The following is a 288,358-nucleotide window of genomic DNA, read 5'->3' on the forward strand; positions in this document are numbered from 1 at the left end:
CAGAGAACAGACCACATATTCTTACAGTTGCTTTGGTTCACAGTCTAGTTGTGAGTCTCCAACTCATAACAAAGAGAACTTTTTATTAATATGTCAAAGTGCAGCAGGTGATAAGCACCCAGTTCTGCTGTAGCTACTGAGATGGAGGTGATCTTTGGCAAAAGGGCAAGGAAACTGCTCTAGCTAAATCCGTGCTAGTGCATCTGACAGAACTTTAAATTAGTATTTCCCATCTCCGACTGGGCAAAAACTGAATTTTTCTTTCTTCTCATTGTACTCTAGACCCTCTTTTTTCACATTTGTCTGCAACAACATTTAAAGGAAAAGTGAGACATAACTGAGGGAATAATTTTTAAGTACTACTAGAATTAATATATTTTCAATCTAATTATTTGTGCCTGTCTTCTCATGCTTACATAATGTTAAACTCATTGTCCTTTTAATGTTTCATCTCTGAAGTTGTTGCTACAGGCTTTGAAATAGCGGTTAACTGTGTTTTGGAATTTAGATGAGCTGTGACCTATTTCACCTCCCCCAGTGCCAAAAGCACTACCTTTCAAAACAAGCTGTATCAAATCAAAGATTTGTTAGGGAAAAGTGTTGACTTCTAATTCATCAATGGAAGCACAGTACCGTAGTGCCTAAAAATGAGTACACAGTGGTTCATGCAAGCTTCATTGACGAATTTGGTGGGTATTTTGCCCACGTACATAATCAACTTTATGGTAGGTAAAATTATTACTCATATGTTCCTGTTAGAAGACTTCTTAACTGCTGTGGAGAAGTGCTGTTCTTGTCCAGAAAACGTAGATTTTGTGGGTACTATTCAGAGTTAAAAATAGTATTTTGTTCATTCATTTAAAACAACAAAAATCCATAGGTGACACACTTATTTGTAAGAAATCATTCCTAATTGGGCTCTGCCTTTCAGGCAGAATAATCTGCCAATAGTGATGAATTTACATACTCATGCAGATCAGCAGACATTACTGAATGTTTTGAAATAGTTCTGTGGCTGCATTGGCTCACAGACTGAATTAATGTAGCGGTTGAAAGGAAGGTAGTTAAGCACAATGGTGTCCAGGAGGTCCAGCTTTCCTCCAGGCTTCTTACTGACAATTTCTTGTAGTAATTCTCTTTGCATCAGTTTGGTAACTATAAATGTGAGCTAATAAGTGTTCTTTTATTCTCCCATCCTGTCTTCTCTGTTCAGATTATAAGCTCTTCAGGACAGCAATGTGTTCATATCAATCTATATACTGTGAGATACACACACAAACACACATACTGTGTCCGAGAACTGTGCTTATTTCAGAGAGGCTGCTGTACTTACACTTGCACTTCAGTAAAAAAGGGAAGAAATAAATTACTTTAAATCCTGGAAACTATAAGGATTTGATGCATTAAATGCAACTGTAATGTGTTAATAAATTCAAAATACAGTTTCATTATTTTCAACTAGAATTTCTAGTAAAAGCACATATTTTTGATTAATAATTTTCCCCCAATAGTTATCAAAAATAAAATAAAACATAAAAACAAACAAACAAACAAAAGATAACAAAATAATACCTGAGTTTATTAAGTAAAAACACTCCAGAGAAATATTTTCTTTAGGAAAAAGAAAATAAGGTTTTTTTATATTTTTATCCAATAAAAACAGGACCCTGTAACAGACTTTTTAAAGTGGAATTGAATATTTATACACATTTAAAATTGATCAATATAATTTTCAGATACTAAACTGAAGGGTTTTGTATTTTATTAAGCAATTTCTTCTGCCCTTCCACACTTTTTAAAGCATTTATATTTAAGATATATTATAACCCTCATAAAGGTGATTTGATTTTCATTTCAGGCTGTTAACTGTGTCTGCTTTCTAACTCTTGGCAGTAAATTTTTAAGAACTTGTAGGCATATAAAAAAAAATATCTTGTGTCTCTCTTACTGCAAGTTATTACTTATAAGCAATGGTGAAGACAATTATTTCATTATTAATAACCTTTCTGATTTCTTAGTATTTGGTTTCATACCCCAGCACAGCTTAAAGCACCAGTCTGAATGAGCAGTCATGCACACAATCAGCTATATAGCCATATAGAACTTGTTACAAACTTTACTGTAGTCATCCCCCAACAACAGCAGAAATCTGTACAGATGTTCAGTGAATTAAAAACTTTGGGCATTATATTAAAGATATTCTGCTGCAGTCTATGGGAACTTTAATAACTTATACTAAATGAAGTTCATACAAGCTACAAAAAGGCAAAAAGTAAATACTGTAGAAATTTATATCACGACTTGTTCATGAAAGGAAAGCAACCTCACAAAACAGTACATGAAAGAGGACAGGCATTTAGGTAGCACAACAATGGCTCTTCACAGGAGGCAGTGAAACTATTCTATACAGAGATTATGGTCAGAATAAGAAAAGTGCTTAAAGCAGGCACTCATGACACTTTTTGGAATGAGCAAGGGAAACATTAGTTCTGTCATTTCAAAACATGTGAGCTCCGCCCTGGAACTACAGCATTTTTGCAAAGTACTTTTGTTGTTATTCTATCTACATTAAATAGAAAAATGCATGATCTGAAGTGTTATATTCATAATTAAGTACTTCTTATTTGTAAAAATGTGGACATTTACTTGTATTCTGCGTTTCATGAATCTGTTTTTAATAAACCAAGGACAAATCTCCCTGTGACGTTTTTAGGGAAAGGATTGGGATCTTTTGACAAAGTTTTAAATGTAACGCTAGATAAAAGATCTATTGTATAAATTCAATATACATTTTCTTGATATTCATTTTATTTGGCTGGAAACTGTGTGATGAACTGCTGCAAAAGTTAAGCTTAGTCTATGGAATACATCTTCTTAATATATGCAATAACTACTGCTGTAAAGAACCTAATATGTATCCTTCTGATGAATCTTATGTCAAAACTATGTAAAAAACTTAATTACTGTGCAGAAGCATGTGGCTACCAGCCTGCTTTTCAATCTCTTCAAGAAAACTTAGGAAAGCAGATAAACTCTGGGGAAAAACAAAAAAAGAAAAACATGACTTCTTCAGATGTTTTTGTAGTAATATCTGCTTAATTTGCTAGCTAAAATAAGATTTGCCTGCTTTTAACTTCGACAGAAATTTAAAGTAAACTTAGTCATGAAGGCAGTAATTGAAGAAAAAGTTTAATGACAGTTCAGGTGCCCTGGGTTTTGATTCCTGGAGACAGACACTGCCCTGTTGGACCTGCAGTAGTGGCAATGATGAAGAAACAAGAAAGCTCGCAGTTAACTGCAAAATTCAAAGCTGAGATTGCAAAACTGACACAGAAAAAAAGAGAAAAAAGCTCCAGCCAAACACATTTCCTTACTTGTAGAAAGTACAAAGTGGAGAAATAAATCTGTGAAACTTCAGAAACATAAGATCTCATGATTTATTTTGAAACAGTTACTCTAGCAACAGAGTTAATCTTTAAGGACTCATTTCTACTCCTACTGAAAGCATTAGTCTGGAGTAAGACCCAAGGCAACAGTGGCACAACATGGAGCTTGAAGGAGGGGGATAGATAGGTTTTTTTCATAACAGAATTAGTATTACCAAGCCAGAAAGTCTGTATAAAATATTTATCCTCTTATTAACATTGTAATAATTCTATAATCAATTAAGCTTCAAAAGTCACATTAATATGCCTGTCATTTGCCACTGCATTCTTAGGAGGTAATCTGATCCACAAAAAAGCAATATTGCACAGTCATACCATTAGAAATACCAAGTCTTCTGTTAATACAAGAAAAAGAACACCAGACTTCTGAACACTGATGTAGACCTTCCATCTTGTTTTTTCATGTGAAAGAAGATATTGTTGAGCTCTGACTGGATACAATAACTGTTATTCTTTTCCAAGTTATAGTAAGTGTTATTCTTTTCTGGTGTGTGTCATTCTGTGTTCAATTTATTTTTTCTAAAAAATATTTTAAATAGATAAATAAACAAGAGCTTAGGGAGGCTTATGCTATTTTTACTGGTCACCAGCATCACTATATAATTCTCAATTCTGCTTTAGAAAGTATTTGGCAGACTAGGATTTCTCAAGCCTTTATATCTCTTTGGTAAGGAAATTCCTTCTGTTAGGTAAACTAAGGAAGCCCTTAGATTTTAACTTTTAAAAATTCACAAATTGGTGTATTCTCTTGTGTACACCACTATGAAGTAGAGTAGGAAAGGAACTAAAAAAATTCTTATCCTAAAGGACTTTTCACTTCCTAGTATTGTTCATTTTTAGATTACATCAGCTGCTATCATCAGAACAAAATGTCACTGCAGAGATGCACATATCAGGAGACAAAAACAATCTTCACAAGCTGATAAATCCACTTGTATAAAACATAAGTTTTATCTCAGAGGAATTACAAGAAAGATATGGAGATGAGTCTTTTTCTCTACCCCTGCACAGCTTCTGTAATATCTGCATTTGGAGATACTCCTCTGCATTGCCACAGAAGCTAAAAAGGAGCAGCAGCAAGGCAAATATTTCTCACAAATACCCTCACTTCAGCTCTAGAGCTGTTTTAGCTCTGCAGTCAAGCATACCACAATCATACTCTAAGTGCATTGAGAAAGCCATGTAAGGACGCTCTCTACAAGACTTTTGCATCTCTCTAACTCCAGACATTACCACTTGGCGACTGTTATCTCTTTCCAGAGATTTTACAAATATAAGGGTTTCTTAGTTGTCAAAAGATCATTTACCATTATGATAAGATCTATGAAAGTCATTGGCCTCCATCTCCAATATGAGACATTTTTTGGTCATTTAACATAGATGCTCAATTAATGTTGAGCTTGAAGAACAATCACGCTTCTGAAAGTGGCCAGGAAGGAGACACTACCAAAATCCCTGCGGAAAATCTGCATGTACACATTTGCAATAGTAGATTCATGATGCCCACATCATTCTACCTGTGCTCCAAGGTTGCTGGTTGCCAACACATCATTTCTAAAGACATTGTGCTATGTTGCAGTAAAACTTACTGAGGCCAAAGCTACAGGGATTGACCAATTTTCAACACAGGCAGGGTGAGTATAGATCTCTCTAGAAAAGGCTGTGAGGGCAAACTGGGTCCTAGCACTTCATAACACATTTGAGTAATGTCTTCATCTGAATTTAAATACAAACCCTGTGGAAGAAAGAAACATATACAAAATAGCAATAGTCAGACACACAGTAAGATATTGCAGTAGTCTGTTCTTTGAGTTTCAGCTACATGGATCTTAGATAGGCTGCCAAACCTTCAGTAATGAGATAAGAAGAAACTTAAAAAAAGACAAAGCCTTCCTCTTTTATTGCTAGCAATCAATGCACTTTACTAAAATAAGAGCTACCTCCTTTTTTATGTCTCCAGATTTTCATAATTTCCAATATATGTGAGATATTCAGATGAGCCGTAGAATTTTTATATTGATTAGGGGAAAAGAAGTAATACTAGCCAAAGTGCAATTCTCCAGAACCAATGGTGGTCTGGAATTCCCTGGCCCTTAATTATGTAATTTATCACCTTCCATTTGCAGTGTGTCATAACGGTCCCATTATAATCCATAGGTAAACTCTTACCAGACTTGCTCGCAGCCAAGAATTATGTTTGTTTTATGTGTTCAGATGGTATACATACTACTACCACATATTAGACCCAAATTGCCACTTCTCATTAAAAAACAAACCTATGAGAACAACTACCTGTTACATAGGGCGTAAGAAAGCATTGTAACACAACACACATAATACAGAATAAACTTTGCAGCTTCTGCAATCATTTTAACATAATATTTGACATCAGTATTTCATAGTAAAAATGCTGAAGATCATCTGAAAATGAACCATGTTCATCAAAACAACTTTATTTTGAATTTGGAGAATAATAATAAAGTTTTATATATGTCTTCAGCCCCAATGTATTCCATAAGACCTGCAGCCATTTTTCAATGCAGTAAACAGAGAAAAAAAAAATCCATTCAAAATGGTTTTCAGAAAGACCTGACATTTTAGCAGTTGCTGCTCAAGTCCCATATAACTCAGAACAGGCCCTCAAATACGAGAATCTTAAAAACTGAACTGTAAATAAAATTGTGGTTCACTTAGTGTTATATCTTGTTGCATTCTGTCCATACTCCCTCCTGCTTCTGAAACCTTTACCAACTTTCCAAACCAAATTTTTATTTCCTTTCCAACATATTACCTTGAGATACATCTTGCAATATGAGACTTGAACATACTGTGCATGTGTTTGCTTTGTGTATTAAGCCATGACTGTCCTGCTTATCTACCTTCTCAGAAGTTGGAACAAATCTATAGCATGTGAACAATCCTCTATTAAATCTTGTACGTACCTGGCACTTCAGTACTGTTGTACTGAACAACAGTTCAGTAACAAGTATTTATATAATTTAGATTATTCTTAGAATTTATGGAAATTATTGCAAAAATAAATAGATGTTTCTCAGCCAGCTGAGAAGCAGTCTGTGAAATGAAAACTCAGGTGGGCAGATGTCCTGAACAGATGCATAAGCAAGAAGAATGAAGTATTGCAAGTCACTATTATAAAAGGAACAAAGACCCCAGCTTCTGTACCACAGGAAGGTATGAGAAAGAGGGCCAAAGAAAAGCTAGATGGAATTTTTAGCATTAATTTTAACACAAGGTGCGAATATATGGCAAGAAATGTAAGCGAAGGCAAGGTAGTTGTCAATGCAAAAAGGTGAAATATATAGCCAATAAAATTAGTCAAAACTTCAGAATTGAAAAAAACAGTGGAACTACAGCAACTAGAAATGTTACTCTATGCCAACACATATGCAGAAAATTAATAACTTTTGAGGATTTGAACCAGACACTGGGAAGAATGGAGAAAAAACACAGTGGTAAGTAACAAAATAAATGAGAAATCAGTAAGTTCAGGTGTTTGAAGAAATGACAATAGCCTCAAAATTCAATCCTTATCTGAAGTGACTGCTTATTGTAGAAAATATAAAAAGCTCTCCTTTGAGTCCTTCCCTATCTCCAATCTGCAGTGATTCTTGTAACCACACAGTCTGTAGATATATTTAGGGAAGGTTTTCTACTCAAGTGGTTCTAAGGTTTGGTTTTGCAGCAGCTAGGGCTCATGGCGAGTCTGATCTCTTTAGTGCTAAGTCCCCTGTTTGTGGAATGGTTGCTGGAAGATTTATGCCCTGTGCAGATGTATGGCACTTGGAAGTTTACCATCCTGTTCTTGTGGCTGAAAGTAACTATTGCAGGACTTTATGGTCACTCAGGTGGGTCAGGTAGGTAGGAAAATAATTTGATCACTAAATCAGAGAATTCTGAAGAGGAATGAGACCTTCATTTTAAACTGGTATTTAACTGAAAGCCAGGGCAGGAACAGTAGATACAATCCTAAAGACCTTTTTCAATTAGTTCTATTTTTTAATCAAAGTAAACATTTTGCACTCTATAGGCAGAGGATTAATTTCAACGTACACTGCAATAATCAACCCAGAAGGCCACAGAGCTACAGGATTCCTAAGTGATAACACATAGCCAGAACAGGACCCAAATTCTGGAAAGATGCTGGAGACCTAGGAGGACTTTTGCCATCTTTGAGAAGCGAGAGTCATTAAAAGGGTTTCTTTTTCATAAAGAAATGAAACATCTTACTGGTTTCAAAAATTTAATTTTATGACCATAACAAGTTTCACATCTTTGAACTCCTCGTATTTCCTTTTCTGCTTACTTCCTTCCCCTCTTCTTCTCCAGTAAAAAAAAAAAAAAAACAAACCCCAAAACAAAACAATATACCCACCAGTAAGGCGAAATCAAAAGTGGGAAGAAAGAAAAACAATACTGCTATTGCTTTTAGTAGGTTTTATCTGGTTTATAAGCTGTTTTAAGTCTCTCCAGTATTTTAGTACAAGTAAAGTATACAATTAAAGGGGTAAACATTTTCCATTTCACTCCAGCTTCAGAGTCTGAAAGATTTGACAAGATCAACCTAATTTCTTTGCCCACTAGACGATAAAGCCTTTTTTTAGTGCAAAAAAAATAAAGCCATTTCTTAGAACTTGGGGAAAAGGATATATGCTCTAGGGATAATATCTATTCTCATGTCAGCATGGACAAACTGAAAACTGTCCCAGGATCTGTTCATCCTATAAAAATATAACAATAAATGTGAATGTGTCCAAGACAGGGAAACAAAATCATTATTGCCCACATAACAGTAACTAGCCCTGGCTGTAAATGGGATTGAGGATCCACTGAAACAAGAGATATTATTAGTAATCATACTATTTAAAATAGCCTTAGGAAAACAAATTGCTATCTACTACCAAAAATCATTTCTAAAAAAGTTATGATATCTTGAGCTGAATGAATAATTCATAATGAGCAATTTAATAAGCTAACTTACTTGCTTCTTTCTGCTTGAGATTTGTCCAGGAACAGATTGCCATTTTCACACATTTGTTTCTTATTCAGAATTATTTTTTTTAATTAATCTCTGGGTGAGTAGTTGTTTGTTAAAAATTCATCAAAAATATCCACCATTTCTCATGAATTCAAATTACCTTGGCTCAGTTTTTTGTGGAAAAAGCATTTTGTTTCCTTTTTGGGGAGTAATTTTAGAACTGTGAGGTTTGTACCAATATGTGTGCTAGGTAAGTTTTTATATTTGGCACCTGTCTTAATGGTGTCTGTATTGGATATACTTCTATAAATAATACAGTAACTGCATAGAAATAGATGCCTAAATAACTAGACACCAGTGATGAAAAATAAGCGAATTGTGTTAGAGAAGGTTGCTTTGATCACAGTTACATGCCAAAAAACCACTGACCACCGGATTTTGATCATTACAGTTTCTGCCCTTTAAACACAGTTTGTTCACAATGGATAGATAAGAGTTCAGAGGCAGCCTCCACTGATGACCTTTGTGCCTCTGTGTCAGTCATATTCTCTGGGGACAACTAGAGAGGAGATGACAGAGAGGGAACTGGCTGGGCTTGAAGCATAAAAGGTGACTTAGTGTGGCTAGCCCTGCTCTTATCAGCCACACTGGCATGGTGAAAAAATCTGGCTGTGTTTTTCTAACTCATTCCCAACCATACTGCCTTATCTATGTATTAATGTGAGATGACAAGACTTCACAGGCAGATTAGAGACTAATGTTTTGTGGGCATATACTTGTAGACTCAATAGTGCCTGAGAACTGCTCAGTATATACATAGGTGTTCTGTAACTAGTCACCCAGACTTTCTCTCTGCTGGAAAGTTAGACTTCATGTTAAGACAGTGTCCTGGTTTCAACTAGGGTGGAGTTAATTTTCTCCATAGTAGCTTGTATGGGGCTATGTTTTGCATTTGTGCTAAAAACAGTGTTGATAATGTGGAAAGGTTTTAGTTGTTGCTAAGCGGTGCTTATGCTAGTCAAGGCATTTTCAGCTCCCCATGCTCTGCCAGGTGCACAAGAAGCCGGGAGGGGACACAGCTGGGACAGCTGACCCCAACTGACCAGAGGGATACCCTACACCATATGATGTCATGCTCAGTATATAAAGCTGGGAGAAGAAGGTAGTGAGGGGATGTTTGGAGTGGTGTTATTTGTCTTCCCAAGCAACCTTTAAGCATGATGGAGCCCTGCTTTCCTGGAAATGGCTGAAGACCTGCCTGCCAATGGGAAGGAGTGAAGTAATTCCTTGTTTTGCTTTGCTTGTGTGTGTGACTTTTGCTTTGCCTGTTAAACTGTCTTTATCTCAACCCATGAGTTTTTTCACTTTTACTCTTCTGACTTTCTCCCCCATCCCACCAGGGGGAAGTGAGCAAGTGGCTGTGTGGGGCTTGGTTGCTGGCTGGGGCTAAACCACAACAGCTGGGAGGTACCATTGTCACGCAATGCTCAAGAGAACAGAATATATGTTAACTATATTGCAATACATGACTGCAGTGTACACTGGGTAATTCAGTCTGAGGCCCACAATTACATATAAGTAATTTAATCAAGTTGTCATGAATATGACTGTTAGCAATGTTAGATCTATACAAATATGTACGCAGGATCAGAGACATCCTGGAAAACTGGTTTAGTTCAATGAAAAGTCCTAGAAATCATACAAGTATAAAGTAGGCCACCTGCATTTTCATCAGCATTTTCATCAGTCTTACACTGAGCTCAATAAAGATTATACTTTTGTATGTGAATTTGACATGGGATTACTTCACTGTTTTTAAATAGGGAATACATTTTCCTGAAATACAATCCCAAAAGAATCAAAACAATTCCATGATGCAAATGAATGAATGACTGTTTCTGTACTTCTAGGTAAGTCATGACATTTTAAAGGTGGCGTGACTCTTCCTGTTTGTCCTTCCCTTCCTTTTTAAAGTTGTTACTTACATAGGTGTTCAGTGTCATGCCAGCTATAAGAACAAGATAGCTTTGTAGAGCATTATGCTTGTGAAAGCTGTTGGAACTAAATATGTCCTCCTAAGTCTAGAAAATCAATTTTCACGTGATGCAGCACCAAATGAAAGCATGAGACTTGGTAGATTTAACTAGCAGAAATAAAACATTCACTTCAGAAATTTACTTGATTTAAGGCATAATGTATGTGTTAACTTTGTAACAACAATTATAATATGCTTTAAAATAAGACTGCAAAAAATTTTCTAACAGATTTAGATAGAAAAAAACATTTTTTGTTTTATTTCTGTGCATGATCATGAAGGCAATAGATATTATATTTTTCTACTGTGCTGTAATGGTTTCTTACACAGCAGAAGAGAAACCTAAATAAATATTGTGTAGATTTAATCCTGTATCATAACCAACAGAAACAGTGACAATAGAGAAAAATACCATATATTTGCTCTGTAAAATAGTAGTTCTTTACATTTCGTGTAACATAAATCATTAAGGATGCTTCTGCAATGCAAAAGTATCATATACCACTAATTCTCTAAAAGACAGAGGTTCACGTAGATTATAATGCAGAATTAAATTCCCTTGGATGTAGCATCCAACTGGAAGACAAAACTGAGTCTGAACTTTCAGAAAATGACAGCTCACCTACGGACTCTGACAAAGCCCTCCCTCGTTCAGCATCTAAGCTGTAATAAGGGCTACATCAAATGATTTCTGGTACTGCAAGTTTCTGGATGATCTCAATGTCGACTGACTGCCAGAGAACTGAATGCAGTGGAGCGAAAAGAAGAAATAACTGTTAAAACAGCTATACAATGACAGCTCCAATTAAGACTGCTGCCAAAATACTCCTCAGGAGGTTGATAATTTGGTAGAACTATTGCTGCCCTGTTAGCAAGATCAGTTCAATCTTCTTCTACAGTCCAAAACAAAGGCACGTCAACATATGGTGTAAATATGTATTATGTGTGCAATTCCCGTCATTAAAAAAATTAAGTGGACTGGCTTCTGAAATGACTGAGAAATAATGACCTTTATGGACAGGCTTCTCTTTACTGCTGGTTTGTCTAGTTTAGGCCTGACACACTCTTCAGAACTACAGTGATCAAAAGCCACATTTGAAATACCTCTTTTTCTTCTCTGGAAGAGAACCTTCTCGTTCTCTTCAAATCCCAGCTGCTAGCACGAGCACTGCTGAGCAGACTAATATACAAAGGAATCGAAGAAACAAACAAACAAAAACCACTTCAAATATCCCAAAGAACACATCACTCATTTTATCCCCCCAACAACAGCTTGTCTAAATATCACAGATGTAAGAAGCTTCTACCTAACCTGTGTAATTTAAGGTCCATAGCGACATTTTGTTAGTACTGTTTCCTTCTCCCCTTATTTTCAATAGGTATGCCAATTAATTAAACCCCATCCTGATTGGCACTGACCTTTAACTATTCAGGGTAAAAGTAGTCTGTGATCTTCTTTCCTCACAGTCTTTTGTTTAGTCAAATGTTCTTTGTGCATGGCTAATAGCTTCCTCCATTGTTAGGAAGACACATTTATGTAGTCTCTTTTTGTGAAAGAAAGAAAGAACAATTTCTTTATTTAAAGTAGTCCCCATGAACGACTTCCTATCCTTTCAGAAATTTCCAGGTTTACAAAATCCCAAGGATAGTAAGAAGACAGACTTGTGAGGGCTGTGATTATACATCTTTATAAATGCAAGCAACGTATCAGATAGTGCGATTGCAAAATATTTCTACATTTTAGAAACTAAATACTTTGCAGGAGCAGTTTTTACTTCAGCGTTAATTTCAGAACTGTGGAAACCATGTTATCTAACAAGGGGCTTAGTGACTGGTTAAAAAAACTTATTCAAGTGAGCGTGGCATTGTGTGAGTTACTTTTTCTTCAATAAAAAATGCCTGTAAAAAGTCAGGAAAATTCTTTCCCCATTTAGCCTTTTATACATAAGGCTTAGGCAAATCTAGCTACAATTTGCATCATTATAAGAATATACTTAAACCTAGTATTGCATGTGGAGCACTACTCCACATCTACCAAGTCAACCTATCGTGGATAGGACAGCTGAAAGTTTTGTTTCTTTTAAAATATCTTTGCACCTGTTTGTCTAGACATTGTGCTCTGAGACTTGACACACTACCTTTTTGCTTGTTTGCTTGTTGTTTGCAACCTCCTGAAAGCCTCAGAAAGCAAACCATATCCTTTTGATTGCAGAGCCACTGTGGAATAATTTCCATCTCTCAAGTCTGTGCAAGATCACAGCATGTCCCAGTTTCTTTCTGCTAGTGAGGGTATGCAGGGCAGACTGCAGCCTGCCCTTTCCTCATGGCACCAAACCTGCACTTCTGAAAGCCAGCTCTGTGTGTGAAAAGCGCCATGACAAGTTCTGTTTACATCTGCTTTGTGTACAGGGGATCCTATATCTGAACAATGTCTTTTTAGTTCATTCCTTTAGCTGATATTTCCATCGTAATAATATTCATTCTCTGAGCCTCAAAGGTCTAATTGCAGGCCTGTCATTCAAACTGGAACCTGGCCCTTTTCTGACTGAGGGTGATGCTTGACACAAGTGACCACATAACCTCTGGAGGTCCCTTCCAATCCCAACCATTCTGTGATTCTGTGACAAGGACTACGTATTCCAGCACTGATTCAGAATATCCTGTATGATAATTTCAAAGCACCACCACACAGAAAAATATCAGTGTAAGAAGCACCTTTTGTTGTATTTGAAACCAGGAAATTGTGCATTATATAAGGATATTTAGTAAACACAGTGTATCAACACCCCCCCAGTGTCTGTCACAGCCATGTTACTACAAAAGTGCTCTTGCCATTTTAGATTATGCTAGGCAGCGTAGGTGGTGTTGCTATGACAGCAGAAAAGGTTCTTCTGTCAGCTTGTGCTGCATCTCCAGCCAGACCTATGCCAACGTAGCTGTGCCAGCATTGGCTTTATAACGTAGATGTGTTCTGAAGTATCAATGGAGCGTGATATCTGGAAATCGAAAATCTCTGGAAGCTGGTACTGTTGCTGGTAGAAAAGGGATATTTTGTGTTGTAAATAAAATTAGTTCTTTCTCAGAAGATATGGAGCCATGAAAATGTGGTTGCAGGATATGCTGGTGCAAACACTTTGAGAAACTCTGGGCATTATGTAATTCCATCCAGATACCATGCCTTGCTGTAGGACATGGTCATTGTTGAGGGTTTGTATGGAGGTATATATGCATTTAGGTGCCTACTTCTTTGAATCCCAAGGCAGAGATATTTGTGCCAGATGGTCTTCTTCCAAAGTCCTCGAGAAGACAGTAATTTGGCAGCTGTTCACATTTCCAGCTGTTTCACATCTCCAGATCTCTTTAAAAACTGGATAGGACTCTGATAATATATTTTCAGGTTGTGATGAGAAAAAAAAAAAGAGTACAGAAGGAACTGTAGTTCATTACATTTCACCATAAGCATGGGGAAAGCATGTCTTAAAGGTTGAAAGCTTGTAGAGTATGCTTGTGCTGAAATGGAGTAACAGGCTTATGACCTAGCTGCAGTACAGACAAAAGTGATGAAGTAGCAATATCCCATATATAGGAAAGAAAAAACCCTCATCTGAATGTATGCTAAGGAATGTGCTCTACATTGTCTGACATAATTTTCTGTCTATGAACACTGAAATCCCTTTGCTCCTGCAACTTCCATCTCTTTGGATAATATACAAGAAAGATTCAATATGGGAAACAATCTCGAGTCATAGCAAAGATGTTGCAATGTGCGTGCCTTACCTTGTAAATAATATACAGACTGGAAGGGCAAATTAATTCCTTTTAAAGAGGTTTATTTCCATAGTATGTACTTTAATTGGCACTATTCCCTCTTCCATTATGTTTCTGTATGCCTGTTTTTGTTACAATATATTGTACGTTCCTAATGTCCATGTGATGCAATTTGACTGGGGGTAGGGAAGAAGGCAGGGGCAGGCAGTGGAATATCAGACTAGGGAGAACTGAGAGTACCAAGATTTTTGGAGTCCACAGAGAAAGCAATTTAACCTGAAATGCAATTGAGTTCCCTGTTTGCTAAAATGCCCATTTCTTTCAACTAATCACACAATACATTTAAATGCAAGAAAGATAGAAACTTGATTAAAAAGAAAATTGTTCTCCCAATTCTACTTACAGTCGTGAAATAAAAATAAATTGTTCAGTCTCTTGTCCATGACCACCCAATATACCACACTTCTAATGAGCATATATAACTTGTATCCCACACATTGTTGCTAAGATCCTTTTACTGGTACCTGCTTATAGCTGTAGAAGCCCAAGAGGATAACACACAACATGGCATATAGCTGTATGGAGATGACAAGCTTTTCTAAAACTATTTACAATATCCTCATTTCAGGTAAATTTTTAGGTGCATGAATACATAACATTTAGCACTTTATATACTACACATACACAGTTCAAAGTAGGTGACTTTTTTTCAAGACATTTCTATTCACTATGCCAACTTAGAATATTTATCACTGGTTTTTGAGTCTGCCTATAGTGCAATTAACAGCACTTCACAACTTATGATCTTATAGGTAAGGGATAAAGTAGAAGGATGACCAGTGCCCTGTTTGGCCCTGTTTATGCACAAGGACTGCACATTTTGTTCTTCATTCATATCGTGCTATGATTAATTATAAAAAAAAGGTAATTGTATAACTGTCCTTAGACCACAGCAAATCTTTGTTTCTTTATGATCCAGTAAAACAACAATTTATCTTTAGTAGTCATTGCCAAATCTCCTGAAATCCTGTGTATTCTAGCTGGCAGTCTTTGAGCCACCCTTGTCCTCTGGGCACTATCACCAGTGTATGGTCTGCTATTATTAGGCAATGATTTCTTATATTACACGAACTGTATAATAACCTGAGAAAAAGTTATCAGATCAGATAAAAAACAAAGCTTAAAATTAGGTGAAAATTACATGAAATATATAACATAAAGGCACTGGCAATGCCAACGTTCTCTGTGGGTTTATAGAGGATTTAATGTTAAATCTGCTTAAAAGAAATATTGAAGTTCTTGCATAGAGAGAGAGACAACTACAGGAACCCAGGGGAAGGAGAGAAAAACACTAACAATGCTATTATTCTCTGACATGTGGGACAAGTTGGAGAAACTAGGAAGAAATATTTTTTTTCTTTTAGGCCAAAGACACGTGATCAAGGCAAGGAAATACTTTGTTTCTCTTAAGAGCTTTTACGCAAAGAGGTACACACAACATGTAATTTAAACCAATAAAGCTGCATTTTACATGTAGGAAATATAAATTAAGCTAAATCCTTGTTAGAAAAAGAAAAATCTCAGAAGAAATTCTCTAGGTGACATCTTATAGCAGTGAAGATGATGACGAATAAGTGCTGATGTTTCCACAGAGGTCAGACTGTCATTCTAGTTGCTTATTTTTGTTACTATTTCCCTGATGGATCCAATACAGTGATATATTGTGAAGAAAAAAAATTACCATCTTAATGAGACCAGATGCTCTTTATCCAGTATTAGCTATATGAATAATTTTTGTTCTTTAGTTCTTGTGTTTAAGTCTTTTTTTTTCAAATGCTGAAAAAATACTATTTGATTGTGATTAGAGATTCAATGCTAAATGTTCCACATCTGCTTGGTTTTTCTCTATTTTTTATATATTCATATTTATTCATATTTATTCATATATATTCATATATATATTCATATTTCCTATGCAGATGTGTAATTTTCCTCTTCCTTTAAATTTCTGGATGAACAGTATTTAGGAAGAGTTATTTAGTTGGAGGAATTAAATGTGAAGAATTAGTTTACCTATGTTTCAAGTCTAGTTATGCATCTGAATATTTGTTATGCTGAAATGTCCTTGATGACATTTTTTGTAATAGGTAGGCTATGTAATTTTTTGCTATTAGTGGCAGCTTTGGGGACTACTGGCTTGCTAAAAACTGGCAGCATGATTAAGCAGTGCTTGTTCATTTAAGCTGCTTTTTACATTTTTAAAGCAAAAGAGAAAAGATGGCATCAATACAAACTATTACTGTAGGGTTTATTTACTGCACTTAAGTGGTTTCCATCTGCACTACATTGCAGGGATTTCCATCTCCCAGTATGAATAATGATGGGCAAAGATGAATATTGACAAATACAATTAAATCATGAGAGTTGGCAGACTGCAGCTCTTAATGGCACTGGAGGAAGCTGGGATCTTAGGGCTGGGACTGAGTGTTAGGAAGACGAGGTGAAGAGATGCTGGATGGCAGTAAGTCATTTTAAGTATCATGATTCCAACACATCTTCTGTAAAGTTTCAGAATATCTTATACTATCTTTGATGTACATGCAACTTATTTAAGTCACACAGCCAATGTACTTAGTAATTTTCCATCAGAAGTAGAATACACCCGCTCAGTCTCACTGTCAGCATCAGCAGAGCCAAAGTTTATAGAGCCAGGGAACCATATCAAAAGCTCTGAGATCCTCAGCCTCAAAGATAAGCTTTTGAAATGCCCATGATGGATGAAAGTCTTAACTCAGACAATCTGCTTGCTGCTTCATTCCTGCGTCACAGGAGAAACCTATAAGGTATGAATTACTACCCCAGGGGCCTTTTGATTTCTTCACAATGGCCAACAATAAAAGAAGTGTTAAATATAAACTTAAACTCTCTGAAAGTAGCAAATGCTGTATTTTCTTTTAAAAAATGTCATGGTATATACCACTGATATGCATGAGCTTTACACTATCAACTACTTTTTACACTCAAATACTTAAACACATCTAAGACACTCCAGTTGTGGAAGTCCTATGCAAGCCCATCTTCAGCATTCCAGCTTAGTCTCCATCTCAAAAACAGACAGGCAAGTCTGAGGAAGACGTTTTCATTCTCAATGCACTGATATAAATAAATAAAAATTAATGGCCAACTTCACACACCCTTGAAAACAGCGCCTAAAATGAAAGGTGTTAACTCTCAAAAGAAAATCTAGTAAACAAGTCCTAAGGAAAAACATTTGTTACAGTGATAATGCCTGGAAACTATGCTAGGCATTTCAAGAAAATACCAGCAGGCAAATTCTGAACATAAATCACCTTATAGAGCAATAATTCCTGGTTTTATTTAATTGTAGTTTAAATATATATGCACAATTTTCTAGCCTTAAAAGATGCAGTCATAGGAGTTGGGATTTTTTTATTTTTTTAATCATTCTTCTTAGAAAATCATTTGTCTGAAAAAACAGTGATGGCTTAATGGACTGAGCATTGTTATTTAATATGGTTTCTACTGAACTAGCTAATTCACATAACATTTTAAATGTTATTCCTGTTTAATGTTTTCAGCATACAAAACAAAAAAAAACTTAGTGACAATCAAACCAGGAACTGTTTACACACATATACTGTATCTTTAGTTAGCATATCCACCAACATCAGCATCCTGGGTAGAGCCTAGTTTTTATGTACAAGCTATTTATGTTGATAAGTACATAAGGCATACATAAGAGTTTCCAAATCTCTTGTTACCTGGGCTGCTGGGTGGCTAGAAATTCATTGTTTGCTGCCTGAAAATGTCAGAGCAGTGAAATATTTCTATAAGAATTAACCTGTCTCTGAGAACAGAAAGATTGTCAGCCCTATGCAGATTCATTGGCACATGGTGTTATATCCCAAGTTTTTTGATACTTGGAGTGCACTGTAATTTGGATTAAAATTGGCAGTACAAAGGAGATCTTCCTAAACAGCCCCAAGCCTGGCCAGCATGAGCTACTCACATGGCATCCCTACCACTGCTCACTTCTATCAGGCTCTTAAGATTAAATGCTAAAAGCAAATGGCAGAGCACACAGGGCATTGCCATATTTCTACTATTCTTATGGTACACTATATACTAAAGCACACCCTTTGGGAATCACTGGCAACATTTATCTTTTGAGATTTTGTACTTGCTACTGCAAAGCCACAGCTTTGAACAGGGGGACTTGTAGCTACCAAATTTTAAATATAAAACAATGATAAATTGCAGACTAAATCTGGGTGTACACATCTGCAATTTTCTCATAAATGGAAACTGACATGATTTAATGTCCACAGATCTATTAAAAGAAGGGAAGCAACAGCATATCTGAATCAAATTACAATATTGATTTTTCTGAGCACAGCCACAGATATATTTTCTTAGTACTACATCAACTAAAGACATGACACTTGCATTTAAAGTTAATATTTGATCCTCTCCATATTGAACACATCTTAAGGAAAACATTTCAGAAAAATACCATGCGGCCTTCAAAAAGATAATAATTTTTTCCACTGATCTATTTTTTTTCCCCTAAACACAAAGGGTTTGGATTCAAAAGGAGACTTGGCAGTCCTTTCTTCAAGGGATGGTGTTTATAAATAATTTTCTTTCTAGTTTAATCAAGATAAATGTTTTGAAATATAAGGTGATTAATAGGAATGTTAGAAAACTGGTACACTTGTTCATGTGCATGAATTCAGAATGAGAAGGGCTCATTTGAGATCTAGTGACAGCCCAGGCTTCCACTTTCATATGGACTTTGAGAGACTTAACTTGATTAAAATAGAGTAAACCTGAGGAACTCAAAATGAGGCAAGATGGCTCTGCTGAACCAGACTTACCAGCAGAGAAGTCAGTTGGAACAAACTTCATTAAGTCAGAACATAATGGCAGTGTTTGTAAAATGGGACAACTGATAAGGCTGGTGTCTCTGACGAAAGGACTAGTGTCCCCTTAGTGTCAGGTGACAATTAGGCAAAAATGAAACTGAGGGAATTGAGTCTTTTCAAGACTGGGAATAAATATGGCATATGTGTCAGCACAAACCTTGAGCTAGACAGACCTGGCCGGACAGCAGCTAAGGAGAATCAGATCTGGTGATAGAAGCAACCTAACTAAATTCATAAGGGAGTCCCGTGTGGGTGAACACTATGTTTGAACACTACTGTGAAGTAACCGAGCCAGTACAAACTGTGCAGGCTGTCATTCATTTTTTTTTAACATTGCTGATTTCTTTTTGTGAGAAGAGTTATTTAACTCTCACTCCTCAGTGAGGTGTTCATCTTCCCAGTAACCACTAAGTAGATTGAAAGTGAGAAGAAAACAGTTGTTCTTTGTTGAAGTTCCTAATACCTGAAAGTTTCTGGCTGAGGATTAAAACCCAAATATTTGAAAAAAAGTACTGCTAGACATTGTACTTGAATTGATTCTTGTTTCTGTTAATGACACCTAACAAAGAAAGGGTATACACCATGGTTTGCCTGCTTTCTTTTTACAGGAGGTTGCCAAACTCACTTGCTGTGTTTATAGGAGACAGTTTTACTGGTGTGATTCTGCATAACCAGCTTTGGAAAACTACCAGACCATCTAGCTTAACTGAAACTGACAGTCAGAAGTTGTTTAGATAGGGTTTCAAGAACATTATTCTGATATGGCAAATTGACACTTTGCAAATCACTTCTGCATATAGCTGTTAATTCACTTGAGTATAGAATATTGCTATGTTTTATGTACATTTTAATACATTTTATATTTTTATAAACCTGAAATGTACTATTTATTTCAGAGAGAGATTGAGAAAGACAGAGCACAGTTTTTGTGTACCTTCTTCAGTCTTACTCAGGAAAGACTGAAGAAAGCATAATTGGGAAAAAAAAGTTAAGATTGCGGAGCCACACATCCTAGAGGAGGGTATACCATTCCATGAATTTAATGTAGTGGTTCATAGAGATGGTGCCTTCTCTCCGTCATAATTTTTTCTATCTCTTATGCTCAATATCTTTGATAATTGCCATACTGGTGCAAGTACACAAGTGAGCCCAGAGTCTGATCACTCTGTAGTTAAACTCAGACTCTGAATTTCAGTGCAGATTTATGTGTTATTCTTAGGCACCACTGGTACTCATCACAAACCACTCAAAAAAGAACATTTCCTCAAAACATAAGTAATCAGGTTACCACCAGATCTACCTAATGAGACAACAGTTTGTTTCTTTCTCCCAGAGAGTGTTGCAGCAGTCATTTGACTTACAGAAACTGAACCTGGCTGATTTTGTTGAGGTAAAATGCAGAACCCACAAAAGCATCAGTGGCCATTTTTTCTGTAATATATGGGAAAGCTCAGTCTGGTTGTTTTGGGAATTAGGACAGGAAAGTAGAAGCCAAATGTCTTGTTCTTATTATAGGGCAGGTATGAGAAGGTTAGAATCTGAGGGTGATGAAAAGGAAAGGAGAGGCAAGGTGAAAATCACCTTTTAGATATTGAGAAGGAAGCTGTACTTGTAACACTTTTGAAGAGGGGGAGAACAGGAAAAAAGAATCCTGCTTAAGAGTTTTCAAGGGAAACGGTCGATCATTTAACACTACGCAATTTGTATTTGGCTCCTGCTGTCTGATTCATAAAACATGTTTTCAGTGTGATTCTCCTCCTTTTGGTGGAGAAATCAAAGCCTCTTTCATAATTTTAGGAGAGAAACACAGTGTTTGAATAAGTCAGACTCACTGCTGGAAGCTGTCCAAAGAACCTGTGATAACGCTCTGTAACAAAGACATGATTGAACCCATAAACACAGTAAAGAGCAAGAGGAACCTTAGCATTCCTGGAAACAAATGGTCTGTTTTCTATTAATTTTGTTTTTTTTCATTAACTTTCAGTATATTGACAGATAAACAACGTGTGTTGTTCCTTTAAGACAAAAAAAGCTACTTTAAGTAGCTTCCTATTTCTAAACTATGGCAGGCAGAAAACATCCTACTGAGTATTGATTTTATTGGATGGCAGGACTAAAACCTACTTTCAGATTTAAGTAAGGAATGTGAGCTTGGAGTCACATGCAGGGGCCATTTGACAGAATGACGCGATGGATACGTCCTTCGGTTGCTATGGTGATGGCTCATCTGCTTATATGTCCAAGAAATAGGGCTTTTCATTATTTCCTCTAAGAAGAAAAACTGCTAACTCATAATAACAAAGTAATTTGTTTTTGCACTATAGCACAGCTAATGCAAATACCATTGCTTGATTTTAATTTGGGCATGAAATTAATATCCTAAAGCAAATAATATGAACAAATAACTTTTCTATCCTCTACCTGGTTACTCCCATAGCATTTTTCACCACAGCAACTGTTTACCTCTTCTGTGACCCTCCAATATATCTGCAATAAATTGGATTTCTGGAATAACTGACACAAGGTCCCAGAACACTGTGGTAACTTTAATAAATTTTATTTCAAAGTAGGATTTAATTATTTTTTTTTACCCTAGTCATCCAGATGTTAGAGCTGGACAGATTTTACCAGCACTTTCTATTAATAGTTTCCAGAATATTTAAGTGAATTCTGCTCAGCTGTGGCCATGTTCTATTTCTGTTTGTTTTCTTCAAGTACCCTCTGACCAGTCTCTATTAGTGGGAATGTTTACAAGAAGCTCATATGAAAAATGCATGGCTGGAGCTCCTGCAAATAACATTTTTTTAATGTAACAGGGAATATTTTTGTTAGAATTGCCTGCATTCACAGTCCAGGACCAGCAACACTAAGATGTGACTAATCAGATCAATTTTATGTGTCAATCAGAAGCAACTATTTGGTAGCACTTGATATTTTAACTCTTTTATTTGAGGTGCAATACTATGTTTCCTTAAGCAGTAGAAAAATCAGTAGAAGAATGTTAAACAAAAAAGCCAGAGGAAATCATGTTGTCTCTGCAAGTGATCTAAAACAAAAATTAAATTCTCTGTCAAGATGCTTTACAGATACATCAGCCATGCTACAATTAAATGTAGCTGTCACTTCATTTTAATATTCCTCATACTGTTTCAGAAATTCAGATAAAATAAATATCAAGAACAACATGATATGGAAAGTGTTACAGAAATTACAGACATATCTGCGAGGCATTGAAGCCATCTTCACATTCAACTCATTCAAAATCAGAATGCATGATTATGTAATTATATTAAATGCAGTAAGGGGCTCTATGGCCTCCAAAAAGAATTTTTTTAGATTAGTATATCAGTAATTGAACTGTGACACTTATTTCCAGATGTCCCCTTCATAAGTATGCCAGATAGAAAAACTAAGAAATCTAAAAATACATTTTTGTTGGCATGCAGCCCCAAATCTGGAGGTACCTGTTGTAGAATAAGCCTGTTCACTTTGAATTAATTTTGATATTTTTAAATGATTTGTCCCCCAGCTATATTGCATTACACTGCATGTTATAAATAAACTTATTACAGTAATGCACAGCTATACATTTTGGATAGCAATAGTCTTCCCTGATACAATGGGAATTACTTTTTTTACAAGGAAAAGAGAATGCATGAATTTTCTCAAATGCCTGTGAACATGAACCTCCTAGTCATTATCTTAAATGCAGAGACACATCTTTATGTGATTTCTATAGATGGTGCATTTTATTATAATGATAGTTCCAAGGTTGCAAAATATACAATGACAGCTTTATGCAAATAGTAACTGTGACGACACACACAATGAAGCAAGGATTTTTGGGAGCAACTAAGGATTTTCTCCCAGAGCCGTTCCCACTGCAAGGCACCTGTGCAAATTCTGTGGCATGTTAAGCTCTGCTAGGTGTTGCATAACATCTCAATCTCTCTTCCTAGTTTATAAATTATATTTAAATATAAGTAATCTGTTTATAAATCTGGGGTTTGTTTTCCTCAAAATTTTTTTACCCAATTTCTAAGTGTTGGCATAAGGCTAATAATATAAGACTTCTGACTGCATGTTTTTCTGCAGAGATAATCCCGATTAACCATCTGCTTCATGTTTGAGTAACTGTATGCCATGCTGCAGTTCCTACCAACTCACCCATTTTCCCCTCACAGTAACTTAATGGCTATACTGAGGTGAACAAATAAATTTAAAGGCCTAAAGGTCCCTTGCCCTCTGAACTGTCTCATGCAGGTCAAGTGCACTGCCAATACATCTCTCTAGTCTGTGCCCAGCCACATTTCGCATGTCATCAGTCTCCGGCTAAATTTCTCCTGGTAGTCTGGAAGCAGAGCTTCTGATCTGGCAGGGAAGCTCTCCTAACCGCACAAAACACTGACCCCCTCACCTCCGTGCTGACGTTAGCAGATGTACACTGGGGACACGAGGGCCATCTGTGGTATCACTCACCAGTGCTGAGAAATCTCTGCTGGGTTCCCAGTGGTGACATTTCTGTTTCTAATTTAGCCTCAGCTCCTGCTTTAACCAAGGTGATGTCAGTCACAACTGGCTCATCAGAATCCCTCTGGGCTGCAGCAGGCGCAGGTGATCTACTTGGCCTACCATGTTTTGCCTGAAAGAATATGCTGGACTGTAACTGAAAATTGCCTTCCTGTTTGTCTTCCTGTGACAGACTGATCTTACCCACTTTTCTGTGATCCACATTCTTGTCAAGCACACCCACACACCCCAAACCCCACAGGAAATTGCTACAAATAAGCCATTGCCTGGCCTTTGTCTTGACCAAGTAGAAACCCACTTCTCCATGGGCCACACTCCTTACTTACTGCTTCTCTTCAGCAAATGCTCATGGACGCACACCGTACTTCAGCTTTTGGGTAGTATGCACCTGCTCAGAACTCTGCAAAACAGTCTTGGTCTTCACTCTTAACATCCTGACATTCTGCTTCATGCAAACAGCGTACCCGGCACTGCACAGGAATATTATGCAGCCATCTTGGTCAAGGTAAAATGCAAAGACCTGGTGAAGAATCACGACATTGCTAGCTGAAGCCCAAGTGTTTGGGTGGATAGGGGAAAAAGGCATCTGGAGAAGGGGCGGTCAATTGCAGCTAAAGTTACGGGGCAGATGGCTGTCAAGGCAGTCCTGGGCCCAGGCTTCCTGAGGACAGCCATTTTGCTGGGCCCCTGGTTGCCATAGCAACAGGGGCTCCTGGCAGCAGGAGGCCTGACATGGCAGTGCAGGGTGAGCATTACATCCAGCTCAGGTGATCTGTTGTTCCTGAATACCCTCAAGCTTTGAGGCACTCCCCAGCTAATCTGAGAGAGTAGAAGCAGAGCTGAGTGCAGGAAGGCAATTATTCATTGGTAGTCTGAGGTCTTTGTGGGCCTATACCTGGGCAAGGCTATATGTGCCTGTTCACATCTGCCTGCTGCTGTCTGAGAGCTTGAAGCTGTTCACAGGCCTAGTGCTTACTGTGTGATTTTGGCTCAGGTTGTGGTAGGAGTTTGAGCCCCATAGATAAGGCACCAACTGCCGTCAGGAGAGGTGGTGACAGACTTCCAGGCATGGAGGTCTGCAGCCTGTGTGCTTGCTTGGGGCACGCAGAACTAACATGCCCCAGGGCCAGTCACCCTCTGGAGGTTCGCAGAAGCTCCAGCCCAGCCTTTAAAATCCTAAACACGCTTGTCGACTCACATGCTGTGCAGTTGCAGTGGTATATGTACCTATATTGGCAGGATGCATATATAGTGGTGTATGTAATTGTATTTATCTTGTAGTTCACTGTGAAAGAGAAGAGAGCCTCAGCCAGCAGTGGGAAAGCTTAGTTAAAGGCCAAGATTCTCTGGTGGGGTAGAAAGAGCTGTTATCACCTACACAGTGAGTGAATTTGGTTCTTGGGTCTGATTCATCATTCTGCTGCCTCAGTGTTGTTTTGATGTAAAAACAGGATGGTTCTAGATACGACATTTGCAGACCATTCCTTCCTAATGTGTTTTATTATGGCACTTCCTGAGGTTTGCTAGTGTGCTTCACCTTATGACAGAAAGTACAACGATAAATACATTTCCATGAGATTTTATCAGAGTTTGGTTTCCTTCAGAAGGGCAAGCTCATCAAACTTTACTGTTGTAGGGCATATCTCAGATCCTGAAGCAAATGTACACAGTTACAGGCAGACTGACAACGGCAACATTTTCTGTGGCCTCTGAAAAGAGCTCTTTAACAATTTAGATGGCTGGGATTTTTCCAGTGCTCTTTTAAAATTTGCTGGCTGTAATTAAAAAATAATACACAATATAATTACTATCCATTAGATAAAAGTGCATTCTGGGATCAAAATAACTCATCCCTGGACTGAAAGAGAGTTGTTTTACTAATTCCAAGTAGCTCTTTTCATTTTTATGGTACTATGCATTTGTAGGAAATGAAAACGGAACTCTTAACAATTTTTGAAAATTTTATTTTTTGTTCAATGAATCTTCAAAAAAAGGTAATTCATATGTTCACTATTTAAATTTATCTAGTTTTCTTAGGCACTCTAAGCCACCAAATTTTTAACCTTGTACTTTAAATTAAACAAGTAATTTGTCACAAAGCCTTTACTATAATTTAAATAATCTTAAATGACAGCATATTTTTTGTTACATTAAAAAATATAATTAAATCCCAATCCAAATTGCATATATATTTTATTGTCCCCTGCACTCTAGTCTGTACGTCATACTGTGATGGAAATATGGGTTAGAAATTTTATAATTGCACACTGGCCAAACACATTGAAATTAAAAAAAAGTCACTTGAATTAAAACAGGCAATAGACACCAAATTAAACAATAATTTTATTGGAATTGAGTCTTAAATGTACATTTACAAAAACCTTCTCAGCTCCAGTAAGTAAAATTTCACTCACGGAGATGTCTCCACCCTTTTCTACATTAGGAATATTCAACTTATGCAGGCTCTATAAATTCCAGAAAGATTTTAAAAATTCATGTGCTTTCATATAACCACAGTGGTGTTTCGCTAAGCCAAAAGCTTGCAGTAACACTCCTCAAACACAGACACTTGACAAACCCATGCCTCAGTTTTCACACAAATCAGCTTAGACTCCTGCATGTTATTGAAGTTTCCTAAGAGTTCAGAAAATAAAAAAAAAAGTCATAACTGATTTTATGAGCTATTACAGTGTGACATGAAGAAAGATTGTTAGTAATGTGTAAGGAAAAACTAAGATTGCAACAAGTATAATATTAGCTTAATAAAAAGGAAGTGTTAAATTTTCAGTGATTGTGTAAAGTTTTGAGATAATATTGGATAGCTTATATGTTAACATCTTGTGGATGGTTACAGTTAAATGCATATTTTCTGAGTGATGTTTTAGTAAAAAAGAGTAGGAGAATGATGTGCAAGCACCTTGGTTTAAGCATGGGGGAATGCAAAAACAGAAAACAAAAGAATAAAGGGTCTTTAATACCAATAGGTCTAAGAACCACTTCTAGTCATTGGGTTAGTTTAGAAGAGTTTGAACTTCCAAATAAGCAGCAGATTAATTATTCCACTCCTATGCCTTGGATGTCTCCAGCCTTGATGGAGTTCATTTACAGTGCAAAAATCCTACTGAGTTCAACGCTTACTGCATAGTGTGAGTAGATTTGCTTTTACCAGGTGAAAGAATGACTGCACATGAGTAAGAACTTCATGTGCAGTTCCATACTGAAGAGGCTGCAGTTATGGGCTGCATGCCAGAACAATTTACTTAGCACATGGCTCACTCCCTTGCTATTTCTGGAAAGGTCCTACGAAAGAGCTTGGAGGCTTCTTATCTACAGTATGCACAGGATGCAATTATCCATGGGAATTTGAGTGGATAAAAATAGTTGCTAGTGCTTCTCATAAAGGAAAACAAGGCTAGGGAAATTATCTGAGAATTTGCTGAAGGCTAGGAAAAATCATACTGCCTTCATGAATACAGGTAGTTGCATCTTAGTACCCAAGAATCACCCCAAAATTGCACATCTTAAGCATGTCAGACTGCCCCCATAGCAGAATTAAGCTTTGTCAAAAACATACTGAGTGAAATTATATCTTTTATTCAAGAAGGCATCTTGAGCTTGGTTTTGTTTTATTTTGTTTTGAATTCTTGGTTCAGTTCTAATATGCTCCTATATTTTAAAAGCCCTGTTTCTTCTATATGTGTATGAAAATGTGTACTTTTTAGGGTTGCAAAGGTTTAGCTGACAATTGTTATGCATATTTGAAGTTACTGCATATTATTGGGTTGGTTTGGTTTTAATTTTCAAAACACTGATTTGGAGACAATGTAAAGGCAGTGACAAGTTGATCCAAATCAAAATTGATAGCTCTAAAACACTGAAACTTTCAGAAATAATTCATAATCCTGGGACTGTTACGTAAGGAGAGTACAGATAAAATTTGTTGAGAGTTGTATGCTGCTGTAAAATCTTGAATGATCTTATTAAATCAAATACATCAAATTCTCTTATTATACTGGCACATATGTCTTCTCTTCAGGTTGCTACTAATGGCTGTCCCCACGTGAAGTCTTGAAGTATCCTCATGCTTCCACAGTCAGACCTCTGGGTCTGACTTGCAATAAATACTTCCTGAAAGGGCATTTCACCACCTGTAGTGTAGCTGCTGCTCTTAATTTGTACAAAAGGTTGTACAGACCCATACAAAGGAGAGTTTCTTTAGTATTTTGCTCATTCAGATGTGCACGTGTGCTGGAAGTGATGCACTCATGATGCCCTGCAGGCCTTCCAGGATCTATAGGATCCATAGTCAAAATGAGTGATGTTTGTTGTACAATCATCTTTATTTTAATATTATAAATATTCAGGACGGAAAAAAACAGGACTAGAAATTATCTAAGGGAAAAAAAGCCCTAAATAGTTGGAAGGATAACATCTGGGTTTATTTCTTAGGTGAAACTATTTTTTAATATATGTAATATATCTAATTATTTGGCAATTCAGTAATGTTATTAAATTTATTGTATTATTTTATTTGTTTTGTATTTTAATTAAAAAAAATTTCATTAGTACTGAATAGTAATAGAATTATCAGTAAGGACAATTTACATGCAGTTCCTTCACTGTGCTTTCCTCATACTGCCTCATCCTCCATAGGATTCTTTGCAAATAGTAGATGAAAAGAATGACAGAGTGGAGGTGTTAAAAGACAGTTGGGTGGTGTATCCACTCAACTATTTACAATGTATTTTACATCCAAGTGATAAAGGAACAGTGAAGTTTATGGGAGCTTCTTGTTGTGCTGTTGAACATGAGAGAAGTACATGGAGAGTGGTTTCCTGGTTTTCAAATATGTATCTCGGTATAGATCTAATTTCAGCATGATTATATTTGTTGTTTTTCACCAACAGTTACAGGAGAGTGTCACTCTTCACTGGAAAAGAAAAAGTAAATGTCTAGTCCTCCAAGTTTTCAGGAAGGATTGAAAATACAAATATGATTGCATCTTAAAGACCTGAAAATGGAAGGCAAATTAAAGTAGTCTATTTGTATTATTATTTGAAATCACATTTTTGTTTAATGCCATTTTCAGGTTTTTGTGTGCCCGATTCATGGTTTGTGAAGAATTAGGGCCGGCAATCCCAACTTCCAGAGTGACCCAGGGGACCAATTGCAGTCTATTCCTTCTAATTCTGATTGTCTCGCTCCTTTTTTTCCATTCATGGAGTAATTTTGTGTAGGGACAATTTATCCTACACTATTTGCAAGTAAAAGCACATGTGTATTTGATGGCTGGTTAAAGGAATGATTTGTGCTGCCTCTGTCATTTATTAGTGAAGTGTAGCCATCCCAGGAGTGTAATTCCTGTTGCAATGGAGTAGTAATGCATATCAATGTTAAACAAATTTTTACTGCATGAAAGGAAAAATATACTAGGTTAACTCTAAAACAGAGGAGGGTCCTTTAGGCAGGAAGAATTTAATAACTCAGGTTTGAATTTGGACATAACTTACCTGTTCTTTCATGGTGTGTCCTTTAAAAAAAGACAAATAGTGGTGCCATGATGATACATTTTGTCTGAAAGAGACCACAATGTCCTCCAATCTTCCATAATAAAATTGGACTAGTATTGACTATCACGACTGGATAAAATTCACTGATATCACTTAAAAAGTTTTCATTCAGATGTCCTGTTCAAATACCAACAAATTCAAACTTGCTTTACTTGCAAGATATGCTGACATAAATGTGAGACAGCACATTTCAGCAAAAGGTGTGGTGGTGTTTTAGTATAAATTACTCACATTCTATTTCATCTCATCTCCAGAGTTAAAATACTTGCTTTTTAGAAGCAGCAAAACGTAGAAAATTCTAAATTTCTGTATCTGAAAACTAATGAAATTCTGCCAGTTATATTTACTTTCTGTTGCTGCAAGCCTTGAAAATAAGAAAAAACTTCAGAGGATCTGCTGTCACGACTCAGTTGAAATCCATTAATACCTTGATCCCTGGTATTAGCAATTGTGCTTCATGTTGCCTAGGAAAGGAAGGAGTCAGGACTAATAGACAGTAAAATGAAACAGGGGTGGCTTTTACTAGGGATTTAGTGTGGTCCATGCCCACCAGAACTTCATAAACACCAGTAAAATATTTCAGACTTGTTTGCCTCTTCCACTAAGTGTGCGTGGTGCTTCTGCTAGCACCAAGCCCAGCACTGCAACACATCAGATCAGGAGGTATACCCTGGAGTGGGAAGTCTGCTGTGCCTGCAGAGTAGCCACAGTGGTGGTCACTGTGCCTCTCTTCAAGCTGGCAGAGAGAAGCATGTAGAAAATGAGGCTGAGAGAGAAGGGAGATCTACTACAGGGTGATTTTCAAGGTAGCACCCATTCTTTTCTGGTTTTCTACATATGGCAGCAGCAATCCTTGTCTTATTGGTAACAACAAGTAACCTTATTGTTTTAGTTTATAAGGTATTGTTCTATCTCACCTCCACAGAGCATGCATGCACACACACGCGCGCACATGTGAAGTCCATTCCAAAATTTTATGTTGACTTCTCCACCAGCTAGAAAGCATTAGGATTGAATGAAATGAAATGAAAAATAGGATAACAGGGGAAATACAAGCCCAGTAGTTCAGTGTAGCTCAGTTTGGTGTTGACAAAACAAATGTAATACATATGATTGTCAAACAGTCATTCCCTATGGCTGTTACTTTTTACTGAATGCAAACTCAATTTTCATAGCTGCCTAGAATTATATATACCCGGCTGTATCCAAACATACTTGGAATGCATTATCAGGGTTCTCCCTGAATGTTTTCTTCTTCCAAAATAGAAGGAAGAACTGAAAACAAGAAAGTCTCACAGTCAAATGCTAAACTGCTGTTCTCAGTATCATGGAACTCTGCCCAAAGATTGTGATGCTGAAGAAGAAAACTAAAAAATAAAGTAACTGATGCAGCTGAAACTGAACTCCTGTGTAAGAATGCTTTCATGGGGCTACAGACACTGCTCTGAATTTCCTTGTGGGATATCTGGAAAGCAAAGGGCACGTAGTGAACAATCCAGACTCAGACTGTGTGGACTTAATCTGCCTGTGAACAAGAAGGCCTCAAGGATGTTGCAAGATAAAACCAATGTATGCAGCTATTGCTAACAAATGTGATTTTGTATTTTCCAAGACTTACAAGGTGGCATTGTACAAACTTACTGTGGGGACGTGCAGGATGGCATTACGTCTTCCTAATAAGTTGCAAATTCCAAGGTTGGCCACAGGCACTACTCTGTCAATAGGGGCCGCATCCCATACCATCGGCGGGAGTGTCTCGTTACAGTGTAGCAAAACCAGGACAATCCACATTCAGGAGTTGCTGATGCTGCTAGTGGCTATCCTTATGATGAAGCCCAAGGCTTGTGTACAATTAACAATAGGCTTGTGTGTAATAAGGTGATTACAGAGCTATATTAACCGTGCTGTGTCTGTAATAAACTGGCATTTGCTTGATCGTATTGGTCGTGAGCAGTGTCCCTGACTTCCGCGTCAGCATTTCCTTATTTGTGTATTTCTACTATCAATGGAATTATTTTCATTTCATCTGCCCGCACTATCATCATTCTGCCCTCAACTATGATTAGAAGGTTACTTTGTAATAACCAATATTTGTCTTTAGTTGTGACCCAGTGGTGCTCTGCAGAGTAATTTATGACAACGTTCAACAGCCTCTTGTCTTGCCTTTCTGAGTATACATACTCATTTGTGAAAAACAGTGACAGTTGTTTTTATGATCGGTGTATTGGTGTTTTTATGCAAGCAATGTCCTAAATAAGAAGAGTATGAAAAATTGTTCTCATTATTTGAAAGTTATTCTGGAGATTTGATAATATTTTATTTCAAGTTTCAATACAAATGTTACTCTGCTGTTTCTTTGACAACCAGCTGGATTTTTTATTTTGAATCCTTCTACTTGCTGAGAAATCCATTAGGTAGTATTACCTGTATTATGAAAACCCTTCTTAGACATCAAGGAAACATTCTGATAAGATAAATTAACAGAAAAAAAATTGAGAGAGCTGTTGTTTTACTGTATTAATAAGGAAACATACCGATTAGGTAATTCTTTCAGGATACTGTCCTAATTACTCTGAAAACACTTTTTCTAACACTAGTTTCTAACAACAGTGAAGTAATTGCATAAGAGGGGTTCTGTCTTTTGATTACTGTTCTGTCTTTTGATTACTGTTTTCCCAGACAACATTTTTCTAGCAATATGTGAATAAAATGCAAGATCTGTCTTGAAGGAGTAAAACAGAAACTATAAAAGAAAAGAGATAGGAGAGTCCTATTTAGGACCAGACTGACTGCCTGGCCCTCAGATTCCTGACTAATAGCAGACACCTGTGTAATAGACCTTGGAAGTCTTTTTGGGGTGACAAAATGCCTACCCTGTATCTTCATGTTTCAGGGGCCTCCCATAACAAAACAAAACAAAACATAACAAAAGTAAACATAGGACTTTTCACTATGGGCTATCATTGTTGTGTTTCAAGTGCTGTGTCCCATAGGAATCGGGAGTGACTATTCCACTACTCCTATCAGATGTGTTGTTAATCAAAACAAAGGATTGTTATAAACAAGTTTACACACACAGAAACTGCGCCCATGCTGGTCCTTTCCTTCAGGATTGGAGGTTTCAGTGGCTTTATGGGTTGCAAAAAACTTTATAGCCTCTTCTTTATCTCAACAGATAGGAGCATAAAAATGACACAGAGGTGGTGTGGAAGGGTAAGCACAAAAACAGGAAAAAGGGGTAGATGTTAGGAAGTTTTATATATAAAATGATACTTAACATTTAGTCATATACAGGACTTGATTCATATAATCAATAAGGGGTTTCTATAATAATTAGGTGATTTGGACTTGGAGTGTTAGTTTAATTGTAACTGGGTTAAGAATAACTTGCATTTTTTTTTTAATTAGGCTATTACATTAATGAGACTAGCAATAAAGTCTTGGTTTCATATATAAGATGTGCTCCCTTTTTCCCATAACAGCCTTTTGACTGTAACGTCTAACTATTCCTTATTGCTGAGCTTTTCCTGAAACAAGGTCTAATTTCTTTTCTTTTTTTTTTTTAATCTTAGGTAACAGACACTTATTTTTAGTCAAAAGTTTCAATACTTAGTGATGCCTGCCCTGAATTTGATCTCCCTTCCTGTCAGCTTATAGACTTCAAGTGCAATCCTTCTTCTACTGACTATTTAATTCCTCCCTCAGTACAGAAGCTGGGTTCTTGACACGTGGAGAAAAAGATGGGTTAATAATGGAATTCATGAGCATTTAGAAGTTATAAAATTATTTTGAAGATTATAAAGCAAGGTTTTTATTTAAAGAATAGAGCCCTGTGGAGTTTTATTCATGTTATAAATTGTTATGCTCATCTTAAATCATAGATTCTCGAGAATGACTAGTACTGAAACTATTGTATTTAATTTGTCTGTAAGACGGTCTTTAGTTGATATCAAACTACTCTTAAAAACACAAGTGGTCATAATAGATCACAACAGGACAGGGACATTTCAGAGTCAGGAACATGATGGCATACGTTCACTGGTATGGACAGGTAGAATAGGGACAGCCAAGCTGATAGCATGGTCAGAACTGAGGAATGAAAGCAGATCGTCTGGGACTGGAAAGGGGAAAGGATTAATTTGGGAAGAAGTAGTATTTCTAGGAGTTGTCCTGGAAAACTGAATTAACAACAGAATTAGTTGGGAGAGATGATCTGTATGAACATAAATATTAATGAAGCAGTTAATATTTCTGCCTTCAAGCTTGGCAAAATTTATCGTGAGAAAGACATTGAATGTTATTAAACTATCAGGAAACACTAGAAAATAGTGAACAAATTATTGGCATATTAGCCTTTCAGTCAGTCTGAAATAGAAGTTTGGGAATCTAAGGGCTTTATAGATGGTTTAATGTGCTGGTAGTATCTATATTTCTTTATGTCGGATGTACACATCTACTTGAATGTAGTATTTGTGGGACATGTCTTTCTGCATGACTTTAAGGTTGTAAACTGTGAATATATAATCCACAGATCTACATAATATTTTTATGTAAATTTAAAAATAATCACAAAGGCCTTAAAGACGTTTTTCCATGTGAATTTTTAAGTATCTGATAATGTATCATTAAAAGGTGAACAAAAGTATCTCATTAATGTACTCTTAGTAGAACTTATTATTTTTATGTCATTCTTGCCCACATATGTTTTTCTGTTGTTAACTAAGCCTACTTTGTAATTTGAGTGGCTGTCCTCCTCCGTCCCATCCTAACCTACCCTACTTTCTTAGGATTTGACTGTGTTATATTTTTAAAATATACTTTTTACTGTATCAGCAGTTATTGGCTAGTAAGGGAAAAAAAGGACTTTGCCAGTTTCTTGAAACAAATGATTTATGACTAGGCCCTTTGTCTGTCAGAGTGCAGTGTTGGATTAGTTCTGTTTTACATTTCCAGATCATACATGATCAATAAAAGACTGCTGACTTAATATATTTACTTATAAAAGTGACAAATCACAGAAAGAGTTCCACTGAATGAGGTTAATTTTGCAGATGTTTAGCAGGCAAATTCACATTCTCCCACAACCTGGACAGATGGCAACTGATGACTTCCTTCGAAATGAAACATATATTGCTTGTGTAATAGTGTAAAATAGCTAATTTTTACATTTATGAAATCTAATATGCCAAAACCCTCAGCTGGCATGAATCAATGAAGTTGTGCTGGTTTATGTGAACTGACAATGAGACATTGTGTTTCAGATACTGTTTTGTTCTAACTTTTGGGATAATCAGTATATACTTTTATGAATTACAAGCTTCTCAAAATATGCATGTATTGGTCAGTGTTTGGTAATAGGGATGGATTGAGTGATGAGTATTTTATTGAATTGGGCAAATATTATCTGTGACTGTTATTAATATATGTACTTTGCTGAATTTTATTTCTGTTTAAAATTCTAAAGGCTATTGACTGGTACTGGGAGTCTTTTCGACCCTATTCTTTATTGCAATCTCTCAGACACATCTTTGAGGTAGGAATAATGTTTTTAATTAGTAAATCCATAAAACTACATAATGAAATTCTTACTTCACACAGGCAAAATTGGAGATACAGTACATGGGCTATAAGCCAGGCCTTTTCTTCCAAGAAATTCGGCTTTAGCATGTGCGATTTCCCAAGCCTCAGTGACAAGATAACAGACATCTGTAGTTCTTAACTATTTGTAAACCACATTAATGATACTTAGAAAGTGCAGTTATTAGAAAAGAATTAAAGAATAACAGTCCATCTGTATTACTAGTTTGTGAACAAGATGTTCAAACAGAGTTTCTGTGATTCAGTTTTAAGTTTGGTGACCATGTATACTTATGTACTTGTGTATTATATTTTAAGGAGCTTTTTTTGGTTGGGTTGGTTTTTTTTTCGGTGCAGTTTAAGGGAAATAACAGTTCCCTTCAGTATGTCATAATTAATCTGATTTAACATGATACCATTTCAAAAGAAGGAAAAGGTGTGATATTAACTGATTATAGAAGGATGTGCTATACACTGCAATACAGATTGATTACAACAGTATGTTTATTATGGATGATTCAAAGACTTACCTTCTAAAACACATAAGAAGAAAAACAAAACAAGTAAAATAATTGCTGTATATTATGCCTATTGAAATAACATATACTGACTTCATATCTATGAACTTCCACTAGCCCAGTGAAAGAAGCAAATGTGCAAAGCACTCTCAAGTGAGCTATTCCAAATAAAATTACATTGTTGCATACAGTTACAGTTTAACTACAATAAATACCCTGTTAATTGATTTAATATATTCATTAATATTCTCTTTGCTGGTAAATATGACATAATGCCAAACCTTCCTTGTTAACGTGAAAATTTTGCAATGAAGATGACAACCAATAAAACTAGCTGTCTGTAAGTGTTCAAGATTTGGTGATATAAGATCATATTCAGATTGTCAACATAATCAAGATAGTAGTATAAGAGAGAAATTCTTGTACGATCAGGTCAGGGTTATTTAGGCTAGAAGTCTTCAGTCTGTTGCATACAGGGGCTTCACTTCTTCACAGAGGTCCTTTGGCTTCACTGCAGCTCAGACCAGAAATGGATAGGAAGTAGGAAAGAGAGGGGTCCCTGCAGGTGTGGTAGACTGCCAAGACACATGTTTTAGAGTTAAGTCTGTCCAGTGCTGATGACTGCTATAGGACAAATACACTACCTAAAACTTCCAGATAGAGCTCTAAACAATGTATTTGTGCTATGCTAGCCTTTCAATACAGGGGAATATGTAATGACTTGGAATGTAAAAAACACGTCAGGACTCATCCACTTGCACAGAAGCAACTAATTTTGGATCAGTTTCTAAGTCGATTTCCTTAGAATGGATGGAAACCACGATTATTTTCATCAGTCATTTTAATGTTGACCATGAAGAGACTGATCTTGTGAGGTGCTGACTTACATTATCATGCTCATTGTCAATGAGCAGCTGACAAGGCTACTGATTGTCTTACATGAATCACCTGACTCCTTTGAAGCAATAGAATCTGATTAAAAGAAATCATTCCTGCAGTTAGACATCATTACGCTTTCACTTTTGTAATGAATTATTTTACAAATCTTACCTAAAAAATGCTTCAGAATGGCAGTAAATGCAAAATTAGTTTGAAGAGGGCAGCAAATATTTCCAATTTAAATTAAATTCTAAAGTCTAACACCCATCCCTTCCCCCAAAGAAGAGCAAGAGATTAATTTCTTAAAATTATTGCTATATTTAGCAGCTCATAACATCACCAACATGCACATTTCTGTGATTTAGATTTAATACAAATATTTCAAAATATCAGATCTGAAAAACGCTGTCCATTTTTATTATAGGCCTATTCAATAAAATATATACCTTTGGTATAACGTGTTTTATTGCATATAGCAAACCATTTTCATTATCATCAAAAATATATTTTAGCACTTGTGAATTACAGGGGACTTTAATTCCTCACATAACCCACAATATTGGATACAGTATCTTGAACCGGCTCATAAATATGTAGACATGATAAACATGTACATTTTCTGTTGGAAATGGCAAGTGAAAGATCTTTGAGAATTCTAAATTTACTAATAATTAAGCTATTTAAACTATCTTTATGCTACTTTATTAGATGCATCATAAGACATTATTTTCATTGAAAATATACTTTAAATAAGGCAAGTTTTGTAAGAATTTAAATAGTGTTTTTTCTTACATGAAAAACTTCTTTTCTTATAAGGTGGTCATGCCTCCCTTGCTATTTTGAAATCACTACACACAAAGCAATGAAATTACAGAGCTAAGCATCCTCTAAGGATGAAATCACAGTGAAGAAAGCTGTGATACACTTCATGCTGTTAATCATGTTGTATCATATCACATCATATGATGATACCACACAATAGAAGAGAGCTGGTTATTTACACAGTGGTTCTGACTGGTAAATGTAAACAAAGATGAGTCAAGCACCTTGGCAGTGCATTGACTTGCTAGCTCATCTCCAGGGTTTTACAACATTGTTCATTAGTTCTGTTGTCAACTTGACATGAGGCACCTATATTTAAGGTAAGAAACTGGTCAGTTGACTAAGTGTCAGTGGGATTTTCAAGTAAATATCTGTTCCCTTTTAGTTTATCATTAAGTCAAGGGTACGCTAATCTATGGTCCAAGAAAGATGAAATGCTGTTAAATTTTGTCCTGGTTTTGTCTGGGCTAGAGTTATTTTTAGTTAATTAGAGTTAAACCACCACAGATTTGTATGTAGTTTAAGGAATTATGTAACATAGAGTGACTGTCAGTTTCTAAGACATATAAGCTCAAGAAAATCTCCAGTACAGCAAGTAATAATTTAAACGAACTGTTTGGGTAAAGTCCACATTTTAATATAGATTAACAGAAGTCTGATGGCTATTCAGAAACTCTTAGTCCAGTTGAAATGATTGGAATTGGTTTGGAAAAGCTCAAGTGTACTTGAACACTACAGTATGCTTCCCCTCACTGAAGAGGTGCCTGCTGACAGTGGAAAGTCCACACAGCAGGTCCTGTCCTGAGAGTCATATGTTCCTCCTTGTACCAGGGTCAGAAGTAGTGTCTTCTCTTTTCTATTTAAAGGTGTCTAATTGTTCTAGGTTATTACACTGTGTTCATCATTGTGGTAAACACCTGTTTATTATTTTGAAAAGCGTATCTGTGACAGATTACAAAATAACCTATAGTCTCAGGCTATTCTCAGGAGATCAAGTTGAGAAAGATGTTAAATTCTCATCCTGTAAATATTTCTTATTTCCCAGGGGTTTGTGAGGTTAAGATTGCACTAACCAGGCAAAACTGTCATCCCCACCCACTGTCCCTCTTAAATACATTAATCGTCTTCTCACAGAGGTTTAGATCTTCTGTACTGTACACAAGTGACAAATAATGGTCCTTCCTTACTTATGTTTCTAGGAGGTGTTTCCCCAGAAATTCCTCTGGGGCTCTTCCCGCTTTCGTGAACTATTGTCTCTTCAGAAAGAATGGTGGTCTATACTTCTCTTCCCACCCCTTCTACACCTTTTTTTAGTGCCCAAAAGGCTTGTGCTGATGAAACATGGCTCTTTTCTTTCCTTGTTGTTTACCCTCCTGCCCTCGCAGCTTTGACGATAATATTTCTCCTCTGAAAAGCTATTTTAAAATTGTGAAGTCAATTGAGAATACCATTCCTAGGAGGGCTGGTGAGGTTTAATCTCAAAAAAAATGAATAATCATATCCATGTTAGGAGCAAAACAATATATGTAGAGGTACGTATCAAAAATACTAACGAATTTTCAGTTACCTTGATTTCTCACTTCACGTTTCCTAATATATTTCATAATGGTCTGATTTAATTTTCTAAAAGAAGTTCTCAGAGGTTTTAGAATCAGGACCATAACCTGGCCAGAAGCAGCAGGCAGAAAGTAGTAGGAATAGTTTTGTGATTTCTTTTATTGGGCCAGGCAATGTGGATACTTCTGTTTCAATCTGTTTCTAGTTGTTTATCTGCATTTAATGAAAAAAAGTATCCATGCATAATTTTGTAATTCCCTCAAGGATATAATCGTGTTGTTATATGAGAGATATACCATTGTATAACAGGATCTGTATGTCAAGTAACTGGAGTTCCCAAATACCATGCAAGGAATTTGATCAAAGTGCTTTCAGTGTAGAAGAGATTTTTCACTATAATATTTAACAGTAGGTCTAACAAAACAGATACTTTATTTGGATGCTCTTGAGTGACAGTAAGATTCCCATTTTCAGACAGAGTCCACCTTCACTTGATTGTTGTTTGTAATCAATGGAGAAGGTTTACTTTTCATCCTGTCTCCCACATCATTAGAACTATCCTGGAAAAAAACTTTTGCTGTACAGAAAGTGACAATAATTCTTTTGTATTCTCTTCTGAAGTTCTGGTTCAGGAGTCCATATATGATAGCATTAAGGCAGCTGTTGAAATATGCCATGTAATAGCTAGATACAAACAACCACTCTGGAATCCTAGGGGTTATAGTTTCAGGATTGACAGCCACAGCAAGGCCTATAAAGTTCAAAGGAGCCCAGCAGAATGCAAATAGTACAAATACCACAAACATGGTTACAAAGTTTCTGAAGTCATGTGGTTTTAGTCTGGGGTTGTTATCTGGTTTAACCCTTCGCCTTACCTGAATAACCAGGATCCATATCCTCAAGTAACAGAAAGTAACTATGGCTATGGGAAGCAGGAAATGGAAAAACACAACTGCTATTGTATATGCTGAGCTCACAGATTGTGCAAATGTACATGAGTAAATCCTGGGATCATATTGTAGCGATCCCACAAACAGGTTGGGCACAATAGCAACAAATGTTAGGACCCAGATAAGAACAACATAGCACAATGAATTCTTGTCGCTGTACAGCTTGTCGTATTTAAGACTGTGGCAGATATAGCAGTACCGATTGATAGCGATGCCTGTAATATTGAAGATGGATCCAATGACACTTAGGCCCATCAAGAAGCCACTAATCTGGCAGTGAAGGTATCCCAGATTCCATCCATTGTGAAATACAGATGTGAGGACCAGTGGATATGGGTAGATTGCTACAACCAAGTCTGCAACTGCCAGGCTTACAACAAACACATTTCCTGTAAAATAAACATAAAAAAGCAAGTATTAGTTTTTCTTTTCTCTTTTCTCCTTCTTCTGCTCTCAATATATTTTCCTTAGCTGCTGATTCTCAAAACTATTTTTTTAATATATATTTCAAATATCTTAATATGCATATTCTCTCACTAATCTTATGCTTTAAATCACCAGGTAGAAATATTAAACCTGTAAACACCTACAGCGAAAACCATAGAAATTATATGGCTCAGGATGCTTTTTTTTTGTTTGTTTAAATTTTGCTACATGCACAAAGTACCACATTTGATATTTATGCTAGTGGCAGCTGGGACAAATGGCCTCAGCGACAAGATTGCAACACTACTTTTCATAGATTTTGTATCTGGATTTATAAATATCTCTCTCTTGATGATGTCTGTAGTTGTTTCTTCTTTTGCTCGGGAATTCACTGCCAGACTGAAATATGCTTATCCTGAAGGCTTTGGCAGAATTCCAGATCATTTCAGCACAAACACCAGAGCTCCTTTAAGCAGAAGACAAGGGGAAAAAAATATTGCTTTCGGTATTTACCCTTGACATAGTCACAAGTGATACAAGAATGGATAGAGAGACTATATGAAACTCAGAGCTCTGTGTTTATCTTATGAATCAAGAAGTGGAAAGTAAATGAAAAGTTGCTGTTGGCAGGATTTTTTTTCCCTGCCCAGAATATTGCAGGTTTGATGAATTTTCACCATATAAACTCCAGATGGGACAAAGAACCAGGACACTTATTTAAATGTCATACTTAGAAGAACCTTATTTATATTTGTTTATAAATTTTCTACTTCGCTGGAGACTGTCCATCCCGCACTTCTCTCTGCCATCCACTGAAACTTCTGGTGGTGCTCTCCAGTCATATTGCTAATACTATGGTTATTCACCCACTTGAGTCAAAAGATTCAGCTGTAAGAACAAAGGTAAAAGTGTGTGGTGTTTTTTCCTTTGCTGAAAGATAGGTGGTATACTTTTCTCTGAATAGTTTTAGAAACCCTGTGCTTTGGGAACAACTGAATCTAGGAAGAGTAGGCACTCCGTCTCTGAATCGGCCAAATTTCAGTCTTCCACAAACTGGTGTGTCATGGTTGTCCCAGCTCACCTTCTCAGTCGGCTGCTGTAGAGTGACAAACTGAAAGTCTTGGAAATACAAGCTGTTTCATATGGAAATTGAAGGCTAGCAGGACATCCTGGGAGCCTGTCTTTTTAACAAGATCCTGAGCTTCGAAACCAAGTCCCAGGCTATCAGCTCACGGTTAGCATGTCGGCTGGATGACCAAGGCAATGGGTAGAAACTGCCTGGAAACAAGATACCTGCTTGCAGAGAGGACATTTAACCTGCCTTTCAGGAAGGGTTATCTTCAAAGTTTACTTCAGATACATTTTCCTTGTGAGCACAGAAAATTTGTCATTACGATAAAATAGAAAATTCAAGTAAAAATTTATTTGGGTTTAATATGTTTGTTGCATATTTTCAGGCTCTGAAGATGGATCTGAAATGAAGTTGAGCCTTCATATGTTATATAATACACAATTTAAAAATATCATCCCAGATTTAGGCACCCACCATTAGTGGAAAATATTGATATTTTATGGCATATCGTGAAATTAAACTCTTCTGTTTGTGGAACAGTTGGTATTGTAGAGGTGAATGTATACCATAAAATAGATATATGAAAAATTAGTTTTTATCTTCAGAGTTGGCTTTGAACAGAATGGTATAAACAAAGCCTGAAGCTCCATACTGAACCATTTTTTTAAAAAGCCACAAAATAAAAATCTTGAATATCTCTTCCTTAAACAAAAAGCATTCATTCTCTTTTGAGAGTGAGATTACATTGCTGTGAAAATATATGCTTTATGTAACTAAAGAATGCATTAGTGTACATTAACACCAGGTAGCTGAACTGAAGAGGTAGTGGTTGAATTTCTTGCCTTTGACATAAGTCAAATAAACTTTAAAAAGTTTAAGCAAATGATGTGCTACAGATATATGTGGGAAGAAAGAAAATCTACTGGTAACCAGCTTTAGCAGGCTATTTTGTTAGATGCAGTCTAAAGCAAAGTTCCATTAAACATTTTCACCACACTTACTGAAAAAGACACCTTTCTGCTCAGCAAATACATACCAACATGAGACCTACCTGCTGAATAAAAAACTGCATTAAAGCGACAAACAACAAACAAGTGCTCTCCTAGAAAATTTGACTTTTCCAACATAAACTGCAGGTAAAAAATGTTACCCTGACAGATTATTAAAAAATGTTTATGGGATTCATTTTCATGATGCCAAAAAGAATATAAGAGCATCAGATAAGAACTACATGGTGTGGTTGTTTGTATCAGTAGCAACTTGTGTCTGCATAACATATAGAAATTACTATTTGGGTTGTTATTCCCTACGTTTAGTGCTAAGTATGTCCTGAAGTCAATGAGAATTAGAAAGTTTCCAGAAATTTCTAGCAACTTAAGTGCAGAATATTAACCAAAAAGAAATTACAGCTACTTAGTATAAGGGGTGCTGAATGTCTCCCATAGACTTCGACTGAAGGGCTGAGCACTTTGCCAGCAGATGAAAAAGGACAAATTCTCTCTTCAATTTTAGAATTGAGGGAGATGTGGTCTACAGAGCTCTTTCCTCAAGTGCTGACACCGTGAAGCATTTTACCTCTCCCAAAACTTTTAGCCTGGCCAAAAAAAAAAAAAAAATTGTAAAAAAGGGAAACAGCTTATCTATGGAACAAAATAACAATGTTTTAAAACATTAGGGACTCCAGCTAGAATTTTTCCGTACTAAGGAAATCTGAATTAATTTTAGAGAACATCTCAGTTTTCTGACAACATTGGTAAGGCTACTATTTCTCCTCCTTTTTTTTTCCAAGATATTTCTGTGCCTTTTAATATTGGTTGCTAGGTCACTATTTCTGTTCACCTATTTCAAATTATTTCCTATATAAATAATGTATTGGCTTCTTACAACAAATACTTTCCTGACATCATCGAGTTTTCATCATAGTGCTACATTTTGAAGTATATAATGTTACATTTCCTGTTTATGCATTAGTGCTTCAGGTTGCATCAAATTCAGCTAAGAAGGATTTAGTCTTTATGCTAACTGGAGATGCTTTTGCTTTTAGGTTCATCAACTAAACAGTTCATGCAGCTATCATTGAAGTCACTTATGAAGCTTTTGTTTCAGTGGCCATCAACTCAGACCTCTAACGTGTACTTATTAAGTATATCTTTAGCAAAGAGGATAGTGTAAACATTTACAGTGTTGGACCAGTTTCAAGATTGAACTTAATTTCTAACTACCAGGTCCGTGCCACTCTTATCTACTGTCTTTTTATCACCTGTCAGATATTGCCAGGTATGCTAACAGTCATTTCTGATTGTTTCATAATTAGGCTTAATTAACAGGATGTTTTGCTATAAATTTGGATCAGGTTTTCTAGCATTTGTGATGTATTCAAATATCATATTGCCAATATTGTTATGTCCACAGTTTTTATATATTTAATGGCACCAAAGTTTTTATTTATATTTTAAAGCACTGGTATCTGATGACTCGAATACTTCTACTAATTTTCTTCAAGGATAGTTTACAGAAATTTTTTTAGCATTTTGAAATGTTTCTCATTAATCCAGCTCTTGCTCAGAATGTTAATCTGGGGTTTTATGCTACTAGCTGAAAACAAGACTAAGATTAGGTGCGTGCTAGTAAATGCCTGCAGCAGAAAACTTAAATGTGGTACCTCATAACTGAGCACAGCACTGTACTGGCACATTTGCAACTAGCAAAAGTGACAGCATTGATAGATAGCTGGCAAAAACACCTGGTTTAGAAAACTAGTAACTCCCCTTCACAGCTGAATGGTAGGCGTAAGTCTCTGATTCTAGAACATAAGATATCACATGAAATACTGCAATGGGCTAGTTTATGACGAAAGCAAAATTAGAAGGCTAAGCATAGTATTCAATACTATATGCTTTGTTTTGCCACTAAGAGCTGAACTTCTTCCTTAGAAAAGCATTTTGTTAGGCCTTTGCTTTTCTTATGGCTGTTTCCATACACAAAATTATGTCTCAATGACAAATATTAACACTAGATTTGTTTCACATTCCGTGAACCTTTTTGCCCTGAATGTTGTTCCATAGCACCGGTATTTCACTTTTAAAACATCACAAACTACAAAATCAAGGAGAGAAAGCTGGTTTTGTGAGTGCCTGATGCAAATTTAATAAAATATCCTTGTTCATGTATCTGGAGACAGAGCTTGGCTCTACAGGCTCAGTAACCCTTCTCCTTGGGACCTCAATGAGTCATAATGTTTTAAGAAAAAGATCTGTCCATAATCTCTCTAGAATCAATCTAACATTGGAAAGTTGCTGTACAGTCTGGGATTCCACAAAGGTCACACGGAATAACAATTACTAAATACCTGTAAGTGGGCTCATTGACCACTATTTCTTAGGCAAAACCCCAAAGCCAAGTAAGGTTACCCAGACAAGCAGTTGTGCAGACAGTCCCAGTTTCACTGAAGGAAGATTTTAAAGGTTTAAGAAACTAACAGTCCTTGCAGCTCAGCATCAAAATAGCACAAAACAGCTGAGCAAAAAATGTAGGAATAAATATTACATAAGCTCCAGTTACTCCTGGGAGCTTCATTCACTTTACAGATCGTAATATCAACTCCCTTAGATCTGAAAAGTCTATTTTTAAACTAAAGGCACTATTTATAAACCTGGCCTGAATCAAGAAGTCCACGTGCACATTAAATTTGAATAGCGTGATGGGCCTATGGGTTTTACTTCTCATTAGCAAATTAACCCTGAAGCTGCAGGTGGTAATGCAGGGTAATTTGAATGGCTTAAAGCCCACAATGAACCTTTTAGCTTTAAGTACATGTAGGAAAACCTTTCCCCTTACTTTTAGGATTAAAAAAGACCTTGTATGATTTAGTGATTTTCTTAAAAGCTCATTCAAATGTGCAGCTCTGTCACAAAATAGAAGGGATTTTCTGACCCTCTATCATCTAGTTGGGACACTAATGAAACCAGCTGTGTAATTACAAATATGGCAATTGCCTATAGCTTTAATGATACCAGGCACGTAGCTTGTGTGCTGGTTTCGGCTGGGATAGAGTTAATTTTCTTCATAGTAGCTACTATGGGGCTGGTTTGGATCTGTGCTGGAAACAGTGTTGATAACACAGGGATGTTTTCGTTACTGCTGAGCAGCGCTTACACAGATTCAGGCCTTTTCTGCTCCTCACACCACCCCACCAGCCAGTAGGCTGGGGGTGCACAAGAAGCCGGGAGAGGACACGGCTGGGACAGCTGACCCCAACTGACCAGAGGGATACCCTACACCATATGATGTCATGCTCAGTACATAGAGCTGGGAGAAGAAGGAATAAGTTTGATATGTTCAGAGTGGTGGTGTTTGTCTTCCTAAGTAACCATTACATGTGATGGAGCCCTGTTTTCCTGGGGATGGCGGAACACCTGCCTGCCGATGGGAAGTAGTGAATGAATTCTTTGTTTTGTTTTGCTTGTGTGTGTGACTTTTGCTTTGCCTATTAAACTGTCTTTATCTCAACCCATGAGTTTTCTCACATTTACCCTTCTGATTCTCTCCTCCATCCTACCGAGGGAGAGTGAGTGGCTGTGTGGAGTTTAGCTGCCGACTGCGGTTAAACCAGGACAACTTGTTAGCACCGAGGAGAGAGTATTAAATATTTACGGTTTAAACTCATTTCTAGTCTTAGTAAGGTAGACAGTCTGAGTGTCATAGACAGTTCAGATACTGTAATGACCTAAGTAACCTCAACTTTTAACTTCAGCTGATAGAAATTCAGGGTGCTGACTCTTACATGTCTGGATGCCTGGAGAACTACATAACAGTATATTTGACAGATATGGAAGAATAGATTTGTTAAAAACCGTGTTATCAGAATAATCCATATTGTAATACTTTATTACAGGGTGCTGCAAGTTGAAGAAAGTTTGACATATTTAGCAGATCATAAATAAAAAATCATACTGATGCACTCTGAAAACCAAATGTTATACTGTATTTAGATTATAATAATTGTCATACCGAAACTTCCAGTGAAGCTGCAGCAACAGTTTAATTTGAAATGCCTATGCCATCTTCTGGCCAAGAAAATTAGATGCATGAAAGAGTAATTGGCAGAAAATGGTAGTAAGGAATTATATAATACTCAGAATATGAGAATGGAGGATTTTGTTATCAGGTCCAAATTGACTGTAGCCAAACAGTATGTAGATGTGATTAAGTGGTTTTGCAGATATGCTGAATGGCATACAGTTTTCTGTGACTTTATCACCTAATATCTTTTTCTGCAGTCCCATGGCACACGTGTGAGCAAGACAGCTACTGCTTTCCTTACAGTCTAAAAATACTTGTCAGTGCTATTCTTGGTGTCTCAGTCATGAGAGGAAAGTGATGTGAGTTTTACTGTCAGGCAGAGAAAGGAACTGAATCCATATGCTGGATGAGTGCTACAGACTTGGGGATGTACCTTGCCTCTGGCAGTTTTGTATGACCTGTTAGGGCTGCTTTGAAAATGTCTCTTGTATTGGACCTCTCACATGATATGAATACTTAGTTTGTACTAGGCAGTAGATTTAGTTGGTGCATGGGATATTGGATATCTCAGTACTGGCAAGACTGAGGTATTTCTGGGTATGCTCTCCACTGGATGAATTTGTTTGATGTGAAATACAAAGCACCTGAGAAAAGCAGCAGTAAAGAAAAGGCCTAGACTCCCATTGCACATTTAGGCACCTAATGTAGGAGTAGACAGGAATTGACTGAAAATATTTTGTGGACCTAAACTTAAAAATCTAAAGGTGGTCAGGGTTTGGGTCTTTCTGAAGGATGTTTAAGAGTGCAGTTTTAAAAAAGGACTTTAAATAATAGCAGTCGGAGCTACCAGTGAATCTCAAGATACACTCATCTTTCTGCTACATTATGCAGTGCCATGAGGCTTTGAGCCTCTACATAGTAAGTTCATGCCCAAGATATTTTACTTTAGAAGCAGCAGCAAATTGAACAAGACTTCTGTTCTTTTATGGAAACCTCTAAAATTTTATCATAGTACTACCTAGATAATATATATTTACTTTGGTAACAAGATTGTATTAAACTGGCACTGTCATACAGTTTTGTAGTTTTATAATACAGAAATAATAGCTGAAAGTGACTCTTGTTAAATAAGGAGTCCTGAAACTGAGGAATTCAGTTTTTTAAATGCTTCATTGAGAAATCTCCAGTAGATGTTGATAAAATAAACAGTTCAATTTTGTTTGACAAAAGTTTGAAATGCAATATGCATATCCTGATATTCAGAATGAATATTGTGTAGTTAAGTGCCCACACATTCAGTGTGTAAAGTTGTTTTTTCAGTTCTGTGGGTGTTTTTCACCAAAATGTGAAGTCATGACAACTAATCTGTTCAGATGTAATTTTGTTTAAATAATTCTTAACTTAGTTTTTTTTGCCCACCCAGCCAACAGTGAAATAAGAAATAACATAAAATACCAAGAAGGGTTGTAATGACATTGACGTGAATCAACAAACCCTGCTGTCTTGCAGGTGGAAGTTAGGAACCAGGGTAGGCAGACATAATGGTGGATGTCTCAAGTTCTGCAAGCCTGGTTTTGGCTCTGGTATCTGCCTGGACTGTTCTTTCTACAGTTCACTGGGCTGGTGTGTTCTCAAGGTCAGGACATCTATTCCCTTTAAACACCAGCCCCTTCTACCGTGATGACAATATTTCAGAGACCAAATAGATTTGCCTGAGTAACTTATCCACTTTGACAGAAGGGAATTATATTACCACTTCTGATTTGATCTTTTCTATCTCTAATTTCTATGATTCATTTGGGAAGAAAAAAATCCTGCAGAACAGCCTGTTTTCCAACAAGGTATCGCCTAGATGTTACAGAACACTAAAGTTGTCATCACAGTTCAGCAAGCTGTATGAAACTGATTAGAATAACAATACTGCTGATGTCAGAGGATCATGCTACTGAACTGCATCACAGCAGAATCAGCGTAAAAGTACTTCTTTCCCCCTTCAGCTGTGTTTGCATTAGAGACTGGAAATAATTGGAAGGACAAAAATGGTCCTATCACAGAGCTCAGATAAATAAAACTAATAATACAGTTCAGAGACTAAAACAAATGAAAGGGAAAAACAGGAAAAGGCAGAGAGGGACGCTTGTGAAATATAGTTATGTTTTGTATTTGTACAATATATCATAGACCAGTCAGGATCAGGGCTAGAAAATAGGAAGATACAGCCTATTCCCTTCCAAGTTCTAATATGTATTTTGAGAAAACAAGTAGGAGAAAACAGGAGAGTGAAGGTGCAACCATACAACTGACAGCAGACTTCTATGCTGTATATAATATTGCAAACATGAAATCCCTTTCCTGAATATCTTTGAAAGTCGCTGTTTTATGTAACAGGATTTTGTGGCTGAATTTGTCCATAGAATTATTCATGGGAAGAAAAAGAAGTTAAAAAAACTCTCAAGCGTACAACATAATCCATTTTCTTTCTGACATGACTAATAACAAAATAGGTGGTCATTCAGTCAATCCCACATTTAACTACAGAGTCCGCAGTAGGCAGCAAATGAAATGAGTTCTTAAAACAGCCTTCCCAGTTCTTTCTACTAAAATCAGCAATGGTAGGATATCTGCCAGGAAACTAGAAAGTAGCACTATAGAAAATATCACTTACAGATAGTTCAACGCATGTGTATTTACTCTCTTTTCCTCTGTCCATTCTCTATTTCTCGATTCCTTTTCTTCTTTCTCTTATGTATTCCATCACCCCATGTCTTTTCTCTCCTTACTGCCTTACAACCCAAAATCTTTTATGTTTCTGACAGGAGCCTTTTTCCTCCCTTCTTTCCTGTCCTTTCCTCTCTCTGTTTGCCCAAGTTCCTTAAAAAAGGTGAGAAGACACAGGAGACTATCATATTACACTCCCACCTTAGCAGTTTGATTTTTAGGGGATATTCCATTGTGTCATTGTCAAGACCCAGCTGCCTCCCATTCTTCCTGCCTCCCTTTCATTTCTTCATTTTCTCTGTTGTGTTACAGCAAAAATCCAGAAGTTGAACGGTCCCATACCACAAAGGGGCAAGTGAAATCGTGTCAAGTATCATAGGGAGTTCACTAGAATAAGTGCTATTTTAATTGCAATATTAGTGGGGTTTGTTGATGAAAGTAACTGCTGGTAAAAAGAGCTCCTGCTCTTCTATGGTATTAGAAATGCATTTAGCACCAGAAACTAAAGGAATGACAAAGAAGTGGAACTTGTATATGCGTGGCAGCAAGGCCAAGAATCTTAATACATGTCTTCTCCAATATTTGTCTATTCCTTTTTATGAAAATGAAATGGGAAAATAACAACTCTGGATTAAGAGAGAGTGAAAACCACATGATGAGTAGCTCCTTTCCTCTGTAAAAAGTTTTATAAACCTTAAGAAATTTACTACAACTATTGGACCAGAACTAGTCGAACACTGGAACACCTACATTATCCTCCCATATCTGTGTATATCTGCAGCCTGCTAGGAGAATCCCTTTCTTGGCATGTACCTTTGTATTTTGGTGAGCACCCACATCATTTGCAGGGTTCTGCACCTGCCACGCTGGGTTGAAAATACGGTAAGAAATGCAGATTAAACCTAAACTGGTTACACTGATTGTCAAGCAATTTCAAAATATTACAAAGCAAAAATTCAGACTTCAGACAACTTTCTTAGAGCATGTCAGTTTAAGAAATACATTCAGGATTGCTGCAGCAAGTAATTAAAATGATAGCCTGATAATTTAAGTGTGTCAAAAGCTTAGAAACATTAGTATGTTTTCCCCCTTTCTATTATTTAAAATAACATGAATTTGGATATATAATACAGGATAGATTTATAAGAAATTAAGGAAGCAGCTAGTTTATTCATTATTGCCCTTATTCACACAGGCAATTAATTATCACATTTTAGCACCTGTGTAGTAAAATTGACTCAGAAACAATGTTTGTTTGCTTATATTAGATGCGTATTTTAAAACAGCTTGCTGATAAAACCCTAGGCTACATTTGAAATTTTATATTAGGAATCTGTATTCTAATTTGTATCAAAAAGCTGGGGGTAATATATAATTTCTCTCCACCCAAACTTTTTTCTTTTTTTTTTTCTCCCTAAAGATCTAATTTCTACTGTTCTTACAGAACTAAAACACATTTGGAGAAAACAGATTCTCAGTTTTCTAATGCTATCCCCATTGCTAGTACCATTTGTCTATAGAGACCTTAAGATAAACTTTAATATTTATGACATTTGAATGACCATAAAAATATTTTAATTTATTCTAAGGCTTCTCAGGATTCTTATCTTTGTACAATTTAGTTTCTTCGTTACTAAAGCAACTGGCAATACAGATAAAATAACGGGAACACACTGACTATAAAGAATTTATAGAACTTTAAAAAATATTTTTAAGTCATTATTCCTTTAATTCTTTAGAAAAATAAAGACATGAGGGTTTCTTCAGTATTTCTTCTGGGCAGCCTCAAATATACACTGTGACTTCACTGCTGGCAAGGAACAAAGCTATCCTAAATTCATACCAATACCTTTACAGTATACAAATACAAGAGAAGTACTGATGCATATGTATGTCAGCTAGTTATTCCACGAGAGAATTCATGATGCTGTTTAAAAACATTAACAATGTTTAAATAATTTTAAATATAATATTTAGAACAAGAATTATAATCCTACCTAAGCATTTCATAGTACAAAATGTTTGGACTGTCCTCCATTTAGGCATTGTGACCTATAAGTCAACCAATACTTACAGCTTATGACAGAATATGGAAACAGGAGTCTTGGCTTGGATATGCTGTTATACTTGTAGTTAATGAATATATCTCCACTAAAACCTTAACTGAGTAATCTATTTTTTTTGCCATAAGTTTGAGTGATAAAACTTCCACGGATGTTGGCTCTAGTTTAACCAAGCTCTAGAAGTTACATTGAGGAGGGAAATTAATTTATTGCTTGTTGCCTTTTATTTTTTTCCCTGCATGGTGGGATTTTTCACACAGTACAGAATAAAATTTCCAAGCAATAATTACTTGAGAGAAAGTAGTAAGAGAAGTAGTCAGGTATGATTGCCCCTTGACATCATAGAAGACTTCAGGTATTTCCACAACGTACCCTGATGGGCTTACATAAGTGAGGTCAGCCTCCTAAAGCATTTCCCTTCTCTTTAGTAAATACTGACGTACAAATCCAAAATTTTCTGTATCTTCTTGGTTAGTTAATTAGCAAATACATTACTTTAATAATAATGCTTATTAATTAGAAATTTCATTAGGAATGAAGGGAGTTTGGATTTGTGCCTTAACAATATTAAATGAAGTTCTTTACTAAGAGCTTACTTACATGGAGACACATAATTTAGCATGCTGATGAATTTGCCAAACCATTGCATCCTAAGAAGCAGGCTTATGGCTAGAAACAATTGGCTAAAATAATGATTTAGCTAACTCTACTGACTTCAGACAAGTTGAAGTAGTGCTAGTTAGCAAATAACTGGCTCTGTATATTGAATATATCTCATAATTTTATTATGGAATTATTATTCCTCTCTACCTTGTTTTAGTTACTTGCCTGTTCTCTGGGTTTTTCTTTCATGAAGAGCGGTGTGGAATTTTTCAGAAAGTATTTATTTTTCTATTGTTAAAGTCTAAACTGCCTCTTTATCAGCGAATGTAGTTGAAGAAAAATGAAGCTATGGGACTAGCTAATAGGAAAGAAGTATACAAATGCTGTTGACTTTCAGTAGGTACATATGTCTTCAGAACTTATTAGTCAGGGTTCCTACTTAAGCTGTAGCACCAGAAAAAATCTGTCCAGTACAATGAAATAAATTGCTGAAACCAATACTTGCTGTCAAAAGTATTGGATTTTGTATTATGGTAATTTCACTATGTTAGCATTTAAAAGTTGTGTTATGGTATCTCTTCTGAAGTATTTGTACCCACTGATTTTCATTACAACTCAGAAGTATCCTAAATACTCACCTTGAGAATCCAAACACAATTTGTAAAATCAAGTTCAATACCTCCAGTGTAAAAAATGTGAAACCTTTCTCTGTGTGAAAATAAAATAGATTTGGAAAACTATACCACCAATATAATTTTAGTCTCATAATATTATGTATGTAATATCTTGGCTGTTGGATCTCCTTTACTTTTTTTAATGCCTATTTTTTCTCTTTCAGTCCTTTCTATCTTTGTTTAAATGTTAAAAAGAATGTCACAAAAAAAAGCTTTTAAGCAAGCTGAAAAGCTATATATAGACAGCTAAAGATAGTATCCTTTTAAATATTCAGTAAAATCTTTGCCTGTTCTCCCTCTGAACCTTACTCCTGAGCTCTTCATCTTTTTTTAGGTACAGGTTTTTAGTGTGCCAACATACTTCATTATTTAACAAACCAGAAGTCAACACTTCTACTTACAAAGCTAAGAATAAAGAAGGCACCCAAAGAAAGGTGGGATAATTATCTCAATGAATATTAAAAAAAAAAACCTATGCTGAAAGGGTGACAGAAAGAAGAGGTTCTGTACGATCGATGTATGTCAAAGATAAAATGTATATAAACTCTGTTGCAAAACCTGACATGAAGTTTTTTATGAAAAGGATAGAATGGTGAGCAAGTGATAAAGTAGCCTTAGCTACAGACGGCACTGGATGGTCCCTTTGCTTTTCTTTACTTTGGTCTATTAGGGAATAATCACCTTATTTTTAAACACTATCCTTGTAAAATGTTCTACAGGTGACTGAATGCTAAAAAAAAAAAAGGCAGGATGGGGGTGGGGTGGAGAAGGAAAGTGTCTTCCATATCTCAGCTAAAGCCTCCAAGATTATCTTCCTTTAGTTTCAGAAACATCTGTATTTAGCTTTGTGGATGAAAAAATTCCTTCAACAGTTTTGGAAGTGAAAGAGGGGTTGAGCTCCTCTGAGATCCACTTTAGCTGTTTCCATATATGAGCACAAAAAATGTCTGCTTTAGCAGATTAATATATTTTGTAAAGTAACAGTAGCAGGGCTTCCCTAAAAGATCTGAAAATTCTTCACTCTTTCAAAAAGTATGTAAACCCAGACTAACAGCTTTCATTTGTGTGAAGTAAAACTGGTCAGTCCATGATTCAGAAGTAATTTTTTTGGTAACACGTAAAAAAACTCCTTCAAACCCTTTTATTGAAGTTGTGTGTGTCAGTTGCAACCACTGATGGGTAATAGTTTGCTATTGAGTCATTATACTCATTTCCTGATAGACCTGAATTCATATTTTAGGAAAGTTCAAGGGGGTGTTTTTTATAAATTCCAATATCTGGAAGAGGACAGTGTCAGTTCTTGATTATATTTTTACATATATGTTATTAAGAAGGTCAAGCTTCCTGTAAATTTGGTGTGGCAGGATGTTGAGCTGGCCAGAACTTTAAAATAGATCAGTTAACCTTCTCCTTACAGTGAGCTCAGTGAGGAAAACCATTTAAGAGAGAGAAGAATAAAAATAAACCAGTGTCTCCCTGCCTTTTTTGTACTTTCAAGCCAGATCCTTTCTTCCAGGAATAATTTCAGCTGGTTCAAGCACTTTAATGGTCTCCTGTGGTCATCTTCTCTCCATTTCTTAGGCCTGATCTATTTTCTGTTCTCAGCCATCTCAGTCCCTGCTGTAGCTGCAAGCTCTCTTCTTCTGATCAGGATTGTAATACTAATCAATTGCATGAACATTTGTTCAACATGCTGTTCACTGTTGAGAAATGCTAGAATCCAAGCATTCGAGCTTGCATTTTCACAGTGAACCTGGCTGCTCTTCCTCTTCTCCTGTGGAGAGGCTTTCTAAAATGCATTTCCCTGGAGCAGGAAGGAAGTGGAGCAGGTCTTTCTCTATCTTCCTATCACAAACATCCAGGACCTAAAGTTTAATGTGTTTAACATGTTGACATTGCTTTCTGTGAATACGTGTATACAGTTTGTAAGACTTTGATCTATATGTATTCCTTGTATCAGTGTGCTTTCTAATGAGTTTACAAACAATAATTGATAACAGCTGAAGAGCTATATTCATATATAGACATGTAATGATGACTATAGAACGAATATGGGCCATAAAAGGCTGGAAATAATCTTAGCTATATCGTGGAAAAGAAGCATGGACTGCTATGCATTTGTGGTTCCATAAATAGGGAATATTATCTGAAATCATTGCTGCCTCTAGCTCATAATGAAAATTTATTTTTTAATGTAAATTTTATTATACTTAGTACAAGATTTAAGATTTAAAAATCATGCTATCCATAGATTCAAATTGCATATCGACCTCGCAGCAACTTCAGTTAGTTGTACAAATACAGAATATTTGGACTATGGTTTATAGTATTAAATGAGTACATTGGTATTTTTTTAATGTGATAAGCCTATGCTTCATTGAGAACACCAGTTACTATATAGTGATCTTTTAGTGTTCCCTACGACACCTTGCTCATCAAGAGTATTAATCTTCATAAAAACTGAGAGGGAATCCCAATCCCAAAAAAAGCCAATGACAGAAGTCTAGTGAACTTCTCAAACCACCATGAATACATCCTGTGTTTTATATTTCTCACAGTCATTATTATTGCACACAATCAAGCCCTTCAAGGAAGACACCTACAAATTTCCATTAGCAGTAATTTCTGCATTTTATTATTTTAGTCACTTTATCTCCAGAAAAAATAACTAAAATGTAGTGATTTCAAAGCAATGCTCTTCTAGAAGAAAACTCTGAGAAGCAATAGTCAAAATAATAGCTGTTGGCTATTTAAAATGTTGCTATAGTCAATTGCTTCAGAATTTTTGAAATCAAAATCAGAAAAAGTAGCATGAATACAAAAAACTTAAATGGGACTTGAATACCTCTATTTTTTTAATTTCAGCATAGTATCTTTTTAAGTTTCAATATACTGATTATGATGCAGTCTCCAGAATTAAAAAATCAGGCGTAAACTGTTTCCTTTTGAAGTTAACTATTCTGCAAATGGAATTCAACTATTTGCACTCAAGTATGTTTAAGAGTGAATAAAAGCACCCCAATAGATTCACTCATATAAAGTTCGAACAAACCTTTGAAGCAAATTCAAGGGTAAAAAAACCCAGATATCTCAACTCTTTGGCTTTCCTGGCAAAGGTTAAAATAAATAAAATAGTACTTTTTAAAGAAAGGAGAAACATTTCCCTTTCTAAGCTGAATGTTGCATGCAGAAATAAATTGAAATTCTAAGTGGAAAAAACTCACACAGAATACCAGAATAATGGAGGGAGACCTGACCTGTCCTCACTCTGGAAGATATGTTTCAGAAAAATTGCTGGTTAAGTGCTTATTTTAAGTGTCCTTTAAACACTATATACTGTTTGCTGACGGATGGTGCTTTGCCTGGATATACTTTAAGGTCAGTGCTTGCTGTAGAACTTCATCTAGTTTTCACAGTTTATTTTCTGAGCAAAAGTATTATTTTTTTTTAAATCTCATGATTACTAGGCTGGATTGAGAGGTTACTGTAAAAACCTAACATTTAGTACAGGCAGCTTTGTGTCTTGTAGATTTTGCTAAAAGGTCAGAAAAGTGAAACTTCTATTTTCAAAAGAATGGTGGCATTTATAAGGACAGAGCCATAATAAATTCTGGGCTTCCAGTAATCTTAAGAGAGCTGCAGCATGCTCATGTACAGCCTGACCTGAGCCAGCAGAAGATATTGAAGATCTAGGACTTCTACAGACAGTAAATTAATGGATTTTGTCCAAAATGATGCTGGGTTTTTTTCATTTACTTTCTTCTCTGTTCTTTGATTTCTTCTCCCTTTCTTCTTCCCGCAGTTTGAGGCACAAGTAGTGGAAAACATGATACCTTAATCACACTAGGACCAACTCTTTTGCTTTCTCTTACTGATAAATTGCTGGTGGATAGTATATGGGGAAAGACAGCCTCTGAATAAAATGTTTCATATTCCCTAGTCTAGTAGTTATGTGAAAGGATATCACAGTGTCCACCACTGAGTGACGGACAGCTTTTTGTCCTGAAGTTTTTATGTCATGCAGTTAAGAAAAAATTGGTGCCTTTGCCAAAGACATGTGTCAAGCTAAGGTGAATTTGATTGTATTTCTTATATAGGTGCTGGAAATCTTCGGAAACTAATACTGGTGATCTTGACATTGTTAACACATGACAATGTCTCATGGAGGTTGTACTAGAATTACTATAAAAATTATTATAATAGTTGAATATTTGAAAGAGTAAAAAAATCCATATATTCTTCAGTAAAAGTTTACAATTAAACCTTCTTCCAATCTTTCAGGTAATTTTTTATTCTAAATGGCCAATACTTTGTATGTCATTTAATGTTGGTGCTGTCACTGAAGTTAAAAATCTGTCTGACATCTTCTCTTGTAAAGTTAACTGTTCTGTAAATATGATTGACTTATTTGCTCTCAGGTGTGTTTCAGAATGAATACCAGAAACACAGTAGATTCACTAGCCTGACTGAATCTTCCTGTATTCTTATACAGACACAGACCAGCCATTAAAGTAAAATCATGAAAGAGCCTGTATTTGTGCTAATATGCATTCATGTTGCCATCTTGAAGAAGGGCTCCACGTTACAGAGGAATTGTAACTGCAATGATCATACTGCTATTGGATATGTGTTCACCTTCTGGTACTTTCAAGACAAACAGAGGTGACTCTGTTACACACCATTTCTGTGTCTTTTCTTGCAATTGTATTGGAGGAAAACTTTGGGGTCCAATTGGGTTTGCCTGAGTTAACCAACATAATCACAGTAACTTTGAGGAAACCATACAGGTGTACACACATTGAGAATAAAGCTATTTTGTGGTTTTCCGAATTTGACAATGTGTCCTCACCAAGGCCTAAAATCAGTCATTACTGTTCTCCCATAGACTTTCTAAAAAGTAGACAGATGTGCTATAATTTTATGATATTGATATCTATCCTCTTATTTCAACATAATGCCTAAGTGAAAATAGGACCTCTTACTAAAAATTATCCTTGACAAGTATAACTTTTAATTTTTATTTAACAAACAAAATAAGTTTAAATATCAGTTAGCAGCAGCATTTCTAGATCCGTGCATGTTGCATTTTCAGACAGTCAAGAGAATATAAATAATCCACTGTTCCTATCACCTGTTTCTCAGCTGTATTGTTCTTTGTATGTGCAGACAGTGGGTGAGAATGTTCTTTAAATCACTTCATCCACCATAATATGAGGTATCCACATTTCTTGGTCCTTGGCCATTTAGGAACAATATGCACAAACAGAAAAAGAACTCAAAAATGAAGCATGTTTAATTCTCAATTCATAATGACATATGCTACCTACTGTAATAAGTATAACCTCAGAGGTTAAGTGTTTCACCATAGGAACAACTTTCTGTTCTATAGCCTGAAGAGATGTTCATTTTATGAAACGTTGAGCTTTTAGAGGTCTATTTATTTCTGATACTCACAAATCCCATGTTACTGGGAGCTGCAGCAGTTCAAAATATAGGAAATTTCTAGCCAGTTTTTTGAGGTACAGGCCTGTGAAATAATAATTTTTATTTATTTGATATACACATAAAAATATGATACTATTTCAGAGGATATTTTAATTATGTCAACAGTTGGAATCATGCTCATTAGCAACATCTTATTTTGGCTCAGATCTTGCTCTGTGTATTTAAATTAATTTTTTTTTTTTTAAAAAAAGATAAATATAGCTTTGATTATAATCTAGGAAAAATATTTTTTTTTCTTAGCCATTATTGCTAATCCATAATACTTTTCTTGGTAGAAGACCGTGAACTGTAACAAAGAGTTATACACTGAAAATAATAAACAGTCCTTGAAGTCAGCTAAATCAGAATGACTTGGTGTAAGAAGATCTGCACGGAGGGAAGAGAGACACAGTAGAGGTGAGTTGTTCACCTCTACTCAAATCATGCCCAAATATTTGATATAGACAGGGATCAAGGTTGGTGGAGTTTTACTTAAGTTTCTAAACCCTTTCCTTCTCCATAAAGACAGAAAGTGTACAGATAAAGGCTTTGGTTCAGGTCCAGATCATACATGCAAAATATGTCTCTGGAATTAATCACATCCAAGGGAGACTAATAGAATCTTCAGGATCCTCAGTTAGTTTTAAGTTTTTCTAAGACAAAATGATCTAATCAGCCTGAATTTGCATATTTGAGAGCAGAATTCTGCCCACTGATTCTTTGAGAGCTAGTAGCATGGTACTTGTGAAAAGCTCTGCAAAGAGCCAGCCAGTGCCATCATTAGAAACTTGTTTTGTTTAATTCAAGGATGTCATTAATTCAGTGAATAATTTTGCCATAAAGATGTCTGTTGCTTTCAAGTGCAGATTAAAATATATGGGAAGACCTTACTCTAGGCACTTCTTTTCTCATGCAATGAATTACACATAGTATTTACATACCTGCCAAGCTCCACTCATTTCAAGTGAGACTAATAACCAGCATGCTCTCACAATTCAATGCTCAAAGAAAAGTAAAATATAAAGTAGTGATGACATCTCTTAAAAAAAAAAACTAACTTAATTGGAAAACTAGATGAGCATCCAAGTTGAAGTCATGAAACTTTTCTGAGCCAATATTCTGTAAAATTAGTATTTTAAATGTGCATCCATGAATGGGTCCACAAAAATATTTTAATAAAGTGGTAACTTCATGACTTGAACACAGTGCAGCACCCCCTGCTCTCTCCTCATAATGCTTGTGTCTTTAGTTTAAATGCATTCCGTCTTCAAAAGATTGCAGTCAGTAGAGATGACTTGTGAATATGCAGAAGTAAATAACAGGATGTTTTCAATTTTTGATAAGAGAAATTGTATACAGGATACCAGTTGATCAAGTAGTCAGTAGTCTTCCCTCTCTCAGAAAAAAAAAAACCAAAAAAATCCCCACACCTTTTCTACAAAGTTCTTTTTTTAAAAAATAAATTTCTAAGGAAAACTCTTCAGTAGTATTCCAAAACTGACTAAACAGGTGTACAGGCAGCAACCCAGTGTATGGTAGCACTGAATCTTTACCATTACTTTTTAAACTAGGGTATTATGAAAGCTATGTGTAATATTTGGCAGTGCTCGGTGTGTTATTCTAAGGAGTAAGCAAACATGCTTCCTACACTGTGGGCTGCAGTGGAAAGATGGCTCCGTATCTTCTGTAAAAGAAGTACTCTCCAACCTATTTGCTAGTCAGGGCACAGACATCACTATGATTCTTACTACTCTGTGGGGAACTGGCTGAAAAAGTGTGCAGGCAAGTTAAGTGCATTTGAAATGGCCCTAACATACAATAAGAAAGGACCATCCAGCTGCGCTAGTATTATGCATAATGTAGGCTTTAATTTTGTACACACCGAACCAATTGTGTAGGCTGGCTACACAACCAACGTATAACATTTGTAGAGTGGGTTTAGTAATGATTTGACAGCAGAGACAACAGTGATAAGTTACAGAAGATTAAATCATAGCCTTTTTTTTATAACTTTAGTTCAGATTTTGAAAGCTGCATTTAATGTTTCAACTCACATTGTCCACCAATTTTAACTGGACTTGGCCATCTAGCAGCTTGAAGTGGCTTTACAAATATTACCCACCAATTACTATTTTACTCTACCAGTAGGTTGTGGTAAACTGTCCTAGCTGTTATATTAGACACCATCCTGACATTGCTGGTTTAGAACCAAAACGACTGAACAAGATAAAGTAGAGGAGAAAATATTTTCTCATCTATATGAAGAAATATTTCATATTTTATACCTATAGGTAGTCTTTTGCTGTACAGACTACGATGAAGAACAAGATGAGGTAAAATTTATTGACAAATACACTTGCTAGCAGAAGGATCAAACTTGGGTTCTAAACATTAATAAATCCTTTTTTAGCTAAGATCTTTAGATATCATAAAACTTCAAGAAAAAAGCTTCAAAGATATTCCTGTCTGGATGTCCCCCTTTTCCAATGTCTGAAACTTTTCAATCAAATTTAAAAGAGGGTCTTTAAGACACTGATGCAAAGTTTCTACTAGTTGTGTGAAAAACTGTAGCTGGCTAAAGGTATAGGGTAAGCAAGCCAAGGGCCCAAGATGATGGGAACAGAAGGGACACAGCAATCAACAAAGCAACAGAGTCTCAGTGGAATCCCTGTAAGCACAGAAACAAAGAAGGAAGTGCCTGCAGAACAGCCCTGTGGGGAAAACTTTCAGGCCTCTACTGGGAAATTAACACACCTGGGTGCCTTTCTGAAAGGCCTCTGTACTGATGCATGCAGCATGGAGAACAAATTGGAGGAGCTGGAAGTCTGTGTGCAGCTATGGGGCTATGACCTCATTGGGATAATGGAGACATGGTGGGATGGCTCACATGGCTGGAGTGCTGCAGTGGCACTTCACAGGCTTTTTTGGAAGGGCAGGCTGGGAAGACAAGAAGTGGGTGGTTGACCTTTAAGTGACAGAGAGCAGCTGGAATGCATGGAGCCCTGCCTTGGGATGGGTCAGGAATCAGTTGAGAGCTTATGGGCGAAGATTAGCAGGCAGACCAACATGGTCTGCTGCTGTAGTTGGTATCTGCTACAGGCCTCCTGATCAGGAAGAAGTTGATGAGGTTTTTTTAAAACTAGATGAGGCCTTCAAACAACTGGAAGAAGCCTCACATTCATAGGCTGTGAGCCTCATGGAAGCCTTCAACCACCCTGATATCTGCCAGAAGGACAATACAGCAGGGCTCAAGCAGTCTAGGTTCTTTGAGTGCACTGAAGACAACTTCCTGGAATGGGCAACTGAGGACCCAACAAAGAAAGATGTTATAATGGATCTGATACTTATGAACAAAGAAGAACTTGTCAGGAACTTAAAAGTCAGAGGCAGCCTTGGCTGCAGTGACCATGAGGTGGTGGAGTTCAGGATTCTAAAAGAAGTAATTGGGCAAAAAACAGGATCACAGTGTAGATTTCAACCTTTTCAGAGAATATGGCCCTGGAGAGAAGAGTGGTGTGGGACAGGTGGCTGATATTCAAGCATCATCTCTTCCAAGCTCAAGAAAGGTCTGACCCAAAAATTAGGAGATCAGAAAAAGGAGGCAGAGTCCTGCATGGATAAGCAAAAACCAACTGACAACTCAGACATAAAAAAAAGAAGAGTACCAGAAGTGGAAGCAGGGGCAGGTCACCTAGGAGGAGTATAAAGTTCCTGTTCAGTCATGCAGGGATAGGGTTAGAAAAGCCAACTGGAGTTGAATCTGGCAAGGAATGTGAAGGGCAACAAGAAACGATTCTACAAGTACATAAACAGCAAGAGGAACACTAGGGAAAATATGGTCCTGCTGCTGAATGGGGCAGGGGAACTGGTGGCAAATGAAATCCCAAAGGCCGACGTGCTCAGTGCCTTCTTTGCCTCAGTCTTTACCAGTAAAACCATCCTTCCAGAAGCTCATATACCTTAGACCTGAGGGACTGTTCAGCCTGGAGAAGAGAAGGCTCAAGGGGGGACTTATCAATGTGTATAAATACCTGATGGGAGGGAATGTAAACAAGGGACCTCGACTCTTCTCAGTGGTGCCCCATGATAGGACAGGAGGCAGTAGACACAAATTTAAATAAAAGAAATTCCCTCTGAACACGAGAAAACACTTTCTTACTGTTGGGGTGGTCAATCACTGGCAGACAGGTTGTGGAGATATTCAGAAACCTACTGGACACTGTCCTAGGCAACCTACTTTAGCTGACCCTGCTTGAGCAGGGTGTCAGACTAGATGATCTCAAAAGGTCCTTTCCAACTTAAATGATTCTGTGAATTTCTGTTACTTAACAAAAAAGCATTATCACTTTGATAATGAACACTTAGAAAACTGATAGGAGTTGGTTTTCAGTTCCTTAAACACAGAGATCTTTTGTAATTTTTGAGACCTTCAGGTGCCCTAACTAGCCTCTTGCTGCTCCCTCAGGAGATGGTTGTCCTGCAGGTTCTGTTTATATGTCCCAGCCCTGTGCAGACATCTGTCTCAAATACCATATGGCACCTCAGGTGGCTCCTAGGTTTAAATACCTGATTTGTAAGTATCTTAAGAAAGTAAGATGAACGTCCAAAAAAGCTATGGGACAGGCAGGGAGAAGAAAAATAAATAACTTAAGGGAAGGAATGGAATCTTTCTTTTTTATGTTCTTAATTGTTAGAAAATTAGTTTCATGCCTTGTCTGAGATAGTTTAAAGAAGTATGCCCCAAAAATACTGAAAAGATAAGCACAAACTTCTAGGATCTTGGCAACTGAGTGGGTTTGTGCTATATCTACCCAAAGGTGAAACATTCTTGGAAAAATGAGATGGACTAGACTCAAAATAAACTTTCCCAAAATATCAAGAAACAGCCTTCTTTGTAGAAGTACTTCTCTGTAGAAAGCATTTAAAGTAGACAAAGAGAAATCAATATTTCTCTAATAAAGTACGTATGTCACATTGTTGCATTAGGAAAGAAAGGAACACTGTAGTAGCAACATGAACAAACTAAGACTATGCCAGATCTTTCATTTACACTTCTGTACTGATTCTCAGCTACTGTACTACTAGTTCTCTCAGTAACATTTTGTGCCATTAAGGATTATTTGCAGTACTATGAAACAGGAGGCCTAAACCTGAGTGCAGCAGAGTTCAATTTTGTGGAATGCAGGTTAATCCAGATTGAATTGCACTTAATCTTTGTTAGTAGATTAACAAAATATATTTTCCTGTTGCTTCTAGATTACATAGAAATGTTTGTAGAGATTAAGAATTGACATAGCTTAGAGCTCAATAACAAAAGCTTTATTGGTTATGATTTCAACACTGGAAAAACACTGTATTTGCAATTGACAAACTCTCTAGGAAATGGGAAGACACAAAATGAAGGTTTTCCTGGATATATACTCTTTTCCATAGGGATCACTCTTTGTTCCCTTCCAGGTTAATGGTTTTACAACTTACATATATATATATATATATATAAAATTATGCAACAGCAGGAGAAAAATCTGTCTTTAAAAACAAACATATGCATAACCATGCTTACATACACATATATAGTATTATATACAAGTACATAATGCCAAATTGTTTCTGGTATAAATATAGCACAAGAAATAAAATGCAGGTATCTGTGATAGATACTCTGTGAATATCAGAGAAATTTCAAGTCCATATCAAGTTTATGGCAGAAGCCTGACTCTATTACAAACCAAGCTGAACTCTATTAATTTTTTTAGGTGCATTTATTTGATGATAACTCATAGTATAGCCAAAGTTGTTGAATAATAATGTTAGAAAACAATGGGATAGAATAGTACAAAATTAAGCTATTTAACGTATTCAGAAATCTCAGTGACAAGTCTCATTCATTAGTGATATATTTTCCCCTTGTCAAGTACATATTAGTCTCATTAGTATTAACCGGAGAGATTTATGCATGCTTAAAACTGAAGATGACATTTAATAACTGTATCAGCAATTGCATGGATATGTGTTACGATAATCTGACTACTCATTTCTGGAAATCACTGTCTGGAACATTTCAGCCTTGCTAAGTAGTCATGTTTGCTATACAATATGTATGAAGCTGTCCAGAACATAAATACTCCCTTTTATATATAATTTCATTATAGATATATTACTTTTATATAAGTGGTGCCTTGGTTTATCTAATGAGTTGCACATTTCGATTAATAATCAAGCCCTTACTTTGTGAAAGGCACTGGAATTTTATTGCTAAGAAATTTTCAGAAAAATCTCCCAATAGTCACATTTGTAAAAGGATAAATAGAAATAATAAATCTTCCCAATTATTTAAAGTAGCTCTATAGAATCCTGTCTAAACTCTGTATTTGGCTGTCTCTATATAAAATTATCTACTTTCAGATGAATAAACCAATCAATCAGTTTGTAGCACCCTTTCCTTCATGTGAAGATATATTTACACTTTAGGATATAATCTCATCAAGAATTTGGGGACTTCTGGAAATATTGCCATTCTTTCCTTTTGACATTTCTTTAAACTGCCTCCCCCCAAAAAAAAACAAACAAACAAAAAATCCAAACAACAAAATCAAACAAACCCCACAAACAAACAAGCAAGCAAAAAACCCCAAACAAACCCAAATCATTATGGGCAAAGGTGTCAGTCTTGCTTGTTACGATTTTCTTCTATTTTTTTTCTTTCTCCCCCTCCACCCCCAAAAGTAGTTGCATCCTTGTCTTCTCACCTACCAAAGTTTGACACTATGAGTATGAAACAAAAGTTCATATTATTCTTCACTTGACAATTCAACTTTTGTCATCTAGTAGAACTAACACAGCATCATCTCTCACCGTACTGTAGCACTCAGACAAGGGGTAACTAATTACATTGAGTAATATTCCTAGCCAACACTCCTATTTATCTTTCCTCCCTTTTACTCTATTGCTTGCATCTATCAATATGAAAAACAGCTTAACATGCATCTCTGCCCTATGTAGAGTATTGCTACACCTTTTTCTGAAACTAACCCACTGAGATTTGGTCAATCTAAGCAAAGACATCAAAGTAATAAGGTAGCAGATATCTTCATAGGAGAACCTTGGACTGAGGTTCTAAAATGGGCCTCAGGGACGTGGATGCCCAGATCTCACTCAAGTTCAGTGGGAACCAGAAATCTAGTTTCCTTGGGCTTCTTTGAGAATTACAAGCAGCAGGTTGTATCAAGCAGTTGTAATAGAAACAACCATAAAGACAGTTTATAGAACTGCAGCAATTATAAAAAATGAGCAAAGAAATTACTAGCAGCTATGATTAAAAAGTTATGGTTCTGAAAACTCTGGAGATAACTGAACTTTGACTTAGAGTACATAGAGAAAGAGAGCAGATAACATCCCACCACTTTTAACATTGTTCCCTAATGTCATATGCTTCTCAGGATTGGAGACATTCCAACATCCGGGATAGGATGTTCTTTGGCTTAGTTTCAGGAGTACACTTGCACATGTCTGTTGTTCTCTCTGTTACCCATGACTATTACCCAGTTCTGCTTTGTGTGCCTGTCTGGGAGAAAATACCACTGAATTTTTTTAAATCTCCAGTTTATTTCAAATAAAATGTATTTAAATATATATTTGGATATATATGCCCCAAATATTTGGATTCTGCAAAGGTCTAAGTATGCCAAATTTCCTTTTTTTTCTTGTTCTTTGGGTTTGTTTTGTTTTTGTTTTTGTGGAAAAGCAGAACATGGAGAGTATGGAATTCAAGAAAAAAGCTGGGGGACTAGGAGAAAGACCATCAAAAACATAAAATAATTCTTTGTGCTCATGAAAATTAAGACACTTTTCCTAGCAAAGATGAAACGTAGTTTCTGTAAATGAGCATGCACCTATAAAATGTTCATGAGTATTCCATTGTAGATGGGAATGAAATGAATCAGCTATCATTACCTGTATTTTAATGGATTTTCAGCTTCCGTAAGGATTAAAAAATCAGATATTGTATCACATCTAAATACCAGCTGACCGCTTAGTAAAGAACACTGTTATGAATCCTGTGTTCTCTCAGATCTGAGTGTTAATTCAATGACTCAATAACAACATCACTACAGTATAATTAATCACTTCCTGCTACAACTAAAAAATCTTTAACAAATGTTATTATAAGCGACTGCATTCTTATTCTGAGAAGTGATGCATAAAATGGAACACATCACAGTTTGGTTTGCATCTTCATGGTTTAAAAACACAGAACATTTTTCCCCTCTAGCGTTTGGTACTGGAAAATACAACCAGTTGAATGCATTTTTGAACAATTACAATATTTTAGTTAATTTATAAAGATTTTTTTAATATTATGAGCATGTTAAGGTCTTAGACCTAATGAGTTATTTTGAAATTATTTCCTAGTCTCATACTGAAATCAAAGAAAGTTTTATTGTTGATGTCAATGGGTTTTAAATTCCTAATTAAAATGAGAAACTGGGGAAAAGATATCTTCAGAAATCTCTGATGAGTTAAAGTAATATTGTATGACTGAGTTAGAAGCAATTATAGCAAATATAGATTGGATCTCATATTGAAAATGTGGATATTTAACTTTTGGAAAAGTTCTACGCCTTCAGATGTATCAATATCATCTGCATTACAAAGCAATGGTTTCTGGGAATAGCCAACATTTGTTAATTTGCAGTCAGAGCCTGATCTGCCCCACCCGAGTCTGTCTGTCTCTATAGGCTCTATAAATTTAATACAGCGGAGCCATAGATTGACACTGGCACTTACTAGATCAGCTAAATTCAAGAAATCAAGGAGAGCAATTCAAAGTGACTGCTATCTTTCATATCCTAGTCCTGCAGGGTCAATAGAGAAAAATCAGGCATATAATCAAGGAACTTGTACTAGATGTTTTGCATATGGCATTTTCCTGTCTGTGTAGGGCGCTTCGGGGAGTAGATGGGCAGAAACATTAATTGCTGCTTTGAATGTCACTATAGTGACTGGATTTTCTTATAGGCCTGAGAGTCTGTTCTCTGAATACATCCAGTAAGTGGTAAGTATTATTAAAAAGAAATCAGACTAAACAATGGAATGTTTCTAATCTTCTGCACGGAGCATACGTTCCCACAGAATTTACAATTTATTGTACAATTACATTAAACTAAAAGCCTTTGTGTGTAAATGGGACTTAGCCTGGATTTTGCTGCTTCTTTTCAGATCTTATGAAAGGAGTCTACACTCGAAGTCTGCGTGTTTTCACCAACCATTATTTTAATCAAATTTATTACCCCTGTGCACAAATATTACCTCAGATAACTAAATTTCAGTAAGTCTTCCCAACTGGTGCTAATAGTAACTTTAGAACATTGTTTCTTCTGTTCAGTTTTCTGGAATTTGTTTTGGGGTGGGGTTTTTTTTGATGAAATATCTTTTTTTTTTTTTTTTTTTTGCCAAAGTTGTGCTGATTATCAGAGACAGCAGGTTCACTCTTGCCTACCCAGCCTACTCTCCAGCTGACCTTTCTCAGGAAAGGCAAAAGCTAAAACATTCATGTTCATTTCTCCACAGAAAACAAGTACACATATCCCATTTCTTCCCTCTTCCCATTCTCAGGCTGACGAAGGGCATAGGGTAATAGAGGGATCTTTTTCTGGCTACACAGTTGTGACCTAAAATCCTGTGCAGGACTTTGTACTTCTTGACGAACTTCATGAGGCCCTTGTCAGCCTGCTTCTCGAGCTAGATCATCAAGAAACATTTATGACTCCTCTCCTTTTACTTTTCTGCTTTTAAGCAGAGGAAAAGCTCAGTACAAAATATAATTGATTATCAGTAAAGATTAAAAAATGTGTTCATACTATTTAAGTAGTAATATTTATTTCATATTATTTGAGAGGAACATTGTCAAAAACAATTATTTATTTAAAAGTGGACATTCTGCAATCTGAAACGGTATTTATTTATTAAGGAAAAAGCTCTGAAGAGTCTTTAACCTGGACTCTGAAGTTTGCTCACAAGACTGCAGGTGAAAAGTGCAAGGTGAAAAATAAGAGTGCCAGCTTAAATTATTTTATTTTCTGATCAATTTTACAAAAAAAAAACCACCCCAAACAAATAAAATAAAATAAAATAAAATAAAATAAAATAAAATAAAATAAAATAAAATAAAATAAAATAAGGAAAAAAAAGTAAAGAGAAGCAAAGACTATGGCTTTCCCAGCTTTCTGTAACATCTTCATTCTGCTTTGTGAAGCAAGCAATTAGCCCTCTGGAGATTTTTTTCTATTATTAAACTATTTTTCAAAGACTTTATATACTTTACTCTCTTCCTACTATCGTTCTTTTTTTAATAGGCCTTATTATTATTTCTTGGAGGAAAAAAGCACAGGATCTCCTATAAGTTCCTTATTTTCTTTTTCCCCATCTAGTTTTGTTCTCCTTATCTCTAGTTTTCTTTGAGGTCTACCTTTTATCTTCCAAACTTTTCCACTGGTTCTTATATAAGAAGAGAAAGAGCGATGAAATCTTCTAAAATATCAAAGATGTCTCTATACTTTCACTGTTTCTTTGACTATTCTGACACAGGTATATGTGACTATATTTTATTCTTCTCCTGACCCAGTGATGTTCCCTTTGGGGGATTCCCTTTTCCAATGATTCTACTGTTTTTGAATTTTCCAGTTCTTGGCTCCTTCTTGCCTTTCTAAGAGGAGCTTATAGGTGGCTTAATCCATTACCATGTATTATCAGTAGTTCTACACTCTCGTAACTTTCTCTCCTCTGTCCCTCTGTCCCTCTGCTCCAACTTGTACGTCTAACATTCATTGTTCTGGCTTCTAATACCTTTGTGTGTCCCATATTGCCATATATTTAGTGGGAAAAATGAAACTTCATACACTTTCAATGAAACCTCTCACCTTGCTCCTTCTCTATTATAATTAGTAGCCCTTCCTCTTCCTCTCAGTGATTCAGGTATGCCATATGTTTATAAGAATGAGTAGTTATCCCAGTAACAAAACTATAAACCAGAAATAGTTACTACTGGAATGGAGCAAATAGCAGCCAGATATTTGTTTAATGAGAAAAAGATGGCTCTCAGAAAAGTCACAATAGTCCTGATTGTTATCAACGATCTGTATGGCACTCTCATGAACCTCTGAGACATCGTGAAAAACATGATGGAGAATTCTGTCTCAGCTGACCAGCTTTCTTGAGGTATTTCCATCGATTTTATAGAGGCCTCTGATACTGTACTCCTAACTGAGGTACTTTGGTTGGTACTCTACAGCAGACGACTTGAATAACATTCCAAAAAAAAGAGCAACCATGATATAAATCATAGATACAAGAAAATAAGAATGCCAGATACTACCCATTCTTGTTTAAGAAGCAGATAGTTTGCAATTAATCATAAACAAACAAACAAAACCAGTGAACAGAACCTAAGACAAAATTTCTATGCTTCTTTTTAATCTCCCAAACATATTACTCAAATTTCAAAAGTTTGTAGGTGCCACAGATCTGTAGACTTTTTGGTGCCTAGTCCTTTGATACAACACCCTATTTTCCCTGTTCAGGCAATTGCCTAAGTATTTTCTGGCCTAAAAAATATTTGTGGAGGAGGATATATTCAGGAGAAAGAACTCCTACATATGACAGATTGTTTTATTATGACTGTCCTATGAAGGCAACCAGAAAAGCTGTACAAGTTTTAGAGACATTTTATAAATAAACTTAAATACAATACTGAAGTCCATTATTGTTTAAAATATTTAGCATTCTGGTATAAGAATGAAATCAAATAGCCAGTTTTCAGTTAAAGAGGATGCTGGTCATCCTAATGGAGACATTCTTACAAAGGTATACGAGGCTTAACAAAATAAATTGCATTCCAAGAGAAGAAAGTTTCAGTGCCTAGTAGCAATCTCAGAAAAAAATGTTTTATGTATATCAAATGATTAATGTCCCTAACAGAACTTGCAGATTGAAATATGCTGCAACTTATTATTTTCAGTGTCCTTTAATGAAGATAACTGCCCTACAGGGGAAAAAAGTTCTAAATAGTTTGATGCAATAACACACAAGATTTTTATTGCGGTATTTACCCACTGCCAAAATCACTGCTAACAGATTACTTTGAAAATCTTGAGATGCAAAAAAATCTTATCAAGCTTGGGTGAGCTGTAAAAACCTGACGTTTGCTGAACCTTTGGCTAAATAGTGCCAAAGGAAGTATAAATCAAATACTTTGCCTAAAATGGCTCTTTAACAAAATCCCTCAGAGTTTGCTGTAGATGAATTAACAACAATTGGTTGCAGAGGGAGTTCTCTGTAGATGGCAAGCTAATGAATGCTGACAGGTTGAATGGTGCAAAGATAATGGGCTGAGCTGTCCACTGACTGTAAAGCAGAAGCTGATTAAGGTTAAGACTTTAGGAAAACACCCCAACAGAACTGGATCAAAAGGAATGATTTATTTGATTTAGGGGTTGAACTGCAGGGGTTCAGTTTACTAAAGATTAACGTGTTAGTCCAGTTCAAGCATTTGAAGTTTTACACTGGTATCATGACTTGCTATGTAATTCATGGTTGTTCTAATATTGCCATTCATTCCTCCTTTCCAAATATGAAGGGCCACACAAAACTGAGTTCATCGTCTTAATACTCTCTTTGAAATAATTTCAGATTCGATTAGATATAAAGAGTTATTATTGCATAAGTTGTTGGAAAACTTTTTCAAAACAGAGTACCTGAAATTGGATTTCAGGAGATGAAGCAAGACTAAATAATAGTAAGAGTTATCCACCAAAGAACTGTTACACACTTTTTCTTCCAGAAGAAGTATCATTTTGTGTCTTTAAAGTCATGGCTGATGAAATTAAGACTTTATGTAAGAAAGGTGGCAACATATACATGAAAAGGCTGCATGACTTTTGTCAGGCCTAGAATCAGTAAAAAATACGTAGGGCTTGTTAGGTGGAAAAGAAAGTTTTGCTTCTAGGGATATTCTAGGGATATGTTTAACTTATGGACAAAACAGATTAATTAAATGTCTCGGAAACGAGCAATAGAACATTTACCCTTTCTATCATCAGCAGAATGAAAAACATTTAAAAGATACTTATTTTCTTTACTTTTTTTGGTCATTTTTTTAGATGTCGTCTGCAAAAAGCAGACTGAACTGTTCTAGCCAGTGACCTGTGGAATCAGCCAAGGCTGGATCCTATTATGACTACTCAAATATCAACAAACTAGCGAGCTTTTCTTGGTCATCATTACAAAGACAAAAAAAATGTTCCACAAATGTAAACAGAAAAAGAAACAGAATCTGAATCTGAAGGTGAATTTGGCAAGATATCAAACTTAATGAGCTTTGATAATGAGGTTCTGAAAATTCTTACAGAGTTATGGATCATTAACATCAGTAGGCTGCTGGAAACAACTTTCAGGGGAAAAAAACCCAAAACTTCAACAAGAAGACAAAGACTGTTTTCAATGGACAAGCATAGAACCTTCACTGTTAATGCTCAAGGTTAAGCCATCTCTTACCATTCACAAACTACAGATAAAAACCCCCATATTCTTCTGAAAAAAGATGTAATGATATTAAACAGTAATTTTCTTCTTTTACAAAATGGTAATCTATCTTGAAGCATAAAATTACAATATAGTTTGAAATTAAAGGCTTTGCCTTCCAAAACTCTAAACACTCCAACACATGCAGACACTTTTTGTCATAAACCTCAATAAGATGATTCACATGATCCAAAGTAGGTTTCTGATAGGTCAAAGTATTTTAAGAATTTTCTTCTTAAAGTCTTAGGTCAAAGATAAAGAGCAAGTGAATATTTCTCATAATATTTTATTGGAAAAAATGATTATGTGTTATTGGAAAATGAAAATACGTGTTTGATCTTTGTGTGTGACATAGACATGTGACAAAGATAGACCCGTTAGAGACTGATGATAATACTTTTAAGCTCTCTTCATCAATCCCACATGACATGAGAGGCAGGAAAAGAAACAACACCTCCTGAAGAGAATAAGAAAGTAATTACTGTATGCACAGATGCAGTCAGTCTTTACTCCATAACCTTAGTGCACAGAAGTAAGCAAGCAGAATCTGAAATACAATAATGAATTGACCTAGAAGATAGCTCTTCAGGGTCACTTTGGTAGACCTCATCCTGTGTTGGGTAGCATAAGAGGCAGACTGGATGACCCCTTGAAATTTCTACAACATCTATTTGCTGTCACCCCTCTAGAATTTGACTTATCTAGTATGTTGAGAGCTACTAATATTTCATTCTGAGGGCACAAAAGACTAAAAGCTTGAAGGGAGATAGTGTGAAACAGATCAAAATTTCCAACTAGAAAAAAATGTCAATATATATTTTAAGTTCCTAAGAGCCTTGAATTATTTGTTTTAACATCATGCTTATATGTCCCATTCAGAATTCAAGCGCCATTATAATGTCATAAATTATCTTTCAGCCACTGCAATCTGCCAGGTAGAAGTCAGACAGCAATCACTGTGGCTATATATTTTCCAAACTGTTGAAAATACTGATGTGAGCCATTTTTCTATTCTGGATAACTGCAATATAGATGGAATCTTAAAAAAACACTCTGCTTTGTGCAAGTGTTAATGATACCATTGGCAAAGCAAACATGTCAGGCAGATTTGGCTTGACAGTCCAAAAGGTAGTAGCCTCATCTGTTTTCTGAAGAGAGATGATGTTCTCATATGACATGCATGCTCCTGGAAACTTGGGGAGGTAAAAATCTGCAAAAAGTGTCATTTAGCTTAAAAGACATGATAGTGAAAGAAGTCACTGGCACAAACCAGTGAAGTCATATGCTTGCTGGAAATGGTCAAATTCGTCTTTTGCAAACCATCCATTTGCCTTTAGAAAAGAGAAAAGCCCTGGCTGCTTAATATCATCAATAAGAGCTCTCATATGAAAAACATTCAAAGATGGGGTAAAATGGATACTAAAATTGTGGAATAAAATCACCTTGAATTTAATTTTAAAGCAACAAAGACAAATAAACCCCAGAAAATATAGCAGTGAAAGCTCCTTCTGAACTTTGGATTGCAATTGATGTGCACAGCTTTGGCCTGCAGTACTCAAAGAACAGCATCACAAACTTTATTTTGATGAAAAGCAGCTGCCTCTATTAATATGACATTTGTGACAAGTCAAGCAGCTGAGGATAAGCCAAAGGGGAATGCAGTGTGTTGGAACTGATTTTGATTTTAGATAAATCCATGGATCTGAGTGACTAGAACATGGACATACTAGGCATGTAGATGCAATGACATAAAAAAATCTTCAAGTTACCATTGCTAAAAACATGTTGTGGGAGCTTCATTTTGAATACTTTGTTTACCAGAAGAAGAGTCAAGCCATTTGAGCAGAAAGTGCCTTGAGCATCTGGATAGAAAATAAAATAAATTTGTCTCTTTTTCTCAAGTGTAACCGGCACTGAAGCTAGTTTTTTTCTTTCCCTGGATGTTTAATACATCAATCATACTCTGCTTTTGTGGAGGTGTTGCAGTAAGATGAAGACAAAACTATCTGAAGTTACTGACATATTCTTGGGACTTGTTGCAAATTCAGTGGCAGCATTTTGTGTGTCCTGAATATTTTCTGCTCTCAAAAACATTTGAATCCTAAATTCAGTTGAGACAATAACAACAACAAAAAAGACAAAAAAAAAATCTTTATAAAGGGTTTTAATTCCAGGCATTCCAGTGTTGACATACACAGCTGAGCCCCAGACCTGCAAAATATTTAAACATAAGTCAGCTTCAGGGATAAGAATTGTTTGACTGGGGCATTCACATCCTTAAAATGTTTCTGTTGAAATGGAACTGCACAGAAAAAGATCACTGTCTGAAGAAACAACAACAACAACAACAAAAAAAACCCAGCAGTGACCACCTTCCCCCTTCTTCACTTGTAAAAAAAGGGTCATGTGAAAAAAGAAAAAGAAACTTCATCTGAGTCCCCTATATTTGACTGTATTTGAAAGACAGCAGGAACCAGGTTTCTAAAAACATCCTTAGCAAACTATAAAGACTTGCTAATCTACCCAGGTTTTCCTGAAATGGACAGTATGAGCTGTTCCCCAGTCCGTAGTTCCCAAACACAAAAAAGCCCTCTATCTCAGGGAGACAACAAGACGACAGTCACTAATAATTACAGACCTTCAGAACTCTACGCATGCCTGTAACAGTACAGGAGGTACGTGCACCGTACACCCTCCAGCTGGAAGGTTTATCTCAAGAATACTTCTGCAGAGCTCAACTGTCCTGCTGTTCTCTCTACTCTGCAGTGGTGGAGAAGCTGGTACTTGCTTTCCATCTCTCAGTTCTGAACTGCAGAGCTCTAGTGTGTCAGGGACTTTGAAGAGAGTAAAAGGGGATGTAGCACATGCACATGGATAACACACATTGCAAAGCTCCAGCTCCCAGTATGCAACTTTCACTTTGTCACGTGCATATCCTACTATGGGTGATTTACATCCTCCCTACACAGCTTGCAGCTCTAAACAAAGATGTCTAGAGGACTGCTTGGCCACTCCCAGTGTCCCCTCCGAAGTCTCTGCAATGATGTAAAGCACACTGCATATGTGTAAGGAGTTTTAAAATGGCATTATGTGGAAATTCTGGAAAGAAAGATTTTTTTGAAGGGAGGCCACTTAATCTACCTGATAATATTCAATCAAATTCTGTTTTGGCTTGAGTGGGCAGATGTCATATTGAGTAAGAATATACCATAGCTTCTTATGGCTTGAAATAGGCAAATATCATTACAGGGGGGTGTGTAACATCAGCCGTAGCTGACTGTCACAGCGGTAGGAGCTGAGAACATTTACATCAGTTAAGGACCTGTTTGTTTGATTTAAAGCAGATTAAGGAAGAAACTACCAAACCCTGTGGTGGCACAAACATCCCACTTTTACACAACAAAATGTGGGCAATGCCACTGCTATTAAAATCTACTGTGAAACTCTCAATTAAATGTAAAGAATCAGCATAGCTGAATTCAATGGGGCAGATGGCTCTGGATTTTCATCTGACAGATGAAATATGACACTGAAGTGAAAAGAACAGTTTGAGATACACAGTCCATTTGAAATTAGGTTTGAAGAGAAATATATCAGTAGATATATTCTCACATACTGAGAGGAAAGAAAATCTAAACATCTGCAGCCAAAGGTGTATATATATAGGGATATATATTTCCTATAGTACATGATAGGCATAGTATATACTCATACACATATACACTAAACAGGCTTTCAGTCTGCCATATCTCTTACCGAACTCTAATACAAGTTATAGCTGTGACACACAACTGGAATGAATGAACAGTAGAGAATTCCAGAATACTGCTGTGATGAGACCTCAAATAAGAAATATTTGCACGAACCCAATTCCTAATTACGTGACTGCAATCCTTTTAATAGGTACCCCTTTTTTGGTGCTTTTGCAATGTTTATGGCATAGAAGCCCAATCCATGAAAGGGGCAGTATAAACAAACATGAAATTGATAAATATTATTCCTATTTCTATGTAATTTCATTTCTGTTGTTATAAACATAAGTCTCTCTCATCTTTTTCCTATGGTTTAGAAAATACTTTTTCAAATTAGTAGATAAGGCTCATGGAAATGAAAACAAGATACTGTTTCCAAATTTGTGCTTTCCCTTTATACTGGTCATGATAGTTTCAATATTTAAACCACTGCATATCAACAGAGGGACCACTCCAATGCTTTTTAGAAAATCTCTGTTTACAGTTTACAAATGTATTAGCAAATCCCTGAGTCACGCTAGCAGCTTGATTTGCGGTTTACTCTACATGACCTCAGCTTTGATATTTAGTTTCTTCAAGGACAAGATTTTTTTCAGGAGTATGTCTGATTTACTCTTGCTTTTATGAGAGAGAATATTTGGCTCCTAGCCCCAGACTAATATTTTAATGTAAAAAACATGTCAATTCTATGATGATTACTTTTAAGTCAAAATCACTCATTGTCTCTTAAAATTAACATAAATGTGATAAACATAAATGTCAGTAGAACAGAAACTCTCTAGAAAGTTTTTATGTCAGCAGTTTATGTGTCAAAGACCATAACTGCAGTAGCAAGCATTACTAGCTTGTAGTGATTTTAAAGCATGCCATGCCTATGTTTTATGACTTCTCTATAGTTGTCAGTAGAATTTTCACACACATAGTCACTGTCGACTGTTATTTCAACTTGCTTACAAGGACATAAACAAATATATTAGAAGTTTAAAAATTTGCAAGCTAAAGGAGACCTGAATTCATAATATAAATCTGTTCACAGTTAACCTGCAGTCTTCTGAACATGGTCATCACACGTTGGCCTTAGGAGAAAACAAACAAAGCTGCCTGTAAATAAGAAGGACTGTAGGCTTTCCCAACAAGTACAGCAAAGTGGTTTTTGGCCAGACTGAGTGGCTGATCACTGATTTCACATATGTACACTTTAAAACAATGTTAACTTCACTGATGTGAGCAATCCTAGCACAGAGAAAAATGCAACACAAGCCCATCTCCTGCTTTCAGAAAGTCCAGTATCTTCTGTAAAGTTTATGATTTCAACAGTATGGGAAGCTATTGAAATGTTGTGGAAGACATGACAACACTTATTTTGCCTGGTAAAATGGAGATTTTAGGGCCAGCTCTGTGAGAAACATCATGAACTTTAAGCATTTGTGCAAGACATGAGAGAAGATGCATTGTGGGGCATATTGGACATATTTGAACTGTCATTTGAGACACGAAGAATGGAAATATCAAAAAACTATTTTCTCTGAAGCTAAGCAACATGAGGCAAAGTCAACTAAATGGCATGGCTAAGGGGGCTGACAGAAAGCTAAAAGAATTCACATGAGCTTTTGAACTTTGTATCACTAGTGACTAACTCATATGTTCAATTCAATGATCTTCTTGATTACATGGCATTACATGGAAATGCTGGAAATAAAGGCTTTTTGAAAGGAGACCATTTAATATACCTGATGGTATCAAATACCTGTAATCCAGTAACAAATACTTAGTTACAGTTATAGTGAAAAGACTATGCTGTAATGGAACCCAGCAGGTCAGGTGAATCACGGCCTCGTGAACTCCACTAGCTTTACCATCTAACTGATGTCTCTCAAAATGGCATGCTTTGGATCAATTCCAGAAAAAATAAACCCAATCTCCTTTAATGTTTATCTTCATTGTATCATCTCATCCAAAGACAGCTGGGCGGTTCATTTCAAGGTAATTTTTTGAAGCTGTATCGGACATATATTCTCTGAATAAAACGCTGTTGTGAACAAATGGCATTTATAAGGAAGGCTATTTGGAGAAAGACTCAAACGTTTTCTTTTAAAGTTACCATTCTGGCAACATGCAAGGTACTTTTTCAGAATTTCACAAGCTGCACAAATATTATTTTTAAAATGTACGGGAGGATCAAAACTGAATGGCATGCTGACAGACTCATAGACCACTCACAAAAGAGCAGGGAGAGTACCAAACTTGAAAGTCAGAAATGAATGTATGGAATTATATATACAGAATACATACAACAGTCCACACAACTGAGTCTCTATACAGATACAACTTTTGAAGTAATGGGTCACAAATGTAGAAAACAAAATCCCGATCTGCCACATTCAAAACAGGTGACTTAACAGATAAATTCAAAAATTTCTGTCTCAGCTCTAAAGTACTAAAGAATAAATCACATATAAAACTTGGAATTCAGAGACACTTAGCATTCTTCACTGTTTTTAGAGAATGTATCACTCAAGGTTTATATAGGAACTGAAGCCAATGTACTGCATTATTATGAATACTCATTTAATAGAGTCCTCCCTCAGATAAGGTAGTCTGACATTGTGCTTGCAAGATGTCAAGGGACCCAAAAAAAGCCTCAGGTGAGATGATCTTAGTGGAAGCAACAGTCCAGAATAAGAACAGCTCTTAATACTTTTTCTTGAAAAGTTCTACAGTGTCACTGAAGCTGAAAAGCTTCCTTTTTGGTAAGCCTAAATATGCTAAACTAGGCATGCTCTGAACAAATGCATCCATCACTGAAATAAATCTAATTGTGCAGTGTCTGAAATTTGTTGAGGGCTAGGGGCATTCCTGAGCATTGTACATTTGTAATGATTCATACACTCCTTTAAAATACACAAGTTTCAGAAAAATGGATTTTGGTCAGTAGACTCAGAAATGCACCTAGAAAGGGAAGAACCATAAGTGGTGTGAAGTCGTCATGACAAGTGTTAATAGCACAGCCCTAAGGCACCCTCCCAAATATAATTTGTATCAACCTTGAAGATCCTAACATAGCTATTAAGAAATAAAAACAGTGCACTTAACCACAAACATTTAAGTTCAAATAATCAAATAGGTGGTGAAAACAAATTTAACTATTCTGGATAAAGAAAATGGATAATGACAAAAAAAAAAAAAAAAAGAGGAAGAATCAGCTAAACTGGGCACACTAGACACACAGTATTACACATTTTTTCATATTCTTTTGGGGATAAAGTCTACTGTGGAATAGTGGAATACTTTGACAAAAAAATTAAGAGACTAATTCAGGTACATTACAGGCATCCATGCAATAGCTGAGGACTTGATACAAACTCATAGAGAACATGAAGAGGCACTGAAGAAAGCAGTGACAGAAGATAGCAAGTTGGATGAGATAACATTGAGGACATGATGAAAGAAATCAAATACACTAACTATATGTTCTCTCCATGGAAAAACAAACCAATTAGCAGAAAAGCTGTGGTCATAGTCTGCTACAAGGCTTCTATATGGCACAGAGGTGATGCAGAAGATTGTATTCCCTGCACAGTTATTTCAGATAAAGAATCACTGCCCTGCTGAGACAAAAGAATGTTCCAGAATGAAGATGGGAAATGTTCATGGGAGCATACAAAGTACTGGAACAAGTAAATTCAAGAGCAGAACAGGGATGCGACACACAAGCCAATATCATTCAAACAGTGAAATCCAAAAATGGCTTAGGGACTGGGCTTTTACAACACTACAACAGAGGTTGTAACAGGAGACAGTCAGCTGTAACATGAGAAAGAAATAGATTCTCAGCTGAAAAGAAATTACTTATCATTGCATATGACTCAAAAAATATCAACAAATATATAAACAATATGGGTCAAAATAAAACAGACTGCAGTCAATTCCAGATATTTCATTTTCTTGGAAAGTGCTTCCAAGGTTATAAGCATTACTTCAGTTAAATAAGATGGATCTTAAAGTGATATTCCTTTTTCAGTTTGTATGGAAGGGAATCAAAGACGTCACCCTAGTCCTTTTTCTTCCTCAAATATATTATTAACTCTGCCTTTGGCATTCCTATACATAGCTGCCTATTACATCTATATCTTAAATCAGCATGTGATCTTATCTTTCTTGTCCTGGACTAATTTCTTACACTGTCCAAGTTTCATTTACAAAGTATTACAGACTCTTAGAGAACTTCACAAGCTCTGAAAATGGAATATTTATAAGGTCCTTTGGCATCTCTGGCATCTTCAGTTCCAAAGCCAAGGGCTTCATGTCCAATTAGGGTTAGACAGAATCAACTCCAGGGAATACACAGGTCCTTAAAAGAGAGTCACTACTTTTAACTACTGCTGACTCCAGATTTTTCTAATACTAGAATTTTGAAAAATCTCACACGGTTGGAATTTTTTATTTCATACTTAGAAAGGCCTTGCTTTCTTATTTCATTACATACTTCTGTCGCCTATCTTTCAGCAACAATAGTTTGCATAATGTATAGTTTTACTCTCAAAGTACTTTACAGTGTATCAAAGAAAACAGTTTAGACCCAAACAATAGTTAGCTGTATAAGTAAAAGTCATTGGTGACAGAGGAAACTTGCAGTGATTTTTTTTCTGGATTCACAAAACTAACAAATGGCAATTTCAGGTGCCTACAACTTTCGGGTTCAAATTATTCTACCGTTTGCTCTACTTAACTGAGACTAATTTCTAGACTCATATTAATCCCTTTTACACAGCCCTTCCTCTCAGAACAGTGCCAGCACACCATGAAATTTTCAAGGCAATGCTGAGTCATTAAAGTAAGTAATCTGTCTGGACAATTAACAAAGCATTAGGTACTGGTTTAAACAGCTTAACTCCAAGCAGACCTTTTTTTCCAGTGGCCATAATCCAAACAAGAACCTGAAAGAGCAAGAGGCGAAGACGACTTGTCAGTGAATCTTTCTAAGACACTTGCAGAGTAATACTGTATTTCAGATAGTTCAAATCTAATTCTTTCTCTACTTACTACAAAATTCTTATCTTTTGAAATTGTTTTGACTGAAGTTCTGTTATTGCTGCACTTTTCTTCAGATACTATTAGTAGTAGTTATTAACTAGAATGCTATCAAGCCTATTTACCCATGTAGAAAAGACTGACCTTCATAGCTGATCATTCCTGGTATCTGACAATGATTTGTAAACCGAAGGGATTTGATGTAGAGGCAGTTTATTCTGAAGTCCTAAAGCATAATTTTTAAAGTCATTGTTTCCTACGTGTACTAACAGTTTAAAATGATGTAGGGTTTGATACAGAAAATGTACATAGAAAAAACTGCATAGGGACTGCAGAAAGCAATAGAAGCCAAAGGATTTAGCTATTTTCTACACTGACAGCTTGAAAATCATGACATAAAGCAAGATCTATAAGGGGATCTAATGAAATGTAATGAATTCTAAACTCTGGCTAGGAACAAATATGGAAGGAAAGACATGACAGACAGAAGGAACAAAAAAAAAAAAAGAAAAAAAAAGAAAAAAGAGAACAGTACTGAAAGCAAAAGACCCAGGGAGAACAAGAAATAGAGGTCACATGTACACAAGTGCTCATAAATTTAGTATTCAATATATTGACACAAACTGAAAGAAAAAGGTCACTTCTGAACTTTGAGTATGGATATAGAGTCAATGAAGTCTACAGAGGACTGGGAAGATGGTTCTGGAAGACAATAAGGAAAACGGCAACTGATGCCCTTTCATTAGAACTGCAATAGAAGATTTTTTAAATCTGATCTTCTGAATGAGCACAAAAAGTGACATTGGAGAGCTTGCTGCCATTTGTTGTTGAAGAGCTGGAAAAACAAACTAAAGCTGCTTGAAAACTCTAGAGAAATAAAGGGCAAGAGAAAATGACAAAATGAACTATGCCCACTTGTATTTATTATTCAGTACTTTAGAGCATACTGGATAATACGCAGTTTTGTTTTAGTTATGAGCAGCAAAATGTTTCATTATCCTTCTCAGATAATGAAGGGTAGGAGAACTGAATCAAATGGATTCCCTTAATACTGCAATCTAAAATGGTCAGAAGCCTGGTGGAATCAAGATATCCTGAATAAAAGAGCCGGTCCTTCCAGAAAGCTTCCTCATGACAAGGATTATGATGGGCTCTAGTACCATGCACTTTCATTTCTCACGGATGGTGCAGAGGTATCCTTGAAGTAGCTATATTGTTCTGCATGGTGGCTGAGGAGAATTCCAAGTCGGAGGCAAAAACTAAGTAGAATAATTAATTTCAGGGCAAATAAGTCAGGGTACTTACCAAAATCAGAATACTTATCAAATTATACTAACTACAAAAAAGCTCAACCCAAAATGTTCTGGCCTCTGAAGGGTCCAGTTTCTTTTCCAAGAGCAAGAGAAATACGAGGAAGCAAGAAAGCATGAGAGAGAACAGCACCATTTTGGAGCTGCTAGCTGAATGACACCCTGTGGACTAAAATCACCTTGGATGACTGAAAGTTTGCAGTGAGGCCCTTTCTGTCCACCATGAGTACAGTAATTACTGCAGCTGAAATCACTGGGTGGAGTGCAGTGCTTCTAATCCTGAGAACAGTCTCCGGTAGCAAAGACAGACCCCAGCCCTAAGTAACCATGTAGGTACATGTACAAAGAGACTAGTAGCTTACTTCTAATAACTAACTCCACACTTAGACCTGTGAGAGGAAGGTTGGCTTTAGGATTACTGCCTAATTAGTGCACTACTATAGCTGACATATTAATCTAACTTTTCCAGTTACACTGCATTCCTAACTTGTCAGCTCACTGACTCTTTTCTTATGTCAGTAGCAGCTCAGAGTTTCTGAACATAGAAGGCGTAATATTATTTTAATTTACAGGTGATCATTAGACAGTCCGTTATTTCCAGTAACATTCCAATGTACTAAAAATGTTAATTTTTTAGTGTTTCTGGGAAAAGGAGTTGGTCATATACTACATTTGTTCTTATCACATGAATACGCAGAAATGATCCTATGAAATAAATTCTTAAAATTACGTTGATAAATATGTCTTCAGAATGGTTCTTAGCTTAAATGAAGCATATACTGGAGCTGCCACCCAGTGTTACTACTGGAAATTCCATTTACTTCCTTGGAATACCTGCGTAAGAGAGTAGACCAAAAAACGACACAAGCAAATTCATGATTTGGAGATTTATTTGCAAGACAAGCAAGTTTCATGTTTTTGAGTAAAGTAAAAGAACATTCTGTCCAGTCATTGCAAGGAATGCTCAACAATTCAAAACACACAAACAGACAAAATGTCTGTCAAATTTGAATCTGATCAAGAAAGTTTTCTGGGTAAATATGGGGACAAGCGATAACACGAATATCTGAATATAAGCAAAAGATCATAGAAATCAATTCACTGCTTTGGTGGTAGTCTATGAAGTTATCTCTGCACAAGAAAGATGCTCAGGCAGCTAGACTCCACTAAGCATTCCGGCAGCAAAGCCAGAAGACCCACTAGAAAAGCTTACAAGGAATGTGCCACTATTCTGACAAATGGGATACCCCAGTACAAAACAAGCACCGACAACAAGCAATTGCAAATTCTACCTCCACTAGGTTGCTTCAGCTTAGCTTATTTGCTTCTTTTTTTCCCATTCATACTTACGCATTTATATATTTGTCAGATTCAGCCATATCTTTAAGGCATATTTTAGATAATGATCACTGCAAGCAGTATTAACAAGGTGCAAGGGCAAGCTTTGTACAACTGTGCAATCTCCCCTAGATTGTCACTAAGTAAGCATCAGAAATTCCTACCAGGAATAACTGCAAAAGCAGCACTTAACATCCTTTGAAAGTGTTAGTATTCGTAATGCCTCTAAGAACAGTCCAGCATCTCATAATATATAATAGAATATAATAATATTCTATTATTATAGAGTGTATAAAAACCAGCTTTCATTGAATGTGTAATCGATCCCATAAGGGAGAGACCCAAGTAAATAACAACTCTAAAACAAGAGCCTTTCAGACAAAACCTAACAGATCTACCCTCAATGGAAAAATGTAGGGAAAAAAGAAAAAAGGAAAAAACTTCAGCAGCAAACAATTTGACAAGGATAGTGCAAAGTTATTCTTCAGTACAAGAGTGGTCATCTTCATGTCATCTTCAGCATAATACCCAGTGCGTATGGATTGTCCGAAGAAAAAGTGCAAACTTATGATGAACAGAAGCAGGACAAATTCCTGGCGATGTCCAAAAATAATTAAACAAAAGTGGGTATGTTACATAGATAAAAAATACTGTTGGAGGAGAGCATCTATGAACAAGTATTATGCCATGAAAACGATGAAAGTCGAGGCAGGTTTCCAGCAACTAATAAAATGGTCATAGTTGACAATCATATCAGGCGCTGCAGAGATTCCCAGTAGTGCAATACAATGAATGGGCAAGAGAAAAAGGAGTCAGGAGAAGAGCTGCAAAAAACAGGAGTAGGATGTACATGAATTTGTAAAAGAAGCTGCAAAAGAAAGGCCCAATTATTTGCTAAAAACAGTATTTGAAAACCTTTGCTGCAAGAAAGGGCAAGAAAATCTGACTGCATTTTGAGCTCTACATTAGGTATTTAATATATGCGAAGACAGAAATTTGCTTCTCCTGTCTTTTCTGTACTTACCAGTATACAGAGATGAAAAGCTGTTTTACCCAGCCTGATGGGGATTACTGTTAACTCTGTAGTCCTGGACACTTCCATCCAGAATAGTTAGAATGAACTTGGCCAGTGAAAGTTATGTTTGCACGACATTCATCAATACAAAAATCCCTGTGGGAGCTGTTGCAATAAGCATGAATTACAGAAACATTGACGCTCTTCTAATTTATACCATGAACAAAACCTACCACCTGTGTTTAGGTGGAGGAAAGATAAGGAAACATTATTGTCCTTCCTTCCTGTCAGACATGAGGAATATTGTTCTCCTACATATGAGAAATCCTCATTTCTAGAGAGTGTGTACATTCACAAGCAATATACAACAATATCAGTTACAATGTGCCAGTGGTTGCTGCATTGGCGGGGGCGGGGGGGGGAGGTACTCTCTGCAGATATACCCAAATAATTAGAGGAAATTTTCCTGGGTGCACCTGTATCTGTACATTCATAAAACCAACGTATATCACAAAATGGAACAATCTTTGGTATGAGTACCTTCTGCAACATGATAAAACCCAGTAGGATTGACATATGCTGTGATATAAATGCGTTTCTGTATATCCCCAAAATAAGACATAGCCAATACTAAGAAAATCCTTAGCAACAGGTGTTGAAATGTGTAACATCATCAGGAAGGGAAATAAGATGGGTTTCTCTCTGCAGAGTTTCTCAACAGTATGGTTCCTTAGACAAGAAAAAAAATCAAGAGGAGAGCTGAAATGGTAGGGGTTGTAGATAGGCAGATTGATAACAGAAATTTCCAGAGGAACATCATACACATATATGATGATGTCGTATCTGGCAACAAAACCACCAGACAATCTGTACAATGAGGCTATAGCAGCAAAACCACAATTCTGAAATGCATTCTGTTTAACGAACATATTCAAGAACTACGAGTTTCTAGAAAGCAGAAGAGGACGAAGATAATACCAAGGATAAACTGACATGATTTGACCAGACAACTCTGTACAAGCAAACTGTCCTTGAACTAAGCAACATAATATCCATTTGTTAAACGAACAAACAAACTCCCAAACCCTAGAAAGGACAGCATGGCAGTAGTAGATGGTGTCTTGTGTTTTATTTGCAAAGGTGTTCTTGAAGCATCAATCCACAGACTTAAGAGCTTGCATACCTACTATACATGAAATTGCAAGTGGCTTCCCATGACATACCCACCTCAGGATATATAGATGAGGCACTTATATCCCCAATCCGTAATCAGCTTTATTGCAAGGATTTCTGTGATCCAACAAAAATCCTGTTCTGAGTCCAAAGTTTTGGTAAAGACTCCTCTGCTTACTGCACTTTGGGTTTCAGGTTGCTAGCAGTATAGCAGCCTTCTTACTCATGGGCAAGCAGTACAGCTAAAAAAGTGAAAGGAGACAGGTACTCACCTTGGTAAGAGGTTTGCTATTGATTTCAGTAAAACCAGGATTTCACTCTTAGGGAAGGTAGTTCCAGAGACGAGGCGTACTCCTGGGGGTAGTGCTTTCTTGCAGAAAGGGAAATGTTCTTTTGTAAGCAAACTAACGGAATTTTATATCTGCCTTTTTTTTTTTTTTTTTTTACTAGCAAGCCAAGAAATGAGGCTTTTATTCTCACTCATTACAAGGATAGAGAGATCTTAAGTATTGTTAAGTAAGATTGGTACAATACCAAAAACATATAAACTGACAGAAAATACGTTTCGGCAGTGAGAATACCCTTCCTGAGTCAGAATAAGGAGAAAAAGCTATAACTTAAGGGGACAGGTGATTCTGAAAGGATTTGCATGAACACCTACTACACGTGGAAATTGGACTTGATGATTGAGAAAGTCCTTTTCAAGCCTTTTTTCTAAGTGAGAACTACTTCAGTCACACAGATTTGGGGAAGGTCGGAAGATGTAATATGGCATAATGGAAACATGGGGAAGTACCTAGGTTTTGTAATTTGCAATTGTGTGAACCTGCATGTTAGGTGCAGGCATTACAGTACATTACAATACTCAAATTACAGAAGGCAGACCCCAGAACTACACAGCCAAAGATAATCTGGAGACATACCTTTAATGTAAATAATTACCATTAGTAAGACAGAACATATTAATTCAAAATACACATGAACTGTTAATAAAAACAGGTGAGTTGTTTTATTTATAGGGCTTTAATTCTTCATCCAAAATGAAAAAAAAAGCAACTGAAGTAACTGATTCATTCACATTTATGCAAATTTGGATTTTTCATAACATGTAAGTCCCGTATTTTCAACAATATCCAGTCTCAAAATAAGTCTGTGGATGCTGTTACTTAAGAAAAAAAAATATCCAAAGAGTGTTGAAGGAGGATAAAAAGGCATTGCAATTCTTCATTTTACAAACCACTTTGTGATGTCTGACTGAAAGGGTAAAGAGTGGCTGTTAATGAGGAAAATCTACCAACAGGTACCTTCCTTTCGATATTTCTAACACAACAAAGTCCATACCCTAATTGTATTGGGCTAAGAATTCTCTTTCACCTCTAAAAATGAAATTACTTCTTTTCTCCCCAGCACAGACATGGAGATGAATATGTCCTTAAAAATGAAATAAGACTAAGGAGTAGAAAAGTGCTCATCACTCAGTCTGGAGAACAGGAACATCAAATGAAATCCATAGCTACTACCCAGCAGGGAAAGAACACTGATGTTTCTTCCCCAAAACATACACAAAGGTAGGTACCTCCTAAAACTTCTCTAGGGTGTGCTGGATACCAATTTTCAAGGCTGATTCCTGTACTCGTGCCCTTCCATCACTTTGGTCAACAGCTGTAGAGTTGGCCTCATCTGGCTAAATAACGTAGTACTGACTGTTGCATCATAACCACGCTAGGCTAAAACTCGGGTTCAGCTGAACAACAGCAATGTTACCAACTGACCTCACACAAAACCAAGCACCACGGAAGGAGCTGACCTCTGTCAGCACAGGGGCAGAGTACCTCTGCTTGGTAACCTCTCCCTGAAGACCAATTAGTTTTCCTAACCTTGCACCTGCACCCCAAAAGCAAAGTCAAGGTGATATGATATAAATAGACCTTGTATTTCAGCATCACATGTAGAAACACATGTGCACATCATGTAGAATGGGGTTTCTGTAGGCCAAATTGGAAAAATTACACATCCTGCCCAACTTAGACAACAAAGGTAGCTAAACAGACCATTTAAAGCTGTGGACAGAAATATGAAATATAATCAACCTGAAACCATCCATAAACCTTTCCAGCTGCTTAGTACATATTTGAATAGAGAATTCCAGTGCTTGGGCAGACACAGTAGGGTTTGAAACCAGCTGTTTCTATTCTCTTTTTGTTTTAGAGAGCAAGGGATCTTAGGAGTTCGGGGAGATTAGACAGTCTGAGTGAAGCATTGAAGGACTTTTTTAGAACTCTAGCAATGAAAAAGATGAGGAGTCCTCCCCACCCCAAACTCAGACAACCTAATTCAAGCCCCTTACTCAGGTATAGGACTGAGATAACCAAGAGCTGAATTTTCATGTCCATCAATAAAGTAATAACTTCTTCAAAAAGCATGTCTAACAATATGGCCTGGTACTGTATTAGAACATTTGTAAAATGAAAAGAACGAGCTGAAAAGTCTTTTCCTTCCAGTACAAGGTGTTTCTTCAAGGAAGGGGTGTAAGACTACCTCCCCTTTACAGATAAACTTCATCAAAAAAAGAACTATAGGACACAAAACTTTGTACAGTTGCTGGTTGTTTATTACCACGAATCTATTTAGAAGCTACAATGTCACTATTTAAAAGTTATAAACAGACTTACTGATTGTACCTTTGTTTCTGCTCTACTTGAAAAAGATTAAAGAGTTTGCAGCATGCTTATCTGAATTTAAGGGTATTGGTAAGTTTTTTTCTGTATATTTTATCCATCTTTAAAACTAACTAGATAATCAGACCTTTATTTTGTCAGGTAAGGTAGGAACCTGGATGATCCCACTGAACTGTAATATTGCCCATCTTTGTGACTTCAGGATTTTGAAAGAACACTTCATCAGTAGCAGCATTTGTATTATAGTCCCAAGCACTATTTAGCTACACATTAAATACATGTTTATTTGTTCATTAAATACGCAAATGTTAAAACATTACTAAATTGTTTTCTGTTATTCTGAAGAATTCTCAGTAACACTTGTCCTCCTGAAACAGATGTTGGTAATTGTTTTTCAGGAATGGAAAATGTGGAATTTGAGGCAGTTCACAGATGTGAGAAGAAAATATTGCCAACAGTAAGGGTGACAAGGTTCTTATTGAAGTTGCAAAATTAAACTGTGATGCCCAGCATTGAATTGACACGGCAACATTTTTATTGCCCTAAGAAAGCAAGCCTCATTGTACAAACAGAATGGACATTGTCCTATCAGCATTGGATATTCGTTGGTAGCATTTTCTGTCACTAAACTAGACTTGATGATGATGTCTTACACTAGAAAGACATGAATTATCTATAACAAGATAAATGGCTAGTGTAAAAAGAAATAGAAAAGGGATAAGAGTAGAAGCAGATCAGAAATTGCTAATGAAAAGGTTAAAGATGAAAAAAGCTTAATAAGAGAGAACCCCTCAAAAAAAAAAAAATCACCAACCCAAACTTAAGAGAGACAGCAAATAGTATAGCATATCAGTACTGTTGTCTGCTGGCAGCAGCAAACTAGAAAAAGCAGTGCCTCCAAAAACTTCAGAATGCAGAATCTTGCAGAAAGAATAAATAGCGAAGTTAATGATTTGAAAAACTCGTCTCTACCTTTGGTTACCAGCAGCACAGTGCCATTTAAACAGGCTTCTGAAGTAAACCTTTGATTCAGTAAATTATTCAATCAAAGCCAGTCTGAGGAACAACTTTATTTAAACTGTATTTTTATGCTCAGTTCTGTCCAACAATTGGCAAAGTTCAGCATCTCCACTAGACGTTTTCCCTTCTCCCAAACGGCTTACCATTTTTAATATTGGAAGTTATTCATGTCTGAAATAATGTTCATTGCCATCAACATGTCTGTTTTCATCAGAATCCTGAATTTGTGCTACTACTTGATCTTCTACAAGTTATCTCCCTTGAGTCAAACATTTGTCGGGCTACCCATTTTCTCTCGGGGCACAAAAAGAAGTCCAAGGACCACCTGTGACAAAAACAATGATTCCATTAGTCTGAATTCACAGCAGGAGTTTCGTTTATTAGATAAAACAATCTTTAATAGAGCATTTAACATTATAATTTTAAAACTAAACCCCAAAACATCATCAAGAACAATCATATTCTCAAAAGGCTGATGAGATTTCCAATCTGATTATCAAAAGATAGTTCCATTCTTATATTTAAAATTTATAGCCTAGAAAATGCACTAAGAAAGGAACACTTCAGCTAGATTCTTACACTGCTCAAACCAAAACCCAGGGCTAGTTTGAAAAGCCTCTAAAATAAAATTCTTACTGATGGATCCCATCCCCCAATTCTGCAATGGCTGTACTACTTAACAAATACTGGATTTAAAAAAAAAATCCTAAGAGGCTGTGTTCCTGAGTTCTTCCACAAGTCACTTCACTGATCTTATAGATTTTGGTCAAGGCTTACTCTTGAGTTCATTATTCTTTTGAGCACTCACAGAGCTGTCTTTGCAGACCTGTTTGGACCTAATGCAGCTGACACAGGTTTAGCATATGAACATTGGGCTTTCCCTTTTTCATTGCCATCTCATTCAGAAAAGTAGTTAACACACACACTTAAGTTTAAGCACATGTGCAGTCCTAGCGAAGTTAACTCTATCTTGCTGCTCCAGGGCCCTGGGGCCTCGGCCACGTCAGACCTCCTCTCTGCCTTCTTTACTAGTAACAAAACCGAGTTTTAGCAACAGAGCATTTGGGCCAAGAACATGGGAAACAGTACAACAACCCAAATGCCTCTAGCACAGATCAGAGATTGGCGAGAAGGGGGCAAATGCAGCTTTCTGCCCTGACGTGGTAGGTGCTAGTTACCAGCTTGGCACCAGCCCCTGTGTTATCCCAAGGTATTAGCAGGGAGAACAGGCACAGAAGGGTGAGGGTGAGACTGCTGGGGCGAGGCTGCCTTCCAACCCAGGAGTCTGTTGGAGGGGTAGTCAGGGCACCTTTGGACTTTACCACATAAAGCGCCCAGGAAAAAGCAACCCACTGGGCAGAGAGAACAGTTTCAAAAGAAGAAAAAAGAAGAGCAAGAGGGATAATAGCACTTAGGAGAACTGACTTCATTGACCTTAAGAATGGTCCAGTCCTGCAATCACTGAGTACCCAAATCCCCTGTCACCAAAATGGTAGGTGCATGATAATTGACTATTTAACATAACAAGCAGTAAACTAATCTACATAGTTAAAGACTTACAACTGCTCCCTCACCTTGTTCTTGATGCATTGTTTTTCTTGGTGAGGGTAACAACAAAGGCATAAGGATACCAGCAATCACTCAATTTGTGTGTAATATTACTCAAATAACTTTAAATGATCTCTTCATTTGTCCGAGATGCTCTAATCCAATGTCGATAGTTTCAAGTAAACGTCACTTGTTGCAAAAAGTGCTGATATTCCTTTAATCCACCTTCCCTAGGACTAGTTATTTCACCTTTTTCGGGTGGAACTTTGACCTTATTTCTGATCTATGACTATGGGCAATGGAAAATGAGACACTATTTACACCAAACTTCTTATTTTAAAGTGAGCTGTTCTCATTATTTTTAAAATTAGTTGTTAAAGAAAGCACATCATTTTGAAGTTCAAGCTGCATGAATGTACTATCAAGATACGAGCATTAAAATCCTTATGCCTTGAATGTTTCCCCTTGAACTTTGTTTCAAAGTTAAGAGATCACAGTCACCAAACCACATTCAGTCTTTGTGTAGGCCAGCATTCAATTGCAGCTGTTCCCATCAGGACTGAATTGGTGTCACGCACCTGTTAGATTACAAAGCCACCATAAAAAAAGAAACAGACCAGAACTATGAAACTTATTACAAGTCAAGTACATTAAATAAAAGAGGATCCTACCAGTTGCATCATCAGCTTCTGTGTCTAGAAGAGCATCTACTGAAGCCATGCTTGTGACTATGAAGGAGTCTGTAGTATCAGACACTCCTCGCTTGCTGTGACAAACTTCTTTGGGATACTGACTCCTCTGCTTTGATCAGTGTCTTTTACTACCTTCTGACTGTCAAGAAGGTTACACCACTTGTTGAGAAGGTTTTTCTAGGCTTTCCTACTATTCCCCAATGCACTTTTAAAATCATAAATCCACAGGTTCAATGTGTAGTTATCTTCCAAAAATATTTATATATTAGAGAGTGGGACAGAGGTGCAAGAAGTTTTGCCCCACCAAATCCACCTTTTTGGTAAAGTGTTAAATACTCCTTATTTCTGTTAGTCCTTTCTTGCAAAGAAGGAAGAAAGTCTTCAGTGAGATACATTTTCTTCAGGAGGTATCTTCTGTTCCTCCCTGACCTTTTTCCAGTGGAATTTTCATTCTGTGTCCTTTTTCCTCAATAAATGTGCCAGCAAAAGACTTTATTAATATAGGTTGTTGTAAAATCAGAAGTTTCTTATTACCGCTCTGTAAGAAGTTGTAACTGTCTTTATAATTAGAAAGTTACAAATTAACTGTATGTATAAATCAGGTTATTTTCAATGTAATCTCTGCCTGAATAATCTGAATTGGCGTAAAGATTTAGAAAACTTTCTTCTTCATACTGACAAATATTAGGCCAGACTTTTCTAAATACTTATGCCTTGCCATAAATTTGCTCACCTGAATAACCTCTTCTTAATTCAACGCCAAGTTTAATAGCGGTGCTCATGTAAGTAAAGTTATGCTGAGGCATAGATTTTTGCAGGACTAGTCAAGCACTTCACAGACCTTTTTGAAGCTTATTAATTATGTTCCTTCAAAAATCTCCTTTTATCCATAAACTAAAAAAATATTTACTTTGAAGAAAAACAAGACTTTAAAACTTTAACTTTTTTTTTTCCCTAAACCAGACAATGAACTATTTCCCACCTTGTACCAAGTATCTACTTGTTTTAAGCAATCCTTAATTTCACAGGGTAAAACAGTATGTAGCTCATGTTCCAGTCTAAAAGAATTTATGTTCAGAAGAATGCTCTGCTCTCCTAGCTGCAGGAGATAACTGTTGCCACTTTGCTGCAGTTCTTAACAGCCACTATGACAGAAAAGGCAAGAACAAGAAATGTAGCGAGAGTGAGCAAGTGAGCACGTGTCAGGATTCAGGAGGGATTACGTGAGATCTACAGTAGGGAATATGCGCACAGAGAGACCAATGTTTGAGTTATGTTTCCAGAAAACAGGCACTACATTTATTTCAGACTTGTTACCAGACTTGTCTGTATTGCAAACTCCCCACAGAAGTGCTGAAGTATATATTTAGTAATTAAGGGGGAGAATATCCCCCTTTCCCCTGGAGTAGCCCCTGTGATATGCCTATCTCAACCCTTTCTCTCTCCATCTGAAAATCTCCCAGGGAACAAGGGTAGTCAAGCACTGACTTGGACTTTTGGAGTCTGATTCTCCTCTCAAACATGTGACATCGCAGTGTGTAACCCTGCCAGCTCCAGTGAATGAAATTTCTGTCAATGAAAGCAAGAAGAGAATATAGCTTTCAGAATTTACATCAGCAGCAACCGTTGGGAGAAAAAAAAAAAATCTGTTAATCTTCATGTTGATGCTGTGCTGCTGGCATTCCACCATGGCTGAATAAAACTGAAACATACAGCCCACTTGGATTACCTGACTTAACCTTAGAAAGTTAAGTATACCACTGTTTGCCAGAGTCCAATGATAGCTACCTTTTTTAGACTAGCTTACAGCAAAGCCTGGGCTCACACTCCCTCTCAGATGAATTTGAAGCCACTAGCTAATGAACATAATAGTTATAGTAAAGAACCTGACAGCCAGCTGCGAAAAAAATAAAAGCAGCCTCTCAGTCATCATGGACTGAAATTCTGCTTTCGTTAACATATGCAGCTCTCTTCGCATGCTCCCATATTTTTTTCAATGAAAGATGCATAGGATTTTGAGTGCACAGATTTGGTACATGTGCAGCAGCTGGTCTGACATGATAAAGCAGAATGAATCTGAAGAAGTTCCTGCCTGTCTGACCAATAATCCATTAACAAAGAGGGATTTACTCAACAGACCATCACAGAATATATCCTGTTAGAGATTTATTTTTTAAGAATGTGCCTAAATCTGTTTTCTGTCAGATGTTTCCCATTCCCCAAAGACCTAGATAACAAGTAGGAGGTGAACAAAGAAAATGAAATGACTGTCTTGTTTGTTTGATTGGTTTTTTTCCTGCATCCTGCAATGTCTGTAACTTCGTATTTGCTTGATTTGAAGCTCCAGCCATGGTATTTGTTGCTGGAGACATCTCTGTAACTCAAAGAAAATCGATCAGAAGAATAGCATCCAGCATGCACAGGCACACGCTGTACGGCACAGCAGCATCCCCAGTACCACGTCTAAATTTCATTCTTAAGTAAGGCTTACTTGCCTTTCTTTTTTGCTAGGTGCGAACCGTCGAGAGCTAAAAATAGCACCACGATTCGGTGGCGGGCGCTAAAAATACTCTTACCCGCCCGAACACCGACTCGGTACGACAGATGAAGCCCTTGGCATCTGTCACAGCCTGTAACCGCTAGCTGGGAACGAAGGCAAAGAGCGCCCAGCCCTGGAGTTGGCGCGCCCGGGCAAAGTCCCACCGGCAGGCGAAGGGGGCACGGCGCTGCGCCCCCCGCCCCCGCCGCCCCAGGCGGCCCCCGGGCCCCCCGCCGCCCCTTACCCGCGTTCCGCAGCTTCTTGTTGCGGTAGACGGAGAGGATGACCAGCAGGTTGCCCAGCAGGTCCACCACGATGGTGAAGATGAGGATGGTGGCCAAGGTAGCGGTCACCCAGGGCGGGCGGCGCGGGGCGCCCTCGGCCGGCGGGTCCCGCGGGAGGACGGAGCCGTTCAGGTCGCTCCCGTTCACTCTCATCCTGCCGCCGCAGGGCAGGGCCGGGCCGGGCCGGGCACCGGCGGAGCGGGGGCGGGACGGGGGTGTCCCGGCCCTAGGGCGGAGCGGGGCCGGCGGGAGCCGGCGCTCCTCCCATGGCCGCCGCCACCGCCGCTCCGGCGAGGAAGTTTCCCCGAAGTGTGCATGTGCCGCGGCGGGACACTTTTATAGCCTCCCCCGCGCCTCCCGCCCCGCCCGCCGCCGCCGCCACCGCTGCCGCCAGGTGACGCCGCGCCGCCCCCGCGCCGGCACGTGCGCGGCCGGGGCTTCCAGCTGCCGCCCGGCACCGGCGGCGGCGCCACAGCGCCCCCCAGCGGCCGCGCCCGCCACCCGCACGCGCCCCGCTTCCCCCCGCCCCCCCCCCCCCCCCCCCCCGTCCCCCATTCATGCGCCCGGCCGCCCATTCATCGCCGGCCGCTCCATTCAGCGCCGGAGCCGCCGGAGGGATCGATGGGTGTTGCTGGCTGCCGTTACGTGGTTTGAGGCGCTCGGGGCTATTTTTAGCTCTCCTTGTTATCGCCGTCTCTTAATTACGCGCGCGCCTGAACTCTCCTCTTCTCCTCCCCCGTCTTTATTTAACATCACACTTGCACGGTAACGTGAGTGTGGCGAGAACACCACCACCCCCCCCCCCGCCGTTCCCCCCTCCCCCATCGGGGAGCGGGTCGGTGCTGCTATAAAAAGCTCCTCGCGAAGCCGCGCTTGCGGCGGGCGGGTGGGGACTCGCAGCCCGGGAGAGCCACGTGCCGCTACTGAAGGGGGGCGGCGGGGGACACACCGCCCCGGCAGCCCCCCCCCCCCCGCCTCCCCCTCCCTCCCGCAGCCGCGAGCCCGGGGGGGTCTGGCTCCGCCGTGCCCCAAAAGCAGCGCGGAGGGAGCAGGGAGCCGTTGCCCGTCTGTGAGGAGACACCGGCTGAGTGAATGGGGGTGCCCCCTCGTGCGGTGCGTGGCCCGGTAAAAAAAAACCAAGAAGGTACTTTCCTCTGACTAATGACGGCACTGAATCTTCCCCTTGCGTGGTATAAAGCTGTTTGATATATCTGAGCAAGCGGGGCACGGGAATTACTCTCGCACTCAGGGGCTGCGATCGCGGGCAGCGCCGCGCTCCGCTAAGCACAGGGCGGGGAGCGGTGCTGGCGGCCACGGGCGGCCCCCGCGCACCGCGGTCACGCCCGAAGCACTTATCGGGGTCCTGCGACTTGGGGGTGCCCGCAACCTCGGTGGCGGGGGCGTGGGCAAGCCCGCAGTGGGAGCGCGGGGCTCCTCCGTAGGCGGCGCGGGGCGGGAGAGGCTCCTGCCGCCGCCAAGCCGGGCCCCCCAAGCCGCCCTCGGCCGCCCGGCGGTTGCCGTACTTGCAGTAGCGCTGCTCGGTGGTGAATAATTAAAGCCATCGTGACGAGCGGTTAAAAACCGCTACGACCAACGGTGGCTCCCCCGGCCGCGTTGCGTAACGGCGGGGACTGTGACAAGAAAACCGGCGTCCCTTGGCAGCGCGGACCTCGGCGACAGCGGCTGCTCGTACCCCGAGGCGCTGCCGACGGCCGCGCTTCGCCCCCGAGGGCTGACTGAACCCCCTCTCCGGGACCCCCCCGGGGCAGCCGGCCCGTTCGCCCCCCCCGCCCCAGCGCCGGGCTGGGCCGGGCCGTAGAGGCGGTGGGTGCAAGGGAAACCCACCCACGTAGAGGCGGTGGGTGCAAGGGTGCAAGGGTTTTGTTGCACCGCCGCGGGCAGCGGAGCACGGAGCTCAGCGGCTCAGCCTCCCGCTGGTGCATGAGCGCGGTTTTTTGCGTGAGGGAGCGCTGATTCACTTCATCATTTATTGACTTTCAAAATGCTCAATATTCCGGCAGCGTGCCGTGCCTTCCAGACCCCCCCCCGCGATGTGCAACAGCCACGGGGAGATGTGTCGGCGCTACAGAGCGGTCCCTCCCAACTGGCCCGAGCAGAGCAAAACCCATCACTGGGATGGAGAGCAGCGGCCCGCACTAGAGGGGAGGTTGCAGCGTGCCTCCCCAGCCCCTGGGGGTGTGAGCACACGCTGTGCCCCTCCCCCCCTTGCAGGTGATCTTGCACAGAGAGAAACGAGCGTATGTGTATACTTGTAGGTGCGTTACAGATAGGTTATCCAGACGTGGAAGAAGGTTAAAAATAGGGGGCCACCAGATCAAGCGCAGGTACACGTGGAGACAGGCAGAACTGGCTGTTCCTTAGCAGAGCTTATCAGGTGTTTCACTGAACAGGGACGGGCTGCCCAGGGGCAGTTCTGAAGTTTCACAAGGTCAGATATTTTTAAACCAGAAGGCAGAGCAGATATGAGGATCAGCCCAGGATTTTGCTTCAAAGAAAGGGAATCTGGTCTTTGAGGGGACTGCTGCCATTTGTCTCATTTCTGGGATGTTCAGCCACGTGTTTGCGATTTAGACCCAAGGGGGAATAGAGACGTCACTCGGGCCCGCTTTAGTCTTGTGACAAGAGTGTACGCTGGGCACAAAGGCTGCTTGTGCTGGTGAGAGCAATGCTTAGGGAAGGGAATGCTTCCTGAAAAAGGAACTGGAGAGGTCGTATCAGAAAACCCTGTCAGAGCTAAGGGTGACCCAAGCTTCAACAAGGGCCAAGACACATTGAGAAACCTTGTGTTATTGCTCCGTGTGCCAACTTTGCGTCCCGGAGAGTGGGAGCTGAGCATCAGTACGTGGGTCAGGCTCCAGCCAGGACTACCTTCCCATTCCCGTGGGCTGTCCTTCTCTCACCCTGACAGAGACACCTCTTCCTAGAAAACATGCTGCCCTTTAAAGTTTTACAGGTGTTTACTCACATTTTGGAGGGTTAGAGACTTTAAGATGCCACGCAAAGAAGCGGGCTGTGAAATCTGCAGAGGAGCAGCTCTGACAAGGTCAGGCTCGTTCACACCGATCAGCATTCAGAGTCAGTCAGACAGTCTTAGAGGCATTTTGTCTGGTACTGTCTCTACATCCTCTGGGACTGGTCTCTCTTTCCTCACATTTGCTACACTTTTTTTCTACCTATGCATTTTTGAAGAGTAAATGAAATTAAATTATGCTTTATGTGAAAGTGGCATAAAAATGATCAAGGTGTGAGAACCAGCAAATCACTAGGGCAGTCACCCCCTGTAATAATTGTTTAAGTCAGGATTGACTTCACTGTAATCAGCAAAGCTAGCAGAGATCTGAATCAACTTTTGGTGAATTTACTTTATTACATGAAGAAACACAAGACTTTCTGGTCTGTCTTAGAAGAGCCCTGTTGATCTTTGCTTGAGTGGCGTTGTGGGTGTGCCTGTTTCCAGTATTGTCTCTGGCCTTGTTTCCTGGCTGACCTTGGACTGATGTAGTCTTGATTTTGGTCCTGTCTTCTGTTGATCCTCCTGTGGGCTCTCTGGGATGGTGCTAGGCCTGACTCATCTCCTTGCTCTGTCTAGGCCTGCCAGTCGAGCCTGTTGTCAGCTCAGCAACTTCCAGCTCACAGTATCCTGTGGGACTGTGCTGTGGTTTCCCTTGCCTCCTGACTTGCCTTCCCTTGTGGAGAAGCTCTTACTGCTACCCAGCAAGGGACACCAGATTCGTGGGGGAAGGTAAGTTGATGGACCTACACAGTCCGTCTGAAAAGGTAAGTGGAAATGTGGAAAGCGTGAGAAGAAATTAGCAATTCAATTGGTTCTCTGAGTAAGAGAATGGAGGTTGCCTGGCAGGTGGGACTGGACCATGTGATAGTCAGTAACTGGATTAAGTACTGAGAGTGTGGTGGTATGGGTGCTTGGCAGAGAATGGAGTGGGAGGGCAAAAGGCATAACACTTGTCTCCATCTGGAGAAATCTTCATCAGGGTACTGCATGTTTTTCTTCCATCAGAGGGAACAGCTGGGGAGGCTGATGACACAGATAGCATGCTGGGGAAGAGGCTGACTTGGACATAAATCCAGGAGAAAGCCATTGGAGGCCTGTACTGGGACAAGAAAGTAAGTGAGCTGTGGTGCCTGTAGCAGTGAAGAGCAGCTTCTGATATCCTTTACATTCTGGCGTCTTTCTCTTCTTCAGAGAAGCCCAGGAGCTGCATGAAATAAATAAATGCAGGCTCTGTTCTGCTCAATCCGAATAGGCATTTCAGTAGTGAAGTACAGAAGTTAAGAGTTGAGGGAGAAAGGGGTGAGGTAAGCAAAGTGGCAGTGTGTTTCCGTGGCGGGCAGCAGTGTGGAGAGTAGGAGCAGCTGCTCATTTGAATGCTCAGCATTAAATTATGTGGGTGCAGATTCTGTCTGGTGCTGTTCTCTATAGTAAAGCTTATTATTTTGAGACCTTCAGAGTTCCCCCATTATCCTGAAGAACAGCTATGATGCTGATGGTTCTTGGTCACTCTAGGACAAAAAGGAACTCATAGCTCCCCTTCACTGTGGTGCTCTCAGCCACTTTCATCACTACATTTGCTCTCCCAGAGCGCTGACACAGTCCTTTAGTTATCTGCACAAACTTGCCTTGAGAGCTGATGCTCAGTACACAGCTCTTGCTGATTTGCCTGTGGGTAACCATGTGGGACAATTCCACTTCCTCAACAGTAAAAATAGTGTGGCAATAAGTGTGTTGCATCTCATCCCATGGTGGGAGATGCCTGCTCTTCATTACATCAGACCGTTTGTTGTGACGCTGCACTACAAATGAACTTGGCTGTTGTTCCTTCTGCTTTGTAGAGGAATGATTTTGAGTGCTGAAATTTCATCATGTTTTGTTTTGTGATCTTCTGTGATCTTGTGATCACAGCTGCATCTGTGTGACAGGTCTTTTATTTCAGTGTTGGGTTTTTTTCTCACAGTCTGTGGCATCTTCTACCTACATGTTGTAAGTCCTAAAATAACTGTGTACGTTGCATCCTGTCTATGAGTACCATTTTTGGGCAGATGATCTAAGAGATTAATGGGAAATGTGCCAGCTCTTTAGTTCTTCATTGAGCACTGCCTTAGTGCACGCTTTTTGCTTTCAGAGAGCTGTTATAAGTTCTTGTGCAGCACAGGTTGTTTCTGGCTTCAGGGTTTCTAAGGTGAGATGACATTCACCACGTGGCTAGGACAGGGGAAAATGCTCTGTAGAAATGGAACTATGTCCTAAAACTCTTATCTATATTAATAGTCTCTTCTCCTGCAACATGAAATGGCCTGAAAAGGAGGCAATGCTAGCTTCTCACTGTAGAAAAGCATATTATCTAATTGTTAAGGCACTCTTCAGGATGATTAGAAAATTATCTTCAAAACTTTGCAAGCAGTAAAGAGAATTAATCTTGGCTTGTCTGTTTTAGGGTAGGAATGTCCAATATTGTATATTGTAGTTGACTGTTTTAAGCATATTACCTCTTAATTTGATGTTAAAGATTAATTGGGAGCTGACTTTGAACTTGGGGGGGGGTGGGCATGGGTAAGGTTCAGGGCTATAAAACCTGATTGGAAACTGATACTTTTTGAAGTCTGTAGTCTGACACCAAAGTTGCTGAGATAAGTGAGTTAATACTCAGTTTTGTCATCAGTGGCCCCAATGCTGTATTAAATCAGTGCTTCTAGTGGTAGGTCACACTAAGGGGCCTAACTTGTTACGTGTAAGTCTAGAGTAAGGCTGCTTACCTCAAACTGTAGCTTTTACTACACGGCCTGTTTCCTTGCCATGTTCGTTTCTTTGTCCTGCGATTCTTCAGGGTATTGGTCCCTAACAACGAACTGCTTTTGAAAGTGGATTGACACAGATTGTCCAAAAATGTTAGCAGTCCAGTGAGTAACAAGCAAAGCTGCTACATGAGGCACTCTGTGTTACTGTATACTTGTGCACTGGGGGGACGGAATTGTTCTATTATTTGTGACCGCCTTCCGCTTCCTCCAAGTCTGCGTTGAAAATGTTAAGAATAGGGATTTCCATGGTGCTAGCATTTTATAGTTTCATGACAACGCATCACTCTCCTGCCCTGCCTTCTGGGCACAGTTCCAGACACTGCCTGGTACATTCCATTTACTTGCATTAACTGTAGAAGTTGAAATACTCCTGCAATTAAATTAAAGTTCTGCCAAAAGCCAGAACAAACCTGCACATTCAGATTATCAGCTGGTATTCATTTCTTGCAAGGCTGTTGTGTGTTTATATATGCAGTTACGGTGCTTTGTTATTTAGCAAACTCATACTGCTTCCACCCATTTGTCTAGTCTTCTTACTGTGCTGACCAAATGAAGGCTGCTACTTAATACGTAAGTTTGTTTTTTCTGTACAGGAGTCATACTTCTTATGACAATATGGGGAATAGCATATGCCTTGAATAAGCACGCAGAATAGCTTAAAATAGAAAGAAAATCCTCTTCCTGGTTTTATTTTTTTTTTTATACTCACCTTTGAATATTCTGCTGTCATGTGTTTATTTTTTTCCTTCTTGGCAGCAATTTTGACACCTTTCAATAATCCCTTGTATTCTCTTCTATGGCTGTTTTCTCAGGCTGAGTGAATGTTTTCTTTGGCTTTCCTTTTGTTTAAATACACGGAAGAGAGAGGACATGTTTTGAATTGAAATCACTCAACTGGAAAGGGACTACAGAAAGAATTGACTGCAGTAAAGCTTCATGTATTAAAATCCAGCCAGCACAGTTCTTACCAAGTGTAGAGAAGCAGAAAAATACATATAAGCTCAAAAAATGCATAAAGAAAGTTAACATGGAAATGGTTGAAGTGAATGGGAAGGATCGAGGCTGATAGTCTTTGGCAAGAAGCTAGATGAGAATGTGCCTGGGGTGGTGTAAGGTAGGCTGCTGAGTGTGGGGGAATGGAAGACATTAAAATGCTTACAATGGAAAAAACATGTGATTGTTGTGTGTAGTCAATATTCTAGCTTTAGGCTGTTAATACTCTGCTGAAATTAGTCGAATATAACTTGACTGAAACAAGGATGACAATTCCATGATGTAATGCTATGGAGCACTTGTCAATGGGCCCATTAAGAAATGTGGAAACGTGCAATTAGAATTGATGGAAAACACTAAGACTTAATCTGATTTGAAATAATCAGAAGCTGTACCAAGTATTGAGTGTTTTTGATAATATAGAACCCCACAAAAAAGGAATCAGTAACGTAGTTGCTTTTGAAGTTTATTCATCAAATATGGGCTAGGCCATTTTCTTCATTTAGAGTATTGTCAGTGAAACAAGAGATCTTTAAACAGTCTCCTCTGTCTGCAGTATTTCCAAAAACCTCTTCAGTCTTGGGTCTACAAATAACTACTACTTGGTTTGGATTTTTTTGTTTGTTTGTTTCTTTGTTTGGCCCCCACCCCCAATAAACCCAGAGTAGGCTCAGATACAGTTTGTAGATGAGAATAAGGCTCATTACATTGATTTACCTTTCCCCCTTTGTCTATGAAAATGATCAAACCTCCACTAAGTCATCCAGGTGATATGCCACTGTGAGCAGTTTCTAAGGAGAGAATGTGCATGAATAAAGGGAGCCTAGAAAGGCCAAATAAGTAATTTTGTTTGAGCTGGCGATTGTGTACTGCTGAATGTTTGCTCAGCTTCTCTTTATATTAATTTTCTTACCACCTTCAACAGCTTATTTCACACTTTATCTAATTTATTTTTATTTCCTACTCTTTGTTTCACTAATAAACAAAAAATTGATTTGGAGACAATTTCTGCTGTAACCTGTTAATTCCCTCCACAGTATGATGCACCAGACTTCTTCCTTATTAGTATTAGTAACTCATTAAGAGTCATGTGCCAATATAAAACCTAGCCACAAAACAAAGCACAAGGTCAGCAAAGGTTTCTCAGTCTTCTCAGGGATCTCAAAGTCAACAAATGTGATGTTTTCCTCAAATGGCTAAGCAAGTAACACATCAGAGGTCCTTTAAAAAGGATTCAACACATTTAGTATTGTTCAGTAATCAAAACACACTTATTTTTCAAGTGAATAGTGCCCTTCAAAGAGACAAGTAACAGCTCTGGGAAATGTTTCCCCTACATGGAAAAAATGCAATACACCCAGGGGATAGAAATGCTGTCTCTATTACTGTAAACTTCAGAGATAATGGTGCACGAGAGGGAAATTCTGCCTTCACAGCAAGAGCTTGACATCTTTTCTGAAACTGCCAACACACACAGAATACACAGAATCATATAGGTTGGAAAGGACCTTTAAGATCATCAAGTCCAACCATAAAGCTAACACCACCAGTTCACCACTAAACCATGTCCCTAAGCACCACATCCAAACAACTTTTAAATACCTCCAGGGATGGTGACTCAACCCCTTCCCTGGGCAGCCTGTTCCAGTGCGTGACAACCCTTTCAGTGAAGTAATATTTCCTAATACCCAGTCTAAACCTCCCCTGACACAGCTTGAAGCCATTTCGTCTCATCTTGTCACTTGTAACTTGGGAGGAGAGACCAACACTGACCTCAGTACAGCCTCTTTTCAGGTAGTTGTAGAGAGCGATAAGGTCTCCCCTCAGCCTCCTCTTCTGCAGACTAAACAACCCCAGTTCCTTCAACCTCTCTTCATAAGACCTGCTCTCCAGACCCTTCACCAGCTTCATTGCCCTTCTCTGGACACGCTCCAGCAACTCAATGTCCCTCTTGTAGTGGGGGGACCAAAACTGAACACAATACACAAGGTGTGGCCTCACCAGTGCTGAGTACAGGGGCACGATCGCTCCTGCTGGCCACACTATTCCTGATACAAGCCAGGATGCTGTTGGCCTTCCCAGCCACCTGGGCACGCTTTTGACTCATGTTCAGCCAGCTGTCAGCCAACACCCCCAGGTCCTTTTCTGCCAGGCAGCTCTCCAGCCACTCCTCCCCAAGACTGTAGCGTTACATGGGGTTGTTTTGACCAAAGTGCAGGGCCCGACAGTTAACCTTGTTGAACCCCATACAGTTGGCCTCGGCCGATCAATTCAGCCTGTCCAGATCCCTCTGCAGAGCATTCCTTCCCTCAAGCAGATCAATGTTCCTGGACAATTTGTTGTCATCTGCAAACTTACTGAAGGTGCACTCGATCCCTTCATCCAGATCATTGATAAACATATTATACAAAACTGGCACCAAAACTGAGCCTTGGGGAACACCACTTGTGACCAGCCACCAACTGGATTTAGCTCCATTCACAACTCAAGGCCTGGCTATCCAGCCAGTTTTTTACCCAGAAAAACGTACACCTGTCCAAGCCATGAGCAGCCAGTGTTCCCAGGAGGATGCTGTGGGAAATGGTGTCAAAGGCTTTCCTAAAGTCTAGGTAGACAACATCCACAGGCTTTCCCTCATCTACTAAGTGGGTCAACTTGTCATAGAAGGAGGTCAGGTTAGTTAAGCAGGACCTGCCTTTCCTAAACCCATGCTTCCTGGGCCTGATCACTTGGTTAACCTGTACGTGCCACGTGATGGCACTCAAGATGATCTGCTCCGTAACTTTCCCTGGCACTGAGGTCAGGCTGAGAGGCCTGTAGTTCCCCAGATCCTCCTTCTGGCCCTTCTTATAAATGGGATACCCAGCTTGATTATGGCTATATTGAAGTGGTTAATATTATTCTGGACATGTAATAAGAGACTGCCTCATTTCCTGTGTGTGATCAGAACAAAGCTGGAGTGGTGATGGGAGGCCATAAGAACTTACTGAAGTCAGTGGTCAGCACTACATCACTGTCACGCTTGGCCCAGCCTGTTCCAGGTAACACAACCTTCATCTTGTGAATCCTCACTCGTCCTATTCAGGGTTGATTGTATTAATTGGATCTGCTGGTTTATGCATCCTCATGGCAAGATATGTGTGTGGGTGTGTGCTTATCTAACAGGCAACATCTTGCAGCTTTATTTAGTATTTATGTTATCTCCCTCCACACATCCCCATCCTCTCGCTGAGAAATCCAGTTTGTTTGCCCAGCTCCACCCAGTCCTTGTGCTTACCCACAGAAGTTCTCTTCAGTTTTGAGCAAGTCTCACCCTGCAATGAAATTTCTGCACTTGTAGTTTTTCATTTTCCTTCCATGCTTAAATCCTCAGCTCTGGGATGATAAAACAGAGGTATTTATTAATTTGTGATCTCTACTTCTTCATAAGATGCTGTTTCATGGTAATTACTCCTCTCTTCCAATGAACAACCTCTGAGGTCTGTACAGAAAAAAAAAAAAGAAAAATGGGAAGACAGTAAAACAGAAAAAAAAAATCTGGTGATTAATCAGTCTATAAACACCAATTTCAGTACACACAGTCACTAAGGGGATACAATTTAAATGTATTGGCTTAGAAAATTGACATTATTAATCCATTATTAAGCCAAGAAAAAATGTTTCTGGTTTTGCTGAAATTGTTTTGCATTCTAAAATAAAATATGCAAATCAAAACCACCTGCAAAGACAACATGCATGGTAATGAAAGACTGTCAAAAGTAATCTGAAAATCTTTCCCCCTTGAGAATTATGGTAGTTACCATAAAATTTATTTATTCTCAACAGTTTATATATATATATATATAAAAGCACCCAGTTAGTCTCTAATCATGAAAATGCTACAGACTATTCACATGAGTATAATTACTTATATGCACAAGGCTTGCAGGCTAAGCTCTTATCAACTGTTTTTGTTTAACATAAGAATTTATAATATTTGTAACTCAACTTGTGATACAATATTTAATAATCTCATGTTGTGGAATCGTTCTTTTTGCAGTTATAAAATTGTTTCAGAACTCTTGAAAATATGCGTGAACGGTTCCTTCATCCTTTGGAAAGGCACAAGTCAAAGTTATAAAAAAAACCTGAGGAATTACTTAAATTCAGGGGATACCTACAAACAAACTATTAATTGATATTTTCTTAATAATTTTTGGCTTTCAAAGCACATATTAAACCTTTTTTTTGTTTCTGCAAGATATGAGTTTTTCCTCAAATACAGCAGCTGCACCTCACTCATGCAGTTTCTTTGTTGCATGCTACTGTGACACAGAAGAAGAAACATTTGGATTAAAATCTCACATAATCTTTGGGCAATTTACTTTAGAACCCACTTTTTTGTTTATGTCAAGTGTTCAGGCTATGTGAATAAAAAGTTTGGGCTTTGAAACTAAGATTCTGAAGTTTGCACCACTGTACTCTTGTTACTGGGCTCATTACACTTTGTCTTGAAGTTAGTAAAATACCAGCAGTTGGTGTTTAAAGTATGTTAGAGCAAGCAATCTTCCTCATTGTCTTTGTAATGCCATTCCATTTTTGTAGGTTTTCGCTTCATATTTTATCGTATTTGGAAAGATAACTTTTTCTTTCTAGATCTATAGCAAGAGAGAGATTATCTTTGGAAGTCATTAGAACCATTAAAAAAGGAGGTAATGAGTCCAGAAAGACATTCTTTCTAATCACTGATGCACTTGGTTAAACAACTGGAGGCACCATGAGAGAACACTTACTGAACGGAGTGAAGCAGAAATAATTCTGTTTTAAGATATTTACTGCCCAAAGGATCAAGTTTTGCACTGATTTGCATTCTTTATTGCTAGTGGACATTTTAAATTTATTTTTTTTTTCTTTTAAGATTACATGATGTGCAAAACAGCACATTTGAGTCTCTTCTAAATTCTAAAGTTCCAGTCACAGGTTGATTGTGTTCCTGTAGAAGCCACTGACTTCAGGAAAAAAAAGGTCTTTAGAAAAATGGTTAATCTACTACAAGCAACACAGTGTGTACTTTGTACCACAGTGGGAAACAAATGATCTTATCTGCATATATAATTTGAAAGTTACAGATCTTTATCACTTGCATTAGCTGAGGAGGTAGAAACAGCAACAGTGGAAAGTTAAAGTCGTTAAGAATGGCAATATGGAAATTCTAGGAATAATTAACTGAAACTGAGCAATTGATGCCTATGTTTTGTGCAAAACTTGATTTTCTTTCCTCAAACTTAGTACTCTTTCATGACTCAGCATTTGAATAATTGTAGTTTGTTTGATTTGGTTAACTTGTAGTAAGCCCATTTTCTGTGGCAGCACTTCTGCTTATTTTTTTTAAACTAAGCTTTGCTAATTTTTGCTTATTTAGGATCCTATTATATGTAATTGTTTTCAGTTTTTACTGATAAGAATTCTTACAAATTAGTATTAAAATTACTTTTCAATTAATGTTTTCAATTAAAATAGCCTTAGTTTCTTGGAGGGAGGAATCTTGGTTTGGTGCCATTATGAGAAAGAATGAGAACAGGCAAAATGCAATATGGATAATGCACAACCGGCATGTAAATTATACAGTATCACATTAGATTCTGGCTATGTCATTGAGGAAAATAAACAGACTTCTTATGGGAAGGATGAGAAATAAAATTAGTTCAAGGTACAGATATACCCTTAGAAATGTCTAAGCGTAAGAAGAAAAGCTATGCTACAGTTAGAATTAAAAAAAAAAGTAGTAACAGAAGCAGAAGGACAGGATAAATAGAGAACATTTTGTCCAGATGGAGGATCCACATGCGAGAGATGCATTAGATGGAAGTTATTGTAGCAGTAGAGGCCCACTTGACAGGTATATGAGAAGTCATTGCCTGTGAAATCACAGATGGACCCTTGAGTAAAAACAATACGTTAACAATTTAGGGAAAACAACTCCATCAAAGTTGTGATGTTTTTTCAGCAACTAACCTGTGCATAAAGCACCTAATTTTTGACCAGGAAAGTTCTTTATTCATCATGGAGAGTAGGCTTAGGCTTCCATTATCCCATGACGGAGTCAACTAAATTGATGCCTGACTTATTTTCTAAGATATTCTTCCATCCAGGGATGAATGCCTCATAGTGTCTGTAGAGCATTGATTACAATATTCAATTATCCCTAAAGCTGTGAAGATTTTCCTAAGATTTTGTTTTAATTTAAATGCAGACACTATTCAGAAGTAGTATTAAAAAAAAAAAAGTAAAAAAATCAAGCTATTACATGAGCAGTGAAACTAACTGACCTTGGTTTTCCACAAATTTATTTTACTTTCCTGTAAGCTGTTCCCATTTTCCCATTTCCCTGTAAGCTGTGCACCGTGACACTCCAGGCAGGTAAAAAGCACTGGAGTTGTGGCTGATTGAAAGCTACACATAAAACTGTAGGCAAATGAGGTATATTACAGTGAACTGTGTACCTTTACCTCTGCTGATGTCTTTCTAGCTTCTGTGTTGCTTAAAACTTGTAGAAAGTCCCATTTTAGTTGAAATTGGTAAATTCAGTGAGGGAGGTAACATCTGAGATATATGTAATGCATAAGTGTTATTTTGTAAGGAAATAAAACCAAAAATTACCTGGAAGATCAGCTTTTTAATTACAGCATCCAAGTGGGATAGAAAAACATCTAGGTTCAGGTTTTGTTTTAGCCTAAGACCCTTTCCATTGCCCAGAACAAGTCATTTACCCTCTGCATGCCTTAGATTTCTATCTGTAAACCAGAGATGATTATACATTCTCTCTCACATTTCTAAATCTTATCTGTTTCAACTGTCAACTTCTTAGGATAGGCACGATGTTATGAAATGTTTGCATTGTACTTAAACTGGAATTCTATCTGACGGAATTCTCTAGACAATTCTTCAATATAACCAACCAGTAATGTGTATTTAACTATGACACAAACAAGGTCAAATCAGGAAATTTAGAGGAGTTTTTGGACATTTCTTAATCTTATTTAAAAAAGAAACAAGACCAAACCGACAGCAAATATAACACCCGCCCTCCACCTCCCCCCAAAAACTTCAAACAAAACCCACAATGAACCTTTGATTCAGTAAAATTTTAGCCTCAGTAAAGATAGTATAAATTTCAGAATTTTACTTACTCTTGGTAAAAAGTAAGATAACTTCACTATTGCATCTATATCTCATGAGGAACTACTTCTCATTGAGTCCTAACTTGACCTTACTCCTTGTGGAGAAAGGCTGTGCTTTCTCTGAGGACATGAAGCACAAATTTAAAAAAAAAGAAAAAAAAAAAAAAAGAAAAAATCAAACATGTAAAACCTGAAACAGACCAAAATAAAGACAAGCTCCTTGTTTAGGTGATGAGAGAAGTGGTTTTACCTTACAAGAACAGCTGTGATGCTGGCAGTAATGGAAACTCAATTGCCTTGTGTATTTTCCTCACTTATCTCTGGTCCCAAAAGTCTTTACATAATTTCTTTTTCCTTTTTTTTTAATACTGCACTTAAATACTGTGCACCTGCATAACAGTAAAAGTTTTGAATTATTTTAATTTTGGATTACTGAGCAAAGGCAAAATAAGAGAAAAAAAAGATGTGTCTGGAAAATATTAAAAACAGGCTTTAAAATGTTGTGCTAGGAATAGCTGATCAGGAAATAAAGGTGTGTGCAGCTTTTTGCAATTAACATTGCAAATAGCAGTGTAAAGATGTACTAACACAGGCTAAAGCCTGTGCTGGCAGCCAAAACACAAGTTCTTGAAGGACCTAAGCTGCTTAGCAGATGCTATAGGCCTTGTTTGGCGCAATTTCCGAAAAGGATGGGCAACAGCTTTCCACATTCACTCTTTTCTTTTGGTCTGCCCATATCAGTCCTAGATATCCTACGCTGTTGTGTTGTTATGAAGAGGTATTTCTCAAATTGGCTGAGTGACTGTGACTACTAACATTTTATTTTGACAAACTCTTGATTCAGTATGTCTCAGCTTGCTGCTTGGTATGGGTTGGAATTCACCAATATCAAAGAGGCTGCAGGCAGGGCAAGGACTATGACATAACTAAAGTTTATGGACTTGATTCTGTTATCATAAAAGTGGCTAGCAACCTGCAATTAACTGCTGTGGTTCACGGTCACACCCGAAGTGGAAAAAGTACTGTGAGCCTCTGCAGACTGGACCAAGGCAAAAGTGGGTAAAGCGTGGTCTGTCTTTCGCCTGTTGGGAGTTGTGAAGCCGTGACACAGACAAGCAGAGGTAGCTGGTGTATTTAGCCAAAGGCTGAGGTAGCTCTGCCTGGTGAACTCATTCGGTGCCTCACAGAACTTCTTAGCTGTACAGAGTGCCCTGTGCCTAGCATGAGTGTCCAGTATGTTGAGGGAGAGAGATCATTATGCCCAGAGGCTTTTGATAGGTCCTCTTTCACAAGAAAGATTTAGCTAACCTGCACTGCATATGCATCAGCTGTGAAATTATGAAATCACATCACAGGTATTCTGGTCAAACATTTAGCTGAGGTGGATAACAAACTGCAAAAAGCCTTATTTTTCCTTCTACTTGTGATCTTGTAACAGATGAAGGTGCAGACTACCTTATATCTTCTGAGATCAAAAATCTCAGATTTTGCATGCTTGAAGTTTTTCCAATGGAATGAGTGGTGTTAATAAATCTGAGCTGAACGTGGTAATTTTTTAAACTATTTCATCTGTATGTTTATGGAATAATTAGTGGGCCAATCATAAGGAGCTTAGAAGGGTCAAGTCCTTAAGGAGAATAAGATCAGAGTATTGAGGATATCTACTGACATCAGAAGAATCAGATTATGGCATACTTTATGTCTAGTTCCTGATATATGAATTGCATTGGTTTTGAGTATTATCAAACCACAGCAGCATCAGTAAAGTCTGCTAAGCTACACAGACTGAGAAGATTATCGTGACCCCTGTGTTCTTGTATTTATTTCTAAAAGGAATCTGTACTGCTGCCACTTTGTCCAGTGTCAGAACTTAACCTGATACGTAAGGCCATGTGAACACCCTTCTTCATGATTGATGTGTTTTGATTCTCTTCAATATTCTTAGAGGAGCAAGTAAACCCAATACATTCAAATTATTTGAGATGATGATGGCAGGAATGAAAGCAGTGGTACAGTTATGATAAAATTATGTACAGGGAAAGTCCTGCACTTTGATCTTACATAAGCAGACATTTGTCAGCAAATTCACCCAGACTTCTCATACCCAGAAAATGAGTTGATTCCATAGAAACCAAACTTCTAGAGCAAACTTCTGGTCAAGTGCACTTTGGCAGATGAGTCCGTGAGTTCTCCATTTTCTGCCCAAAAGGATTTGCTACAGATGCAGAATCTTAGTCAGCCCTTAGCAGCTCAATTTGAGGTAGCAACAAGGATATGCAAATAAATATCTCCTTCTCTAGTGGTCTTCACCTTCCTCAAAAATTTCAGCTTTGTTGGGGCTTTTGATTATACTTTTCTTCCACTGGCACTGTTTTCTAATGTTTGTTTTACTTCTGGTACCATGTGTTTGAAGTGAGTGAATCTGACAGAGGTTTTCCTTGCTAATTGATCAGTACCACTAACGTGATTACCCAGCAAGCAGTTTGAACTGGTTGATGCCAGATCATCCTAAAGCTTCCCATCTTCAAAAGCCTGTCATTCATTCTACACCCTTTTGTTAAGATGCTTTACCACCAGCCTGTTAGCTGAAGGTAAGGAGGCCCACCTGGTTTGCTCATGAGGGTAAATCAGTCACAGCTGAGTTTTGCACCTGTATGCAGGTGCGTAATGTCTATAAAGCCACCAAATGAAGGTGGCAGATGTATTCTGGTTTTTTGTGGGTTTTGTGTTTTTTGTTTTTTTTTTTAAAAAAAGGAGACTTTGTGTGTTAGCAGCTTTATTAGGTTACATGCAACGGTAATGTATCTTTTTTTAGCTGACCAAGCTAATCAATGGCTTATTCTACTTAATATTTATCACCTTTTTAAGGAAGTTGATGTGACTTGGAGGCTTGGGATTGTTAGAGTAGTTTGTATGGGGAATATATATTGGATGAAGTGTTTGAACAGCTTTGTGTTATCAATTTCATCGTATCTAAGTTTTTACCTTCTGGGACTTCAGCTATAAAAAATTTTGCAGTAATAACCTGAACATGAAAATGCAGAGATTGTGTTTAGAGGTCTTCTGTGCTAAAGTTATGTTAACCAGCAATTTTTAGTACTATCAATTTCAATTATGTTTATTATATCTGTAGTTACTTTGTTGATGTGACTGATTAATTTCAGCAGTGATTTGCTACAAGGTCTGCTGAAGGTATGTTGTTCTCTAAAGTTGAAATTTTCTGCTATTTGTAAGGTCTCTACAATTTTCTGTATAACTTTAATCTCCTTTGTGAAGGGATGTATTGCTTTTAGGCTTATTTTAATATCTAAAGATAGTAAAACATCACATAAAGTTGTCATGCTTTTTATGTGGTTGGGGGCATTGAATAAATGCTGTGGCTATGATATTGCAGGCTATGTGTGTTGACTTTATGGAATTTACCTGCATTAATACTGAAGCAGTTGTTGTGATCAGTTTCAGAGAAGCTCTTTTGCTTTAGAATTTCATGGTAGATTTTAGCTATATTGGTATCATTTTGACTTCTTAGGTGTATGCATCCTCTGGATTTATTTTTTGAACAAATTTGCAACTTCATTGGTGAAAATCAGTGACCAACATTTTGACTCCAATTCCTGTGATATGCCTTTATTTACATATGAGGAACCAGTCTGTAGCATTATATTATAAGAGGTAAATATCAGTGGTTTGGAGTTGTATTTATTATTTGTGTAGTAGATGAGGAAACAATGGAGCTGTTAACAGTTGCATTGTTATTTTAAAAATCATCAAACAGAAGGGGCAAATATGTAACAACACTTCAGTGGTATTAAACACTGAGCTTATTCTAAACTCCAGTAGCTGTGATATCATTTGAACGTATAATTCCCTAAAAAGACTTATTTTCCTTATGTCTATTCTGAGTTATTTGATAAGTGTTCACCATTTAGTGTTTCTTATGAAATAAACTAGTGTTTCTCATCTAGTTAATGGATCAAAGCAATGTTCTAAGAAAAAAAGCCCCTTTTATTAGCATTTTGTAACAAATTCAGCTGATACAATAAAAAAGTAGCAGAGGTGGAAAATGGCTTGCCCTTTCGCCTTTGAGTGTAACTCTAGGTTACAGCTAGCATGCGTGAGTGGTAGAGTTATTACTATTTTTAATTGGTCTGTGGAGAGATTTTCTTCTATGTCTCTAGTGACCTAGCAATTTACTTGTGGACTTAATCTACTTAAAATAATCTTTGGTGAAAAACTATCTGACTAATGAAGAAGTCAGGCATAATATTATTTAGAATGTTTTAACTGGGACAACTGAATTTGCAGCTATTTCATTGTAACTAAAGAACTGTTGTGATTTCTGTGGGAGAAGTAGTCATCTGAAAGCAAAACCCAAAGTTTTTTTACTTTTCAAACGATAGGGATTAACTTGACCACCTTAACTTTTTTTCTTTTTGGCAAAATTTACTTAGTATTGTTGGCTAGCTTTGGTCAATTAGACTACTTTTTTTTTTTTATAACATATTTTGAGGAAATTACCCAAAATACAGAAGGCAAAAAGCTGGTTCCTGAATAAAGCAATATTAAATGAAACAAAAGTTACAAGACTTGCCAGTACAAGGATTTGTGGGGATTTGTGTGTTTTTATTTTGGTGTGGGTTTTTTTCTGATGGCAGTTTGAGAAAGGTTATATTGTTTGAATCACAATTTTAAAGTGTTTAATGATATTTCCATGCATATCTGTATATAATGTCTATGCACTTCTTTCAGTGCTATTAACCAGATCCTCTATTTTTGTCTGGCAGGTTTCAGGTTCTGTGCGGTTTTTCTTATGAGAAAATGGATTAACAGGTTGACCTATCATACGGAAGTACATCCATTGTTGTGCCTGACATGCAGATTTGTTACTTATGAAGAACCTGCTCTCCTAGCACACAAGATGAGTCATTTGTTTGTACCTCTTGCTTTGAATCTTTTTGGACTTGATAATTCAGACCCTGGCATCAGTGGTGTTGCTTGGGATCAGCATGTGTTTATGATGAGTTTTGTTTGGCTGTCACAAAGTATCCTAGATAAGAAAATGAACCAAAAAAGGATAATATGTTATAATTACCTGTAATTGTCAGTGCAAAAAGATCCATGATTAGGGAAAAAAGCATATTTTTACTCGATTGACCCATTGAAATAAGTTATTACCAATTGAAGGTGCCCATTTTTTTCCACGTATATTCTTGCTAAGTTACAACAACATTCACTAAGTTAGGTGCTGAGGTATTTCTGTTATTTATTAACATATCTTAATTTGGTATAGCTCTGTGGCACCCAAATAAAAAACGTGTCAGGCTTAGTTCGCTGTGCATTTGTCTTATGCGCTGTTAGTAATCTTTTTGTCAGGGCTACTAATGTCTCAGGAATCACTAAGAAAGTTCACTATGTAGCACTGAGATACCTTAGAGTAGGGACTGCCAGATCTTGTGATATTTAGAAATTTTTAAGGAGGAAAAAAAAGAAACAGTGGAAATGAGTTGTAGTTTGAATGAGTGACTAGTAAAATCCTTGGCGGAGTTATGGATACCCGTACTTAGTTGATGTGTGCTTTTGCATGATAACAGGTATGTGGAGAGTAGCAGAAAATTAAGTGCAGTTGATGTTGCAGTGTTTATTCTTATTTCAGTGGTTTTCATAATCTGTAATGTGATTTGTTCAAATGATAATTCCTTTCCATGTTTTGCTGTCACCCTTTCACCTAGAATAATTTTCAGATGTGTTTCTCCCATTGTCTTGCTCTTACTTACAGACAGATAGAACTGTAGGCTGTAGCAGAAGAAAGGAAAACATACTACTTATTTAAATATTCTTGAACCTGGAAGCCTGGGGTAAGTATAATATCTGCTTCCAATCTAGTGAACTCTGCACACAAAATACCAATAAATCTGATGGAATTGATCACTACATCACAGAACTGGGGCTAAAACATGGGTGGCTCTTAAGGGAGAGAGCAGAGAATTTTTCCTCCACCACCTTCTTCCCCATATGGTTTTTGCAGCAGTAGCAATCACTAATCGTAAGGTGAACTCCTACTGTGCCCTGCAGAAAGAGCAAATGGAAAACTGTTGAGAGAACAGTCAGGGCAAAATTGCTATATATTCCTTGTAGATGCACCCATTACCAATGAGCCCAGATTCTCTGTGCCTTATTTTACTTTGTGCATAGAGAGACAACCTAGATTTAGAGAACTGCCTATGGATGTCATGACTGTATTTTTCCAGTATTGTTAGGCATGTTCTAATGCTCATTGATGAAATTCCACACTTCAAAAAAGCCAGTTTTTCTCACTGAGTCACCAGTTGTTTAAAGTCTCTTCTCTGTGTGACTTTGTTCTCATTAACCTGCGTTTGCATGGCTATGTCAGGTGTATATGTGTCATTGCCTTTAATGAGCATGCACTGTGTGCTTTAGTTGCACAGTTGGCTTATTTCAGAGTCAAGTTGGAGGAAGCAGCCCAGAAAATATGTTGTCAATGAAGCGCAAGGTGAACTTCAGTGTAACGGAATAAAAAATTATAATGAAGATGATAATATGAATTTCCAGTCTGAGGGGAAAAAAATAAGGAATACATAACATGCTGTCTGCAATAGGTAATACTGAAGGCCAGGGGGAGGAAGGGATTTTTATTGTTTTGTGTATGTTTGTTTTCTCCAAATGCCACTCTGAATTTAAGCAAAAAGGATTCAGCAGGCAACCACGTTTTGAATGTATATGTAGACTAGTAAGCAGAAGGGAACCCCAGGGTTATGCGAGGCAGGGTGTGGAGCCTGGCATTTCTTGGGGGCCTGGGTAAGAGAAGTTGTTGTGGGAAGGAGGTGAGAAGAGACTGTGCAGGTTGAGCTGCTTACTCTGTGCATTAGAAATTGATTAAACAATATGAGGATTAGCTTTCAAAGTAAAGGGTGGCACATACTGCTGTTTTTCTTGTGCTGCCTTTCCCAGACTACATTTGATCCCAACATGCATATGCTATCCTGTTGTCTGCCACTGACTTCTGAACCTATTCTTCTGCTTGATTCCTGGGGGTTTTACTACCTTTTTTTTTCCTCCTGTCCTCATGTACTTCTTGTTGTTGATGATCTCATGGTAATTTAATTTGATTTGAAAAGACTGATATATTTTCTTAAATATATCCCCTTACTTCAGGATTTACCAATTTCTCCTCTACAACAGGTCAATTTACTCTTTCATTTACTACTGTATTGCTATCTCCCACCAAAACTGGGAACTGTTCACCTTCCCTTCCAGTCTTCTTGAAAATAGTGTTATGAAGACACAATTCAAGGCTGATTTCTATTTCTTTTCACTACATAATCCTCAAAAGGCAGCCATGGCTTCAGAGCTGTCCTGCTGGAGATCCAGCAGCACAAATGCACAGTATCTTCTTTAAGTGTGACATTGGAGGAGAGAAGTGAATAGAGTATACTGAAAGTAATAGAGAATAGTAAATGAGATTTGAAAACACATTTTGGATATTAGACTAAATCTTATTATGGGAAACAAGGGAACGCTGCATATACATGGAGCCAAGAGTTTACTGCTCTCCTGATCAAAATCTTTACAATCTAGCCAAAATACAAGGATGATATTAATCCAGTAATAGCAGTGTTACTAGAATAATGGTGAATTCTGACTACATTAAGTCAGAGAGGTCTCAATAATAATAACTTTTATGCTAGAAAACTTACTAACGTCAGCCCCTTTTCTCTGGTAGCATGTTCATTCTTTCAATGACCCTCTGTGTCCTACAGTTGATGGTGCCAGTAACTCTGAAGTAGAGAGGTTGGAGGTGTCAAAGCAAATCACTTTTGTTTCAAGTTCGTTGTCTCAAGGAAAAGTTTGACATGGGTGTGAGGAATTACTTCCTTATGGATCTTGGAGTCTGCTGGGGCTGTTGGGCCTTTGCCACACAGGGTATTCCTGGTTCTCAAGCCAAAATGGGTTAGGCAACAGTCACTCACCACTGCACAATGGTTAAACCAAGATATACCAAGCTTAAGTCAAGGCACAGACAATCCTGAGGCTCTTCACTGCCAGACCAGTATGAAGCCTGGTTCCTTCCCCTGGTAATGGGGAAAACTGTTTTTATGGGGCTGCAGAGGGGAGTTGTGGGATTGCATGAGGGCTCTGAGACCCTGAACTCCATGGCCATATCCTCGCTATGATAGCTGACTCAGCCTACACTGAAGCAAAACTTAGTGTCCCCATTCTAGGTAAGGGCATCTGAGTTCAGTGTCAAGATTTTGAGAGCAGTGCATGTTTTGCTCTTCAGACAAGTGAAATCTTGGGTGAAAGCAGAGAACCTGTATTTCCAGATGCTTTGCCTGTGCTCCTGGGAAAGGTCTGTTCCTGTGGAAAACCTAGCTGCCAGAGCCTGGCAGTTTTGCTTGAGTTTTCTCATTTCACTGTATGGAGTTGATGGACAGGAGAAGTAGCCCAAGCGAGGTAAGTTCTCTCTTTAAGCTCCTTTCCGCTTGTCTGGAGTGGCAGGTTGAAAAATCTGGTAAAGCTTTCTTCTTACATGATAAAGAGGCAGTGCACATGTATCTTCTGTTTCCATTTGAAATCACTTTGACATACAGTAATTCTCTTCTGAGACACATACTCTTTTCAAATAAGTCTAGAAAAGACAGTGCTCAATAACTTAAGCAAAACTTATTTGTTACTAGCTGGACAAGATCCAGCTCTGTCTTCCTTTTTCTCTTTTACTAATTTCTGATTACTACAGCATCTTCATACACCACAGTTGGCAAATCTGTTCTTGCTGTGTTTGAATGAGGTCTACATACCTGCATAAAGCTATGCCTAATAAAAGCAGATATAAAAAAAACCCCTGATCTCAATATTGCAAGGGAAGTAGTTCAGTAACTAGTCCGGTAGAAGAGGAGGTATAAGGCCTGGATAGGTGTCACGTCCTCTTTGATCTTCCTGCGTTTTCTGTTATATTATTCCTAACACCTGTCCTGTTGCTTTTGCTAATAGCAAATGAAGTAATGATACAGTTAATCTGTGTGGAGATTCGTGACTTCAATAACAATAAAAGGTTCTTGTTATCAGTGTGAGAGCCTTGTTATAGCTCTTCCTCAGTAGGCTAGTTATGTCCAGGTTTTGACTAGAATGAAGGATTTTTCAAATGGAATTTAGATGTACGGCATATGGACACACTGGGAACGTGCATCTTGCAGTCCTCTCCTCTAAAGCCCCTCTCGCACCCTGGGAGCTGCAAAACAAAGAGGTAGATAGCTGAGTTGGAAAAGAAGATCCTATGCTGTGTGATACAGTTTAAATACCAGAGACATTTATGCATCTAACTCTGGAGAGCTATTGTATTTAGATGTTTCTTAAGTCGGGGGGCGAATAAGTGGATGAATCAAGGAAAAAGATGTAGCTGCTTAAACTCAAGTAAACAGTAAATCTAGTATAAATACACATTTAACCAACAAGATAGGCATTTTCCATCCTTTATTACCCTGTATGTTATTAGCCCTGTATTTTCCTCCAGGGCTTGGGGGAAAATTTTAAAGTATGCTAGATGAACCTTAAAGCTTAAATCAATATGCACAACAGAAAGCATAAGAAAAGTCTTTAAACTAAGCCTTAACCTTAATGTGACACGTACTAGAAGAAACACTCCTTCTGTTGGAAAGGTTGTTTGTATGTTTCTCTTAAATTGCTTTTTGTGTAATAAGGTGTATGTTGAAGTAGGCTGCCTGTTAACATGAATACTTTGGGGTCATAGGTATATTATTAAATGGACTACACCACTACACTTTTATTTTCGGTCTTCTTGCAGGGCAAATGCAGTCTTAACACTTATGAATGGCAGTCTGTAGTTATTTGTCTTTATGGACTCTTGTATCACCTTATTTTGTCAATCCTGTTATCAAGGAAATAAGGTTTTGTCTTCTTGTGAATACACTTGCCACATAATTAGATCTCAGAAAAAAAAACCATCATAAATATTTATAAAACATTGTGTTTTACAAGATCAATTAGGTGGTACAGAGTTCCTTCTGATACTTTCCAGAACTTGTAGCTCTCTGCAAAGCAGACATAAGCCAATGTGAATTCACGATGAGAGGTGTTAATGTCCAGATAGCAGAGCGGTAGTAAGACTTAGGGAAGGGTATCCAGGTCGGGTGCTCCTCTATGAGGAGCGTCAAATACAGCAAATGCACACCTGAATCCTGTGTGAATGTTGTTATTGTAACTGCTGCCCAGGTGGATAATCTGCATGTCCCAAAAAGATGGGCTAAGCAGGCAGCCTGTGTGCTGGAAGGAATGAAGCATGTGGGAGACACCCAGACTATTTGTCTCAAGTGCTCTAATGTCTTACTGTGGTTGTTTCTGCATTAATGGAGCCTCGTGTCACAGCACAGGCATCTGTTATCTTGCAAAAAGAGTGCAGGTAAAGTCAGATTTGACTATGGTGAAGCAACTGATGATTTGCAGATGTTATGTTTAAGGAGAAAGAGGGTATCTTCTCCCATAATAGAGGAATTTGACAAAGACCTCTCATTAATTACAAGTTAGGAGGAGGAAGGAGTGCTGAAAATAAAGTAGATGTAGGGTGGAGAAGAGAATGCATTTTTTCTGATCAGATAACTATGAAATTAAGAAAACACTTCCATAATCTTTGTGGACTGCAGGATTACAGCAATGCCTCAGTGGTTTAGAGTGGCACAAAGATAATGGTGTTATTTATAAGGAAAAATGGGAATTCACTTTTTGATCTCTAAACACCCTTGATCTTTTAGTGTTTTGGCCCTCTGCAGGTAAGTAGCAAACTTCCTTGGGAAAAGGAGCACTTGCTTTTTGTTGGTTAGTTCAGCTGCTGTCTCGCATGAATTCCTTGGTTTGGTTTGTTGCAGTGCTGAAGGCTGCACAAGCACAAGGTAGTGGAGGCATGGTGAGTTGGATTTAGCAGTGGGAGGAGAGGGGAAGGGCAGCAGAGCCAGTTTGTGCTGGCCAGGACTGACTGTGGTACTCTAATACAGTGCACTGAGGATGTTTGGTGGTGGGATGTCCATGTGTTCTTGATTACACCTGGCCACATCCTGAGCTGTATTTGTGTTTTGGCTGTTTGCCACTTATAGGATTTTCTTAGTGGCTTTGAGGTGTCCCTGAAAATGTAGCATCATGTATCTTGTGAGACTATCTCAAGATGCTCTCCTAGCATAGCTCTGTATCCCTATAGACAAAGCCTGTTGGACATAATTTAACTGTAAAGTAGTTACGTAATAGCCAATAGTTTGAGAAAAAGATGAGGTTTTTTTCCCCTGCTTGATGTATTTGCCCCTTGCAACTACGTGTTATCAAGAGTTGGTCCTCCAGAAATGTTGCCCCATTTTTCTGTCTTTATTGATTTAACTTTCTTCTTATTGGACTGTCTCTTATTATTGTAGCCTTTCTTCCACCTCCATCTTCATTTTTGCTTTTCGAGGTAATTTTCTCTCTCTCTAAATATGTATTCTCTGTGCACCTTAAGGGTAGCTATTACAAATAGTAAACAGAGATCCTTCATGATGGTGCAGAGTATTAGCAGTTACAGCAAAGAGCCAATGGAAAAAACCTGAGACACCTTCCACCTCTCACTGAGCAATGCAGCATGTTTAAAAACCAAAATGGGCAAAGAAGCTATTACAGAGCAAAGAAATGGCATCATACACAAAAATATATACTTATGGGAATGAAAAAAAAAAACCCAGAAATACTTCATGTAATATTTTGTCTTCTGAATGAAGCAACCACTTCAGAGCACGCACTATACAAATACTATGTTGTTTACAACTATTATTCTGCTATTTTAGGAAAACTGTTTGGCATTTGATGTCATGCAGAACTGTACAACATATCTGGTGTGAAAGAAAATGTGTTGGTAAAACCAATGAACTGTGTGTTTTAGAAGCTGAACCAGTCACAAGAGAGTTGATGTTTAGATTTCTGAGGTTTATTTGCTGGCTGACAGAACTGGAAAATGGTGAACTTCCAACCTGATTCTAAAAGTCTGTATATATGGTGACTGAGTAAATAAGGACAAAGGTGGATAAGAAAGGGAACCCTAAACAAAATGTGTACACTGAAAAATGTTGTTATTGTTGACATAAATTCATATGAAGTAAACATAGGAAGAATATTTCTTTAACGAGCTAGATGAGCCAAACAAGGGGATTTACTGGGAGGAAAAGGACAAATCTTCAAGGATAATGTGGTGCTGCTTATTGTTCTGTGAAGACCGCAGATACACAGTGGCAAGAAGGATGTGTTCAACCTGGAGATTAGGCAGGGTGGGAATTCAACAGTGGCATCATGGCTGAAGGAAACACATAGAGGCTTTAGGCAGATTGCAGCACATATGTTTGGAAGGGAATTAATCTGTCCCATTCTGACATCAGCTTCTGTCTGTTTAGATGACTAATAAAGCAGAGGACTAAATTTTCAGCTTACAGTTGCTTCTGTGCTTCTGAGTTGCCTGTGCTCAATCCTAATGGTAAAAGGCCTGTTACTTCTTCCTTTTTAAACCTTTGTAATTGAAGCCACAAACCCCTGCAATGCTGTTTGCCTTCTCCCTGCCCCCCTCATCCACATTGTCATGTGGACGTTTTACAACTCCCTGCTGAAAATTTACTTCTGTGCATTAGACACTGCGTGTTGGTATGAAGGGGTTAGTAGGAGCGGGTGTCCTCAGTGCCCTGGGCTACACCTGAGGGCTGGGTAAGGTTACAGCTGTGAGACACAGGTGTAGGAAAGGTTGGTAGCCTTCATTTGGAAACAGGCAGAGGGGAGAAGGTTTGCTGGGTGTAATTCCTCCAGCAGAGGTGAGATGTTAAGGGGCTGCTTGTCTTTCTGGAGTTGTGTGGGAAGTGGGAATCCCACAAGGAGCTGCTTTGGGGGCTGGCTTGAGGAAGGGAGGTGAGCCATCAGCTACGTGGCAGCATGAGAGGCTGGACTGACCAAGGGGTAAATATTTGTATTTCCTAATTTGGTTTTCTGAAAAGGAGGTGGGGAAGATGTGCGTAAGCATGATGGAATGGATATTAGTCTAGGTCTTACTGTGACTTGCTTCTGTTGGTCTTATTACTGTCCTATAGAAGAAACGTCATAATGCTTTTTTGTTATTGTTAATGAAGCAGAATCTGGACTACCTATTGTTCCTTCTAATGTGTGTCTCCGATCAGTATGTGCAGTAGTCAGGACTGTGTGTGGCAACTTTCTGACAAGCCTTTATTAATTTGCTTTCCTGTTTAAATCCTTGTTATTTCAGAGGAACGGGGTGGTCACTGTTTCATCCTTACTGATGCCTGATCCCCCAAAATAGGAGGAGGCACCCCTCTGCAGCTGCACCAGCATTTTACTGGTATGTGAATATCAACATGCACTGAAGTTCACACATAACAGTGTTCTGTAATTTTAGCTCTTGTGAGTAGTGTGTCGGATATTTCTCCTACCCAAGTAACACTAAGCACAACTGGGTGTGTAGACCAAAAGGCTGGGTGCAGCTCCTTCAGCCTGAGAGGCTGACAACTCAGTTGGGCCAGTTCCTGACTGGATAGTAAAAACAGAATAGCAGAGACATCTTTGAACTGATACTTTAAACACAAGGGACCAGTCTGGTGGTGTGATGACAAGTTAAAGGAGAAATTGCAGTCACCTTGAAATTCGTTTATATTTTAATTCTAGCTAGGAAAAATACTTTTTAGATGTATCATAAAACTTCCAAGTCAGTGTCAGATGGTAGTTACCCGCTTGTCATGCAACTTTGGTAATATAAATAATAATAAAGGTAGTATAGCTCGAGGTGTGTGAGTGCCAGGTGAGGAGCTCTCAACTGAGAGGCCCTTGGGTGCCTTTTGCCTATCCGGTGTAACACCCTGTGCGTTCGCTATGACTGCAGCTCTCATGCCTGTTACTTTTAAGTCTTTATGTGTTTATTTTCCCCAGGGAAGAGTCTTCCTTGCTAATTTTTATACCAGGCAACCATGACAATCTTGCTGCCTAGCATCTGGTTTCACTAATTCAGGCTGGCATGCCATCTGTACTACCTAAAGGTCAGTTCAGATGTTACTTGTAATTCTGTGGCTTCTTAATAAGCAGCATAGTAGTGGTACACTGATTCTTACTCCCTGATAACAGTAGCAGCAATCTAAATCCTGTACAAAAAAAAAAATAATCTATCACCTGGAAGAAACCTATATGTCTTATAGCTCGGGAGCTGCCACTGCATTTCTGAACACTCTGTTTCATTGCTCTGACATAATGAATTTTGCTTGATGTTGGTGCATGCAGTGATTTCCAAACCCCCTTGCCTTGATTATAACAGTTAACAGCGGCCCCTTGTGATAGCAAGGGGAGCTTTTGCCATTCAGGGTTTCCATACAAGCAGCAATGGTTAAACAGGCTCCCAAGCTGCTGCTGAATTCACAAGAACTAGGAGAAGGCACTAGTACAACTCCTACACCTTTATTAAGTACTCCAAACGCTAAACCTGTTGTCTCTTTTGTGGGAAATCTTGATAAAAACTCTACTTTACATAGAGGGCTTTGGGTTGGTTTGTTTTCCCCCTTCCCCACCTCCCTCCCCTTTTTCACTTTCAGAATCAGAGCTGGCTGCTGTGTAAATCTGTCTTTCAGGAAATACTCATCTGGTTATCTTTGAGTAGTAATTCTAAACTGATATTTTTACCTGGATTTCTATCCCTGTTCCATAGCTATCTGAAGGAAAGCAGAAATGTTCAGCTTTTGTCCCCTCACGTTGAGTACACTCCTAACATCACAGTGCTCATGTGAGACCTGCTTTTACATTAGATAAGACTAAGCTGTTTGGATGAACATTTTGATAATGGTCGTGTTGGCAGCTGCTCTCTTGTCTCTTGTGTGTAGGAACAAAGAAAACATGAAAGGATTGTATAGAGAATCAGCAAATGCCCGGACTGGCACTACGTGATTAGATTCAGTTCTTATTTCACAAGCAGCAGACCAGATTGTCTAGTTTGACAGTATCAATTTACCTGTTTGCTGCTGCTTCTGTTACTAGTATTTGCATTCTTTCTTAAATGCTGCATCCATGGGAAGCTGGTACCTGGCTCATCTTACCTGGCATCCTGTCTTTGTCAGTGGCCAGTCTCGTGGTCCGGAGGCAGTTTTAGTTGGCTGTGCCACAGGTAACATGGTCCTCTGATCCTTAAGTGCTTTAGAAGTGTTGAGTCAGTGCTATACTGTCTTTGATGTTGTTTGTTACCATTCATTAATATCCTTTTATTGTGTGATTTTTCATGTTAAGCTATTAGAAAGCAGTGAAACATCTCAACTTTTCCCACAGTGGACATAGATGCAGCGGGGAAAAGAGCTGCTAGTCTTGAATCCGCTAAGGTTCCTGTTACACCTTGATCTTCCATTAGTTGTATATTTATAGATTCTCTGGCAGAACTTTCTGCTTTTAATGTGTTTTAAAATGAACTTTATTTTCTGATGTCTGCAAATTTTTCCTCAGACACTTCTGGGTGATCTTACCCTGCACTGCACTTGCCAGAGTTTGTTCCTTCTTATTTTCCTCACTTTTGTAAAACTTCAACCTCCAGAAGTTCATAGCCTTACTTGCTTCACTGTTGTACCTTGCCAGTCTCCTTTTTGTCTTTCAAGTTTTGCTGAGATAAATGGTGCAAGCTTGCCAATATATCTTTGTGAATCTGTGCTCCATGCTAAGAATTGCCTTTTAGCTGCCTCTCTTACCCCCTTTAAAAACCTTGCTCACTTTTGTGTGTTTTTGGATGTTTTTGATGATGGCAGTAAAGTTTTGGCTTTTGATGCTCCTGCAAAGTTTTAAAATTAAACTCTCTCACTAAATACTTCAAAAGTATTACTCGTTGGTACTGTGTAATGCAAAGGACAAATTCAAGAGCTGCTTTAGATCTTAGGGGCTCATGGTATCTTTTATGCAGTGAAGGAGTCACTGGCAGGGCTCAGGTTGAAAGATACTTCTTGTACACCCACATGATGTACAATACCAACACAAATGGGAACTGGAGAGAGGATAGGTACCCTACCTGCTTTGAGGCAGGGTAATATAGAGTTAACCTTATGGTAAATGAACAATACATCGGAAGCATGGAGCAATTAAGATATTAATTGTGAATGACTCAAATGCTCTGTTTGAGAGGATTCCTTCTTAAATTTTCTCATCTTCTCTGAGCATCTGTAGGTGCTTGGCTATTAATGAATGTTGATGTGTCTAGCTATTCTTAATGGCAAAGCCTCCTTAAGCACAGTATAAAAATGACATATCTTCAACCTGGTACACTAGTCCCCAGACATGTACTGAACTGTTCAATATAACCTCCACACCTAGAGCATCCTCTTTTGCTAACTTTGTATAGAGATAAACAAAACTTGTTTGTTACAAGCTTTCATTAAGACTCTAACCCTGTTGTGAGAGATCAGCCAAGATGGACACTCCTGAGTTCTTTTAGCTGAAGACCATTCTCTTCTGTAGGGGACACTAAAATGGATTGATATAAACAAGTTTCTGGCAGAGCGGTTAAATCAAGTATGAATGTGGGGGAAGATTTTTCTGACTTTTCCCAAGGAAAGTGACTAGTTGTAGCCAAAAGGGAAGAAGGACACTCCCCACCCCCCAAAAAACAGACACATAAAAAACCCAAAACAACAACAAAAAAACAACTGAAAAATCTTAAAGAACAGAGGTGCTTAAAATAACATGCTTCACTCCCCACATAGGGAAATAATCTCTGACATTTTCCTGGTTTTGGCTTTGATAGAGTTAATTTTTTTTCCTGGTAGGTGTTAGTGCTGTGTTCTGGATTTAGTATGAGAATAATGTTGATAACACACTGACATTTTAGTTTCTACTAAGTAGTGCTCACACTAGTTGAGGACTTTTCAGCTGCTTGTGCCCTGCCAGTGAGAAGCTGGGAGGGGGCACAGCTGGGACGGCTGACTCAAACTGGCCAAAGGGATATTCCACACCCTATGACATGATGCTCAGTATATAAACTGGCGAGGTTGGCTGGGGGTGGACCACTGCTCAGGAACTGGCTGGGCATCGGTCAGCAGGTGGTGAGCAATTGCATTGCATATCACTGGATTTGTATATTCTTTTATAATTAATATCATTTTCCCTTACTTTTTTGTCCTATTAAACTCTTATCTCAACCCACAAATTTTCCTTTTTTTTTTGTCCCCCAATTCTCTCCCTCATCCCATGGTGGGGGTGGGAGGGGGAGTGAATAAATAGCTGTGCGGTGTTTAGCTGCCTGCTGGGTTAAACCACAACAGGCATTTGAAGCACAGCATAACTGTATATTTTCCTTGTTTGAGGGGTGACTCGGTAATATGTGAATCCAGTACAGTGTGAGCTGAATGTCAGCCTCTTAACGTGAGACCTTTTCTCCACGGGTTTTAGCGGTATTCAGCCCTCCCTCTGTGTGCTTGTGCTGCAGGGTTAAGAAGGGATGGACCTCTGCTGATCTGCAAAGTGGCTGTAGGCTGTTTAGTAGGGGTTTGGCAGCAGGATTGATTAGCCTCAACTAGAACTGAGCAAGTGGCGGGGAAACGAACTGCTGTCCCCACGAGACTGAGGAGGCTTAATCTTGAGTCAGCCTCACTTCCTCATAATGTTTGATGGGATTTTTTTTAGGGTCGCCAATAGGGAAGTCATGACAGCAATATGGTGATAAATACGGATTCTAGTCTCCCTGTTAAGAAGCAATTATTTTCCTTCTTAGGAAGGCTATCAAGGGCAGCCCTGAAAGGTTTGCTATCTCCAAAGTAAGATGGGACTTGTCTTGAGACACAGCTCTGCATTTAGCTCTCAGAAAAGCTTGCACACTGGGCAAGAATTAGCTCATGCTAAATCAGAGGAAACCTCTAGGCTACAAATTTAAGTGTCTAAAATTTAAGACATGGCCTATTAAAAGACTTTGAAACTGTTATTAGGATATATTTTCTTGGACTCAGAGCAAAATGTTTCTCTGCCTCAGCTGCTCTGTATTTTTAGTAGCTGTCTTTGATTTTTTTTTTTTAATTCCTCACGTTTTGCTTCTGTGCATGTGTGGCTCTGAGCGGATATGTTTGGTGTTCTGTTGTGTGTGGTTTTTTTTGGTTTTTTGTCATTTCTGTGGGTTGTGGCGTTCAGTTTTTGTGTGGTGTAGTTTTATTCCTGTCACGGCGGTTTTGTCGCTCTTGTTTCCTTGGGACACAAGGTGCATCTTTTGTCTTGCCCAGGTTAGATGGGTTTCTGGCTTCCTCAGCAGGAGCTCTTCAGGTGGGTAATCAGTGGAAGATGTGAGTTTAAGCACTTCAAGTATCTAATCTAACTCAGGCAAAGTAAGCTTTGCTCTCCTGTTTTCTAGGTTTTTCTGAACAGCTACACTAAGTTTTTGGAGGTCAGCTCTGTGAAATTTCAGTGAGGCAGGACAGTGTTTGGCTTTAAAGCAAAAAAACCCTCAATACATACAATCAAGCACCAGTTGTTAACAGGCTAATTGCACTTTTAGCCTTTTTCTCTGTGAGTTGAGGTCTTCCACCCCCACCCCATCCCCCCTGCCATGAAACTTGGCCACTGTAAAGTATTAATTGTCTAAACAGGAGGCACCTGAACTTTTATGCTATAAATTACTGTCAGTGCTTAAAATTCTCTAGAAGATAGAAAATTAGAAAGCAAACTTTTTGATGCAGCAGCACAATCTTTCCCTGTGTGTTTCTTCAAAGTTAAATGCAAGCTCTGAAAGCAATTCATCCTGCTTAGCATGTTTTCCAAGTGGTACCCTGGGGATTAACGATAGTATGACTCATTCACATAATTGGGCTTCTCAGTGCTTTTCCTCACACTGAAGGTTTCTACTCCAAACATTGAAGAAAATAAGAAATGGAGAAATGAGCATCTGCAGCAAAAAGTTCAGAAAAGCATATGGCTCAGCTTTGCTAACTCTAAATGAAACTGTTTGCTCTTGTTATAATGGTCATCATGTCATGTTCTTACTGACAGCCTTGACTCCTGCATGGCTGCTGCAAATGCTGAGCTCCTTTGTGTGTGACATTTCAAATTTATGTTATGATTGGAATGCTTCTGTGGATCAGATTTTAGCAATGGATGTTGGGCATTGGTAATCAGTAAGCTTTTAATTATCAGCAAGTTTAGAAATTTATTTACCTTACATGAGGGGAAAATAATTCTAATAAGCTTTCTAAGTTTTCTCTTAAACTTTTGTCTCTAAGATCAAAGCGAAGAGCTCACTTTCCTGCTTTGCAGCTGTGCTGGAGACTGTGCTGAGCTTCCCTAATTTTTCTCCCCCATTCCAGCTGTGGAAGAATGAGTAATGCTGCCAAAATCTGCATCTGCTTCAGTGTGCTTGGTTTAATGGGGATTTCATCCTTTTAGTATTTTTACAAAGGCTTGTGTGGGCTTGAAAGCTGTTTAATACTAAAAATTGGCAAGACCTATGAAAAGCGAGGCACCCACCTCCTGGCTGTCTGACTTCCGTGTGCGGAGTGTGTACAGAGCTTTGCTGTGAAGTGTGTAGACTCCTCATGAGGAGGTTTCGGGTACCTCGGTGCGGCAGTTAGCAGCTGCTGTTTAGTGTGCAGAGCTGTGACCTGGACAGAGCTTGTGAATACAAAGTCAGGAGTCATCCTAGGCACTCTGGTGAACTGCACCTATTCAGCCCTGGTCTCTGTCTGCAGACAGCCATGGCCCCTGACGGAGCATGGACTAATCCCTGCAACTGTCTTCAAAGGATTTACAGACAGATCCAAGGTGGAGGTGGTGCATTCCTCCTTCCCCCTCTGCCCCAACAAAAGGGTGGATCTTGGGTCTTGCAGTTAGAGACCGATATTTTCTTTTTTTTTTTTTTGGCTTGACCAGATTCAGATTTGTATCCTTTGAGCAGTGCAGGAGCTCGTCTTAGACTTGGTTGCTTGGGACAGTATTTGTTTCATGGAGGCAATGAGTAAAGCAGGGAAGAGTGGAAGAACAATCTGAGTAAATCTCCATGGAGGAGGGGCCAAAACCTGGTACCATCTGGTCATGTTTTTCCTTGTAAGTGGATGCCTCTATCCTGGAGTCCTCAGACCAGGTGTGAGCATTAAATATTGACTGAAACTTTATAGGGTTGTCTGTCATTGTTTCTACCTCAAATACTATTAATCGGGTAGAACTGCAGTTTGTTCTCCCCTCCCAGGCAAAATGACATTTCATACAATCCAAATAATGTAGAATAGACAGAACAGCAATAAGTTTGACTCAAATCTGCTCAATAAAACATTAAATTCTACTAGCTCATAAGTATTTTAAAATAGAGGGGAAAAAAAAAAATCACTTTCCACATTCCCCTGTACAAGGAAGACAGGGAGTTAACTAGTGTCCAGCAAAGGGCCAGTAAAATGATTAAGGGACTGGAGCATCTTTCATATGAGGCTGAGAGAACTGATTCAGTCTGGAAAAGAGAAGGCTTGGTGGTGAACTTATGAATCTTTATAAAAACCTGGTGTAAAGATATAAAGAAGACACAGACAGGATCTCTCAGTGGTGCCCTATGGCAGGACAAGAAGCAATGGGCATAAATTGAAACTTTTGAAGCTACCCCTGAACATAAATCTCTTCCCGTGAGGATGGATAAACGCTGGAACCAGTTGCCCAGAGAGGTTTTAGCTTCCATCCTTGGAGGTAGTCAAGAGATGCCTTCCAACATCAACTGTTTTGTGATTCCAGGTATTGCTTTAAGACCTTTTAGTAGGGATATGCTAACTATTCAAAAGCTGAGAGATTAAGTTTGTATTTATCTTTAGCCACTTAATGTTTTACCTAACTCCTTATACAGATTTTAACAGTAACTATGAGGATTTGAATGTATGACTTCACTGAAATTCCCTATTTTAAAATGTTTGGCTCCAAAAAGACATCATCTGGCCAATGTTTTTGATATCTTTTGACTCCTATTGAGTCAAACAGCAATGCTCTGCTGTATCAGTGTTTTAATTGGGTTAAGAATGCCACCAGCTTGGTCTTGTGTATTGTTGTAGCTCTGTGTGGGAATACAGGTCTTTAACTGCACTTATTGGACTTGAAATACTTGGTAATAGCTCCTGGTACTGCTACACAGGGAGCATTTGTTTAACATGATCTTGCTTCACTCACCAAATGCAAAGCTGTTGTGGAATTGAAACTTCCTATTATTTCCATAAATGACTACTCTGATGCACCCTTGTCTAATGCTGTGAAGTTAACTCGAGTGTTGCATGTTGCCTAGCAGCACCGTTCTTGTGAGGGGGGAAAAAAAAAGGATATCCTGATACTTTCAACATAAGGTTGTCTTGGAGTCTGTTTGCAGAGTACTGAGACATTGTTCCTTTTGACCATGATGTTCTACACTAGCCTTCAGTTCACAGTACCGTGAATAAAAGTGTACTTAAGTGTTGATACTCCTGTCCTTTGCCCTCCTCAATTTTAAAGATATTTCAGACCTTTCTGTTGTAAATGAGTAACTCAAGAAAATGTATTTGTAGGGTAGGCTTTCATCTTTACTCGGCGTCCTTATCAACTGAGAAATGATGCAAGTCTGTGCCGTGTCTTCCTCTGATTGATTGACTTCTGAGGTTCATTCTTACTGAGAAGCAGATAGAAGAAATCTTGAGTAGAACTGCCACTAACCTTAACCTTCATAGCTCAAGATGAACCTTAAGCAATGGTCCTTCCCATAAAGTACATGACACCCTTTACTCAGTTCTGCAACATTCTTAAATAGCTTTAAAAGGAAATGCTACCTGTGGGCCCAATGTACAAAAATCTCTTCATTATCAGGGTGACTACACCAGCCTACAACCAGAACATTGTTTTAAAACCTATTTATTTTAGTCTTTTTACATACATCATGAGATGCTCACCTGCACATGGGCAAGTTAACACTGAGGCATGTCTGTGCCTGGCTTGTCACTCTGTCCTGTAATCCATCCATTTCCATTATACAGCTGTGAGGCAGGGAGTTTTTCCATTTTGTGCACAGATCGCACTCCAGATGATAGAAATCCAGTACCCTGTTCCCCTTGGTGGGTGGAAGGCCTAGGCTTAGCTCTCATGTCTGAGAGAATCTATTATTATACCTTTCCAGGGTACAGAATTCTATGAGAGAGTAGGAAAAAAAGAGAGGTAGAGCTGAACGAATTCCAGGCTGTATTAAAAAAATTTATTGATGTGCCAGGAAATCTGTTCATAACTTAAAAGGTGTCTCTCATGTCAAAGGCAGAAGAGAGTTATCTTATTCTTCTAGCTTACCATCAGGGCAAATTTATGCTAGAGAACTTTGTTAGAGGCTCTGTTCTTTTCCAGCAAAGCAGCTGGATAATATACAGGCAAACTGTATCCTGTTTTGACTTCAAGGTAAGTGTCTTGTGTGAATTTATGCAAGAAACTGCAATTGAAATATAATTGTGTATTTATCACAAACTCGGAAATTGGCACAGAAATTTCAGCATGCAAGTGTACAATTAAGGGACAATTATTCATGAAAATAGCTATTTGGGTGATTAAGAAAGGAAGAAACTGCTTTGAAGAGCTTGGGTTTTTTTCTGTATATATTTTTGGGGACTTCAGGAAAAAATACTCAGTAATTTACATAGCTGATATTACATGTTTAAAGAAAAATGCAAACTACCGAGAAGGCTACTGAAGTTTGATACCCATCAATCTTTATTCATACTGGCCCGATTACTTTTGAAAACACCATTAAGTAGACACACACTGCCATCTAGTGAGCATCTCTAACACAGCTGCAGCTTGATTTCTGAGGAGAGGAAAATATGTGTTGCTTGGAGCAAGTAACTTAATACAGTACAAAACATACACAGACTTAAAAATGCTGCACCGAATGCTTTGTCAATCGTATATTATATAATAGAGATACACAGAGCAAAGCTAAAGTATTTTATTAATAATTTATTGTCAGTAAGAAAGACTGGCTAATGGTAATTTTTCAGTAAAAACCTTTACAAGACCATTGGATCACAAATATACAGACACTATAAAAACTGTGTCATGGTGGTTTTGGTTCTAAACTGGTATGTAGAGGGTCCCCAACACACTTTCCAAGAGGGAAAAAATGTTACAGTTCTAAAATACAGCAACCCATTTAAGACATTTCCATGTAGCTGACCCAGAAAAGTATCAGACCTAACCTATGTACACGTGGAATTGTGTGAATATGGTTTTCTTTTCTTTTTTTAATAATGAAATGTCAAACCTTAATTTTGGGGGAAATACATACAGTGATGCCCTGATTATAATAAGTCAGGGTGCTAGCTTTTAATGGCACACTAACACCACTAGTTTCAGTGGAAAACAAATTCACAAAATATCTACAAAATCTAGTTAAAACTATTAAAATCAAAACTGTACATAAAATTTACAAAAAAGTAGGAGAAAATTAATTGCATTAGAACTATATAAATATATATCATGCTAACATGGAGAAGTGGTATGTGATTTTTTAACATAGACAATGTAAGTACAAAAAGGATGTTCAGAAATGGCACTGCCAATGGAAATCTAGGAACTGTCCAATTACAGTATGTCGGGAAATGGAAATAGGCTGATTTAGTGAAATGAACTGCATGATCCAATGCCACCATGCCAGTTTAGCTCACTGAAACAAAAGCTCCACTGTGGCTGGGAAAAAGAAAGGAAGAAAAAAAATCTCTTGAAAGTTGTTCTAGAATTGATAAAGTTTATTAGAGTCCAGGCACTTTTGTTGAGCGTGTCAGACTTCTGTATGGTGCTGGGAATCAAGTGGAGGAATTTTCACATCTTCAAAATGACCATCGTCTCCACTCTCATAGTCACTCATCATGACTTCAGACTCCATTTCACAGCATGCTGACACATCAGAGCATGAAGCTGTGGAGGCATACACAGACATGGACATGTTGTCTACAGCGGGTGCTTCAAAGTCTCTATTGTACCCTAATGTGTATGGAGCATAAGGTTCTCTGTAACTGCCGTTGACACCACTGGTTGTGGTCTGAGGTTCTGACATGTCTGCGGGATAGTGATGGGGAAGGTACTGATTTATGTTAAATCTCTGCCTGCTTCTTGTAGAAGAACCCAAGCTACCTACAGCTGGCATGTCTCTGGGTGGCTGTATTGACTCAAACTGGTCGCTGTATTCAGGTGGTAACGGTGGAAGCTCATCAGGTGCAGGGAAGTCATCAGGTGGAGGTGGAAAATCACTTTCTATGTCATAACCGCCAGGGTAATAGTCTGCATCAATGGCGTTTGGATCCGTGTAGAGGGGAGCTGACTCCTCAACCACTTCATAATTTGGATACTCTTGGATACCTGGCAACTGAACACTTGGCATCCAGTCTGACGTATCCCAGTGATAACCTGAAAAGTTAAAATTTTTTTTTAAAAAGTAGTATTAGTATCTTGTCTTCAAGTCAGTCTGAACTGAGAAATCAACACATGTATTAAGACAATGCAATCGCTGTGATTAGGACACTACTTGTTATTAGAGAGCAGTTTGCCCCGGTTCCACAAAAGACATTCAACACGACACAACTTTACATTATGCCATGCATTAGATACTGCGTCATTCACACTCCAACTTTTACATTTCTCAGACATCTCACCTAGCATGGGAAGAGCTGTAGGTCACCTACGGAATGTGCTGTCACAATACATAATGGTATAGAATTGTTCACCGGATAGCAAAGAACCAACAGCCTCCCTGGTGCAGCTAAATTCTTAATCAATTGTTGTTGAGCAATTACAGTTAGGGTCATAATAGCTGCCTGTTTTTCTTCAGAATGTATTTAGCATCCATAAACCATGCTTTTCTTATATAAAAGAAGTATTTTCTAATTGGTGAAGTATCCAGATGATTTAAAGTGACTTTACACCCCTTAACTGAATTGTAAAGATAATTTCACACAATGTTGTTAGCTCCACAGTAACGGCCACACACCTCTGATAGAAACCTTTGACTATTAGTAAAGACATTCCACATTCAAATACAAGAACAAAACAGGAAAAATCAAGCTTAATCATGCATAATGACTGAACTTGATCCTCTCTTGCAAACTCCCCTTGAGTAAGTTTATATTCTTCTGCTGGAAACTAGATGTAAGCCTAATCTCACTAAAAAATAATTGTTTTTCTCATCTGAACACCAAACCGAAAATAATACAAAATTGTAATACGGTGCAAATCTAGTAATCACTGCAGACAAATGCACAGCAAGCAACTGATAGTAAGTCAGTCCATGTTAAAACCAAGTATTAACAGAAATATTTTGGTGAACATCAATGAACTGCATGCAGAAGTCACCTCTTGAATTGCTGAGGTCAGGAACAGCAAAAGATTCTTTAGGTGGCAGAATGAGAAGAAAAAGGAGAAAACATCTGTAGTTAGGAATCAAACAGTAGAACCAACGTAAAGACAAACAATGACTGTCACTACGATGTTCATGCTGCTTTTGCCCAGTTTACTTAGCAGTACTAAAGTTGGCATTGTTTTTTTTTTCCTCCTGGGCTGCTCCTTTGCTAAGCCCTGAACTGCAGAATACCTACGGAGTTAATGTACAGCCCACCTGGGACACAGCTGTGTAGGGGCAAAATCTGCAGCCTGTAGTTTGCGCTAATCCTCATATCAGCAGATTTAGGACTTCTGTTAAAAAGGGGTAACAGAACTTGGTCTGGTTTTTTTCTTTTCTTGTATCCCCCCTTGTTTTTTGATTCAGGGCTGTATCTATTAGGACTTACACTTTCAAGTATCTCATGCAAAGATGGGAACCCTCCCTTCAGTACCCAGCTTGCATACACTGTGCACTAGGGGACCTGGCTCCCTTTGTACAGCAATCCCAACAACTTACGCTCTGCAGAGAACTGTCCTGTGTTATCTGAAAATTTTTAAGCCTTCCTCTCTTCAGGAATCTATATTCCCTATTCAGGTCTGTAAGGATGGGCGATGCCTATCCTAATAGCAGAAGTTTCTCCCAACAACTGATACTTTTATCTGTTCTTGGAAGACTGGAGGGACAGAGGCTGACTCTTGGTGGGGGTGGTGGGTGTGGTGTCTCCTTTTATTTTTAAGCTTGCCTAGCCCAGAAGAGAAAAATACTGTCCACACTAAAAGAGATACCAGTCTGAGATCCGAGACTCTTAAAACACCTCTGGCCTCAGTCTCCAGGAAAAGGTTCCAACCACTAGTGTACTTAGAAGACGACGTTCATTTTTCTAGGGAACCTGGGTACAAAACTAAAGCCAAGAAGCAGGCTGTGGCCTTATTATTTACAGCAGTTTTACCAAGGAGTGAGGAGATCTCGGTCCTGCCCTCTGCTTCTGAGGCAAAGACCATTTAACATAAAATACAGAAACACAAACTAGAACCTGATGTGCCTGCCTTTCTAGGTGACAGTCTGCTAGACTAGACGCATATTTGCTCTTGCACTCAGCATTGTTGATTCGCGTGGAGCTACAACCTTCCCTGAGGAGCAGTGCAGGGAACGCAGGCCCACAACTGTCCTCGGATGAGACTAGCTACAGTTTGTGCTTCCAGGATAGCTGTTGGACAGAACCACTTGGGGAGACTAAAGGAAAAGGCCATCTGTCCCAGAACTTGACCTTGCTGAAGGCTCGAGCAAGGACCTCTGCTGCCCAGACTGGCACCCTCCTGAGGGTGCTCAAAAGCAGAACTCTTTACCTAAGGTGCTTTGAAAGAAGGAATGCTTATTAAGAGTAGAAACTTCCAAATGTTAAGAAGTAGCTGAGTAGGACATCTGTAATCTCTCTATGAGTATTCTGCAATGCATAAAATATTTGTATTTATCTTACAGTGATACTACACCACCAAGCAACACTGTCAACTTTGACTTGAGAACTACACCCATCATTTTAGTTTCTACCAATTAAAGACTCGGAAAATCTGAATAAGTAATTTAATAATCTCCCCCGACAGATTTCACCTCTTCTAGTCTTACAATTCTCCCTTTCGTAAGCACTGAGCATTACAATTTTTATGTGCTGAGGACTATGGCCTATAGGAACACATTAATGTCTCACGTTAATGAACCCACATATAATTAGAAGTCTTTACATTTGCCTACTTTTTTTGTGTGTCTGCATACATTAGACAGGGTGTACTTCAAATAACAAACCAAAGAGAATCTTTAGCTACTGTAAACATTTTTATGTTTACATAAAATGGCTTCAGGCTTAATAAAAAAGTAGGGTTTCCTAGTCTGTATTAAGAAATAGGAAACATACACTGTGGATGTTAATTCAGAAGTAAGCTCTGCAGACTCATGGTCATGGAGTGAATTACTTGTGTATTACTGGAATTTTAAGGATTTTTAAAGTCAATTAAAACAATAGTTAGCATTTGTACAGACTGGCACCTTTAATACTACTATTATTTTGTAAAGAGTTTGTGTTGTCCAGAGTGGTCAGTTCTTAAACGTTAGCAGAAAAGAAATTAAAGTCCATTGAAAATGTCTGCTTTACCTCTTCCTAACTTCCAAATACATACTACACACACGCACAAATATGAGTGTGTACATATATGCACCCAAACATACCTTTTAGGTACTGACGTAAGGCTGGGTAGTAACTAACTACTTAAACTGATAGGTATGTGTATGCCTCTATACCTCCGCTGCATACTAGAAATCAGTTTTTACTGCTAAAGACACAGTCTGATCCAAAGACCAGGGAAGTGCGTACTGGTATCAGACTACTCCCATTCCGCTCAGCTGGACAAGGTGCCAACAGATGTGGGTGGGAGAAGAAAAGGAAGTGGGGGCTGCTGCTTTTTCATCTACAGTAGCACATGTAACTGCCTTTGATGCTGTCTCGATTCTGCTGCGACCTTTAGTACGAATATTTTCAGAGGAGAGTAACCACCAAGATCTTTTTATGCCAATACTTTTTTCCCCCCAAGAAATCACACTTTCAAACCTGACCACAGGGTAGCTACAGCATACACATTAAAATATGAACAGATACACAAAATATATTCTTTGCTAAAACTTATCAGAAAGCGCAATTAAATAATATTTTTTAACTCCCATCTGCTAAGGCTACGTTACTAGAAGACAAACGTGCATTATTCTGCCAAAGCAGTAAATAAATATGAAAACATGTATATACCTTCTTTTTCCACCGAGTCAACAACAGCATTGACAAGGTGTATTACAGTCACTACGGAAGCTTGTAAAAGGTATAAAAGGAGCAAATTAAAACAAACCTATAGTTAGTATCACTTTAAACAGCATACAGATATACAACAAAACATTTTAAAATTGCAGTTCATTACTATTTTATAGAGCAAGATCACTGGTGTACACGTACATTTACTCTCTATCTAGAAAGCAGTTGCATATAATACACAAAATACATCTCTAAACCTGAATTTTGTTCTTGATAAACACGGAAAATAACTGCTCTTGAAGCAAATTTTGCACAAGCACAAAGTTGCTTTAGTTGTGTTAGAATTTCTGAAGTGTTGCCTAAACACCATTTGCTGCCTAGATGAAGTGTTATGCAATAAACTAGGCTCTTCTAAAGGCTTGTGTTGGGTGAGCTAAGGAATATTGCATTAGGCTTCCCCTTTAGACTGCCAACTACATTTTTCCCCCCCCTTGATGCAAGACTAGGGGAAGAAATTTTCACTGAAATGAACTAAAATGCTGGAATATGAAAAATATCTATTGAAAACTTCTGTTGCTGACATACCTAAGTTGTGTGTGAACAGTGGTATCACAGTAGGAATACCAAATTCAGGCTGTGACATTCTTATTTAGAAACCACCAAAATGAATGTATTTTTTATGTCTTTGCTTTCCCAAGATACTTTTGGAAGGGAGAAGGATGTAATCCTGTAGGGTAGGATGAAGTAAGCACATGCGATTTGTTTGCATGGCTCAGCGATTACACTTCAAAATAATAAATTCAGAATCTACCAAAAAGGAAGGAAGGAACAATATCTATGATGCTACAGCTACTTCTCTTAAAATGATATATTAATGAGTAATCAATACAGGACAAGACATGTGAGTAAGAGTATATGAAATACTTGGGATGGAGAGGAGGGAAGAACAACATGAACTGCACAACACTTAACACCAAAGGGAAAAAAGTTGAGAGTTGATATTGGGTCTACTGATAGAATGATGAGCACTGTAAGCATACCATTTTACTTTCACCAATCATTAACACAGATGTTTCTTTTCGTGCTGTTAAGAACAAATCACTCTACTTCGTTGAGAAGCAGAATGTTCTTTATTCCTAAGCTAAAGGAATTTCAAGTTCTTTTTACCATACACAGACAAAAGCAGAAATTGAAATAGAGAATCAAAACACCTTAACTTAGTGAATTAAGTTATGAGACAACTGTGGCTTTGTCCAGTCAGTCTGAAATGCTTCTGAATACACAGATGCATTCATATTAATTGTAAAAGCATCTGTCATCACAATGGAGAAGTAAAAGACTTCAAATTAATTATCATAAAACCCAGAAGTATCTATGCTGATTATATTTTAATGGACTGGAGTTGTGATCAAAATATTTATATTGATATTTTTATACTGGCTTTTTCAATGTATTAAAATGTTTTATGGATTCATTTTAATCATGGTGAAAGCCAAATATACTGTTCTACTATAACAAAATTCCTTTTTGTGCAGCTTCCTTCATTACTAAAGTAATCAAACTTACAAGCAGTCCCTTAAACTCTGCTCTCACTCAGAACTGATCTGATCCATATGGGAGCTGAGGTCGCAGCAAGAAAAAGAGAAGGAAACAAATGAAACTGTAACACCAGAAAGCTTTTTACTGAGAGCTGAACGTCAAAGCGAGTTATATTTGTGCAGAGGCCATTTTTAAAATTCACTGTATTCTTGTATAGGGTGATAACTAATGATTACCTAGAAGAGTGTGTCAAATTTGAACACGCTTTTAACACCTTTTAAACACAAGGCTCTGAACACCTTATGCTGCATTTTCACCGTTAATATTCTAACAGCAGAATGATTATACATAACTTTAAGGTAAAATAATTAACACGAGGTGTAAGACAGGCAAAATACTTCAAAAAAATTAATATATCTGGGTATTAACATAAGTAAATTCAGATATATATTAAATAAGCTATTATTTAATATATATTCAATAAATGTAAGTTCTATTGATACTAAGAGATATAGATGCAAAGACAGACCAAACAAATGTAAGGGGCAGTACAGAATGATTGTATTTTACGTACCATTGTCATCACATGATTCAGACTGGAAGGAGCTGAGAGACTGCACCTCAGACATGCTTTCTCTAGCACTATAAGGATGGGAGTTCTTTTCATCCAGCGGCTTTTTTGAAAGGCAAGGGTCAAGATCTACTACTTTAGCTGAAAGAAAAAGGTTTCAAGTGAGATGATTAATAGACTCTCAATCTAGAGTCAGTAAAATTTAAGGCCGAGACCTACACACTTTTACAAAACTTAACAGAGCGGGAATCCTGATCAGACTCAAAACCCAGTAAAGTCATAATTCCTTTTGTACCCTAACAGGTATAGACAGAGACTTCGCACTCATACTAAAATTATACCAGCAAATAGCTTTAACAGAAAAGTAATAAAATAAGAACATTTCTTACTGTCATAGTCAAAATCCCAGCTGGGTTTCTGTATTGAATCGCTGTCTGAAGGAGAGTTGGAGGGAGGTGGAGGTGGCAGATTTGGTGCTACACTGCAAACAGCTACAGCTTTCCGGTGACCATGTACTGAATCTGGGTTAAAAGTACTAAACTCTGGGTGCTCGGGGATAGCAGACCCCTCAAAAGAATTCCTGTCAAGGTTGTTCCTGGAGTCGCTTGGAATGCTTGGGGTGTACGAAATGGGACGAACAGGAACCTGTGGTGGGATGTCAGAATAGATGTTCTTATTCAATTTTGCATCAAAATAAGGTCTTTGCAGGAAAGCTGTTGTAGCTCCCAGTTGCTTGTCTTCAGGTTCTGGCTGGTGTTTCTTCTTTCTGCTAATCACTTTGCGGCAAACCACAAAAATCACAACTAACAAGAATATTCCTGCGATGAAAACAATAATCCCAATCACTTCAGCTAAGCTAATGTTCCAAGATGTTGAAACGTATTTGTTAAGAACAATGTCCGTGCAGTGTTTTCCTCCAAATCCACGGCTACAGTTGCAGTGATATGAACCATAAGTATTCTCACAAAGGGCACCATTAAGACACGGGTTTTCTACGCATTCATCGACATCAGTCAGGCACCTACCAGAAAGAGAGCAGAGAAACAATGGTTAGTTTACATTAGCAGCCTTTGCTGTAGTCTCCTTGTTCTCAACGATTCTAGATATATTTAATATAGAGTACTGTACAGTACCAGGCAATTTGCTATTTTATCAACAGCCCCAATTTCAACCAGTTTGAACTGTTAAGTAATACTGTTAAAAATTCAATGTATGTGGAACACTACCTTTCTCCACGAAAGCCTGCTTCACACTCGCAAACAGGGCCATCCAAACTGTCAATACACTTGCCACTGTTTTTACAAGGATTGTCTTTGCAATATGGACCCAGCTGGCACCTGCAAGGGCAAAAAGAAAAAAAAGCGGGGTGGGCGGGACAGCATGAATGAACCATCACCTTACTGCAAGTGAGTATATAGTGAGGGATTCAGGGCTGTAACATAGGGGCTGGTATTAACTTCAACTAACTCCAGTGGTTTCAAAGTCTGAGATTTAAGTAGGAAACAGATAAAAAAAGAAACAGAAAAAGTGTTACGTTTACAGCCTGTTCGCTAAGGGGTCCATTGGTACAATAAACCATACAAACATACCTTTGGCCTGTGTATTGTCCTCGGCACTGGCAGATAAAATCATCACTGACCGGGATGCAAGTACCACCATAAAGGCAGGGGTTGGAAGCACATGGGTTGACACTTACATCGCAGTGAGTTCCCATAAACAAAGGTGCGCACTTGCAGTAGTAACCTGAAATCAAATACGGTCTTTTTGAAGGATACACATGGCTTTACTGGATTTCAGATAAAACCCTCCCTGCCCACCTACCTGTTCGAAGGGAGGAAGAATGGGAAAAAACAGAAATATTTTTACCAGAAGATGAAGGAAAGTCTAACAGTAAGGTTTTTCTTCAATATGACCGAAGGATAACTTCCATTTCTCTCACAAAACTATAAAGTAAGCAGTTAAGAGGATGGACCTCAGGTGTTGACACTGAATCCCTGCTTTGTCTGATGGACTTTGTCTACTTCATACCCCAAGGAATTGAGTCTAGAGCACAGGCAGACACAGCCTTCCCACCTGCTCAACAACCAGCCTTCTACAGCTCTCTGGGAAAGCAAGCACTATTCACAAAGGTGTTTTGTCCTTCAAGGCAGGGAAGTGGAAAAGCAGTTTTGAAACTAGCAGCAAGAGAATATAGCGCAGCTTACCTCCATTTGACAGTGCATTGCAGATGCCTCCATTCTGACATGGGCTGCTTGAACAACCTTCTGTGGTAGCCAGTAAGCATCCAGGAGTCACATCGACAGATTCTTCCATGTGTGCATAATTTCGTGGCTTACTGTTTAGGGGCAGCTCTTGTCCATTAAGTACGACAGAATCCATACAGCCTCTGAAACCATTGCTAACCTGAGGACTTCTACCATGTCTTGTACCTTGCTGCCGAATATGACCACCAAAAAACACATGATTATCGAGGTTTAGTGTCCTAAGTGTACCAGGAGCAGTACCTGACGCAGTATGCACCCTATCCAGAACAAGTCGTGCGTAATTTCCGTCCACTTCAAGAGATACTGAATGCCACTGCCCATCGTTAATCTGAATGCTCTGAACGGAGACAATCCCAGGTCCGCTGCCACAATCAAATTTATATTGCAGCCTCCCATGGTGAATCTACAGAGGAAAGCCACATCATCAACAAATGGTCTGTACACTTGAAGAGTATAAAATATTGATGCCTATAAAAAGTTTATGTTTGCTGGAGAGATAGGATGATGGTGGTGTTCATGAAAGACAGTTTAGTAACATTGTATTCCAAACAGTTGCAGTGATTGTTATTCATTCTATATGGTTCTTTTAATTAAAATGTATACTGTGTACATTTTTTTTCCTCTAGTAAAGAAGTCACAGGTCATCACCAAAAGATTACAACACTTCAAGAACTTTCATCTTGTGCTTGCAGAAAAAGTGACTTTTTCTGTATGGACATAGTAAGTAATGAATTACCTTGAAGGCAATTCTCAATTATAACAATTCTACAGAGATCTTATGATTCAATCTTTTAATGTGGCACAAAAAGTAGTACGGAGATGGTAAGAAGAAAAGAGTAGGAGATATGCACTAGGAGATTTTAATGTACCTCTAAGATACTGTAGTCTGTTCCTCGAGCATACATAACAACTGCATGAGCAGAGTAAGTCCTAAGTCTCATCGTCAGCTTCATTTCCTCTTTGTTCTCATTTTCCATAAGACGGTATTTCACATAGCTGCTCCCAGTAAATGTCACAGCAGAGCCAGCTGATGCTTAGAAATACGGAAAAGCATAAAATGTGTTAACGCAGGGCTGGACTCAAATATTTGGAAAGTAATATGGTTTTATGCAGAGATTTTTAGAGTTAATTTCTTACCAGGACACTGTCCAGCTTTGCTCTCTTGGCAAACACAGGTGTATTTTCCTTCCTTTGGATCTCCTAAGCATTCGGTACCTTCAGGGCATGGGTTTCCCTCACACACACTATTCACCAGGGGACATTTCCCTTCTGTAAAACAGAATACATTATTTATCTTCTGTTGGTGGTAATGGTATTTTCTAAAGGGACACTGAAGTACAGTAGTTGAAAGCAACCCAAATGATATTCCTAACTATCAGACAAAGAAGTGAAGTAACGCTTACAGGACGTGACTGGCACAAATGCAGGCTTGACAAATTGTGTATACAGTGGCTGATGTTCATAGTTATCTTGATTATGCGAACAATTCAATTGGTAAAATTTGGAAACCGGTGTTGAGGTTTAAGGTTTACCATTACTACCATACACCATAAAAAACCAGCATGTTCACCCATTAATGTTAAGTCATTATTTTAAAAAGCAATGTTTTCCTCAGAGCTAAAGACAAATTAATCTTGTGTTACACATCTGTACACTTATATGTATCTTAATGAATATTAATTTCCCAATTCACCCTCTCATTTCCAGCCAAGTCTGGAAGCTGTGTGGGCTATTCCTCTAAGCAGAAACTGGGAAGTGTTCGGGTACTTCGCAATAACTTACCTTTGTGCATACAAGACTGAAAATGGCTGGCAATTTAGAAAAGGCAACAAAAAAAAGAACAGCTTCCATAAAATGGAAAATGAAGGTGTAACTATTTAGAAAAGACAACCCTCCCATAAGTTATATAAACTCTTAAAATGAGGTAATGAGACAAGAAAGAATTACTCCTTACTCTGAATAAAATTAGGCAAATGTTGCAGTGAGGGTTACAGGACATTCTTAATCTTCTCCTGTCATATAAATATTACAGACATACAGATACATTAGATATATCCTAAAATACAAATTTTCCCCTGTGGATTATGGCTGCTCAAAACCAGAACAATATTTTCAAGGATACTCTTCCCTTATTGCTTTGCTTACCTTTACAAAGACAAACTGCTGTTCTGTGATGACGGGGCGTGACAAAACTCAGCCTGGCTGTGCTGTGGGTAGACATTATGTTCTCATCCACTGTTACTTTTTCTTCACAAAATTTCAAAGGACAGTCCAGGCCGGCACAAAGCTTATGGAAAACATCAATTATCCGGACACCTAAAATCTCCTCTAGGTCAGGCACGGAAGAGTTTATCTTGTGGAGCAAAGTTCTCATTGGGTGCTGAGAGCTACCAGACTTTTCAATATTCAGGAGGACATCAAGATTTGAAGGAGGATCAGAAGGCTGCAAACTAACAATCTGGATGTCATTCCTCCTCACGCCCAAGATGTTTCTTAAAGCTCTCTGGAAATTGCGCCAGTAATCACCGATGAATTCTTCAGGGGCAAGGTTTGCAAAGCGTATTGCAATGCTGTGATTTAGTATATCTTGTGTGATTTGTCTGATATGTACAGTAATATCAGCTGCAGTTGTAAATTTTCCATCTGTAACAGTGACATTTAGGAGGTACTGTCCTACGTCTAACCTTTTATGTGCTATCAGTTTGCCACCAGTACTGGAAACGGAGAACAAGGATTCCATTTTGGGGTCCAGACTGTATGTCAAAGTGTCGTAAACATCTTGATCAGTTGCATGAATTTTTCCAATGACACCACCTGAATATTCTTCTCCAAAGGCTGTGATAAAGATTTCTAGAGGCAGAATTGCTGGAGAATAAATGCTTTCCTCAATAATTCTAATATCAATGTAAGTCAAAGATGACAACGGTGGTTTTCCATTATCTGCCACCTAAAGAAGATGACGATAGAGTTAGATTTTGCTTTTTCTCAAATTCTACTGTAGATATTTGTACTGTACACAGTAGCGTTGTATTTTTCTACCAAAAAAAAGGTCCTACAGGAAAATGCTTTATGAAGTTTTCATAACACAGGCCCTGACATAAAATTTAATATTGAAAATTTAAAAAGCTTATATAAGCAGGCACACCCCAACATGTTTTCACTTCTTCCAAGATAAAAAGGCTACAGTGCTCTTAACAGCTGGAAATGCCAGGAAGCTACTAACACTTCTAGCAAATACAGAGGAAATGCACAGCGGCTGATTTCAGGCAGCAGATGGTGCTTGAAGCTTTTTTATTTCAAGCATGGAAACATTACAAACTAGAAATGAGTCATGCACTAGAAATTTACAGCATGCTTCAGCACAGTTATTAGGAGGTGGTCCTGAAGACAATCTAAATGCAATATGCCAAACAGTACTTAAAAAGGAAAACAATGCATGTAGAAAGTTATAATTAATTATGTTGTCTTTCATGATTTGTGATCATGGAGAGGAAAAAGAACCACCTGTAGTGCTATTTGCTTCAGATAATTAAAGTAATTATCCTCAACAAAATCAGCCTAATTCAATTTTAAAGCCTTTTTAAACATCACGTCCTCTGTTCTCCACCCTTTTTTGACAAAAGCATACACTGTCATTGTATGAAGAAGGGACAAAAAAAAAAAGAGTAGAAAAGTGAGAAAAGATCATTCCCTCGGGTTCACTTCCTTTCTTTCTGTTACTCAGTTCATGTTTCCCATCTACCTTTTTCCCAGAGCTCCTTCCCAGTTACTGAAAGTGAGACTAGAGAAATGGGCAAAGAAGAATTGGAGAGATGTGAAGGGACAGAGGGGATACACAGGGCTCAGAAGGTAGAAGATATCCTGCAGTGTTCAAAAGATTTTACAGTAATTTTACAATGACTACAGGTAGTTGGTATGCTCTGAAGATCTACACAGCAAAGCTGCTTTTGATTTTTCATACAAATTCAAGCAAAAGAGGAAAAACTCCAGGCACAAGATTCTCTGTGGATGTGCACAGAATCATAGCATTTTTAAAAGGTAATCCATGTCTCATAGAACTACACGTCTTCCTCCGTTAACTCCAAAAGACAAGCATGGCTAGAAACTTGCCCTCTAGTTACCCAACCATAAATAACGAGAGAGAGCGAGCTCAAGTTGGCAAAGTTTTGTTTTGCCTAGATTTCTGCCTGGGAACAAGACAAGGCAGGCAGTTTAGCTACAGGAGAAATACCCAAGGGAAACAAGAAAGGACTTAAAACAAACAGGCAAGCAAAATTATAACAAATGGACAGCAAGTAGGAAAGAGGAGCCCCAGGAGAAATGATTTTTCAATAGTGCAGATATTTAAAAATCTGCTGTGGTTTTAAACTAAAGACTTCGGAGTGTGGCACAAAGGACTGTGTGACTCATAGCTGAAGATTTCACACACTGATGCTGTGAGACATTTGTTAATGGATCGTCTATTTCCTTTGGAGAGAGGGAAAGCAAATGTGAGTGGCTGTTGGGGGGGGGGGGAAAAATCCTTATTTCTATTAAAACCACAAAAGTAAAGTAAAAGAAAGGCTCATGTTAAGTAAAGTTTTTTGCTGGTAGTGGGTGGGGGGGGTGTGTGAAGGAGGGGTTTTTTGTGAAGTTTCCGGTCTTTTGTTTTTGGTTTGTTTTTTTTCCCAATGAAAGCATGCCTGTAACATAAGACCACCTCTGCCTCAGCGATCCATTCAGCTAGAAACTCAGGTGAAAGCTGCCGATACTGAAAAGCACACCAGTGAAGGTCAGTTAAAAACCGAAAATGAGCATCAAGAGATCATACACAGACATTAACTTGTGAGCTGCAGGATGAAAGTGCAGAAATTAAAGACAGTGTAAACTTGAGAAGATGCCTTCCTACAGCCTTTGAGAAATCTTTCATTTAAATGAACAGGGGAAGAATATTTTTCCACAAAAGTCATGTATCTAATTTTGCATGTATCACTGGAACTGAAGTCCTGTGATATGGAAATGCTAGTTTTAATCTTAGATGTTTTCATACTCACGTACAGTGACTCACTAAGGAGAAGATAATAGCAAATTATAGCACTGTTTCTATTTATAAAAAGCTATCATAGTATAAAGATGAGAAATAGCAATTAAAAGACAGTGACATATTTCCAGAATCCAGGCAGGGAACTTGTAAATCAAAGGACTAGGCAGGTGCAAAATACTGAGATTGGGTAGTACAGCACACAAAAAAATGCACATTAATATAGTCTGCTTTAATGATTTACAATCTCTGAGAAGCCTTTGTTCTAAATGGATAAATTTGTTTGAAGACACTTGTTTAGCTACTGGATGCCATTAAAATAGCCCTTGTTCATTCCCTAGGAAAAAGGCACTTCTCAAGCGCTGTGCTAAAGAGAAGATAGCTGAATTACTGACAGGCTGTTTACAAGCTTTCTACAGCCTAGGAAGTGGCTTGGAAATGAGAGAATTGCATGATTCCAGCCACAGGAAGGTGTTAGATAGGTGCCTCATTCTTAAAAGGCAGGGATGCTAGGAAAGGTGAAAGGTGCAGCTAAATCATGAAATGTGACAAAGGCAGTTTAAGAGTCTACACAGAACAGACAATTGCCTGTGTGTTCATTCACAGGAGTATGTTTTAGAAGCAGAATGAATAAAAATTAGTTACTGCTTAATGTAATATAAAAGATGAATCTTGTATCACACTGATTGCACATACAGGAAAAATATTGCTGGTTCTTCTTCCCTAAACAGAAGGGTGACTGTGGGGAATTGGTACAGAACTTGGAAAGTGCATTAGGTAAGTGTGACAAAGCCCAGATCTGCTGTTTTGCAGCCTAGGAAGGCCAGAGCCATCGCTTAAGTACCTCAAAGGCTAATCTGTCTTACCACTAATTAGCAGATCACTATTGAGAAAAAAATGGCTAACAGAGGAACGATATACCTCCCTGCCCCCTTTTTATTCGCGATTCTTAAACTCTAAACTAAACTACATTTAAATGGAACCTTTATCTATGCTGGTCCTTATACTGACAGCTCCTGATAACTTGGTTTAGTGACTCAACCAGCGAAAAACAGTACCTGCGGGAATGCTTTTTCTTTCCTCAAAGAAAGGAGATAGACTTTGTGTAAATATGCCATGGTTATTATGGCCACATTCAGTATACACTGATGAAGACAGAACTGCTCAAACTCTGCAACTGCATGTTTGCTCAGAAATGGTCTGGAATATTACGTATGAGAATAATTTGGAGATTGAAAGAAACTCCTCATGTAAAAATAAAGGTAAGAATTTTTCTTAACACACGAATCTAGAAATGAAGTTTAAGAATTAAGGCCAGCTATTTTTAGCCTACCAATTTTAAGTCTCCTGTTCACAGCTACTTAATTTATAACTGAATTAAAAAGAACTGGATAAGATTAAAAAAACTGGTTTGAACTTTTCTCACATTAGGTTACAAAAAAGTATTTTAGAGAACTTAGTTATGCTAATGTAACCTGGATTTTTGGACAATGGCAAATGCAGGCATATACTACAGCGTTTCAGGGTAATTTTTGAGTTTTATGACACGTTTTCCACTGGAAGCTTCTGAGATCTCAGAGTACTGCACTGCAAGTTTCAATGCTACGACTAAGGTCCACTGACCTGGTTTTCCAAACTTTGAAAAAGATATTTTTAATTGTCATTGCAAAAAGAATGTGACACTACAGAAAAACATTTCAGCACTGCCATGATGTGCAACTTGCAATATCCCTGTTTCTATCATATCAGTGTAGGCCAGCTCACAGCTTCCAGGATCAAAGCCATAGTGGCAAGAGGAAGTCTGCAGCCAATAGTAGGCGGCTCAAGGGACCTGTCCCCTGCTGGCGTTCCCAGCATCCCACATGAAAGACAAGGGGCTTATCAAGACCACTCAACCAGTTAACATTTCACTTACACCTTACCTTACCGTGAGTTTAATTCAGCTTACTGCCACAGATTTCCATATAAACCAACAGACATTGACTCGGAAGATGTTACTACAAGGGACATGCCTCAAATGACTACTTGGCATGTCAGGATCTTGTAATAGAAAGACAAGGGGTAGGCAGGAAAAATCGGTGGATTGGGCACAAGTGGGAGAAATTAACTAAATACTTACAACGCAAAACAGCTAGAGGTCGTGCATCCTACCTTAACATGAAGCAAATAGTGATCCCTCACTTTGCGATTCAGTGCAGCAGTCGTCGTCAGCACTCCCTGCTGGTTAATCTGAAAAGTGTTCTCTTCGTTTCCACTCAGGATGGTGAAGAGAAAAGGCGGGCCGTTGTGAGAGGAATCCTTGTCTGTCACCACTAGCTGCAGCACACTAAATCCAATAGGCTTATTTTCCTATAAATGCATAATGCAATCACATTGGTTTTGTTATAATTGAATGTAAAGCCTAATGTCGATTTCTTTTTTACAACACAAAAACCCGAAAATTACTGTCACTATAGAAGAAATCAGAATGACAATATTGTTTAAGGAAAAACACTACTGGCTGAGAATAACGACTAAAACAGTAAAAGGAGAAAGGCAGTACATTTTTAACTTTGTTTTTTTAAACTTCGTCTTGCATTTTTAGAAGTAGCTCAGCCTTGAAACTTTATGTTTTCCGCTTTTGGTCTGAATTAAGATTGCTGTCGATTAATTACCAAGTCATCAAAGATTTCAAATTTAGCTGAAACACCTGTTAAAAATAATCCAATGCCTTCGCTGGGAGCACTAGAAAAAACACACTCCTCTGTCTGACCCCTTGTGTCTCTAATTAGTGTTCTGACTACAGCCGCAGTCCAGTTAAAATATGAAATCCAAGTTTTAAAATTTGCATCATAAAACCCCTTGAAGTTTGCTTCATGTTGATACTTCAGGTTTCACAGACACTTCACACACTTTGGTTTGTCATGTATTTGATACACACACACAACCTTATCTAACACTTGTAACGCTTCTCCCAGAATATTCACGCAATACTGCTCTGAACAGATTTTTTAATGTATGTACCCACATTTTAAATGCAAATAAGAAGTAGAAGCGTTACTGTGAAGTACAGCAATAACAAAATGCTATCCTTTGACAGCTGTAAAAAATCCTAATAAAAAATATACTCTTTGTCCTTGAGAGAATAAGTCAAGTTAATTATCAGATATTGCAGCTGAAGCTTTTGTTTCCCTTCAGCAAAACAGACACGGACCATCATTTTAAAATACCAATATTTACATTTGGACATCTAAAGTAATTTGATTTTCATAACAGCTAAGCACATTTTGAACCGTGTCCAAATATGCCCATCTCCAATACATCAGGAAATGCACACAAGCATTCTTGAGCAACTCCTCCAGCTTCTTCTCTGCTACCCTCATACTGGGATAGGCTGATACAAATGAACTATAAAACACGGGGTCTTCCTTTTTAATTGAGTAAGGGAAACGTTACAGACATCAGCTATATAGTCAACAGTTTTAGGGGATACATTAATTAACATTCACTTCAAGAAAGATTGTAATTGGGGAAAGCAAAATACCTTTGACAGCACACAAACATACAAATCAGTTGCTTTTAAAAAAAAAGTAAGATCCAGGACATCTTACTTGCATACTCTGTGTATGTTGGGTAGCGATGAATCAATCACTTTGTCCTCTCTCAGAAACCTACTGTTACAAATCATGTACACTGTCTCAAAGAGAAGTGGTACGTCAGGATGGCACAGTGCACCAGATAACGCTGCCTGATCGCCACTTACCTGTTGCACGAGGCCAGGCACCAGCAACAGCAAAAGGACGCTAGGGACTGAGCTCACTTGCCTTACTAGTATAAAGGTCTTAATGCAATTCCTTTGCTCCCTTCCATTTATTCTCTACTGGATTCAGGAAGACAAGAAGCACAGGTGCTGCCTCTGCTATCTTTGCTTTAGCAGAAAGTTTTCTGAGTCAGGTAAGTACATGCCAGTCATTTGAGAATCTGGCCCACTACTACTAGCAATATGAAATGCTATAAACTGAAATGCAACATAAGTTTCTAAATAGACTGCACAATGTGAATTTTGTAACCCTTAACACTTATTCAGGTAAGCAGCCTCACTGACAACCTTAATTAATTTAAAACACAGAAAAATAGAATTGAAGCATTAGGTTTATCACATCTTGCAGAATTTTCAAGTCACAAATTAACGCTCCGAAGGTATTGTTGATTTGACTGCTTCATTATCTGTATTTACCTGGATGATAACACTATAGTTTCCTTTTGAGAATACTGGAGGATTGTCGTTTACATCAGAAACATCAATATTAACTGTGGTTGTGTTAAGTCTAGGTGGGTTTCCGTTATCTGAAGCTTGAACTGTCAAGGTATATCCCGAAATCTAAGAAATAATAATGATAATAAAAAAATTCAAACGTTCACTAAGGAGCAAAGTAACACACTCAGTTTTCCTTTTAAGGAATAAATATCTTAGTGCCACCCCCCAGCAGAACTTGCTTTCATATATTTAATTCTTCCTCTTCCCCCCACAGAAAGCCCCACTACCCCAGAAAGCGTGGACACAAATAGATGCTTTCGCTTTGTTACAGCTGTATTAATTTTGGAACACTTGAAATGGTGATCTACAAATATAATCCAAAAAATGCTGGTCATCAATTACGTACAGCTAAATTAATCCTAACTGCTCAAAAAGCAACAAAAACTTACCCTTTCTCTGTCTAGAAGTTTAGTCACTTTTATTTCACCCCTGGTAGGGTCAATTGTAAAAGGATTTCCCTGATTGCCATCAATAATTGCATAGTGAATGCGGTTGTTTGAAGGTCCATCAGCATCATCTGCCATAACCTAAGGGACATTACATTCTCACTTAAAACAGGTCAAAATAGACTCTTATCATCTTTCAGGTAAACTCATCCTGAAGATGAGAACTGCTGTTTTGGTCTAACACATTTCACAGTTCTCAGGAGAAATGTCATCTGAATAGAATGTACCAACATCACTTAATTTCATGAATTTCTTCCGAAAATTAAGTCACCTTCTCATGAGGAGAACACAAACGTATCACAAAATATCATCTACTTTCCCATAGCATCTGAAGTCCCTGGTTCTGAAGTTTCTTCAAAATAAATTCTCAGTTCACTTGGTGGCAAACTTATCTATTCATTTATGTCCACCTTCAAATCAATATTTATTCCTTCTGGACTTAAAGTATGATTGACAGAATATTTCAAAGAAAAAAAAAACAACAATACGTACTGTAATGACTGATTGTTCAAGCATAGCATCTTCGCTGATTACTGCAGTGTAAGTGTCTTGGCTAAACACTGGAGTATTGTCATTGATATCTGTTACATTAATATTCACGGTTACAACATCACTTAATGAAGGTGTGCCTCCATCTGTGGCTTCCACTGTCAAGTAGTATTCATGAGAACTTTCGTAATCCAAGCTCTCAATGATAAAAATGGCTCCTAGGGAACAAAAAAAAACAACACAAACCAACAACAAAACAACAAACCCTCACACAATCTCTGCTATTACTGTATTATTATGTATTGCATAATAATAATAATAATAACTTTTTATTTCAGTCTGACAAATGCTCAGCTTCTTCAGGGCTTGATTTGTCACTGTAGAGCTGGAGCTACAGAGTGAAACGATCAGGCTTTTCACAAAAAAGTAAAAAAGTGAGAAGTTCCTGCCATTACCACAAAAGACTCGCACTTTAAAACCACCTGGCTCACATTTTGTAACAAAAAAATGAAGAAAAATAAAAAATATGTTTTAAAAATGTCCTTTTCTTAATTTTCAATTAAAATTAACCAAAATTATGAAATTACCTTTAACTTGACTCTCCCTGCAACCACCATTAAGGTCAGGCATGGAGCATGCAGAGGTAGTAACAACAGTGTCCGACCATGAATTTTGATTAATAGAAATATCTGAGTTAAAGTGTGTGTTTTTAACTGACTAGTTAAGATAGTGCAGTCCCTAACATACATGCTGATTTGCTGCTGGAACAGTGTTTTCCTGGAATCTTTTTCCTCCTTTCAAATATGTGAAGAAGATAAAATGACAAAGTACTTCTGTACCATAGTACCAGCATGCACACTGGAAAAAGCATCTGGAAGCATTATAATTTCAATTACATGGGTATAGTTAACTACTATTAACTTCTGGGCAGAGATCTTATTTTAAAAAAACTCCAAACTTTACCAGAAATTAACTCTAGAAAAAGAACCATATAAGGAAACAAAAGTAGAATCGACATGTATATTGATTTTTAACAAAGAGGATTGTTAATAGCGAAAAATTCTCCACAGAACCTAAATGCTTCCTGAGACTAAATATGACTAACATGCAAGCCTAAAATATCCACTGTCATGCTGGGTAAATGACTGACGGTACATTCCAACTCCTCTTTAATGCCATATCAAACTCCTCTAGATTTACAGTCTTTATGGACCAATTACTAGTTTTCCCAATTTATTTTCTGATCTTTCTTTTACCAAGTCTGGCCACTCATTCTGATTATACAGCTTCTGTGAAAAGACTATTGTGCTTCTACCATTACAGAACTATGTCTTTTCACCCCCCCCACTCCTGGCGTGAGGAATATTCCAGCTAGCAAACCCTTACTCTTGCCAGCTAAATGAATCTAACCCAAATAACAATTAATAGCAGCAACAAATAAATTTACTATTCTACATTCTACTGCACTCCTCTAGTAAGCGTGCTGGCAAAATGGGTGAACAGACAGTAGCACTGGCTTTACAGCCAGGATGATGCACATCGATTACACATAACTGATTTGGTTGAGTTAATGTAGCACACAGTATGGCACTGTGCTTGACTAGCCTAAAGTATATTCACAGTTGTAATCTGTTACCTGTTGTTGAATCGATGCTGAATTTTCCATGTTCGTTCCCACTGACTATTGAGTATGTGATTTCAGCATTGGCTTCAATGTCCCTGCTTGCAGCATAGATCTGGAGAACTTCAGTTCCAACCAAAATGTCCTCTGATACGCTTGCACTATACTCTCTGTGCTCAAATACAGGTGGATTATCATTTATATCCAAAACAGATACTATAAGATTACTTGTTGAAGACAGTCTTCTAGGTAAACCTTCATCTGTAGCCTTCAAAGTTAGAGTGTACACAGCTTGTAATTCCCGATCCAAAGGCTTCTCCAACCGAACGATTCCAGAGAATTCATCAATAGAGAACTGGCCCTCTGCAGAGCTCACCAGTGAATAATGGATTTTATGATTCATCCCTGCATTTTGAAAACAATCGCAGAGCATGAGGCAGCCACTAAAATACACTAACACAATAACAGATCTGACAGCTACAGAAATAAAACGTGCATGATAAACATGATCATTATTGTTAAAGCAAATTTCATTAAGAGTTAAAGCCTGCCTTGTGAAGGGCAAAATGGTTTCCAAAAAGATGAATCTGATTTAAAAAATTAAGCTAACACTTCATTGCACCGATTTTGTGCTACACAAAAAACATGAAGCATGGTTCTGTTTCAGTCACAGTACTAGCTAATATGAAACAATTACTAATATAAATCTAATTATAACTTTAGCACAACAGCATCTGCTTTGCATGCTTATAGATAAAATGAGAGGATATGGGAAAGCTACGCTGCATCAAATAACTAGACTTGACTCCGGTAAGTTTATTTAAGAACCACGTCCCAAAATTAAGTGGAACATAATTTCCGGCAACATTTTTGTATAAAACAAAAAGCCCGCAGGTTTTTGGGCCAAGCATTTTGGTCCTCCTGAGCCTCAAACACTAGCGAAGCGTGAAAACATCTGTCTGTTACCTTCCAATTCAGCAACCTAGCTTTATCATAGCACAAAGCAGGTTGGTTGTTTTATAAGACTGATGCAACTATTAATATTATTTGATTAATAAACTGATGATATACGGAAATCATACACCTTTAAAAAGACATTATCTTGTTATATTCCTTACAACAAAGCACAAGACAAACTCTTTGTAATGCCATTTTCAGTTCGTGTTCACTTAAATACTTGTAACTGAACAGTGAAGACGGAGAGAAAACAAAAATCTTAATAAGGTAGCATATACATAAAGCTGCAATTGACCGGGTTCTTTTTATGGTACGATCATTGATGGCTAGCCCGAGAGGCACACATTCAAAATACATGTAACGCACATTTACATGAACAGACACGGCTTCATATTCCTTTTACTTACACCAGGAGTAAAAGGATTAACCTAACCCATCATAACTTTAATAGCTTCTCGCACTAAAAATATCCTATATTTTGTCTCTTTCCCCTCCTTTTTTGCAGGCGACACATATGGGATGTTTTCCAAGCTACTCACACGTGGAAGTCAGATGTTACACGGTTTAGTAGCCCTAAATATATCTTTCAGGATTCTAATCCTGAGAGGTATTGAACATCTGTCAGTTCCACTGAAAGACTTAAGACCTCTCAGGATAAGACTAAATATACATTACTGTAACTTTGAGACCATGACAAAAGTAGTGGTCGAAAGAATGCATACCTGCATCTGCATCTGTGGCCTGCACTCTCGTCAGGAGGGTTTTAGGCTCTGTGTTTTCAAATACTGTAATGGAGTAAGGATCAGCTGTAAACTCTGGGGCATTATCATTCACATCTTCGAGAGTCAGAATAATATTAGCTTGGCAGAATCTTCCTCCTCCGTCTGTGGCTTTCACTAGAAGATAATAAACTGCTTGCTGCTCACGATCAAGTGGCATTAATGTTTTCAGTTCACCTATAAACAGAATAACATACACAAGTTGATGCGAGTTGCAAGACTTAAGTATCCTTAACATGTTTTCCTCTAAAAACCTTTATACTCAGAAAAACTAAACAACAATTTTCTTTTTGACGATAACTTCATCAGTGGCTAAGTCAACAGCTGTACTGCACTGATGAGCTCCACTTTGGGCAAAGCATGTCAGTGGCCTGCTTTTTCAGCTTTAAAAGATTAAATACTAAAACCCTCTGCCTTTTTTTCAAATGCCTCTGAAACAGAAATTACCTAAAGACAGACTACCTGACAGTGCAGGAAGAGAGAGAATGGGTACACATGCATGAATCTATGTGTTTCTGTGTAAAGAAAATAAAAATATTAAAACTCCAGCTTTAACAAAATGCAAGGTAAAACTCGCATATGGTTTTCCTGGGCCATTTAGTTGTGTTACTTCCACAGCTATTGAGCTGACTCTCCTCCTCTAACATTCAGTGAACAGACAGAGCTATTCACACTATCAAATATAACCTGCTGCCAGAGACAAACCTCTAGAAGTCTAACACATACCTTCCTTCCAGTGTGACAGAAAACAGTTACATGGCCAATGTGTAGCCATTGTCTCTCTTTAACCAGTTCAAAAAAGTATTCTTAAATTGCTTATGAGTATTCTGGCCCCACCAATTCTGAGTTTAGGTAATGACATGCTAGTACAGCACACAGGTGATATTCAAGGTCAAACCCCCCCATGAAGTATGATCCTTCTCATTTATTTTGCCACTGAAGTATTCTAATCTCCTCCATATTTCCACTATATCTTTACATTTATCTTATTTAAATTTTTGTACATTGTTTATGGCTCCCTTCCTACCGCTTGTCTACTGCCGCCTGCAGAACATAGGATTTTGACATTAGATTTGACCAATATTATAATCCACAAGACACAAATGCCATGAAAACCAAAGTCAGGCAAGTTAAAAGTTAATCTTGTTTATATAATGCTGCCAATAAAACCTGAGGCACTTCTGTTGCTCCATCTAATCCCATTTAATATGCCAAACCAAATGATGGCAAAGAGAATCTGATTGAAGATAGTTTCAGTTTATAAACCATTTCTGCTACTACTACAATGAATATAAAAAGAACAAAATTTATAGCATACTTTTACTCCAGTCATTTCAGCATGGAAGTTTCTGGCTTTGGGGCAATTACCCTACTTACTCTTTAGCTCCTCATATTAAAATACTTGCCTTTTCCCTGACTTCTATTCAATATACTATTAGTATTTGTGAAGTGGAAACTCACATTTTAAACAGTTATATAATAAACTAACCCTTAATGGAAAAAGCTTAAAGCACTGACATTTACGTATGTCTTAATAGTAAAACGTTTTATAAAATAAGGTGGTGACTAGAATTTTGTATAGTGTAAGCGTACGAAGTGTTATTACCTGTGTCTGGAGTGAGTCTGAATTTTTCTGCTCCCGTGCCATGCAGTGTATAAGTAATTTCTGCATTGGAACGAATATCTGCGTCTGTAGCAGATACCTGCATTATCAGTTTGCCAGGAAGGGCATCCTCAGGAACAGAATCAGTGTATAAAGCCTGTAAGATTAGAAGTTACATTGAAAGAATAAACATATGAAATAAGTAGAGCTTGGAAAGGGGAGGGGAAGAAGAAATGACAGATGACGTAATATCCTGTTTGAATATTTGGTAACACATGAAGTGAACCAGAGGATGAAATACCTGAAAATGGAAAGAACTTATGATTTTCTAATTAATTACCTCACATTTATTAGATTATTCAGAAAGGTAATTCATACTGTGACAATAGGGACTCCTGAGTATCGCTGCATAGCCAGGAACTCTAAACACTTGTAACTGATTAACTAATAATTAAATGCATCCCCAAAATAGGTGTTATAAATTTTTCATAATTTCATTTTTTCCTCTTTTGATAAATCATCTTTTCTAGGTCTGACTTAATCTAGAAGAAACTGATACCTGCCTTTTTTATAATGGCATTAAATAAAGGCTTCAGCTTAACTAAAAACTGAGAAAAAAACCACCCAGAATTTAAAGGCACTAAGCACTCTTACAGCTCATCCATGTCAGGGATTAAATTAGAAGGACTGAGCCTTATAACGTCAGCATTAGCAAAGGAAAAAAGCTATAAACATTGGCTTACCTGTCTGTATATAACTGCAATCATTTATATAGAAGTAACCAACATAAACATCAACTAAGAAAAAGACGCAAACGCTCACTGTATACTTGACCCTTCCCAGAACAAGAAAAGATTTTGCTTTTCCACCCAGTAACATCAAATCTGTGTTCAACAAGATGGCTATAAAAAGTCCGAATGCGCTAAAGTAAGAAGAAAAAAAAAAAAGCTGCAGCTGACTAGAACAACACAGGGTTTTCTTGTAAGGCAGTTTTAGGCCTTGCAGGGCCCACCTTTCTGGGTTTTTTTCCATTCTTTTTCAAGTCCATTTTTGCAGACTATAAAATCTGGTAAGGTAGATGGCTTTGTAGCAAGAAAACATTTACAGATTACAGATTTTTGGTGCTGTTGAGGTTAATATTGCAGTCTTTTCAACTCCTATCGTAGGAAATGCACAAATACATCAACTACGTGATAGTATGCAGCTGCCTTTGAGACTTTGCTTCCTTCAGAAAACAGAGCATATAAACTATCATGGCCGCAGCTTAAAACAATTCCTTTTGGAGAAGTATGCATTAACACAGGAAAAATGTACTATAATTTTCCTTATACTCTTCAAATACCCATAGAGTGTTAAAATTGTATCAATTAATCGGTTTTGGACTTTTATTTAAGAAACCTGTCCTTGAAATAACTGTTCTTTGACAGCATTCTACCTTAATAGTCCAACCTCCTGTTACCAGCGTAAAAGGGATACCTACTCGTCAGTCTCCTAAGAAGCAATTTCAGAGAAAGATTACATTTTACACATGGAAGCAGCTGGACACAGAAGATACAAGATTGTGCCTACCTTTTCACAAACAGGGCTATTATCATTAGCATCAAGGACTTTAACCTCCACCACAGCTTTAGTTGCAAAAGTCCCATCAGTAGCTGTAATATTTAGAAGGTAATTATCCCTTTCTTCTCTGTCCAGAGGCTTTTTGACATAGACCTTCCATTCATTCTGTATATTTTCAATAGCAAACTGTCCCAAGGGATCACCTCCTGAAATAGAAAAAGAAACACTGAAGTAAAGACAAGAGAGAGATTGCCACTATTACTCTATCAACATTAAGTTATAGCTAAAGAGAAAAAATGTAAATGCAGGTAAGCAGCCACTCTCTGTGGTTTTGTAGAGAAATAGCTTCATTTTCCAGGTAGAAATAATCAGTAGAGGCTCATACAACAAATTTAACTGCAGCCAATAGAATCTATAAAAATCAGTGTAGAAAATCATGTAGCATTACAGATAACATCATAGCAAGACATATGTTAAATAACAAAAACAATAAAATATTCCACTGGAAATTAATAGTCTCTGATTTTGTGAAATTTCTTTTGTTTGTTCTTTAACATCACTAATTTCAGTGTAAGTATATTTTTAAAATAAAATTTGATATACAAGTAAACAAACGTAGGAAAGAATTTTAAGCAAAGCAAACATGAAACAGAAAGCCAAAGATCTGCTTCTAAAACGTGTTTTTTTCCCCTGAAGTTTTTAATATTCACATTAAGACACAGACACTTCTTCTTTGCAGTTTTATGATTGCTAATACTTTTCAATAATTTGGAAGATTAAGTGATATCTCACATAATTCCAGGACCACTTCACTGATTATTCTGGCATTACTTAAAAAGATTTACCTGTAATGTAATAAGAGACTTGTCTATTGGCTTCTTCTGTATCAGCGTCAGTTGTACTCAAGATGGCAATTACCCCACCAGGAGGGTCAGCCTCACTGACTGTTCCTTTATATATCTCTGCAGTAAAGCGTGGAGGGTTGTCATTCACATCCGTAACAGTAACTTCAACCACAGCTAGAGAAGACAGTTGAATTTTTTCACCCCGATCAGATGCAACCACTGTGATGTTGTATTTGTCTCGTTTCTCATGATCAAGTTCTCTGAGAGTGGTAATCCAGCCAGTTTCCATGTTTATGGCAAAAGACTCTATAATGTCTGGTTCTTGAGAAGGATCCAAGCTGTAAGTAACCTGCCCATTGAGTCCTGAATCTAAGTCAGTTCCTTTTACCTGGATGACTCTTGTTCCAGCCGGCATGTTTTCTACGACAAATGCTTCATATGGATTGGACTCCAAAACTGGTTTGTTATCATTTGCATCTTTCACCTGAATGCTTACCTCTACTGAGGAAACAACGTTATAATCTTCATTTGCATACCGTGCTTGAACCGAGAACTGGTACCATTTAGTTGTTTCATGATCAAGATTCTTCTCAAGTTTCAACTCTCCAGTTTGCCGGTCAATCACAAAAAAATCATCTCTATTGCTTTCAGGAGTGTTCCCTTTAATCAGACTATACACTAAAGTCTGATTATGCTCTGCTTTAATAACATCTATCTCAGTCCCAATTGGAATGTCCTCAGAAACTGTATAAGAATAAAATGGCTCTGAAAATTTTGGAAGAGGCACTTCTGGTGGGAGTATTCGAGCATAGACAGGAACAACTGACTCTTTTTGCGGGGATCCACCATCAACTGCTCTAACAAAGAAGGTCAGAAACTCATTTTCTAAACCAATTAAGCTTTCTTTTGTAGTAATTATACCAGACAATGAATCAATTTCTAAATTCTCTTTAACATTTTCAGACTCTGCTTCAATAGCATAAGTGATGTCTGCATTTGTACCCTCATCGGCATCAGATGCCCAGACTTTAATGACAGAAGTACCCCGTGGAACATCGGATCCAATATTTACTTCATACTCTGTTGCTCGGAATTGAGGAGCATTATCATTGTCATCTGTAAGTATTACATTAACAGTACAGAAAGCAACTTTTCCTCCTGCATCTTTGGCCATTAAACTAATGGCAATTACTTTTTCTGCTTGTGTTTCTCGGTCCAGCTTTTCGAAGGTAAATATCTGGCCTCTCTCATTTGTATAAAATCTGTCTTTGGCAAAGTCATTCACAATGTGGTAAGTGATGTGGCCATAAGTACCAGAATCTTCATCTGTTGCTTTAACTTCAGTTACCAAAGTATGCAACGGAGCATTTTCAGCTAGCTCGACCTCATATTCATTCTGGCTGAAAGCAGGACTGTGCATATTGGCACTGGTTACAGTTATATGGACTTGGGCTGAGCTTCTGAAGACCCCATCAGAAACAGACACGTTAAGATTATAATGTGACTTTAGTGTCTGTCTGCGTAGGTTTGAGATGGTGATAATGCCAGTTTTACTATTAATTACAAAATTCTTTTGGTCGTTGCCTGTCAGAATGGAGTACTCCAGCTTGTCAACATCCGAACTATCTGCATCTGAGGCTTGCACACATGTCACAAAATGCCCTCGAGGAGCCAGTTCACTAATTTTAGCTTCATAAAGCAATTGGTTAAAAAGAGGGGGGTTATCATTGAGATCAGTTACATCAACAGTTACAACAGTATCACTGCTCAAGGGCAGCATGCCACCATCTATGGCCCTTACTAGTAACTTATGTTGCTTAACTTGTTCATAGTCCAAAGTTCTTGCTGTAAGAATGAGTCCAGTGCTGCTGTCTATGTGGAAGTAGTCATGACTTTCACTATCATCCTCAATCAAGTGATAGGAAATCCCCCTGTTTGTTCCAGAATCGGCATCTGTAGCGCTCACTTGTACAACAGATGTTCCAATGACAGATGCCTCAGAAAGGGTTGCAGTGTAAGACTGCTCTGTAAACACAGGAGGATTATCATTGATGTCTTCCACTATTATGTCTACAAACACATCAGCATGAGCCCCAGTTAGGGAGTCTGTTGCTCGAATGCTCAGTTTGTAGGCTGGATGAGACTCAAAGTCAAGAGGGGCAACAACATTTATAACTCCGGTGTTGAAGTTGATAGTGAACTGATTGAAAGGATCTCCATCTGTGATGCTGTAAAACACCTTAAGTCCTTCTGGGCTGTTTGCTTGTACATGTACCACAGGACTGTGGAGCTGAATGTTTTCTGGTATCTCTGCACTGTAGAAGGGCTTTTCAAAAACTGGCATAGCTTTACTCATAACTGTAATCGGGACTATAACTTCAGCAGAAAAAGCAGGGTCTCCTCCATCTTTTGCCACTACTGTGACCAGATACTCCTTATTTAGTGTGTCTGGTTCAAACTTCTTCTTCAGTGAGATTTCACCAGTGGGATCAATTTGGAAATGCTCATGATGTTCTTTGAGATAGTAATGCACCTCTCCATTTCTGCCTGTATCTTTATCTACTGCAGCGACACGTCGAATAACGTGGCCTACTTCAGAGTCTACTTTAACGACAGCATAATACGGAAGATTGACAAAAAATGGAGCATTATCATTTACATCTTCTACGGTGACTTTAACTACAATATGTGCAACAACTGACGGTTTATATTCCTCGGTTACTTCTATGACCACATCAAAAGATTCTTGCTGTTCACGATCAAATGGTATTCCTGTTGTTGAAAGGACTCCTGAAGTTGGGCTTATTTTAAATCTGCTGTCCGGATTTAGAATATGGTAAAACAAAGGCTCATTTATTTGATTCCCTATAGCAGTAACAACAGCTATTGTTTTTGCCTCTGTGGAATTCTCCTGCACTGTTGCAGAGTAAGAACTTTGTGTGAACTTCAGCGGGCTTGCTTTGCTTTCTTTCACATTAATTTTTACAGACGCAGTGCTTGCGAATCTGCCATCAGATGCTCTCACTGTTAATTCATACCTGCTTCTTAACTGAGTTGTATTTTGTACTGTTATATCTCCAGTCTTGGGGTTTATTGAAAATTTTTCTCCGATGTTGCCTTCAATAATGGAATAAATTATTTGTGAAAAGATGCCTGAATCAGCATCAGTGGCATTTATGCTGATGACTTTCACGCCTTTATAGGTTGGAACCAGAATGGATGCCTCATACAGCTCTCTTGAAAACACAGGAGGGCAATCATTGATGTCAATTACATAAATAGTAACATTAGCTGCATATTCTGCGTATAAACGTGGTATCCCCATATCATGTACTTGCACTGAAAAGTGGAAAATATTTGTCTCCTCGTAGTCCAGACTCATTACTGTCCGAATGGCACCAGTGCTAGAATCAATGGCAAAATACTTGCGGACAGATGGTTCAACAATTTGATAAACAAGCAAAGCGTTAGATTCTTTATCAGCATCTGTAGCTCGAATTACTAATGGGATATTCTTGTCAGTCAGAACCACACTGTTAATTGAAGCTGATTCACTGATGAGTCCTGTATATTCAGCCTGCATAAAAATTGGCGTATTGTCATTCTCATCCCGAAGATGTACCAAAACTGTTGCGTTAGTGGACAAGCCAGCCATGTTTGTTCCTTGCACAGTTAGAGTGTAAACAGGCAAAGTTTCAAAATCCAGTATCTTCTGAGAAACAATGACACCCGAGTTTGGGTTGATAGCAAAGGCATCACCTATATTACCATCTTTTATTTCATAAACGACAGAAGACTGACTGTATGCTGTAACCATGCCAACAAAACTGCCAATGCTGGCACTTTCACTGATTTCTGTAGAATATTCTTTGGCTGTGAATTTTGGTGAGGCATTATCAGAAACTGTAACAAATATATGCACAGAGGTCACTTCACTCATTGGAGGATCTCCTTTGTCTGTAGCTTTTACCATCAGATTGTATTCTTCCTGGCTACTACGATCTAATTCCTTTGCAATTTTAATTATACCCAAAATGGGATCTATAAAGAAGGAATTTCCAATATTCCCTGTGAAGAAAAAGAAAAGTAATCAGAAAGAGGTATACAGAACTTAAAGGGATGATTGCTTATTTAGCTGTATACTAAAAGAGATCACATAGTGAGAATACAGAGAAAATTAAAGTTTCTTAGTTTTGTTTAACAAATGCTTGTTAGCCTCTCTGGAAAGTTTTCTGTAATCAAGAGTTAGCACTAATTCTAAGTTTACTTGTGGAAACATTGAATAAAACATAGCAATGCCATCCAAACTTTGAAAATAAGCGCAAAAGATGCAAAAAATTTCTTTCATTTTGTATTAAAAAAACCTTAAAAAGATAAAAAGTATTGTGCAAATTTCAACATTGTATATGTATTTTCTTCAAGTTATCTTTGTCATTGAGTTCATGTTTAAGCCAACTTAAATATCTACTGAAGCTGAATGAAAATGATATTCAGAAGTTAACATTAGGGGAATACAAGTTACATTTTATGATCTAAAATAACTCAACTGCTTCGAAAAAAAGAAGTGTTTTAATGAATTCACTCTTGTGAATCTTAATTGCTTACGCAAGTATTGTTTAAATCACTGCTTCAAAATCAATCTTTCTGAATTGGACCCACAGTTATCTCTCTCCTAACTTCCCATTAATACATAGGCAAATTATTCCCTGTGATAGCATAAGAAAAAAAACACGACCTGCTGAGGATTAACAGCTGCCATTTGATAAACACTTGTTATCTTTATATTTTCAAATATATAGCTGAATTGCACTGCATACAACATTCAGCTGTACTAAATATAGTAAGATTTAACATTTTACTTGCTTAAAAAATTATATTACTGAAGCCATGTTCTCAGCATGGAAAAAATCCATTAAGAACTTCTAAATTATGCACACAAGTAGGCAAGAGGGGTTTTTTCTGTGTTTTTTTTGTTTGGGTTTTTTTTAGTGGAGGCTCTAAACACAGTGGCCTTCTTAGAATATCCCATTACAAATCTAGGCAGCCATTACAAACATTTAAGGAATGCTCCTTCCACATACTTAGAACATCAATTATAATGCTTTAACCTCCCAGTAGATCACAGTCCTGTAAAACAAACCTACTCCTACAAAAAGCTTGCAGAAAGGAAGAGAAGAGGGTGTAACTTCATTCTAGACAGCACACACACATTTGCTTCTTGCCATGCTTCAGCATTCATAAAACAAGCACTACTTGAAATGGGAAAGGCAAGAGGAAAGTTTCATGGACATTAGTGTCCTGCTTAGTAAAAAGGTCATTTTTCTACAAATAATAGAAAACAAACGTATTTTTAAGCAACGTATGAGACAAATACATTTTTCTTCTTCAGAGTATCATAATCACAGCTTCATTTTAAATACAGTGCTAAAGTATGCTTTCATATCAAACCCAAATCATATCATGGGGAAGAAAAGGAAAATATTTACAGTAAACAATTCCTGGGCTTTACACAAAGCAACTCGTGAAATAAAAAGAACATTATCACACATCACCTTGCCAACAGCAACTGAGTAACTTTTTACCTACTGTTCTCTTTAATATACAATTTCTTATGCTTGTTACTAGGATTTTAATTTTAAATTACTTTCTACCTTGAAAGTAGTACCGCACATAGGTAATGAAATTGAAGTAATTTTTTTTTACCCACTCATAGTGCCTAAATAGTTCAGGACCTTGGTAATGGCGGGCTTGTATCTAGATTTAACGGAGTGAACCAAAACTCACTTCTACCTGGTAAGTGAACTCAATGTCGTTCTGTTTTCATATTATTCAAAATTGCCATCATTTGAATTGCATTTTTATAGGCAAGTTCAGAAAGGTACTCTGATGTTAAAAGTAAGCAGCAGCACCAAATGCTCTCCTCTGGCCTGCAATCTGAAAGGAGCCTTAATGCCAAATTGACCAGCTATTAAAGAATTTTTTATATATTTTATTGAGCTAAAATAGTAGTGCCACTATCTAAAATCAGCCAGAGGGAACCATGCAAAGCAACCCCATCCTTGCTACCTCTATTAGAAAATTTAACTTAAAACCTGGGACTATTTAGTGGTTAAGTATATGGATATTTTAAAGTTACTTTTGAGCTCCTTTCTTTCACATTGTGCTAAACACAAAAGCACTTGTCGCAGGTTCTTACTCTTTTCTGCAAATCCTTGCTTTGCCTATGCCACAAGATATCACTTAAATATCAAAAAAAGAATGCTATTTTTAGATCTGAATTTAATGTATCTGTCATGTCTAAAGAACACACCCCTCTCAAGGGTTTAAAGGTAGCTTTTTCTTCTACAACTACTAAAATGTTCTAAATGTATCTAAAGGATAATATAAATAGCTAAGGGAGGAAGATGAATATTTGTCATGGTAGTTTTCTTTTAAATGCTCTGAGGCTATATCTTAAATACATCTCTCAATATGACACATACACCTGTACTGCCCTTCTTTTTTAACAGCTATTTTTTTACATGTCTACACTTGAAACAAACTATCAGCAAGCATTGTTTCAAAATAAACTGAAGATTTAAGAAAGACAATCTACCTGATTCAATAGAGTACACAATTTCTGCATTTTTTCCTTTGTCCTTATCTAATGCTGTAACCTGGAGTACTGCTGATCCAACAGCTGCTGACTCGTACACCCGTCCTTCATAGGAAGAGCTGGTGAACCATGGAGCATGATCATTTGTGTCACTAACATTAATGATGATTCTAGCATAGTTGCGCTTTACAGGAACATCTTGATCTCGAACCTGAAACAGTTAGCACATTGCTAGTAATTAGCACTGTTATTTCAGTAGTTCATCAAACATTAGTAATAATTCAAGGTTCAATCTGTACCAGTCACAAAGACTGCAAACCAATTAAACATACAAATAAAATGCTTGAATTAAGGGGACAAATTAAAAAGACATTAAAAAAGATCTGTTTGTTACTGACTACAGAAGGAATTTTGTGTTTGTTTACCATTATGGTGAGAATATGCTGGTTCATGGTCTCATGATCCAATTTTTCTGAAGTATAAAGAGAGCCAGTTCCAGGGTCCAGACGAAATTTTTTAAGACTGATGGGATCAGTGCTGCCCTGCATAGTATAAATCAGTTTATTCTTCTCATCTCTGTCCATGGCACTGACTTGCAGAATTTCTGTCTCTGGTATGGTGTCTTCAGGTATAACAATTTCATATTTTGAAGCAGAAAACTGAGGCCTGTGATTATTTGTGTCTATAACTTTGATGTACACCTGAAATGATACAATGGGAAGGGGAAAACATTGATGATATTTGGGAAACAGAGATGAAAAGAGGATAATTCACCAAAAAAACCCACCAGATCATAATATTGAAATAATTCCACTCCAAGACAGTTGCGGGTTTTTTTCTTTTCCCCCCAGGGGACAGATCTAGGAGGCGTAGGGAAGAAGAATGTCACTAAATCCAAGTCTTCTGCACCTTCCCCAAAGTCAAACCAAAAATCTAAATGATCAAAAATGCCTTAGGGTAAGATATCTTACAGGAAATTATTTTTGGCTAAAGCAAGATGAAACAGAATTCCTTAGTAATCTTGGAATTTTAAAAAAATTCAATATAGATCACAGAGTGGGTAAAAACCCTTTTTATTTGTGCAGATTTGGAATTTTAAGCAATGTTTTCCAAGGCAGTGGATGCACTGTATTCTTTCTTTTCCTCACATGGAAACAATCCTCTTTCAGCTCCTCATGTTTCCAAGCCTAGGCAAGAATGGAAAAGTGGTGGAATTCCCACAAAAGTATAATATTTCAAAGAACCACAACTGGAATTAGCTCTTCTTCAGCAATGTAGCACAATCTCAGCATAGGTCACCAACACAATTTCTCTGAAGTTACACTTATGCTAACTTCAATGCTTCAAATTGCATTTTCCCACTGAAGTTCAGCAGGGTTCACCTATGTGCTGTGCAGGCAATGCTCTCTTTGTCTCAATAATAATGTTCATTGGAACCACACAAGATCCCTGCACACCCACTTGCCTTTCACAGCATCCAACCCTTGTATAAAAAGGGTAAGGCACTCAGCCACCATCCTGCTCCTTCAACAGTGATAACATCAGACAAGTAACAGTACAGCAAAGGACTTGGCAGGTGCACAGCAAAGCTCCAAGAACACCTGCCTAAATTCAAGTTCTTTATGTGCTGCACGTACAGCCACGCTTTTAGCCTCCCAAAGGTTAGCTGCTTTGTATAAATTGGTTAAGTGTCATCAACAGGTGTTTAAAGTAAGTACTTGTGATATCAGAGGTGGGTTAAATTGCTCTTTGAAGATACTTATTGCTTTCCATTAATACCTGGTGGAATCTAGAGATATAATTTAGACAAGGTGCCAGACTAGTAGAAACTAGATGAGATGAATCCTGACGGTCATAAATAATAAGGAAATGCCATACATCTCACTATAGGAAGATAAAACTTCCTCAACTTCAACCTTGTGAAACTAACATCTTACGTTAAAACTTGTACCAAGAAAAAAACAGGTGTTAAGTGTTATCAACATGAGTCATACCAATTCTTAAAAATATTCACTTCAGATGCGGGTATATTACCTCAGGTTGCAGCTACTACCTAACTCTAATACAATGAGTTCCTCCTAATGGCAAATATTAATACAGGCTGAAAGCATTGAAATAACTTCCAGACAGACACAGACAGTCCTTGGATATACTTTACAAATGCTACCAAGGGTTTAGGAGACTGTTAAAAGGATTTTGTCCTAAGTAACAACAGAAAGACAGATAGAAAAGCATCCACATAATGAAGTCCTGTACCAACCCTTGAGGCACCACGGGGCAGACTGATTAATGGAAGTGAGAATCTGGGAGCACAAAGAACTGGGTGTGGAACTCTTGGGATAACTTTGTATTATAACGTAGGAAAGTCCTCCCAAAAACTGGGATACCGCCCACTCTGGTAGCTGAAATAACTGTCACCAGAAAGAATATTCTCACTGAGAATTTCACTTGGATAATAAAAAAGAACAGACAAGCATATAAAAGGGACTATAGGAACAGAGTTGAAGACGGCAGATGTGGAATCTCAAGAGTCAGAAGCCAGATACAGAATAAAAAGCCAGGTAAGAAAAAAAAAAAAAGAGACTTTTAAGTTTATTTGAAACTGTGAAACAACCTGCAGGTAAGCAAGATCAGCAGGAAATATAAGGAACAATTAAGGAGGAGAAAAGCCTGTCCCAGATTACAATTTTGCCTCAGTCTTATTCATCAAGAGCAATAGGGAGCATGACCCTGAACAAAACAAAATAAAAATGAGACACTGGCAAAGCAGTGGTGCTGCAACAAGCTGCTTAACAGAAACAAATCACCAACACAAAATGGGAGCCACCCCCAGGTCCTGCTGAACTGCAGGGGAAAACAACTAGAAATATAAAATTAGCTGGCAATCCTCCTAATGTTAACATGCACTGTTAATAATACTGAGCTCCACCTCCAGACAGTCAGGGCAGGGAGGGGGGCACGCGTGTGCATGTGTGCGCACAGAGGCGTCCAAGCCACGCACACAAGCCTTTAACCTTTTAGATGCAGGCGTTGCAGGTCAGCGAGCCACAAACCAATAGACAGTACATTTATTCATAAACATAGATAGTTTTTAGTGTTTGAAACAGTCTGTCAGGATAAACACAAACTATCACCGCACAGGAAAATTCTGCCTCCCACATTTTATTCCATTTCTCAGAAAATGGAAGAAACAGAAAATCGTCTGGCACATTAATAAAACCCCTTGAAAGATGTTGCTACGGAAACTAAGGAGTTTGTCATGAATTAGAAACTGATTAAAGAAAGGAAACAAAGAGTGGGAATAAATATTGATTTTTGTTGGGGAGATGGTAGGTGACCTAGGACACATTAGGTCAAGTGTTTAAATATATTCACTAACAAATTCAATTGGAAAATGAAGAGCAACAATGAAAAGAATATGACCTTAAATCTGTGATTTTTTAGACTGTCATGACTAGAAAGAATGTAATAAAACAACAGAAGCACAGTTGTTGCCTTCTTTTAAAATTCTGTATAAATAAAATATATTTTAATGCATCTTGAAGAAGAAATACAGAAGGGCCCAATACAGTAACTTACACAGCATTTCAATGAAAACACCTGCTCACTGAACACTGGTGCTCAGGAAAATGAAACAACAACAAACCAGAAAACCCCAACCCTCAATACAAATCAAACTAAACAAATATATTTTGTATAAATAGAAGGTTAAAAGACCATATACAATTACAACACTTAATGGATACTGTGCTCAGAAAATGAACACTTGAACCATTTTTTTATTCAATTCCCACCCCCAACAGATTATTAAGTTTAGACTCAGAAAAACACTAAGTGAAAAGATAAAGTATCAAATTTGATGAATTTAAATCAAAATTGCTATTGAAGTTCATGTCTATTTCCCCCTCAAATGAGGACATGCAGTAACTTAGGTCAAAATCAGAGGTGAGAGGGAATGCAACTCCAGAGCAACTGTGTTAGAGAATCTTCAGAGCGTAAGACATGGCCACCCATGCTGCTGGTACTAGACAAAATGAACACAGGAAAACAGCATTTCTAGAATGGAGCACCACAAAACACCGGTGCAAAGTACTTAGTTAAATGCCAGGAATGTAGTGACGGTAAAACCAACACTGGTACCTGCAAGACTAACCACATAGCCAATGAACCAACTTAACTGAGAAGTGATTTGTTGATAGTACTATCAGAAGGACTTAGCATCAACTTCCTCTGTGTTGTGGTTTAGCCCCAGTCAGCAACTAAGCCCCACGCAGCCACTCGCTCACTCCCCCCACCCTGGTGGGATGGGGAGAGAATCAGAAGGGCCACGGTAAGAAAACTTATGTGTTGGGATAAGAACAGTTTAATAATTAAAATAAAACAGTAATAACAATAATAATAACAAAATATTGTTAAAAACAACAATAATAGTAGTAATATAATGAAAAAGAAAATGAGAGAGAGAGATATGAACCCTCAAGGAGGAGGAAAAAAACCAAAAATCCAAACAACAAGTGATGCAACCGCTCACCACCTGCCGACTGACACTGTTGGTCTCCGAGTTGTGATTGCTCCCTGCCCCGGCCAGCTCCCCCCAGTTAATATACTGGGAATGACGTTACATGATATGGAATATCCCTTTGGCCAGTTTGAATCCGCTCTCTTGGCTGTGCCGCCTCCCCGCCCGGCTTCTTGTGCACCCGGCAGCACATGGGGAGCTGGAAAAGCCCTTGACTAGTACAAGCACTGCCCAGCAACAACCAAAACTTCGGTGTTATTATCAACATTGTTTCATACTAAGTCCAAAGCACAGCACTGTGCCAGCTGCAGTGAAGAAAATTAACTCTATCCCAGCTAAAACCATGACACTCTGGTATTAGCTAGAGAAGCAGTTAAAATCACCTTGCCACTAACACAAGAGGAGACATCCTCCAAAAAGGTACTGCTGGGCTGAGCAGATGAGATACCCCATCAAAATGTACAGCACTATTAAGCATAAATTATTAACAAAAATATTGCTAACGAATAAACATAATGACTCAGTCACTCTGAGTGGATTGCTCAGGTATTCCATTACTTGTCAAATTACTTGCTCAGGCACGTAGTTTTTTGCCAGGCTGGTAAACACAACTACAAATACACAATTTGATCTATTAGTGCAATCATTTTAAATGTGCCTAAAATCCCAAATTTATCTTAGACTCAAGGGAAAGGTATTTTATCTACATACTTCAGGATTCATTTCTCACTCGCTGTTGTTACTTTACATCCCTCTGCTGATTCTGGTGGACATGCATAACGTGAATTGATAGGCACCCTTTTGGTAACTTGGCTAACTGCATGCTGGGCTGCTTTAATAAAGGGAGCAGCAGGCAGGGGGAAAGGAATTATTCCCCTCTATTTGGCACTCAGAGGTGGGACTGCAGATCCCCTACAGTTTTGGGCCCTGCAGTCCAAGTGAGATCTTAACCAACCGAAATGAACCCAGCGAAGGGCAATTAAAATCAATGGGGATCTAAAAGCTTTCCATCCACTGTGTAAAGAGAGGGCTGCAGGACAGAGAGCCAGACTCTTCTCTGAGGTGCACAGTGAAAGGACAAGAGGCGATACTTGCAAGTGCAATCAGGGAAACTACAATTAGACATAAGAAAAAATTATTTTCAAGGACTAACATAAGAGCATGTCCAAGGAAGAGGTGTCCTGCCCTGTCATCTAAGTCCCTGAAGCTCACAAGTCCCTGAACAACTTGATCCAACTTTGTAGTTCGCTCTGCTTTGAGCAGGATTTTTAGCTAGACGAATTCCGGGGGCTCCTTCCAATCTAAACTATTAACTAAATGTACTAAGGAAACCCTACTTTCAAGATAGGGATTCTTACTGATGCTAAGTGACAGGTGCTAGATGTGTACTTTTGTTCTAAGAGGACCGAGTGTTCATGTAAACTCTTAAGGCTTTCAAATTAAATGAAAGGCACCTGAAGTAATAATTGTGAGTGCAATTTTAATGAACCACACAGAAAAATACGGATTTGCACGCTTGAGAACAAAATACATTAAGAGCTTGTGTTATTCTAAAGTGACATGTATAATACAATAAAAACAGCTACTGAGCATTTCTCAATGAAATTATAAGATTAAATTCAAATTAAATATACTAATATTATCTCTTAAGAAGGAAGTTGCATGTTAAGGAGGCACACTGTAGCAAAATTTGACATTAACAGACCACAGTGGGATTTCTGAAACAAAATTGTCTGAAGCTAAAGAAACTTGACTCATTTTGCACAGCTACGCAAGGGCACAACTGCGCTCTACTCGCAGATCTCACTGAGGGCAATGCAACCTGCTTATACAGGCAGAGAACAAAACAGCCCAGGATTATTTAGAGGAAGGTCTTGAAATCTATTAATTATCTGACCAGTGAAACCTAAATTTGCATAGGAATGCACTGATTACTAGTAAGTTATAGAGGAGGTATGTGCCACCGACAAAACATATTTAGTGCATAATATTTAAACATGATGTTGCTTAGGATTGTTTTAATCTAATTTTTCACTTGCTGATTCTATGTGGGGTTTAAAATCTCCTCCTCTCTCCATTCGTAATTATGTTATAGTTACATTGACATGTCTATAATAATTTTCATAAACAAAAATTTGTATTATCCAGAGATAATATAACTGCATTCCAGTTCTAAAATGTCTCTGGAGCAGTGTGGTAATTGCAAGCAAAAATGCACATTTAATCAATGAAGAATATTCTATCCTTCATTCCCAAAGCATTATACACATATAAATTTTGCATAAAGCAAGATTAAACATTCTGCAGTAGAACAGCAACAGGTAAAATGTTGCTTTAAAGCATCTGAAGTATTATTTCCAGTGAAAAGACTCAATAGGCATAGCAATGACTGGAAGGGGTAATGGCTAGAAAGTTTTGGGTTGTGTGGGTTTTTTTTTGTTTGTTTGTTTGTTTTTTGTTTTCCACAAAAAAGCAACTCAATAGTTCGTATACTGCTACTTGCAGCCTGTGAATAACTTTTTCTATTTCAGGCCAAAACAAAAACATAAGTACATTGATTTGCTTTGTAATGATATTCCTTCCTAGTGTGGCACTGGTCATCTCTAACATCATCTGTCACACACCACTACTGTAGGCCTGGAATTTGTTTGTCCTTGTTTTGCATCATGCATTTGGCATTTAGATGCATGCAAAATTCTAACAGCCCCCACACCTACTGCTGCTGTATTTTTCAAAAAAGCTATTTAACTGAAGTCCTGAAAGTCAAATGCTTTAGAGATGTTAATGGCCTGAGGCCTGCAAATGCCTTCTAGTTTAAAGTCAGATTCAATACACTGCTTTTACACAATAAGATTTTCATTTCTTGTCCCCCTCCCCAATGTTTTGAAAATGTCATTTCCTTTTTCAAATTAAATGTAAAATTACTTAATCTGCTGTTAATCAAGGTCTGTTAGATGAATGTTTACTGCATTTCTAATGCTCACAGCAATTATTTTGTAAGCTAAAAGCTGTGTACAGCATATTGTTCCTAATGCATGCACTCAGTATTCAGACTTTCTTTGGCCTGTCACTCCATTTCAACTGTTTATCAGCTTATAGAAGAATCCAACACCACATCAACACTCAAACTTTAATCACCATTACTTCAGCAGTGAGTAATGGAATTTACACACTGGCAGCCATAAATCACACCTTCAACTTTGATTTCACATCAACATTTTTAATTTCCCTGAAGTCAAGCCTCATCTGAAATGCATCTTCTTAACGATAGTCCTGAGGGCTGTCTTAACAGATCAGTCCATTTGGGTGGGCCAGGAGTTATGGGGGAGATAAGAGAATCGGTAGTCTGTTCATGCACGAACAGTTGCAGAGTTTGAACTAATCCATGCTCCTCAATCTATATACCACAGCAACAGCATAACTTGTGTTTATCCCACAAGCTGGGGAAAAAGGAAGGCAATGCAAAGGAAGTCTTTGTGCTCGCTTGTAACAGAAACCACAACCTCTGCTCCTGCCAACTCTAGCTGAGAGAGGAAAGACACGAAAGAACATCATACAAAAAGCAATCACAGCAATAAGAGACGATATATTTGAGACTACTATTCCAATTCTTCTGCAGAAGACTGCTGTGGTAATTGTTTACAACATTCACTCAGCTTTACAAAATGCTAAAATAACAAATTCATTTAAAGAAATTGGACAAAAGCTACACTGTGAACTTCCAAGAAGAACTAAATGAGTCGCATAGCCCCGAGGAAGAGAAAGAGTGAGGGTTAAAGTATTTTTGTGACCTTCCAATTCTTGCTTGTTTCAGAAGACAAAGCAGATTATGGTTCAACTGTGACAGCTCAGGGCGCCTGCATAAATTCAGCTACACAAGCAGCTGCACTGGACAGAATACCTGCAGTCATCAAGACCACATATTCAGCCTTTACTAGTCCCCAGGCTACCTCAGCACACTCTGCATGGTAGCATTTTTGACTGCATTCTTGGGAGGGGAGGGAAGTGTGTGCAGAAAGCCTCTTGTTGTCTTTCTGACTTTCCTGGCAAAAGGAATTATCTTTTAGCTGGATTTGGGTTTCTTCTGATTTTGTTTTTTCCAAACTACTTTATGCCTTTTATCCAGCATTCTGTATAGGTAGAAATGAATGCTCAGTATTTTTACTACAGCAAGGCAATATATTTACAAGAGGATTCTCCAAACGTTTTATGGTCATTATCAGCACCAGCAATGGCACCATGGCTATGACAGCAGCAAGTTCTGACTGGGGGATGTGTTACTGTGTTTGGAGATTCATGGTCTAGAATATCACTCACAATTGTCACCATTAAAGGAAAAGGCAGCTCTCAAAGGAAACTGCTAAACTGGCAATCTTCTACTATTGAATTTAGTCTATTTGACCTAATAAGCCTCCAGACATGCAGTCAGCTCAATAAAGATTCTGTTTTAAATCCTAAACATTGATAAGAAACATCTTCTCTCTGGCCAAAAGGAGGAAGACAACATAGAAGACATTAGAAAAGATGACAGAAAAACATATAGCAGACTATATGCATAGTAACAGACAATCTTCCACCTGGACCACCAAACAACATGACTCTATGAATATTGGAGTCCCCTTCTATTTTAGACAGAGTCCCTAACTTATATAAACCATATTCACTGTCCAGGATTAAAAAAAAGGTGGTAAGGAGAAAATGCAACACCCTCCTGACCCCCCAGCTACAAACTGCTTCTTCTATAACTGCTTCATTAGAAAGTCCATTACCTGTGTGCTGATAGATCTGGTTCCATCTGTTGCCTCTACCGTCAAGTTGTAATTTGATTTCTGTTCTGCATCAAGAGGTCTAGCAACAATGATAGTTCCAGTGCCCTTGTCCACATCAAATCGACTGTCATAGTTGCCACCTTGTTCAGGAAATTGGGAGAGGGAGAAGTTCATAAAACACAGCTCTGTTGCATTATTTTCATGTATGATCATGTTCTGTCTTCAGATGCTTGATGAAGGTGGAACTACATACACATATACTTATATATGCACACTTATTTTAAACCCTTCGGGTTTTTTTTCCTGGTAATGTGATATGCTGCTACTTACAGATGTTTAAAACTGATTAGCTTTGGACAAAGCTGATTTGTCTGGCTCACGGAAAGTTAGCAGGTAGATTCTTAGCTTTCCTCTACTTTTTTTTTTTTAACCAGAGTGCAAAGATTCCAGGTAGCAGAAAACTGAGAATTACTAGTGTGATAGTTTATTCTGTGAAGAGAGTCAGGCTAATTAGGGAAAAATATACTTTTTAATCAAAATAAATTAAAACCCCAAATCAGAAATACTGTCAAATTTGTGTCCTTTGGATCACTGTACAAATTACTATCCTCATATATACTACAGATAAGGTCAAAAAAGCTACAGTACCTCCAAAGGATTCTCATCTCGATGAGTATCTAAAGAACTCACTATCTAACTCATACTGAGATAAGCAGGGCTCAGATGAGCACTGAATGTTTAAATGCCCAATGTCTAAATATAAGCCAAGCTCCTTTTCTGAAGCAAATTATCTTAACTTCCCTTGTGAAATATAGTTAAATAACCATGTAGATCAATAGCTACACTTAGGCATTTAAACATTTAATTGATCATCATCGTGCCACCCCGAGCAGACTGTCATGAGAATACAATGTCCATTAAAACCAAATATTGTTAGCAGTGATAAATACTGCCATTTAACTACAATTGCTTTGGAGCTTTCAATAAACTGCCTAAAATGGAGGAATCAATTTTTATTTTGGTCAAGCCAGCGCTAGACATGGAAAACCAATTTCTCCTAATTATATGCATGTGTTTTTCTAATTATATTTACAAGGATAGCATTCAGGTATCATGAGTGCTTTTTTTTTTTTTTTTTTTAAATGAGTTTTTACATGTTATGATTTGTAAATCACTGAATGCGTTTTATGAAAAGCCATGGCTACAGGTGAGAGGGTAAAGTTCCAAAGGTTGCAAATTCATATTTAATCAAAGAAAGAACAGTAAATACTGAAGTGGTCCCCCATTCACATGAAAAAAGGATTTTACGTTCAGAAGGTTCCATTGCATGACAGACATATCAGTTTAGGAAAGATGGGCTGGATTCTGCTTCACTGGATTTAAGACATTTGATAATGACAAAAATAATGTAATTTTTCTAGTTTTGTTGAAGGCAACTCCTCTTACTGGGGCAGCAGCAGTTTCTGAATCACGTGAATGGATATAAGCTGGACAGCATGAAAGGCAGCTTCTTTTTTTTTTAACAGGTGTACATGAAATTTTTTTTAATGGGCTTTGTGCAAGATGTCAGCTTCAGAAAGTGAGTTTCTAACTTTTCTTTTAGCTGGCATGCAACACCATTTTCTCAGATGAAGAGGAGAGGAGAATTTAATGTCTCAATGAAGTTATCTCCATTTTAAGGGAAGAGTAGGGTGAACGGGTATCTGTTCATTCAGTTTCCCTGATACAAGGACAAGCTCTCTAACCGATTTTTTTTCCTTCCTTACCAGGTGATATCTGGCAATCCGCTGAAGCAGAACTCAACCCAAACTTCTGCATCTGGTACACTGAAAGTGTAACAGCAACAGTTTTGGCCAAAGCCAAAGCTGGATGCTCTGAATTGATGCTGTATAAATGTAATGATGACAAAACAAAACAAAAACGAACCTGTCACAAATGCAACTGTGAGCACTTTGATTTCCGAAGGGTTAATAAAATAAATATTTTATAAATGTACGCTTTCATTTCAGATCTCATAATCTGGTAATAAATTATGTGATCTCAGCAGATACCTTCTGCTGTACAGTTCAGGTCACAAGCCATCTGAAAGATGTAAAATACTTCACTAGCAAGCTTGTCTCCTGGCTCAGCCAAAAAGAAAGAAAGCATGGAAAGCAAGCACAGAACACAAAGGAAAGCTGTCAATCAAATTAATTCATGCTATTAGATACAGTAAAAGAGGGCAGTAAAGCAACCACCTGTAAGAGTAGCCGATAACTTCACAACATGATCCCATATCAAACTTTCCAACACACTTTTACCACGAAAACAGTTAAAATAAAACGGTTTATTTTACAGTGTCTGGACAGGTTCTGCTCTTTCCCATTGGAGTTTTCTATATATCTTTCTAAAAATAGCAGGAAAAGATCACCTATTTTTTGTTTTAAGCATACATTAAAAATTATGTAAATGTCCAAACTGTGCTGCTGCATGCTTAGGAGGAGCAAACAATACTATCATCAGAATTCTATTCAGGTGCCCATACTGTTCAGAGTGCACAGCAGTTGAAGCAAACTGAAAAAAAAAAAAAACCCACAAAAAAAAAAACCACCAACAGAAAAATACATCCCCAATCTAATTAACAAATTTTGCTACTTAAAGACCCCAGGAAACACCATTGGTGTACCCTGTTGAAACACGCTAGACCTCTGAGGCATCTTCTATCTACTCCCTTTCATCTCCATGAATCACTCACCTTTTCCTGACAATATCCCTTTCTTAACCTTTCCTTTAATGGACTCTTTTTGGTCTATAGATGGTCTACTGGGTAACTGAACTAGAGCACACAGAACCTTCTCCTCTCTTCTGCTCACTTAAGCTATTTTTATATTTTCTGGTTTTCTACTCCCATGTCTATGTGTGTGTTAAGTTTCAGAGAACGGTAAAAAAGCAGCCTCAGTTCCAAAATACCTCTAATGCAGAGGGCTTTGGCCCTTTGAGAATGCAAGGAGATATCCTGAACTCTTTACTCCCTCTATACAATTGTAGTGGTCTCTAACCCCTTAGTTTGGCTACATACAAACACTTTTTATTTAGCTACAGTCTATTTGGATAGGAAGTAATTTTTTTTTTCCCAGAATACATTAGAAATAACCATTTAAGAAAAATCTAAATCATGTAAATATTTAATATATAAGAAATTATTATAAGTATCATCACAGTTTCTTCACACATGAAGCATGCATTTAGAGAAGAGTTGTGTCTCTTTTCATGTGCTTGAAAGTTTTCCGATAATACCCGCAGGTATTGGCATTTATATATTCCTACTACATGTATCAATTTTACAAACTTTGTTTTTAACTGTTGCTGTTACCAGAATGCCTTAGGAAATACATACCACCAAAACAGACCTTAAAAATAATTATTTTTGGTAAGAAATAATTAAAAGATGCTCTCCGCAACAACTTCAAACCATAATCATAGCTAAAATTTTCAGCATTAACCAAGGCGAAAAGGATCCTTCTCTCTCTTGCAAATGTGGTGGAAAAATCCCTATCTGACAGGGATTAAGACCAGAAACAGTTCACTACAAGATAACTCTCCTGAAACAAGGCTGTGCTATTCTCCTTGATTCTGAAGCATGTAACACAGGACAGAACTTGCTTTTAGTATCAGCTGCACAGTGAACACTCTCTGTATTCCTGGTGCTCGTAGGCCTAGTAAGTCTAAAATTAAAAAGTACTATTCATTTTGTCACCACAGCATCAATGTATAGTCATATTACTGATTAGAATTCCTCTTTCAATGGTAGAGGCTAAGGTATGACATAAGTATGAAGAATATGTACAGCAAGAGGTTTGCTGGGGTTAGGAACATTGCAAGCTTTCCTTCTAGTACCGAGTTAAGGGACAGAAAACTGAGAAGCAGCCCAGAGGACAAGAAATCAATGTGAACAGTATAATCTCTCTTTGGGTATACTATCCCAATTTGCAGAAAACTGGCATTCTATTTCTTTCTCTATCCTATAGTCTATGAGATTGATTTCATTAGTTTGAATTTCACTGACACAATATTCATAAGTCATTTCCAAAACTGCAACAGAGAAGATATTTTGCAATATAATTTTAATCTTTGATATAGAGTCGCATTGATAAAAATTTAAGTGATTTTGATTTATAATGAAATAAGGGAAAAAAATATGCATCTACAGCTAAAGAATGCCAAAGCCTTGCATTATTTAGAAGAGCGATTAAGAAACCAAGCTTCAATGAGCCCTCCAGTATCTCAGACTCCATGCATTTGTTTCTAATAATAAAAGCCCTTAAGGCATCCTTACCCGTTATGTCAAACCAAAGTGGTGTTCCAAGAGGTTCAACAGCTATTACACCAATCATGTGAGCAACTGGGTCACTTTCCATCACCGTAAAAGAAAAAAATGCTTCCTCAAAATAAATGGGCTCTGTGGGTGGGACGGGCTTTGGAATCCATTCTATGTGAAGCCGTGTAGTTGATGATTTTTGTGGACGACCATTATCTACAGCTTTAATCTGTGAAACAGACACATCTTTTAATCTACAGGATCACATAAATCATTATGTCACATAAATGGAAAAGCAGCAATAAGCTCCAAGCACGTTTGCTTGTGTGAGATCTACCCAAAAAGGTTAAGTGTCTCTCAGAGTGCCACTTGCCCTTCATTATCTGGGCAGCAAATGGAGAAAAAGTATGCAGCACCTGACAGCAGCACAAACTGTTACCATAAATTAACTTTTATTTTCCTGAAAGAGAGTCAAACTGATTGTTTATGTTCCCTCATCAAGTTCATTATCTGTCAAGCTCTGGAAAAAAATTGCAGCTTCTTGATTCACTTTCTCAATACAAAACATTTGAAATCATCCCTTACTGGGGGGGGGGGGGGGGCGGGGAACCAAAACCAAAACAACCCCACCACCACCAAACCCACAAAACAATACTTCTGGATTTCGTGAGGCTTTTTTCCTTTCCAGCAACTGCACTCGTCTGCCAGCTGCTAAATAGGAAGTGATGAGAATACAGAGAAAAGAACACTTCATGTATTCATGATATACAAGATTTTGACTCACTGAAAGGATATCATAGTCCCTTGCTGCAGAAAATTTCTTCGATGAAACCACTCCAGTTTTCGGTTCAATAAAGAATTTGCCATGTTCATCACCATCTTCAATGCTGTAAGAGATCTCTGCATTGGGGCCTTCATCTTTATCTGCAGCAATTACTCGATAGATCGGCTCTCTCCTAGCAGCTCTCTCTCGTTCTGGCTTACCACGCTCTGGAAGCCGGATTTTGTAGAACTTTTGCAAGAACTGAGGTTTATTGTCATTCTCATCTAGGACCTTCACGATCACCCGTGCAATTGTTGATTTTGCAGGAACACCATTGTCTGTTACCGTTACCTGTTTTTAATGAAAAGGATAGGGTTAGCCTTCAATTCAAACACAGTCTTTCCAACAATGCTCTTTTTATATCAGATTTTGCTACCACTGCCTGCAACAACTGTAAAGCCATTCCCTCACTTCATCTACTTAAAGACCATCATGTAAAGCTATTTGGCGAATATTTACAAAAGCCACTAGTTATTCAGCTTCTATCTTAACATTTTGATGCTTGATGTATGACGTGTAGGAGTTGATAGATGTATATTAAACCTATTTCACTATTTTGCAGCACTGTAACTGAAATATTAACTTGAATACAGGAACAGCACACAAGTGTAGTATCTCTGATAAGAGCTTTACTGTGATAATATCTTAATATACTTTCAGCCTAGTGTTTCCTTGCAACTTTTCCATTTAATAATTTGATTTTACACTTCAAAATATGCAATTCATAAGAATATAAGTTTCAGAATTTGACAGGCTTATGCACTAAAAATCTCCTACATTTTAAGACATAAAATCACTATCTAGTTTGAAAGAAACTTAAAAAATTGCTTTTTAAGGAAGATGCACATCAATATTTCCACAGACTAAATGAAGTAAGAAATTAAACCATATCTGCTCTTCCAGCAATAGTCAAAATTTCTACTAAAACACTAGGAAAGGAGTATGAAATCTTCCACGATATTAATTCTAGGACTGATCTGATGTTATTGATATGGGTAGTGAAAAAAAAATATAATAAAAGTAAGAGTGATGCTAATTTGAAGTCAGAAAACAAAAAATCCTTACATACTGTAAAAGGATCAAACTCATGGAAAAATTTAGTTCTTTAATAGGAACCTTACCTTATGACCTTAACTCTTACCTATTTAATCCCTTATTGGTTAATAAGGGGTTAAATATGAGCATATGTAAATTATTTTAGCACCTGCTTCAAAGACAAAAAGGAGAGGGGGTTTTATATTCTTGCTTCCTGCAAGAGCTCGGCTAGTAGAAGAGTTACAGAATCGGGCCCATCATTTTCTGGCTGCACCCTGCCATCCACATAAAATCTAATGGGCTCAGGCAGACACTAGGCATTTTCAAGGGATTGTTTAGCTGCTATTACATAAAGCATTTAGAACAAATACAAATTCTTCACTGATAACAGTACTACCTGATCTCTGGCAGTTTGGCTAAATGCCAATTTCTGAAGGGCATGTTTTCAAAAAAACTGGCATTAAAAACACAAGGAATAATGATGGGTAAAGACTTTTGTTTTTTCCTTTGTCAATCTTACATGTTCTTTTCCTTACTTTCTCTTGGCTGTTGTGTTGGTTTTGATTTTAGCTGTAGTACTTTAATCCTTGTGTCTCTCATTTTAAGAACACTTTTATGACCAGGTGCAGCACTCTTCCTCAGCCTTTCTATGGCCTCCCCTTCATTGTCTTTCTCTCATTCTTTTTTTTTTTTTTATTATTTCCTCCCCTTTAAAATCATCTTCCTTGACTTAATTTACCTTCCTTATTATTATATAGAAACACATAGGGATGATCTGAGAGTCACCTATGCCAGCTCTGCTGTAATTAGAGAAAACTGATAAACTGAGATATGCTCATCTAATCCTACTGGATACTTGTCAAAGCCGTAGAGAAATGATTAAAAAAATATTAAACACCCAATGTTTATAACAAATTATATGGGAAATGTGTTACATGCTGCAGGTTCATTTTGGTTTTGAGTTTGCAAGGAAGTTGCAAGTCTTTGCTGGGAGGAAGCTCCATATAGAAGTCAGTCACTACAGTAGCACTGGGAAAAAATTATAGGGAAGCTATATGGTTGGAGTCAGTGATCTTAAAAGTCTTTTCCAACCTAAATGATTCTATGATTCTAAGTTCAGTGCTGTGGAGGGTATTAAACAAAAACAAGCCCCCTTAACGCAAAAAAAATACCCTACACACCACTGATACAGAATATTCCAGTTCCAACAAGCCCACTCCAATTTGGGGAGAACAAATGTTTTTCAGGAATGCTGGTGGTAAATTCCTTCAATGGTTCTTAGGATGCTCTGGGAAATCTGACTATGGAAGAATGGAAGGATTCAAGGATAACATCCGATACAAAATAATGAAATGAATACTAATGGAAGACTGGAATTGAATCCTTGATGAAAAAATGATTTTACATTGACATGAATGAGGACATGATCAGATAATCTTTTTTTGTTTTCCCTTTCTCATCTATTTTAGGGAAGGAAAAATGGAAATACAAATGAAACATGGTATACCTTTCAAGCCTGAAGGAGATGAAAAAGCATGAGTAAAGTGATTAGCCATGACAAAAACACATGAAATGCAACAGCTACCATCTCTAACAGATGGCAGGATTTCCACATATATGAATATCAGTTCCCTTTAGTACTTGTAATGGAACACCACTATGTATCTTTCAGTTTGAAAAAAAAAAACAAAAAACAACAAACCAAAAAACCCAACTCAAAAACCAAAACACATCCCAAAAGAGGAAATTCCAAGGGGTACAGAATAACTTGCCCATTAACATAAAATTAGCATTGCCCTGAGCCAAGCAGAAAAAAACAGGCAAATTTAAGGAAAATTTTGTTTGATTTGAATGCAGCATCAGTTTTGAAGGAATTACTAACAAAACGAATGGGATACTAAGGTATGAGAGAATACCATGAAGCTAAGCTGAAATAATTGCATAAAAATGTGCCAGTTGGCACTCAGAAAAAAGTTACAAGTTGGGAATAAAAGAATGGGGCATATTAATTCCTATTATGTAAGCAGGAGTGCAATCCAGGATCAAATTTAAAAGCAAACAAGGAATAAACCCACCAACCCATCTGGTCAACATTTCAATGCTCAATTAATTAGCCAGATGCTCAGCACTTGGCTCATAATATTGCCCAATCATTCTGTGCATTTCTGGGTTTCTTTCCGAACTATTTTCAAAGGTGTCAACGTAAAACTAACAAATGGGAAAATTGCTACTTTGGGCCACGCTGCCTGTCATTCTTGCTCTGTACTTAAGAGTTCTTCCACTGGATACTTCATAGACTTTTATTTAAAACTTTAACAACCAGCTGGGATTAAAAATGAAGGAAGAATGAAGAATTATAAACGATACCAGCAGGCAAAAACCAATATTCCAAACAAAAGTGCAGTCAGCTTAATCTGCTGTCTTTATAGGGAATACTGACAACAGGAGGATTTATGTACCATTGTGTGATGCTGTAACATTAAAAAAAGAAAAACCAAAATACTTTGAGTTCTGTACAGGTTATCTTGTAATAACTTCGGTGAAATTAGGAGGCATGACTGCTAGCAGACAACAGCCCAAGAAACTACGCTACTAGTGTGATCCCTGGCAGATGTTTCGGCCCATAACAAGTAGCGCACTCCCACATATAGCATAGCTGCAGCCTGAGAATTCACACAATTCAGGCACCGTTCTCAACAGGCCGCTTGGACACAGCCACCCTTTTCCAGGGATAAGGTATAAGCAATCAAAACCATACTGTGCCAGGTGGCTTCAGGGTCAGAAAATGATCCACAGCTCATTTTACTTACTGTATAAATCTAATGCAAAAGCCAGCGTAGGAGTAAAAGTAATGAGATACCAATTTTGCAACCAATACACATAGCAGTGGTCAAGAAATAAGATATGACTGACATAAGTACTTTGGGAATTTGACACAAGCAGATTTAAGGAGGTAATTTAAAAAGAGAATGATATAGTGACTTTAAAATTTACAGCAATAAGGTGTCTAGTACTGAACCAGATTTGCCAATTAATTAACTTTGCTATTACTACTAATAGAAACACACTGCAGAGGAAATTCCACCCTATTGCTACTTAGGTGCAAAGAGTTCTTTCCAAAGCTGATACAGAAATGAAAATAATAAAAATTTGGTCCAACGGCTCCATTAATCCAGCTTGCAATACACCAAAGGGATAGAAAAGGGCCAGGAAGACTGTCTGAAGTTCTGCAGAAGGGTAGTTTGTGATATCAAGAAATACCATTCACCTCCAAGTCTATGCAGTCCTTGCATTCGTATTAGAAAACCTTTCTACAGATTTCGTAAGGTTTGGGCAAGTCCAGACTTGCTTCTCTGGCTTTAGTGTTAGTTTTGCTGACTCACATGCAGTCCTTTACCAATCAGGAGGAGAGGCTCAATAAAGGTTCCAGATAAATCTTAGTATGTATCACTGTGAATATTAAGCCTTCATTGCAGGTGAAGTACAATGCTGTCACACTGCATGACAACACCGTGAAACCAGAAGACTCCCAGTTATCTACATGTTTTTCTTTCATGTTTTACAGAGAATGAGAATAGCTATAACATAAATTCCAGGCAATCGATTAAATGTAGCTAAATAAAAGAAATATGTAATGAATTTCATCCTCTTGGACTCTGAATCTATAATGCATATTTTGCAAATCATCTACTTATGTGACAGATAAATATGATACGCAGAAAAAAGGTCTATTCACTTACAATCTATTTGTATTCTCAATGCTAAAAAATGATTCTGCATTTCTTTTTCAGAGGTCTATATTCAGCACAAGGCAGGCTGAAATAGCTATTCCAGTAATTAGTGAGGGGGGGCGGGGAATCACAGGCCTCCTTTTAACAATCATGCTTTCGTACCGTTTGAAAAAAACCTTGGGTTACAGATATACAATAACAAAAAATTGCTTTCTACCCATATCTTAACTGTTTAAAAAAAAGAAAAAGTCCCAACTTAGTGTTTATAAGATAGGTAGTTTTGTGCACCACAATATAGAAGCAAATTACTTAAAAAAAACCCATGAAATCCAGCTCTCTAAATTCTTCATAGAGTAACCAAGTATGGTTACTCTTTTACTCTCTGTAAAAGAGCAATGACCTTACAGTTACTGTATTCAGAGAACTAAAGAAATCATTTACCTCCAGTATGTGCTCTCCCTGCTGCTCTCGATCTAGTTTTCTAGATGTGGTTGTAATTAGACCTGTAAACATAAAAGAATAACTCATCAGATCCTTCAAGAAAATAATTTGAATGAAGGTTAGGTTAAACCAGTAGTTACCGATATATCCGATTTCAATTTCTTCTTAGGTGGTCTCTTCTATTTTTGCAGAACTTACACTTTCATTAAGGGAAAGGGCGAGGGATTTCCAATCCTTAATGGCCATTAAAATATTCTTTGCAATCTGAAAGCTAAGCTGTTGTAGCCCTTGAGACAGACTGTTCAATTTTCCAACACATCTGTGCATGTCCTTCTTCTGACAGGAGTAATGTATGTAATTCTCTCATATGAAGTCTTGTTTTCAGAGGGTGTTCATATGCCTTATTCAAAGGTTGCTTACGCACATTATTTGAATAATTGCCAATCTCTTCCAGAGAAACACCTGCTTATATTTTTAGCAATAACAACAGAAAAAGGATGACCTGAAAAGATGCATTAATAGTGGAAACCAGAGCAATTTGTGTGTTTTGGCTTGATTTGGCAACGACAAGGAGACAAAGAGTCGCTGTTGGCAATAGGAGAGAATGAGGACGAGTTTTTGATGCGTGATGTTAGATTTTCTTGCAAGAGTTTGATACACCTTCACTGCAAGTTTAAGAAGGCATGATGAGTTTTGCTTTAAATGAAAAAGTCAAAGAGTAAGAGGTGACAAAAAGACAATGAAGTCTAAATAGAAAAGGATCTTGTTTGAATTAATTCTTCCTAAGAGTAACTTCAAAATTTTAACTACTGAGTTTCATGAAAAGTAAGCTCAGTCAACAATCAATTAGAGTTGAATGGCTTGCTATGGTATGCCATGGATGTGGACACAAGAGATACCTCAGTTTCTCTGCTGCACAAAAGCCATTAGACTGTTCGCAGGTACAAGCTGGCCCCAGAAGCACCATCGCTGTGTTCATGGCACTGAGCCTGTGCTAGTAAATCCTGCTAGACCCAACCTGGCTTTTCACAGAGTAAACACCAAGATTTGGATTCACTCAACTCAAGCCACTGTCTGCCAAAGCATCCCATATTCCCTGTAGCAGGAATCCAGCATATGCTAGATACAGAAGACACTGCAGTGTCATGAGACCTTTTACTCAACTATCCCAGCTTTTTACAGTGGCGGGAAAGCACTGCCATCTTGATCCTTAATTGTCAAGCTGAAAAACAGGGAAGCAATTACCCAATTAAGGACACAATAGAGATCAAAACACAGGCTGCATAATTCATGTTCCTTTTTCTAACCATAGTGTAAGCCTTTTATTAATAAGACCTCTTATAAGCAAAATTAAAATCCATTTGTAAAGCTTTCAAGGTTGATCTGCTGCAAGAAAAAAAGCCTTCAGTTTTGTCTCACAGCTGATAAAAAAATAGAGCGTGTAAGAAGAGCAACAGAGACTTATTTACTGAAAAGAGAAAGGCCTATAGAAACACAATACATACCGCCACTGCATAGCTACTCAATGCTCCTGTCAAAATAGATTTGTAGTCTACTCATACCAACAAAACAGACAGCCTGTACTAAATAATAGGAACAAAACGTATACAAGGCAATATTACAACCATCAAATGTTCAAAAAACTATTCTTCAAAAAATACATAGTGCAAATAATGGCTGTTTTAATTAGGGCCAAATCTGTCCTTGTTTTTCCAGCAATTTGGTTTGCCATTGTATTAAATCCATTATATACACCTAGTATTCTAGATGAAGATCTAGTATCTTCTCCTACTTTATCTTTTTATGCTTTTGATACTGCAAGTCAGCTATCACTTTTACATCCCATAGAAGATATGTATGTTATTGTCAGGATACATCTTAGTGGTATTATGAAGTAATTGCCCTTAATTACAAAGAAAGTTGGAATGAAACAAAGGGAAAAATTTTGCATTACTACTGTAAATTTTTGGGGGGAGGAAGAGAGGGGAAAAAAAAAAGGATGCGGCAACTCTGTATTAACCTCCTTGAGTTAATAACTTGCTATAGAGATTGCAGAGCTGTGAACAATGACAAAATATTTTTGTCACATATCCTAAACAGAGCTTTCTCCTAATTTCCTGGCTGAGGCCAAGCCACACCTCTTCTTTCCACAGGCTCTATGGGGAACAGCACAGGACTGTTACTTGGAAAGGGACACATGGCAGAGGAGATGCCTCCTCTGCTTCCCTTAAGCAAAGGGGCTTGTAAGTCATTTCAAGAAATGCAAGCGCCCCTAAACACCTCTTTCTATCAAATACCTCTGGAGAAAGCCAGCACAAGGCCTTCCATGAAGCATTAACTGTAACTGAGACTCGTCACAGTTGCCAGAGGAAAGGGTAAATTTCAGCATAGCCACTAAAGCACTTGGCACTTGAATAGCTGGGTTGAAGACGGGGAGGATCTCAAAAAGCACAGGCAGAATAAAGTAATTCCAGCAGAAATATCTCATTATGCTTACATTTCTCTGAATATTCAATATTCAGTCCATACTCAGTGACAGTATTGGATTCCATCTCTCAGCAGCAGCAGCAAGTAGAGAATTGCTAACACATGAGAGCAGAAAGATGGTACCTTTCAACAGTTTCCTATACACTTTTCCCCCAGCAAGAGCCATTAAGACTCGAGCCACCGCTAATAAATGTCAACTAATACTCCAGGGGCAGGGGAAACCCCAACAACCAACCAAAAAACCCTGAAAACAAACAAAAACCCACCGACCCAAACAAACAAAAAACCCCCACGCTTTTGCTGCAAGCACTCCAGACAGAATTCTGCTATGTACCACTACTTTACATACTACAGTCTGTAAAAGAAAGTCTAATTCCATGTATTTTCTGTTAATGATGCGGGTCAATATCACTCAAAGAGGTAGGCAGAAAAATATCCAGTAAGAACAAAATATATATTTTTTTCATCTGTTAAAACTTCCAGTCTTTTCAACCAAGCATGGTACACTTCTGTTAAAACACTTCAGACCAATAACAGAAGGGTTTAGTCTTCACCATATATATCCTGTATATTCAGCAGAAACTAATGCCAACAAAGGAAATGTAACACTTCTGGATTTAGAATCACATACGCATGCATGACATTCTTTTTATTAACTCTTTACTGCTAGCTACTTTCCTAAGTAAAAATTTTGCTTCTGTAAAGTGTTTCACTAAAGCTTCAGATTTAAGATCAAATCTAAAAGATTTGATTATGGCAATCTCTAAGTTTTTCCATCTTTTCCAAGTTTTTGTATATTATAAAATGCTTAATGCTGCCGACAGTTTTAATCAGTTGTTGAAGGGCTTTTCTGAATTAAAGCCACGATAATAAGGTCAAGTGTTCCTATGCAGTGTGACTTTTGTGACTGCCCATTAAGATGGTTGCGAAGAATCTTTGGACCTAATATAACTCAGCACCCTGCAACAAGAGCCACCATTCTGTTCCTTCTACTGAAAACGAAAGTTCTTAAAGTTTTTAGATTGTGCTCCCTCTCTTTTCTGTTAACAGTTTGGAGATCTCCTCGCCATGCCCCTCCCTCTATACAAATAAATGAATAACCACACCTTTGCATTCACTACATCCCCACAGAAGTGACAAGTATAAGATGATTTCAATTAATCTCTGAAGAAGTCTAACATAATCGGTTTCAAAATCCTTGTTATGAGGAGGGGAGAATCTATTCCCTGCTGAATGACAGAAATAACAGTGTGTGTGAGAAACAGAGCACTGTGACAAAGCTTTCATTTTCGAATCAAAACTGACTCACTGAGCGTCATTTTGCAGTCATATTTTCCTGTTTTCCTTCTGCCTCCTCTTATCACAACACACACGCCCCCCAACACACACGGACAGACAAAACCAACAGCTCCAATAATTCACATCACTGACTATTATTCCATCTGGAAATCAACACACACTATGGCAAGACGGGTCAAGCATCCTTGGGAAAACACAAGTTTATAACAAACATTTCTAAGATAATAATGAGAAAATAGTATCTCTAGCAGAACTGGTGTGATTTTTCTACTCAGTAATGTTTCAAAACTCACCTCATCAGAAACATTTTCATAACAGCAGCTTCATAATTTAGAGAGACTGCATAAATGACAGCTGTTCTGTCTCATTAGCTGGACGGTACTATAATGAACTGGAACTAACTGTAAACATCCATAACAAAACAAAACAAAACACACAGACCAGTAACAAACAGAATTGTATTCTCCCTTCCTTCCTTGAGTTTACATTCTGGGGATTATCTGCTGTCTATCTGAGGTCTATTGAAAAATCAGAATACTTACAACTATATTCAAATAACATTTACCTCGTATTTCTATTCTAATTAGTATTAAAACAAACAGACAACAATGCAACTACAGTATTCAATTACATAAATATAAAAAAAACCTCTACATTTGGAATAGAACATAGCACAAGGGAGCTGACATTAGCAGGGATTTATTTTATCCCATATAAGCTTTCATCTCAGTGCCCAGTTACATCATGTTACCTCTGTATCTGAAAAATAGCACATCAGCAACAGCTTCCATTCAATGCTGAAATGGCAATCTCTTTAAAAAAAACATAGAACATTAGAGGTGGGCACCACCTTAAAAATGTTAACATTAATTCCATGCTACTAGCTATCTTTATGGCATGGATGATCTAGTGATGAAAGAAGTAGCATCAGAAAAAGTGGCCTTTGCAAGGGTCGGAGGAAGGCTCAATATTTTTGTCTTGCTGTGTATACATCATGCATTCCCTACTACAGGCATATCTGCAAACACATGCATTTGGCTTTACACAGATTTTCCAACTGCACATTCAGCCTGAGATGAGGAAGGTTCTGAATCTGGATGGGATTTTGGCTGGTAGCCAGAACTAACCCACCACAATCCAAAAGACTAAATCAGATGCCAAGTCTACTAAGTTGCCTCCAATGAGTTTGAACCAATAGGCTTGCTTTGAATGTAGCGTAACATGAATTGTAGAGTATGAAAAGAAATGCAGTCTCCCTGATCTTTGAATGCACTGACCCTCCAGGTTTAAGGAAACATGGAAAGCAGCTACAACATTTTTTATCACCAACTTCAACAGATACAAGACAGTGGAATTAAATATAAGGGAGGTCACATTTTGTTGATGAGATTTTTTGTCTTCTGTGTTGAATGCAAACCATAACCAGTCAGCCGAAATTGTTTCTCTGGACTGCGTTAGTGCAACTCAATTAGTTTAAAGATTTAGATCAGTTTACTTACAATGTATTATTCTTATTTAAGCTCTCATTCCCTGACTTCAACTTCAAAAATGACAAATTACTAATGAATGATAAACAAATCCAATTACCTTGGTATCTTCTTTACAAGGTCTTACTATATATTAACATACTTGACAATCAATGACCATCAGAAAAGGCCTACATTTCCTTTCTAAAGATGTTCAGATATGTTTTTTGGCAAGACTGTAGCCAATCTTGTCTTCTATGTAAGCCAAGACAAGGCTTCATAGCCAAGGTAAACAAACAGGTTAATAAAAACAGGTCAATGAAAAGTAATAGAGGTATTTAAGAACAGATTTCAGCTTTGCAGCTGACAAAATATAAACTCCATGTCTTACCAGTCATGTATAGATGATGATTATAGGCTAGACAGTGTGCCATTGTAATATATCACCATGAAGGGAGACTGCTGAGTTAAAAAACAAACAAGATCAGCTAACCAGCTATCATACTGGAGAAATCATACCATAAGGGAACTGAGAGCTTTGGTTCACATAGTCCTAAAGAGAGTTCCTTAGCAATTTGACTTGCTTTTCATTCCTAAACTCTTTCTTGTCCTAAGTGCCTCAATAGCTATCAATAAAACCAGCAACAGAATTGTCACCAGTAATTTTCAAGTGCTGAAATAATGACTGTAAAAATATAGTCCCAAAAGAAACTATCAATATCATTTACACGCACATTAAATGGTTACAAATGCCTCTTCTACTCAAGTAAAACATTTAAAAGCAATAATTTCTGTTCTTTCAATAAAGACTGTAAAAAATGTTACCACTTTTCAAGAGAAATAGAGAGCCCAGGTTCCTCTTTCCACTCTCTTAGTTAAGTACTCTATCCTTTAGCCAGAGTTATGTTGTTGCTTGCTTGTTCTCTATGGCCTCCTGAGTCTTACCTTTTTTGCTATACAGTTGTTCAGGTAGAACAAAGATCACTTCTGCCTAGCACAGCTTACAGCCTGTGGTTTGGCAGACGTTTCTAGGCAGTTTAAATCCACTTTGGGGGCTAAAGGTGTAGTTTTCCACTTCATGTATGAACTTTCTGATTGGGGTATTTTATAAAAATGAGTTACACTACCCTAAAAATAGATAGATTTAGCAAAAATTAAAAGGGAGACTTACTGCAGCACACTGTGCTGAAATCAGTGTTTCCCTTCTGTTAAGTGTAGCATGATTGCACTCAACTAGTGCAGTCTTTCACAGCTTCTGTGCCTTTTCCCCTTCAATTCCCATCTGCAGCAGTTCAGGCAAAAGCCAGCAGGACATTCCCACAGTGTACAGGCACCTAGGTGAACTCCAGACTAAAAGTCAAAAATGCTTTATAGAACTACACACTCTATTTGCTCTTCAGATCACTCTTTATTTAGGCACTTCCTTATTCCTGTTCCAGATACTGATGCATATGCTCTGGATTTCACCCACAAAAAACATTTTTGGCACGTTTATCCCAGCTGAATAAATGTCCTGCCCTTTGAATGGTACTCCACGAAAAGTAAAGTAATAATTGAGATCTGTCCTACGCAAGTTAGGATTGCATCAAATAAAGGATAACTAGCCTAGTCCATAGGGGTGTGCTTGTGTCAGCACATTAGACATTTATTGAAGAACAGTAATATCAATGTTTATGAGTTTGTTACTTGTTGCCAAGACAGACTATAAGCTTTACATATGGGTCAAAAAGCAAGTTACTTAATCCTATGGCAGTAGGATGATGCCAGTCACCATGTTAATCAGCAACCAGGCAATTTAATTACTCAATCCTACTACTACAAAGGTAAGAGCAAGGTGCACATCTGAAGTTAAGAGTCACTTCCCTGAACTATTTTAACAGCATCCAGATACAAAGACCTGGAATTTGCTGATCAGAATAGTCATTTACCATTTTAGTGATTGCAAGCAGGGAGCAAAGACAAGCAACCCACCAAAGATTAATAACGTATGGTGTAAGCCAGAAAAAACACTTTACGTATACAACTATGTCATCCAATCCAATAAACATTGTAGAGTTTCAATTTCAACTAGATTTCAAATGAAGTATAAAATCTGTGTTTAGTGATCGTGTAATTATAGAAAACTGCTCAAATGTATCCTACAAAAGGAAACCATATAGTTTTGTGTACTCTAATTAGTCACAGAGTACATTATTTTCAGTCTGGATATACTAAGTGGTGTACTGCTTCTGCAGTAATTCTTTCACTAGTAAAACTATTTGGGGAATAAAGAAAAGGAATATATAAATAATCACACACACACACCCCCCCCAAATAGCTATACTAGAAAAATAAACCTAAGTCTAAGATCCTGGATTCTGAGTACTTGAAAGCATTTAGAATGTGTCCAGCTTCATTGTCAAACATACTCTTTTGGTAGTTTGGTTCTCTCGTCTATGAGAAGATAAAAAACAGAACAGTTAAGTCATAAGCAGTATAAGATGAAATCACAAAAAAATTGGTACTTAATAAATAATAAAAAATAGCTAAAATAATTCTGAATGGAAAATAAAACAACAAAACCCAAGTATAATTACTAAAAAGAAACTAGCAAGTGATGGTTCCTGCAGAATGAACTCTGGTCTTACTATCAAGAGAACACTATAAATTTTTGTTATCTCGTTGCTTACCTTGCAAAAATACCCTTGCCTTCAGGACCACCTGGTATACTACGGACACACCAATTCAAAGCTCAAATGCCTTCAGTAATTAACTCTTTAAGTAACCTGATCTTCACGACACTCCTTTATTATCTCATTTTCAGACATATTGTCTTCAATAATTAAGTATAGCATTATTGCCATAAAATCTCACATTATCTTGAAAGATCTTTTCCGACCTGATGTAACCTTACTGCATTTATAGCACTTAAAGATAAAAAACCCACACTCCTTTCCAAACTTGGCTTTTTTTATTTCCTCTGAAGAAAGAAGATGCATTTTTCAGCTTAATGTAGCCAGGCCTCCGTTGTTACTATGTTTTAGAAAATTCATGATCAGCTGAGAGAAGTATTTAAGACTGATTATTAAAGGATTGAGGTGAGTTTCGAGGTCACTTCCTCTGCCACAGAAGTTTTACGATTTCACAATTAATCTCCTATAAAACTGTTGCAACTCACACATGGATTAAGGAAGATTGACAAATTCACAAAGAAAGAATGTATATATAGTCTCTGGAATTTACTCTGCTGGTAATGCTATTTATTTATAATTTATAAATATTGCTCTGAAATGCAAAGTAGTTAAACAAAATTTAATTGTGACGTTTTTTGCATTAACTGAAGGTATTCATCAACAAGCAGATTTGTAACTACAAATAGCAACAACCATAAAGTCAAGGTCTGCACTGCAGCTACACCTCCATACACAAACAACCTAAACATTAAAACAGAGATTTAAAAAGTTATTACAGTGAGTTAAGAATAAATTATTTCAAAGAGAAATATCAGAGCAGGTTGCCATGTTGGCGGTTGTCTTGAGGTCAAAATTGCTTTTATGCGATTCAACACTTTTTACTAAGACTGTTCTTTAGTCACAAAACAGTGTTTTGGTTGCAATTACAGTATATAACTAATTCGTTGAGAATGACTGTAAGTAACACCAGAAATTATTAAGCTCTTTTTGGTATTTAATAAAATTCTACAAACAGGAAAATGTGTTATGGGGGAAGAATAGAAAGTTTAGTACTACTTGATTTTTTTTCTTTCAAAGTATGAGAAAAGCTGTTTAAAACTTTTTGATAAGTGACAGTGGTAGGTTCTGAGTGAAGTAATAAACAAAAGCATCTCGTTAAAGTTTCTTAGTATTTAGCATATTCTAATTAGGAAGTATCTTCTGGGAAAACAGTTTCCAAATAACCCTACAGGATGCCAGAAAACTCTACAGAAAGTACTAGTTTTAAGTGTGATCTCTCTTACTGTAACAACCTTGGAAACAAAACTGTAAAGGGAAGGTTTTGATATCAGTTATCTTAGCACATCTAAGACCTCATCTGCACAAAGACAAATGAGACCACCCACTGGACCTAAACATGTACAGGTCATAAAATAACGCTGGCACAAAAAAGAATTCTTTCATAGTCAGATGTAGCTCATAATTCCGTTACAACACCATACTAGTAATTGATGACAGCAAACGAACCAAGACAAAACAGAGGGGTAAGTGGCTACACAAAATACAGCTTAGTATCAAAAACCTTCATTTTAGTCTAGATAGAATTATTAATTCATGAAAGATAAACTCATCTGAGAAAGTCATAATGTTTTATTTAACTAACATTACATTTTAAAATATAAAAACGTGAAAAAATAATATTTAACTAATTTGTAGAGAACAGATATGAAACTAGCTAAATGACTGTCATGGACAAAATCCATTCCCTCCAAATTTTGAAGATATGGTTTATGGAGGGGGAAGATTCACCTTCCAAATGCTCATCACTGGATTTTTTTTTCATGTGCATGAGCCTAAATGGTTTATTTATTTCAGTATTTGTTTTTTATTAATTCAAACCATGAGGATTTCCTTAAGAAAGCTCATCAGTTGTAAGAGATGGTTGGTCTTGCTTTGCCAACTTCAGAATTGGCCATCTAATTTGAAAATACAGTGTTCTAAGTTTGAAAATGTAGACAAGTTCAAGAATGTGTCTCCTTCAAAAGCCAAACAGAATTATATTTCTATTGTTGAAGTTCAGAAGGCTTTTGAAAGACTTGAAAAAGATGAATTAAAAATGTGATTTGGCAGAGGTTTTTTCAACATTTATCACAGCACTGACACTGGATGTAAAATTTTTTATCTTGAAGGAACTGACACAGGAACTGAGAGTAGCATGCCAGAAAGAACATCTTATGATCTAACACAATGAATAAAAATAATTCTTTTTTTTTTTCTTAATTAAAGAAGAATTGCCTTATTCCAGTGTTCTGTGTATATGGATAAACAAGGTACAGATTAGCACCTTGAGATATTTCAGGGTTCTGGGCAGCCTTAAGCCTACAAATAACCTTCTTGGAATTTTCATTGGCTGCTCATTTAAATCTTTCATATGAAAGGAAAGTTGAGGCAACAGTAGAACAACTCTGTTAGATACAATTGTTGTTACTATCTTCTCTCCTTTGATGTTAAGAATGGTTTATGGAGGACATATGTATTTACAAAAGTACAGAGAAAGATGTTAAAATGACACTAAGAATATCTGAGGGCCCCTAACTTGCTACACATCTAAGCCCTAAAACACTCATTTCTAAGTGAGAATTTGGAGATTTATACAATGCTCCTGCCTTCTCCCTCACCCCCCCCCCCTTTTGTTTTAATTGCATGTTATTTCCTACATTTACAAGACAGACTACTACTAGAACAAGTCTGGAATGCACTGCAGTCTTTTATCTACTGATCTAAAGGAACTGCTTTTGTAACTGAACCATATGTAAAGACCTCCATGCAACGCTCATGACAGAGATGATCACATAAACTGCTGCCAAAGGTCTTGTCTCAGCTCTCAGAAGAATTTTATAGCTCACTCCTAGTTAGCCTTTGACTGTGACTCCACTGAATTTTTCAGATAGAAAAATTATATTACTTTATGGAGAACTATATTTTTTCTGGGATTCATCTGTTATTTTCATCACTCAAAGATCAAGCTAGACTTGAATCAGGGCACTAATTCTGAGTAACCTCTTAACAGGAAATTAATCAATTCTAATGTTACAGTGTTGTTATATACACAAACTCCATTAATTATACTACTCAGAGAGCCTATCAAGGAAATATCTTTGAAAGCCATTATACTACATGAAGGTAGTACTATGCAAGTGGCTCATAATATTATCTGATCACCGTCTTTTCCCAGACTACAATTATAATTTTGCACGTTATATATACCAGCTCAAAAGAACATACAATATAGAGGGAGTCTATCACCATTTCTGCATCAGAATATAGGAAAATTTTAACAAAACCTCTCTTTCTCTTAGACTCCTGCTTTACTACATAGATCATGCAGAGCATGACCTGAAGTTTTTATGTAGTTCCAGGGACAGAAAAAGAAGGGAAAGACTGCTATGCTTCCCATATATTTCACCAGCTCCTACCATTTCTTTTTCCAAAGAGATGTAACAGAATAAATAAATTAAAAAAGTACCCCAACACCACTACCTGAAAGTCAGAAGTTATCTCTACAGAAATCCTTGCAAATAGTTTTTAAAATTGAAAATTTGCTATACTCTAGGCAGCTATCTTTTGAAGTACTAAATGCCTAAGTATGGTACAGTGAGTGGATGTGAAGATGTTATTAGAAATTTCACAGACATGAACTTGTTTTCCAAGTTCCAAAAAAGACCAGGTCGAAAACCATTAGTCTAATAGCACTTCAAGTGCTTAAAACAATATTTAAAAAGGCAAATAAAAGCAGCTTTTTGCAGAATTAAACTCTTTCCAAATGTATGTCTATACAAACTTTTGTCTACTCATGTAATCCTCTCTGGTTGCAGGAGTTTAACAAATATTTGAGTTAATTCTGGTCATGTTTTCGGTAAAGGTAAAGAAAAAAAAATAATCTGTTCTAGAGACAGTGTAATCAAATCCTTTATTTTTTCTGCATGTGACAGGTAAACAGCTGGGCACATGAAGGCTGCTACATACACTCTGGTCTGCGTGACAAGAATGAACAATAATTGAGCCTGGCACTGTTTGCCAGCTACAGAAGTAACAAGAACAATTTCAGTGTTTGGGTCTTTATTTAACTTTAAATCACATTAGCGTGCAATGTAGTAATACCGGTTTTATTCAAGTTCTAAAATATTAGGTCAACTGGGATTAAAACCCACAAGTAGTTAAACAACAAAGATTTCCTTTGTTAAAATGAAGCCAATACTACTGTGTGGTCACTGGCCTTTCATTTCCTCACTAAGTAATTCTCCAGTGTTATCGGAAATCCATGGAAGTTGTTCGCAGCTGTACCCATTTCCTATTTCACTTCACTCAGTCTCCAAATCAGACACACACAGAGAGATACTGCATTAAAGGTTACAAACCGTGTAAAATTATAAAATTGTGTAAGGTAGACGATTCACTCATGAGCTATTAGCATTTTATAACTTCACAAAGCTCTGATGATTACTAGAGACTAACAAACAGTGAGAACCACAGACTCGGTATTACCAAAATTTTTATCATGCTGTTTGATTGAACAAACTTTTTTACATTAAAACAGCATTCTATTTTGGGATTGCATATATAAACATGTCTTTAAATCAGCACTTAATCTGAAGGTTGATGTTAACTTTGTAATGCATGTTTTGAAGCGTGGCATGATTTATGAAACAAACTGCCACAATCCTAAATTGCCACAGTAAGTACATTGTAAGAACTTTCAAAAACTTGAGATAGGAAGAAAGAGCATAGAAAAAAAGAAAATAAGAGCAGAAGTAATGTCAAATAACATTAAATCCTAGACAAACACTTATCTTCAGTTAGTCACTCAAACAAGGAAATTGCAGAGTCAAGACTGCCATATCATCCTAACTTGACTTGCCTTGCTTGTCTGCATTAAGATGCGCAGACCCAGGCCTCATTGGGAGCACAGGACACAGTATGCTCTGAAATGTGTAACTACTCAATGCTTCTGCTGGAATTCCCTATGTAAGAAAGGCCTTATCTAAATGGCCTAACTCCTACACCACAGGATTACTAATTTCCTCAAAGGAATGTCTGTGGCATTCTCATGATAATACTGAAGTGCTTCATAAATATGGATGAATATATCTTCACAACAATCCCAAGCAATTAGGTTGTGCAATTATCCTATTTTATACCTGCAAAACTTAAGTATGGGGAAATTAACACTCAAAATTAATTTTGTCATTCTCCTGTCCAGGTTATGAATCCGAGTCTAGTTTTCAGAGGTATACATCATTTTCATATCAAGTTGCATTAAAGGCATAGAAAGCTATATTTTAGCAGTCAGGATTTCTGCAAATATGACTCAAACTTGTTATATGGAGCAACATCAAGTAACTCCCTGCCTCATTTGCTATTATCGTTTTGAATTTCTGAAGTATGACATGGCTTCTGGAGAAAATGTTATTTGCAACCCAACCCTGACTCTTTCCCCAAGCCAAATCTAGTTGGTACAACAAATGTAACAGAAATCCCAAGGGAGTGGAAATAAGCATACCAATTCAGCAAAAAGATCAGAAATTATTTCTGGCCCGAATACATGGGCAAGGTAATGCAAAAAGCGTCTTCCCTCACCTTGTATGGATACCTGGTTAGGATTCCAGTTTCTTGCTAGCAATACCAAGGAGAACTGGAACTCCTTTCACTATGCAAATGCCGTTTTTGCCACTCTAATGCGTATACTGCCACTTCCAAGGAAGTAGTATAAGCTTTCGGGCACCTTAACTCATCAGTCCTTGACATATTAATTCTAAAAAGCCTGTATCGTTTAGTAGCAGCCATATTTGAAAATCGTGGCATGGTAAAACTATTCCATCCATATGGAAACAGATGCAGAGCCTAGGGGAATTCAGTGAGCTCTTTTGTTTAGAAAGTCCAGTCTAATGGCTCTAGTTCTGCAGCAATTAAGGATGGTTTCCTTAGCTCTTAAATCTCCATGTTTTACATATAACTTGTTGAGCCATTACTGTTGGTCCGTTAAAGCTGAATACCTTTCTTCTAATTTCACATCAAGGTCACAATCCTTCAATTTAAAGAATAAAAATAGAAGAAAACTACAAAACACAGGAAGCAATGATATAAAAATAATTTTGTGCTAGCCCACTACAATTTCACTCTGGCGAACTCTAAGTATACATCTTAAATTGGGGAGCTCATTTCTATTCTACCCTTACAGCTCTTACCAGGTACAACAAAAAGCTTGTATTTAATGCATGTCCCACTCTCCTGTCTCAGACAGGAAGAAATGACATGTTTTGATTGAATGCTCTTCATAAAATGAATAGAGTAACTTGAATTGGCACTAACAGATCAATTTCTAAATGGTTAATCCAATACATATTAGAAATTATTTAATCGTAATTCACAAACAGCCCATAAATGTACACTTATATACAATGGTATTACCAGCTATTTTTAGTAGATGCCATACTAAGTACCTGTTCCACCTTCTCTAAGAATTACTGCAATCCTGCTATCAACTGTCAATGCTTCCAACACTCCTCCTCAAAAGCAGTAAGGCAAATTAAGATCTTACAACATGAAAGAATCAAAGACAGAAAAATATGTATTTGTCCACTCAGTATGATTGTGTAAAAATACTGAATATTCAGTAATGTAGTTCAAACAATATAATATTCAGTTGTGTTTTGTAAATAAAACCATTGAGTTTACATCAGTGAGATGTAAAACTTTTCATTCCTGCAACTAGATTGGAATTGTATCACTGACTTTTAAGTGAAACAGCTCATTACTCATTCCTCAGAGCATCCACTTTTGTACATTCATTGCTGTCTCAGACAAAATGCATCCAAATATATCCAGTGAAATACGAAAACTATCAGCTAAGAGTATTTTGATAATTAAGTTTCAAAGTCTTTGACCTTGTTACAAGGTAATTACAAAATGTAAAAATAAAAAAAAACCCAACAACTCAAAAGCAAATAAACCACACCCACAATAAACAGAAAAATTACTAAATGACTTTCTGTTACACATATCAGAAAAAATATTGCACATGGTGAGCTCCAAAGCACAAAACCCAGAACTTGTTTACTCTTCTATAATCCTTTGCTTTACACGAGTGTTGCTAAAAGCGCAAACCTTTTCTGATCCTCAGTGCAATAGCTCTAGGGTTAAGTGGGGAGATTAACCATAGAGTCCCAAGACGTGTGTTCTGAACAGCTATCAAATTCTGCCATCTAAACATATTAAAATGCCTTGGAACTCTACCATTTTTGTCAATTGCTTCTGTATTTAATTACAACCTATTTTGCAAGAAGTTAAGCAGATATAAATTAGTTACCATAACTTACATATTTATCTACAGTTGTGTTCAGGTTGAGCATGAAAGTTGTGGAATTAGTCTTTGCTGTGGTTTTTTTTTTCCTGCAAATAATATTATGATAACTATTTTTATTCCACCTGGCCAGCTCACATGTACAGCAGCTTTTTTCATTACATGGAAACTCCAAAACTAAAGAAAAGGATATTGCACTTGCTTTAATGAAAGGCCAGGTATATCTGAAAAGTTACGAGATGTCCTGTGATGTACAATGTTATATATCCTGCTCCAAAAAGTGAAACAGCAGTTCTGCAGGTAAAGAAATATTTAGCAATGTTTCTTTAACTAAGTTATTTTATAATTACTTAAAATACAAAAGATGTTTTTAAGTGCCAATGAAGATTTACTGAAGGGGACGCTCAGAAACCGATCATTGTAAGCAGCACACAGATACTACTGCAGCTAGTAGCATTTCTGAGGAACAGATCAGCCAATCAATAGTTCTTGTCCTGAAAAGAGATCTCTTCTTTCTTTGAAAGATGAGCTATATCCTGCATAGGTCCATGTCAGTCAGCTTCGCCATCTAAAAATTCAGCATTACTGCACAAAGACAGAGACATCTTAGTGTGGAGCCTGTACAACTCTAGAAATTAATTACAAAGAACAGAAAGCAGTATTTTACTTGACATAGGTTACATATAGGTTATTGCTATTTATAATCTGTATTACTGTTATGTGTGGGAGTTCCAGCTGTGGACCACAATATCATAGTGTTAAATTCTATAAAGAGACAGAAAAAGATGGATCCCTGACCTGGAGAGGAGACAATAACATAGTATCAGATGAAACGTATTTTTAGCACTCACCACATAATTTAAGAAACCCAACACTAGCCTTTCCTTGACTCAGACTGAATGCCATTACAGTCCTCGATTTGCCTTTGGGGTTGCACAGTGGCCTGAAGTAAGTGTCACACACGCTTAACTCTCTTACTCTGTCACTTTCACTGTTATACTGGGATACAGTTGAAGACTTGATTCATACTCCAGCCCTATCTCCCCTTTAGCTAGAAGACAAACCTGGGGCCCTGTGAAGGTTTCTGTTTCTTTGACGAATACCTTACAGTGCAATAGCCTCACAGGGTCCAACAAGGGTAACATACCTGCATAAGCGAAGACAAGGTTTGATCTCACTAATTCTAGTCAAATGAACTCTTCAGCTGAGACCTATGTTAATTAATTTAGGAAAATAAAATACACTGTGCTATAACTACAACAATAACTGGTGTCTTTTAAAGTCGTTTTTCAATTCCTTAACATCCCAATCCTAGTGAAAGCGCTTTCACCCCAAATAAGATCTATTCAGGTTAAATATATTTGATTTCTAATAGACTGGCAAGAGACTTGGGAAGTTACGTTCCTGATAACCTCCGTCAAAACTCGTCTTACCACTATGTTAGTGCCTACTGTAGACTGACACTTTCAAACTGAACATGTACAGGAAAAACAAGACAGCCCATTAGATCACATGAAATCCAGTGTCCTATATATTAGGAAGACAATATACATGAGTTAGCTATTTAATATTGAACTTACGTGAGTGCACTCTAGGAACACAACAGAAACCAGCCAAAGAGGTTTCCCTTCACTTTTCCTCTGCCCATCTCTTCTCTTCCTCTCCTCTCTATGTTTACTATATCTAGGCATTACAATTTTAACAGTAATAGACAATGAGTTTACCTATAATTTTAACTATATTAAAAAAAATTTCTCCTGCTGAACGTAAATCAGAGGGAGATGATTTTCTTTTCAGTGCTTGTATTCTGAAATATAATTTTAAAATTATTTCCATTTAGTGGTTTTTGTCTTTTTTTTTTTCCCTCCTTTAACACAGAGCTGAGAAAGATTCAGAACTGCACTGCTTGCTTCTACAATATGCATGCTACAATAAAGGCAGGTAAGAAACTCTCTTGACAGAAAATCTTTATTAGCTTTCTATTAAGTGTTCCTTCTCACTTCACCATGTACTGTGTTGAGCCCCCTCAAGCTCCCTTTCTAACATAAATGAGATCGGCACTAAGCTACTGATGTGGAAAACTGAAAACTCTGTCTGAAGACAAGTCACAGTCTCCTGCTGCCCTAATTTTTCTATCCATTAAATAGGAATAAAGATGTTTCTTCATCTCAAAACTTAGGTAAGGGAGGCATGCAAGTGTCTTTTTTAAAAACAAAGTTTGGAAAATGCTACATAATTATACAGAAGGCAGAGAGGAGTAGGAAAGGACCAGAAGAAAGAGGACGAGAAAATGCACTACAGAAAAAAATAAGGAAACAGTAACCAAAAATAGTTGGCCAATTATACAGTAAAGAGTAAATGAATGTAGGTAGAGCTTATGTTCACTTGCAATTTGAGTACTGCAGTCATGCAGTTCTTTCCACCCAACTCACACGCAATTTTTCTCCCAGTTTTATCAGTATTACTGATGGAGATGACAAGAAGTATTGAAGTAGCAAGCAAATAGTACTTTTCAAAAACAGAAAGGGCGAGGAAGTAGATGAGCAGAAAAATTTTCCTTGTGCATCGTGTGTAAGCAGAGAAACACAAACAGAAGTAAAGCATGCACACAGAGTTCCTGCATTCTCTTTTGAAGACTTTGTGGTTGAATTTTTCTTGTTTTACTTCTTAGGCTGCCTTCGTTCTAAAACCAAAGCTTCTGTAAATATGGTATTTAGATACAGGCTTTAACTATGCTAAAGCTCTTCTGTTGCTATAGCTATTTCATATGTCCCTCTTGGCAATGTCTTCACGAGCAGATGCAGCACATGCCAACAAAGAAGTTATTGTCAGAAATAACCCAAACAACATACCTGTGTTTGCACTCAGAGCTCTGCTGACACAGCAATTACAGCTGATACAGCAGGCAAGTCTTTCATACCCTGAGCTGAAACAACTATGAAACAGAATGAAGGCCATAATGTCAACCCAGCTTTCAAAACATTTTTCACACAATTTTTGGTCTTTTAAATCCCCTGAAATACCCTCCATGCACGAGCAAGAGCTAAATGAATATGGCTTGTATTACTCCCTTCCACTTACTAGGTTCGTTACAGATTAAGGCCACTTTCTACATTTCTACAGCACCTCTAGTCTAAAAATCTGTGGATTCTGAGAAGAAATTTCTGGCTGAGTGAATCAGAAGCATCTCTTGTAATCTGTACTGTGAAACCGTACCCAAATGCAACATATGAAAAGTTAAGCTGCACCCAACCCAACAAAACATTATTGAATTAAAACCAAACCCTTCTTTAGCATGAGGAAAGATCTGTGCAAAAACCATGCAGTATATGTACTATTTTCTCTACATTCATTCAGGAGCAAGGGATGGTAGAGGCAACCTTTACATTGTTTTCAAAATTGCTGTGTAGCTTCAGTTAAGATGGATTTTTTTTTTCCTGCCTCTCTGCCCTACACACATTTCAGTATTTGTACTTCAGTTACTAAGAGGTCACTTGTTTCTTGTATTTGTGCTTTCCTGTTAAAACCTCAGCATGTTTTTTCTGAAGCTTTCCAACCAACCACTGAACTCAGACTCTTTCTCTTCATTAGGTAACCACCACCCCTGCAAATTATCTTCCAGGTAGATTTTGTATCTCTTACAACAGCAACAGTTACTGACAAAGACTGTCCCTTCTGACTGTGGGACAAGTGAGTTTGCAGTTAGTAAGTGGCTTGCATTGCTTAGACTAACACTACCCAGAAAGAAAAAAACAAAAAGCCTGACAATAAACCTACACATGAAAATTGGAAGACAGACTGCTGTAAACAGTTTGGATGAAACTAAGCTGAAATATGCGTTCCAGAAGTATATTTACTGCACTGCAAACACAAAAAAGCACGTGGGCGTTGACCAGCCTAGAGTAAACCTTCCCAAAACACGCATGATGGTTCCAAGTACTTGACATCCACAACTGCTTCACTCTCAAATCCACTTCTACCTGTTTGTGTAACTTACTAATATTGACGCAGTCCAAGATACCAGGTTAACTCTAACTGTTGTGAAAGCATGGTTACAATGTTTAACCAAAGATCTTGATTTTGCCTGGTTTATGTATTTATGCAAATACATCGATTCGTTCATATGTAAAATAAAACACTGTACTGTACTTACCAGTTTTGGGGTTTATTGAAAAGAATCCCTGTGGATTGCCACTTGTAATCTTGTAGGTTAATTTTTCACTTGAGCTAGAATCTGGATCAAATGCCTCAATCTGAATCACGGATACATCTTTAGGTGAGTTTTCCATGACCTCTGGGTAATAAACTGGTTCTGTGGTCTGAGGAGCATTATCATTAACATCCCCAACTTCTATGTAGATTTCAATGAAAGATGATAAAGGCACAATGCCTTGGTCTGTTGCATAAACAGTTAACCAGTAATGTGAAGTAGTCTCACGATCCAGGCGATCTGCAGTCTCAATAATACCTGTTTAACAGGAAGAAATATACACAGAAAATGTTCAATAAATAGCAGAAGTGTGTAAAAACTGAGTAAGCAACAAGCTTAATAAATGAATAAATGAAAATTAATACAAGTTCAAAAGAACTGACACTGATTCTACAAGCTGTGTTAATATACACAAACATATTGAGTCTAACCTGAAGCCACAATAAAATTACTACAACAGTTTTCACAAATTATGCATTACGGATATTAAAACAATATATTACTTAACTTCCTTTCCAACATCCTTTGAGATTTATCAGATCAATTAGCACCATTCATAATAGCTATTTTGCCTAAAAGATTAAATATAATGAGCAATTCAGTCTTTTGAGATTTGAATGACCCTTTTTACTCATCACGGATTACAGCAAATTTTATACCATATTAAACTATCTGATTTAGATGCCAAACTCTTGAACTGTTTACCATTATTCATATTAATGAGCAGCTACTTAGATGTGAAACATTCTTAACTATGTGCCCAAATGAATTATTTAACTGAACTTTCTTAATGTACTTATTTGGGTTCACACAGAAATTTCACAGAAAAGAAAACAAAAGTTATACCTGAAGCTAACCTCTGAAGCATTAGGACCAACCAATGGCTGCCATTACTCTTGCTATGAAAGCAGCACTTAGCTCAACCTTATGCACATAAAGCAAATTACCATTTAAGAACTGCTACACAACTCACAAACTTGATAAAAATCTGCCTGCTGAGTCTACAGGAGTTTGTCTAAGCCAGAACTAAAACAAGAACGAGGGACTCAAATTTTTACTCACCGCAAAGGAAATACAGATCTATTTTTATAAACAGCTTACTCTACAGGTACAGCCATAACATGCACGTGTCAAAAGGGTACATGACGAGGTGTATATAACCTATTTGATGGGGATGAATACCAAACAGATTCACAGAGCCATGGCAAAATTAAATTTTGCATGTTCCTTTTCCTGACCCAGTCACTCTTACAGGTAGCCCAATTTGAGATATTTTCTAAATAGAACTTAAACTGAACCTGGTATGTGTCAGGGTGAGGGACAGGGCAAGCCCTTGCAACCATTTCTGTGGAAATCTTGAATGACACTGTCATGGCTCTTTTTGTTTGCTATACTGGGACACACCAGGCCTAATCAGGACTGGAGCTGAGAGGAATCAAACCATCACCATAGCTTCTGGACTCTGGATATAGCCACATACGTGACTATGTGTGATGAGGCCCTTGTCCTTTACACATAACATATATTTTACCATCAGTAAAATAAGACCTCAATAAAATTATGCCACTGTGCTTTTAAGAGAGTTCTACAGGAAAGGAATTAACTCTAAGTATCATTTCCTTCACACACCCCAGGCACTTTTTTTTAATGTGTTATACTGGCTGAGCAAAATGAGAAAAATATTGAGGAATTACTCATTTATTCATTGCTTTCTTTGCCTTGTGGGAAGCTGCATAAAGGTCTGATGCTGATCATTTGAAATTTTTAAGATGTCAATAAGATAACTTCAGAAGGGCTGGAGGGGACAGCATCTAATGCTTAGACCTGCAAAATGTCCATATATAGCATTTCAAGCAACACAGTATTTCAGAACTACCACCAGATGTCAGTGTGGAAATCACTTCTGTATCGCGTCAAAGGCTTCACAACTGGGATAAAAAGGAGGGGCACTGCAATTTGAAAATATACATGCATTACATAGAGTCTATAAAAGTTCTCCTGAAAGCAAACTGGTGGCTTTATAACTTCCTCTTGGGTTTTGTTTTGTTTTGTTTTTTTCCAGAGGAACACCATCGAGAACTAAGCCAAGGTGTTAATTTCAAGGATACTGGCGTTTTACATTTACAGTCTCTTCATCTCAGTATTTATATTTTGTTTGAAGGCAGTTTCATTATTGGAAAAAAAAATAATAATCCTATGTAGTCACTGGATTTGTGCTGTGGTTACCTGCATAGTTTCTTATTGCTAATGTACATAAATTTGCTCTTAAAATTATGGGTACACAGCCTTGAGTGCCCAGTTACCTGGATTCAGTTTTTGTAACTCTTACATTACACCTTTTGCACCTCTCTACTTCAGCCAGGAGACTTGCTTGGGAGTAAATGAATTTGTTAATTATTGTGGCCTCATTTCTAAATCTAAATGCTGGATGTGGCATGCAAGCACTTAATCTTAGGTCTGGGTAGACTCCATGTATGCCCTGGTAAACTTTTTAAAACCTTCATGTCCTACTAAACACAAGACTAGACTGTATTAATTCCCTTTTTGCAAGACTTCCAGCAATGCTGCTTTGTTGTTTGCGACCCATGCAGAACACAGTGGGCAGGCTTATGTGCTGAACTGAGGAACCATTATTATTTTACACCTGTCCTGCTTTCTTAACAGTAGCTACATCAGAAGTGGCAGATTAATTTTAAGATAGCCATGCCTGTTTTTAAAGAAACAGAAAAAGAGACTCTTGTGGAAATGGAGCTCTCCTCCTGCAATCTGCTCATCTGGCATTTACGAATTCTACCACCTTAGTTATCAAACACTACTGCAAGGAAAAAGAAGACTGAACCTATTTTGTTTTGTGGTCTATCAGTTGTTGAGTGTCTGTTCTCTTAAGTCACATACTTCACAACAGAAAAAGGGGAAAAAAGTACCACACCAAAACACCCAACAGTATTTCAAGAAGAAAATGTAAAAAGATTATAGGGATAGTAGGGACAGTAGCTAACAGTACAATACAGCAAAGATGGGCAACTTTATTTTTTGGTTCATTTTTAATTTCAAATTAGATCTGCATATATAACATGAGCCAACACTGTGCCCTTGCAGCCAAGAAGGCCAACATCATCCTGGGGTGCATTAAAAGGAGTGTGGCCAACAGGTGAAGGGAGGTTACCCTCCCCCTCTACTCTGCCCTAGTGAGACCACATTTGGAGTACTGAGTCCGGTTTTGGGCCCCCCAGTTTAAGAAGGATGTGGAACTCTTTGAGCAAGTCCAGCGGAGAGCTACCAAGATGATCAGGGGACTGGAGCGTCTCCCTTATGAGGAAAGGCTGAGAGACCTGGGTTTGTTCAGTCTGGAGAAGGAGAGACTGAGGGGGGATTTCATAAATACCTATAAATATCTAAAGGGTGGATGTCTGGACGATGGGACTAGGCTCTTTTCAATAGTGCCCAATGGCAGGACAAGGGGCGATGGGCACAAGTCAGAACACAGGAAGTTCCACCTCAATATGAGAAAAGACTTCTTTCCTGTGAGGGTGCCAGAGCAGAGGAACAGGCTGCCCAGGGAGGTTGTGGAGTCTCCTTCCCTGGAGACATTCAAAACCTGCCTGGACATGGTCCTGTGCCCCCTGCTCTAGGTGTGCCTGCTCAAGCAGGGGGGTTGGACAAGATGATCTCCAGAGGTCCCTTCCAACCCCTACCATCCTGTGATTCTGTGAATTGTTGGGTGAACATTTTTTCTTTATGTGCTGTTTGTAATTCCAAACTGCAACAGAAAGCATTTAGGAAAATTATTTTATGATCAGTCAGATATGCAAAAATGCCTACATAACTGTTAACACTAATCAACAGATTAATTCCTGAATGAACGTTTCCTAGAAGCATAAAGGGTACTTAAAGTTTTCGTATACCTCACAGTTCAAAACAGATGGAACAGACAGGTATGTATGCAAGTTGGAAAACTTAGAGACAGGCATCACACATAAGTGGATTAGTTTGATAATATTAAAAATGAAGACTCAAAATAACATTCCTCCATTATAAAAGCCATGCAACAGGGGGCAGGAAGACAGGGAGCAAAAATTTCCCTTCACCCCTCGCACATTGACCGGGGTGGAGGAGAGACTACCACACCTAGTTCTCCTTCATCACTCAAAGCTGCAGGCACAGCGAGGGAATGGATGACTAGTCTATTAATATGACTCAGCTTTCTTCCTGCTGTTTCCGCCCAGCAATCAAATGGAGTAAATACTGATCCAGTACACATGCCTGTGGGTGCAGGGAAGCTCTGACTACCAAAACCTGAACTACTTCTGGTTCTGCATCAGCACTTTTGTCACAAAACACGATCAACACTAAATGCACAGAACTACATGCAGTACTTTCCCCCCCCTTAACATCACTGAACAACCTGACCTTACATCAGTAATTACAAAACACCATCCTTTTCTCATTACTCTAGTTCAAGCTGCTCCTGCAAGTTTAACACTAAATCTTTCCTGATTTTACCTATGAGGACACTAACAGCTTCATCTTTAATTTCTATGCGACAATAATGAATACAAATGCATGTAAACTTCAGTAGTCTACTATACCTTCTGAAAAACACAAGCCCAAAGAAGAATTTTTTTCTTCCCCCCAGGTAACGATAATTCTCACATCAAATTACAGGTCTAAAAGCAGTCCTTAAAAGTATCATTGGTTGGTGTACCAACTTTCTACTTTTGCAAACATTGACTATAGCGGCTTATTTTACATATTAAAGCAGCGTAATACTGTATGTTGTCTGAAAGCCAGCACTTGCAGAGTTCATAAATTCATGGGCTTCTAGTTCTAGTGGTTCTCAAGACAGCTGAGAGAAAAATGATGGGAACTCATATATCAAAGAAAAGTAATAAAACAATCTAAGTAAGAAAGAGCTATTTTCTTTTAATCTTACAATCGGCTAGATCCAATAAGCATCAGCAAGATGTTGCTCGGCATCATCAGTTTCAACAGTGTATTTTGACTCCTAGAAAACAGTTTCACTTGTGCAGAGCACATTTCCAGAGTACAGCCTAAGTGTTTTTGTTCTATCTTCAGTGCTGTAAAAGCTCCACCTCTGCTCTAGCTCTTCTCCCATTCACAGAAAGATCTTTCATCAGCAAATTTCCCATTCACTCTCTATGCCGAGGCAATTTGGTAATTTTAGGTTTTACAAACCATTTGCTTTTTATGTAGCAAGACAAGTAGAGAAATCTTTTACAGAGCACCACTGAAGAATCTTTAGCATGTATGGTAATCCCAAAGACTTGTAAATATTATTGTTCATAAAATACAGTGAAGTGAGCATTCCAAAAACATTTTTCAGTTGGTTGGATATGCAATCCTGAAGTCTTTCAGGTGGTCAGGATAAAAAGAAATTCATATTCAGTTGCTAACCACAAGAGGGGAGTACAAAAGAGCTCTGATGAAATGTTTCTCAGTCACCTGCAAGAGGACTGTGAAATCAGAGCTGATTTTACAATATTCACATGTCTGAAATTTTAGACTAGATACTGTTCCCACTTGATGAAATAGGACTCTTCTATCAATTTCATTAAAAGACAAAAGTCCTAAGTGAATACTGTAAAATAGAATTTGGACCAAATTCAATATGGAGGAACAGGCTCATTCTTGAATACAGCAACTGAGGAAAAATCAGAATGTTAACCCGCACTCGACAAGAACCAATGTTACTTCCAATTTAAATCCCACAACCCAAGTCACTACAACCAAAGTCACCCTTAAAACAAAAATAAACATATAAATCCACCTCAAATCTGACAGTCTTACATACGCCAAATTATCTAATTAACAAATGCTCAAACTATAATACCCCCAATTCCCAGGGATGATCCTCCTTAAGTGTGCTTATCCATGAGAACTCTCATTAACAATATTAATGATTCTGTAATGGAAATCAAAACCTGCAATCATTTCTCAGCAAAGCATGAAAATGCAGTTTAGCAGAATTTGCCCTGGGAGTGACGTCTGAAACAAACTAAGAGAAATCCCTGGCCTGGAACACGATGCTTGAAATCTGATTACAAACTTAATTAATCTAAATTCTAATAAGCTGGGCAAATCAAAAAGCTTCTTCAGCTGCTTTAAAAGCAATCTCTGAGGGGAAAAAAGGCAATATTTTAATAATTGCATGAACAAAGGGTTTGATCAAATATGACCTTCAATGAACAACCAAACTAAATCAAAGTTTTAAAAGTGAGTGGATTAAGGCCTTTATAAACACAGGGGCATGCTGTCCCTCAATGGCACTAGTCTGCCAACACAGACTGCAACTTTGTCTTGAATTCTAAACAAACGTAAGTCACTGCAGTATAAACTATGACTAATGTCTGCACAATCTTTTCAGTCAAAAATAAAATTGGGGAAAATGCTCACCACATACTGCAGTTTACTACTTGAATCTCTGCTACCTCTAGATAGGCTCCACATATATTTTTCAGAAAGTTACTCTTATTTATTAAATTAGCTTTTTATGTGGACAAGGGTCCAAAGAACCCCAATTCCCAGAAGTTACCAGTTTTCTGGTCAAGTTTCTGCTTTACATTTTGTGGAACTTTGCTTAGTAGTGTTAAAACAAAGCAATAATCATACCAGCCTTGTGGATTAGTGGTTTGGTTGTTTTCAAGTAAAATTTTACTAAATAGAATACTATGCTACTTTGCCTTCTAATGTTACGCAATTCAGAACAGGATGTTTTCAGGTTGTTACTAAAACCCCCATAATTGCACGAGCAGAATAGGCCAGAACACCAAAAACTTTTTACAAAGCTGGTATTTTCCACTTTCATTAACTTTTAATTTCTGTCCAGGTCATCTTATTTAAAATAGCATCTGTTCTAACCCATACTTTGCCTTTTGTTGCAAGTTAGTGACAGTGCAGTTCTTCAACACTATCCAAATCGAACACAGATGAATGCAGATGACTTCCTTGGCAGACTTTTTGTTCCTATTTGTCTCTTCTTGTATGTTCTATTTTTGTTTTTCCTGCAATACACCTCTCTTTCTTAGATTATTACCTGCCATGACACGATAAGCATTTTCCTGAGCAGTATAAATACTGAGGCTAGAGCAGAGCTGACATGGAAGGGGGGGGGAGGGGGAACACACACACACCCCCACCCCTGAAAAAAAAAGAACCCGAAAAAGAACACAAACACAAAAAACAACCAAACCACCCAAACAACCCAACAAAAAATAAACCCACGAAAGAAACCCCAAACAAAACAAAACAAACAAAAAACCTAACCCAAGAAAGAACATCTGGCCTAGGAGAAGACAGTGTTTGTTTGCTTCCCAGCAGTCCTCAGAGGCCTCAAAGAGGAACACATCCGTATTCTTTCGTCCTCCTCTTCCCCTTGAGTAACCTCTAGAGGCACAGTCAAATCAGGACGGTTGACAAGTGCCATCCTGTGTATTACACATGGGGTTTTTGTGGGGTTCTTTAATCTGCTTTATGCACCCTCTCAGACATCGTAGAAGAGAGCAAGGCGACTTGGAAAAAAAGCAAATTTATTAATAGTTATGGCACCCACCTGCACATGAGAAAACGGACTACAGCAGACTGGAGCACACTACTTACAAGTACTATACCCATCTCTAGCACTCAGTACAAACTGTGATTCTGTTACTCATTGTGACCAGTGTCATAGCTCAGATTCTTTCCACTTTTAGAATAATTTAAAAAAAAATCTCTAGCCAATTTATCTGTATTTCTGATAACTTCTTAACTTCTGGCCACCACTGTAGACTGACATTGGGAAATGCCTTGAAGCAGCAGCCAAGTACAGCCATATCCCAACTTGCCATAAAGAGTTCTATGAAGTGATGGTTTTGAAACATACAACCTATTGAACTTCCAAGAAAAAATTCTTTCTTTCCCTGAGGCTACTGTGCTACTGTAACTCAGGCTTCTACCAAGCACCAGTGTGTATAGGACAACTGAGCCTTAAGCCTACAGTTCCTCTAGAAGCATCCAGTGCTAATGTCAACAAAATTTAATATCATATGATCAGTCAAGCAATAACCACCTGGTAAAACCAAAACAAAGGCAGCACAATATCACACCAGTCTTTATTCCACACAAACCAACTAGCCTTAAACACTGAAGATTTCAAGTATGTCCTGCCACAGAGACAAGAAACTGTTCAGCACGTAAAATGTCAGTTGAAAAGACCAAAATCTCCATCCTGTGAATTCCTTGAAACAATCTCCTTCTAAAGAAGGAATGGAATGAGATTCCTTCTGCAGAAGTGAAATGTCAGCTCGTCCACTCTATAAACAGGGCAGAATGCCAAGAGAGGCACTGCACTCTAACTCTTGAAATACTAAAGACCTTCAGCAGGCAGTGTGAACTTTTTAGAAGTATATACAATCTCTCTTTTAAGAGATGTAATATTTTTGATAAATACACTGCGCTGGAAAAGTGCTAGCCTTCCTTACTTGTATCACATACACACTTTGGAAAGGAAGCATTATGGGTTTACGCCTCTATGGAACAAAGTGCGACAGCCACCTAGAGAAATATGATTTGCTCTTCAACTCAACTTCAACAAGCAATTTAAAGCTTACCACTGGCAACGCAAGCCACACATAGCAGACTTCACACAGACTAAACTGTACTGTTTCAGAATATAAATAATCCTTGGTTGCAGCCCTGAAGGAGAGCAGAAAGTTTTAGCAACTATTGCTTGTCTTTGAATCACACGTGAACAAGAGGTGTTCGCTGCTCTTCTCTCTCCTCTTCTCTGGGAGCATTAATTAGGCACAGCTAGGAAGACTGTAACCTAGCAACGAGCCATCAATATTGCATTCTGCATAACTCATGAAGAATTCCGATTACTTGTTTGCAAACATGTCTGAGGAATATGAATGCGCATAAGTAATAATTCAATCTAGTTTGAAATAGTTTCAATGCTTTTTTTCGACCACTTAAGAATTCTTCTGTTCTGCCTGAATAAAGCTGAATCTTAAATTAACACATTCTGGTTTATTTTTTAAATAATTTGATGGCTTTACCTTTAATGCATCCTGGTTAACTGTACTTTAATATTTAAGGAAAACCACAAAAACAACAAAAAAACACCAAAAAAACCCAAAAACTACCTTTGAAAATTTCTGCAACAAATTATGTTCATAGGCCACAGAGTTAAGATTTCACATGCACCCCAAAAGTCCTTAGATAATTATCATCTAACATCCGTCATTAACATAAACATTCTTTCTAATAGTTACGGCTTGTCACATATTTAGATTTTACACATTTATTTGTTTAGATATCCAGACATTTTCTGTAGAACAGTCTTAATCCACTTTCATATATATATAAAACATTTCTTCTTTATAAGTACTGAAGAAAGGCAATGAAAAAACTTAAACTGTATAATTTTTGCTTCAGAGAACACTCCAGAAAATTTCCCTCAGGAGAAGCTAGGAAAATAAATACCAAAAATAAGCTGAAAGTAACATATTGGAATTACAAGTCCTTTGTCAGCATTTATAAAGGCAGATTCCTAGAAAATTGAATGAAATCTTAGTTATAGCTCTTTGAAATAGAAAGCTGTACACATTTCAAGTTCCGTCTTGTGTATTACTAGCTGGGAAATCATGCATAGACAGGACTGTTAAATGGAAAGCAACTCTTATTATTGTTTCAAGGACATTTTCTAACAAATCAGGGCTTAGGAAGTTTCAAGTAACTTATCACTAGCAGTATCAGCAAGCTGATGCAACTGTAGTGAATTTGCACAAGTTCTCTAACTGGTAAATGTCACAGAATCATAGAATCATTAAGGTTGGAAAAGACCCTTAAGATCATCAAGTCCAACCGCTAACCTATCACTGCCAAGTCCACCACTAAACCATATCCTCAAGCACCACGCCTACCCTTCTTTTAAATACCTCCAGGGATGAGACTCCACCACCTCCCTGGGCAGCCTGTTCCAATGTTTGACAACCCTTTTGGTGAAGTTTTTTCCTAATGTCCAACCTAAACTTCCCCTGGCGCAGCTTGAGGCCATTTCCTCTCGTCCTATCACTTGTTACTAGGGAGAAGAGACCGATCCCCGCCTCGCTACAACCTCATTTCAGGTAGTTGTAGAGAGCAATAAGGTCTCCCCTCAGCCTCCTCTTCTCCAGGCTAAACAACCCCAGTTCCCTCAGCCGCTCCTCATAAGACTCGTTCTCTAGACCCTTCACCAACTTCGTTGCCCCTCTCTGGACATGCTCCAGCAGCTCAATGTCCTTCTTGTAGTGAGGGGCCCAAAACTGAACACAGTACTTGAAGTGCAGCATCACCAGTGCCTCACCTCCCTGCTCCTGCTGGCCACACTATTCCTGATACAAGCCAGGATGCTGTTGGTCTTCTTGGCCACCGGGGCACAATGCTGGCTCATGTTCAGTCGGCTGTCAGCCAGGACCCCCAAGTCCTTTTCCTCCAGGCAGCTCTCCAGCCACTCCTCCCCAAGCCTGTAGCATTGCATGGGGTTGTTGTGACCCAAGTGCAGGACCTGGCCCTTGGCCTTGTTGAATCTCATACCACTGGCTCCGGCCCAATGATGCAGCCTGTCCAGGTCCCTCTGTAGGGCCTTCATGCCCTCCAGCAGATTGACACTTCCACCCAGCTTGGTGTCATCTGCAAACTTACTGAGGGTATGCACTCAATCCCCTCATGCAGATCATCAGTGAATATACTGAACAGGACCATCCCCAACACTGAGCCCTGGGGAACACCATTCGTGACTGGCCGCCAACCAGATTTGCCTCCATTCACCACCACTCTCCAGGCTCGGCCGTCCAGCCAGTTTTTAACCCAGCGCAGAATGCACTTGTCCAAGCCATGATTTCACTGTGCAGCTGCAAGACCTTCCAACATGTCAAGTCCATGTCTAGTTTCTTTCCAGGGACTAGTTACTGCAAGTTCTGGGAGGTGGAAGGGGAAGAATATCACTGCAGACCACACGTGGTCTCTAGAGTACACAGAACCCTGAACATAGTATAGGAACTATAACGATCAGAACAGATTTGAGATTTTAACTGAACAAAACCAAACTGAACAAAGTAAAACCTCAATCATAAAATAATGACCTTTTTTATATTTCAAATTTAACTGCACTGAACTGTCTAGATGTAATGAAATACACAGCCAAATACAGTTTTGTACCAATCCCTTCAGTAAATCTGATACAAGTTTTCAAAAACTCCCAAATTCCATTAAACAACCCACTGGATGCAAAATTAAACTATTTCTGCATATGACACTAATGCAACAACTGAGAGAGTCGCTGGTGAAACAATCAAGCGCTATCAGTGTACAGTCAAACCTGGCAGACTCACTTTTCCGAATGCATAGAAATCACCAATACATTCATAGTGAAACACTTTTTGGGGGCAAAAATTTGGCATCCAGAGAGCCCCAACATGTAGTCAAATTCAGACCTTGACATGAAACTTAAAGCACAGAACAGTTTATGCATCACTTCTGAGCTATGAACAGAAAGCAATAATTTGTGTTCCAGCAGAGGGGGAGAAAGGGTCACTATTGATCTCTGCTACAGAGATACAGAGAGATTTGAAGAAATGCAGAATGTTCAGAAGTTAGGAGCAGCTATCACTTAAACAAGCATCTAGACACAGTCCGAAGACCTAGAAGCAAAGACATGCATAGTTAAAGCTCTGCACCAAACACAGACTGTATTTTAAAACATTGAGAAAACAGGTCTTGCTGGCCTTAGTTAGATGTGTAAAGCAGAACAAAATACAGGGCAAGAGAAAGAATTGTAAATAATTAGACCCAGCAACATTCTGACTTCCAGTTCCTGCCACATTGCTTTCTGCACATTTGTACAAAACCGAGCCAAATGAATGGAAAACACAGTGTTTAGGCCGTTTATAAAATAAAAACATTCTGAAAACAAGTTCGTAAACTTGTCTACATAAAAGATTATGCCCAGAAATTCTGATTCAGTACTAGGTAGTCTGGGCTACAAGTAGCAAAGCTGCTAAGGGTCCACAAAGATTGTGAACTTGCTTTCAGGAAGTCAGGGGGTGGCAAGGGGGAATTTTCGCAGTTAGAAGATCCCTGATGGGGTTTCCTTAGAACTCAACTGATTACTTCCAGTTCAGAAAATCTTTTGGGACAATGGCAGACAGCTCCTATTGTCAGCCTCATTTACGGTTATTTTAATAGCTCCAGCTTATTTCTGTCAGCTAGGCGGCTTGTATGTCAGGCTCTCGGACTGGCAATATAATTGCTATACAGAGGAACAGTACCATGTTGCTAAAGCTCAATATGGAGAGACATAAAAGCCCCCTGATGAGTACACATTAGGGAAATGAAATGTTAACTCCTATGCCAATAGGAAAAATTATTGTAATACAACCGCATATGATCTATGTTTCTTTGAAGTGAGAACAAGTAAAAGCAAGCTTTGCTATTAACAGGAGCAGTTGTTCATGATTTGAGAGCAAGCATGCTGGAAAAACATGACTGTACTACTATATCAGCATTACAGCACATTTATAAAAATATTAGTGAAAACGCAACGAAGTGCCAGCAGATTCTAGGCCAAGCATGTGGGCTCTAAGTACCCACAAAAGCAGCTCCTCTTACTGTGTTACATGAGCAAGGTTTGCAGGATCTGATGCAAATCATTGTTCCAGTCATCCACTCCCTTATTCGTGACAGACTTTTGCCATCAGGTAAAAACACAACCGGTTTCTACATCCCAAGAAATACATTACACAGTATCGTAAAATTAGAATAAGCAACTATGTTTAAGCAAAAGTACTTTGGGATAATACTGTTACACTATTCAGTTACCTTTAAATCCTACTCTCTTACCACAGTTTCACGACCAACAGAATTTCTACTGAAATGCAGATAATTCAGAAACAAGTGAAGGGCTCTAAAGGCCTACTGTCTGTTTACTTCTAAGTGTCGAAGACAAAGAATTATTTCATCAAGGAAATGTATTTAGTCAAGCTTTTAGAATGTATGTGTACTTATATGTGCATAAGAAATGCAAAGGATTAATTTTATGTTCGTTGCTAAAGTTTAAAAGAATTTCTTATATACGCACACAAATGAACACATATATGTTCTTCAGAACTCTGGCTTCACCCTGCAAAATCCCTCTAACTTCACCATCAGTCTTCCTAGTCCTAGGGAATTGTTGACAATGTGAGTGGTTATATTACCACTCTAATAATTTAACTCGGAAATGGGGAGCCTCCAAAGGGGAAATTCCTCTGCAAATGGCCCCAGGAATTTCAAAACTAACTGGAGTTGACAGATTAACCTAGGTCCCCCTTAGGCAGAAGAGGAGGCTACAAGGAAAATAATGAGACGCATGGGAAGCCAATTACACACAAGAGCAACACATTTAATTGTACAGAAACTGGTTTGTTGATCCAGAAGGATCTAGCTGTTTAGACCTCTGCAAACTATTAAAATACCTGGACAATTCTGCAGCAAGTATACTCACTTTTTGTCTGTAAATCTCAAAGGTTAATGGCCATCTTAAATAAGGAAAATTGTTCCATGTACCCCATGAATCTTTTTCCTGCGTACACAGCATTTCTCTCAGATTACCTTTTTGGTTGCAATTTGAACAACTGCAGCCTACCTGCTATTACTTCAGCAAAAGTAACTCTGAAGGCCTAGCAAGTTCAAAAGAGGAGTCCTGCTCTTTAGTAAGAAGCAGTTACAGCTATGCTCCACAGCAACACTGGCTCACGACTAACCCACATGCAAAAAAGATCTTCATTTAGCATGTGAGTGTTATTTATACTGATTTGTGTTTTGGACTGCTGCAATTTTGCTTCAAGCTTGCGGTCTCCAGATTATTTTCAGTTGCAGGAACTGCTGGTTAACAATGACAGTTCCCAGACCAGCTCTGAGCAAGAAAAGATCCTGCTACCTATCAAAAGGCAAGTAGCACGTTGAGGAATACTGGAAATCAGGCTATTACTGCTGTTTATTTTACTGCACCAGGTAGCTATATACACAATGGCACTTAATTACTGTCAATAGAAATGCTGCTCCCAAGCAGATGTATGTATACAAAGAAGAGCTGGTGTACCTGTGCGCATGTGAGTGCTAGGAGAACACAGCAAATCAAGGAAGTCATGAGATTAAAGCGTCTGGGATGCAGTAGCATCAAAAGATATTTTCATCTTTGTTCTGACAAAGTCAGATTTAACAACCTACAAAGTATCCATTTATTTATTCAGACTTTATTTCTACTTATGTATCCAGAGGGGATTCCACACCGATCAGTACTTGCTATACTAATTTTTTCATTGCTTGCCTTTGCATATGAATCAAATCAAAAGACCACACAAAGAAATGTTTCTGAACTTGTTTGTATCTCAGTAAGAACTTCAGGATAGAAGAGTCATGAAGGCAAAGAAATTTGGGGTTAAAAAAAATATGCTCATTCTCTTTGGTTAAGATTACTGTATCAAGTAAATGAGAAATCTGTAAGTAAATTCTTACATGCACACTAAAGAATCGATACTTATCTAAAAAAGATACTTGCAACTAGAAAACTAGAAATAACTTATTAGATGTCAAGCATATTTATTTCTAAGTGCCCTGGATGCTTACTGGGATATGGGTTCAGTCTTTTTCACATAAATAATGGATAACTGCCTGCACAGTTTTAATCAACATTTTTCCAGAAAAAAAAAAATACTAAAGGTAGCAGAAATTAATGCAAGTTAACAGGGTTTTTTTTATTTTAAAAAAATCTATAAATTTAATTCACTATTTATTGCTTAAGAGTAGAACCTGCATTTAGACAAACAGATCACACAGTTTCTCTCCTAGAATTTCTGCTGGAAACCTCTTAATTATTCCCCACAGAAACATTTTTCGCTGAAGATAACTGCATCTTTAGTAACAATACCGAAGAGAATGGGTGATGTGAATAGCTCTACACTAAACAAGAAGTTTAACTGTCATGGAGCCATGATAAAAGTAGAACAACACTGTCTACACGAGTGCACTCAGTGGAAATTTAAGAACACTACAATATTGTAGGTAACTAGTAGACCACTTATGCACAAAATGCATTTTGTTCCTGAACCACTGAAAATTTTGTCTTTAAAAAATTCATAGAATCTGCAGTGACTAGAGATGGAGTTGCACCAGCCAACCTTCTCAGATCCCTATACCTGTGCATGACTCTTCTCAACACTATGTTCTCAAATACTGGCCATTCTTGTGTTTGACTAGACTGAATAACTGAATTTCCAAAGGATTTTTTGGTCACCCCTGGAATTACAGCATAGCATGGCATATACTTCTTACTCCATTTCCCCCTATCATCACATGCTGGATCAATATTCACTCCCAATTTAATCGACATAATCTGCAGTAATCTTGTTCTCACCATAGTCATCACTCCTTTAACTTCTTATTAAACGATGCACATCAAAACTGATGGGTCACTTGACTCAATGACAACTCACCTTTTGCTAACAGTTTTTGAACCTTCTGACACTCCCCTCCCCTACCTTTTCTGTATCTGGAAGGATTCCAATCAGTCCAAAATGTTGCTGTTCAGCATGAATATTTTTAAACAAGCAAAAGCTAATTGAAAAGTGCAAGTTCTATGATTTTTAAAAAATTTTTAATTATTTTTTATATATATATTTGGAAGCACAGTTCTTGATCTCTGGGATTCTGTACTTACTTAACACCCAAGTCCCAGTTCAGAAAGCTGATTAGGAATGGTGTGAAATAGTGAGGACTATGAACTGCTTAGATTCTCATTTTAGCACTTTTTTGAGCTATGTTCTCTCTATACCCATACACAAAGTAAACAACTTTTTAACAAGTTGTCACCTCTTCTCACATACTTTTTACTTTAAAACGGTCTGGACAAACCCAGACAACCCAAAATATTACTGTATTAGCTAGCAGAACATGTATGGAAGCATATACATATAGCCAGACATCAAAGAGACAGGCATAGGTAACTTTTCCATTTCCATTTCTACCTGCTAAAATTGGAACTGTAATATTCAAACTACCTTCAAAGTGAACTGTGATACCAGACTTCTTATGCAAAGGCATAGTCATCTTTCCCTCCCTCCCTGAAGTAATTAACATTCCTTGCACAGGCAGCTGGACATTTGTTAATCATTAACTGTTTGTGTAATAAAGAAAGGGAGAGAAACTGCTAGCCTTTCTTCACAATGGTCCATCAAAAAAAAACCCTCTAAGACAGAAGATTTAGTGAATAGTGTAAAATTATTTAGAGTAACAAAAAACTGCTGTATTATCATAGCACAGTCAATATTTTGCTCACAATATCCGTTTCTGTGAGCAAGATTTTAAAACCTAAATAATTAACTCTGGAATGTAATCAATAAAAAGCCAGCACTTTTAACTAAAACAGAAAGAGGTAGCTTTTAAAAAGATGCACTATGCTGTTAATCTGTTGGATAGTAAAATAATACATAGGACCAGAATTGCAACACCAAATATAACAGAGGCATAACCAATGCACACATTCCAATCTTATCTAGAATCACTTTGATTCACTCTACCTTGCTTTCATTATAGGAAGGGCACAGCAAGGGCATTCCTCTCAGATCAAACAGAAAATTCCACAGACAGAAGTTTCCACATGTCTGATTCGCTGCAGATTAAACCCTTATCATGAGACAGCAATCTCTAATTTTCGTAGAGACAGGATATACCCTGTCATGGTAAATCTACAGGCAAAGGTTTGGGGGGAGGGTGGGGGAATTAACAAAAAAAATTAAAGATTTCTGTAGAATGGAGATGTATTCCCCATGAAAGAGCTATGGATGTCACCCTCACAGCTTTGCAGAAATGGAGGGGACAATGTGCTAGCACTAAAGATCACATACATAATTCTATTCATACATTCCATCATAAGCTTCTTTGTACTGCAAACCTTTCAAGATGAACTACCAAACTCCCTCTGTGCATAAATACAACCGGGACTACAGGGGACACACATGAGAAGTAGTCTGTATTCATTTTTAGCACATTATTCAATCATTCTGTATTCATTTTTAGCACATTATGGTCCAAAAATCTTCATTTCTTTACCTACATGACTGGAGCAGTTCTGTAATGCTCATGCACACTTACCAGTAGCACTAAAATCAGAAGGCTACTCTGTAACTATACTTCTTACATTTTGAAATTTTTAATACGATAATCTTTTAATCCTTAAGTCCTGTACAAAATACGAATAAGCACACTATGATCAGCAACTTCAAAACTAAAACTCAACAATTTTCATTTTTTAGCGTATAGAGGTGGTTTCAGGCTTTTTGCATCAGCAAAATAAAAACAGCCTTTTGTATAAGCACCCAAAATCATTGATTTAAGAAACATGCAGATTTTGGAAGCAATCCCTGTCAGTGGGGGTTATTCAAAGAAGTAGATTGGGCAATAAAAGAATGCAACTACTGAATTTTCTGTGTGCAACCTTCCTTGTCATATAGGCAGATTCAGTTCTGGTATCAGCAATGCCACACTGACAAACACGCGCAGACGCAGAACTCTGAGCCGAAAGAACTATTAATGATCGCCACTATTGGTAGGTCAAGACAATTCATATTCACTAACTCAGCAGTTGGCTCTTTAACCCTAATGCCTATCAGAATTACCCAACCCTTCATAAGAACCATGCATGTATTGATTTATCCATGTTCACAAATAGTTTAAAATTAAATAGAAGCAGCTATGAGAAGCGTGGATAGAACACAGGGAGTTTGGGAAAACCTCATTTCTGAATAAGGAAATTATCTGTTGCACTCCTGTTGCTAGATTCTTTGGACGTCTGTTTTCCCTAAAATCCTTCTTCGATGGCACTGGAATGTTAGAGGTTTTCTTTTGTTAAGCCACATGGAGACTGATGAATTGAAAATTCATTTTTGGTCATGTTCAGATGACCAGTGCAATGAAGTCACAAATGCAGTAAGGCTCACACGCAGTTAACAAAATGGATCTGCAAACCGTAGTTTCAGCAATGCCTAAAGGATTTTTAAACCTAAGTTCTAAAGCTGCAACTACTGCATGTTATAAGTTGCGGAAGTTTGCCAAATACTCATGTAGGTTTGTCCTTTGTTAAATATGTCCAAATGGTGTATGATTAAAGTCCAAAATCTTCAAAGAAAAGAATAAACATTACACAATCATTGCAAGCTCCCTGCCTTTGACCTTAATATGTACTTCAAAAGCTAAGCAGATGCTTACTAAGAAATAAATCCCCAACTCAACAGATGTACCAACAATGATATGGCAAGATGCACCTTCCATAGCTTTTGGCAACCCTTCCCTTTTATTATTCCTCTGCTCACAAGTACTTTTTAAGTCAAAGAGAGGCCTACGCGCCTATGCAAGTTAATAGGCCCTTAATATGTACTGTGCTGCCTGAATTGATTGTTGTTTATAAGGTAATCTTTGGGACGGCATGTGGCTCAGCCTCAGTGCTTCTCCTACAGAGACACAGCCCCCAGGCAGCTCTGTTTTCATCAGACCAAGCTGTAACCCAATCAACACCTTTCACAACAAAACAATCCCCTATTTCAGCATCCATGCAGAGGAGAAGGGGAGCCCCAGCTTTTGTATGGGAACTCTATTTGGCAGCTAAGGTGATGTTTTACTCAGCAGGATACCTAAGAAAACCCTCAAACTACTTTGGAAGATCCCCCTGCCAACACAAGATGAGTATGTTTGTCTAAAACTAATTCAACTTCTACCAAGGACACATTGTAAAAGCTACATTAACAACCTAATAGCACTTTGTGAGTTACCACCATCACAAATGCAAATTATATAGTTTCCTTCTAGCCTAAGAAAGAAAGGTAATCGGCTAGCTCCAGGCTGCTCAGGACCTTAGTCCAAACCCAGGCCTCCTTAACCTCTGCCAAACTGAAACTCGACATTAGCTCTAAATGCCAAGCTTAGCTCTAGCACACTTGACACACCTGAAGAGAAACACGAATGCCAACAGCATCATCTCACAGGCTAACCCAGCAGCACCATCAGTTCCAGACTTCAGCCTGAACGTAAGCAGACCCTGAGTACGGTAGTGAGAAGCTGCAAATTGTAGTCAAGACCAGATGGTTCCCCACAGGTTAACCAGGTAACCTCTTTTGGCTTGAGTACTTAAATGCATACTCAGGTGTAAAGCAGCCAAGCTGTCGATACCAGCAATAAAGCAAAATAATGCACATCTGAAAGTTAGTTGTCTCCTAGGAAAAATCTTTCTGGATTGGTTTTTTGGATAGCAGCAAATTTAGGGACTTGTCCTCAGCCTAATTGGTAGCGAATCTCTGGCTCTTACCTTTATTTCTTTAAACAGACACAAATTGTGCTGAACTGGGTCTATAGTTCATCAAAAAAAGTTTTTAAATTTCTCCTAATAGTAGAGGGGATCTAAAGATGCAACAGTTATTCTTAGTAAGCTGCTGTTACAGCTATTTGTACTGTCTCATAAAAGAGACTCTATGCGCCAAATGCCTCATTTTAAAAACCATAACAAATTGGTGGAAAATATAGTTTAGTTGCATGAAATTTTAAGCAAATGTTTTTTAAACTCAAATTATTACTCAATTTAGACACAGTTAATTTTTTTTAACAAAACTAATTTTTCTTGCACAATGGCCTAAGTTTGGCTTAATGCCACTGAAGAAAAATGCCGTAAAAACAGAATGAAACTGTACAGATGTTCCCGTGTGTCATCTTCACTCTTATTTTCAACATCATACTGAGCACACTCAAACCCACTGGGTATCATTAAGTAGAAAGCAGAAAATAAGATAACACCCCATTTTAAAAATAGTCTACACAATGAGATTTTAGAATATCTGTAATCCACAATCATAAATATGCCCCCTCAGTTTAAGCCTCTCATACAGATACATTGTTTCTCCCATCTTGCAGACTAAGCTAGGATTTCAGCTGTGCTCCAGGTATTGTGTGCTTGATTATCACTGAAAATTCTGGTAGGAGAGTCATCAAAAAGTGGGATAAATCTTTAAAAAGCAGGTTATGGTGTTTGGGTGGGGATGGTACTGTAAGTGGCTTCATTATTTATTGTCACAACAAAACCTTTCTTCTGGCAGGCTCTGGAGAAGTTTGATAAGGACTCTTCTGCAAAGGATTCACAAGACTGCCAGTGGGAGAGTTGAAATGGGTAGATCTTGTCTCCCAGTCACATCAATTCAAGCTGTTCTCATGGTGTTCATCTTTCTCAATTCAATACCAGAGGGAAGGAATGCCCAGGCACAGCACAAAATAAATACGTCACTAGAGAAAACACTGAACATATATCAGCATTAAAATATCTTTATATAGCAGTTAACTACCAAATTAATCTTCACTTCCCCCCCCCTTTTTTTTTTAAATACTGTGTTATTTTGACTAAGCCCTCCTCACAGAGAAAGCTAAGGGGATGATCATTTCTGCATCTCTGACCTAAACTACTTCCTGTTTCCAGAATAAGAACAGCTGTATTTTTCATTAATATTATTTAGCAGCGATCAACTAATATTTCTTGAACAGATATGTTCCCAACATTTCTCAAAAAAACCCCAAAACCCAACACTCAACCAAAACAACCCCAACATACACTTTTATCCTGATATGTACAAAAAATATGCCTCTCAAACTCAGAAAGCTTTACCTGAATTCCTTTAAGGGTTTTAATTATACACTCTTCAAACAAATAAAAGATGTGTGCCCTTGTGTGATTTTCCAAAGAAAGAATGGGCTTAACAGTTCGTGCTTGAATTCCAGGTTTTGACCTGGAATTCTGTTCCAGATATCAGGGTGGCAACTGCCCTGCCAATTCCAGACTCCAAGAATAATCTGCATAAATCCTTTGATTAAGAAAAAACTCCTCTCTGCTGACTACAATTTCATTCAAATCTCCAGCGTACATATTAGAATCAGGTTTTAGCTCTCTTAACTGCCAGCTGAAGTGCTGATGCAGCCCCTCATTTAAAAGATTAACCTTCCAAATTAACATTCACAGGCTTAAGAACTTAACTGTAACTTAAAGTTTATGGAACCTAGCAGTTGTACTACAAGGAGGTTTTGGTTTTGGTTTTGGTTGGGTTTTTTTTTGTTGTTGTTGTGTTTTGTTTTGGGGTTGGGTTTTTTATTATCATTATTATAGACCACATCAGAAAAGCCTTAGAAATTCTTACTGTAGCACATTTATACCTCAGCCACTGAAGAAAGTTAGCTGCTATAGCCACATGGGCAAATCATTAACTTCAGTACAGTGTAATGTGTCAGTGCAGAATTCAGTGCAGGGTGAAAAATCTTGTTTGAAAAGCTGATTAGATACCTGGGAGATTAGTCTGTGCTCTGAGCATCACTCATGTCTGTACCCAAACTAGCTAGGGCAAAAAATTTCTTGTGCAAAAAGCTGCAACCACTTTGTACTCTACAGAAATAAAGCACCTCCTAATGCAGCTCTCTTCAAAAACAGCGGGAAGAACTACTGCACTTTTCAAGAAGAAAACACTATGAGAAGACCCTCATAGGAGAGGGTTTTCTTCCCATTTACTCCTCATTTTTAACTGGTCAAAATACTCACATAAGGAAATTTGATGTCAAAACCTATGTGCCAGTAAGACTCTATCTGCAGACAGAAGCTAAGCAGGAAACGTCATTGTCACAACTTCTGTAAAGAAACTTTGCCTAGATCTTAGAGCATCTTCTCTTCGTAGCCCATCATATTAAACCAACCAGAAATATTCATTCCTGACTATGAACATCATCTAATCAATTACAGGTTTTAATTTAATGTTTAACAGCTTTCTTACAAAAATATTTGCCCAACATTTTTTCCGTTTACAGTTTTCAGTGACCTAAAACCTAGCTGACAGATCTGCAAGGACTTCGAATAAACACAGCATACAGTCACCATATGGCTTTGACAGCATCATGTCTGGAATATGTATAGTAGAAAACTCAGAATTATTATGAACTTTTGGGTTTCTTATTTTTTGGATTTTTTTTTGTTGGTTTGGGTTTTGGTTTGGGTTTGTTTGTTGGGGTTTGTTTGTTTTTAATTAAACTGAGGGAAACTAAGTTTTTTTATATCCTGGTGTTTATATTCAGGACTTATACAAAAGGGGTAACAAATTAAAGAATATGGAAGGTGCAACTTCAACCTAAAGAATTCACTGAAAGAGTGTGATGGAAGTCCCATATTTGTAAGGCTGCTTAACTACAACTAACTTAAAACCAAATCATACTAGTCTCAGTTGATTAAAAATGCCTCTCCCACCTTCAAGTGGTTTATGGCTGTATCAGTACAACAAACAGACAGAAAACGTTCTCAGGCATTGGAACTTGATACTCTCCATTGCTAAACTGCTTTTGGCCTGTGCCAGCTACCAGAGCTCCAAAGAGCACCAGGACACAGTCTGGAGCCAAAATACAGCGAAGAGCATTCCCAACAGACAATCTGGGTACAGCCACCCTGCCTAAAGGTACGAGAGTTGTTAGGATAGATGCAGACCAGTTGGCTTCTGCTCCAGACAACACTGCTGGTTTAATAGCTATCCAATAGGTACTTAAGTGTTCCGCTCAGTTGATGATCATAATATTTAATCTTTGCTAATGCCTGTCTTCATATTAAAACTCAACAACAGTCAGTGGTGGAATGATTTGAAAAGCTCAAAAGCCAAAGATCACTCAAGAAACAGAACCTAAACCTGCCCCTTATGTATAAATGTAAACCATATCCTCCATTTTAACTAAAGCAATTACAAGAACACTACGAAGAAATGTTAACGTGCTTATTACGTGTTAGCAATGCTCTGTACCTTTTAAGAGTATAATCCAGTACTTTGCTTTACATAGTTAAAATGCTATTCATGCTCCTTAATGAATTACTGTCTTCCCAGCTGGAAATGGTTCTGGTAATATTAAAAATAGTCTCATAGACATTAAGCTTTACTGATGGTATTTTATGCACAATGAGATAGTGCAATTAAATTAATTTTCTTCCACATGTCCCCTTTAACTTTTTTTTTACTTGCTCCTTTAGCATTCTTTACCAAAACAAACCATCTTTCGTTACCATGGTAAAAAGGTTACACTTAAGAAGTACACGGTTCCAAGGGAAGACTACACAAGAATGATAAATCCAGTAAAGGCTGCAAACCGCACCTGACTCAAAAACTCCCCAAACAGAAAACAACCAGAGACTGGTAAAGTATTAGAAGGAAGCGTCATATGTCGGCCCTGCTCTTCCTTATTCTACTGGAGACAGCATATCAGGCTAGACAGACCTTTGCTCTAATAAAACACACTCGTACTTACATTTTATTAGGTCAGCAACTTAGTTTAATCACCTTAAACTTTGTTAGAACAGGATTACTGTTATTCTGTAACACTCATGGCCTAATAACTTAAACTCAGGTTACTGAAAAGAGTGAGATTCCTGGCAGCAAATAACTATATTACTGGATTAAACACAAGTAATACGGTTATCATGCATGAAGTTCAGAGTGCCACATCACCCTTAACACCATTGTGGAACTAGGTTAAGTGCTGGGAAATATACTCAATTGCAGAAGTTTAGAAAACACCTGCTGGTAGCCTTGCAAGTTGAACTAGCTGGGAAATTTCTGATAACCATGTGTTTGTAAAATTCACCATGGTTTATTAAAATAGGTCAAACAAACTGTCACCAGGGGAAACCTTAGTGCATAGGGCCTACATGTAACACCCTGTATCTGGGTGTACAGGGGTTGCAAATCCAACCGCTCTAGTACACAACTGGTTAGACACAACCAGACACCAGGGAATTAATGACCCCTGAAAATTCCTTTGTTTCTGAACATCAGCTTCCAGGATGGGCTCCCATCTTGTATAAACACTGCAATGAGACCTTTCTTAGGCTAAATGAACAAGGGCATCTGCGCTCCCAAAGTCTGCTGGCTCCCTCAGCTATCTAAATTTTGAGCACTAGAAAGAAAACCAAAACAAAAAGACGACAACCTTGAAACAAGATAAAAACCAGCTCTCAGTAATAAGCTAGAAGCCCTGATATCTCAAGGAAAGGAGCAGTCTGCTTGGCAAAAAGTCTTTGGAGAAGGCCAGATACGGAGCAAAACTAGTAACAGTTCGCATTTTTACAACTGAAAATGAGTGTGGAAACTTGCTCACCATGTGCTGGTGCTCCCATTACAGTGTCACGTCCAGCCCAGTGGGTGACACTAAATGGCCTTGTTCATGTATACAACTGGAAGTAGTACCGGAGTTCTTTCCAATACCGTTTTACATACCAGAGCTTCCAACTTTCATTTCACCTTTAAGGAGTATAAATACATAATGGAAATGCTCTGTTCTTATATTTGATGATCAAAAAGTAGACAGGAAGAATTTCCCTTCCTTTTCCCTGCTTGCCTGCTGGGATGGGATCTGGGACAAGGAAGAAAGACGTTTCAGTATTGCCTTGGTCCCACATAGCTTCTGCTTTATGTTCTCCTCCAGAAGTTGCTTCTATCATTCCTTAGAGCTTTTCTAAATGGCAGAAGCGTCATGGTATCGACATGATTTATCTCACTTTTATTGCTCAGTGCCAATGGGATTTTTTGTGGCACACTGGGATCTGTACCAACACAATGCATTCTATTATTGAAATATCCCAATCTGTTCAACTCCTTATCAAATTCTTTGGGAAAACACTTTACAGCTGCTTTAGTAGGCAATTTATATAGCCAGTTGATCATCTCAATTTGCAGACTTCAGTCTACCTCACACATAAAAAGCTATCTTAAATTCCAACTTCTGAACGGACGTACCTAAAGGATAAACAATTTGCTTTGTTGTATAAATTCACCACACAGAAATCTTGTTTTAACATTTTTCCTCTCATACTGTTATAATACACCCAGAGTCTCCATTTACTATGTAATTTTAATTTTATCTCTGAACAATAACAGTCACAATGCACTGTTATAATGAGTCAGAAGTATATATTGAGCGATGATCTCTGATGTCCTTCCCCTAACCACTTGGCTTCCAGTTAACAATTTATAAGCTGGAGATAGCTGAGGCCAAACCTCAAAATAATCTCATTAGTACCATTTATTTTCTTTAGTCATAGTTTCAATCTCTATAACTTCCTGGGGAAATGAGTTTCATGACTTGATTACACTTCATGTGAAAAATACTTCCTTTTACGTTGGTTACCTGTTAACTGTATGTGCTCTATTTCTTACATTAAAAAAAAAAAAAACGATATGAGGAAGATGGTACAGAAACTATTACAATTTTATAGACTTCTATCACCTTGCTCTCCGCCTCTCTTGACCATTATTGCCTTTCAGGCTAAAGAATAGTTACATGAAAACTAAAAATTGACTGAATACCAAGTTCTCCCCTAATGTACTTTCTTCTGTGTCTTCAGAGCAACTAGGCAACAAAATAATCAAAGCAACTCCAGAGTATGGGCGTACGGGTACATTAGGGCTCCCTGTTAAACAATTTTCTTCTAAGGCTTTGGACAGGACTGCAGAAAACAGAACCTATGAAAACCAGCTGACCTAAAACGAAGGTAAGTCTTAGAAAAATGTACTCAAAAGTTAGTAGCAAAGTTATATTAAATTCTCTTGTGAAAATTCCAGAATTAGAATCACAGAATTATTAAGGTTGGAAAAGGCCTCTAGGATCATCAATCCAACCGTCATCCCAACACTACCATGCTTCTTAAACCATACCTTGAAGTGCGACATCTACACATTTTTTGAATTACAGGTACAAATATCACACACTAATACAGTTTCCTACCTTTAAAAATGTAAAATTTAAAAATTTCCATTAACATGGAAAAGATAACCTGAAAGCCAGCAAAAATTCCATGCACGGAACCAGCTATTTAATCCTTGTATCATCATAAATCATCTAGTCTTTCTGCAAATGTGATTGCTGTCCTTGATTCTAAGAAACAAGGCACAAAAGTATTTCTCTTAGCCACCGAATAGTTAAGTGTTGACTCCAAATAACTTCCTAAAGCCTGGTTATCCATCTTTGAATTGAAAGTGTAGTATGATGCTTTCAAAGACATCAGAAAGAGACACGTAGCTCAAGGGTAAAGCCAGAGCCCTTTAGCAAGCTGAAGAAGTTACCCAGTTGCTTGCCAGATCTCCTCTTTCACATATTCTTTAATGTGCTTTCTTGGCTAATTATCAGTCTGCTCCCTATATCAAGCCAGTCCATTTTGAAAAACATGATGAATATTCACACAGCGCAGCATAAAGAGTGCCTTCTGTAACACTTCTGATGGCTTCTTAGCAAAAAAGTCAACACAAAATTTAAGCTATGTTGTCAAGCTTGTAGATAGTCCATGTTCTTTCCTCGGTTCCTTTTTATCAATATTTCAAGGAAAACCACATGCATTCTACCCCACACCAGTGTCTTAAGGGGAATTTGCTCACTAAGACTCTAAGTAAGTAACCCCTCTTCACCACCTCCCCAAATATCTCTACTTTCATCCCTGAAGAACTGCAAACACTAGATACCAGATATGAACACAGGCAATGTGTCTCCTCTGCCTTCAAAATACAGAGCCACTGTCCTGGACAAGATTATTAAATAGAAGCCGGTTTTGCCTCAAGTTCTGCCATCTTTGTAAACCTGGCAGATTAAAAGGAACTTACTTAAACTCACATGAATTCTTCAGTGAAGCAAACTCTCATGCCAAAAGTGTAAAGAGGCAGCACATGCAGACAACTAATTCTGCCACAGCAGTAGCGTCACAAAAATACTCGTACCCGTCCAGATACACGTGAACAGGTACACCTGTAAGTATTGGTGTCAAAATAAAATATTTCTTTGCTCCTTCATTCTCATTACTGTTATCTGTCATTTAGACAATAAACTGGCAAACGCAGACCCATTCGGTAGGACAACTAGGCACTTATTCAAACCCAAAAGTGAAACTACAAAGTCTTGGAAAGTATTCAATTATCCATTTTTAGAAAATCTGTTCCATCTTAACTACGTGCTTCATTAAAAGCAAAGCTAAGGGAAGCAATACTACATTTCAAGCTCTGGAGTTGGCTCTTTAGCCACAAACTACATAATTTAAAAACTGACTCTCTATGTAAGAAAAAGTATTGTCAGTAACCATTTGTTCATCCAAACCTTGAAGAGTAAAGCAACTTTGTGAGTCTGTATTACCCACATTCAAAATTGTGGGAAGCACATAGAACACAAAAAATGGCTACTGCATGAATCAGACACAATTGCCATTTTTAATTCTCAGTTACCAGTTTTTTTTCTGTAAGACATCAATCACGTGTCATAATTTGCCCACATGCAACTCGTAGCCACATTTTGCACAATATTCCTCCTCAATTTATTTTAAGGCACTTAGATAGTAGCAAAATATCAACATTCTATTGTGATTAGAGACATAAATGAATGGGTAGCTACAGAGATGTCCAACCAAAATGCTGTAAGTCAGCACTAGAATTTTATTAAAACCATAATTATGTTTCTTCTGAATACATGACACTAGAATAATTCTCACAGTTGCTCATTAATTTATGCAATATTAATGAAATTAGCCAACAGTTCAGTCTGCTTCATTTATATGAGTTGGTTTGGGTTTTTTTTTTAAATAAGCTGCATCTATGATTTCTTTGACAGAAGCCTCTCTATGAAGAAGGCACTGCTGAGTAACCTAGAGACAGGCACCTATAACAACTCTAAAAGATAACTACCAAAACCATCATGTACGGCAATATCACACCCATGCATTCCTCCAGTAAATGAAGCAACAGAGATGTCACTTCGGATTAAAAAGCATCAAAATCCCTGCAGAGAGCAGTTTGCTGCCTTAGCTTCACAACCTCACTGTCCACAGCCCAACAGCGTTCACATGAGGCAGACCTTCTTTATAACAATAGTATCCTTATTTTTGCCAGGTGGTAGAAATTTTAAGATCTAAGAATGTCTTCAGGTAGGCTAGATAGAAATGAGGACAACAGAGAAAAATTACTTACCAAATGTATACATATAACTTCACTAAAGTGGTAGATAGATCTACATACATTACGCTGACATAATTTTGTCCTAACAAGGATATCTATGTCAACTGTGACGCTTCAACTTCTCTTATCGGTTTGCTGACATGTGATTTTATTTAGAATATAAAAGTAACAGGAAGCCACCTTTACCTTTTTCTTCATCTATTCGAAAGACTCCTATACCAGATCCATCTCTGATGGAGTATCTGATCTCCCCATCTCGTCCTGCATCTTCATCATAAGCAGACACTGTCATTACTGAGGTGCCAACTGGGGCATCTTCTTTTATAAAGCCTTTATCTGCAAATATAGAGAACCGTGGAGGGTGCAAGTTTTCATTCACATCAACAACCTCAACCTCAACGTAACATGTAGAAGACAATGAAATGGGTTTTCCTTTGTCCTTGGCCCGCACAGTCAAGTTATAAAGTTGTTTCTTTTCATAATCCAGTCTTTGTACAATACGTATCGCTCCACTTAGTTTGTCAACATCAAAGGTGCCATCTCCACTGTCCAAAAGACTGTATCGTACTTGACTTGACTGGCCTAAATCTGGATCATAGGCTTCTAGCCACGTAATAATAGTCCCCTCGGGAAGATCTTCTCGAATTTTCACATTATAATTTGAAGGAATAAATTTAGGAGGATTGTCATTAACATCTTCTACAGACACTTTCAATATAACTGTGGAAAATAATTGAGGTTCTTCAGTAGGCTGGTCCCTAGCTTCTATTTTCAAGAAATAGACATGCTGTTCTTCACGATCCAGAACCCCTACAACTTTCACAATTCCTGTCACAGCATTAATGGTAAACTTGTCTGTATCTGTAAGAAGCGAATATTTCACTTCTCCATTAGCCCCCAAATCTTTATCAGTAGCTTCAATTTGAATTATTTCACTGTTTGGCTCTTTGTTTTCACTCACTTCAACAAAATAGCTGTCTTGCAGGAACTCCGGTGGGTTGTCATTAGCATCCAAAATTCTTATATCTAAAAGGTGCCAGGCAGATTTCTGTGGTATTCCAAGATCATAGACAGTAATATTTAAAGTATATTTATCTTTTACTTCTCGGTCAAGGGGAGATAAAATTTTCAGCATTCCTCTTTCCATATCAACAATGAAACTACTGTCTTCATTACCCCCAGAGATAACATACACCAGCTTTCCATTGAAGCCAGTATCAAGATCAGTAGCATCCACAAGTATTATGCTGGAGCCCACAGGTTGGTCTTCTCTTATCTCAATGCTACTGGGGAGAGTACTTCTAAACTGAGGTGCATGCAGATTCACAGAGTGAGTGTCAAAGAAAACATCCTCAACCTCTCCACGACTGTGCAATTTATTTGCTTGTAAGAGTTTCTCTGCGAGCATTTTGGCAACACCAGTTTCTTCACATTGCAAATTCACTGGTTTGCGAGTAGTAGCTACAGTTATGTTGATATACAATGGTTTTGCAAAGTTTTCTCCATCTGTAGCTGTAATTTTCAAACTGTGAAAAGACATTTTAGCACCTAGGCCATCTATTAGTGACTGTTTGAGTGAAAGTACTCCAGAATTTGGATTTAGGCTAAATAAATCCAGTTCATTTCCGGATTCAATTTGGTATCTCACCAACTGGAGCTCATCAGCATCAATAGCAGACACAGTTGTTATTTGTTCTCCAACACCAAGATCCCTGGGGATAGTTCCCTCACAATTTATTTTCTCAAACAGAGGTATATTGTCATTGAGGTTATTTAAAATAATAGTAACAGGAACTTCAACTTCTCGACGATATGGTATACCCCAATCAGAAGCTCGAATCCTTAAATTGTAAACCCTTGGCATCAATTCATAATCCAAGTCTTCTGAGGTACTAATAATGCCACTGAAATGGTTAATCACAAATGGCAAGGGATTTAGGTTTGCAATGCTATAGGTCACATAACCATTCTCCCCTTCATCGGGGTCTTTTGCACTTACTCTCATGACACTCGTACCAATTGGCACATTCTCATCGAAGGAGGCTTTATAGGATGTCTGAGTAAATTCAGGAGGATTGCTGTTCATTCCTAGTACCTTAATTAATACTTTTGCAGAAGCTCTTCTGTCACTTGTCACAACTTCAAGTTCAAAATGGGATGCGTATTGTGCTTTTATGGGTTCTAAAGTGGTAATAAGACCAGTGTGAGTGTTTAAATTGAATTTTGCTTTGCCAGGTGTGTTTTTAAATACATATTTTAAATGTGGGTAAGTAGGCAGAGCTTTCACCATTATCACAGGCGTGTTTGGAGGGGCAAATTCACTTACTTCAGCTCTATATATCTCTTTTTCAAATCTGACAGGACCAGACTTAAATTGTGGTGATGTCACATGAACAACTTTTACAGAAGAAAACTGGGGGGGATTTCCTTTATCTTTAGCTTGAAGGGTAAGGTTGTATCCAAAAGGGTGGCTCTCCCAATCAATGTGACCAATAGCTTTTATCCTGTATTCTTTACCTCCCGGAACAGACCTCACCGTTTTGAACTGTTGAAGCGGATCACCCGCAACAATATTTAATGATGCTATTTCTCCATTTGAACCCTGATCATTGTCCTCTACAGTTACAATTGCATACGTTGGATCTTTGTCCAATTCTGATGGAGCCAACGTAACAGCTGTAATAACAGGGGCATATTCGTTTGCTTGCTCTACATGAACAGTTAGTTTTGCCATACTGCTTATGCCACTGCTACCATACAGCTTCAGCCCACGGTCCACTGCAAGAATTTCCATCTCATAACGCTTAGTATCCGAGTAGTCAAGTCTACCAGTCAGAACTACCACTCCACTAGTTGGATGTATAGCAAACACATCCGTTCTTTCTTTAAAGCTATAGTAGAACTCTCCATTTGTTCCTATATCTGCATCTGTTGCACTGACTCTTGCAATGCTTGTCCTTATTGCTGTGTTTTCAGGCAAAGAAACACTGTAAGATGTTGGAGAAAACAAAGGCCGCAAGTCATTTGTATCCAGTACCTGTATCCGGACCTTCGTGCGCGTTTCAGCATTTGTATTTTTTTCAACTGCTTTAACAGTCAGCATATAATGGTCTTTAACCTCTCTGTTAAGGATAGCTGTGTTTCCTCCCTTGGTCCGTATTCTCAAAAAGCAAAAGTTTCCAAGAACATATTCTTCAGCTTTAAATAAATTCTCATTGTCACCAGAAATAATCTTGTATCTTAGGTCCCATAATGGATTTGTAATGTAAATGCCCATTTTCACTGGATGCCCAACATAAGTCTTGGCTGCAGAATTCTCATACACAGTGGCATTGTATTCTACTTGTGTAAACTGCATTGGTGGAGCGTGATGTGGCCTTGGATTTCCTTCACAGTTTCCAAAATGCTGCACCAGCAGCATCAGCAGCAACATCGTAGTCAAGTATCTTCCCATGGCAGCAATTACAAAAAAAACCTGAAAAAACAGAGAGATGTGTTCACAAATGTCAAGTATTATTCGAATAACTTTGATGTTTAGTTTAGAATTCATGCTTGAAAGAACACTAAAAATTACATATCTAGGTTATATCCTTTTTTTGTCGAAAGTTTCAACATGATTTACAGTAACAGAAAAGCAGATAAATTAAAACTGCTAAAAAAAGCCAAGAATCCACAAGACCAAAAGTCTAGGAACTACCACCATGACACAAGGGGAACACACAGAGTTAACTTCAAATGAACAACTCCATGAAGCAACACGTTAGAAGAAACATGCTGCTGCTGCCTGCTATAAGCAAGCAAACTAGATCTGAACTAATCTCGAGTAGTGAACATCGACTCCGGTCCTCTAATTCATATGTGACATTGTCTTCTGATAGAAAATTCTTCTCCCTCGTTTCACTTAGATTGTAAAATGGCTGATGTCCAATGATGTGGAAGTAAACTGCAAGAGTTGGCTTGAAATTACCATGAATTCTTCAAAGTATCCTATAAGAACCTGTCCCAAGAATTATAAAAATTATTAACAGGGAATAGTACTGTATGTATTCTAACATTTTTATCAAGCATCACTAAGTCGTAAAACTAATAAAGAGTGATGCATACTGCTTTACGCCCCTCTCAGAACAGATCTGAAACAAATTAGTATCAAGAGCGATGAGAACAAGAATCTATCAAAATAACTGGAGGAACTATTAAGATATGTTTCTCAAACAAACCCCAGAAACAACAGTAAAGAGCCTGGAACAGCAAGACAGACACAGAGACACATCCTCACTGCCTTTCCTTTTCAAGAAGTAATTCCCAATGCCTAAATCCAGGCAAGACTGTGGTAGGATGAAAGCCAGAAAACTCAGGAACAAGACCTTTGGGACCACCATCTTCATCTGGGATTATACCACCATTATCTCACGGGATAACGAATCAAAGCTTCAGAATGCTTCTTCATCAAATCTCTCTCCCCTAACTCCTACCTGTTCAAGGTAGATACATGAAAGATTGCACTGGCTGAAATTCCACGGACTGCCTCTGCCTACTAGAAAGCATTAGAGCAAATTCATCTACTTGTGTCAACAGCTCACTCCAAATCCTCAGAAGAAGCTAATTCAGTCCCAGCCATTAGTAAGTCAATGATTTTGAGAAGAAAATAAATTAAGACTCAGGTCCACACAAACTATAGGAAATATTAGAGAGGAGTAATGAAAACTTAGCTAGTACCCTTTTGGAAGAAGAAGAAAAAAAAAGTACATCCATCTTCCAAATCTAGCAATTAAGTTACATGATTAAAGCTATAACCATGGCAAACAATAAAAAGTGAATGAGCAAACAATAAAAAGTGAACAAGCTTTTAAAAGTAAGTCACTAGCTGAAACCACTACTTACAAGGTCTTAAAGCTGGATGAAAGAAAGGCTGGGAGGCCAAATGAGTGTGAGGTTGGAACAGCCACCATTTCAGTGGATTAACAATATTATTTTTCCCTTATCTACCCTTCTTCCCAGGCTATGATTTGTCCTGGGAATAAACAGACACTTGGGTCTCCAGGGCTTCATCCCCCTAACATACAGCCAGGTACATGCACGTTTTCATTAACAACAACAACAAAACAACAAAACAAACAAACAAAAAAAACACACCAACCAGAAAACAACCCAAACCCACCCACATCAAAAAACAACCAAAACCCTGCAATAAATAACTAATATCAATACTTCCAAAACTCCGAACAACTTAAGATGCCACCAGACTGTCCTAAAAGACATGTTAAAAAATTATTACCTAACTTTTAATTAAATCAACAGAAACAGGTTATTTTACTATTCTTGCTGGAATTGTGGAAGCTGTCTATTATCAAAAAGCATGTAATCATCACATATTATGCTGATCTGATCAGATCTTTCCCTCTTTTCTTCCTCAGTTACACTAAGGGTTTGTTTTGTGGGTTTTGGGTTTTTTTTTTTTTTACTATTTTTTTTATTTATGCCGAAATCCAAAATCCCACTTGACCTCTGATGCTATGGCATCCCGTAACTCACCGCCAGTACTTATGTTTGGCAACCAGCTGCCTGAAGTGGCATATTTATTATGTGGAACGTTGTAGCTGTCTGTATCTTTCATCATCTGCTCCTCACATCTCAGGCACATCAGACACAACGTGCACCACACTATGATCCATCAGACTGCATTAAGATATCCAAACTCTCCATTAAACTTCGAAGTTGAACACATGTGTGTTTTACTATTCCCATAAATATTTTTTCTGTGCCATAATAGCTTAAGCACTTTTTTGCTGCTTTTCTGTAATAACTTCAAGCGGAGTCTGCTCAGAACTGGTGACAGGCAGCCTATTACACGTGATGATGCAACTACCAGTAAGAAAATCCATTCCTCAGCAGCAACTTTTAAGATTTGCTGAGTCACGATCGAGAGCTTATGAGCATCTCTCAACTGAACAGTTAACCACGTTAGACAGAAACAAGTTAGTCATTTCTGTTACATGATACTTCTTCCATCTTGTCATAATTTACAGAGCTACTGGAAACTAAAAAATGTTGATCCAGGATTATCCAAAAATCAACAAAATATAATCTTGATAAACATCTAAAGTATTAAACAATGCCAGTTGTAAAGACAGTTAACTACTAAGGGAAGGCATGAAAGTGTTAGGATAATGTGATAATGTGCTAGATATAAACTCAGATAGCTCATTACAGTGAGCCAGAAATGACTGAATTCCAGAAAAATTTTAGCCAAAGGCTACACTTTGAACTCCTAAATTTTTTATTATCTTTGGAATATGACCAGTTTAGGATTTTCTGCACCCATTTTCAACACATAAGGCAACCGTTTGCTTAACAAAATATCACAGCCCTACATTTATTAGAAACGCACACCATATTTATTCTGAAAAGCTACTTTCAAACAAACTTTAATTTCCTATTTGGAAACTCTTATTCAGATAATTTTTATTTATATGCATATCCAGGTCATTTTTATATGCATAGTCAGCGCTGGGATACATAAGATAGTTTTACTACTTAGTTACAATGGTAACAAAAATACTAACACATCAACACCATTAACACAATTTGTATATAGGGAAAAAATAACACAACTTAGAAATACGAACTATATTCATATTAAAGGTACAAGAACAAGCAAAATTTTGGGGCTAGCAGACCTCAAGTAGATAACTTACAAATGAAGATGATTTGGACATGATGGCAGTCATATAGAAGACTCTTAGCAGCGTGCTTACAGTGTCTAGACTTCAAAGTTTATAGTTTGAGATTTAGAAGTTTTAAGCATAAAATACAGAATTTAATAAATGGCAACCTCTATGCCAAGCAAGTGTATAAAAAAAAAACAGGCAAAACAAGCTTTTCTTCTACATAATGTATCAATGGGGAGCATAAACTGAGAGATCTACTCCCCCAGCAATCAGTCGCAGGTAGAAAAAGAACCTAAATCAGGCCACGTAGCCCAAGTCGCGATGAGTCTCAGCCACACTGCTATCCCTTTTCTACAGGCAAGATCTGTCAGTTCAGTCCAGAAGGACCCACTGTAAGACTAAGTTACCTCATTTACATTAGCAGAAGGAGACTCTCTGAGCATGGCCTGTTGCACTGCTCAAGGGAAACATCAGAGAGCATTCTAGTGCCTAAAAGAGATTCTTTAGTGCTGTTTCTACAATGCTTGTCTACTGAAATCTTTAACTTTTAACAAATGTAGGGGGGCTCGGCCCCACATGTGCACCCACTTCTTTGATTTGTAATGTTATTAACACTAAAATGTTCCTCTCTGTCAAAACATCACCTATTTACTTTAAAGGCCAGTTTTAATCAGCATGTGCAACTGATGCTGTCTGACACAAATGCACTGTGAAAAGTTATTACTGCAGTAACTAAACTGTCACGAGAGGGTTCCTATTGTAGGAGTCTATAAGAGATTGTGTGGCTTTGTGGGCTGTACTAACTGTAGTTGCATCTGTTCTTTCAATTGTTTAAAAGCAGTCATTTATGTAGTTTGATTGGGGGGGGGGGGGCGACACCACACCAAAAACCAGGTTCATCTGTTCCAACACACTTAAGTTTCCAAACAAAACACTTAACGGTGTCTTTTGCTCTTCTGGGAGGGAAGGTGTCTGGCTCTTTTGGTATCCAGAGAATTAAAACACACAATGAAAGCATATGGTAATGTCACTTTGGAAAAGCTGCCAAGTTATCTGAAAAATGTACATTGTCACAGAGATTAACATAACAGTTTTAGCTTGTGACTGAACTCCAGTAAGTTTTATGCTTGTGTTCTCCACATGATGAGGTAATCTTATGAGATACTCCGACTTATGCTTTCGAGATCTTTGCCACTAAACAGAAAACACAGCAGCTGTATTCAAACAGCATACAAAGATTCCTAATCCGCTGTGAAACAAAGTTTCGCACCGAGAATTTTTACTATTTACCTGTATGGCAGTTACTAGCATATCTAATACTGAACTCAGGAGTTGAGCAAGGAAAAGAGACCTCTAATCTCTGTGAATGAAAGAGTTCGGTCGAAATTTAAGATGGCACCTTCAAGTTTGTGATGACAAAAATAGTTTTACTGAGCTTGAACTCACTTTTAAACTTTTAAAAAAAATATCTTTGGGGTTATAAAGGGATTTTATATTTGCTTACTTGCACTGATGGCAGTGATAACTTAGCCATATAAAGTTCTTTGTCATGCTAAGTTATAAAAAACAGGAGACTATCCAACTACTGGGACGACTACTAAAGCTCTCCTTCCAGTCTCCTAAAAGTGAGATTTTAGGATTTCACAGAGAATAAAATGAAAACTTTAAAATGGAATAGTTTTCAGCGTCAAAGTAAGGTATTTTACTCACTAAATAGCTGAATATTTCCACATGGTTAGACGGGTAAATAGGAAATACACAGCATTCTTTTCTTTTGCAGAAGGACAGCAGAGGTGGTGAAAGAATTCAGGTAATATTTCCCATGCAACTGCCTAGGAACAGCTCGCATGCAAGTAGTTTAAATCGCAGGTTTAAACAGGTAACTGCTGTTAGAAGGCAGCATTTTTAAAATTTATTAATGCTCTTCCAAAAAAAGTTTAGAAGGGGGGCACATTCCCAGCGGTAAGACACACCGCCACTTACCGACGCCAAGACATTAAAAAGCGCACCTCTCAAACAAAGCTTTGTTTTGTTTCGACTGCCGTAACGAGGCAGAAAAAAAGCAGCCGACGCCGGCTGCTGCCTTGGGCCGGGACGTCCGAGGCAGCCGCCGCCAAACGCCGCGTCCCTGCGGGCCCTGCCCTCTCCGTTTCGGAGGAACCCGGCGAGCACCGCACGGAGGGACGCGGTGCCGAGGTGCAGACAAAGGAAGAAAGTCGCCCCGAGGTACTTACTCGCCGCGAATCGCCCCTGCCGGCTTACCAGGGAACTAAGTTTGCAACGGCCCATCAGACGCATCCGAAGACACCTTGCCTCCGGCGGGAAGTATCACCGACAACCCTCTTCCTCCACCTAACTTAGGAGCAACCTGCCGGCTAAAGCGCTGCCGGCTCTAGGGGAGCGCGGCCGCGGCTCCGGCCCCGCCGGAGGGCGGGGGGGGGAGGGGACGGGGGGGACAGCGGGGCGCCAGGGCCCGCGACGCCCGGCGGCCGCCCCGCGGGACGGGGGGAGGGGGCCGGCGCCGCGCCGCTCCGCCGCCCCTTTCCGCGGGCCCCCGCGGCACGGAGCGGCCACTCGCCCAGCGCCTCCGGCCGGCCCGCCGCGCTCCCGGCCTCGCCTCAGCGCCGCGACCTCCCGAGGGGGCCCTCACCGACCGACCGGCCGCCCCCTCGCCCGCCCACCCCCACCAGCAAAACTTCTCCCAAGTCGCCCGGCCCCGCCGCGCCTTACCTCTCCGCGGCTCGCTGCCCGCGGGGCGGGGGCGCGGGGCAGGGGCCAGCCCCACATGGTGCCCGCCGCGCCGCTCCCCCCCCTTCCCCTGCCCTGCTCCCCCCACTGCCCCACGGCGTCCCCCGCCGCCGTATTCCTCCGCGGAACCGGCGGCCGCTCCTCCGGAACTCGTTTCTGCGGCGCTCCGCGGCCGCGGGAGCGGCGGCCGCAGCCACCCCTCCTCCTCCCCGCCCTGCCCAGGGCCCGGCCCCGCCGGGGGAGGACGAGACGCGAGGAGGGGGGGGGGGGTGAACCACAGCACGAGCGGTTCCTCCCGCCGGCCCGGCGCTCACGGGGACGCCAGCGGGGCCGGGGCGCGGGGACCGGCCAGCCTCCGCCGCAGCCCAGCCGGGAGAGGCGTGCCGATCCGGGGACGCGGGCGGCTTCGCGTGGTGCGAAGTCCTCCCTTGGAGAGGCTACTCAGAAACTTCAGAAAGCTCCTGCCGGGGCGTATCTTACGGGGGTGGCGAGGGAGACCGTCAGACCCCACGGGAACGGGCGGTCCTCGCTGGCGGGGCTCTGCCGTCCGAGGAGCAGCGGGGACTCGGGACAAGCCCCGCGGTCCCCGCCCGCGCCGGTGGCAGCGAGGACCGCTCTGCGGCGACCGCAGCGCCTCGGCGGCTGCTCCTTCCTCCCCGTGCGGCGAGCGGGAGGGGGCGCGGGCGGCCGGGCTGCCGCCCCCGGGCCGCGCCGGCGGGCTTGGCCTCACGCCTCCCCGCCTCGGGCGCCGGGCTGGGCTGGGCTGGGCGAGCCCAGCTTAACGCCGTGCGGAGGGCGCTCTCCTAGGAGAGGCCAAAACCGGCTGACGGCTACCGCGGCTCCCCGCTACCGTTTTAAGGAGTAGCGCCGGCGCCGGGAAAAGCAGCGGCGGGGACAGCGTGTGCGGGGCGACGGCGACCCTCGGCCCGGGGAGGAGGTACGGGCTGCCTCCTGCGGGGAAGCGCCCTGCAGGGGTCGTGCTGAAGGGATGTCTGTGAGGCAGCCCAACCTTTAATGTTCCTCGGAGGATTCCCCGCTCGGTAATAAGTGATCACGCTTAATAAGGATCAAACGTTTGCCTGGGGAATCCCGACCCAGCGGGCTCACGGCGAAGCTGGGCTGCGGGCGGCAGAGGCCGGCGGGGGCGCATTTACCGCGCGTTAGCCCCGCCATGTCTTTTATTAGCCACATAAATAAATAAAGCCAGCTGCGCAGGGGGCCCTTCTGTAAGCAAAGCCTCGCCCGCCCGCGGCTGGGGATCAGAAGAAACCGACCCCTTCAGAAAGCGGCCGCTTTCCGGCTCCCCCGCCCGCCGCCGGGGGGCTCCGCCGCCCAGCGCCCTGGCAGCGACCGCGCCCCCTCCCGGGGCCGTCCGGCAGCCCCCGGCCCGGGCACCGGCCGCCCCCCGTGGGCGGCGGGGCCGCAGTTCCGCGGCGGGCGGGCAGGGGGCGCCGCGCCACAGCGCACGGGCGGCGGGCGAGCAGGGCGCCGGGGGCCGGCCACCCCGGCCGGGCATGGAGCGGAGCCGAGCCGAGCCGGTAGCCCGCGCCGCCGAGCCCGGCTCCGGCTGCAGGGGGCTGGGCCGAGAAACCTGCGTGCCGCTCCCTCCGTGAAGGTGGCGGTATGGCCGGGGGTGCCCGCAGCCCCGCGTACGCATTGCTTTGGATAAAGTCGGTGTGCGTATATATAGATAGAGCTATTGATATACAGAGAAACATACATGTACTACACAGTTACAAACTACGCCTTGAAGCGACGACCCGAGTATTTCCAATACCGCGACAAACCAGAGCACCAAAACTCTCCCGGGAATCATCTTTCTGAGCACCCCCGCCGATAATAAACTAACTAAACAAAGAACTCACCAGACCAGCTGGACCCGGCGCTCTTCTCCCAAAGTCCGCTCCAGCTCAGTTCATGTCCACACGCTTCCTCCCCCCCTTTTTTTTTTTTCCTTTTGAGAAGAAGCGAGCAGTGCCCCGCTGCCCACGCACCTCTAGAGCGTGAACTCCGCCGCGGCCCCGGCGCTCAGCGCGGCCCCGGCGCGCAGCAAGCGCGGCGCCCGTCCCCATCGCCACAGCGCGGCATGTCGGCTCCGACCCATCCGCCGCTCTAAACTTGGACGAGGGTGGGAAGGAAAAATAGACAAAAAGGGGGGGAGAAGCAAAAAAAAATATTAAAAAGAAGAAGAAAAAAAAAAGAAAGAAAAAAAAAGAAGAAGACGAAAAGGAGGGACTGATCCAACTTTTCAAGACATGTCCAGGCAAAGAACGAGCAGAGTTGATGAGTTGCAGCAGCGGGGAGAGTGAGAGTGGGGAAGCTGCGCCGGATCGCTGATTCCCTCCCTCCCTCCTTCTTTCCCCCGCCTCCCTCCCTCCCTCCTTCCCTCCCTCCCTCCCTCTCCCTCTACCTTCTTTCGCACTCCGTCCGTCCCCCTCGGACCCTGCTCCAGGCAGCACCACCCCCTCCCTCTCCTCACCGCTGCAGCGGAGCGCGGCGGCGGCGGCGGCAGCGCGCACCCCTCCGCGCCGCCGCGGCTCCGCGCGGGGCCGCTGCCGCACACCTGGGCCGGGGCCGCCCGCCCGCAGGTGCCGCCCCGCGCCCCCCCGCGCCCCCGGACCCCTTCCGCGGCCACTCGCCGCCTCCGCCGCCGCCTGGGGCCCCGCTGGCTCCGCCGCAGCGCCGCTCGGCTCGGCTCGGCTCGGCTCGGCGGGACGCCGCTTACCCCGGCGCACGGCTCCTCCTCGGCGGGGCACCGCCGTTCAGATAACCGGGTGACTCCAAGGGGGCTGAGCGCCTTCTCTTTCTCTTCTCTTTCTCTTCTCTTTCTCTTCTCTTTCTCTTCTCTTTCTCTTCTCTCTCTCTTCTCTCTCTCTTCTCTGTGTCTTTCCCCTCTCTTTCCCTTCTCTTTCCCCTCTCTTTCCCTTCTCTTTCCCTTCTCTTTCCCTTCTCTTTCCCTTCTCTTTCCCTTCTCTTTCCCTTCTCTTTCCCTTCTCTTTCCCTTCTCTTTCCCTTCTCTTCCCTTCCCTCTCCCTTCTCTTTCCCTTATCTTCCCCTCCGTCTCCCTTCTCTTTGCCTTCTCTTCCTCCTCTCTCCCTCCCTCTCCCTTTTTTCCTTCTATTTCTTTTTCTTCTTATTATTATTCTTTTCCTTTCTTTTTCCTTCCCCTTTTATTCAGAGAAGCTCTAGTTTTCAAGGCACAGCAAATGGTGTCACCCCCCACTCGCCCCCTTCCAAAAGAAAAAAAAAAAAGGCAAAATAGCAAGCCCTTCTCAAAAATAATAAAGCATAACCAAGCAAGGCATATGGTGGTTCTCTCTCATTCAAAGCAACCCCCGAACAATTACTCTTCCTTGACAATGCCCAGCAGAGGTGGCACTGCTAAGTGGCAGGGATCAGCTGAAAGCAGGGAGCAGGGGCCTGAGTAGTTCCTGGATGGTGGGGTTTACAAAATTTTGTGAAAATTACATAAAGTACTCCAAAAGTTATTTACCTGAGAGAGATAGTGTAACACTAAATTTATAAAGATTCTCAGAAGGTAAAATATTATTTTATGACACCGTTTATCCCTAAGGACCTTAAAGTCGTGGCCTTCCTCCAAAAGACAAATTGACTTCTGAAGACATTGGATCATTATTTCCTATAAGATACACCACTAAAATCTATCAGCCAAGTGAGCATGCAGTACATTCTGTGTTAGGAAGAGCAGATACAAACTGCAGTACATAAATACTAAGTACATTTCCAAATAGTGCATACAAGCCAATTCAGCCTGGGAATGATCACTTTGAATGAACCTGTCTGGAAAGTTTAATGTCAAAATTCTCTGGCCTTGTAAATTTCCGCAACAGACACAGCTGATTGATTTACTTAGCGTCTCAGAGTTACCTTTTGAAGACCCTAAATGGAATTATTCTGAGTCCTTATCCAACTGCCACTGGGCCAAATGATCTTTCCTTCTGTGAAAACTGCTTCAAAGTGATCTTCATAAAGTAAACTGCATTGAAAACAGCATTCCAGAAAAGAGCTAAAACGGGCACACATTAAAGAAATTATAGTTAAGGGCTAGAAACAAATGTAAACCACACTTCTACTCAGTACAGTTGCAAATGTTTCTTTATTCTGGAGTACAGAATTTGCTACCTTTCAGATTCATGGCCATGTTGTGGTTGATTTCTGAGTTAAGTAATGAAAGGCCAGAGCAGCAGATCGTTTAAACTTTTGTCTAAACTTTAATTCTCAATGCCTGGAGAAGTTCAGCGGTGGTTAATTGCACTAATGTCCTATAAATGGGACAGGAGCAACTCTCAAAAGTAGGTAGTACAGATAACCAAAATATAGGAGCTTCTGATTTGGATTTCCTGCTGTACACATGCTATGCTGACAGTAAGTACTATTAGATGAAGAATAAAGGGATATGCTGTCACTCTGCAGTGGTGGGTAATGGTGCTTAGCACTTCAGATAAAGTGTTGGAGCCAAGATGTCCAGGCAAGTGTATTCATAAGTCTTCTTGATATATATATATAGTTTTACCTTTTAAAACAGGTTCCTAACACCATGAATACTATTGACAAAGTCATTCTGATAGTTACTGAATATTCTATTTTTATTTCATGTTTTCTCTGCCCTTTGATTTTTTTTCTTGGAAATAGTGTCAATAAAGCTGTTATAATCACTGTTGACTGTCACATTTAAAGATTAATCTTCCCAGGCTATCTTTTTTATATGTCAGCCTAAAAAAAAATAATATATTCTGTTACATTTCACTAACCTGTAGGAAAGGTACAAAAGAGAATACTTGAAATCACACTTCTGTGCCTAGGGCACCATGCACTGCTCTGAAAAACTTATTTGTAGCAAAATATGTTCAGTGCTCCCTGTCGTCTATTAACATATCCTTGTTCTTATGAAACTGGCTAAGCTGAAACAAGTTTTAGCTCAGTTATCAATAAAAAAAAAATAGTTCTCTGGATTAGATTGTTTTCTTTTAAGAGAAGCGTGGATACTTCAACTTTGGAATGAATTATTTCCCCAAAACTAAAACAGAAATCCAGTATCAGACTGCCAGCAAGCAATTGTGTTAGAGAACTCTTGTCATAAAATAGTAAGACAATCAGAAATTATATTCCCACATAATCCTCTTCATCATCATCTCCCTGTAAAGCGTTATGGCACTAACACACTTGTCACTACTCTACCTCAAAACCTAGCCTCATGGATCTCAGCTCTTGTTTGCTATATGTTTAACAGGAGCTGATAGATTGACTGGGTAAGTCAATAGATCAGAGGTAAATACTGAAGTCAAGTGTCCTCCAGAGCAATTTTCCTGCTACCAGTGCCAGGTAGGCACATGGGGAATGATATCTCAAGTACTTTGGACTGATCTCTCAGGTCCCATCTTGGAAAAGAGAATTTCAAATTGTAGGGACTTGAGCTGCATAAAGCTTTAAAGATCGAAATCAGCACTTTGAATTGCACCGGCTCAGAGATGGCAAAGGTGAAGATAATTATGGCTTGGTCTCTATGAGGGTGAAACAGTTGCAATTGCTACACCAAGTGCAGCTTCAAAAAAAGCACTTCTGAACACAATAGCAGCCTGTGACTCAGAGGCAATCAAGGGCTCATAAACATTGAGCCTCCGTGGCAGAGGGCAAATACATCTTCTCAGTACCAGGGTCAGGCGCAGTTTCAAGCAAGTTCTCCATCAGTTAAATATGAACTGATCTGACATTGGATTTACAGTAAGAATAAAATTCTCTACAGTACAAAAAGCTAGCACAAAACCTGTACCCTATCTAAATCACGTTTACACAGAGAAAAGGAGGCTGATTAGAAGCTCTGCTCTGGCCATTCTTCTTTTCCTCATCTGGCCCCAATGTCTTATGACAGCACTTAGGAAGAACTCTGCAGCATTTCAATTAGCTGTAGCCTTTGGAAAGCAAAACAAAACAGAACAACTCCCAAAACTTGGTAATTATCCTCTCCCTGGCCTGCAGTAAAGGATGTATGCTCCTTTACAACCCCATTTTGTTTCCTCTCTTGTAAATGCAGATCTGCAAATAAAAACCATTTCAGCCTTTCTGGCTGTTCTTGCCTGCTCTCTGCAAACTGGGCTGAACCACAACTATCCACTTTTTTCTCCCCTACATAGAGAGGAAAAGAGGGTATAGTGTGTATGGCATACACATTTGAAAGTGCTGGCATTTTTCTACCTAAAACAAACTCTTGGAAAACCCCTGAAAATCTTTAGGATCGCCTTTGCATGCATCTCTTCACCTGACAGAATTTGAGCAAGAATATTTAACTTTTCATAGTTTAATTATTTTTATTGACTTTCTTTTACCCTAAAGAACTCTTACTGTGTAAAATATCACTGACTATTTGATTAGGTACCCTTTCACAGTGCTTTTCAAGATTTTCAAGGCAGCAGTGTCAAAATAATAGTAATATATCGGCATTGGTATAATGCTAAACAATCTCAGCTACTTGACAATTAATTGTGTGCCCTGTGAACCTGAAGAGGAGTTTACTGAGGCGACTCAATCACTACACCTACGAGCTACAGCTATTTGTGGATATGCATTAAACACGCACATATGCAATATTAAAGAAAACCTGGGGCAATTTCACAGAGAGAAAAAATACTTAAAGGATTATTTCATATTCCTAGGTACAACTAGCTCTTCAGGTTCTAATGGGAGGAGGACACCCAAATATTTGAGTAGTTATTTTCTGAGTCTTTAAACTGGCAGAGCCAGCTGATCTGGAAAAGAGTAATGTTTTGGTTTTTCGTTGGGTTTTTTTTTCAAGCAGCAGGGATGAGAACTGCATTCTCTAAACAGGAGTGAACTAGGCAGCCCCATATTTACAACATTTTGATCTTACAGATTACCTCTGTGTATGTCAGCTTTTGAGAAGCATTTTATCTTTACTTCAGAAACAAGACATTTTCCATCTCGCACTTTTCTTCGTCGGTCTATCTCAGGCTGAGGGCTAGTCAAATAGATTACTATAAGTCTGCATAAAAATAATTTAAAAATCACATAAGGTAAGTTTGCTTTCATGGCATTTGTCCTACTCTATGCCAAACTGGAAAAGAACCAGCTGCACCGTTACGGACAGTACTGGTATTTTGATTAACGGTTTGGATTGAAATTAGGGTAATGGTTTGTGCTAGTACATCCCAAACAAAAGTGAAACATCCCACTTATCTTCAATATTCCCTAGGGTGGAATGATAGTGTTATGGAGATCTGCAGGGATTTTTGTCTTGTCTGGCTCAGTAAGGTATGATAAGTCTGCTCCTCCGTTAGGTGTTGTTATCTCCCTACTGAGTGATGCTTGGGCTGCGCTATTGAGTTCAAATCCACAGACCTCAAGGCAGAAAGGCTTCAGTTTACAATCTCATGCCTGTAACATAAGGAACTCTTGATTTTAGATTCAAATAATTAAAGGACAGGTGAAGTGTTCAAAAAATCAGAAAAGGGCTAGGCTAAAATGGTGATTAAACCTTTTTTATTATTATTATTTTTAAGCTGTGTAGGCTGGTGTTTTGGTTTTGTGAAGCACAGGTTTAACACTGGAGTTAGGTACAGGTTTTCCAGGCTCACTGGTCCAGAGCCAACATGACTTTGGCACTCTGTAGGACAAAAAGAGGTGAAATAAATCTTCTCGCCACTGGGTCTTAAACCTCCTGTTTTCTTGAGCTGGTTTTTCACCTGTAAATTTATCAGTTTGAAGCTTAGGGCTTTCAAAACTAAAAAAGTTGGAGTCCAGATGATCTTAATGTATCATAGTGCTAAGAGATGGTGATAAAGTGGGAACTAAACTTCCTTGGTTTTGAGTAGTTGGAATTTTAGTTGTCCAGGTCCATTAACCCTGGAGCTGGTGTGAGTTCGCAAAATTAAAGTTTTAAGAGCTCAGGTGACATCATTAGTATGTAGGGCTGAGTGAAGTAAAAGAAAGGCTGGTGTTAAAGTACTGTATTCTGTTTATAATAAGGCACTGGCCCTTCTGGTTCTAAAACTGGTCTTGAAGCTAGAATTAGGGTTTGAAGAACTGTAGAGAAAGGGAGAGAGCCCTAGGACTGGTACTCGTAAACATCAGGAATAAGGTTGGTGTCTGCATAAGCCATGGATTTGCCTAGCGTTCATGGACTGGTAGCTCAATTTTAATTTAGTCTAAGATGATTAATGTTGGAATTTAATACTCTGAATGTCTTAAAATTCTTCAGGTCATAAAGGAGAAGGAAAAGCATAGGTCTCTACTGGGACTAAGTCATATATTTTATTGTGGTCATTGATCCTTTTGTAAAGATTAGGTTTAGACTTACAGTTTAAAAATCTATAGCATTAAAATATGTATAGCATATAAGTCTAGAACCCCATTGACTTCTGTGTACTGAAGGGCTCAAAGAGATTTTAATTGAGCTGGCATGTAACTATGTCATAAGCCTGATGTTTCTTTAAGAGATATAACTTACTCCTCCAGCTTTAATTAATCTTAGCTTATGGTTTTGTTTAGGATTTGCAAATCCAAATAGTTAAAAGCCCAGATGACTCCAGAATTTTGAAAAGCTGATAGTTAGAAAGGAAGCTGTTTTCCATTATCACTAAGGCTCAATGTTTTATTCCATAGTATGGAACACTATACTTAGTCCTGCTGATGCAATTAATCTAGACTTACAGATAAGTTTAGGGTTTTCAAAAATAAAGAACTGAGAACCCAGTGCTTGTCTATATGCTGTAGCGCTCAGAAAGGTTTAGTATCCTGTGTGTGTAAAGTATTACACCCTCTTTTATGGTGGGCTTGGAGCCCTTAGACTTCATCAAGATGAAGATTCCTGGTCTTTACTGATGGTTTTATCTCATTTTACTAATGTTAGGATTAATTTCTGATTAAGCTTTGTGTACATGTATCCAGGTTCTGGAGTTCAATATATTTGGGAATGTTATTTCAACCAATGGAAGAGAGGACTCTTGTGACTAGCTATTCCCATCTCACATGACATCTTACCTACTGTAAGATGAGTTGCCTCATCCAGAAGGAATACATATGTGAAAAAGCCCTTTCTTCATTTGCTTACATGGTGTTCTTCTCTATATTATTAATCAAAATCCAACTTAAATAAATGAATACAACAAACGCTTATTGGATCTTGCAAGTGCCTCGATACCTGAGTAACAAACAGGAGGTGCTCAGCATGACAAGAAGTCCCCTTTCCTTTTAGATGTCTAGCTCAAGCACAGTGTCATAGCAAGGAAATGAGAGTCTCTGCTTTAAGGGCAGTTGGCTGGAAGGAACAGGGAGCTGATACACAGCTGTCTGCCAGGGATGATGGAAAGACAACTGGCTTCATGAGTACTAGGGGACAGTTCTTTACTTCTCAAAATGTTACCCACCTACCTGAAATGAATCCAGCACATGAACTTCTCCTGCAATGGCACAGTGGGCAGGGAAAAAATAATTTATGAATTCTTTTTATTTGTCTTACCTAGTCACTGTGATTTTTTTTTGCATTTAAGAAGTCAAATCTTCCACTTTAAAAGTTAATAAAATCTACTTTTCCTGTATTTGAAAGTAATTTACTATCCTTTTTGGAAGCTTGGTGTAAAAGAAATGTCTTGGTCTATCCACTCTACCTGATCTGGGTTTCCATCACAATCCTTCTTATAGAACTATAGTGTTTCTTTTCTAGCATATGCAAAGAAATTATGTTACTAAAACAAAATTTCTGAAGAAAAGGATTAATATATATGTTCAACATAAAACTTATCTACTTGATCTCATTCTCCCATGTGTTCTGTGTTACTGAATAGCATTTGACAACCTGTTTTTTTTTCTCTTACTCATTCAGCACTTAAAACACTTCTGTTTCTCTTTCATTATAAAGGTAGAGAATATGGTTTGCTGCCTTCTTTACTCCTGTTTTTGCAAAGTTCTGTATTTTAAATAACTAAATCATTAAAAGCCTCACAGAACATCCAAGATCAATATAACACATCATCCTCCATAACAAAGCTATGTCATATTTAAACTCTAGTCTCTATACTATCTCTAGTACTTTATACCATCTTTAGTACTGTTACGGTACATCAGATAGGGTTATTACTATGTAAATTAGCCAAATAATGAACACTGTGGAAGTGTTCATTCAGACCAATATTGTATCACTCCGAATGTGTGGAAAAATTCCCTCATATAAATGGGATCACATAAAGGTCAATGTCTGTAAAATAAAAGTATATATCAAAAAAGGGTCTAAGTAAGAATCAATATCAATATATCCCATTTTCACATCATAAGCATATATAAATGTGTCAGACACAAGAAATATATTGTGTCGTTTTCTGTTTGTAATTGCAACATCATTGCTTACCTACAGTAAGTTACAGAGCATGCCTTCAGGCATGAATTGCCCTTAAAATAAAATTCTACTGTGTTATTATTCTATATTGACAGTCTTTATAAAGCTAGTGTCTTAGAAGCTGAAGCTGTGTAATAAAACTTGTATGCCACCTAGGCTCAACTCCTAACCAGTTTCTTTAACTTCAGAAAAGCTTACCCTTGCTTTATTTCAAACTAAATTGAAAGACATATCTGCCAAGAAGTTCTTACGCAGGGAACAGAAAGAAGAAAGAGAAAGTAGATTGGTGAGGTAGACTGGGTACAGTTCAACAGACAGTGCATGACAGTGAAAGAAGGAAATATTTCACTTTCAGAAAAGGTAGTGTGCAAGCTACAGAGGCAGCATTCAGTTAAGATGTTCAAACTTACCATTACACGGGACAATTTTTGCATGTTTCATGTAGATTTTTCAACTAGCCAAAGTAGTTAGGTCTATTTGTACCTTGAAAGCAGATGTAGCCAGTAATAAATGCTTGTGATGATGCATTCATCTGCACACATCTTGCACAGATAGAATTTTTCAGACCTATGGGTGGAACTTTAGATACATTGTTCAAGGCTGTTGAGTCAAAGACCCTACAGACCCATTCCAATATTCTGGAGAAATCACAATGCTGCCCAAAAACCGGAATAAAGCATACTTCAACATGTATTTTATCAACACAAACTGATTAATTAATACCCACAGGAAAATGCACTTCAGTTAATCAGAAGCAGTCTAGTTAAAGAGAACAAAGAGAAAAAAATTGCTTTAAATTTGACATTTGGCATTTTCAAGGCATTGTATCAAATGAAATAATTTTGAAGAAAAATCATACTTAGTCCTGCTTTTTCTTGGATGTCATTTTATGTGTATTTTCTCTCTTCCCTTCTCCTCCCCTCTTTCCCTTTTAACAGGTTTTAAGGACATTTCTGCTAACGCTGTCTCACAACTTTTCTGCGTACTTACCATGCCATGACTGTAATAGGAACCATAATCTGCGTACACGACGGAAGTCTGGCTTTGATAACGCCTTTTCTGCTCTCAAGTTATTGACTTTTCTCTTTACTTAGTTTTCTCTCCCCTTAATGCTACCACAATAAGTGTTCAGGAATGGGGCACTCCACTGAACCTTCATTTGAACTTTTGCTGAAAATCTACTTGAGATCAGCAGAATATCTTGTCTAGTGTTTCCTTGATATAAGTGAAGAGGCCTTTCTGTGTCAGGGGGCCTTGGTTTTGAAACTTTCTTCCCACAAATGTAGTGAATCCAGATTTTTTTTTAACCCTTTGTCTGCTATAAAGCCCATCACTCCCTTTTTTGTATTTGATATTATCAAGACACTATTCATATGGAAAAATTCTAAGGAAAGGATGTATTGAGCTAGAATTATTTTTACACTGGCATTTTTAACTTATGACCCAAAGAAAACCAGATAAAATAAATGCAAGGATTATCACCTGTACTTACTTTCCTGTCAGGACTGAAGTATGTCAGGGAATCAAAAGCAGTTGAGTGATTGTATCTCATGAAGTCTCTACCATAACTCTCTCATAATCCTTTGCAAAATGAAAGTAAAATGCAGACTGAAAAAGACTGGCTACTTTCGCAGCAATGGAAAGGTAATTACTTCAGTAAGTAACTTTCAGTTTTCAGTATTCAATAATGCTTCAATAAGTAATTACATTTGAGCTGGCAGGAGATAAGTTTTGTACTGAAATACTTGAAATATTCTGGCTATCTCCTTATTTCATTACTGGGGGCAGCAGGCAAAAGCTATAATGTGAAACTGTGTATTGCTGTATACAAGTCTTCGCATCTTGCTTGATTTAAACAGTCAAATATACTAACTAAGCGCATAGTCTATATGGTGACAAGGACTGTGCAACTATCTAATTCTGTAAATAAAAGTACTTATTAAAATGATTTTATTTAGTTCTGGCCTTCTTTCTGATGCAAAGGGGTGTTTTCAGTCAGGTAGGCTCATCGAAAAAAGATTCTACATAATTAAATTGCAGTGGCTATAACAGAGCACTACTTGATTGTATTATGTTAACTCTATTTGTAAAATGTGTTATGAAGATTTTGTCCTTTTTTAAGTATTTGGCAACACTGACTGCTGCCTTCAGTTCTGATTAAAATAATTTTCCAGAGTATCTTCACACGCAGTGGACTCTATTTCTCCTTTTGTATTTTCTTCAGTTGTGTTCTAATTGCAAAGGTCAGTGCACAGAAGAATAAAAGCTCTGACCATGAAAAAGCTTTCTGCATTTTGATGAAATATCAAATACAGAAGTTAAATTGCCTGTATCTTACCAAGCATCATAGGGTACTCTAGAGTTTAGTGGAAATAAATAATTACAGAGTATAAAGGCTATCTGAGATGATGGATGCTCAGGGGAGTGAGAATGGATTTTTCACTGCCAGGTCACTGGCTGGAAGCTGACCCATTTCAGTGGGGACTGAATGTAGTTACCTTCTGATACCTCATCACTGGCTGTAAGAAATTTGTTTGTGAATTAATCTAGTTCTGTGTAGATGCGTGTTTAGGATGCAGAAAAAGACATTATATACACATAAAGCTTCAGAAGATAAAAAGGGATACTTGTAGAGACTTATCATACGACTTTTTCACTGAAAATGCAAATAAATGGGTAATAGCAACACAGTGAAGCCTGTACTGCCATACCTTCATGTATGCTCTGTGCATCAGACGTGAGTTTCTCAGACTATTCATAGATTACTACAGACCATAATTATCCTTTTTAAAAGTACCTGATTAAAAGTAAGGAGAAATTCTGTAACTACTAGTGAACAAGACTACTTCTAGAAGCAAAATTCAGTGCAAGCAACTGTTGCAGAATTGGACCCTAAGCAAAAGTCAAGGTCAAAAAAATGTTTGCCATAATCTTAAACTGTAAAAAAGTACAGACTGATTTTTGATGAGATGTTACACACAACCCCAAGGAAAACTTTCTCATGATTTATTTGTTAAGAAGACACCTTTCAGATTTCCAGCTGTGAATTAGGCAGTTATTAAAAAAGAACACAGTCATGACTGATATTTTTTGAACTGCTTTTTCCCTTTGGTTAAGATCTTGAAATATTTCTTCAAGCTGCTCTGTGTAATATGGTCTATTCTAAGTGAGACCTCCATAGTTTATTTATGTGTGCATTTCAATCTGCTATTAAATAAACATTTTGTTTATCTTCGTAATACCATGATAACCCTTTCACTAGTTAGTATATATTCTGAAACAGGCACAATAGCAGAAAGACACACACAAGTATGCTCCCCCTTCCAATGGAAATGTCAAGAATGCTTTGCCCACCCCCCTTCCCCCAAAAAAAAACCACAAACAAACAACAAACAACTCTGCTTTATTTGATTTTTTTTTTCTGCAGAAACTACAGAAAATTAGAGATTTTGCTTTCTTCACCTTTTATTTAAATGCACTTGGTTTCTTGGTCAAATTATAAATATATGTTATTGTTGCCTCTTCTGTTCAACAGCATTTCATGATTTCTACTCAACAAAGACACTTAAATCTTTAAAGTGTATTATTGTTGTTATTGTCAAGTATGGCTATATATAGAGCCTACATTCTCTGCTAATGCTTTCAGGGACAATTGTTCTTGGATTCTGTGTACATGTTCAAAAATTCTCACTCCAAAGGTTTCATAATGTGTGTATAAGCAAAATAGACAGATACAATCTGATGACAAGAAGTACCCAGAAGCAGTGTGACTGTGCGGGTCAGCTGGAGAGGACTAAGTATCACTGCCAGTAACGTAACTGTTGTCAGGACTACTTTTGAAAGTAATTCAGAAGGATTTTAACTAGTTATTTTGAAAACATTTGAAGGAGAGGCTGACATTTTGTGCCAGTGAATCCAAATAAATCAAGATGCTTTCTAGATATTTTAATAATTGTACGATTTATATCCTTAAGCAACTTACTTGAAGAATGTCAAGGAATGGCTGTCCTTTGAAATAATTTTCAACGCTTTGTGCTGCATAGTGAATTTCCATATGGCAATATGGCAATATGTTTGTAAAAGTAACAACATGTTAAATAGAATTTGCAAACCATCCTTGATTCTAAGTGCTAAAAAAGGATCCCTCCATGATTTCCTCTATGTGTCTGTCATCAAGGTGTAGAAGTGACTTATGGGAGATGAATTGAGAGGAGGAAAACACCAGAGCACCAGTGAGGAAAGCTTTGTGACTGATTTCAGAAGACAAATGTTTTTGTTAACGCCAAGGGGACAGGCAGGAAACAAGGACAAGGATTCGTTGCCATCGCTGAGATGCTCAGTGGCAGCATAAGAAACGTAGTTATTGGTAAGGATTAACTGGTCAGACTGGATACATCTATCAGCTTATGGAGTTGATATTTTCCTCTTTGTAAGAAGTTTTCTTTCGGTTCTTTTAATCACAGGTGGATCAATATATTCTGTTTTGTCAAAATATTTTTTTGGATGTGACAGATATGAACAAGACCGTCGATTTATTGAGAAGCCCGGTTCCAGCTGGTTTATTTCATTCTCTCTCATAGTGTTGTTCTTTCTAGATCCATGGCCATGAAATGCACTTCTTCATTGCTGTCAGATAAATGAACTGTCTGAGGATTTTATGAGACTTCTGAATATTTTCAGGAAAACATGTAAGATAGACGAATGGTACCTGGGCAAAAGAAGCTCACGTTTTAGGTATTTCCTTTATCTGATGGTACATAGCAAGATTTAAGAACCAAACTTTTACATTCACTGGCTGATTAGATGAAATATATGCATTTCACTAGCATACCGTTGGACACTATTGGCATTTGAGCTTCATTTCTTTTGCAGAAGAGAAGTAAAAAGTGTAGCAAAGCTTCTAGTATAAGATAAGTTATTTTAGTGTGGAACTGTCATATGAATCATATCATTGATCTATCTCAATATCCAGTGCTGAAAGCCTATGCAACTAGCGTCTTACATTGTCATATAACCATTGTTTACCTCACAACTTCAGTGTGTTTCTTTTTATAATAACTCTTTGTGGTTAGAAGGTTTTAGTACATTCACTTCATACCTGAGGAAGAGAAACAAAAAGAAGAGCTTTTATTAACATGCCCAAGTCCCATTTTTAAATTACTTTGATGCCAAAATCTCACTGAGTACTATTGATATTCAAGCACCTGAAGGCCATATTTTAAATTATTAGTTGTGAAATAATGAGGCATCGAAAATAGGTCAATAAAGTCAGAACAACAATAATTAGCATTTTATATGAGACAACGTCAGAACCAACTGCATATTGCTACACTTTCTTTAACTGTTACTTCTTGTGCTGTGCCTGATCCTGAACAGTAGAAATGGTGGTGACTGCATCTGCTCTTAAGGCTGCTATGTAAGAGCGAACATGGAGAATTGCTTCAAAACAAGTTTTTTACTCTCAAGCCTTGGAAAATTGTATGACCATCATTTAGGAAGGTAAAGTGCTATTGCAGTGTAATAACATACTGACAGCTTGTGGTTTGGGGCTGAAGACTTAAAGGGTGACATCATTAAAAAAAAATAAAAGACTGGAGAGCAAAGAGCAACTCTCATCAGCTGTCTGAGGACCTATATCTCAAGATATGGCTACTCAAAACTTACTCGATATTAATCCCCATGGCGTTTTTTAGATTCCTTGAAATAAGAATATTTGCATGAAAAAAAGTTACAAGCTTGCAGGGTGATAATGTTTAGCTCTACTATAAAAGACCCTGAAGATATTTAGTAGATTAAGTGCTGTTGACACAAATTTAAGGCAGTATCAAGTACCACTTATGATGCAACTTAAAAAGGAAATACGTAAGGGTCGCAACTAAACTGGACTACCTCAGCAAACAAGCACGATTTCCTCCATGCTACTTTCTAGCATGCTATTATCTAAGATATTAGCAATTTGTGTCAAAAAAGTAATTTATGTGACAGAAAATGCAGTTAAGTGCTAATAGGTGTTTTCAGAAGTGCCATAGTATGTTAAGCACGTACCTCATTCAAAATATTAATGCAAATGCTGACTTGCCACTGAACTCATCTGTCCACATATGTAAATGATATTAGGCCTTAAACACATTTACAGATTGCAGGAATAACATTCAAAATATTAGTCTGAAACAATTCAGTAGTTCTTGTGAGTCTGCAGACAGGCTGAAATTAGTGCTTCTCCAGAGTGTTAACTGCTTAATCATTGGCTGAATGGTAGAAGAAAAAAAGAAGAGAGAGAATAATTTTATAGGAAACTCTGAAATTTATGACTGTTCTGTTAAATATCAAAACCACTTCTGACTGAAAGAAATTCCCAAGACAAAGTGTTAGATGAGCGCTCGGGAGAAATACCTCTATTTGCTAACCTTATGTTAACATTCTTCCCTAGGCATTCCTGGCATCACAGAATCACAGAGAGTCACTGAGTGGTTGAAGAGAGATCATCTAGCTTAACCTCCCTGTTTAGGCAGGGTCAGCTAGAGCTGGTTGTCCAGGACTGTGTCCATTTGTGTTTTGAATATCTACAAGGATGGAGACTCCATGACCTCTCTGGCACACCTGTGCCAGTGTTTGATGATCCTCACAGTGAAAAAGTGATTCTTATGTTCAGTGGGAGTTTCAGGTGTTTTAATTTATGCCCATTGCCTTTTATGCCCATTGTCCTGTGACTGGCCATCACTGAGAGGAGTCAGGCTCCCTCATCTTTCACTTTCATTATATTTATACACATTGATAAGATCCCTCTGAGTCTTCCCTTCTCCAGGCAGAACAGTCCCAGCTTTCAGCCTCTTCTTACCTGAGGAGTGTCCATGTCATTAATGAACATGTTAAACAACATTGGTCCGAGTGTCAGCCTCTGGGGTATACACTGATTTGCCTCCAGTTGGACTTTGTGCTGCTGATCACAACCCTCTGGGCCCAGCTGTTTGGCTGTTACCTGGTATTAATATTCTTCCCATGGCATCTCTGTTGTCCATGGTTAGACCATAGGATACTGGGCTAGATGGTCCTGTTATGGCCATTCTTATAATTTTCTTTTCATAACTAAGGTAGAAAGAGATTGTTCTTAAATCATATATCCTAGGGCTGTCTGCCCTCCCCAGAACAACCCCGGGCCCAGAAGGCAAGAACTGCCCTGAAGGGATTTACTGTAATAATTTTCCAAGCATATAATAAGAACCACTTGGACCAATGTGCCCTTTCCTTGATATTAAAAAGATGGGATTGCAATAAAGCTGTGATGTTTTAAGCTCACTGGCAAAAAAAAAAAAAAAAAAAAAAAGCCAAACGCACACACACAAAAAAAACCAACCAAACCCCAGGGATTATGTGAATATCCAATAGTTTAATTTTCATGCTGAGCACCCTTGTCCTTTAAATAGCCTTGACAATCCTAACCCATGAACTAAGTCCGTAGAAATAAATATATGTCCTTCTGAATGGTCATCTTTACCATCATTTTCTGTAAATTACACAATGAATAAATTAATGCAAAATTTCTTGTTTAGCTTCAGCCTCTGCATGTGTTGTATTAATTCAGTGTGAATATCTATGTTCACATGTCACATGGCATTCTATTATTCTTTGCTGGCATAAAAAGACAGAACATTTAAAAATATATTACAAAAATAATACATCAAAAGGAACAAACAGCTTTGATCCTCACATCTAATTAATTGGACATTGGATAGATTTAGTTCGTACAAATGCGGGATAGTTACTTCACTCTAAATGATTAATAACAATGTATGAACAGTTTTTTGTTTTTCTTCATTCTTTCCACATGCAAAAACACAGACAGCTACAGTTCAAGCATCAGGAAAGAGGTTAAAGCATGCTATGTCTGACCTCTTCATAGTTATTTATGCTATGTAGGGTCTGAGAAGCACTCATCTTCCAAGAGCTTTTCAGTAATTCAGCTCATAAGCAGGTAGAACATGCATGCGCTTCCCTGAGCATCATTTGTAAGTCAATACAGATGCTCTCATACCAATCAATAAAACATGAGGAGCTATAATTTATAATAGCTAGTACACCAAGATCCATTTATTATACTTTACACCTATACAGCAATTGATGTATATTGCCAATTCCCTTGGGATATGTGAAGGCCTTGGGGACAGATATAATATTATTTAGAATCATGAGTCACATCACAAGCTGCTTTGATCTAGGTATAAAAGGAAGCATAAAATAAACCTACTTTTCTAATGAAAAATTTCATGTAACCACCAAATGATTCAACTTCTTTCTCTACCAAAAATGCTGTGATTCCAAAGTAAAATTTTAAAGGTATCTTTCACATTATAGTCTGTGATATTTACAATACTATTCATGCATAGTATACAATCATTTTTTTCAATTACTCTTTGACATAATCCTGCCAAATGCAATAGATATGAATTGTACATGATGAGTGGAATTTACCTTCAGTTACACAGCAGTAACTCATTGATTTGGCAGAGTATGATTTCACAGTGAATGAATCACTGGAGTGTCCGCTGATTTATGCTCTCAGTATGCTTAAGTGTGCTTGAGTGTATGTACGTATAGATCACACAATTCTTTCGTAGCTCTGGATGCTCTGCAATTTCTCTGGGATGGCAGACATTGAGAAAGTGAAAGGTGTGTATTTTCCCAGCAGGGATCAAAGTGAAAAAATAGTACAACTTAGATAACCTTTCTGCCAGGCTCCCTCCATGGTGGAATTCCCAGTTAAACATCTTTCCCAGAGACACATCTCCTCCCTTTCTGTGCTTTACTGTTTCTACACCAATGGCTATAAGTAGGAGGTGCAGTGAAAGGTGAAACCAAAATGTTTTGATGGTGGGGACTTTGATCCTTCCTGCTCTTTTAGGATCCCTTGTGTCTGAAGCCCTCAATCAAGTTCTGAGAAACTTCTGGGAGGAAGGACAGTCTTAAAGAGTTTTTCATTCCTTTTTTTGTTTCTGCAGTTTTTCCCACAGAAGGGCGTATTCAGATTCCTAAAGAAGGCTTTGAACGGGATCCAAAGAGGCAATCACATGCATGTGCAACTATTTTTTCACCAGGCAAGAATATATGGAATGTGAATGGAGTTTCAGCATAGCTCTGCAAATGTGAGTATCAATTGAAACTGGTTAGGCAAATTCCATTAAGTTCTAGGTAAATTAATGTTCATATAGCCATTGAATTACTGACTTCATATAACTGAAAGCAGGAAAACCTGTCTGCATTCAGTTGTTAATATAAAGTTTAATTAGAAGGAAGATCTTTAAGGGTGAAGAGTGTCACCAAGCAGCACAGACTTTACAGTATCTCAACATGATTCTACCAAGTATAGGATTTCTGAAGGGAAAAATGAGTTAGTCATGCTTCTCTTGTACAAATAGTAATATCTGTAGACTTTCTATCTATATGTTAATCCTAAGGAGGAATAAATACTTTCCAAAGTCTAGACAATATATTCTTTCTCCTCAGGTAAAAAGGTGTAATTGAAATCCACATAACTTATTAAGTCTTCGAAATGTAAATTAATTCAAATATATCTGATTTTCACATTCAAAATATCTAGTAAATACAACAGCATTTGCTCTTAATTATTGCCTGTTATTTTTTATTATCCTCCTGTTAAAAAATTCAATTCATCCAACAAGACAACAAAAAAAATCACCATGTGACCTTGCAAACAGCATACTGCTTATGTTAATGGTTTTCAGTCTATAGATCCATACACTGTACCTGTGAAGAGAGGACATAGTTGCAGCAGTTAGGATTGATTATTAGAAAGCATAGAAGCAAACCCACGATATGTTCATGGTGTGTTTTCATATGTTATTGGATACATCCTTTGCAGTAAAAACCAACCATTTGTAGCAATTATTTACTGCTTGCACAGTTGTTTTAAAATAAGAAGTCCCTAAAGTTACCTTCTGTTATCCTTACTTCTTAAATTTTATTTCCATCTTTACTTTCTAGGAATGCCCCATATGCCTGTATTTAAGGACCTATGTGGAATGGTGTAATCCTTATAGAAATTTGAGTAATTACTTAATTGAATTTTCATTTTGAAACTGAGGTTCCAAACTGTATAGAAAATGTATAGATAGACAGAAAAGAAAAAAATAGCTGAAAAACAAAACATGCCCTCTGTTTTTATGCCTCTGTCTAAAGAAAATACATACACTGAGTATTTAGAAAAGTAGATCAAAGTTGTTGTTTGAAGGATGTTTACTGGATGTAGTTTCTAGGACTACAACCCTAGTGAAGAATGACCCATTCATGTTTGCTTGACTTTTCTCAGTTTATTGTGACCCAGCATTTCTGGGTTTGTTGTATCTTTATTTAAACTTTGTTCCTCTGTGAGGAGCTGTGGCTTCTGTATTTTTCAACATCACTGTACCCCATGGGTGACATTTCCCTCTGATCCTTAAACTGCTGTATTTCAGATGTTATATCACACCTCTGAAGAGTAGCTTGCTAAGGAAAATATAGCTGTATTATCCTGAAGGAACTGAAGCTACATCAGGTTAAATTTCACCCTGTAGGTTATTTAAGCACAGTATGATGTTAGACAAACTGAAAACAGAGGGTAAATTCCTGTCTGCTACTAAGAGATGTCACTGACGGGAAAAAAAGAGCAAGCAACTCCCATTCCCTTTCACTGATGTCTTAAAGGCAAAGTTTTAATCTTGCTAACCTGGTGAATAACATTAATTTCCAAGAGGAATGACACACCAATAATTTGGCCCTTGCTTTGTAGCTCAGGTATATAAAATAGTTCATGGTATCTCGGTCTGATCTTGTTTACAGAACATTGGATGAGGGATTTTTTTGTTTGAGCTCTTTAGTTTTTTTTTGTTTGGTTTTTTTTTTTTTTTTTTTCTAATTTCCACTGGTTTTAGATGTCCTTTCTCTACTTTTTCATTAGGTCCAGATGTCAAAATGCCGTGGGACAATCTACCTTTACATTAGGGATTATTTTTTTTTAATGGAATGTTTGTAAAGTCTGTGTATCATCTGGGTCTGTCTTCCATTCTTTTTACCTGCACTCTTTCCAGTGCTCAAGATTCCCCACATTTGCCATGATCATTTATATCAAATTGCAGTGAGTAAGCAAAGGATCAGTGTGTGGCAGCAGCACTTCAAAGACGGTGTCTCTCTGCAGTGTGTCTGAATGGGGACCTGCTTCCCCATGTCCAAAAATGGTTGGGGAGATCAGAAGAGAAAAAACTGTAAGAAAACCGAAGCAGCACATCTTAATCCTATTTTATGTTCTTCAGCATCTGAGTTTCTTAGAAAGCCATACAGATCCTGAAAAGGCACATTTTCCAACACTGGCACCTGTGAGAAGCTGCATGGGTCAGGTCCTTCAAAACATAGATGCATGCTCATTTGCTTGCCCATGATCTTTGTTCCTCTTTGGAACACCTGGCTCAATCTATAGTCTTTGTTCCCATTATAGTTCCACCATTTCTCTGCTATAATCAGACCATGCTATTCCTCAGTAAAAGAAGTACAGAGAGTGACCTGCTCTGTTGAGTTTAGTTGTATCTCGTCCTCTTCTAGTAGCTATTTGATTGCCAGGAATGCTGTATGCATATCTTTTACTGTATAAATATATCCCCATGTATATGTACATTTAAGTGAAGAGATATAGAGATACAGAGATATAGATATAAAAACTTAGTCTATTTCTTTTAATTCAGAAAGTGAACACTAGTGAAATTCCTTACAATAAATAAAGTATATCATGATGGAAAAGTATAAGGCATGTTCTTTTTACTTCCATAGAGAGCGTTCTCTAAAAATTGAATACAAGTATGGTTAAATATGAGAAGCAATCCAAGAATCTGAGTCTGGGTTTTGTAGCAACATGGATTACAGAAGAAGTTAGCAAAACGCCAGAAATCCAGGACTGCTTCTAAGTCTGATTAACCTGTAAGTACAGATGTAGGGACTAAGAATTGGTTAATTGCTAGGCAGGTGTAAAATGGCAGATATGTCCTTTTCAGTCTGCAGCTTTCTCTGCGGCAGAACATAGAAAATTTTTTTTCTTAATCCTTTTCTTAGCTAATTTTTAAGTTTTCAGATTCACTGCTATAGTTCTGCTCCCCCTTCTGAGAAGGGAGGTTGTATGAGTATGCACCCTTGTCTGCATCTTAATCTTTTAAAAGCTTCTCTTTTCCACTACAGAGCACTGTGATATACTGAAGAAAAAGGCATTGCATTTTTTTTTCTTGTTTTTGTAGGTATATTTGGCCATCAAAATGCAATCTTTCATTTGTCCCTGTCAGGAATTGTGCCCTGAGCATGTACTACCACGGAATGAAAGAATGTCCTAACAAATGCTTTTAGACACTACTTTGGATCATTGTTTCACAGTAGCTTTTTAATACAGTTATAAAGTTGCATCTTCCAGGTAACAAGAAAATACATTTGTTGTCTGACGGTGATAATACTGTTAAAAGCCTTTTAGAAACTGCAGAAAGGGTTTGAAACATTTCTTTTGTTTTGAGCAGCAACACCATGTAGTGCAGTGCCGAATTTGAACTGGTAAATGTTTTGTAATGGCCTTGTCCTTCCCATCTCTCAGCATTTTCCTATTTAATGAAGGGAGGAATTGATACAATACAGTGATTTTACATGTTTAGAATATGAATAATAAGGGTGGTATACAAAGTTTTCAGACATCTCTTTCTGTCTCAACAAACATTAATCCCTTCCCTTTTCCTTCCCCTTTCATGTCTGTGTTTATCATTTCAGTTTATGCATACAGTTCATATTTGAATATAGCAATGAAAGCAAGTTCATTCTCAGTTCGTATCTTTGCTTCTCCACCAACATTTCATACAGTTGATTATAATTAAGTCTCTCCTCATTTAGTCTTTTTTTCCAATCTCACATATTCTGCTTTTGCTGATTTTAGATGAGGCCTAAACAAAGTCTCACAAAACGGGATAATTTCCTTTCAAGGTTTACATTTTGACTTAATTCACTACCTGCAACAACACGTAATGCCCAAACATAGGTGAACAGATAAAGAGAGGGTTGGGCAGATGGGCAGACTAAAGACATTAAAAACATAGTTTATGGGAAAAGGAACAGGAAAGACCACCCCCCACCAAAAAATAAACAACAACCCAACCCAAACAAAACAAACACACTGAAACTGTAAATCAAGGCAGCTCCAACTTAATGCTGCTCCACTGATATCCACTTATAATGGCTGAGGATCTGTGCCTGTGACTATCAACCCTATGCACAGAGAAATCTCATAACACTACCTGTCTTGAAACTCATGGTATATTTAATCAGTTTAGCTTACTGTGATCCTTCACAGTGAAAAGCCATATTGCGCAACATGATCCAGAACATTGGCAGTGACGCCCCCAGCAGCTGGCCATTTCCCCTTCTGCTGATTTACAGCAGGATATTTCTACACCACATCATGTGGTGCTGTATCAAAGATGTCTCTGTTAACTTCATGTAAACAGCACTGCGTGTAGTCAGGCTAACATGCTACCCTTAGGGACTTCGAGATGCGTAGCTTCGCCCCAGGTTATCAGAAAGGAAGCTTGGCAGAATGCAGCATTATGTTTTCTCTCCTCCTCTGTGTGTGTTTACAGAGGTAAGTATATAGGGTGCAACGTCACATCAATGGAGGTACGCCGCACAGTTTTGAAGCTACTGTAGTTGCAATAAACTAGACATCTCCAAACATGGTATGGATAAGTGAAGATGTGACCTACAGTTGTAGACCTTTCCTCAGCAGTTAAAGGTTCTTAAAAGCTGGTTAAAAGCCGGTTAAAAGCCAGCTGCGTGCTTCGTTACAAAGGTTCTTTGGTGTTCAATCCAAATTTATTTTAGTCATTCAGTTCATAGTGCCCATCTGCAAACTATTGTATTATCATATGTGAAGAAAGAGTGATTGGTGGTGTGGGTTTGTGAATGTCTAACTTCACCACTGACAAAAAAAATCGACTGTCTACAGAACTCCGGAATTCACTGGTTTCCTGAATGTACCAAATAACCTTATCCATTTTTAATAAAGCAGTTGAACTGTATTACCCAGTTTGATATTCATACAGTGAAATGGCAGCTGAGATGGTGTTTACAGCGCAAAGGACAAGGCATAAACACAGACCTTCTGAGAATCAAATGCAAGACTATTCCCCGAACTCCTGGTTGAGGAGGAAAATTTGAATCCCACAAATAATCTCTATCATAACTTTGTAGTTGCAATCCCTCTCTACCCCTCTGTCACAATGGAGGTTTTATTTTTTTCTTCCTGGCTTGGGGTTTGAACACTTTTCCAGAACAGCTAGGGTTTCATCATCAGAGATGAAGGCCTTGAACGACGAACTCCAAGATATTAGATAAGTACTTTGACTCATGTGAAAGCAAAACCAGTGTTACTGGGGGGGAAAGAGGTTTTCTATGAATCCTGAATTCATATACATCTGATAGGAAATGTTGGAATATGCCAAACAGACAGAACAGCTCAGAACAGCTGAAGATATAAGGTGCCTGGAAGATGGATCCTTTTTGGGTTTAATATCTATTAAGTGGGGAGCTGTGAAGCATCAAGAACAGAGCTCTTCTTTGTACTGAGAAACAGAACTTCGGGTGTTTGGCAAATATTAATGTTCAGACTTCTGTGCCTGTGGATCTTAAACGCTTTCGGCCTAGGCAGACCTGAGCAGGAATCACAGCTGTGTTTCTGGAGATACATAGTCTTTTTTTGGGTGACATGCCATGCATTTCTTCAGACACTTATCCACCTAGCTCAGAGCTCTGGATTCCAATAGACAGGCAAGCACCTAAGAATGAAAAATTGCCTAAATAAGATTGAGTCTTCTGTACCAAGCCAGCACTGATTGCTATTGATTTCAATGAGAATGGGACAATTAACAGGAACTTTCCAAAATATAACCTCCTTAATGAAAATCCTAAAACTTTAGATGAGTCTTCAGAGATTTCTAGTAATTTTGAAGAGCAGAATCACAGTTTTGCCTTAGGAACATGCTTTTTAGAAATTCTGTTCATGCATGATATGTGTTTTTGTGCAATATCAAATGCATTTAAAACTGGACAACTTCTTTGTTCCTACAAAATATTTGGATTTGTGGATGCACTGTTTATATCTATGGCCATTAGTCATAATTTGCAAATTTGCTTTAATTGTATACCTGTTCATTTTTTTTTGCAAAAGTGACTGTTTCTGCCACATCGCACTTTATTACATGGCTTTTCAAATGTCTTTCTGAAATTCAGCCCCGATTGTCCTTCTTAAGACATAAGAAGAGATTAAACTTCATATATCACCTTCTTTCTCTTTAAAGCTTATTAACATCTAATCAAGATTAGATATGGGGTCAGACTTCTGGGGGAGGTGTGTCAGCATGCAAAAACATGTAGAATACAGTGCAAAGTGTTCCAAATTTGTTCATCCTAATTAAAGTGGTAGAAAGGCTACATGACTGCTGGAAAGTAAAATCTTGGTGAAAACACCAAAGGGGGTTCTTTCCACGATTCTGTCATTCATTCAGTATTTCTGATTTTTTTTTTTTGCTCTTCAGGAAGCTGAGCCATCAGATAGAGAACAGTTTTCTCTGAAATATTATGATTTACTTGAGACAGTAGTGATTATTATTCTACAATTTTAAATAACTATATGTTTCTAATTTGGCTTCTATTGCAGAATAATTTATTAAGCTTGTCACATCCCAACCCGAGAGCAGGAGGGAGAGTGATCAGGGTTCTAATGATCCCTTTGGACTAAATCAAGGTGAAAAGACACCAAACGATCAACTAAACATTTTATTTCAATGCAGAAGTAACTTGAACTTGAAAAGGCAACTCAAACTTGAAAACGTGGAAAAACATTGACGGTGGGGGTTCTTATTAAGGATATTTGTAAAAGAAGGAGAGGAAAAGAAAGGAAAATGAAGTGGGGAGGGAAAAAGGAAGAGAGAGAGAGATAGGATCCAGCGCTGATGACGACAGACATGACGATCCTCAGGTGGTGGGCGAGCATCAGTCTCTTTGTTTTGGTGTCTGTTATAGTCTAAGCCCCGCCTTCAGCTCTGCGTCCTGTGAGCTTATATGGTTCTTGTTCCAGAAGTTTCATGATCTTCTGTGCAGACGCCCTTGTGAGGGGTGGTTGAGAGGGGTCGTTTGGGCAGTCATACACCCCTTCCTCAGATAAACTTTGTATGACCTCAGCAAGTTGCTATGTGAGGCCCAGCAGAACCTGGGACTGCCCATCCTCTGATTTGCCCCCCATGCCCCGTGTCCATCAATTTTCCTCCTGCAGTTTGCTACATCCCACTTTACACCAACGTTTGAGACATTAACTTTTACAGTCCCTTACAAAGCTTTTGGTCCAAAATAAGCCCCAGCAGAATTATAATAGCCAAACTTCTAATATTTACCAAAATATCTTTCTGATGTAGAGAAGTTGCTGTAAAACTTTTAAAATTGATGGATTTTCATTTTAAAAAAAATTATCCTTAACTTCCTGTATAGAAGCGTGCTGTAAGTTATATATAAAATTGGGAAATAGTCTCTACCTTTGGCATAAAATTTCCTGAACTAGATTTTCCTCCATTAAATCAGAGGGGCTTATTCCATCTGCTGTTTTCAGGAGGAGCAAGAACAAATCCTTGCTTCACTATTACTCTCCTCAAAATCTTTTTTCATAACTGTGTAGACAACACCTTAAAAATAAAACTTTCCTACAAATTGTGGTAGTATATAATTTGCTTTCCTACCAGAATCCATACATTCCCACTGACAGGGGTTTACCACAAAGCCTCTCTTAAATAACTGTCATCTGTAAGGAATGCACACATAAATATTGCATTCTTCTCTGGGCGCTTTCTTTATAAATTATAATATCCTTAACTAAAAATAACATCTGTCCAGCTTTTCTGCCCCCCTCCCCCTTCTTTCGTTGCTTTAGGAATTATGTGTATTGACAAGGTTGAAATGTTGGCTCTAAAGGAAGAATGTGAAGTTCTGTAAATCTGCAACTGTACCTAACAGGGATAAAAAAAAATATGTCAAGCCTGCTTTTTATCTCCTAAGCTTCTAGATAGACATTAAAATAAAGGAAATAGTGGGCTTGGGGTTGGTTTTTGTTTTGTTTTGTTTTTAAAATGTTTCCCATTTTTCAAGATAGCTACATCTGCCATCAGGAGAAATCTTGAATACAAAATCTTATATTATTATTGACCCAAACATCTTCTTAAAATTATATTCTATGTACTGAAGATAGCTAAAATTGTTTCTTGATTCCACACTGTATCACTGTAGGTGTTACAGTGATACACCTACACCTCTAAAAATAATTGGAGAAAGATCAAAATCTGTTATATTCACATGCACTTTTTGTGCAAAATACACACTGTGGTAGTTCCTCAGAGTCTTATAATTTTTATACAATTTTATAATTTTTTTTGTCATTATACTGATACTAAGGATGAGTTGCATAATTTATATGAAAGCGATAATATAGTTGTGTACTACCAATCTATATTTTATCAGATACAAACTTTGAATGAACAGTTCACCTAGACAGAATAATACATCATGTAAAGAACAACTACAGATAAGCCGTTGAGTAAACCCTCACACAACCTGGATTCCAGTTATTACATATGAATACAACATAGATTAAATTATATTAAAATTATGCAAAAAAACCCCAAACTAATTTCAGCAATTATTTACTGTGAGACATACTGCCTACAGCTTTTCCTAACTGCCCATGACAAATCTTGAGAAGAATATTTATTCCAATTTGGTTTTTTGAAAACGGAGTAAAATTCTCCTTTTACCTCTGCTCCACATAAACATACACATCATCTGATATTTCTTGAAATAGTAGGGTAGTATTCTGTGTAATTTAGGAAATTAAACTGGGTTTTAAGAAATGAATCTTACTTAACTCTCTGAGTCCTATTTATTGCATTAACATTGTCAGAAAACAAATTTGGTGCATGTAAAAACATTTTGAGACAGAAAATACAGACATAGACATGTTTGAACTCTATCAAAATTTAAAACATCTATGCATGTGATGCATTTTTGTTTTCCTCCCACTTTCCTCTAGCTGAAGGTGCCAGTGCAGGGTTAAAACTAGTTTGGAAGAGATTCCAGTGAAACTCAGAAAAGATATCAGTCTAAATAGGTGCATAGAACAGAGGAGTAAAGTGCTTGCTTTAAATCAAGTAATTTAATAATGATTTATTCTATAATTTCTCTCTGAATAGCAGAAATGTGTTAAGTAAAATTAGATCTGTTGCTGTAATCTTGTAAATGCTTTATTTGAAAATAATGAACACCATTTTTAAAGCAGCTTTGGAACGCACCTATAAAGATAAGGTTTTGAGTTTCACCCGTGTCTCCAAATGAATGTGGTGGAGTAAAAGCAATACCAGGCCAAAGAGTAAAATCCGTACTCTAGATGGTATGTTATTCAGACACTGTATATTAGCTAGGGCAGTCAGATTCAAGGACTATTAACAAACAGTGGAGTTAATGTTGTAATGAAAGGTTCTTATTCTCAGTATCTTTTTGCGTATGTTCATCTTAATGTCCTGCAACACCAACATAGCATTGCCAGCAACTCTGGTTTAGACTCAGCCTTAGAGTTTTATAATTTATCATCAGCTCCTTTGAAATTTTTCCAAATTATAGGAAGAAAGACAGCAAAACTCAGCTGGACCCTCAGTCAGCATTTGTGACATACAAATACCTTAGTTCCAAAAAGTAGCTCTATGAAAGATTTCCCATATACTTACTTATAACTCAAGACCATATACCATGGCAATTTAGCTTCTACCAAAAAAGAATAAAAGACAATTTTACCCGAAATATCCAGAATCTGAGGTATAATATAACACCTCTCTTTCTACCCTTCAGTATAATATAGTGCTTCTTTGTCTGTCCTTCAACCCTCATCTCTAAGAAATCCTAAGAAAGAGGGCTCTTTTGAAAGAAAGCAGTGATCAGATATTGATTACAGAAATAGATATGCCATTTTAAGTTATTACCAGTGTTGCTGCTCTTTGTTATTGCCAATCTTTTGGAAAGCTGAAAAGCTCACATAATCATCTCACATCATCTTCCATGCAAAGACAGCTGAGTTAGTTTAAATACTATTCCCCGCATAAGATAAACTAACTAGACTGACTTTGAAAAGAAATAGAAATACAAATAAAATTGTTACAGATTGAGCATTTCTGATGTTTTTTTTCTTCTATTCAAGTTGTTATATTATTTAACAGGCTTAGCCATTTTTAAACCTGAGTAACAGGCACATGGATATTATTTAATGAAATTGTAAATAATAATTTCATTAATTGAAATAGCATGAACAATGTTTTACAAGACCAAAATATAACTTAGAAGAGCTTAGTACTGTAACTGTCAAGCAACTTCCCTCATATTATTTACAATTTTCTTGATCTAATTAATATTCTTGTCTGTTCAGTTTCACCATTAAGATCCAGTAAGCATCAGAATATTCATTAAATTACCCACATTCATACTTATGGAACTGCAATGCATTAAATGGCAGAGATAATGCTTTTCTGAAAATTGTGGGCAACTGAAGTAAGAAATAAGAGCAAGCACCTAGCACAATGCCAAAACAAATAATTAAAATTATTCAATTCAAATCATCAGTCATCAAAACATGCTTCTTTTCACATGTACTTTTTTTCAACAAGAGAGAGTATTTCAGCCACTCTCCAAAGTAAAATTGAGTCCATTTTATATGACATTTACAACTATATAGTAGCTGGGTTATTCGGAACAAGAGCAGTTAGCCTCAAATCAAAGAATTACAAATGCAATATCAAAATAATATAGTATATCTCTCTGTTTTGTTTTATTTAAAAATCTGATCATATGCATTTAGTGGGCTCTCTGTTTTTTAGGAAGCATTTGTTTATGATGTGGAAATGCCTTAGCATTGGTGGGCTGTAATTTATAAAATTGACTGCCTAAGTATATCCTAAAATTTCGCAGGTTAGAATGTTTACTGTCATCCATCTTTGATTTATCATAATTTCAAATCTGTGTTTTCTCCACAATTTTCCCAATGAACCAGAGAAATACAATAATGATCAGTTTTTAAATTCAGCTGCCCTAATCAATAATAGTTTGCAGAAGTGAACATTTAGTTCAATAAAATTCTGGAATAGAAATGGCTAGCGATTAATTTCACTTTCAGGAATCTTTATTAAAATTTCTTAAGAAATGTACATGGAAGCCAAAAATTATTTTGCTTTGGTTATTGGTTTTGAGGGGGGGTGGAGTGGTGTTTAAGGGGGGTTATAAATATAGGACCAGATTATGGTGCTTTTTCTGCAGGTGCTATTTACTACAGGACCACTGAAAATGTTCACTATTCTTCATGAACGTGAGGATCCCAGTAAATATGAAATATAAGTAAGAATGTACATAAACACAGTAAGCATGATCTGCAAACTTTCTTCATGGGAACAAATAAAGACCACAAGACTGCCCACACATACAATCTGCAGCCTCAGAAAGGTGAAAATGAATGAACCACACACTTTCACCCATTTGTTTAACTTACTACCTTGGCATTTTTTCACTAATGTTAGAAAACAGGGTAAGACATCTAGTTATTACTAGCTAGACAACTAAATGAATTTTTAGCTATGAAAGTAATCTCTATCATAACCTCCTTTACCCTGTGATATTTAACAATGCAAGTTATGATTGCATCACTTTATCATAGATGAATTTCTAACTTTTAGGTATTATGCATTTACATTTTATCTTTAAACTCTGTAAAATGAAAAATCATTAAAGCAGATTTGTTGCATGTTTATGGTTTTTTAGCAGCTAGTAGTAGGTAATGAAAGGATATCACTTCGAAGAGGTTAACAATAAAAACGAATATATTTTGCTTTTTTTTTTCACATGCATGCAAATAATTCTTAATGACCTTATTGCATACACTTGTACTTTATCAAAATTATACCCCATGTATCAGTAAGTAATGTGACACAGGAACTTCTTTGTGCATGATATAAATCAATGATTGCTGTCTTAACTTAAAAGCTGAGTGATGATAAGGTGCTGTGACTCAATAAATTTGAGCTTCTAATATGCAGAAGAACATAAAACCTGTTTGTGCATTATAATGTAGCAATAACGTATCCCTTCCTAATCACCGGCATACCTATCTTTCCTGGCTTGCCTACAGCATACATAATAAAAAGTTTGCAAAATGTGGAGAAATCCTAATTTTCATATACCTGCATTATGAATCTCTGCAGCTATTACAAAAATACTAAAATCCTTAAACTATGAGGGTAAAATACAATTTACAGAGTATATTTTCTTATTATTGCCTTTGAAGATAGCATCAGTTGTCTACACAGACTTATAAAATGTTTTAAGGGTTGAAAGATACACCTTAATCCACTTATCTTTCCTTTCTTAATAAAAGATAAAGCAACAACAACTCTCTGAATGATAAACAAACAAAAGCAAGCAATAACTTACTGCTTGCCTAAGTTGACCTCGGGTTTAAGAATCAAGGATTGCTTTTTATTGGCTCTTGCATTAGCTAAACTAAATCCTAAAGCATATTCTTAGATGGTGTGAAGTCAGTCTGATTGTATTCAAGTGAAACGACACTGATTTGTGCTAGCTGCAGATCAGGGCCCTTACAGCACTAACCACCTGCCCATGTTTCAGAATTAACAGGGGATAAGACTGATTGTTTTGTAACTGTTTAGTAGAGGATTGGCTAGCGATTAGTTCTTTTTGACCTTCTCTTTTTAACCTTGTGCACATATCTCAGTGGGAGAAGAAACTGGAACAGAGAAGGTGGAAGAGGATGATAAGGAAGCTGTGATATTTTCTGGTGCAAGAAATTAATCATTTAATATACATTCAATGTGAACTTTGTGATCTATGGGTGATGCATGGGTGTTTCTTTTAGCTTTTCAGAAATACAGTCCCCGCAAGCTTATATATCAGCTGGAAAAAGAAGAGAAAGTACAGATAATTGTCATGCATCTAAGACAAGAGTGAGAGGGAGGGGGGTATTTTTTCCTATATTGGAATCACTTCACAAAGAATATTTTTGAGAAGTTTCTTCAACGTAAATCACACCATTCTAGTTCAAAGCAGCAAATTCAAACAAACTTCCAAAATATACAAACTACTAAGTTCAGGATACTAATTTAGATATGGTTGTTTACATTCTCACCCCATTTTGCTCAGTGAGAAATGTTGAAAGCAATTGCAGAGACCACAAGCATTTCAGTCCTGGCTTTAAGTAAAAGAAACTGTGTAAAAAGGGAGTTATCACCTAATGTAACAAAAGCTTTTGCAATACTTGCATTTTCTTTTCAACAGAAGTTTCATACACTTAAAAAATTGTTCACTGGTGGAATACATTAATAATTTTTTTCTTTTTAGCAATAGAAGGGAATAAAAGACCTCATAAATATGCTTACAGCTAGTGTTTACAAAATCTACTAATGATCTCACTAATGGAACCTAGATTGCGGAATGTATTTTTCACCAGGTTTATGCCCACAGCAGCCATTTTACAAGGACTCCCTGACTGATGCTAATTTTTACTTTTGGATCTACTGTTCTTCAATTAAAAGATCATGTATTATGCTAGGGAATGAATGTTTCAGTGGCTGCATTTACATGTACTTTTTGTTTTGTTTTGTTTAATTCTGTGGATCTTCTTTACACATGCACATTTCAATTATAAAAAAAAAGTTCTAATGATTTCAAGCTTAAGTATGTAAAACTCTCAAAGAATCCATGATACTTAGTTTCTATTGGTGTGTGATCCTAAAAATGTCAACTGTATTTGTAAGATGATGTACCCTTCCACCTTTAAATGCTGTTTGTGACCTAGAGCAAGTCAAGTTTTAGATTGGTGGCATAGATAAATGGCTCAGGTGAAATGTTCAAATCTGATATTTGTATGATCTCACTAGTGGAAAAGGGATTATAGAAAGTATTTTACAGCAGGTTTATTTAAAGACTGCAGGGCCCAGTGCTGGTACTGTTCAAGACAATGACAAATATCCAATTAATTACAGTTAAGAGAAGATCAGGTATGGAACAGGTAACCTCTATTAGATTTTATTGCTCACCTCTTGGGCTGTTGAAGATACACACTAACTTTCCATTTTCTCCTGCCCTCCAGGGTAAGTATTTGCAGTATTCACCCTTGATGAACAGTACCCACAATCAGGGACTATGACCTGTGAACCTCCCCCACTGTGGTCCTGCTGTTAAAGGACCGTACCTTGGCACACTGGATTACAGAGCTATTATTTTGAGGATGTCAGCAGTGCCAAAGTGGAGAAAGCAAGTTCCCAGGCAGAGAGAAAGATGCCTTGTGCTCTGACTCTGCAATAACAATAATACTAGTAATAATAATATATCAATAGTATCCTTCGGTTTAATGGGAAAACAAACGAATCTTGCAGACCTTATTGTGATTTCATGTAATTGAAGACTACACTCTGGAGCTCAAGTTAAGAAAAGACTTTGACATTTCAGTGTTGCAGAGACTTAACCTCATTAGAAAGAGTGACATGGCTAGATATTGATGTCTAATATTAATTATATTAACTATAAAACAGAATTTATTCATTAAAATATAAAAACTGTAATATTAGGCTGTTAGGCTGGAAGGGAGTCACAACCCGAAATCTAATGCAAAGATAGAAACAGCAGGTTTTCAATCTTCCGTCTATTATCCCAAGAATTCTGATCATTTAAATGGTGATGTTTTTATGTTACTGCCAAAAGACAAAAAAAGGCATCTCTGATACAGGTAAAGCCATAAAACAACTAAACCTGTTCATCACTTTGCACCACTTGCCATATCTTGGAAAGGCTTTGGGTTTTGAAAATTTCGACAAAATTAAATAAGTAAAGATTTCATCTTTTTAAACTCTGATTCTATTCCTTTGTCTATCCATTGATTTTCATCCATGAAAGTAAATAAATACTAGCCATTAGATTTTTTTTTTACAGTTAGTCATTATACGTTCCTCATATACTTTTTACTAGTTATAAAGCAAATATATCTTTTTAGAACAGATTTCCCATTCACCAGGTTATCACCTTTCAGATACCAGAATTTTAGAATCATACCATATCCAAAACCAAATATTTACTTTAGTCTTGTGTGCTTCTTTATTTCTCAAAATATTGTCACATACCTTGGAGAATAAGGTGGTTTTTGAAAAGGAAGTATGAATGTGTAAACTATGCATACAGAATGAGATAAGTTTAAACCTGCGGAAGACAAAGGTAATAGAATTAGAAATAATTCAGCTGGGATGCAAAAATCATTTACATCGCTAAGTAGGAAGGAAATAACTTCTGGGTGGATTTTTGAGATACATTTCCTGTGTTAACTTTCTGAGAATATATGGGGATGGAGTGTTCTAAATATAGCTAGCAGGGTCCTAGGAAGCAAACGTATTGTATTAATCTCGGCCTATTTGCTTCAGTTTTCTCTCTTCTTATATCCTGCTCACACTGCAGTTCTTTTCCTATATTAATTCAAAATTTGAGCCAACCTTGGAGTCTGTTTGCCTGTCTCCCTCACTGTTGAGAGCCCACAGCCAGTTTGTGTGGAAAGTCAAAGAAGGAACATTAGAGAAATAGCTGAAAGAAGTGATGCTTAATTTTTTATTTTACCTGCTATCCAGAGGAGACCATGGGAGGATTCATCTGAAGTCTGCTTCTAAATGAAGAAGAATAGCAAAATTCCACAAATCTTAAGTTTTTAAACTTTTGTTAACTCCTTCTCTGTTCTTTCCTTGGAGACTGGACCCAAACCAACCTGTTGGAATGGGCAAGTATATGCATGTTCCTAACCAACACCTTATACGAGAAAATGAAATGCTAGATAATGCACATTAAAAGGTTGAAAAGATTGGAAGTGAAATGAAAATCTGCAAATTCTAACAGTGAATATGTACTGGGGAGTTTACACACTTTCATACTGTATCTATATATTCTTCATCCCAACTTCAATAGATAACTATAGATCTCCATGTATAATAAAGACTCATAAGCACAAACCTACTTTTATACTCAGTGTTAAACTTTGCTTTCTTAAAATAATTCTAGCCATTCTCTGAGGGATTCCTTTGCCACAGAAAATCCACCAATACATATTTTTACAGGATGACTCATTGATTTATCTTCCTGTGTTTCATTTTGTTTCTTGTGTGGAATCTGCACAGCAATTAGCTTCTGAGGTTTCTGACTGTTTTCTCTTTCAAGTTTTCCTTTTGAGGATTTCCTTCAGCCTTAGCTGGATTTAATGTATTTCTTTTTGGAGCTTTTAAGCTGTGGATATGAAGGGAAGACTTAACATTATCATAGTACATCCTGTCTGCCTTCTCTCAATAGGTCCAATCTGAGCATGTACGGGAAAATAAACCCTTAGGGTCAAGCGATATAACAGACTCTCTTGGACTTACATGTATCTTTTAAAACTCAAGAATTCATGTGTCCAGATATGCTTATGCATGCCTACATGCACATCCATAGTCAATAATTAGAGGTCAGACTGCTGAAATCACTGCAAGATATTTTTAGTTATTTCAGTGTGTATTACAGTGGAGATGTAGTTAAGCGGTAAGTCATATTTTTTCTAAAGGTATTAACTTAAAAAACTTGTAAAGTTTCTCAAATCTACTGAATGTTCACAGTTCTGATTGATTTCAGTCTGTATATTCCTTTAGAAATGATACCAAATATTCATCCATGCTGAGGTGAGGATTCTTAGGCTTCTTTAAAATGGTTAGTAGAAAAACATGACAGTGGAACCTTTTTACTCCTGATGAGGTTGGGATGACCACATATACCCCAATACAAGTGTTGAGGCAGCATGGGAATTCATAATAATAGCGCACTATAGCAAATGGGAATACAGCCTAGAGAAAAGAATGGCTACCTGAGGCAACCAAACTGCTCTTCCAAGATCTACTGCAACAGCACATCCAGTTAAATGTTTTTGAAGACTGCAAATATTTCATGTTGCTGCATTCATTTTTTAATGAGAAATCGAAATTTTTACATCAAATCAGATTTTTACATAGAGGCATAAAACATATAAAGCTATATAAAAATAAATAAAAAAAAAATTTCCATTGCCTATTTCTGAGGGGGTTTGGGGGTGGGGAGAGGTGTTTGGATTTTTTCATTGCAGTACTGGAGTTTGATACACATAGGAAAAAGTAGAGTAATATACTCTTAAGCTAACAAACATGTATGTTCAAGTCATCTTTTATATTAGAAATTGTATAGCATAGGCAGATAAAGGGATAACTCCGTGCATAATGTCCTCAATAAGAAACAGAGGTGTTCAGGAACCTCAGTAAGGTCAGCTCTTAGGTAAATATGGTTGGAGCTATGAGGAAGCGGACAGAAAGCACCAGATGGAGAAGCAGCTGGATTATGTGTAGTAGGAGAAAGGTGTTTTGTTTTTCTGCTTGTTTTAAACTCTTTATATATTTTTTGTGTGTGTAACTAAATATTTAAAAACATACACTGAATAATAAATGTTTCAGAAGACACATCTTAATAAAAGACCCTTTGTTTTGCTGGTAGACAACAGGAATCAGTTTCAATTGTTTACACGACCATAAGTGCTTCTTGTGGATCTGTGCCCAATGCATACCTTTGTTATTTCTGATACCTCTTAGTGTTCAGACGGCACTAGAAATAGAAAATATGTGCAAGGATGGATATATTTGGCAGCCATTTTTTGGGTCAGAGTGTATAATCATATTGAAATATGCATTTCCTCGCTGATTAGGGACTCTATTGTTCAACTACAGACTCTGCCCCTTTATCGCAACTTTGAAGAAACGGAGGACATTGTCATTATGCTATACTAAGGGTCACAACTCATATGGATCACAGCAATGTATATATCATAGGTTTGAACGTATGAACGTATATACTCAAACAGATAGAATGTGCCTCACAGCCATTTTCCAGTGTCATGAAATATCAGTGAAATGTAACAAAGTCTGCTGAGTCAATGCAATATCTGCGGCAGGAAGAAAAGAGAGGGAGAATGGTTAATAATACAGTAGGAAAGACTGAAGATGTGCTTTACTCTTTACATATACGTAATTGTCATGTTCTAATTCAGAGAGGTTGGCAGGACACAATATTTCAGAATCATGGCGATAAATGCCCAGAAGCTTGCAGCTTCATGTGCCTGACATACATCATTAGTGCGAGCGCGTACCGCTATGTAACTATTAAGGAAATGTGCCAGAAAAGTGGGCATCTGGGTCTGATATTGCCAGGGAAAGAAGACTGCCTGCTTAGCTACATTATACTTAACGTTGCAAGACAAAGTTGTTCATGATCTTGCAGATTGGAGGCCATCTGGAAAAGGCCTGTGAGTGAACAGATAATTAATCAAGTTGAGAAATATTTCCACTTTATGGAAGCCATTGCCCTTCGCAATGAAATCTAGTTCCATCACAGGTGGGAACAAATATAAACGCACACTGAAAAGTGAAGGTGGAAATGTAGAGCCAAGCACATTTGCTGGGGAATGGAGAACTGAAATCCTGGCAACTGAGCCATCAGCTTCAGCTGCACGGGCTGCACAGGCAGGCATCATTTGTCATGAAATTATAAACAGTGTTGAGTTTATGAGGCGACTGAGCCCTACGCTTGGAAGCAAACAGCTGCTTTATTTTAAGAAAGTAATGTTTTCTATCTGTCTACCTGCCCCTCAGTGACACATTCCCACTTCCTAAGCAGAGGGAGTAGAAATGAACGCCGAGCCAACTCTAAAAACAAGGTATGTGGTTTCCTGTGAAAGGAGAGGGCTGGCAGCAACAAAATGACTGTGGGCTACAGCAGTGTCCTGGAAAGCCCCTCTGGCAGCTGCTGCTGCTCCTGAGGCAGGCAATGGTGTGGCGTGGTGCCCTGCTTTGGGCAGTTGGGAGACAATGGCAGAAACTGTAGCTTCTAGAAGGAATCATCAACATCAGCTGCTGCAGTGAGTAGCTGGGGTCTTCTACTATCTTTTACTAGTTTCTTCTCTCAGCTGCTTCTTCTCCCTTCTCATCTTTCCACACAGAAGTGACTCAGTGGTAGCCAAGCCCTTGTCACTGTGGCAATAAAATTCAGCTTCGCCCTTCCTGTTCAGAAATGTTTGCACCATTTCTGAGTGAGTTAATATGTGCCTTGCAGTGATTAACACTTAGGTGTTTTAGTGCAATACCTCCTTCAGCTACACTTTCAACTAAGATTTGAGATGAAGAAATGGGCTGAGCTGTGATACTGTAACCCATTTTAGCTTGCAAGAAAGCAGCTGGGGGAATAAAATATCTTAATAGGCCACAGTGCCTTTGTTGAATGTGTCAGACGACATAAGCTGGACCAAAAAAAGTCCAGAAGAATTACATATTTGGCAACCCTAAGGCACTTGATGTAAGCATCAACTTTTTAATATACTAAAATATTTACAAACTAAGTTTTGGCATTTTTAAATTTATATTTTTTGAATTTTCTTTTGAGTAGTTTTTCTGTTAATTGAATTAAATTTTAATCTAAAACTGTAATTAAATATCAAAACAAGTAATCCTTTGCTTGTGACATAGATTTTTTCAAAAAAATTTCAATTAAAAATGTTGACATTATGCATTTGTTCTGGGCCAGTGATTTTTTTTTTTTTCATTTCAGAATAGCTAATAAATTAGATAATCTATTTCTTCCCCTAATAGAGAACACTGTGAGGACCACTGAAGGAATGAAGAGGGCATCTGTTGGCTTTTTAAAATGTCTTCTATCTGGAGCTAGAATGCTCTTACAACTGGCACAGAAGTCATGGATCCACTTGATTTTAGTTTTTCTTTTGGTTTTTAATGTGGTTGAACACAAGTGAATGTGAGAGCAGTAAACCTCACAAACTTAATTGAAAATCTCCTATTTAAGTCCAGTGTTTCAAAGGTATTTTAAAAAGTTGTCATTAATGGGGAATAATGTGAAGGACCTCATGTTCAGTATATAAAACCTTTATGGAATCAGCTGCTTTTTAAAATGTCAGGTTTTGGTTAAATATAATGAAAATGTGCCCTGGGATCTGCCCTATTTTACACTGAGTACGGTGATGGAACAAGTGCTCTTCTTATTTATTATAAGCAGGAAACCCAACAGATCATTTCAGACAAAGAGAAATGCCTGTAATTTTTGACATTTTCTGTACCATGCTTCAATGTTTACAATCTTTTCCTGAGGGAATATTTATCTTAGAAACCACCGCAGAAAATCACAGGCCTCAAAAATCAAAGGAAAGGACATGGGTATGAAAAACTTAAGGCACTGTGGTATATGAAAAAAGCAACTAAAATTAAGCGAAGTAAAAAGAGCATTTCATTGCTAATTAAAAATCTTCCACATTTAAAGGCCAAGTAGTGGAATCTCTACTGATGAGGAAATGTGTATGTATGAACAGATGCAAAGAAAGTAATTATGTGTCTTGTTATATTTCATCTAATTAGGAATCATGATGACTTTAAGGTATGCGTTTAGGAAGAAATATGGCTAAAAAGCCCCTGAAGTATGTACTCTGACCAAAGCATTAGATTCAAGACAAATGGAAACTTTTCTGTGGTCCTTGTGTAAATTATCTTGCAAATACAGAACAGACCTGAACACTGTTCTTCCTTTGTGCAAGAATATTTTACACAAAGAAAGCTGCTGAAATACATATTAACACAGAACAAACAAGATACAGTACAGAGTTCCCATAAAGAAGAAACTATGTTGTAAAAGAGATTATCTCCTGTTTAAAAAAACATCAGGATGTCGTTCACTGATCTATACAGAAAGATATGTGAGTAAATATGAGCGTTGGCATTTTTAATCCCTTTCTTTTATAATGATAATATTTTTTACTTCATTAATTAAATCAAATATGTGATGTAGTGTTAACAGAGAAAGCAGGAGGAAAAATGTAATGATTAGGTGGCCGATGGCTATTTCACACTCACTGTACGTTCTCTGCAGGTAGGGAAGACTCTGGCCATCTGGGTTTAGTCATGTTGCAAAGCCAGGGCAAAATGCATGCAGCTTAGGAGATAATCAAGATTAATGACTAACAATGTACAAGTGCAGGGTTTTTGTGGCTGTTTTGTTTGTTTGCTTGGTACTTTCTCTCCCCATTGCATTTTTAATTGATTTACAAATTATTTTTTCTGGGATAGCCAAATGTTCTCAAAGGACAAAATTAAAATTTAGTGTGCGTTGAAAGTCCTCCATCTTGGATTGGAGAAAGAGGCAACACTTAAGAGAGGCTTTCTCTTACTTATTTATGCCTTCCTCATCTTTCTAGCAATGCTAGTTTGTCAGCGATAATACTGCCTCTGACATCTGCTACATAAATGCATAGCACCCTTTCCTAAGAAGCGGCCAGCCAGTTGTGAATTGTGCTATAGAAAGATTAGAGTGCTATGGAAAGGTGCAGAGTTAAAGTTCTGGTATTCAGATTTTAGCTTGGTACAGAGCCAAAGTGCTTTAGAAAAATACTCCTTTCCACTGAAACTGGATGTGGTCCCTGTAGGAGAGGTCTCAGTAGGCCTGATCTTCCCAGCAACCCATCCTTTCCGCAACCTCTCCAGAAAGCAGTGGCCATTATGGTAAAGGACAGATGCATTTGTGGGACAGATGGGTTGTGCTCTGGGAGCTCAGGGACCTGGTTTGTGTCCTGGTGCTAAGAGAAGTGGCAAGTCTTGTAGCACACTGTAATTCCTTCATGCCTTAACATGCCTCTTTGTGTTGTTAGGGTGCATAGAAGCACACCTTGCTTCCAACTAATGCTCGGAATTTACCTTTAAGATTAGTGATAATTGTGGGGTGACCTGGCAATGGCACCACAGAGTTTAGGTATGTGCATGGGGTTGTGTGTGCAAGCGTGTCCGCATGTGTGTGTGCATGTGTGTCTGTGTGTGAGTGTGCAGGTACAGGTGCAAGGAACTTTCACAGCCTTAGGAACAAGGTGAGCATACAGTAAGGCACCAGATCCCTCTTTCATTCACCAACTACCTTTGGATTCAGTTCGGGTGTGTGTTTACTGCAATGCAACACTAGGTAGATGGTCCTTGTTTCTCTAATAGGGTCGAAGTGATTTTTTATTATGAAGAATAAAATATTAACGAAAAGGTAAATATAAACAGGCAAGCTTGCTTTTGCACAATCAATAACAAATTACTTTCTCTTGCTAAGGAATATAATATCTTGACAGTGGAAAATGGAAGAATATTTAAGGCCTGCTTAATGAAAAAATTAATTGCCTGATAACATTTTTGCATAGTTGCACTAGGAGAGTACAAAATGTACCATTTCTGTATTTATCAAACTGCCTTCTGACCTGCATATAATAAAGCTTGACCACTGTTATGAATAGAAAAATAAGTAAAAAATATGTGAGCTAATTTATAGATAAAACCCAATAGATTTCTGATAACTTTTTACTAAATCCAGAATCCTTTCCTCTAAGTATGGGCTTTTTAGTTAATAGTGGAGTTATGTGAGAGCACAGGTATATACCTGTCAGTTACGTGCTGCACTGTATGATGTGTTCGACATATGCCATGAAGATGAAATGCAGTATTCTTTGTAAGAATTCAGTACCAGACTATTATGTATCATACCGGATGTATAGTATAGCTATGGTATATAACACTGTGTTGAGAGAGCAATGGGAAAAGTAAAGTTCCTATTACAAACAGCCCTACTGAGTTCTATCACAAGCATGCTGGTTAGTAACACATGTCAACAAGAGCAATGTATCTGAATAAAAAGCATAATATAGCCACCATCTCAGCATGAAGTAAAATACTGTTTGGATGTTTATAAAACTTTACGAAATACTAGTTATTAATAAAAAACTGCATCTGAACTCCACAGCCAGTGAAGGTCTTCTGTGACCTCTCTCAGCTAAATCAATTTCTTTGCAATATGTAACTCTGAGGAAAATCTTGCTTATAGGCATTCCCTGTATACTTTCAAAATCGAATTAGGCAAAAAAACATTAGGTGCTGGGAATGAATGCTTCTTTTGGATTTTTTAGTATTTTAACATCCAACTTGAAAACATGAACAAATGCGTTTTGTAGGGGCAGTTGCCCCTATGGGAACTGTTAAATTAAAGATAGGGGTGGTTAATAAAACAACAAAGGCATTTTTAGTCATACCACAGCACTGGTTAGATGCTCATGAGGTCCTTAAGTATTACACCCATGTGCTAGTGAGGTTCTCCTGAGCAGGCAGTAACTCTAAGGACATAGGGTCCCTGTCTGCAACATTTCACTTCTCATGTGATTCCCAAGACTACTGATGATACCTGGGCTCCGCAATAGTTCATGAGTGTTTAGGTGTGCTGGGTTTACAGTGCACTCTCCAAGGCTTCTGTTAGTTCAGAGGAGACATCCAGATCTCCTAAGAGGCTTTAGTTACAATTACCCTTTACTTTAAATAACACAGAAAATAGGTGTAGCCAAAATAATAAACATATGCTGTATGGTTTTGTCTGTTAGGAAATTGGTCAGCTTTTAGGAAGTGAATCAAAGCCCCCAGGAGTCTGTTGTGCCTGGTATACCCTTTCTCCCCTAAATCACAGAACCAGAGATTCTCATCTAAGCATTGATTGCTCCTTTATTTTTCTGTCCAAACACCCACAGGGTAAAAGACAATTTATTTTACAACTCTTACATATACCCTTGTCTTATGTTCCTCTAGTCAGCCCATTCAGGTAATTAAGTTCCTTCCTCACATTCTGGCTACCAGCCCACAAGGCAGAATAAGATTGATTTATCTACAGAACCACAGTTAAATCTATTCAAATGTCATTGAGCCCAGATAGTTCACCCTTCCAACCTAGACCTGGTAGTGTGCTGTGCATTAGTCCATTGACTGACTTTTCCTCAGTCCCAGAGAGTATCTCTGAACAGAAGTTAATCCCTTGAAGTCAGCTAAGCAATCAAGATCACACAGTTACACTAAGTGACACTTAATATTTCATAAAAATACAGCAAAAAAAAAAAAAAAATTCCCTGTGGTCTCCAACATCTGACATTTGTTGGAATAATTTATGCCTAAGCTTCTACAGGTGTTCAGTGAGTAGAGGTTTGCCGGCATGAGATTTTAAATGTATTTTGTCTAATTCAGACACATTTAAACATTCCTCAAAGGCTCAGGTTTGCCTGTAAACCCATCATTTCTGCAGGATTTGGGAGTCCGGTGGCAAATAATGAATTATTATAGTAAATTCAGCAATGAGAAGTGCAGTCTTAGGCTTATTCTTTTCATCACACTTGTACTAGCTGTGTTGTAAAGAATTGTGAGCTAGTTTACATTCCTAGCTCTTTCTGGGGTTGTATTTTCTATGAAGTTCCACTTGGCTTTTGAGTCTTAGTATTCCTTCCTTCCCCCACATCCCTTTCCCCAGTGCTCATTTCATCTCTTGACGACACAGATCAGGCAGCCAGCTTGCTGTGACAGGAGGGTTACTAAATGATAAAGGCCTCTCTCAGAATGACATGTGGGCTCTGAGAAGAGTAGTCTAGTGGCAGTAGGCTTGTAAGGAGTTGGGTGACCACAGGAACCCTCTGTCTTCATCAGCCTCTCTGCAGAAGGGTGTGACGAGTGTAGGAAGTGAACTGTGTGACACAATCTGGGTGACTTAAAATTACAAATGCTCAGGACATCAGAAGTATGTTCCCATTATAGAAATTGCCCCATAATGTGGAATTTTGCTTCAGAGGTCATTCAAAATGCTGAGTAGGACCTCTTCAATGAATAGATCTGTTGCAACAGCTGAACATTATAGCTGAATAGCACCTGAACATTATGAGGTGCCTCCAATTTTATTTGGCTTGAAGTTTTGGGAAGCAGTAGCAATATGTGGTTCTGGAGTATAATTTTAGAGTCATGAAAATGAAAACACATATCCAATGTTTCAATCATTAGACGAAACCCTGGCTTCATTAAGATTACTAGTAACTATACTAAAATATTAACAAGTTTCTGGTGGCATCGATGATGTCAGATTTCACTTTTCTTTCACTTTTTAGCAGGAGATGTGGTGTTTAGATGTATTTAGGGTCTGGTTGCATAATGTCTTGTCTGCATAGGAAAAGTTCCATTTTTAATTTTAAAACCGCTCTAACTGAAGACATCAAAAGTACAGATGGATCAAAGTGAGACCTATTTATCTGGACATTTTTCTCCTCCATTGACTTTGGGCACACTGGAAAGAAGAAGGGGTGAATAAAAAGAGAGCTTGACTTAAGCTACAACTGACATATCTAAATGTGAGGCACCAAACGTTTGCAGTCAAAACCAGCCTTGTTCCATACTGGAAGCAAAACTACAGTAAATAATGTTAAGTAATTCTGGCTATTTCTATGAAGAAAGTTAAAAAAATGCTGAATAATAGGAGAAATGTTTTATTATTTTCAAGTTTTTATTTAATGATAGCCTTATATTGAATTGGGAACACCTACTATCCTGGGTTACTGAACTAAAGAAGAAAACCAGTGGCAAAGTTTAGCTCTAGGTTTTCTGATACAATCATATCTGAAAATTCAAATTTTTCTGTTTTCCTTTCATCCACTTTCTTCCTTTGACAGTGGTCAGGCTGTTTTATCTCATCTTTAGTAGACCTTGGAGAGAATCCAAGGCCACCCACAGGTTACTCTGAATTCAAGAGAAGAACAACTTATTTTCCTCCCAAAGAAACACCATTTTCTAAAACTGAAATTTATTGCTTCATTATTTAGGAATCAAGAGCTCTAAATGGGAAATTCTGAAAAGATAAATGAAAGACAGGCAGAAGTAGTGTGTTGCCACTAATTAATTTGATTTCAAAAAGGGAAAATAGAACCGGGCAATGTTTAGAAGAATTGTCTAGGACTCCCAGCCCTTGCAGAAATTATCTTCCTGGGTTTACAGCAAGGAGAAGTGTAACTAATTCTACATGAATTTGAAAGAAGAGGAGGAATAAACTCATATTTTAACCCCTCTATGCAAGGCTTGAAGAGGGTAAATGTTGTTGAAACTTGTGAGAAAACAAAGAGGCACCATATGGATACCATTCACCAACTTGGAGAATATCCTTTATGAATTACCATGTGGCAGTTTTTGCCCTTGCTCATTAAATAAAGAAAGGAAGGGGTGGGTAGTATTGAAGAGAAAATAGGTAGAAGTAAAGGTAAGAAGGAAAAATATCCCATATAATTTTATGACATATCAAGCAACAGTACTTGCATATTGTTAAGTAGTAAGATTACATGGAATATAAACATAAATATACTAAAAATATACAGGTGTTTTCTTGTTGCTAATTCTTGTTGCTTTTAGTTCAAGACTGGAACTTAAAAGCATGAGCACTCCATACCTCAGTGTAAGTAGCAGTTTCCTGCAAAACAGTGTGCTTATCATGCAGCATGCTGATATCAGTCTAGCTCTGTGTCTTGCTTGGCTGGTTCACAAATCAGCTAAATTGAACCAAAAGGATGTGGCACCTAGTATACTTTATAGAGAATACTTTTCTTTTGGGAAAAGTAAAGGCAGAAGTAATACGCAGTGCATGCCTCCTAGCTACTGTGCAAGACTTGTTGTGAGCAGACATAAGTTTGAGTACACTAGTTGTATAATCACATACACATAATGTAATCACTTGCCTGCTCTTCTCTCAAGACTTGGCATTTAGTCTGGAAGGGTGAGGGAAATGTGTTGGAACAAAAGACAATCTCACCCTGAAACCTTAGCAGTGTGCAACACCGTTGCCCAAGTATGAATTGCTTGCTGCTGTGGGCAGGCCTTTTTGTGGGAGCTTTTTGATGCTGAACCTTAAACCTTCAGGCTTCATTTCTCACTTTTTCTTGCATTTGAGGCAGCTTCTAAAATTGTTGGTGCACTGGGAACAGAACCAGTGTTTTTCACAGACGAAGGTCACAGCAGCACAAGCAAATATCTGGATCTACTCACATTCGTTCTGTGATTTGAGCAACTCACATATACTATATACACTGTCAGGTTATACACCTGCCCTTGGCAGGGAAGGTTTTTTGCTAACATCTGAAAATTAGCTTCACTATTTAGCAGCAAGGTGAATGTGGCCATTCCTTCTCTCAGGGGTTGGCTTATGTCTGAGGCAAGGCTAAGAGCTAATCCTGGGCCCTCCTGAGATGATTGTGGGGAAGTGGTGCCACGTGAGACAGACTGGGCACAGCACACAGGACACAAACGCTGAGAACCAACTTTTCTATCTACAGATGACCAGGCCATCAGCTGATGCAAGCTGATGTTGCTCCATTAACTTCAACAGAGCTCTGCAGATTTACGAATTGGGAGTTCAGTTTTAAATCCTGCTATATCCTGAGGAGTAAAACAAGGCATGGGAAGTGGTCCAACAGGTGGGTTGTTGGACCTCAGACTAAACTTCCAAGGGTAGATGAAACATAGACAAAAGAGTCTTATGGTAGCAAGCCCAGAAAAAGAGAATCTCTTGCTCAGAGACAGCCAGAAGTCAGCTGGTTCAGAGAAAACACTGTGTCTGACTTGAGTTCAAATCTTTGTATTTAATTCAAATCTTTCAATTCAAGGCTGAGCCAGGCTAACAGAAAGGTATGAGGTACAAGACGGAAGTTATGATGTTAGATTAATTTTAATCCACATAATACATCTGCTAGATGAATAATGTTTCAAATACTTTAAGTAAATTTGATTAATTAAGCTGTGTACTGACATTCTACTCTTTTGTATAAGTCTCATTTTGTTTCAGAGCTAATATGAGACGAGCAGAGAAATGAAACACCGTGTCCCGTCTTGGCTATATTACGAATCAGTTACAACTGCAACATGCAACTCAAAACAACATAGCTGATTTATAATTATGCAAGCAAGCACTTCAGCTAATTGTATAATGACACCTAAATTACTGAGGTACAGTGACATTCTCTTGTT

The 288,358-nt window shown here is 38.1% G+C and overlaps 3 protein-coding genes across 8 annotated transcripts; all 3 read right to left on the bottom strand.

The window, feature by feature from the left end:
* Positions 1-38,668: 38,668 nt before the first annotated feature.
* Positions 38,669-39,978, bottom strand: LOC142056480 (melatonin receptor type 1A). Its single transcript, XM_075091328.1, has one exon. It carries the CDS (start codon positions 39,847-39,849, stop codon positions 39,115-39,117), a length of 735 nt encoding a protein of 244 aa, XP_074947429.1. The 5' UTR covers positions 39,850-39,978; the 3' UTR covers positions 38,669-39,114.
* A 42,227-nt stretch (positions 39,979-82,205) lies between these two features.
* On the bottom strand, positions 82,206-93,999 carry LOC142056479 (melatonin receptor type 1A-like). Of its 2 annotated transcripts, XM_075091327.1 has the most exons (4): positions 93,575-93,990; positions 92,280-92,360; positions 85,126-88,876; positions 82,206-83,845 (listed from the first exon to the last, which is right to left on the bottom strand). In XM_075091327.1, exons 1-3 carry the CDS (start codon positions 93,765-93,767, stop codon positions 88,833-88,835), a joined length of 318 nt encoding a protein of 105 aa, XP_074947428.1. In that variant the 5' UTR covers positions 93,768-93,990; the 3' UTR covers positions 82,206-83,845; positions 85,126-88,832. The 2 variants fall into 2 exon arrangements, 1 of the variants encoding a protein (XP_074947428.1); XR_012660361.1 differs by lacking the exon at positions 92,280-92,360 and having other exon boundaries at positions 93,575-93,999.
* Positions 94,000-130,546: 36,547 nt separating this feature from the next.
* Positions 130,547-242,870, bottom strand: FAT1 (FAT atypical cadherin 1). Of its 5 annotated transcripts, none has more exons than XM_075091332.1 (29): positions 242,788-242,870; positions 231,693-234,981; positions 203,398-203,712; positions 183,982-184,043; positions 178,736-179,065; positions 177,970-178,180; positions 173,655-173,794; positions 164,792-165,067; positions 164,367-164,577; positions 157,772-161,839; positions 156,936-157,132; positions 155,370-155,523; positions 153,707-153,940; positions 152,043-152,432; positions 150,410-150,624; positions 149,861-149,998; positions 149,391-149,534; positions 147,326-147,523; positions 142,300-143,101; positions 141,292-141,423; positions 141,024-141,187; positions 140,095-140,557; positions 139,480-139,633; positions 139,117-139,227; positions 138,280-138,911; positions 137,894-138,031; positions 135,781-135,840; positions 132,962-132,997; positions 130,547-132,019 (listed from the first exon to the last, which is right to left on the bottom strand). In XM_075091332.1, exons 2-29 carry the CDS (start codon positions 234,958-234,960, stop codon positions 131,394-131,396), a joined length of 13,869 nt encoding a protein of 4,622 aa, XP_074947433.1. In that variant the 5' UTR covers positions 234,961-234,981; positions 242,788-242,870; the 3' UTR covers positions 130,547-131,393. The 5 variants fall into 5 exon arrangements, with proteins under 5 accessions (XP_074947433.1, XP_074947430.1, XP_074947431.1 ...); XM_075091329.1 differs by lacking the exon at positions 242,788-242,870 and adding an exon at positions 240,905-241,005; XM_075091330.1 differs by lacking the exon at positions 242,788-242,870 and adding an exon at positions 240,437-240,530.
* Positions 242,871-288,358: the final 45,488 nt, after the last annotated feature.

The sequence above is a fragment of the Phalacrocorax aristotelis genome, chromosome 4 (assembly GCF_949628215.1).
Source record: "Phalacrocorax aristotelis chromosome 4, bGulAri2.1, whole genome shotgun sequence".
NCBI classification, from domain to species: Eukaryota; Metazoa; Chordata; class Aves; order Suliformes; family Phalacrocoracidae; genus Phalacrocorax; species Phalacrocorax aristotelis.

Coding starts and splice junctions, on each gene's coding strand:
- LOC142056480 (XM_075091328.1), bottom strand. CDS start 39,849: ATGGGCCTAAGTGTCATTGGATCCATCTTCAATATTACAGGCATCGCT.
- LOC142056479 (XM_075091327.1), bottom strand. CDS start 93,767: ATGAGAGTGAACGGGAGCGACCTGAACGGCTCCGTCCTCCCGCGGGAC. Junction 92,361..93,574: donor CAAGAAGCTGCGGAACGCGG/GTAAGGGGCGGC, acceptor TTTCATTGACAG/AAATTTCATTCACTGGAGCT. Junction 88,877..92,279: donor ATCAGACTCCAAAAGTCCAA/GTCAGTGCTTGA, acceptor TTTTTGTCACAG/GTGGTCCTTGGACTTCTTTT.
- FAT1 (XM_075091329.1), bottom strand. CDS start 240,961: ATGTGGGGCTGGCCCCTGCCCCGCGCCCCCGCCCCGCGGGCAGCGAGC. Junction 164,578..164,791: donor AGCATATTCTCACCATAATG/GTAAACAAACAC, acceptor TAACTGTTTCAG/GTTCGAGATCAAGATGTTCC. Junction 149,535..149,860: donor AACTTCTAGACAGAGAAAGG/GTAAGTTTTTGT, acceptor ATTATTTCTTAG/ATTTCGGGATATACCTTGAC.